The 229,106-nt window shown below is 39.4% G+C and overlaps 2 protein-coding genes across 2 annotated transcripts; one reads left to right on the forward strand and one right to left on the reverse strand.

Annotated features, from left to right (window-relative positions):
* The first annotated feature begins 9,368 nt into the window (after positions 1-9,368).
* On the forward strand, positions 9,369-110,844 carry shtn2 (shootin 2). Its single transcript, XM_039751953.1, has 17 exons — positions 9,369-9,484; positions 22,110-22,153; positions 23,411-23,471; positions 32,809-32,903; positions 39,464-39,626; positions 44,703-44,800; positions 44,984-45,065; positions 55,187-55,281; positions 80,808-80,954; positions 86,883-87,036; positions 89,824-89,974; positions 90,993-91,057; positions 95,991-96,073; positions 99,940-99,981; positions 101,013-101,066; positions 108,596-108,764; positions 110,538-110,844. Exons 1-17 carry the CDS (start codon positions 9,472-9,474, stop codon positions 110,666-110,668), a joined length of 1,647 nt encoding a protein of 548 aa, XP_039607887.1. The 5' UTR covers positions 9,369-9,471; the 3' UTR covers positions 110,669-110,844.
* A 4,813-nt stretch (positions 110,845-115,657) lies between these two features.
* Positions 115,658-132,505, reverse strand: tex261 (testis expressed 261). Its single transcript, XM_039751954.1, has 6 exons — positions 132,332-132,505; positions 121,417-121,496; positions 120,850-121,003; positions 120,432-120,499; positions 117,951-118,053; positions 115,658-116,325 (listed from the first exon to the last, which is right to left on the reverse strand). Exons 1-6 carry the CDS (start codon positions 132,399-132,401, stop codon positions 116,210-116,212), a joined length of 591 nt encoding a protein of 196 aa, XP_039607888.1. The 5' UTR covers positions 132,402-132,505; the 3' UTR covers positions 115,658-116,209.
* Between the last annotated feature and the right edge of the window lie 96,601 nt (positions 132,506-229,106).

A 229,106-nucleotide genomic window follows, 5' to 3' on the forward strand; every position in this document is an offset into this window, starting at 1 on the left:
GTTTTCATTCTAACCCTTTTCTTATTATGAGTGACCTGTTTGTGCTGCTAATTAACTTCTTTTGAACTAATTTTAATTGACTTGCACTTGAAGACTCAGAAACCCTTATATGTTTCTTTTTCCTTAATTACCAGCCAAACAGTGAGATACAAAATGAACCAAAACGACTGGTGTTCATTATAAAATATCTGAAAATAAAGAAAGATGAAGCTCTCAGGAATGTTGAAAGAAGAAGAAGATGCAGTGAGAGTAACAACGTTAAAGCAGCTATGGTATTTAGAATAGTTTGACCATTCTGTGAACCATTATATTGTTACAGGTTAATTGCAATCAGATGCATAAAACTAATAAACAATATGTGGTTAATTTCAGTGTATTTATAAAGCTGCGTCAAGGATGTGGATCTAAAAAAGAAAGGGAAACCACACTGGATACAAAAGCACTGTTTTGACGCTGGGTGCCGTCAATTTGCAAAATACCGACCAGAAATCTTGTGTACGCCAGGGTTTAGCTAGCGTGAAAATGTGCGTGGAATTACGGCAAGTAGGTTTTATACATTGCGATTTGAATGTGGAAACGTTCATACGCAACATTTTTGTGCGGACGCACCTTTTATACATGAGGCCCCTGGTCTTTCATTTTTCTCACAAAACCTTTAGTCACGTTAGTATCTCATAACAGCAGGGAGCTACAGTCTGTCCTGACAGCATGGGAACAAGAGATTGTGACAAGAAATTCCAAAAGACATGATAAAAGTTTGGGGCAGCCTCGTGTATGTTGTATCCTGGCTGCTAAAACTGAACTAATTGAACAGAGATATTCTCAAGACTGAGTCCAAAGCAGAACTGATCAAAGACATCGAAGATGGTGGCTTAAAGGCTGGTCAGGAAGTGACATCATCTCTGGGACCAGAACCGGAAGTGATGTGTTTGGGACAGGAAGTGGTGTCATCTTTGGGGGCCTGACCCGGAAGTGATGTCATCGAGGGTGCCGGAACCTGGTGGGATTTCAAGTAACTGAGAAAGACAGTCAGCACACTCCACCACCCCCTGGCTGGAGGTGGCATTACAATTACCCAGGCCCTTTAGCTGCCTCCTACTCGCACGTGTGACAAGGTAAAACATACATACTTTGACAAACAAGAGGAGACCATTCTTTCCATCAAGCTCATAGCTTAATTGTCCCACTGTCTCATGAAGATAATTCTTAAAGCTTGTCAAGGTCTCTGCTTCAACTGAATGACTCAGTAGTTTTTCTTCCAGAGTCTCACAACTCTTTGTGTAAAGAATTTCTTCCTGGCTTCAGTCTTAAATGCTCTTCCTCTTAATTTCCACTGATGTCCTTGAGTATGTGATACACCCTTAAGCTGAATGAATGTCGCTGGATCTACTTTATCAGTACCTGTGAGTGTTTTAAATACCTGGATTAGATCCCCACACCGTCTTCTCTGTTCACGACTAATTTTCTGAGTCTGTCACAGTACAATGTGTCCATAAGTCCTGCGATGCACTTGGTTGCGCAGCTTCAAGTGCTGCTATACCTTTCTTGTCCCGTGGTGACCAGAACTGCACACAATACTCCCGATGTGGTTTTACTTATACACTAAATAGTCTGAACACAACATCCCTTAATTTATATTCAACAGTTTTTATTAAAAAATCTAACATTTGATTTTCCTAGGATGGAATAAACCCTGAACAGAGGCTGCAGATTGGAGCTAATGGGTCTTCCCATTTATTTCAAAGAAAAAGACTGAAAACAAAATACTGCATGATGGTGGCATCAAATAATGAAACACAGGCTATAGCCTTCTTGTAACTCATGAGTGCTTTGAGTGGTTGAGTGGGTCTGGCTGTGAGGAGCTCCATCTTCCAGTCTGACTCGTACTGAAGTGAGATGCCTGTGTGGCTTTATAGGATTCAGTCCTCACTGAGTGTCTTCTCGGAGATGAAGAAGAAGAAGACATTAATGTTAGTGACAGCGCCCCCTCTCATCTTAGAGCGGTATTACATACCTCTGGTGAGTCCAGAAGGTGATTCTCACACACACATGCATGACATGGTGTTTATTAATTCTTCGTGTTAGTAACTTTAAATATTAAGCTTTTTAGCAGGTAGACATGATAAGATAAAAGTAAGAAGATTCAGTAGTAGTGATTGATCCTTAAACAACATGCTTTCAAAGTCCATCAGTAGTCTCCTACACACTTTGCCTTTCTTAATGTTTATCTTTCATAGCCATTTAGCCATTCTTAGCATCACAAAAATTTTATTTAATGTTGCATCTTTCAAGCCCCTTATCAAGAAAGAGTCATCTACTCTAATTTTCCATCTTTTAATAGTGAAGTTTACTCTATCATGTAGGAGGTTTGAAAAATGAGCAGTGTGAGACCATACAAGACGCCAGAGAAGAGCAGACCGGGAACGTCACCTGTCTGTTCCTCTGCTGGGGGAATAGCTCAAAAACCCCAAGAATGAACAGAACAGTTAAGGGGCATGCTGGCTGGGCACAGCTTAGTCCACACTGCTGTATTGAGTCTTGGATTTTTGAGTTCTTTCCCCGAGATCATTACTAACTACATGACATTACCAATTGGCTGTTTTTGGGTGATTTACATGATAACGGCTGTGCATTTGTTCAAAGTTACCACACAAAAGAGTACTTTTGCTTTTTAGACGTTGATTCACTTTTGGCTACTTTTAGGTAAACCTGAGGTTTGATTTTTTTTCTGGAACAAAAGAAAACTTATTTAGATGTAGTGTGGCCTCAGGAGTTTGGCATCTCATGGGATTGATTGAGGGATGCAGTAGTGCGGTGTTTAAAACAAACTTCTCAACCTTTCACATCATTTGGAGAAAGGTTGACTTGGAGATGTTGCTTTCAATCCATGCTAGTATGAAGTGTCATACTTCAGACGCCAATCCTCCTACAACATATGTAGATCTTTGGTGTGTGTAGCTAAATAAGAAACAGGCAGATACAGAGGGACAGACAACATTGACACTCGGCATGTGAAAGCTCTACACCAGCGGACAATGTGATGATTTTTTCATTACATTGGTGACGATAAACCAACATGAAAAGTTTGCTGGAGTGAAAGAGGATTTTCGCCATAGTTGCTCTCTCACATAAACATTTGTCTCCTCATTAATCATCGCTAAGGATTGTTTAATATTTATCTCAGGATTCGGTTCTCTAAAACATTTAAATATTATATAAATCAATATAATCTTAATGTACGTTGTTGGCCACAGTAAAAGCTTGCAATGTGCTTTGAAAAGCAAATAACATTAACTGCAAGTTAATCATTAAATTAGACTGCTATTTCTTGATCTTTGAACATAAGGACTGAATACAGAGAGCTCCTGCTGCAGTAGGAAGTGAACATTTGTGTTGCTTTATGACTCCTGCAGCCTGTCATTCTGAAAAGTTTCGATAAGAAGCTGTGTGAGTCACTAATGATTAAACTAGGAGACTGGCTTTACTTAAATACAGAAGTGCCTTGAGCTTGGGAAAGGCACTGTGTAAATAAAATGTATTATTATTATTATATTTATAATAATCTGCGGTGGGCTGGCGCCGTGCCCAGGGGTTTTTTTCTGCCTTGTGCCCTCTGTTGGCTCCAGCAGAACCACGTGACCCTGTAGTTGGGATATAGCAGGTTGGATAATGAATGGATGGATATTTATAACTAGCCAACCCACGGCGTAGCATATGCCGCATAATCAGGCCGCTTTTAAAATGATTTTTAAGCACAGAGGAAAAAATAAACGTTTGAAAAATCCGTAATTTAATAAAGCACCAAGAAAGGTAACATTGCAACAATGCACGCTACGAACCAACATACAATTGTTTGTGACTGAAAACCGGAGGAGCGACGTCACGCTTTCTCCTTCCAAAGCGAAGGACGGGGTTGAACGGCGCTCGTTCAGTACGCACTGTCCGCTTATGTGCCCGCCCCCAACTCCCTACCTGAGTCGCTTTCGTCTGTGTACAGTCCACACGCACCTGTAAGTCACGTTGACTGTTAATTTTCCATACACCGCCTCAGTTGGTTTCCACGTTGATTTTTTATTGTTCTTTGCGGTTCCGGCTGCTTTTTTTTATATATAATATTTTATATATAGTCACCCGACCATGGGGGGCTTTACAAAGGGCAGGGACGTAATCAGTGCGAGCGTATGACCCGCACGTACTGGGAATTTCTCGTTCGTGGGGAACAATTGGAAGCCACGGTCTCCACCACGAATGGGGTTCAACGGCTTACCCACACCGAGTAGACACACGTTGATCCATTCAGTGTAGCGCGCGTGCAGTACCGGACATACAAGTGCATCACAGACATGTTAATGCTCAATCTCACGTGGCTGAAAGCCACTTGTCCCTCTAAGAATTTGGACGCCGACCGCTGTTGGGTCGTGTAACTATTTAGCAGGCGGGAGTCTCGTTCATTTTCGGAAATAACCAGCCAAATCGCTCCACCAACTAAGAACTGCCATGCACCACCACCCACAGAATCGAGAAAGAGCTATCAATCTGTCAATCCTGTCCGTGTTCGGGCCGGGTGAGGTTTCATGTGTTGAGTCAAATGAAGCGCAAGGCTCCACACCTGGTGCTGCCCTTCCGTCAATTTCTTTAAGTTTCAGCTTTGTAACCGTACTCCCCCCTGAACCCAAAGACTTTGGTTACCCGGTTGGCTGCCTGTTGCAGGGCCTGCATTGGTGAAGCAGGTGAGACGGTAATGAAACAGAGGCACAGGGCTTATTGGTTTTTAAAGACTACTTCCTTCATTGGGTCTTAACCAATGCACGGAACGAACCAACACACAATCGTCCGTGCGGCGCTCAGGGTGGAACGGGAGGAGAGGAGGACATCCACTCCGCTCCCTCCGTCATGCTAGTCTGCTGATTTCTCGTTCAGTATACACTGCCTGCTCATGTGCCCACCTCCAACTCGTCACTCGAGTCGTTGTCGTCTTTGTACAGTCCAGATGCACCTGTGACTCACGTAGACTTTTCATTGCTCTGTGCGGTTTTGGCTGCCTTTCTATATATAATCCACCAAGACACCCGACCACGGTGGGAGGGGGGTGTGTAAAAAGTGCAGGAGTATGTAAGAAGACGCATGTTTGTCGCGGATGCGAATTGCTGTATGTAGCGTGTAAAACAGTTTGCTATAGTGCACGCGGTCGTGCATCATAACCGAAAACTCGTTTTTTAAAGACTGCTCACTTCATTGTGTTTTAACCTCAGTTATTAAGGAACGTTTTAAGGATCCCATGGGATACCCCTCACAAACAGTTTTACACGCCGCATATGTCGATTCACCTCCGCGAGAAACATGCCTCTATTAACAGTCAACGTGGAGCTGCATGTGACCTCCACGACAGACGAATATAAATGACGCCGGTTTTTCTGTGTCGTCGCGTCCGAGTTGGTGGGCGTGGCTCTGTGAGTTGTCGTCGTATCCAATGGTCTTGGAGTTGGTGGGCGTGGCTCCTTCCGTCGGCGGCTTAGTGAATCCACGCCCCTTCCGGCGTGCTTTCCATGGTTGTCTTGCCTTAGTGAATTATATATATAGATAATAATAATAATAGTAATAATAAAAAAATGTCCCATGCTGCTGTGATCTTATACTCATCTAGCCTCTCTGCTTTAAAGATAAAGTTTGCAACAACTTTTTTAAACTTACCGGCTTGTTACAAGACTTACCAGAATAACAATGGGAATTTCACGAAGTAAATGAAAGTTCTCATGTCTAAACTCATGTTATATTTTTATTAAACTTGAGCTAACAGAAAAAATGAGTACATATACAGATTAAAAAATAAGAAAGTATAACAGAATGTAAATATAAGTAGTAGATGTTCATCAGCCGTGGTGCATGGCTACACAATAAGACTCATTATTGTCTGGGGCAGGGTCCTTTGTTTTCTAAGCCATTCGAGTGGCTACAAATTTGATATGATGTTTGATGATTTTAAGGTAAACTGAGTCAATATGAAGTTGCATAAATATATCACCCTTGTGACCGTGCACTGTCTTGTTGGGTTATAACCACACAGGCCTTGAAGTGTAGCACTATGTTTTTTGCTACAGCTCCACTGGTAGTACATGGTGTGTACTTTCAAAGGGGACCTGACCCGCTGTCTTAAGTAATATTCAAATATCATCGTGGTCGAAAGTCCAAGGGGGTTTACTTGGCAAAAACTGAGGAAGCGAACAGTTATTTGTTTCTGCTTCAGGCACTGTAAACATTTAAATTATGATTTGCAAGACTTATTTATTTATGAAGAAAAAAAATCTATATATACACACGATGTTCTTCTGATACAACTTGTGACTCCTTTTTGAAACTCTTCCAGGTATCTCATTTCTCATTTACCTTTTAAACTTTCAAAGCGGAAATACTAAAAGAAGTGTGATCATGAGGAACAAAACTAATTGAAAGACCACAATTTAAAACCAGGTACTTATATGTGGTTAGTGTCTCTTCAGTTATAATAGAGCACTTTGGTACAAAATATACAAAAAAATACAAAACAAAAATGTAACTCATTTAATTTAATAGCAAGGAAAAATAAAACTGATGTGAAACATTTGCTACAGTGAAAGTTATGACCCATACTGGCTTTTCTACAAACGACTATAACGACATTGTGCCTTTTCTATCTATCTATCTATCTATCTATCTATCTATCTATCTATCTATCTATCTATCTATCTATCTATCTATCTATCTATCTATCTATCTATCTATCTATCTATCTATCTACAGTGACATGCAAAACTTTGGTCATCCTTGCTTAAAATGCCTTTTACTGTGAATAGTTAAGTAAGCAGAAGATGAACTGATCACCAAAAAGCATAAAGTTAAAGACGACACATTTACTTTCAGCATTTAATGCAGGATCAATGTATTATTTTAGCTTTGTACAATTGTAAAGTGAACAAAAGGGAAGGAGTACAAAGAAAACGTTTTGGCACCCCAAGATATCTGAGAACTTTTACTGACGTCCGAGACCTTGATTAGCATGTTGGAGCTATGGCTTCCTCACAGTTATCGTTAAGGAAATCCCAGGAGATGCAAATGTCAAATCTGTATAAATACTCTGACTCCTCAAACCTTGTCCAACAAACAGCAGCCATGGGCTCCCCTAAGCAGCTGCCTAGCACTCTGAAAAGTAAAGAACTGATGCTCACAAAACAGGAGAAGGCTATAAGGAGATAGCAAAGTGTTTCCAGGTAGCCATTCCCTCAGTTTGTAATGTTAATAAGAAATTGCAGTTAACAGGAATGGTGGAGGTCAAGCTGACTTTGTGAAAAAGCTGTGTGTTGGATTGCTAGAAAGGCACCTAATGTTTGATGATTTCAGCCGTCCTCAGGCACCTGCTGAAGTAGATTGTATGAAGATGACGATGGTCAGCCCCAATAGTTGTATGAAGCAGTAGGCACTGTCCTTTGCAGAAGTTTGTGATCCTGGTAGGTCGGGTTCTTAATGCACACTGTGATGCATCTAGTAAAGATACTTTCAATGGAGCAGTGGCAGAAAGATTCACCAGGAAAGCTTTTAAACCTCCTCAGGAAAAAGAACTTTTTAAGGATTCAGGTGGTGTTGGAAGACCATGAAGGACAGTTGGCTATCTTGACACCCAGGAAGTTAAAGCTGCAAACCGCTCTGGACATTGATGTGGAGTGGAGCGTGACTGCCTTTGTTCTTTCAAAATCAATTACCTACTTTGTCTTGTTTAACGTTCAGAATGGAATTGTTGTCAGGGCACCACATGGGCAGGTCTTTTACCTCCTTCATGTACAGTAGGTGGCCTCATCATCATAGCTGATGGGGCCAGTCATGGTAGTGTTTTTCACAAGTTGATGATGCTGTTGCCCTCCTCCTTTGCTCACAGTCTAAGGTGAACGGACTGCACTACTGCAGTGGGCTGAGGCAACAGGCTTTTGGAATGCTGTTGTTGGTGAACAGCATGGAGAAATTACTGGTGCTGACTGGGGACTGTTTGTCAGGAAATCAAACTCTGAACTACAGGAAGACAATGTCTTTCATACTTATTTTATTTTCTAAAATTAGAAGTGGATGGTGCAGAAAACTGTAATAAGCTATAAATAAACAAACAGTTTTCAGTTTCAAAAGCCACAAAGTATATACTGATAAAAATCATTTGAATTTTTCAATATAGATCCTGTCACACAGGCAAGCCCTGGGAGCAGAGCACTGTCAGACTTAGGTGCAACACACTAGGTGGGACGTATGCTCTATTGTTCTTAGTTTAGGGGAAGGAAATGCAAATGAACTATGATGTCATTTCCACCCCACCCCTTTTGGTCTTTGCCAAGGAGTTCAAAGGAGTTCATTTAGGATTCTGCTCTCACAGAGATGTAGAGACAGCCTTATTTTGATTCTTCTGACTGCTACGGACCACCTCAGGACATGCGGTCCTTTATTTTTTGTAATTTAGTTTGTCAAGCTTTTCATTTAAAGTCTGAATAAAAAGCTGGTACTCAAATATTTTCCACAATTATTAATTGTAAGGCATAACACACGTAAAGTCATAGTCACTGCAGAGCTTCCTCTATTTGATCGACACAGACATGCTGACACAGTACATACAGTATGTACTGAATCTGAGTTCACCTCTGCTATAGCACGTCTTTATTTGAAAACAGTAGTGTCAGATCGGGGCGAGCGTGAATGCGACTGAGAGAATAAAACTGAAAAGAAAAAAAACAAAACAAAAAACGCTAACCTTTACAAACACCATAAATTTACAGCCGCTGTCACAGACTCAAACCAAATGTACTGTATGTTTTTATTGTACAATAGTAACAGCTTCTACTCAAAATGGTAATTCTGGAGGTTGCCCGGATTCAATTCTGGTATCGCTTGATTATGAATCAGCAGTTCTTATCACAGCGTCACTCAATAGGTCATACCCCTGTCGTTTCTGTGTCATACCCTAACCTAATTTCTTTTTCTGCAGTTATATTCTTGAATAACAGCGCACTTGTTTTCTTATAAATGTACCCATTGTGAAAGTGTTTATTTGATATCTGGACTTCAGTCTTCACACATTATACACTACATGTCAAAATTTTGTCGTTAGTACTATAACATGAAAAAAGTTTCCATTTAGGTATTTCTTGTGTTTCTTGCTTTTCCTTTCATTTCATCGTTGTAGGCATGAAGTACATATGAAATACATGTGTTCCAAATAACAATACATTATATTATTTATTATAGATTCTAGTGTTAATTCTTCTTGTTCCTCTTTTCATGACTAACACCTCCTTATTATATGATGTTCACACACCCCCTATGATTAACTTTCTGTTCCTCATCACACTTCCTAAACACAGCAAAGGAATAGCTGATGATGCTGGAAAGATATTCAAGAAAGACGGAGCAGCAGGTAACATAAATTGACCCTCTTCTTGCCAGAGAAGACCAGATAAAAGCATGTTGCCCTCAGGTAAATTTACTTTTTATGCTAATATGCTGATCAGTAGGTGTTAGATGTTTTATTATCAACAGCAGGCAAGCCAAAATGACAAGTCTGATGAAATCACAGCTGACAAGAAAATGCAGTCAACTAATAATAAAATCCTGTTCACTGCTCTACTTACTCAATCTCCAGCAATCACAACATAAACTAAATTAAATTCATTCTTAAATACCATGGTGTATGGAGCATGAGGGAAAGTTTTACATCTGTTTGTTGTGTGATGAGTGATAGATTATCATTTACTACTGCTGCTTTTGATTTGTGCTGATGCCATATATTGAACCTTATTTTGTACATTATTATTATTGTATCTTTGGTTGTAACATCAAAAGAAATTCTTGCCTGCCAATCAAATTCATTCAGTTCAGTCTTGCATTACAACTTGGTAGCTGTAACTCGAATTGAGGACACAGTATCCACAGTGTCCACTTGAAAAAATATCTTATTTGTTGTTTTGTTTATTGTTCTCGGCTGAGCACCTTAGTGCTCATGTCACCCAGTCACCGCTGTGCGTGTTAACAATGGTGATACGGTTGGCACTGAGAGGCAGTAAGTATTGACCACATCTTCCTCAGGGGAATGACAACACATTGACGAGTGTATTTGATTCAAATGTACACAGTACAAACCTTTCAAGGGAGCAGCATGAACATTGAGTGGCCTATTAATGACATTGGATGCCATCTTTATATTGTGTCTTTTGTGAGGATTCAGCAGTGCACATCACTTCAGTTTATACCGATGGGTTAATGGATGTCTGATGGAGGAATTATGCCTTTAGCTTAAAGTGTTTACGTTGTGGTGAATTGCTGGGATTTTACTCCGGCCCTCACCCCCAGGCCACCAGGAGGAGCTCTCCCGACAGCATGATCATGCCCCGAGTTCCAGCAGGGCATCATGGACGAGGTAGTGTTTGTACACAGCCCTGCTGGATACCTTGGGGGCCACCAGGCGTCGCTGTAGGGGGGCTCGTAGGCTCTTATGTGCCCTATGACCCGGGAGAGCGTCACGGTTATGTGACAGGAAGAAACAACGTGCTCCCGGGTTGAAGAAAAGGACTATTTACCCTGACCCGGAAGGAATAAGGACTTGTGGACTGTTGGGCAGGAACACCTCCGGGTCAGGGAGTATAAAAGGACCATGGGAACTCCCAGAGAATGAGCTGAGCTGGGTGGTAGGAAGGCAACGCGTCTGGGAGTGGAGGATTGGTTATTATTATTGTAGTATTGTGATTAATTTATGAATAGTGTGGAGTGGAGGGTGCTTGGTGCACGTAATTATTATAATAAAACAAATAATTGTGGCACTTTTACCAGGTGTTTGGCGTGGTACCTGAGGGTTCAAGGGAGCACTACTGCCCCCTACTGCGACAATGTACATTTTTAATCTCAGATAATGTTGTCCTACCAAATAATAATAATTTATATAAATAAAAGCCAAATACTACTGAGTCACTCATCCCGATATTTCCCGAACTATGAGGACTTGGGACTTAAAATTTGGAATTGCTGTCCGAAATTTCTTATATATTTTTATTCCCGATTGTATGTTTGTCCGTGTTTCACGAGAGAACTACAGATTTAGATCAAGTTTTTTTCTATAATTTGCTTGAACATTTTGGTTGATTTTGCGACTTTCTCATTGCACTATGTATCATAGTTCGCTTGTGGTACCGATTTATTACCACGAATCCGAGAGAGACTCATCGGGCTGCGGGGCCCTCCTCACTCACGCGTCTGCCTCGGGGTGTAACCTTAACTCTATTTCGTTAGCGAACGAGAGAACTACTTAACAGATTTAGATCTTTTTTTTTTTCTATAATTTGCTTTAATTTGATTTGAACATTCCGGTTGATTTTGCGACTTCTCTCATTGTGCTAAGAATCATACTTTGCTTGCAGGAGTGATATAGTCGTGCTAATCCGAGACAGAGGCTGCGGGCTGAGGGGATGGGGAAGAGGGACATTAGGAGTAGAGAGCTGGGCTGGGCCCTCCTCACTGTCCTGTTTCACTAATACGCGGGCAAAGCCGCGGGGGATGACTAGTAATGTATATATATATATATATATGTGTGGAAGAGACGTATGAGGTCAGATGGGCAACTTGAATTTAAGGCACTGGTGTGGAAAGAGTTGGCCGAGGGAATCCTGTCCAAACCTGAAATACAAGTCAGAGCAAAGTGAGAAAAATCATTTTTATTGTTGCTACACGGACAATGCAGGCTGTAAGTATTCAGGACTGGACATGGCATTGTCATGATTGGGGGTCTTGATGAGTGCAGATTTCAGTTCTGCCCTTATTTATTATACATCAATTGATTATCACCTCTTGGACGTTTTTTAGCATTATGTTTATTATAGATCTGCACTGCCATTTTGGATTATAGTTTTTATTATTGCATATATTATTTATGGTGACAATCACAATTGTAACAATACATCCAAGACAGAAAGGAAACTCAAAGCTCCAGAGTGCTTATAGCAGGTGAAGCCCCCTACTGTAGAAATCAAGAATCAGGAAATGGAAGTTGCAAGGTAACTGGGATGGGGGGTTCAAGTGGCTTTCTGTGAAATAAGTTTTCCAGTGGGGGAAACACAGCAATATGCGTAACGATACGTTTTAGTGTGCCTTTGTGTGGAAAATATGCAGCATGTCCAATTTTTAAAACATGTAAAGCGCGCTTCTTTCTTAATGTGAACAAAAACCAATTTGACTGGTGTGCTGCCAACTGCCTGTGTAATGCAGCTGTGGAAAAAAAAAACACAGGTAAATATGTAAGTGTACATTAGGCTGTAGGGAGCAAAATGACTTGTTTTCCATGTTAAAAAAGTCTTTAAATTCCCCTCCACAACTGTTAAATTACGTGCAAAATGAATGTTAGTGTCATCTTCATGAAATGGCATGCAAACTGAATTTCTCTGTTTCGCTAGTCGCTAGTAATCAGGGCTGGATTAACCATTAAGCAAAATAAGCATTTACTTAAGGAATCTGGGGGGTAGGTGTGCACCACAGAAATGTTCCATTGCCGGATTTATCATGGAGTGTATGGTGCAAAACTGCAAATGGTGCAGCTAAACCACATTCCACAAGAAAGGGCTCCCACATTAAATGAAAAAATGCATGCATAAAAATACAATAATACAAATAATAATAAAGCAGTAATACTAGAAGCTGCGGAGGGCACCAAAATCTTTTAAGTGCTTAGGGCCTCTAAAGGTCTAAATCTGATCCTGCTAGTAAAAATAATGAATCATTCGTGTTCTGCCAAATGACATGACTTGCAGATGTTTCCTTCATGTCACTGTTTCTTCATGTTACTTCCGTGCAGTCTAAGTTAGACTTCGGCTCATCAAAGCAAAGCTTGCCTGTCAGAGACAATGCGTGAAGAGTCCATCGATACATTGATATGAAAGTTGACCCCCCAGCCTAACTCAGCTGAAAATGAAATCTAAAATTGTGGGGAGGTGATACGAGAGCCTAAAATAAATGTGATTGCAAGTGTGCACAAATTGTATTTAGCAAATATAAACACTTATAGAAATCATTAGTCCCTAACTAACTGGACTGTGGAAATGTCCATTAAAGCCCACACATGAAGGCTCTCTCTTCATTCACTTGCTTACTCTCCTTACACACATGCAGGAACCATCTGCTCCAGCTCTCTTTCTGATTCTAGCCACGGCCATTTATTTGTAGGCCAATCCCAGAGTGAGTCACTGCTGGCGTCGGAGGATGTTGTACAAGATGCTAGTGTCGTCACATCCCAACGTTTCATTGCAGCATTAGGTTTTGTAATATTTTTATCGGGCATGATGTCTCCATCATTTCTGCTCAACTGAACTGAACTTCAACATTATTATTCCCATAATAGGGGAATTTTACACAAAAAGCAGTAATGCTTTGGTGAATAGTTTAAAGAACAACAGCTAAACAAAATTCTGGCCAACCTGACAGGGAGATTTAAAAGCAAGAAGCATAGCAGTGATATGAACTCATCTGTCTAATTGTGGATAACAGGGAGCTGGAGCCCATCTGGCAGCACTAAATTCAACTCAAGAGTTACTTCAATGTGAACACCTTTTAGAATAACCCAAAGGGTAAGAAATATTCGGGTTACGTTGACACCCCTCACACTTAGTGTCGCAGCTGTGATTTGAACCCTGGACTCTGCATCTGTGAGGCAGTAGCACTAAATACCACCACATAGCCCCCAAGCTCAGTGAGTATTGTTTTAAAATCTTCATGACAGCTCAGTTAAAGAAAACAGAACTGAAGAAAAGTGGAGTGAGAGGTGAAAGTAATTTTAAAATCTGGAAGTCATTTTGGGAGAAAGCTGCACAGAAAGTCACAGCACAAAGCTTTTCCTTCTCCACCCCACAACTTCTTCAATTCTGTAAATCTTTTTATAAACTAGTGTGGCTTCTGCTTCCTGCATTGCACCAGAACTGACTGAGACCAGGTCACTTCTGAAATAATTTTATACAATAGTTATAGTCATATGCAACTTCTTAATAAAAATATTATAACATTGAGAGTGAATGTGACTGTCAGAATGCAAAGTCTTTAACTAATTTTTCCTTTCCCAATTGTAAGCTGCAAGAGAAGACAAGGAATTTTTTTAAATTTATAAAAAACACCCCACTTTAGAACATGTTGCAAATTAGTATATAACACGATTGAGAAGAAATAACTTTGACTTGAAACAATAAACAGTGAGAAGTCACTGGCTTCCTTAACTTATCACAACAGAGTCACTAAAATCAAATTCACAAAGCAGCTGAATGCATGCATGAACTTGCATATCTTGCTATTTTGGAGTAGTTGTCTTCATCATCATTTTGCTCAATAAATGAAAATTGGAATGTATAAATTTATAATTTTTCGCATGATTGCTTTTGGTGTTATTTATTTAATGTTCAGATATCTTGTTTAGGTTGAACAGTATGACAGAATAATAGGTTGATTGACTCTTTGTTTTGTATGATTGTTTTGTTAATGGCATTATTCAGCCGATATTTTATCATCACTCTTGCTGGTCAGCCGAATATAATTTGAAACTCAGTGCCTCTCCCTTACTTCATCACATGAGCCTTCCTAAGGCCATCTCCTTCCATGGCTGCCCTTCAATGCCACAGCTGATGCTTTGATCTACAAAACAATTTCACTTCTGTCAAAAAGTTTAGGTGGTCTTTATAGATTTGAGGATGCTGAATCCAAATCAAGGAGCATAATTGCTTTATCATAGCCAGATCTTTAGAGATGAAGGTTTAAAATGAAAAAACACTGTTTTAGAGAAACAATTAAACATATATTTGTAAATTACTAGGGGGCTTTACCCCCTGCTCACTTTGCTCGCCAATCCCCAGGCCGGCGCTATGCGCTAGCTTCTTTGCGGATCTGCCGCTTGCGTATGGGGATGCGGTTGTACAATTTAAACTGTCATTTTCATGGGAATTGTTATATATGCATAATAGAACTAATTATTTTACATTATGGCGAGTAATTAACAATAGTAAAAAATAGTAAAACGTAATAATTTGTCACTGTTATGAGTGTTACTGTCATATATATATATATATATATACACACACACATCTACATATATACACATACATATACACACACATATATATATATATATATATACATACATACACACACACATATATACAAATATATATATATATATCTACATACATATATCTATATACATATCTACATACTGTATATCTACATATATATACCTATCTACATTTATATATATATTTATTTATATTTATATATATATATATATATATTTATATATATACACACATACATACATACATACACACACACATATATATATGTATGTGTCTATATGTGTGTGTGTGTGTGTGTATATATATACGTATATATATATATATATATATATATATATATATATATATATATATATATATATATATATATATAACTGATCACCCATTTGCTTCGCTCACTGAGTGTAAGGGAAAAAAATAAAATGTAGTCTATAAGTTATTAAACAGTAAAACATTAACGTTTTAAGAAATAAAGATATATTGAGCACTACTGGAGTGGTTGCGGGTTAAACTACATTTTAAAGACGGTGTAACACAACAGGTAAGTAGTACTAACAGCAGCTAAAATGTATATGGATCATCTCTCGGTAGTTGATCCCTTTTGAAAGGTGCTACACGACGGCTGTAGTACAGAAATTACATTTTCTATGTGAACGTTCAAATTTCTGCCTCTGGTTATGTGCCTTACCGGCATTACCAGCAATTAAAGAAAATTATTTTTGTGTCCTCTGCAGTGTTAAGAGAGAAAGGCTTTGGTTTGGGATAAAAGGAAAAAAGGTGTAAAGAAAGGAAACTTGCCTTTTTCTTTTATATAGTGTAGAGAGACGTCTTCGCTGACGATATGAGCGCCTTTTGGGGACAGTCGCGGTGGGTCTTGTGTAGACTGGAGAGATGGCCCTGCCATTAACCGGCCGGGATGGCACTGTTGGCCCTCCACTCCTGTGCGTGTCTTCTGCGACCTCATAATCGTATACGTGCAAAAGAAAGTGTAAAGCACCTTAATATTAGTTTTCTGCGGTCTAGAAAAAGGATCCCGTGTTTGCAGTTGTCTGGGCTATATCTCAGGGAACGGAGGAAAAAATGAAAAGTGCTTACTTTCACTTAAGGCAAAAGCACAGTCAGCGTTTCAAAGGCCGGCACAGCTACGCGCACGCGCCGGCTGCTCGACCTTTATAGTATTTTTGCAGGGCAGGAGATGCCACTTTTTGCAGACACGTTCACGTGATCAAAAGTCTCTGCGCTCTTTGGAGATCTTGCTTATTCTCTGCGTACTGCGTTCACAGTCAGTTCACGTGAGCCACTCGGAGTACATGCATCAAAGGTTTGCTATCTCGTGCGATCTTGCGATGTCCACAGCTTTATTTAATGTTAGCTCAGACCTGGCACTTAAAAGTTTCCCTTGCACTTTTTTGCTGAGTTTGTGCCAAACACTATTCTACCCCTGACCATCTCATCTTCGTTTGCATAAGTCCTTCACCAGCAATTTTAACTCCGTTGCAAAGTGATCAAAAGTCTTGTTTATACCCTGCGTCTTCTCATTAAACTTGTATCTCGTGAATATCGTATTCGTCGTAGGAGTGACAAATGCCAGCGGCAGTGTGTCTATGAACTTAATTTAAACTTAAGGTTTACACCGTGCTTTGTTTCAGCAGTAGCTGCACTTATGAATATGCTTGTATGCGTCACTCGCTTCATATTCTTTTGCTGCCTTCTCAATTGTGTAATGCGTTATTTGTTCTGCGCTCTTTGGAGCTCTTGCTTGTTCTCTGCGTACTGCGTTCACAGTCAGTTCACGTGAGCCGCTCGGAGTACATGCATTGAAGGTTCTCAGCTGTGCTTGTGCTCTCTCATGCAATCTTGCGATGTCCACGGCTTTATTTAATGTTAGCTAAGACCCGGCACTTAAAAGTTTCTCTCGCACTTTCACTGAGTTTGTGCCAAACACTAGTCTGTCCCTGACCATCTCATCTTCGTTTGCATAAGCACAATCCTTCACCCGCGAATATTTAGTGGCAGCGTGTCTATTGGATTGCTGCTGACGGGCGGTCTTATATGGGCAGGCACTCAATTACGTGAGAGGCGTGATGATGAGGGATGCAACTCTGCTTCACACGGCAACCAAGTTGCAGGCTATGGCCGTATATATGTACATAAGTAGGTTCCAGTTATGACCGTTACGCATAGAATTTCGAAATGAATTTTAAAGTAAGCTGTAAGGAATGAGTCTGCCAAATTTCAGCCTTATACCTACACAGGAAGTTGGAGAATTAGTGATGAGTCAGTCAGTCAGTCAGTCAGTCAGTCAGTGAGGGCTTTGCCTTTTATTAGTATAGATTATGTCTTCCAAAAAGTAGTCAATCAATCTTAGTCACTCTTACAATCTTCAGAAGGCGTTTTACAGTGGAATGACCACCAGATGTCTGCTAACATGGACTCACACCACCCAACTGACCAATGTCTTCTTAGAACCTCTCCTCATGTCAGTGCCAGTCAAAGCCCAGTCGGAGCCCTAGATGTGGCTGACAGATGTCAAGCCTTGTGGTCCAAAGCGAGTCCAAGTCTTAATACACTTTGACAACCTGTGATGGTCCCTCTCAGTGTACAGAGCACGTTCTTTCAATAGCAGAAATGGTGCCCCTTTATGCGCATACTGTGGACTTTAAGGACCACACAGACCTTGGTGTATGGAGCGTATGCATTTTCATTTTCATAAATGGTGCCCAGCAGGTAACGGTGCCCATTCAGTATATCAGATTTCAAATAAAAAATTTTTACTGATTATGTACTGTGCTGCACTGTTACTTAACTGAAATGCTGTTTTGTCACCATTTAATTCTCTTCTGTCATTTTACTGTTTCTCTAACCTTCATTTGGTTATATTTTATCTCTTTATTGTATTTTATCCTTATCATATAAAGCACTTTGAATTACCTAATAGTATGTGATGTTGTTTTATCTTGGTAGAGTAATATATACTGCTTTACTTTCCCCTATTGTATTATTAATATGTAGCCTTAGAATGCCTAATCTCACAGACTTACCACTGTATATACTGTAACTTATCCCCACCTTCCCTTCTATATCTATAACCTCAGGCAATTAGATGTAGTAAAAAGACAAGCAGGAGTTAAGTTACACATAAAATAATGTATTACTGATAATATTCATAAATAATAGCAAAATGCAAAGTACATTTGAATATTGGCAACCATACAACCTGATAAAATGGGGATGTGTAATTCAGGTGGCACACAGACTTGAAGTTACTTCAAATGTCTCTAGTTAAGGCATCATTGGTGCTCAGCTTTTAGCCGCATGTCTGTTCAAAATGGCTGAAGCTGTGCTCTGGATTGTGTTGTCTTCAGTTCATGGTGTGATGGTTTACTTCAGTTGTTAGCAAGAGAAAAATACTTCTACATCATCACAGGTTAGCAAGAGAGATGCTTCTTCATCATATGTTGGTTAGAGAGATGGTTCTTTCAGATGTTAGTAAGAGAGAGAATGTGAGGTTAAGCACGTACATTTATAGATGTTCTCTCCAATTCCTAGAACGAATAGGACATCATGGTACTTAAAGGCCTCTGAGACAAGCCAATTCCAAACAGACCAATGGGTGAAATAGAACATCTTAACACCTGCCCCAAAACCATATGTTAAACATCCTGGCTTCCTTGCAGGGGGGTTGAAAGACTTTAGCAGAGAAATACTCATCAAACTGGTTTAAGACACATCCCCCAAATCCTGTCATAAAATTACAAAGAAAAGTCATAAATGGGGGGTTGGGCAAACACTAATGCCTCTCACCAAAGTAACACTAAATTACATTGCTTCGCCTAAATTACAAATAAAGACATACAAAACATTTATCAAGTTATATGCAAAATCTTATATCACAACAGATGTGATATATAAATGAATTTGCTTTGCTTTTTTGATTTGATAACATTGTCCACAGATGATAAAATAATAAACTGAGAACCAATTTTGCTTATTGAAATTTTTCAATAGCCAGTAAAGTGGGAAATATTGCTGTAAAAGGGTGTATGGCGGGAGCCGACTCATAGAGAGCGACTTTCAAAGCATTAAAACCTGTAATTGTCAGGTACCTCAAAATATGATATTATCGTGATATTTGGGTCATGACATTAAAAAATAAAATGTTTTGAGATCTATAACTATTGTGGTTAACTTTTGCAACACATTACAATTCATTTTGATTTAACCAAAAAATGCATCACTCTAATTCACCCTTATCTACACTTTGTTAAAATGATAGACAGGCCTTTCAACTTGATCTCTTTTTTAATTAGCATACCTTCCCCAGATCGTCATATCTGAGACAATTTTTTTTTTAGTTTATCAGAGTTAGCTAATTCAAAAAAGTGATAAGATATGCAATGTAGAAAAGTGAAGTAACCGGAAGCAAGATTATCAAAAGCGTTACTCAAACTCAGCTTCTTTAAAACTTGACTCGTCGGGTTAATATTATAATAAAGCTCAAGATGTACATTACTTAAATAAAGAATTTTTCAGAAGGGTAATAATTTCTTTATCTTTGATGCAAATGAGAGTGTTGTTGGGTTCCAGCTGGGTAAAACATAATTTAATATAAAAGTACTAAAAGGCATTAAAAAATGAATTTCAAACCATTCTAAAATTGCACAATATAACACTGAGAGGTGATTTGTAGAAATGTTTCTTTCAGCTTTTTTAGCCAACCTGGTCTGGAAATCATTCCAACATGTCCTTACACTTACTTTTTAATCATTTGATGAAGGGTCACTTTTGATATACTGCCCAGATTAATTATTTTGCCATGAAAAATAGTGTTTTGCAGGGTCTATTATTGTCTGAAAACACAAGCAGCTTAGTCAGAAACTCAAAAAATGCTCCTGTGGTCTTTTGCCCTTGAGTCATTCTGGAGAGCACAATGAACTTTAAATGTCACATTTTGGAGAAAATTTTAATTTTATGGAAAGAAAGAAAGAAAGAAAGAAAGAAAGAAAGAAAGAAAGAAAGAAAGAAAGAAAGAAAGAGAAATGTGTGTCATTCCATCAATTTGAAAGAATGACGTGGGTTGAAGTAGCTACACGGGAATTTGGACTTTATTGTGCTTGAAGAACCAAAGTGAAATCAAAATAAATAAAAGCCTTAATGTCTAAAAGAAAGAATAAAAAGGAAGAATCTAATGAAAAGATGAAACAAAGAAAAATATGAAAATTATATGGGGAAAATAACAAACAAATGTCTGCGAAGAGTGGAAAACATTAACACAGAGCTCAAAATTTAGGAGGCAACAGTTTAGAAAAAGCTTGCTGTGTTTAACAGACAGATGTGATTGTTGTGCTTGGTTTACTTGGGTGTATTAAGCATCACAATATATCTATCAGAAAGAAACTCTAGAAGAAACTGCTACTGAGTACTTAGGAACACTCAACACTCATTAAGCAAGCAATGGCTTGTATTTATTTATTTTTTACTTGGTTTCCATGACAGGGAAACATACAGTATTTTGAGCTCAGTTCAGTTTATAATTATTTTGCAGCACCTTAAAGTACAATGAAAACTATTACTTGTTAGAGCCACTAGTGAGCCTCACAGTATCGTAGCACCATCAGCGGTCACCAGCATGTCACCCATCAAGATTTGTAGATAACTGAGGAGCTCAATCCTTTAATCAGAAATCTTGGGATTATAGGGACAGGATATTCCACTTGGAGGTGGCCTCCACAAACCTTGGATCTCCTCCTTGTCTTTTATCTGATTTGACAAAAAAGATGGTCGCTCTCAAACTGGGTTGTCATCTGATGGACCATGAAGCACCAAAGGTGACATTTTATGGCCAGGGCTTTCCAAATATAGCCTTCTTGAAGGTAGGGCTACATGGTGCCTTTCAAACACTTTCTCTAGCCACCATGAGATTTCTGGCTTCAACTAAGTTGCGAGTAGAGGACTTGTTTTTTTGAAGATGGGAGTCGGGCATTTTGATGCAATGACCTGTCCAGTGGAGTTGGCTCTGAAAAATTATTAATTCAATGTTGGTCAACTTTGTGTCAATAAGGACACTGGTTTTGGTGTGGCGATCTTCCCAGTTGATCCAGAGAATCTTTCTGAAGTAACGCTGGTGGAATCTCTTCAAAGTTTTTAAGTGACAGAGGTAAGTGACCCTGGTCTCACTTCCATACAGGAGAGTAGTGTTACAGATGACCTTGTAGGCAATGATCTTGATATTCTTCTTAAAGTCAAGGTCCTCAAAGACTCAATGGTCAATCAGTTTGTTAAGCGTGCAGTAACAAAGCTAATAGAATGCTGAACTTCCTCCTCGATGGTGGCGTTTTGGAACGGATGGCTGCCAAGGCATGGGAAGTGGTCAACAATTTCCAGTGTTTCTGCATTAATGGTGATTGCCAGGGGCTCAGCTATGGAGCCAGGGATATCTGGAATGAGGAACTTGATTTTCTCAGTGTTGAGGGATAGCCTTCTGCTAGGCTTTGGCTAAGATGTTCAGAGGGGTCTGATGCAAAGATGGCACAGTATCTGCACAAAATACTCTGCAAATTCACTCTAGTTAGGCACAGAATTTTTTTTGTTAATGTTTAAGATCTTTTAAGCTTTCTTTCTAACTACTTATTGGTAGTATTGGACTTTTAGTATTGAAAGACATCCATGCTCCGAATCCTTTGGAGTTTCTTTTTATTAACTTGGGCAGAGCATTGATCTCCTTGGAATTTCCACATACAGGATTAGCTGGATATGCTCCGTGCTAATTCCTCCAAGCTATTTATGTTATTTATCTGAAAGCTAGAAACAATAAATAATAATGAGTTGAAATAATGTGCACAAGTTTATGCACTACGCATGAAAAGTACAGAGTGACAAATGTTCTGAATCTAACAGTAAACTGAAGAGCATGCTGTGCTGTACAGTGTGCTTACAATATTCAATAACCATTTGCCCTTAGCATTGTCTGTTTAATTTAACTTTCTCTTTATATTTTTGCTTACTTCATAGATTTCCAGTTTAAAGACTCTTCAGAAAGTGAAGAGGAAAAGGAGGTAAGAAGTGTTTATGGGGTCCATTCTAGCAACTAAGATTTTTTTTTTTCATAAAAGCAAAGCTTACCAAAAATGATGAAAAATAATATATAAAAGAGTTACTTCAAACCTAGAAAAATATAAACCTTTAGGAGAATTCAAAATTTTTTAACTTCTGCAAAGTGGAAAAACTGACCATCAAACATCTTCTGAGTCATCTTAACATACTTGTCTATAACTGGGTGTAATCATATGGTGACACCTGTGGCCCACCAGGCTGCCACCGCCAGCTGAACCCGACACAGACACGCATGGGACACAGGTTCAATGCAAACTCGGTTTATTTTTTTCTTTTTCCCTTGTGGGAAATGCATTCCCCTTTCCCCACAAGTATAGCGCAGTTAACACAGTTTCGTCCCTCCTCCTCCCGACTCTGGCTCCCCGAGTAGTGGCTACTCGCTTCTTTTTTAAGCACCCAGAAGTGCTCCAGGTGCTTGATGACTCAATTCCGGCAGCAATTCTGGATGTGGTGGAAGAACTGCCCACAAGGGCTCAACAGACTCCTGCTGCAGCACCCCCTTGTGGCACCTGCGGATCCCAACAGGGCTGCACTGCTACAACCTAGGGGGGTTGCAATCTAGCGTCCCGGGGAGGTTACGCTTGCTCCCCCGGTCCTCCCAGCATGGAGGTGTCCCAGCCGGGCAAGAGCCCCGTCCGTTCACTACACACCATTAATGCCAAAGGCTCTGAACCACTCAACACATCTCAATTCATAGCTACAGTAAGTGGGATAAAAGGTTTAATAACAGCTGGGGTGGATCATGTGACAGTAAATCTGAACCTGCGCTGGAACATGAATATGATGATCAGCATAATTTTATTTTTGGCAAATATCTAACTGAAGTTGTTGGAGCATGACGAATTTAAACAATAGTTCTAATTTGGTTAAACTGACTAAAGTTCAAAACAGGTAATGGGTAGACAAAACTGAAATGTTGGGATAACTTGGAATTATTTATTTAAATTATAACATAGGATGTTAGGGCCCTGCAGTGGGCTATTGCCCTGCCTGGGGTTTGTTTCCTGCCTTGCACCCTGTGTTAGCTGGGATCGGCTCCAGCAGACCCTCTTGACCCTGTAGTTAGGATAAAGTGGGTTGGATAATGGATGGATGGATGTTAGGTGTTAATGTATGTATAAGATAATAGAAACCAAATAATTAAGTTATTCATGTATATTAAAACTTAATGAATTATCATTTGCTTCCTTCTTTTGCAGTGTGAACTTCTGGCTCTGGAGAGAGATCATGCAGAAGAACAGCTGAATCAACTGCACCTTGGTAACATTTATTTCCTTTTCAAACCAAACATGTTACCTCAACAGCTACTCATACTATCCATCCATCCATTTTCCAGCCCACTGAATCTGAACACAGGGTCACGGGGGTCTGCTGGAGCCAATCCCAGCCAACACAGGGCACAAGGCAGGAACCAATCCCAGGCAGGGTGCAAACCCACCACAGGACACACACCAAGGCCAATTTAGAATCACCAATCCACCTAATCTGCATGTCTTTGGACTGTGGGAGGAAACCCATGCAGACATGGGGAGAACATGCAAACTCCACGCAGGGAGGACCCGGGAAGCGAACCTGGGTCTCCTAACTGTGAGGCAGCAGCGCCACCGTGCCGCCCACGCTACTCATACTAATAAAGGCAAAATAACATCTTTCATATATATATATATATATATATATATATATATATATATATATACCTTTACACCAGCACCGCCAGCCTAAACCGTTGATACAAAGCAGGATGGATCCATGTTTTCATATTGTTGATATCAAATTCTGACTATATCATCCAAATGTTGCAGCACAAATCGAATTGTAGCCTCAGTTGCATGTTTTTAGCTGACATGAGTGGCATGTAGCCCATCTGGTTCAAGGTTCGACTTGTGCACACAGAGATGCTCCTCTGTGCACCTCAGATGTAACAAGTGGTTATTTGAGTTACTGTCATCTTCCTATCAGATTGAATCAATCAAGCCATTCTCCTCTGACCTCTGGTATTAGCAAGGCATTTTTACCCAGAGATCTGCCACTCACTGGATATTTCCCTTTTTTAACCATTCTTTGTAAATCCTAGAGATGGTTGTTGGTAAAAATTCCAGTAGATCAGCAATTTCTGAAATACTCAGACCAACCCATCTGTCACCACCAACCATGCCACCTTCAAAGTCACTTAAATCATCTTTCTTCCCCATTCTGATTTTCGGGTTGAACTTCAGCAGCTCGCCTTGATAGTGTTTACATACCGACATTCATTGAGTTACTGCCATGTGATTGGCTGATTAAATAATTGAGTTAAGAAGCAGTTGAACAGGTGTACCTAATAAAGTGGCCAAGGAGAGTATCAACAGTGCCAATAAAAAAGTACTCACCCCCTTGGAAGTTGACTCATTTTATTGTTATACAACATTGACTCAAGGTAAGATTCATTTGGCTTTTTTCACCCTGATCAACAGAAAAAGATTCTTTAAAGAAATTAAAATTAATTAATTACAAATATAAGACAGACAATAATTGTGTGCATAAGTATTCAAGTTAGTGTTTAGTAGATGTGTCTATAGCAGCCATGACAGTCCTGAGTCTGCATGCACGGGTCTCAATCAGATTTGCCATTTTTGGACACTGCTGCAGTTTTTCCTCATTCTCCTTTGCAAACCTGTTCAAGCTCTATCAGGTGGCATGAGGATCACGATGGATCAGTCTTTTTTCAAGTGCAGCCACAATGTCTCACTTGGACATTGGCTTTGTTGTTTCTAAGACATTCCTGTGTAGTTTTGGCTTTATGCTTGGGATTGTTGTCTTGCTGGACATCAAATGATCTGCCAAGGTGCAGGCATCTTGCAGACTGCATCAGGTTTTCCCTCAGGATTTCTGTGTTCCATGCATTTATTTTTACCACCTATGCTCACAAGCTTTCCAGGGCTTGATGCAGAGAAGCGCCCCCCGCAGCTTGATCCTGCCACCAACCTGCTTCACAGTGGAGATGGTGTGTTTTTGATAATGTACAGTGTGAAAAAGATGGCCAGAAAGCTTACTTTTGGTCTCATCAGACCATACAACCTTCTTCAGCTGACCTCAGAGCCTCCATTGTGACTTCTTGCAAATTCCAGCCAAGATGTCTTGTGCTATTTGTCTCCTAAAGCTGTGACTATTGAAGCACCGGGGACACAGTCATTGTCTGCATAGTCCCTCCATTGCATCTTTTAACTCCTTCGGAGTTCTCATATGTTGCTTGTTGGCCTCCCTCGCTAGTCTTCTTCTTATATGATCATCACTCTTTGTTGTGGACACCTCCTCTAGGTAGATGTGCAGATGTACTGTATTCTTTCCATGACTGATTTAACTAGAGTCCAAGGGATATTCAGTGACTTGGATATTTTCTTGCTTTCATCCCCTGACTTATCTTTTCAGTCACCTTTTCATGGGGTATTTTGCAGGGGTTTTTTTTGTCTTCACAGTGGTGTATGATTACAAAATTCAGTAACTTATTTTCTGCTTGTTGTTGGGATTGCGTTATTGTGAATTTCCCATTGGCATTAATAAAGTATCTATCTATCTATCTATCTATCTATCTATCTATCTATCTATCTATCTATCTATCTATCTATCTATCTATCTATCTATCTATCTATCTATCTATCTATCTATCTATCTATCTATCTATCTATCTATCTATTATATAGTGCCTTCTATCTATCTATCTATCTATCTATCTATCTATCTATCTATCTATCTATCTATCTATCTATCGTACTGCTGTTGCTGGACTGTGGGAGACATGAAAGTATGAATTTCATTGAACTGTTGACTGAACTGAATACCATTCCATTTATACAATGCATTGGAATAAACAGGGGTTGCTCATTTCAAATACCTGTTGATATCTGAACAAAAATATACTCCCATGGTCATGTTGTGTATAAGCTTTAACAAATAATGTGCATTTACATATGCCTATTTTTTCTGGGATTTCTGATTCAAGTATATTATGGCAAGTGTTAATGTAAGTTTGATGTTTAAATCATTAAAGGCTACTTGTCACCTACTCTATTTACCTTTTTGTACCTTGTGTTTACCTTCTTGTTAATTTACAGTAGTAGACACATTAAATCATAAGAACGTGACAATCCCAAGTTCATAGTTCTCCTTTAAACATACACACCTCTATGTGAGTAATGGCTTGTTCTGTTTTGTTCAGGGTGATAGCACAAGTGACTGGTAAGAATGAAACGATCAGCCTTAAGGTCTGCTGTCCTCCATCTTAGCCTGAACGTTTCAGTAACTCTTTATAATAACTTTTATTAATTTCATTGATAAAACTTTGCAGAACTTTAGAAGGGATGAGTAGTTTCAAGGTTAGATAAGGTACTGCATAAATATGTTTAACTAACAATTGAAATGATTTGTAAAGACATATGGAAGAATCATCTAATATGCATTAATGACTTTTTAATGATCATTTATCATAAAATGTTACTACATTTCTGTATGAATGACCATTTATTGTCAATTATAACTATTTAAATGCATGCTCATTAACTAATAATCTTTCAAGTCACTGTTAAAAACATCAAATAATGTTTATCAATGAACGTTAATATAAAGGATTACCAAAGTCCCATGACAGATACCGGCACAAAAGAGGAAATGAAAAAGAAGATTGAGAGAAGTTGCTTCTAAATTCCCTTTCCTGTTAAGAGTTTCTGTCTTACGTCTAAATAATTTCTTTTAACATTTACATTAAGCCAAAAGCTGATATTGGAAGTCACATGGCAGTTAAATTACAGGCAGCACTAAATGTTGACTAGATAGATTTTTTGGTAGGGTGGCGCAGTGGGTAGCGCTGTTGCCTCGCAGTAAGGAGACCTGGGTTCGCTTCCGGGTCCTCCGTGCGTGGAGTTTGTATGTTCTCCCTGTGTCTGCATGGGTTTCCTTGGTTGGGGGTTGCCATGGTGATTCTAAATTGCCCCTGGTGTGTGCTTGGTGTGTGTGTGTCCTGCGGTGGGCTGGAGCCCTGCTCAGGGTTTGTTTCCTGCCTTGCACCCTGTGTTGGCTGAGATTGGCTCCAGCAGACCCCTGTGACCCTGTAGTTGGGATATAGTGGGTTGGATGATGGATGGATGGTTGGATGGATTTTTTGGTACATCAGTGCACAAACATTTAATGTATGCATTTAGGAGAACTGTTTTATTGCAGAGAATCCAATTGTCCATTTTCTAAACCTCCTTGTCAGGGCTATGGGATGCCCTATTAAGCCTGCTGCCCAGAACTGAATACCAGTTATGACTTTGAATTGTTTTTCATTTTTCTTTATGGTTATTCCATGTATTTTCATGATTTTTAAGAACATGTGGAATTCATTTTTTTGCTATTGGTTTTCTTATCAGGGGTCATTTTTAGTTTGTTTAATATACTTTGCATCTTGGCCTACTGCCGTTTTAATTTTCTTACGGGTGCCACCATTTTGAGAGGTGTTGTTTTTACCTGCTGTGCCAACAGGAGGTTGCTGTTGTGAGCTGACTCCTTATTCATTTTGTTTACTAACCCTTAAGCATGATTTTCACAGGCATTTAATGTTCTTTAAGGTGTTAAAGTATGGAGAGTTCATAGTTGACATTAGTTTATGTAGTTAACAATTTGTTACAGTTAGTGGAATTATTTTTCACTATTTCCAGCGCCATCTTGTTTGAATGTGGATTGCCAATGTTTCACAAGTCCAGTTGCCAAGATGCAAGAGGGAGTCTCAATGGTCGCTACTTTTGCAGCATCAACACGACCCATTAAAGGTTCACTACTGTAGTCACAATCATTCCCTATCTAAAACTTCACTACTTCTTGATCTTTAAGCCCTGTGTTTTTTATCAATTATTTCTTGTCTCACGTTCAGGCCTTTAATGACATCTTAGGCACAGCCATCAGCAGTGTCTGTCTGTAGAGAGTTTGTCTACCTCACTGAGGAGTTTACTTAACTCGGTGGTGACATTTATGTCTTCAGTGACTCTTCCTATGAAGTCAGTAAATGAATTGGGTTGTGAGGTCACCGGAAAGGGTTGTATGGCGCTCCCGATATCTATCCAAAAGGGAGAAGGTCCAAGTCTTATAAAGTCTTATAGAGTCCTGGTGCTTTCTGTTATGGACGCTATCCAGTGACCTGAGATGAAGACTGGACTCCTTCTGTACCGTGTCTCTCCGGAAAATCCTTGGGTACTGTTGGTTTGTCTTTGCCTCAAATGAGTGGTTGCTCATGGAGTCCCGAATGAGGCTCATTACCTGCATTTTGAGGGAGCGTCAGTTACGGCACTACAGCCATGTGGCACGATTCCCTGAGGGTGATCCGAATCACAGGATTCTCATTGCTGATGACCCGAGCAGCTGCACCAGGCCAAGGCGATGCCCACTTAACACCTGGCCATGGCAGACAGATGGACATTTCCAGAGGGTGGGATTGGACTGCCTGGGGGGATTCCAACCAGGATCCCAAGCTGTTTTCGTCATGGTGGGTGAGACTACATACTGTAACATTGTATTCTCCCCAACATCATCTGACCTCACGTTTTGATTTTTGACTTTCTGGTAATGATCGTATCCTGTATATATTGACTACATTTCTTCTTCCAGTCCCAATTTTTACAAAATCCCTCCATCCCTTAACAGAGAGAACAGTTGCAACCCATGATGCTCCTATTGCAACTATATAAAGGTCAGGATCTTGCATCTCCCATTGTCCAAACGTCTGGATATGCAGTAGCTATGTGAACAGTTTTCGGAGTTATCGTTTGATAATTTGATTATTTAGCAACAAATTCTAATGTATTATTTTTTACTTTTTGGGTTAGGTGTTCTATTGTTTCGAATTGCTGGTACTTGACCCTAACCTGGCTCTAAACATTGATTGAGCATTTTTCCACCCCCAGGTCCTTCTCGCAACTTTTTGACTGTCCAACCTGCCTCATAGTATCATGTCAGGCCACTACTGTGGACTCTGGTACAAATTTTTAAACCTTTCCAATTCTGAGTCTATGGGAGGAAGCTGCTAAAATAACATGGAGAACATAGCTTGCTAGTCATGCAATGGCTGACAGATTATTGCTTTATATTGGAGAGTCCCCTATGACAGGTTCACATCATGGATGAGAGTAATGTCAGCAGACACCTGCTAAATTGTGTAGAGCCCTTGTCTGAGTAGGGTGATTATTTCCATGTGGAAAGTGCAGCACAGCCTAGTTTTCCAAAGCATAGGCACGATAACCTAAAAACAGGCCTCATTTCTGGCTGGTCTGTCAAAACCAGGACTTTCAGATTTCAGAAGAGCATTGACCTACAAGATATGCCACACACAATCTTCATGATGGAACCATTACAACCTTCTACATTACTCCAATAAATATGTCTGAGTGCTCCTTTTTTAAATTGCTTTTGTTTAGGTGCTGTTGTACATATGTTGTGTATTTGTTCTGCCATTTTATTTCTATAATCGTCTCCAAATCAAATTCCATACAACTCATATTGTTGTGGTGATATACATGCAGGTTAGGCGCATTGGCAATTCTAAATTGTCCCTAGTGTGTGCTTGGTGTGTGTATGTGTGTGTGTGTGCACCCTGAGGTGGGCTGGCACCCTCCCCTGGGTTTGTTTCCTGCCTTGTTCCCTGTGTTGGCTGGGATTGGCTCCGGCAGACCCCTATGACCCTGTAGTTAGGATATAGCGGGTTGGATAATGGATGGATGGATGATTATTTCAATGCATATTTACTGAACTATTTATATTCTGTTATATTTGTTACACATCTAAGGCATCGGAATCATCTGTGACTCTTTAATCAATATATATAAAATTCTTTTCGTGTTTAAAACGGAAGTTGAGTATGACCACGCGAAACGGAAATTACTTATGACCACAGAACATATTATAATACAGGAACTAATCACTTCGTTTGTGGATGCCATTTTTATATCGTCTTTACAAATTGTTATTATTTGTGTGAGAGTTACTTTGTACTTTACTGATATTGAAAAGAAGTAAACACAAACACGCCGATCTATCCCATAGAAGTGCGCCCCGCGTTGCCATCGTCTCTTGACTCCAGTGCTCAGCCGTCCGCCGCCAGGCGCGTTCTGACAGAGAAGTTTTATTTATTCGTCCAAATGACTGTCACGGAAACTGCCACATTGTAACTTTTTTTTAATTGGCAGTACTCAATAGTAGAAGAGATGAGGAAAACGGCTTTGCGTCTTTCTACTTTTTAACTGCGCCGAGCTGTAAACAATGTGAAGACGAGACTGCCTTCAGTGGCGACGGGTCGTGAGAACAAAGTGGACGCTGAAAGGTGTGGAATGTCGGGCTGCTCTGCCGGGTTGAGAGCTTCGCAGTTTCGGGCAGCGTCCTCTCTTCTCGCACTGTTTGTGACACTTCGAGTGCCTCGTCGGCTCCTGGGAGAGTGGAAATCTTTACAAATGAGTGTAATCGGCGCCATCGAAGCGTGACTCTCTTGGTAAATTACACTGCACGACTACCTACTGCCCCTTAAGGTGAGTTCGGGTCACTAAACCCCCGCAACATTCAAGGTTGCTTTTGTGATGAATTCTATTAAGAAGATGGAGGGTTTACATCTAAGAAGATGTACCGACCTCTTCATGGACTTGGGAATTGTTTGGACCTTCTGCCCATTAAGCACGGAAGGGCAGAGTCCACATTTCTCAGAATAATTTTTCTCTTAAATCACAGGCACGTAGTGCAACGTTGTCAAGCAGGCAGTTTACCCAAAACCACTGCAGTAGTACTCAGTGGATCTTTACTTCTTAAATGTTAATGTTTTACTGTTTAATAATTTATACACTTCTTATACATCATTCAAATTCTCTTATGGAAATGTTTTACTGTTTAACAATTTAAATGCTTCTTATATATTCTTCAAATTTTTTTATCAAAATGTTTTACTACTTAACTTATTTTATTAATACTACATTTTATTTTTTTCCCTTGCACTCAGTGAGCAAAGCCACTGGGTAATCAGCTAGTATAACATAATATTCTCAAACCCACTTAATCTAGTTCAGAATCACTGAGGGCTGAAACCTTACCCAGCTGTTATGACTGAATCATGTATTTCATTATTTTTTTTTTGCATATTTTTGTCTTGCATTTTTCAAGATCGAACTCTCAAAATTAGGTTTCGTAGGCCTTCAAATTTAATTCCAACTTAAATTTTTTGATTTACTACTTGCTGTTGTTTGTATTTGTGTTGTTTTCTCTGCCATTTTGAATTACCCTCAGTTGCCAATATTTTGACTCCCATAGTTTGAGAGGTGAGCGCTCAGAGGTTATGATTTTTGGGGAGGTTTAAAGATTATCCTTGGGATCATTTCCCTCCCTGAGTTTGTGGATTCATAACCCGTGGTCAGAAATGTCTTATTCTGAAGACTTTTTTGATTCATGCCTGAACTTTCTGACATTGATTCAGCTTCTCATTTTGGTTTCTGTAATAGTGAGGCTGATTTTAACTTTCATTTTTCATCTTGATTATACTTTATACAAGAATTCTTTCTTGCTAGCATGCGAGTGTAACACTGGCAGCACTGTATAAAAAGCGGGTGTCAGCCCAATAAAGTGTGCCAGTTCATCACAGCCCCACTCATGCAATGTCAATTTAGAATGGCATGCCATTGGCAATATGGGAGAACAAATGGAGTACCTGGAAAATAACGGTACACAGGTTTTAGAAGAAAGACACAGAAGTACTGGGAGAAAGTGTACACTCCATCCTGACAATGGCTCAGTATGGGATTTCAACCCAGGATGCTCAATTCATGAGACAGTACTCTGCTGTAATGAAATTAGAGGTCCTGACTCTTTGTGGTCATTAAAGATCCCTGGACATCCTTTGTAAAGAGCAGGATGTATCCTGATATCTGGGCAAAACTGCCCAACTTAGCCTAGTTATTCTCTGTCTCTAATTAGCTATCTCTCTCACCACTTCATCACCTAACAGCTAATGGCTGCACTTTCATCACCAAGGTGCTACACATGAGTGGTGGCTGAAGTGGCTCCCCACACACTATGAGAGTGAAAAGTGAGTGAGAAAAGTGTGATAGAAATGTAAAGAATTATTAGGATTCTTATAATTATTAACAACTGGGTCACCATGCTTCCCACCTCTTTGTTACCTATTATGTAAATAAAAAATAAAAATCCATCCATTATCCAACCTGCTAAATCCTAACTGCAGGGTCATGGGGGTCACACACACACACCAAACACAATTTAGGATCACCAATGCACCTAACCTGCATGTCTTTGGACTGTGGGAGGAAACCCACGCAGACACGGGGAGGACATGCAAACTCCACACAGGGAGGACCCGGAAAGCGAACACGGGTCTCCTAACCGCGAGGCAGCAGCACTACCCACTGTGCCACCCTAAATAAAAATTATAATCAAATTTACTTATTTTGAATAAGCTAAGTGAAATCAATCAAATAATCAGAGACTCAACTACTTTAGCAGCAGTACAAATGAATTGCACCCAGCATGGTATCCTTAGACTTTAGATGCTTGCTGAATACAGTGTTTATTTCTCTAAATGACTTCTTTCCATTTACAGCTTCCCAGCAGCTGCTGAATGAGATTGAAGCTCTTGAAATGCAATATGAGATTGAACGCTCCTGTCGCCAGAATGCTGAAGTCTTTGCTGCCAAGGTAGGTGAGGGGCATTCCCAAGGCAAGCACATCCCAACCTCACCTGCCATATTACGCCCTCCACCGTGGCTGCCCGCTGCTCTGCTTACCTGTGTCCACACCCTTCATTTGTGAATGCCTTTCATACCGAGTTGCCTGGAATTTACTTGTACTCCACAGGAAACATGGCCAACCTATATATTCGGATGTTCTCTTTTCTTTTGTCTTAATTTGAATTTCCACATAGGATTAGTCAAATTTGTCTAATCTAATCTAAATTCAATTTTGTGCTTGCTCATTTTAAATTCTTTAACTACACTTGTTTCTGTTTATTTGTTTTAGGATTGTTATCTTTTTTTTTTTTTTGACCTCTTCTTCCCACATCCTCATTAGTCTTTTTAGAGTCCTGGGGCCTCATGTATAAACGGTGCGTACGCACAGAAATGTTGTGTAAGAACTTTTCCACATTCAAATCGCAATGTATAAAACCTACACTTGGCGTAAAGCCACGCACTTTTCCACAGTACCTCATACCTTGTTGTACGCAAGTTCTCCGCTCGGTTTTGCAGAGTGGCGGCACCCAGCGTCAAAGCAATGCTACTGTTCCTGTGTGGTTACACCTTATTTTCCTGACGTGGCTTTATAAATACTGTACACTGAAACTAACCGCATATTGTTTATTAGTGTAATGCATCTGATTGTAATTAACTTGTAACAATATAATGGCCCAGGGAATAGCCATAGTATTCCAAATACCATAACTGCTTTAGCGTTGTTACTCTCATTGCACCTTCTTCTTCTTCTTCTTCTTCTTCTTCTTTCAGCTCCTCCCGTTAGGAGTTGCCACAGCGGATCATCTTTTTCCATATTACTCTCACTGCACCACTCGGAGTATTTATATCACTGTATCTGAGTGTGAATCACAGCAGCAGCTGATCGGAAAGAGAATTATCGGTATACGGCATTAAGCACACGCTACCTCAGCCACTGCAAAACGTTTCAAAGCCTTTCCTGTACGGACCTCGCAGTTCAGAAACAGTTTCATCCCAAGAACTTTAAACGCACTCAATCAAGTGCTCCTTGTAGAACTGTTTGTACTTATAAGTACAATTACCTCACTGTAAACTTGCACTACAGTCATAATATTACACAATCTGCGCCACTTTATAAAGCGCATATTAACATATGAGGACGATATCATTTTTAAGATGAAATGCAGCAAAATATGTTTATTATATTATACAGATGAAACTTCAACTTCATTTAAATAATCTATATTCTTCACTGGTACTGGCGTGAAGGATAGAATAATTAAACATGTACTGCGAAGATATTTCAATGTTCCTTTAACGTTTTGAAGAATCTGCGCTCTAAGATTACAGATGGCTTAACGTCTATTACAGAGCTGATTGTGTGGCGATCCACCGTGCATAAGATACCATATTGACATTGGACTTTCTCTATTGGACATAGAGCCGCCCCTGAGTACTGCTGCAATAAATAGTTTCATCGAAGGTCGCACACAATCACTGCGCCGTAAAAACTCATGTTTAATAACGTGCTTTAACTCCTATCATCATAAAAATGACATCACGTATACATCTCAGTATTTTAGTTATTCAGAGAGCTGTAATATCACAAATGTAATGGACTCTGTGTCCAGTTGGAGGAAGAGAGCCGGTTTAAGAAGCAAGTAGTGATTCACACACACAGATCACATACGAGTAGAAGATCAAATACAAAACAAAGCATTTAACGTGCTACTTTAATTACGATGTGATTTGAGAAACTGGTTAATTAAACGATTTTAAGATGAAGTTTATGATGTTCTACTTTAATGACAAAATAAACTACGTGATTAAAGTGGAAATGTCGAGATTGAAGTTGACATTTTATGCTTTTTCCCCACTGTGTGCCTTTTTTCTCTGTACCCTAATAAACTTTCATATGACACTCAGTCAGTGGGCTTACAACTCGGCTTTTCACGGCGACTTTGATATGTGACTTCTTTTTATTTCCGGCACTGTGCGATTTTGTGGATGTGAGCTTTCAAGTTTCTCCAACACGCTATGTCACTCGATCAACTTCCTTTTGTTGATTATACCACGGTTTATTTGAACAAATAGTATGTTTTTCCTTTGCCTCCACTTGGTATTCGCTGAAATTCTTATATGTTCCCCGTGCTTTTCCCATTGTCTTTTCAAAGAAGGCTGAGCTTAAGGGCAATTTATATTGATTTGCATATTCAAATAGGCGTAATTCTGGGAGGATTTGGGGCGTAACATAAAGCGCGTGCACAAGCGTTAGTTTTCACACTGATCGGGATTTATGTAGCAGAAGAACGTGGAAGCTGGAGTACGCACAGATTCCTGCATCTGGATTTTTCTGTGCGTAAGCACATTTCGGCTTTTGTTGCTTACGCCATGTTATAGTGCGAGTTCTACGCACGGCGTTATACATGAGGCCCCTGGTCATCTTTCGCTCACTCTTGACTCCTCACCAGGCTACTGCTAAACTAACTAAATCAAACACCACTCACTTTTGCCCACATCTATTTCTGTCTTTGCACTTAGAAGGCTTTGTACTTGAAAAGGATGTCCAATGGAAAAGTGGAAGAGGAAGTGAAGTGCACTCACGGCCTGACGTGCTGCCTTCAAGGCTTTGTTTCATTAGCAGGTTCTGCATGCTATGCTAACAAAAATGGTCAGCGTCTACACCAGTGTTTCCCAACCTCGGCCCCCTGTGGCCACAGGTTTTTGTTCCAACCAGATTCCTAAGCAGTGACAACACCTGATAGCAGTGATCTCATTTAATTAGCTGATATTATTTTTCTTTTATTCTACATTCAGAAAAGCACAGCAGCCTGATTTTTACATTTATAAGAAACTTAGAAATATTTCTGTTTTTGCTATGGATTTAAATACTTAACTCTCTTTTTATTATATTTCACCCTTTCTCTGTGCAGTTTGCTCCCTTCATCGAATCTTAATAATGACAATTAAAAACAAGCAGAGCAGAAACCCAAGCAAACAACACTCAATCGTGAAAGGCTGCAACTACTTTAGCGTCAGCCCCACAAAGTAGTAAATAACGGATTAATTAAACAATTAGAACAGCTAGAAAAGTAGAATGACAGTCAAGATGAAAATACTGTTAAAAAGAAAAAATTACATATAACTGCTTAGTACATTTTAATACTTTTTTTTTAACTAAACTTAGTTTTCTAATTTGCATATTGTTCCCAAAACAGGGAATCTGGGAAACAACATTTCACTTAATTAGCCCAGGAGTCCATTAAAAACAGTGGCTGGTTGGAACAAAAACCTGCAGCCACAGTGGGTCCCCCAGAACCGAGTTTGAGAACCCCTGGCCTACACAAAGGTACCATGCTGAACGTTGCTTAGGATTTGCTAACACCCATCTCGAAGAGAAAAGATTGGAATCAACTAGTATGCTAGCTATAGGTGGTCTGATCTGTGTCCTTTGTACCTTGCTACGTTTGGCACAGCTCCATTCCATCTGAATCTTATTGCAAACAATGCCATTTAAAACCAAGAAATTAGAAGTCATTTGGGGTTCTTTTCTAATATTGCTATTTAATATCAACCAAATACGCCATTTACCTCTCTTTCCATTAGTTACAGTAAATTGATCTCTATTAAAGTTCATTAATTTTGTGGTTCACAGTTACTTTTGCCATGACATGCGCGCTATTATGATTAGTTTTGATGGCCTTTTGCACATTTGTCGTCTGCATTTTCTCAGTGTGCTTTCAGTATTTGGTGATCAGGAATTAAATCATAAAAATAAATTAATCTTAAATTATTAAATACATAAATGAGGCAGAATTTTTACAGCATAATAGATTTTGTTCTTATTCAATGCAGCACATTTTCCATCCATCTATCCATTATCCAACTACAGGGTCACAGGGGTCTGCTGGAGCCAATCCCAGCCAGCACAGGGCACAAGTCAGGAAACAAACCCTCGGCAGGGCACACACAAAGGACAATTTATAGGATCGCCAATGCACCTAACATGCATGTCCTTGGACTGTGGGAGGAAACCCACACAGACATGGGGAGAACATGCAAACTCCACACAGGGAGGACCCGGGAAGTGAACCCAGGTCTCCTTACTGCGAGGCAGCAGCGCTACCACTACGCCACCGTGTCGCCTGCAGCACATTTTTTTTACTGGAAATTTGTTGAATATTATAGGCAATTTATTATTTGTCTCACATTTTCACCATTCCTGCTTTCATGGGAGAGAATAGACATCACATCTGTAGCTGTTATGTTGTGTCCTGTACATCTAATCTAGATATCCATTATCTCGGACATACAGGGTGCATTCATTTCAAATAATTTTCTTTGAATCTATTGCTGGTGCAAGGTGAGAAGAAGCTCCAGGCCATAACAGGCAACATTCACATGGGGACAATTGACCATCATCATTTAACATTTCACACGTGTCTTTGGGGGGCACAGAGCCCAGAGTAGACCCCCACATAAATTGTAACAGAAAGCCCAAATGCCACACAGACAATAATTGGGAAAGTGATTCAGTCCAAGACACTGAGTAGACAGAACAGAGCCGTCTATTTTATTTCCAAGTTTTCACTTTTCAAATGATTAAAAGTAATAGTCCTTCCTGACCATTGTGATTCACATTGGAAACACATCTCTACACAACTACCATACCATCCACTGTTACCTGGGGTTTCTTCCTCTCTCTAAGTCATTCACACTACTTATAGGTCATCCAAAAGAACAATACATGGTCAGCTTCACTTTCGTGAATAACTCTTAATGTGCACATCTATCAGAGATGTGTTAAACTCCTAACCAGCTTCAAACCAAGCATGTTGAAAGCGATCCAACCTCAGTTCAGGCTCCTGTTATTTCACAACCAAACACCTAGAACAACACCCTGGCTTGTACATTATCCTTATACTTGATTCTAAACCCCAGAAAAATATTATGGAATATTCTTTTTTTGTAAAGCACTACAAAAACAATACATCCATCCATTTTCTAACCCGCTGAATCCAAATACAGGGTCACGGGGGTCTGCCGGAGCCAATCCCAGGGCACAAGGCAGGAACCAATCCTGGGCAGGGTGCCAACCCACCGCAGGACACACACAAACCACACACTAGGGCCAATTTAGAATCGCCAATCCACCTAACCTGCATGTCTTTGGATTGTGGGAGGAAACCGGTGCAGACACGGGAAGAACATGCAAACTCCACGCAGGGAGGACCCGGGAAGCGATCTCCTAACTGCGAGGCAGCAGCGCTACCACTGCGCCACCGTGCCGCCCAAAAACAATACATTATCCTTTAAACCTTTAAGGGTTTTATAAACATTGCAATTTACGAGAAATTATACAGTTTAATACAGTGTAAATGAAAAGATAAAGGTTTGGGTCCTCCTCGGGAAAACCTCATACATTATAAGACAAAATAATAAACATGGAGTTAATGTGTGATGTGAGAAACGTCTATCCAGATGTGAGTCGTTCATTAGACTGAAGAAAGATGGTGCTGGTGCCATATGACAACAGTTACGTTGAGTAAAAAAAAAATCTATATACTAAGTTTTGTTAAGTATCCCAGCATGCTGTACTCCTATGACTGCAGATTGCCCAACTTTTTTTATCTACAGTGAGTGGAAATAAACTGTAAATAAACTCTGAGTTGGTCATCCGTTTTGAATAACAACAGAAGTGATTTTAACTTGTGATTAGCAACCTCAAAAACCTTAGCCGTCTATCTTACGTTAGGCCATTTGACTTCCCAAAACCATAACAATACATCGAGTAAGCGAATTTGCTCTATGTAAGCTAGAGAAGAGATGCAATGCCATCATGAAATTCTCTCAGTGTGCATGATATTAAATTCAGATTAGGCCGCACGGGCACTCTCAGTCCCAAAGAAGCCACTCGGAGTCTCAGGACAAGGAAGCAGAATTAAGATTTATTGTATGATGCGCATACAGACTCGCTACAGATGCAATGAGCGAGCAGCCATTTATTACAAATCTTATCATACAAGCTATTCATTCCCATGTGACTCCTATCATTTCACTGCTCTAATTGTGCCTCTAATTAATTCTACAAATATTTCTTAACCGAGGGGGTACCAAACCCCAATCTGTCCGACATTTCCTTTTGACAAGGCCTTTCCTTACTCCCTACTAGCTCTTCGTATGCTACTATTATTTAGAGCCAAAGAGTTCACATTTTCTCTCTAAGCGAGTGGCCCATCTTTCTCCAGCTCTCCTGCACGTCTTACCTTTGGCTTAATGAACTATTGATGGTTTCTAGCTCAAACAGAATAATAAAATATGTAGGCATATGTCTTTTAATTCTAACTCTTACATCTTAATGCTTAGTAAAATATAGTATCTACTTTTCTCATGTGCTTATAATACTTTTCTAATATGTAGCGATTACCAATTTTAAGAATACAATTATCTGTACTACCTGAATGATGGCTTCTTCTCAAAAGGTTACACTCAGAATCAGTATCCTGAAAAAATCTAATTTATTACTCTTTTCCCCCTTCTTATTTCCAGGTAACCAAAGAGAATAATATTCTCAAACGGATGAGTAAAGCACTTCTCCCATGCATCTATGAGCTTCCTGTAGAAGTACTGTTCATGGTGGACTCAGAAGCTGCTGCTGCTGCTGCTGACCATATTGTTGACTCAGATGAGCAACACCAGGAGCAGATCAAAGGTGCAAAACTTTAAATTTCATAGTTGTATTTTCACAGCAAGATGTTTTCAAAATATGAAACAATGCAGAGAAATATTCACTTGTTCTTTTGATTTTACATAGTGTTCTGCATTAGGTATGAATACGGCTACCAAACTGAGTACAATTTAAACAACGCCAGCCATAAGCTTTTACTAGGATAACTTGACTGTGTTTTGTATATGTAGTATTTATTATATCATTTATGTACACCAATCTGCCACAATATTAAAACCACTGACAGGTGATGTGAATAAAATTGATTATCTTGTTACAATGGCACCTGTAAAGGGATGGAATAAATCAGTTCTTGAAAGTTGGAAGCAGGAGAAATGGGTAAGCATAAGGACTGACTTCAACAAGACCCAGATTATGATGAATAGACAAATAGGTCAGGGCAGCTCCAAAACAGCGGGAGATATTGTGAGATATTCCTGGTATGCAGTGGTTAGTACATACCAAAAGTGGTCCAAGAAAGGACAACTCATGAACCAGAGACAGAAGTACAGATGACCAGCCTGTCCGGTCCAGTCCCACAGAAGAACTACTGTAGTATAAATTGTTGAAAAACGTAATGTTGGCCATGACAGAAAAAGGTCAGAACATACAGTGCATCGCAACTTGTTGCTTATTTAGGCTGCATAGCTGCAAACCTATGAATGCTGACCCCTATCCACTGCTGGAAGCACCTACAATGGGCACATGAGTGTCAGAACTGGACCATGGGGCAGTGGAAGAAGGTGGCCTGGTCTGATGAATCATGTTTTCTGTTAGGTCATGTGGATGGCTGGGTTCATGTGCATTGTTTACTTAGGAGAAGATGGCAGCACAAAGCACTATGGGAAGAAGGCAAGCTGGCAAAGGCAGAGTGATGCCCTGTACAATTTTCTGCTGGGAAAGCTTGGGCCCTGGCATTCATATGATGTTACTTTGACACATACCACCTACTTAAAGATTATTGCAGACCACTTGCGCCCCTTCATGGTGGTATTCCCTGATGGAAGTGGTCTCTTTTAGCAGAATAACGCACTTTGCCACACAGCAGAAAATAGTCAGGAATGGCTTGAGAAACATGACAAGAAGAGTTCACGGTGTTGACTTGGCCTCAAAATTCACCAGATCTCAGTCTGATCAAGCATCTGTGGAATGTGCTGGAAAAACAAGTCAGATTCATGGAGGCCCCATCTCACATCTTACAGGACTTAAAGGAGCTGTTGCTAATGTCTCGCTGCCAGGTACCATAGGGCATTTTCAGAGGTCTTGTGTTCATCCAGTGATGGGCTTCTGCCTTGTTCCCAGTGGTTGATGGGATGGGCTCAAACTTCCCCACAACCATGACCTGGATAAGTGGGTTAGGAAGATGGATTCATATATTGTGTGACGCATGAGTCACTGTCTTTCACCTGAGAGAAGACACTATGTCCAAACGCTTAAAAAAAAACCAACAAAAACAACTTTATTCCCCTCAAAACAGGAACAGTCAAGGTATTTATTCAAACGGGAGCTACCACTTCAATGCACACAGACACAGCAAACAAGCAGTAATTGGGCCAGGTCATTGGTTGGTTAGAATGTTTCTCACGTCAACCATCAAGTGACAGCAGATGTGTTATGCAAGGAAGCTGTAAACTTACCTCAGTGGTGGTGTGAACCTGTGGTTGCCTCAGCAACAGACAAGCAACCCTTGACAGATGCTGTTGGGGAGGGTCTCAAAAGTGGTCAAAAATCTCACAATGGATTTTACAGACACACACACACACATATATATATATATATATATATATATATATATATATATATATATATATATATATATATATATATGGAGGCAAAGGTTTGTGATAAGGGAGCAAATGAATCACATACCTTAAAATAGTTTTTTATTCTTAAGCTTTCGATTCTTACCAAGAATCATCATCAGAGGAACATTATTAAACTTACAGAAACCCAAATAGCAAATAAGGAGGAGAGAATAGGTGAATGTGTGGGGTGGTTGAGGATTAATGAGGTGGGGTTCGTAGACGATGGGAAACTTCGGCTATCTGAGAAGCTCACAGCTATGAAAAACTGTTCTTCCTCCATAGTTGCATCAGATATGATGTAACTCAAAGATGCCTACATTTTAAACCACCAACAAACACTCCGAAGATGGCATACATCATTCAACAATTCACAAAACAACAAAACATGTTCTATATAAACTAATCACTGAAACACACCACAAACTATGTACAAATCTGAAATAACAGATTTCTCTCAACATGTGGATATATGGTTACATATGAATGGGCTAATCACATCCAGGACACAGCTCACAAAAGCTGTAAATCTAAACAGAATACACTTAACAAAAAAATGGAATAAACTCACTGGGAGTATAAATACTAATGAACCACAATCCAGAGTATACAACTTCTCTAGAAGACAGCTGTCCACCACGGAACAAAATGTTCTTGCCATAAGTTTAAAGTTCAACCACAAAGACGCATCCAATATGAACTTCCTAGGCTCCCTGGAACACATCATACAAACCGAAAAAATACCAGCAGACAATACACAAGAAACAAGGCATGTCGTGGCCAGCCAGTGACATGTAAGACATCTGACGGTACAAATTTCTTTAAAAGAACAGAAGGCGTTAAGATCGCTTCAAAAGGATAACAGCATTGTTATCACACAAGTCGACAAAGGAGGCACGACAGTTGTATTAGACAAAGAACATTATGTCACAGCAATAGAAGAAATGCTCTCTGACACCACCACTTATGAACAACTAAATAGCGCCCCATCTAAAACCACCTTTAATATAGTTAACACCACTCTGAATATGCTTGTTAAACTCACAGGAATATCACAGGATGAAATCCAGTGTTGCGAGCTGCCCTGAATTCTATGGCACTCCCAAAAATACATAAAATACCTCTGTTCAGAAGAGAAAATCAGACCGGTTGTTAGCATAAAGGGTGTTCCAACTTGTAACTTATCTAAAGGACTTGTTCATATGCTCAAATATTTAACGTATGGTTCAGAATATTCTCTCAATAGCACTGAGATGGCATTACAGCATCTGAAAAATGTATCCATTATTGAGGATGAAATCATAGTCTCGTCTGATATTGTGTCACTGTACATCATGATTCCAATTCATCTGGCCACAGAAACTCTACAAATAAAGCTAAATAATGATCCCACCCAAACAACATGAATGAAGCTGGCCACAAACGATATACTGCATCTAGTTTCACTTTGCCAGAAAATTCAATTTCATTTTATTGGGAAATACTACAAACAAAAAGAAGGCATTCCAATGGGATCACCGTTATCAGGACTCAGGGCGTTAACTGGTAATGCATCGATTTGAAATTGTGACTTAGTACAAACCAAAACTTTGGATACACTACATTGAGAACACAATTGTCATATTAAAAAATGACCAGCTGAATGATTTTCATAATCGCATCAGTGCAATATGCCCTACAATCCAGTTTACTATTGAAAAAGAAAAATAAATGGACTCATCAATTTCGTGGACATATCTATTGAAAGAGGTAACGACGACACTCGGATTACAGGTGTGTATCGTAAGGAATGCTATGTAGACAAAATATTACACTTTGCTAGCGATCACCCCTCATCGTATACATGGAGTTGTGCTAAGACTGTGTTCAGAACAGTTGATACTCATTGTAATACTAAGGAGACTAAAAAGAATGAAAGGTGCTATCTTTACCAACTGTTCACATCAAATGGCTACCCAAAGATATTCATCAGACAATGTAATCCTAGCAAACAGTCCTCTCTAACCTGACCCCCCCATCCCATTTGGCACACACTTCCTTGTCATCACGGGGTATCAGAAGGTACTGGACATATCTTATCCAGATAAAGCATCATAGCACATAAGCCTAAGGCACATTGCACACAGCCCTTTTCAATGCTAAAAGCAAGGAATCAGCAGCAGAGACATGGAACGTAGTTTACAGCATACTATGTAATGCGTGTCCAGCAATATACATCAAAAACACTTGCTACACATATAAAGGAACATCACAATTCAGTCAGAAGAAAGGATCCACAGTCACTGATTTACACTCATATAAGTTTAACCAGACCCACATTTAAATGGGACACAATGCAAGTAAAATTCAAGGCTAATACTAAAAGCGCCAGAGAACTGGCTGAAACATGGCTATCCAATGAAAATGCCATTAACAGACATTTAGACATGAACCAAGCCTATGCAGGCTTAAAAAGAAAAACATCCATCCATCCATCCATTATCCAACCCGCTATATCCTAACACAGGGTCAAAATAATGAAGAAGGCTTTGTGACCAATACCCTCCGAACCCCACCTTATCAATCCCCCCCACCACCACATCCACCTATCCTCCCCTTCTTATTTGTTATATATTGCTTTGGGTTCCTGTACATCTAATCATTTTCCTCTGATGATGATTCCTGGTATCAACTGAAAGCTTAAGAATTATAATAATAAAAAAAAATTCCAGCTACATGTATACATAGTATACTGTATATAGAGGTCAATTCAGAGAAGGACAGGTTTGACAAAAATACATTTTGGAGTACCAACCTGGCTCTCCCTGTTTACTTTAAAGGAAAAGAAAAATAAATGCTTGATAGACTCAAAATAGAAGTAGCTTCTTGCTGGTACTTCGGTCATGAAGTGACATCTCCTTCCTGACAGTTGGCTTTTATGACCTAGAGACCAGAAAGGGTGAAGCCAATTGCCCTCACTGAGGGTAAGCCCCTAGTATATATATATGTGTGTGTGTTTATCCATTTGTATAATTTCTAATGTATGTTTGATGTCATTCTTTTTAGTATTATTTAAACTAAATTTCTCTTTATGAATAATCTGTGTCCTTGCTTGACTTCAGCAATCTGTGCCTTGAATGAGCCAACCTACGGTAAACAGTAACAGTCAAATTGTTATGTGTGAACATTAGGGTGACACTTCTGTACAATGCTGATATTTCTATACAATTTGCAGCTCTCACAAATCCACACAAAAATCAGTTACATGTCTTTTATTTAGACCTTCAGGAACAGGTTGAAAAACTGCTAACAGACAAGAGGGATCTTTCCAGTCTGGTGACAGATCTCAAAAGTAGGATGGAAAGTCTGGAAATGGAGGTGCGTCACAAGGAAAATCTGAATGTGTGTTATTAATTTTAAGAGCATGAAATGAAAGGTGGTGTGTAAAAAATGGACTTTCTTTTTGTTCGGATTCAGCGAGTTGGATAATGGATGGATGGATGGATATCTTTGAATAGAAGATAAAAATGTTAAATGCTTAAAAAAACATTTGTCTAACAGCTAGAAGAATCCAGACAAGATAAGGAACGCATGATGAAGACCATTGGCAGAGACAACAGAGTAATGAAGAGGCTGAGTCGAGGTACGTATGACAGTAAGCCAGCCTCTGAGCATACAGTATGCTTAACAAAAATATTTATGACTAAGACGAGAGGAGGAGAGCAGATAGGGCTGGAAATAACTGGAAAGCAGAATCATACAAGGTAACAAAATAAAAACAAACAAATCAGTGAGACGTTCATGCGACATAAGCACACATCAGGTAAACCATAGTCACTGGAGCTTCATGGGATAGGACATCCCCTTGATAATCTCATGGAGGTAGGGGTGACTACACAAAAACTGAAAATCCTATACAATTGTTGTCAGCATTTAAGACTGAAAATTACACTGAGCCACTGAGTCCATTACCCTGGCAAAGTTGCAAATGGCACCTTGTCATCCCCTTTGCTTTGCATGGAATCATCACTTACAGACCTGTGCAGAGAATCCAGGGAACACGAGAGGAGAGCCAGGACTATGGAGAGTGAAATATAGAGAGTTTGGATACAAAAGATCAAATTTAAAACTTGAAAATGTTGAGGGGGACATTTGATTACTATAGCAATGTCTGTTTACAAAACTCTCTTCGAATTCTCCTGGGGTGACATTTCAGAAAGCATATAGGAATTGTACTGTATTAGTAGGCTTTATTTATTTATTTGATTTTTTAATTGTATTTAATGTCTCCCTATTATAAAAAAAAATCCTGTAAAGGAAAAGCAGTGCAATGATACGTGATCTTCTCGGAAGTTCTCAGATCCTATGCTCTCAGCACATATAGAGCGTATAAGGACAATCTGTTCTAGATGAAACATCAACGAAAGAAGAAGAAAGAGCAGCACGGAGAAAAGAGACCCAAAAGCGTTGGAGAGAAAAAAAAGGCAGATTATGAAAGCAGTGGAATTCGAAAGGCTCAAACAAACGATGGTGCGATACACATGATAGAGAAAGGTACAGAATATGAAAGCAGTAAAATTCGAAAGTATTGTAGCATCCCAGCCAGGCTGAAACCTTTTTTGTTTTAAGTGACTGTTAGGTCCGATTGAGGGAGGGCGGAGTACAGCATGGAAGACTGATAGCAGCGTGACGGCACCTCCTTAGCTTGCGTTCACCTGGCAATCCCCCCTCTTCCTGACAACGCGAGCAGTATTATACATCCTGAGAAAGAGATTTAACCATGCCCGGGGCCAGAAATAAAGGACAAGTATTATGTTTACAACGTCACGCGAAACAAAGCAGTGAGCCATCATTTAAAACAAGTCCATGGACATCTAACCTAACAGTTGTTTGATTGCTGTTGGCGGACACGCTTCATGTGCTCCCAGCTCTTAAAACAATGACAAGAGACAAGCAAAACAGGCAGCCCGCCAGCAGCAAAAAGCCTGCAGATGATCAGAATGCTTCTCCTTAGAGTGCGTTCAACCAAACTAACCTCACCCCCCACCCCACCTCCTTCACAACGCAAGCGACAGAAATGTGAAATGGTAAAAGGGCAGCTGCTGTACAGGCTTTGAAATGATCGGGTAGCGAGACAAGCAGAGCGGGCAGCTCACCAGCAGCAGAAAGATAGCAGATGATCCAATGGCAACTCCTTAGCACTCGTTCAGCTGCACCCCCTTCACAATGTGAGCAGCGTTATACGTTGCAACCACGCCCGGGGCTGGAAATAAAGTATTGTTTTTACAAAAGTTTCAAAATAAAAGTGAAAATAATGCATATGTAACAATTCCCATGAAGCTAACAATCTTTTATAATTGCATATCCAGTAAACAAAACCCGGAGGTGGACGAGCAAAGCAAGCAGGGGGCGGAGCCCCCTAGTTTCTTTAAAAAAAATTTTGCATAATCAGATAATCAATTAACCTACAAAAGTCTTGTACATCTCTATTTAAACCACCTACCAAACAAGGTACCTCCTGTTGTTGCTGATAGTCCAGTTATATTTTTACCAAGAGAGCTTTATAAACATATACATTTCATTTAAATTAATTAAACAAATTGACAAACTTAATTTAATCACAAAATTCAATTAAATTGATTTATAATGATTTTTTTTAAGAAATTATCCATAATCCCTATTTACTGCATCCTCACATATGCAAATGGAATATAACTATCAAATCAATACACAACTTTTTTTTCCAGAGAGAGACGGACTATTGAGAACTTCATTTAGCATGCCAAGAGCAAATTACATAGATGGTGGTGAGCAACGGAGAACGATATTTGCCAAGTTTTAACACAAGTGTTAATGGAAGCCCATTTGGCAAATGATTAATTAATGAATTAAATCAGCCTTTAGCAATGCATTCAAGAGTTGTAGTTCTGTTTCCATTTTGATCGTTTAATTTTACTTTGCCATGTCTGTGTCTTCTATGCAGACCCCCGTGACCCTGTAGTTAGGATATGGTTTGATAATGGATGGATGGATGTGTCTTCAATGATACGCCACTTTGAGGATTATTATTATCATTATTGTTGTTCTTCATGTTATGGTTGGATTATTATTTATGTAATAAGAATCCGTTTGAAAAAGTAAGCCTTAGTGAGGATGCCAAAATTTCAGCTCTGATCGTCCAAGCTGATATAGCAAATCTTCCAGAGGTAGTGCCCATTGAGTCTCTTCAGATTTTTCAGGTCATAACAGCAGGGAATCCAGGTTTCTATGTAGAGGAGAACAGTAATTCAAATCAGTAACCAATAATTAGTTTGGCTTCTTTATTCAGGGCAGACTAAGACTAAGCAGAGTTTATTTTAGTAGGTGATGGCACGCCCGATGCTATCCTGAATGTCCTATTTAAGGCTGCCTTTTGGGACAGCTGGCTACCAATGTGTAAAACTGGTCAGCAAGCGTAGAACATTTCAGAAGATACAGTGATTGCCTGGGATTCGAACATAAGAACACTCTAGACGAGAACAGGCCATTCAGCCCAACAAAGCTCGCCAGTCCTATTCACTTATTTCTTCCAAAAAAACATCAAGTCGAGTTTTGAAAGTCCCTAAAGTCTTACTATCTAAAGCAAATTTGAAAATGTTATAGTGGATTCAGAAAATGTTTTTCCACTTTTTCTATGTTGCAGCCTTGTGCTAAAATCATTTAAATTAATTGTCTTCCTCATCAAGCAACGCTTAATACCCCAGAAAGACAAAGCGAAAACAGGATTTAAAATTTTTTTGCAAATGTCAGAGGGATGTTCAAAAAGGTTCCACACTTTTTTAACTCTATCTATTAATTTCAAAAACAAATTACATCACTTTCCTACTTAGTCACCTTTGTTTACAATGCAATTTTCCCAGCATCATACCAACTTTTTAATGCCCAATTACTACTCCTTCTGCCTTCACCAACTTTTTGAACGTCCCTCGTATTACAAATAATCAGTTAAAATATCCCATTGACACAAGTATCCAGACCCTTTGCTCATTAATTAGTTAAAGCTCCTTTGGCAGTAATTCCAGCCTGAAGTCTTCTTGGGTCTGACTCGACAAGCTTCACACACCTGGATTTGTGGATTTTCTGCCATTCTTCTCTGCAGATCTTCTCAAGCTCTATCATGTTGGTTGGAGATCACTAATGGACAGCTATTTTCAGGTTTCTCTAGAGATGCTTGACTGGTTTCAAGTCTGAGTGCTGGCTGGGCAATTCAATGACATTCCCTAAGATTTCCCTAAACCACTCCTGTGCTGTCTTTGCTTTGAACTTAGGATCGTTGTCTTGATGGAAGGTAAGCCTTAGGACCGATCAGAAGTAAAGAGCATCGTGGATCAAGTTTTCATTACGGAAACCTCAGTACTTTGATTTATTCAGCTTTCCCTCTACTCTGTTGAGTCTCTCAGTACCTGCAGATGATAAATAATCCCACAGTATGATGCTGCCACCCCCATGCTTCACCATTTGGATGGTATTCCACAGGTGATGAGTGGCACCTTGTTTCCTCCAGAAATGGCGCTAATCTTGGTTTCATCAGACCAGAGAACCTTGTTCCTCACAGTCTGAGTGGTCTTTAGGTGCCATTTTGCAAATGCCAAGTGGGCTTTCATGTGTCTTTTAGTTAAGACAGGCTTCTATCTGGCCACTCTGTCATAAAGCCCATATCAGTGTAGTGATGCAGCAAATGTTATCCTTCTGTAAGTTTCTCCAATCTCCACACAGATTCTCTGGGGCTCAGCTAGAATAACCATTGTGTTCTTGGTCATCTCTCTTACCATTGCCCTTCTACCACAATTGCCCAGCTTGGACCTCCTGTTGTTCCTCCAGTTTCTTTCTTTTACGTTCTGTTTTTTAGGTTTTATATATCACAGTGAATACTATGTGAGGCTGATGGTCACCATATAGCAAAGATAACATAACAGAATTAGAGATACCCATGATGACATGATTACAGAGCACTTTATGCCGCTAGACTTCCTATTTTGTCACTGCTGGATAAGATCTATGATAAAGATGGAAGGACAACGGTCTTATCAACCAAACCACACACAGATTTAGATAAGATGACAAACACATTTAAAGTTATGAAAGTTGATGGTCCATCTTAAGTACATCTCCTCTTTAACATAAGCTTTCCAATTGATACAAATCACAGTTTTGAGGATGCTAGCCTTGGATGTCTTCTTATTATTTAAAAGATTTAAGTTTAACACTATTTATATGAGTCTTTTCATGTTTGAGAACCATAAATTTGTAAGATGATTCAGGACCCCTGCCATATTGTCTGGCTTCATTGCCACTCCCATGATCATGATGTCATCACCCTCTTTCCACACAAGATAGCAATGAAGAAAAGCTGGAGGCCTAGTTTTGGAATTTTTCTTGTTTAAAACATTCCTCATAAATTAATTTAATTTTTTTTACTATGAGCTCCGTATGTTAGGCTTTGTTTGTTGACCACAAGTTTGATTTACATATTAATGTGCTTTGGCAAATGATCTCTCGGTTTACTTCTCAGTTTTCTGACCTGGGCCTGTTTACTGACTCTTGCTTATTTTTTGTTCATTTATTGATTTTCATCATCTAGTAAGTCATATCACCAGTGATGACCCAATGGCCTGACCACAAGTGGTTAGGAGTAAATTTAAAATATATTTATAAAAGTGTGGAAAACTATAAACAAGCAGAATCAATCTACTGACTAACAGCTGCATCTTAAAAACCTTTTCATCTTAACATCATTAGAGTGACGTTAGGATAGGATTGACTTTATTAGGCTGAATGGGCTTTTCTTTTTAAAATTTAAGATGACAATACTGTATATAGAGGCAGCTGTTCCCCCCTCATTACCACCAATGGGTGGTCTAATGAATAACAATGAAGAAAGGTTTATTAATTGCATTTACAGGATTACAATAATATTCCTTTTTTGGATTTATAAGGCCAAGATTTTTTTTTGTGATTTCAGATAGCTTGTTTTAGACTTGTTACTATATCTGTCAGACTTCAGCCTGGATTTTCAGAAAGGTTCATATCTCCGAGTGTTAATTTATTTAAGTTGGCAGCTGACATAAAGTGTAAGTCAGTGGCCATGTTATTTAATGTGCCATGTCCTACCTGGTCTCTGTTGTCGGCAAAGAAGGGAATTGAGATCATTTGTTTTCTGTAGGCCGCTAACAGCTTGCAGGAAGATCCATAGGTCATCCACACATTTAGGCTAATTGCTGCAAAAGAAGTGTGAGGGAAAATAATTTAGCTGCAGGCTACCAGAAAATTGGAGCACTTTATAAAATTCACCTAGACACAAAACAAGAAGCTGCAGCATTCAAATATTTTAAATGTGATGTCAAGAACAGAAGCTTCATTTCACATTCAAATGGGAAAATGAAGCGAAGAAAAAATCTTAAAGCATTGAGAATATTTAAAACCAGCTGGAGTCACATACCTATGTACCACAATTCAAATGTCAAGTTCAATTTCTAAATATTTTTTTTATCACAGTGAGAAATGTTCCTTGAGGACTGAATCTAAATTGTCTCATACAGTATAAGCAATAGCATTAATATGCATTTAGTATGTGGATTTCATCCGGATTACATTTACAGCCGGCAATGAAATACAACTCTATTATCTGCCTCATGTCCAGATAGAGATGTGCTGCTACCTACAATGCACGAAATTCAAATCAACACATGTAGTAGTAAGAGCAGCAGTACTATAGGTAGTAGTATTAGTAGTAGAGCCGTGAGTAGAGAGTACAGTGAAAATCTTAGTTGTATGTATGACCAACATGTAAAATACTGTGATTCTTTGGTACCACAAGATAGATAGATAGATAGATTCCTATGGATATGTCAAATTTTCTAGAGGCACACTCTTTTCCTATAGCTTGGAGATGCTACTTTTATCTTTATCTCAGCTACAACATATCATTTTTACAGTAGACATTGGAGGATGCTTAGGAAAGCTGACCAGGCTTATTTTGGCAAGGACTGAAACTTGCATTAGAATCGTGTTGATAAGAAATTATATTGGAAGCCCAGTTATTCATCCATCCATTATCCAACCCGCTATATCCTAACTACAGGGTTACGGGGGTCTGCTGGAGCCAATCCCAGCCAACACAGGGTGCAAAGCAGGAAACAAACCCAGGGCAGGGCGCCAGCCCACCGCACACACCATAGACCATTTAGAATAGCCATTGCACCTAACCTGCATGTCTTTGGACTGTGGGAGGAAACCCTAGTTATTCAAAGTAAATACAAATTTCTAAAACTTTCAATATTGTTCTAGGCATTAAATGTTGTTTAATTTAGGGATGTCTTAGTAAATAATAAATATTGCCTCTTAAGGGTGTGATTGACAAAAACGTGTCAGCTTTCTGGTGTCATCTGCATTAGATAGATAGATAGATAGATAGATAGATAGATAGATAGATAGATAGATAGATAGATAGATAGATAGATAGAGTAGCAAAGGCGATATATAGGCATTGACCTGAGACAGACTGACAATGGATGCACATGTAAAATAAACAAAAAGAACTTTATTTTTCTTCAGTCATCTTCCCCATGTCCCACAGGCCCAACAGAGTCCCAAAACAGCATACAAAGCAAGTCATCCCAAACCACACTCTTCTTCTTCTTCTTCTTCTTCCTCCTTCCAACCTCCACCATCACCACTACTACTACTACTACTACTACTACTACTCTCCTCCTCCTCCCAACTCTGGCGCCTCGAGTAGTGGCTGCAGGCTCCTTTTATAGCACCCCCGGAAATGCTCCAGGTGCCCGTTGACCTATTCAGGCTGCACTTCCGGGTGTGGCTGCAGTCCAGCCCACAAGCTCTTGTTAAGCCATACAGCTCCCCCTGGCGGTGGCCATGGAGCCCAACAGGAATGAGCTCCAGTGTTCCATCATTGTGGCTCTGATGCAACCCAGGGGAGCTGCCACCAAATTTCCAGGGGATGTAGTGTGCATCCCATAGCTGCTCCCCTAGATCCAGTATCAAAGGGGCATCCCGGCCATCCACCACAATATATTGAGTTTATGTGGCTGTTGTGTACAGTTAGAAGGAGCATTTGCAGTTTTTACTTATGTTAAGCGTGGTCACGATCCATTTCTGACCACTTTGGAATGTGATCTTAGTGATCTGATTACAACCTTCTTATGTTTAAGCCAGGGTTTCTTCCCTAGCCTTATGTTCAAATTTCTTTTCTGTCTTCGTTTTTCATTTTTTTTAATTATTGCTATTGTTTCTGTAAAAATTGTCATTCATTTTTATTATTTGTGTAACTATGCATTACCTGTCTGCCCTCTTGGAAGATCTAATTAGACCAGCAAGAGTGGTATCAGAAGGGGAACTCAATTTGATCTGTCATAACGGAACAGAAGTTGACATTGAATGACAAAACGACATTGAAGAGATACAAACAGAAAACCGACCAAGACGTTGTGCTCAGAACAGGTTATGAAAGATTAGCGAAGGTTCATCGTGCCATTGCTGTTAGTGATTAGTGGAATAGGCAAGTTTTGATTAGAATTTCACAAAACTCACCCTAAAATTAATTTCACTGGCAATTCTTCAATTGTGAAATTGTAAAACTCACTAGAGATGAGGTTTTAAAAGTTTTTCTTTTTTGTTTTTGATGGAAAACAAGGAATTACCGGGTTGTCTCCACAGTAAAACTCATAACAAACAAAGTCGCTGCCGCAAACCCATCCAAACACCTTCATTTTACCAAGCGGAGGAATTGCACACTCCTTTTTTATTTAAATACTATATGACAGGAAGACAAATGTGGAATTAATTCATGAAAAATCAACCTGACAGAAACTAAACACCTTTCTTCTTGTGTGAATGGCATGAATTTCACTGGAAGAGGAAGGCAATTTATTTTGTAAAGTGAAACACAGACTTTCACTCTGAATTGAGCTTTACACAAATTGTTTCACTCATCACTAATAACGACATAATGAGACTTGCTGACCAGTTTTATGGACTAAAACCTGTGAAATGCCAAGAGCTTGCGTTTGAAATTAGCAAACAGGAATGGCAGCTTTATTCCAAAAAATGGATCTGAAAAATAACAAAACAAAAAGGTTAGATCTTTTTTAAACATATAAATAGATGACATAATTACAGACCAAAGCATCCTTACATGCAAAATCTTACTTAGAGATTTAACTTGCTTTGTCCACACTAGGCTGTGACTGGTTTATCACACACACACACACACACACACACACACACACACACACACACACAGGCACACACAGGCACACACAGACACACACAAACACACACATACAGACACACAGAAACGCGCACAGACACACAGCTTTATCTTGATGCCCAGACACAAGTATAAGATCTGTTACATTATTAAAATAAATCAAATATATTGATTCAGAAAATGGTGTAAATTTATTTAGTTCTTTATTTAGGAATTTAACTGTGGCACTATTTGCCCAGACAGGACTCAACTTCCCCCATTCCCATGCTCAAGTTATCCTTATACTGACACAAACCGTGCCATTGGGTCAACTTTAACGTTTGAAGGGTTATATATGAGTATACTTCTAAATAAAATAGTATTAAATAAATCAGATGGTTTAATTTCAATAGATGTATAACAACCTGAAATTTAAATAGCAGCTGTTGTTTGAAATGCTGTAAGTTTGCCTTTGAGGCATGAAATGTTTAAAGGTGTCTCATTAATCCCATTTTCCCTTAATAGAATTATTTAAAACTGTGAGTGATACATGAAAAATGAAATGAAAGCCAAAGAATAAGCCAGCTGACAGTAAGCTGTTGCTAGTTATCCATTGTGGAAAGGACTTCAGAAAATTAAAACATTAAAGGTGTTGTGGTGGCACGGTGGCGCAGTGGGGAGCACTGCTGCCTCGCAGTTAGGAGACCTGGGTTTGCTTCCCGGGTCCTGTGTAGAGTTAACATGTTCTCTCCGTGACTTCATGGGTTTCCTCCTGGGGCTCCGGTTTCCTCCCACAGACCAAAGACATGCAGGTTAGGTGCATTGGCGATCCGAAATTGTGCTTGGTGTGTGGGTGCCCTGCGCAGGTTTGTTCCTGCCTTACGCCCAGTGCTGGCTGTGATTGGCTCCAGCAGACCCCCATGACCCTGTGTTAGGATATAGCGGGCTGGATAATGACTGACTGACTAAATTCAAATGTTAATGTAAATGGCAATGAAGTGGACAGAAATGTAACAAAGTACTATATATTTTTTGCTTACAAATTTTTAAAAAGTATCATTGATAGTACAATTTGTCAAGTAAACATTACAAGTAGTGGAGTAAATGTAGTGTGTTGCTACCCCACGCTAATGTCTTGGCCGCTCTATCATGCCCCTTGACCCTTCTGAACGAAGTACAATACTCCTCTCGCAGTCACAACAAGCTGATCTCAAGTGAAGCCATATTTTACACTACCCTTGAAGTTTTACCAACTCTGTCAAATCAAACATGGCATTGTTAAAGTAAAAACAGAAAACAAAACAAGTGGGGCTCTAACAAGCAGATGACTCCACAACACTTCTGATTTAGACTCTTCTGAAATTTGCTGATTGATCTCATACTAAATGGAGAGCCTCTTATACAGAACATTGACCGGCCAGGCAGATCTATCACTGTTGAGCTCCTTGTTCTGGTCCTATGCCACCTCAGATGTAATATTATCAGTAGAGTGACCATCTGCACCTTCTCTTTTACAGTATCTGAGATGGTATCACTAGAGTATTCAGAAGTATCTGAGAAACTTGAGCTGGAGCGTAGTCTACGTCAAGAAGCTGAGGTCTTCGCTCATAAGGTGAGTGCTAAAATGAAACCATCCAACTCAGATATCCTCTTGAGAAATACTGATTAGTGGACGCTAAATGAAAGTTTAACATATCACTTGTTTTTTTTGAATTTTTAACAAAGGGCCTTGTTGGCTGAGATTGTAAGGAATGTAGCGGTCTCATGGATGCACTGGGGTCTCTGTCATGTCATCAGAGGCCATCCTCAAGCATATAGAACCAGCTGGGATGAATTCATTTGCAAATGACATTTTGTAAGCTACAGAATAGGACCTTAGCTAATAGCTAGGAGGGTGAGGCAAACATGCAATGTAATTAGATTCCCAAACTAATAATTTTTGGACAATCACTCATTACACTCAAACATCTTACATTGATGGAACTTAGCACTCTGGCTAGAATGCTGAAAATTAAAGTAAGAGAGGATTTTGTTAATGAAATGGATCCCATCAATCATATCACTGAATAACTATCTGAGAACAAACACAACATTATGACAATGCTGTCTTATTTACTTACACTTCAATTCCACAGAGGTAGAAACATCTCATAGTTAGAGGATGAGGTGGACAGAAAGAGAAACAGAAGCATTTCCACACACTTTCCGAGTGTGATCATCCTGAACTGCTCCCTTTCCACTGAATTCTCCTCCTTTGATATCCAGACACCCTCAGCAAACCTCAACTGCTGGGCTACCTTCCCCCTCCTCCAAACTATCCTGATAATTCTCCACAGTGGTAGTATGAGCCTGAGACACCTCTTCTAGATGATGTATGGTGCTCCACTAGGACCTGGCGCTGAGCTTGTTCTAGCATCTTTAACAACATCCTTTAAGGCTGGTTCCTTATTAATGAATTCGTGGACAGGTTGAGGTGGGGATATTAGCTCTCTGTAGTGACCCAGCTCCTTTTCTCTCTTACTGTCGCTGAGCTTGTCCACCTCCACTTTAGAGCATGATAGGTGGCGTCTTCGTTTCTGCCCAAGCAAATTTTTAATAACCCCAAAAGGGTTTACTATAAAGGCAGTGCACTTTTGAACCCACTACCTCACCTTGTGCCACTAAGCTCCCCTGATGGTAATGAGCTTTTTCTTCACAGTCTTTCTGAAGTCTACTAATGCTGCCTTATCCTCCTCCTCCTCCCTTACCTCCTAATACTGCTGCTTAAGTGATCTCAGCTCTTGTGTCAACTGGGTGATTCTTGCCTCCCACCAGTTAGGCCCACCTTAATTCTTGGGTGGCTGCTGTTCTGCCAATCCAAACATCTCGCAGGCTATGCTGACAATAATAAAAACACTCACAACTGGGCAGTTTACAAATGCCAACAACATGGTCAGTGTATCACAACTAAGGTTCTCCATTGAAGCACCAAAGAAAGTGTTTGTCTGTCAGCACATATATGGGGCATTCAGAGACACCAGTTACCAATTGTTCCATAAATGGCATGGTCTATTTCTTTCATGGATGTTCAGTTGCAAAATGTTTAGTTGTATTGTTCAGTTCCACAAGACATAGCTGCATGTGTTGCTAAACGTTACATAAATGAAGCCCAATTTAGTCCCATAAATCAGTTCTTTGCCCTGTTCTTAGTAATATACAGTATAATCCATTCATCCGTTATCAACCCACTATATCCTAACACAGGGTCACAGGGGTCTGCTGGAGTCAATCCCAGCAGACACAGGGTGCAAGGCAGGAACAAATCCCTGGGCAGGGTGCCAGCCCACCACAGGGCACACACACATACACACACACACATACCAAGCACACACTAGTGACAACCAGGTCTTCGTACTGCGAGGCAGCAGTGCTACCACTGCGCCACCGTGCTGCTGAGTAATACAGTATATAAAGTTTTCTAAAATGACTGTTATTTAATAATTGGTGTTATAAGTAAACTGTACTGGGTTCAAGTGATTTACTGCTCTGGAGAGCTGTGTTCTGTTTATGGATTTGGATCATATTCTCCAGATCCATGTTGGTCTTCTCTAGGACACAGGCCTGCACTAAACGAGTCTGGGCTGTGATGCACTGGCATTCTGGACGGGTTTTGTGTCCACTATTGATCTGCCGCAGCCAAAATAAGCTATAATAGAAAATAGTGGATTTTCACATTTGAAGGATGAACATATATAAAAATGTTTATTTCTGCATAAATACAGAACAGACAAATATGAAAGAAGAGTGAGTTTATTTAAAAACTAACTTGTATCACTATTATTTATTAGAATTCACAATAGTCAAAAGCTATAAATATTTCTGTGAATATCTGTCTCCTAATAGAGAGCAATATGGATGTTTAATGAAGATTAGGCTGCAGATAGCACAAAGACTTTTTCAGACCCAAGCGCAACAACTATGTATGAAAAGGCTTATAATTACTTCAATTTAGACTTTGTGGAGATGCCTGCCGTATTGGTGGGCTTCCATATTGCCTGAATGCACAAGGGCAAGCTGTGGTCTCCTTTACTGAGGCCTCCCTGCCTTTTCTGCAGTCCGTGAGGCTATTCACAGAGACTGGGAATTAATTAACAATATTGTGCTAATATAACAGGCCGAAAAGGTGTTAGTAAAGAAACTGCTGTTAAATAAACTTCTGTTTTGACAGCTGATGTGTAAAGAATTGCATTTACCCATTAAACACATAAACAAAGCCCCATTGAGAGCTGGCTGGGACCTACTCTTTAATTAAGGCGCAAAACAACAGTTTTTCTTCAGGCCGTCACCCCATCGTGACAGCAGAGGCACTCCAGTGCTTTGGAACACTCCATTAACACTCTCTGCGGAGCTCCCCGCTTTGTCTGGCCTGACAGAACCCTTTGTCTGCGGTACAGTGCCGACGGCACAACAGGATTCACCCAGCCGACCAGGTTTGTGCAGAGGGGTACTCCTGCAGGTCAAGCGGGTTAAAAGGACTTCGGGTGAGACTCCGTTTAAAAAAAAGGAGGAGTTTTATTTGGTTTTAAAGTACCATTACCACCTGGAGTTTAGCCCCAATCAGAAAGCCTCAGGATCCTTGTTTATTTCTTGATTAATAGCACATTAGTGTCAAATTTGAAGACTACCTAATTAAGTTATAATCCATTTTTGGGGGTAGAAAGACTGTAAACTTCAAACCTGTGCAATAATTTATCTTCAAAAGGATCATCAGTAAGTCTTTATTTTATATATTGCCTTTCAGCATAGAAGGTAATCACAAATATTACCTAATGAGAAGTAGTCCCATCCAGGGCCGGTCTGCACTTTGCACTTTGTGCTCCAGTAGTAGGTTCATGCTTTCCATGACCTTAAACTGATTTAAGTAAGTCCTGTATATAATAAAAGGAACTAATCATTATGTTAGGTACACAATCAAAAATTAAAAAAGAAAAGAAAACATGGAAATGAATAAAGGAAACATTGTGATGTAGCAGCCTCACAGCACAGACTCCATCATAAAGAAACACGAGAACAAATGAGGGGAGACCATTCAGTTCATCAAGTCATGATTGGTATGATGTGATTCTTTTTGAGTCTTCTGTGTTCTCCCCTTGTATGAATCAGTTTCCTTCTGGCACTTCAGTTTACTTTCATAGTCCAAAGATGTGCTATGAGGTGACTCAAAACCTGACCTGTTTCAGCAGGACCATTACAGGTTGTTGGTGTTACACATACATCTGAGTTAGCCCATGTAGATGACACCATGCGAGTTTCTTTTCTTTTGCTATGAATAACTTGGCATCTTAAGAAATCACCAAATCTACTTACAATCAGCAATCTAATGGTGACGTGACGGACCATCTCTCAATAATACTTTCAGGGAAAAGGCTTCAAAAAAACCAAAGCAGGGGAATAGCTGGACCATTACATTAATAAAAAGAAATAACTGAGGTCCATGATGGTATACCATCCATACCAGAACATCTTTTGCTTTAATCCACATGTCCAGTGAAACACACCATACTGGACACTTAGGAAGACATCACTCATGGACGTCCTGCACTTCAGTTTCATGCATGTGCTATACAACTATGCCAGCCAATTTATTGATATTTACCTTTGATATTTTTGTGTTTTTTCTCAGCATCACAGTCTCTCCCCTGGAAAATTCACTGAGGTTAATGAATCCATTTTGAAGTATTAGGAGATAAGTGGAGAAAATTTTAAGGAATAATTTGAATATTTGGCTAAGCCAGTCATGTCAGAATCTACCCTGCAAAAGCCTTTGTTATATTTAATTTCTGCCTTCAAATGAAACCTAAAACCTCTCCTTAATAGAGATGGTGGACCAGAACGGCAAAGTTTGTGATTTGTACGGTAGGTTAATCAACAGTTGTGCCCTTATCTGTACATCTTCAACCCTCTAAATCATGAAATGCTTCAGTGTCAAGGTTGTCATGAGATTTAAAAATTTTCACAAGTAAGCGGGAAATTTAATAATACTAAAACATATTCATTTCAAACCATTTTACGTTGACTGAGACTTTGGACAATTTCATGTTTAAATTTTTGTTGGTGTTGGTTTGGAGTTACTCATTTGTTGCAAGGACCTAAATGTGTGCAACAGCATGAAGTCAAAATGCTAGTTACAATGGAGCTAGTAGAGAAAGACAACCAGATTGGGCAGCAGATCCATGGCAAATGTGACTTTGAACCTGAAATATGTAACTAGTAGAGGTAGCCGTTGCTCCTCCTATATGCTGAATGCATTGTTTTTTTTGTTTTCTTAACAGCTTTTGAGGAAACTGAGATACAAATATAAAGTATGGATGTTCTAGGAATTAGAAAAAACAGTCATTCAGAAGGTAGAAAACTGTTAATTACAAGAACCATTCACTTAAACCAAAACGTTGTTCCTAGTCTCCAGAGCCTGTCATAATAAAATCAGTCAATCTGTGTTTTTTTTTTTTTTACTAACACAACTCCCAAAACATTAATCAGAAATCATATCCAAAACTCAAATCAAGTTACTTTTAAAAAAAAATTTGTGCATCTATAGTTTAGCACTATTATGGTTCATACCTTCATTGATCAAAAGTACAGACGAGCTTATATGCTCTGCCATCATTTCTATCAGCTTGTGCTGACGCATTTCTGACAATGCTGATACTTTTTGGTTAGCAAAGACTGCCATTGCCCTCAACAATATAGCAGAATTATAAAAATGACAATAAAAATTTATTGTAACAGTAAAAATTCAAAAATGTACTAAAATGACAACAAGAAAAACAACAGTAAACAAAAAGAGAAAAGTTAGAGTATTCCCTACTGAGACCCTAAATGAAGTGTGTGGACTGTGATGACCAATACTTTACAGCAGCAACACCTTTTAACCCGGTTCCAGTTTAACAAAAGTTTAAAGACATTACTTTGGATGAATGTTCTACTCCTGTGGTGTGTTCTCTTACCAGACTCTTTAAGTTATTAAGGTGTAGTTCCTTTGAGTTTCTGCAGTACCTGGAGTGACTTTCTTATTGTTATATTGGTCCCTATCGTACATGTGTTTTTGTAGTGTTTGGTTTTTTTCCTTTACATGGAGATTTAGTTAGTTTTTCCCATAGTTCTAATTTTGCAAGGTTTTAAATGAGGATGCTGTCTTTATTTATATTATTTATGCCATGTCATTTGGTTGCACATTGTCATATTCCCATTCTTATTATGTGGGATTCAAATCTGTGATGTCATCTGTGATTTGAGTGTAAAATGGCAATGCATGGCATGCTCTGTATCCCTCAGTGGGTAGTCCTTATGACAAGCCTTTTACTGTTAATTGGCTTATTTACCAAGTAGGCCCAACCATTAGGTTTCTCTGGCCTTGACTTCTGTGTTTCTCTCACATACTTTGTATTTGTTCTTGTGCCTTTAGTTTTGTTCACCTCAACTTATTGACTTCTTGGTTATGGCCGCTGGCTTGTTCCTGACTTATTCTCTCAGCCTTTTGATCTTCTGCTTTCTCCATCTTGCTCACAATAATCCTTAATAATCCTTTACAATTATCCATCCATCCATTTTCTAACCCACTGAATCCGAATACAGGGTCACGGGGGTCTGCTGGAGCCAATCCCAGCCAACACAGGAACCAATCCTGGCTGCATGTCTTTGGATTGTGGGAGGAAACCCACGCAGACACGGGGAGAACATGCAAACTCCACGCAGGGAGGACCCGGGAAGCGAACCCGGGTCTCCGAACTGCGAGGCAGCAGCGCTACCACTGCGCCACCGCGCCGCCTCCTTTACAATTATGCGCTAGTGAATTCCAAAACAAGTCAGTGAGTTCAGATTACAAAAATATATTTTAAAATTTTATTGATAGAACTTAAAGCTTTATTAGTAGAACATGACGTTATGTATCAGTATGACTGTATGTTTATTTTATGTTAATTTTTGAGTTATACTTTTCATGTATTTTTGTTATTTTTGTTGGTTTCAATTGTAATCTAGTTATTATGTACTGTCTTATTAAATGTGCTTATTTTTCTTGTATATTTTGGGTAGAGCCCTGGGAGGCGGGGCCACTTCACATCATGACTCCTGAGCCCCCCAGCTATATAAGTGGAAGTCTGTGACTATTGCTAATTTCATTGGATTTGATGTTTTTTGTTACTTTCTTGCTCTGTTTTAAAGATTCTGAATTCTGGATTGTGTTATTGGATTTATTTGCTACTGATTACCGTTTTAGGCAACCCCTTTTGGTCCATTTTTGCTTGTTAGAGCGTGTCCCTGCATTTTTCTATTTTTGACAAATAAATAGATTTCTCTATTATAATAAAATAATCCTGCGATGAGAGGAGACTTTTTGGAAGATTTTTTAAGTCCTGCGAGTCGAGACTTTGGCCATGAGATGTTTTTCAAGTCACGCCCTCCTCTAGAAAAACATGCACACAGTACTCTCACCTCTCATTCGTGTGAATGCTTTTGACAGACGCAGTTCTTGCTTTCTTAGCTCTTATAAATTTTTACGTTTTCCTCACTTTAAGTTCCCAATTAAAGAAGACGTATTATGCCCAAATAGTGTTGAAGAAATTCATCACAAAGAGTTATCAACAGTAAAAATGAGTACCAAGCACAGAGAAACAAGGAAGTCAAACGAATTAATGTCAAAAATAACAATTGATTACATGGCAAATTTGTTAAATGCGTATCAATAGACTATGCTGAAACAGTTGGTAGTGATCGTGCCGAAGATGAAAACATCAACTTACAATATTCTGAAGAATATCTACAAGCATTAACACCATCCAGTCTTCCTCCACATGAATTACTGTAGAAAGAAGGCTGTATCCTAGAAAGGTAATGTAGTACATCTCCAGGGGATAACATTAGACAACAAAGGAGATCTTGGTATGCCATTCGTATTAAAAGGTTAACAGTTTCCCATTAGAATAGCTTTTGCTAAGACAATTTACAAATCTCAGAGCCAAACATTTGAAAAAGTCGTTTTATTTAATAGAGTAAAAGAAACAAAATTCAATCACATGTAGTTATACATGGCATTGTCACGATGAAAGTCCAAACACAGAATCACAATTCAATGCGATATTGATGAAAATTTTATTCAAAAAATTGTTTTACAGTAAAACTTGCATGTTAATTTCAAAGCCAAACAGAACAAAATCATATTACGCAACGAATAACTCTAACGCAACTTGAAACATAATTTAAATTCAAATTATTACGTTTTAATACTTTTTAATATGGTTAATTACTCAGTGTGATGTAAAATAGTTAGTAAATTGTACATCTGCATCCCCATATGCGAGCGGCAGAACTGCAAAGGGCCTAGCGTACTGTATAGTGCAAGCATGGGGGTTGGAGAGCGAAGCGAGCAGGAGACAAAGCCCCCTGGTAGTTTATAAAGATTCTTTGTTTGCCCCTTTTAATAGAAGCTGATGGTTTATGGCCATCTCTCCCTATGTAGGGCTTTTGTTACATTTCTGAACATTTTGAGTTTTTTTGCGGCCTCCACATTTTTTGGGTTTGCTTCGGTTGAAGACAGAAGGTAGTATGTAGTGCATAGCTGGGTTAAGGCGTACCGCTTCTGGGAAGGATACTAAAGATCCTGGTCTGCCCTTTTTGAAGCTTTTGAAGGTCTTACGTTCATTTTGAAAAAAGAGTTTAGAAATCTCGCAATATATATATATTTATAATACTGTATTGACAATTGGGTAAATAGACAACCTTTTTCTCTTGGAAGATATGTGTGCTGGCCATTCAATATCCTTTGCGTTTCAACAGAGTTCATAATGACTTTGTTTTACCAAAGCAGCCACTTTCTCATTGACAGCTTATTACATCATCCATATGACAATATCAATAAATTCTAACAGTTTACATATTTCCTTTTATTTAGCAGTTAGTAGATTTGTTCTAATAAAATATTTCCTTATATTCAAATACTTTATTATTCTTAATCTGGAAACCATAAAAACTAATTAAACTTGTTTTTTTCTTAATAAATTACACAAGTTTGTCATTTTCTTATTGTGGCTCTAGTGATGGCGGAGAACACTGGACCCTCAGAAGACCCTAAGTATGATTCTCTAAAGGTCTTTTCACAAAGAATTATGGTAGTGAGGACCAAACATTTCAGCTAACAAGGATTGGATTGGACTGATGATGTATGTGACCAGGCACATGCTGTCAGGGGACACATTCAGTTTGGTACTTTGTAGCTTTGGCATTTGGACCATGCTTTGCTCCTGCACAATGTATTGTTTTGATGTAATTTGAATTGGTGGCCATATACTGTCATACTACACAAGCCATGCTGGTTTGTGGAGCCACAAGCACACACCTCACTTATGCATCTGTAGGTGTATTGATTGCCCTTTAACTCTCTACTCACTCCAAGCAGCACGTCAACATAAATTATAAGATTATTTTGATGAAAGTAGTCATGGGCATTATAAAAGATCCATCGCCTACACTTTGATTTCCTTCATTTGGTGAGACTGCTCCTGGTTCTACATGCCTGTGAGTTTGTACCTCAACTTTAGCTTTTTATAGCGAGCCCTTTCTTGAATGCCATGCATTTTAAAGGGGCAAAGGACACAGCAGTGTTTGAAGGAATGAATGTGGCTGTCATTAATAGTGAAACTTACTGGGTGAATCTTATGACCGCTTGACGTGAAGCTGTGATCAAAAGTACAATGTAAGTAAGCAGAATCTGTAAAGAAATCTGTAAGAAAGAACACACATGTAAAACAAAATCAGGGAGTTCAGAATCCAGTGCTGTAGTCATATTCAAATAGAAGGCTGATAACAGAAACAACAAAAATAGAAAACATGAGGGTGAAAATGATTGGAACTCAGGAGTACTGAGTCAACAAGAAGAGCAAAGTGACCATTGAAACAGAGGCTCTCCTTAAATACTTTGACTGACTGTGTATTAATTAAGCAAATAATTATAAGGGCAGTGGCTGAAGGTGCGCTGCCTTAGAGTATACTGTACATACTGAAGGAGGAGAAGAAATAAACAAGGCATGGATTGTGGTGCATTTAGTTCATCAGCAGTACTAAAGGATAGTACTTTAAAAGCTTCATGGAGATCTACAAACTGTAAAACATGTGCGCCCAAAGCCCAACCCTAAATAAACATTTTGCAGTTTTTGCTTACAAAACGCCCCAGTTTCTAGCTTACAGGGGATTTTGCATGTTTTCTGTATTGAGGAAGAGAAAATAGTTAAAGGCAAATTCATTGTTTAAATTAGCAAAAGACTATTGTTTGGAAGACTTTTTCGCTGGCTAGTGTCTTCTGAAACTTCTTTGTTTGACCTTGGCTGAAATATTCAAAATGGTTCCTAAGCACATCAACAATAGACAGTCAAAAAAAAGAAGAAGTCAGCAGGAAATCACACTTCTCAGAAGGCACACTGTGACCAAGCTAGCCAGCCCGTAGTCACAATTCTACCAAGAACTTTTATTTTCCTGCAGCAATTGAATGAAATGTTTCAGCTAATGATTTCCTTAGTGTCGCTGAAACAGTGAGTGAATCTGGAAAAAAAAAAAATAAAAGAAAGCTTATTCACAGGACCTGGAGGTCATCCGGCTTACTCATGGGACATGATTTTCACACCACTGTGACAGAATAGTAAAAAGCCTTTTTATGGCAACAAATATTCCATGTTTGATTTTCTTTTTATTTGTCTTCAGGTGCAAAGTAGCCTGTGACATTTAACAAAGATGGAGAAGCCCACATTCCATTAACCGATGAAGGCGAGAGACACAATTTGCTTCAGTTTAATAGGACATCTTATGTTCTATCTATAAAATCTAAATATGCTGTGAAAATCATTAGTGACACATGCACACACACAATAGAACAAAATGAAGAGGACGTAAAGCAAAATGAAAAGCACACAAAAACGGTGAAAGGAAGAAAAGAAAAATACAGTTCAGACAATCCCAACTGTGACCAATGTGTTTAGCTTGTAAAGGGTATGTAAGTAACCAAGGGTAAGGCAAAAGATAAAATGATACAGAGACGGAAACCTTACTGGAAAAACCATGGAGATACAAACTGGCCTACTGGAGTTGAGATTACAGATAGATAGATAGATAGATAGAAGTATAAAGCACTATATGATAGATAGATAGATAGATAGATAGATAGATAGATAGATAGATAGATAGATAGATAGATAGATAGATAGATAGATAGATAGATAGATAGATAGATAGATAGATAGATAGATAGAGTGGTGTGAAAAACTATTTGCCCCCTTCCTGATTTCTTATTCTTTTGCATGTTTGTCACACAAAATGTTTCTGATCATCAAACACATTTAACCATTAGTCAAATATAACACAAGTAAACACAAAATGCAGTTTTTAAATGATGGTTTTATTATTTAGGGAGAAAAAATCCAAACCTACATGGCCCTGTGTGAAAAAGTAATTGCCCCTTGTTAAAAATAACCTAACTGTGGTGTATCACACCTGAGTTCAATTTCCGTAGCCACCCCCAGGCCTGATTACTGCCACACCTGTTTCAATCAAGAAATCACTTAAATAGGAGCTGCCTGACACAGAGAAGTAGACCAAAAGCACCTCAAAAGCTAGACATCATGCCAAGATCCAAAGAAATTCAGGAACAAATGAGAACAGAAGTAATTGAGATCTATCAGTCTGGTAAAGGTTATAAAGCCATTTCTAAAGCTTTGGGACTCCAGCGAACCACAGTGAGAGCCATTATCCACAAATGGCAAAAACATGGAACAGTGGTGAACCTTCCCAGGAGTGGCCGGCCGACCAAAATTACCCCAAGAGCGCAGAGACGACTCATCCGAGAGGTCACAAAAGACCCCAGGACAACGTCTAAAGAACTGCAGGCCTCACTTGCCTCAATTAAGGTCAGTGTTCACGACTCCACCATAAGACAGAGACTGGGCAAAAACGGCCTGCATGGCAGATATCCAAGGCGCAAACCACTGTTAAGCAAAAAGAACATTAGGGCTTGTCTCAATTTTGCTAAGAAACATCTCCATGATTGCCAAGACTTTTGGGAAAATACCTTGTGGACTGATGAGACAAAAGTTGAACTTTTTGGAAGGCAAATGTCCCGTTACATCTGGCGTAAAAGGAACACAGCATTTCAGAAAAGAACATCATACCAACAGTAAAATATGGTGGTGGTAGTGTGATGGTCTGGGGTTGTTTTGCTGCTTCAGGACCTGGAAGGCTTGCTGTGATAGATGGAACCATGAATTCTACTGTCTACAAAAAAATCCTGAAGGAGAATGTCCAGCCATCTGTTCGTCAACTCAAGCTGAAGCGATCTTGGGTGCTGCAACAGGACAATGACCCAAAACACACCAGCAAATCCACCTCTGAATGGCTGAAGAAAAACAAAATGAAGACTTTGGAGTGGCCTAGTCAAAGTCCTGACCTGAATCCAATTGAGATGCTATGGCATGACCTTAAAAAGGCGGTTCATGCTAGAAAACCCTCAAATAAAGCTGAATTACAACAATTCTGCAAAGATGAGTGGGCCAAAATTCCTCCAGAGCGCTGTAAAAGACTCATTGCAAGTTATCACAAACACTTGATTGCAGTTATTGCTGCTAAGGGTGGCCCAACCAGTTATTAGGTTCAGGGGGCAATTACTTTTTCACACAGGGCCATGTAGGTTTGGATTTTTTTTCTTCCTAAATAATAAAAACCATCATTTAAAAACTGCATTTTGTGTTTACTTGTGTTATATTTGACTAATGGTTAAATGTGTTTGATGATCAGAAACATTTTGTGTGACAAACATGCAAAAGAATAAGAAATCAGGAAGGGGGCAAATAGTTTTTCACACCACTGTAGATAGATAGATAGATAGATAGATAGATAGATAGATAGATAGATAGATAGATAGATAGATAGATAGATAGATAGATAGAAGTATAAAGCACTATATGATAGATAGATAGATAGATAGATAGATAGATAGATAGATAGATAGATAGATAGATAGATAGATAGATAGATAGATAGATGTACTGTACTGGACTGCTGTAAATGAAGTGAACACCAAGCGGTTGTCAAAGACATTTTGCTAGCCTTAAAATCAGAGGACTTGATCATGTCTGTATTTGCAGAGTTAAGTGTCAAGGTAATATTTAACTAGCTCCTAGAGAATAAATAAAAACACAAGACTAGCAGACTTAAGTAAATGAACCAGATCATAATAAAGACAAAAGGAGCACAATAAATAAACAAATAAGCAGGCAAAATGTACGTATAGTGGATGAAGTACTTTAAAGAAAGATGTACAGTATATCTGATATTGAAACATGGAAAAATGTTATTGGAAATGTATCCGATTGCATTGTGGTCTTAGCATTTCTCCAGGGCTGCTTCTATAATGGGAAGAATGGTTTCTTCCTGATCACATTGCTTATTATGAAATCCGAATCCATGAAACTCAAAAACATGCTCAAAAACATGAGGTAGACCTTGAAATTGAAAGTGGGCCCAGCTCTGAAATTAACAGAGGGAGAAGAACTGTGAAAACCCCTTGTCTGAAAAAACAAAACGGTCCTTATAGCAATAATAATAATAAAAGCCAGCAAACCACAAGGATAGTTTAGGAATAGGACCAGGAGATGAAGGCAAAACATTCACCTGAAGACTAGCCAAGGTTGAAACCATAAATACGTTTAAGGAATCAAAATGCTAATGCCCAGTACATAAACTGAAGTTTGTAAATGAATAAATAAATTGGGTTCATATCTACCTGATGATCAAATTAACTGCAAAGCTACAGATAAGTTTAGAGACGTTATCAACAAACTTGGGAGGGAGATGAGAAGCCAACAGAGTTGTGACGAAGATAGCATGTAGCATGACCGAAGTTCAAAATGACAACCTGCGGTAAAAACAAGATGGTGTCACAGATTTTCCAAAACATGATAAATACACAAAATAACTAATCCCAAATCAAAATAAAAATAGAAAATGAAAGTGAAACCAAATTCTATGCTTTTCAAAAACTATGGAACAAATAAATAAATGTCAGGGAAAGAAAATATAATGTTCATAAAAATTCAAAAAGTTGCAAAATAACAACAGTGGCAAAACGTTACCTAAAAAAGGTAATCCAAATGTGAACAAAATCCAAGCCACATAAAATGTGTCATGCCAGGGGCAAAACAAAAATTTCCAGAAGCCAAAAAGAACTTTAAATAAGCACAACCATCCAAGCAACACAAGCAGGAGTTAAAACCTCAGGGCAAGGCAGAGGAATCTCAGGCTCTACACAGGTAGCTGGCCCTCCCATTTAGGCAGAAATAAAACCTCAAAACATTCAACCAATACATTGTAAGGTCTACTAGAGTACTACCACTTACCTTAAATGAAAAAAAAAAACAACTTATTACATTGTAAACAAGGTTTGTTCTGTTTTCTAATATAAAAAAAGAATTAGATGTATTTATCTATATTTATCTTCTGGCACTATAATGTCCGGCACTCTGTGGTTCACACCCGCTTGTGAGCCACATTCTAATAGTAAAAAGACTGTGCAAACATGGTGAAAGTGATGAGCAAAACAAGTAGGTTCTTATTCAAAACAGGTACATTCACATTTCATCTGAATCAGTGCTTGAAGTGCACTGGTGCTCACTGGTACTCCATACTGGCTGCTCTGCCCTTAGGAGTGCTGACAATTAATGTATGTGCACCGGTACTTGGCCCCACTATCAATAACTATTTAGAAATAAATGTCCTTTCTACAGGCTTTCATAGTTTCAGAGGTTTCTGGATTTCAGCTCATTTGTGGACTTAAAAGGTGGACCAATCCCTGTCCCCCTAATCTCTGAAGAAATAGTAATATCGGTTGCATCTAGAACATCATATATATAGGACAAGGACTTCCAAAATTTTAAAGTCAGTTTTTTTAGTGGTGGAAAACTAGGAATATTGATCCCTAAAACCTCCACCATACCTTTTTTTTACTTGTGTTCTTTTCTGCAACTGTGTAATGTCTCACAGCAGTAAAATATATTGTATTTTTTAATGCGACATGCTGCCTGTTTTACACAAGAGGACACACCAGATCACACCATTGTACACATCACTATGTTTTCTTCACAGAAAAACTCACTGTTTTGAGAGCCTAGTACTGCTAAGTCTGCTAAGCAACTGTCCTTATCTGTTCCTTGATCCCTGCAGATGAAGGTTTGTATGCTCAAAGTGGCACTTCGAGTTTCATTTCTGTCTCCAAAACATCCTTAGGATTGCAATTACCGAGACTGTGATCATAATTGGCAAAGTGGGCAATCTCGCACCAGCACAAACACAACACACTTCTGATGGTACAAGAAAATGTCTACACGTGATGTTTGTCCACACAGTCCCTTAGGTCTTTTTTTCACAATTGTGAAACTGCCAGCAAAACAAATGTTAGTGTCAGTTTTGCAAAACTGTCCTTGAATCAAAATCTCCCTGTTTTGATTATAGTTACTATCTTATATATAAATGTCTACGCATGGAAGTGTGTGTGTCTGTCTGTCTGGACCGGAAAGTACGAGGCTTCAGCATGAAGCACAAAGAGCTGGCACGGCAGCCCCAAGTTAATGAATTGGAAGGAGAAGGAAGTACGAGGCTACAGCATGAAGCTGAAAGAAAGCGACTCCATCCCGAAAATGAAACCGCCAACAAAAGACAAACTCTCTTAGCTGCTAATGCACAAGGGGGACGGGCACGTCCACAAAATGAAACTGTTGACTCTGCGTTTCAATTTTGTTTCTGACGATTTCAATAGTTTCTAGGAGCCCAGGCTTTTTACAGCACGGGCAAACACAGTTAGTTGAGTAATAATTTTTTCTTCTGATTTTTTCGACTACAACTATTGGCCATCCATTTTGGTTTGAAGGACAATGTACTGATGCTGAGTTCTGACTCTCACCTGACTCTCGACCTCAAAATTACTATGATTTATAATTCACTTTGGATAGAAATGTCAGCTAAACTGGAAAAATTAAATGTGTCTAGCATGTGACTGTCTTTGCTAAACCTGTGATTTTAGAAGTGAAATACTGTAAGCCAGTGTGCACAGCCAATATTTCTGTGTATTTATTTTTTTTATGGGTGCTGTCAGTTACTGGTTGCTATGATAATGTGTCGTTGCTAGGCACATAAATTACATCCCATGTGACTCACATGACTTCTTGATGACCAGTCAAAATGATCATTTAGGTAGAAAAATCTGTCTCCAAAATTAACAGGCCTTTGATTTTTTTAAATGCCAAATATAATTCTCATTAACTTATTTATTTTTTGTACTTTGATTCCCATCCAAACACACAGACAAGTCAGACGGAAATGCTCCAAAAATGTTCAAAGCACATTCAGGGGTGCTTAAAAAGTGTAAATCTATGGAAAACATAAAGTCATAATTTTTTTCTAGTTACAATACAGGGTGGTCCAGATCTAATTATGCAGATCCAGATCGTCTGGGTGGCTTTGATTTATGCGGGTATGATTCCAATTTGGCGTGAAGACGATTCTTCATGTCGTCAGTTCGCACACTTCTCAAAGGTCCGGGATTTTTCCAGTGATTTTCTATGTAATAAACTTAATATGTTTAGCGTAATGAAAATTGCATAATTAGATCTGGACCATCCTATGCTATACCTATATATACAGTGATTTCAGAAAGAATTCAGATCCCTTCACTTCTTTCACATTTTGTTATATCGCAGATTTAAAATAATTTAAATAAATTTTTTTCATATCAAGCAACACTCAATACCTCAGAATGACAAAATGAAAACAGGAGTTTAGAAATTCTGAAAATGTATTAAAAATAAAACACTGAAATATCAAATTGACATGTTCCTAAACCTTGTTTAGAGTACATCTGTGGTCAGTTTAATTGATTGGCCGTGATTAGGAAAGGCACACACCTAACTATAGACAGTCCCACAGCTGACAAAGGATATTAGAACACAAAGTCTTGAAGTCTCGAGAATTGCCTGCAGAGCTGAGAGGTAGGATTCTGTCAAGGCACATATATGGGGAAGGCTAGACACATTCCTGCATCAGTGAAGGTTTCCAAGAACACAACTGCTTTCAAAATTCTTTAATTGAAGATGTTTTGAATAACCATGACTCTTTCTGGAGCTGTCAACCCAGCCCAACTGAATGATCGTTGGAGAGGGGACATGGTAAGAGAAGAACCCAATCGTCACTCATGTGTAGAGATGAGAGAAACATCCAGAACTTCCATCCCTGCAACACTGCACAGATCTGGGCCTTATGGTAAGTGGCCAGACAGAAGACTCTATTCATTAAATGACATGTGGAAGCTCACTTGGAGTTTTATAGATGATGAGAAGCAAGACTCACTGCCTGATTAAACCAGGATTAGCATCTCATTGGTAGGAAACCAGACACGACACATTACCTGTTACCTGTCCTACAATGAAGCTTGGTGGTGGTATTATCATGCTTTAGGTTTTTTTTTCAGCAGCAGAGACTGCGGGACTAAATAGGATTGAGGGAAAGCTAAACAGAGTAAAGTGAATAGATATCCTTAATGAAAACCTGCTCCAGAGCATTCTGAACCTCAGACTGGGCTAAAGGGTCACCTTCTAACAGGATAATGGGCAAAAGCACAAAGCAAAGACAAATAAGAGTATCTTAGGGACAACAAAGTAAGTGTCCTTGAGTGTCACAGCTAGAGCTCCGACTTGAGCCCAACTTAACATCTCTGTACAGACCTGAAAATAGCTGTCCACTGACAGTTTCCATCCAAGCTGATAGAGCTTGAGACGATCTATAGGGAGGAATGACAGAAAAATCCCCAAATCCAGGTGTGCAAAACTTGGTGTGCCAAACACAAGAACAGTCCAGGCCAGAATCACTGCCAAAGGGGCTTCAACTAAGTACTGTGAAAAAGGAGCCATAATACTTGTGTCAATAGGATATTTCAGTTTTTTATTTGTAATACATTTGCAAAAAGTTATCCTGTTTTCATTTTCATCAACCTGGGGTCTGAATACCTTCTGAACCCGCTGTACCTCTCTGTGGATATATCTGTGGTGTATGTGTGGACAAGTAAAAATGAATGTAAATAGTTGATTGATGATGTTTTAGCAGGCATAAGCATATCGATGACATTTTCCTGTTTGTGACCCTGTTAACTGTGGTGAAGCCATTGGTAACCAGCAATGACTTCTTGATGGCCTTCATCCTCCTGAGCAAGTTAAGCATACCAGGGGGCACACCTTCTTCTACCTAGGACTATCTGGAAGGGCAAGTGGGACCCAGGATGGGACTGAAGATGCAGGGCAGTGGGCAGTAGGGACTTTGTTGTGGGATTCTTGTGTGGAGTGCTGGTGACAGGCAGTAGAAGTGAAGTAGCTATCTAACTGGTCTTAGTGGTTGTTAATGCCACTGATACCTTTGTGTGTCTCCCTAGCACCCTTATCAATAAGGTTACCACTGTGTTTGTTTTGTTTCCACCCCTGCTTTTTACAACAAATCTTTCAAAAGACACTTTAAATTCCTAACTTGTATTTTCCCCTTGCACCTACTATAGTAGGTTTGTCCCTTTCTTTGCTCATCCTCGACATTTTTCCACCAACTATCGTTTTTCTTAGTATAGTTATACCATAACCTTTAGCTTGTAACTGATCACCTCCAGTTTTGAATATTGCCTCTGCTATTCCAATGTTAGGTTTCATTGCGAGTAAATATAAGAATTTTGTGTTTTGATTTAAAAAAATAGTCAAACATATGTATTTATACATTTATGTGTGTGTGATGAGGGGTCATTAATTAGAAGGGGAAGGGTTTGGCTGGTTTGGGATCCTGTGGCGCTACCCCTTTAGCTCTGTCTTTGAGACAACCCCAGTGAGGATTTGATTGTCTATACAGTAATCTGTTTATAACTTGCTAAAGTAATATTTTTTGTATTTTTCAACTTTTAACCATATTTATAGTTATTCTTCTTGTCACTTTTTTAAATCATAAATTTTGGTGATATCATCATGTCACCACTTTGTGTGTTTCTTTATTCATGGACTCTACCATTTTGCGTGTATAATTGCTAAGATAATGCAGCACACACTCCATCCACACAAGTCTGCTTTCCCAAAATGAATGTTTAGTATGTTTTTATATGTATATACTAGGGGGCTCTGTCTTCTGCTCGCTTCGTTCACCAAACCCCCGTGCGGGCCCTACACGCTCGTCATTTCCCGGATCTGCAGCTTGGGACGAATCGTGCTGTGCTTTTGGATAAACACAAATATCAACTCTGTCTTTGATATCTCTGTCTTTCGAAACTACTATCGCTGACAATTTGTCACATTTTGGTTTATTATACAGTATATGCGAGTATGATCTTTCAGATTCATAAAGAAATGCAAGAAAACTTCTTTGTCTGTGTTTTCAGATAAATTTCATGTAAAGTGCGATACTTTTGGACATATGGATTTGTATCCATTATTGGCTGTAGAATTTCTAATACGTCTGATCGTTTAACTCTTTCGAATCTATGTTGCATTGCTTCTCCGTGATTATAAATATAGACCTGACCGGATTGTGGTTTCTTTGAAATTAAACCTTCAGTAGCTTTAATTGTTGCGGGACCACATATTCTCAGAGCATATGCTCCTGAATCGTGTAAATCGACATTTTGATCATTGATTGATGCAAACACAAACAGAGTATTGTAGATTTGGATATTTTGCCTTTAGTGTTTGTGGATTTCACTTTCACCAAATAACAAATCTTTTATTTCACGTGGATACACCTTTTCATTGGGAAGAAACACTACTTTTCCCTGATGGCAACATGAATTAGACGATCTACAATTCTCTGACTTAAATTTTAAAGCCAAACAATATCTTCATGCTTCTGTCATATCACCTTTGTCCATATATTCAATCTCTTTTCACTGTTCGTTATTTTACCGAGTAATAATTTCCATTTGTTTGCTCTAATGTGATCTTTACTATCTGTTTTTTGAGACTTTCGTATTTCAGTACTGTCATAATCTCTAACCTGCTCTGCATGTGTATCGTGCCAATATTTTTGAACTTCTTAATGATGTTCTACTTCATCTTCTACTCTTTGTCTTTACTTCTTCTACTGTTTGTCTTTTATTTCCACCCTCGCTTGGACCTGTTAGGTTTTCAACAACAACAACAACATTTATTTATATAGCACATTTTCATACAAGAAAAGATGTAGCTCAAAGTGTGTTTATTTTTCTTTTTGTCTTTTTACCTTAAGAATTCAATTCAAGCCTCTGATTTTCTCTAGATGATTCCTGAAAAAGCAGGAAAGTGACAAAATTTTGTTTGGTCATGGGTGCCACCATTTTGAGACATTAGTGTTAAAGGTTGCAGTGGTAATGCTCCAGGATTGTGTGTGAGCAACCATATAAAGGTTGGCATGTGCATTTCAAACCCATCCAACACTGGATACACTTAGTGGTAGAGTGCTATCATTATTTTCTCCTGGTTTAAGAACTTTCTTTTTAAACCAAAGAACTATGATTTCTTTTATTAGTGTTGTGAAGTTGATGAAAGAAAGATCTGTTTAAATTTGGGTAAATGACAATCACTTGTATTATTCACGTCTTTGAATCTCCTCCTGATCCTTTCCCAAGTCTTTCTGAGTCAGTACATACATCTTGTACTGTCTTACCATACCATACCATTTTATAAACCTGATTAATCCTGCGCAGTGTCAAGGGGGCTATCCCAGCAAGCATATGGCTCAAATCAAGAACAAACCCTGGGCAGGGTGCCAGTCAATCACAGGAGAACGCACTCGCGCACACACCACACACACCAACTAGGCCCAATTTAGCAACGCCAGTCCACTGTCAATGTGTTTCATGGAAAGTCAGAAAGAAAACAAAGCACGTACAACATTGGATACAAATAATATCCTCATAAAATACTAAATACATACATGAAATACATGATGCATCTAAAAGGGTTACTTTGTGATCGTTTTAAACCTACATGTATATATCTCTGCATGCTAAACAATACCAGGCTAAAAGATTTATGTCTATAGCAAGGACCAAAACCCACTTTGTTAACTGCTTGGCTAGTAAAGCACAGCATCTAAATTTAGAAGAGGATGTGGCACTCGAACAAGTTTTTGTCTGCCTTTGGTATGACAGTATCACATGCGGGTTTAGTTAGGACAAAACGGGTTAGAAGTTAAGTCTGCTGGAATATCCCATTTTATCTGAGTCACTGGGAATAATTATCACATTCTGAAATCAATTTGCACTGATCGGTTTGGACTTGTACTGTTTTTGAACAGCTCTCATTTTTAAACTAATCTGCTATTTAAAGTTTAAATATATTCATACATGTTTGTGCCACCCTGACATTGCACTGTTAATTTAAGAAATAACTAGCTGTGCTACCCTTCTAAGATGGGTTGAAATGTGAGAAATCAATGTAGATGTCAGTGTTAATGTTTGTAGTGCACCATGCATTGCATATGCCTTTCATATTTGCCATTTGGTATGGGATTCATAAAAGAAGTGCTAATGTTTGTGATGCACCATCTATTGGAATGATAATGTTAAAACTGTTTGTGAGGTGCCATCTTTTGGAATCACAAAGACATAGCAACAGACAGACACGCAGACAGACACACAGACTAGGTGGATAGTCATTGATAATCTGTGTCTGGAGGAGCTGCTAGACATATGTTATGTAGTACATGAAGTGTAGAGTACAAGCTAGACATCTTTTCTAGACTTTGTTAGGAATAAACAAATGCTTTGTCATATATACCAGTTCAAATTTCACTGTGTTCTGAACTTGTGGCCAGACTACTCCTACTCTTATTACTTCTTACTATTTCTTTGGCAGGAAGTATTTTTGCTGGGGACAGTGGTTTAAAATTTTTGAGGTTATCTGCTGCCCTCTGCTGGTGAATAGTAGGATTGAGCTGTCACTTTGCCAATACCGTCCTTCAAAATCTGTAACTTGAAGGAATCAGGAAGAAATTCTTTTTGGACCTGATGGATTAGCCATGTAGAGGAAATCCTTACTGTGTGTTTAAATTTGTGCCATCAATTACTGGCAACTAAATAGAAATTTGGTGGTTTAACACTCATTGTATGGCACTAATGTGAATTTCCCCTTGGGATTAATAAAGTATCTATCTATCTATCTATCTATCTATCTATCTATCTATCTATCTATCTATCTATCTATCTATCTATCTATCTAATGCAGATGACACCAGAAAGCTGACACGTTTTTGTCAATCACACCCTTAAGAGGCAATATTTATTATTAAGACATCCCTAAATTAAACAACATTTAATGCCTAGAACAATATTGAAAGTTTTAGAAATTTGTATTTACCTTGAATAACTAGGGTTTCCTCCCACAGTCCAAAGACATGCAGGTTAGGTGCAATGGCTATTCTAAATGGTCTCTGGTGTGTGCGGTGGGCTGGCGCCCTGCCCTGGGTTTGTTTCCTGCTTTGCGCCCTGTGTTGGCTGGGATTGGCTCCAGCAGACCCCCGTAACCCTGTAGTTAGGATATAGCGGGTTGGATAATGGATGGATGAATAACTGGGCTTCCAATATAATTTCTTATCAACACGATTCTAATGCAAGTTTCAGTCCTTGCCAAAATAAGCCTGGTCAGCTTTCCTAAGCATCCTCCAATGTCTACTGTAAAAATGATATGTTGTAGCTGAGATAAAGATAAAAGTAGCATCTCCAAGCTATAGGAAAAGAGTGTGCCTCTAGAAAATTTGAAATATCCATAGGAACATCCATCCATTATCCAACCCGCTATATACTAACTACAGGGTTACAGGGGTCTGCTGGAGCCAATCCCAGCCAACACAGGGCGCAAGGCAGGAAACAAATCCCGGGCAGGGCGCACACACACAGACACCCACACACTAGGGATAATTTAGGATCGCCAATGCACCTAACCTGCATGTCTTTGGACTGTGAGAGGAAACTGGAGCACCCGGAGGAGACCCACGCAGACACGGAACAAGCAAATTCCACGCTGGGAGGACCTGGAAAGTGAACCCGGGTCTCCTAACTGTGAGGCAGCAGCGCTACCCACTGCGCCACCATGCCACCCTCCATAGGAACAAGAATAAGATTGTTGGATTATGAGTGAAAGTCATCCCTTGAGAAAATGCACACTTATTCAATTTGTAAAAATACATAGGCACCCATCTTACAAAACTCAGACTGCAGAATGGGCCCAAGCCAAGACAGTAATTGTGAGCAAAGTGGTCAGGTGCCCACTTTAAGAGCTGCATGGTTTGGGACTATCACCCGCACAGACCTTATTGGAATAAAATATAAAATAGCATATCTTCACTTAGCAGACTGTCTGGGATTTGTAACAGTCCTCACTCCCCTATCCCTTCACCTAAACCCTAAAAGAGCATCACTGCTAGGGAACAAACTGTTGTGATATCCTAAATTTCTGTTACTCTATTGTGCTTCACTGTTGCCTGCAGACATCCATTCATGTACCATTCTCTAGCCTTTTGGCAGACAAGATGCCTTGTGCTTGAGTCAAAAATTTGATTTTTTGATTCATCCATCCAGGACAGCTACTGCCATTTTTCTGCACCCAAGTCCTTGTGTTTTCCTGTGTCGGTGCATCATTTGGCTTTATTTCCACCCTTTACACTTCCATGAAATCCACTTCAAATAAGACTTCTCCAGACTGTAGATCCCAATGGTTTCTTCCAATTAGGGTTAGGGTTTTGGGACTATCACCCGCACAGACCTTATTGGAATAAAATATAAAATAGCATATCTTCACTTAGCAGACTGTCTGGGATTTGTAACAGTCCTCACTCCCCTATCAGCTCTATTTGGAGTAAACCCTAAAAGAGCATCACTGCTAGGGAACAAACTGTTGTGATATCCTAAATTTCTGTTACACATATTGGGAACAGAATGTCACACAAAAAAAAAAAAAACTACGTGAGGAAATGTTCAAAAGTTCTGCAGAGCTTCTATAGAGTGTCATTGGTTAATTGAGTTTACTGGACCACTGCTAACCTTTCGGACATCTGAGCATCTTTGAGGGAATACTTCATATTGTTTGTTCTCTGCTCCATGGACAGTTAAGATAGGACATATCTGATCTGATTTGATCAACTTTTTTTTTAATCTGTCATACATTTAAAGGAGCATGATGGAGGACCTTGTTATATGGCAAAGATGACAGAACAATTTTAAGCAGTGACCTTTGGAAGGCATACTGTGCAAGAGCTTTAGTCACTTGTGAAACAATGCTATAAAGCAGGAATATTTTCAGAAGTAATGTTGTGAATAATTGTTATTAATCAATAAATCTAGTTTGTTCAGTAAAAACACACACACACAAAAAAACCAAACAAATGAAATGAACATTTGGGGTGACCACCATTTACCTTAAAAACAGCAGGTCAGCTGTCATGGAGTTTCTGAAGGTACTCACGTGGTCAGTTCCACTGCAGACTTTATCTGTCTTCCTTGCTTCAGTCTTTGCGTGTAATCCAAGACTGGTGGGATGTTGTTGAGACCAGGGCTCTGTGGGGAGCCATACCATCTGTTGCAGGATTCTCTACCCGCCTTTTCATTCCAGATATTTTTTTTATAATTTTGGATGAATGTTTGGGGTGCTGCAGAGTGGAGTTGCGGTCATTCCAATGCCTCTCTGATGGCTTTGCATGAGGGTTAAAAGTCTGTCTGTACTTCTCAGTAGTGGGGGGCTCATCAGTTTTGATTAAATCACCAACTCCATTTGTGAAATACAGTCCAGACCTGCAGAGAATCTCTATTGTGCTTCACTGTTGCCTGCAGACATCCATTCATGTACCATTCTCTAGCCTTTTGGCAGACAAGATGCCTTGTGCTTGAGTCAAAAATGTGATTTTTTGACTCATCCATCCAGGACAGCTACTGCCATTTTTCTGCACCCAAGTCCTTGTGTTTTCCTGTGTCGGTGCATCATTTGGCTTTATTTCCACCCTTTACACTTCCATGAAATCCACTTCAAATAAGACTTCTCCAGACTGTAGATCCCAATGGTTTCTTCCAATTCTAAGCTGTTAAAGGTGTTGGACATCTTCCAGTTTTGAAGGGAAGTCGGCTTAATATACTTTTTGTCTGCTGAACTCAGATTTCATGGCCAAACATTTATCTTCCAGTCCTCAACCTTGTCCATTTGTTTGTGCATCTGCAGAAGAGCTTGGACAGCACATCTGGAAACAACTGCCTGTATGTATGATGTGTATGCTTGGGAAGACCTTGACAATGCCAGTTGACCACCTTGTAGTTTGTCTCTCTGCTGGCTTTGCCTTGGTGAAATGTTTGCAGGGTGAACTTCCACATCTACCACAACCTCACCTATTTAGTCTGAGTGTCCCTTGGCAGGTAGAGGGCAGTTTCTATTTCAGTCAATCACTTTGGTACAACCTACACATGATGTCATTGATCATTGGCACCTTCATCGAGCACTGGGCTAGAAGCCTACAAGGATCTCATATCTTTTAACTAGAAAGTAGTGAATTATTATTTTAGTTTCATTCTTTAAGAACATTTAAATATCTTATTGTATTGCTTCACGTTTCAAGATACACTTTTTTTCTATTAATGCGCTAATCCAAAGGACATAAATTAACAGTCTAAGACAAATTTTTTGGTGGACTGTCTAAAATGCCCTAAGACGTTTGCACAGTACAGTACTGTATGGCAGAAGTGAATGATTTGCTTGGCTGAAGGGCTGCACCTCACAGATGGGCACTAGGGCTAAGAGTTCTCATGCTGATCACATTTGATTATTTTGATGTGCTACACTTACAAAAGTAGAGGGGAAGAACGTTATAACAATCCTATACTAAAAAAAGCACCTTTGGGTGATGTTTATAAAAATGTTTGTCAGAATTATTGCTCAGAATGTAATGTGTGCCCTTTGATTTAATCGTCTGAGATCTGCAACATTTTTATTTGCAGTTGCAATGTGAAACCAGTTTCTGCATTTCTTACAGTGTTCTGCTGTCTCTAAGTAAGTATTGAAATCAGCAAATCTAATACCGTTTTTTTTCCCACAGATGTTGGTAAAACAGAAAGAGGCCTCACGTCAGAGCCTGATCATTCTCCAGAACGCTGAACCAGGCCAGCAACTGCTGATGGCCTTAAACCAAGTGGCAGAGTTGAACAACATGTTGGAGGAACTTAAGCAGGAGCACAAAAACGAGGTAAAAAAAAAAAAGTCTGCTGATATAAAGTCGGAAACCTGCAACCTTTAAGGTTTCAACCACAGCTACTTAGCCAGAAGGTGACACAGGCATCAAAACACTAGAACTCAGTCTGACACAAGGGTAATTAAATTGAAGTGCAGGGCTTGTCATCTCTTTACTGCTGTACTTGACGAAGAGAAATTGTCAGAGCAAAAGACGCACCGAAAGGTTTTCACCTGGAATGAAGGCTCTAGGAGTCAAAAGGATGAGCAAACAGAATATATTGTTTTATTGCAATGAGACAATAACACGGACTCAACCCAATTCGGCCAAATCAGGTTGAGCCCCGAACAGTTCAAAAATCACAGTTTATATACTCATTTCTTATCATTCTGACCTCGCTAGAAGCAGCCTATTCGCTGCTTTCTCCTGACTCCTTTTTCTGCAGCTGGTCTAATTAACTTTTATTAGAACCACCAATATTTCTTATTTTCTTTTAATTATCTTTATTTTTCTGCTTTGCTTATTTCTAGGTCGGCTGAGAGCCAACATATGTTTTCCCTTCTTTCATCCTTGAGCTGTCTTTATCTCATCATTCTCCCTTCCTGGGTCCTCTCGCTAGGTTTTATTGGCAGCTACAGCTAAGCTGTAATTAAAAAAGAAATATGGCGTGGGCCTTTATTTAACCATTTGTTTAGCAGGCCGAACTTGCATTAATATTTGCACTAAGATTAATGCTTATATATTTTCCTATATTTATTTATGCTAATACATGAATATACTAAGTTTATTTTCCATATACTCAGCAGATGATCCCAAATGAGTGCTTCTTTTTATCCAAAAGTATGTTAGCAGAGGTTTCTGCAATGGAGAAGTAGGATATTCAAATAAACTATAAATATACTAATAATAGTAACCATTAGGTAATACAAAAGTTTTACAGTCATTCAGACATTCAAAGAGTGATGTTAAATAAGATGTTTCTCGATAACTGACAAATAAAAAAGTGGTATTGCCATGAAATGGGGGATATCTCTACTAAAGTCGATATCGGTCACCTCCCATGGTTGTGTTGATGGAAAACTGGCTTACAATAAGCCCAAAGGAATTCCTGAAGTTGATTTCACTAATTAATGGACACCGAAAATAGCAGTTTATTAATTCTAAGGTGTAAGAGATGCTTGGATGACCAGCTAAAAGTGAATCAAGCCCCCTAAACAGAATATTTTAATTGGATTTAGGAACAAATTTTAACTTGTTTAGAACACTCTAGTATGGGACCCTTTTCTTGAGAATTTTTATGTAATAATTTCAAATCTATGGGGCCCTCAAAGGATATGGCTATTAAAAATGTGCTTTCATATTGTAGATTCTTCACATTCAGATAAGGCATGAGTCTTTAAATCTTGGTAGCCAGCACTATAATAAATAAAGAAATGAATCTAGTAAAAACAGAGACAATGTAGCCCCTTTGCAGGTTGTACTGTAAATACATAAGATTATTGAGATCTTCCAAGGCCAATTCTCTATTACCAACATCATAATCCTCTTTGAATGGAGTATGTTTTTTGAAGGGTATGCAGAGGGTTGGTGTTAAGGAACATGTAAATGGCCAAGGATTTTTTTGCGAAGGGACCAGGGGATGGTATCAAAGTCAGCAACATAAATTGGTAACAACTGGGAGGTCAAAAAATAATCAGGCAACCAAGAATCAAAGGGTAAGATGTTAATCAGACGTCGATAGCAAAGATCAGAGTCAAAAGGCTAAAAGCAAACCTACCACTAGGGTCTACTTGGATAAAAAGGTAACTATACTACACACAACAAGACAGTGTTTATCGACAAAGGGATAATCTAGACTGACAACGGTGCATATTTAAAAATGTAACTATCAAAACATCACCAACGCAATGGTGAGTTCATATGATGGAAGTCAACGTCGTCATGTAAACAAATAAAACTAAACTTCTACTAAAATTGAACTTTTCCAATCATTTATCAAAAATAAAGTTAGACTTCATAAATGGAATCTATGTGCCTAAATAACTATTCATTAAATTAAAATACATGTAAAAATGCATCTGTTATTACAGGTATAGTTGCTCTTTAAAATGTTTTGACAAAATGACCCCAATTCCTAACCTAATGCAATCAGGATAAGGAAAATTCTTGCATGCAACATCCAAGCTTGGTATTCAAACCCCGGGTTCTGTGCAATCTTGCTTCCCAGCTGAACAACAAAAATAATAACATTAACCAAATGTAAAAGAAACAGAAGAAAAGAAAAACAAGTTAACTTAGGCAAGAATAAAAATGAATAAATAATAAAAAATTAATCAGTTGATCTTACATAACATAGATATATATATATATATATATATATATATATATATATATATATATATATATATATATATATATATATTAGTAGAAAAGTAGAGTCCTTAAATATGATATTGTATTCTAAGTTTCCAAAGATGAGTGCAATGAAAAGGTCAAATGGACTGAAAAAAACTGAAAAACAAATAATGATTAAATCAATATTAACAAATCAAAATTCAACCATTATAACATCAATAGAAACATAATTAATTCAGAGGGTATTTAAGTTTCTTTCATTTAAATAATTTACAAGAAAGGGCTAATTTTGTAACAACGTACTGTACTTTTCAAATCAGGCTTACCAATAAGTTAGATGTCACTTCACCATCTCATTTACACCTTTGTTATTAGATGAAGTCCAAGCTGATCCTGGTACATGCTGGAGTTCAGTCACTTAGTCTGCAAAACAAGTGGGGAAGGCAGAGCTGGATGTTTGTTAAATCTGTTTTCTTAACAGGCCAAGTGTGTCATTAAAGCCTAGAAGAATGGGCAATGCCCACATTGTCTTACAACCTTAAAGAAGCATCTGGATGGGACATTTGGACAGCTTAGCTATTAGCTAAACTAACAAGCTTGATGGACTGAATGGTCTCCTGTCGTCTGTGAAATTTCTTATGTTCTTTTGATTGATTATAATTTTTGCCTTGCTCTAAATGTCCCATTTTCATTTGCATATAAATCATTTATTTACACACTGTTATAGTTGAATTTCAAGTTTAAATATTCCATGCTTTTCTACACCTCAAACTGTCCTTGCCACAAGTCCAAAGGGACGCTGCACAGTAGACTCTGGGGCAAGCGTGGGAAGAGTTGAAGGTTTTCATTTGTTCATCTTTGTCTCAAAGTCATTTATCCAGTAAAACAGAATGGAATTTGAGCTTTTAAATGGATTTATATGCGCCTCTGTAAGCCATAATAGAGCATTTGTAGTATGAGGATGAGCAGATCTGTAGATGTTTGTCTCAATTTTCAGAGCCAGTGTTCATATCAAAGTGATGTGCAGGTATTTACCTAATCTGATTTGTGCAATCAACTGCCTATCAGCTTCTGAGAGAGCCGTCATGTGTTAATGTTATTCTACCATCAGCTGACTACTTGTGGGTTAATTGCTTCATAATGTGCATCGACTAACACTTGAAATTCCAGTTTACTTTGATTTTGGAACAAAATGGGCACAAATTTCAAAAAGATATACACAAAAACAGTTTTATGTAAATTAGACATATAGTAAAAATTGAAAGGTAGCAACACATTAATGAAATAACAAACAGAATTAATTCCTGGGTAGGTGCACCCAAATTCAGCACCACGGAGAGAGCACTGCATACTTCGTTTTTCTGTAAGCTGTTCCAGAGGGCCCTTAAGTCTTCATTCTATTTTTAGTTACCAAATTTCAGATTCCAACAAAATCATAAACATTGTCCCTCCTACATTTTCTCAGATAACCAAAAAAATTTGGTAAACTGTTATAAAGAAGCTACAAAAGCATTTCATCAGGGTAGAGCTTATGATATTCTTCCCTGCTTTTACTTAAGTGCAAATATCCCACATTAAAATGTAGATTTAATGTAAAAACACATTATAGGCAAATTCCAAAGCCTCTCCTTTTGAGCTGAATAACTGAACACACTATGGGATAAAACTTTAAATAAATCAATTGAACACAAGAATAGGAACATAGAGTATTTTGTAGGGTCAGCATTGCTACACTACAATAAAGGGGTCTGCTTGTACTTCTTCTTCTCTGTATAAGGTGTGATCACAAGAAATAAAAAGTATCAAATTGTCACCCTACTGTCTGTATGCCGGTCCGTCTGAAACAACTCAGTTCTCAGAGGACTGATCTTGTTGAAATCTTAAACATTTGTTCTTCAAGGAAATCTGTTGGGAAAATACATTCCTTTTTAACTTGAAATGTTTCCATTCAAAAAAAGCATCGGGGAATTCTCAAAATCTCTTAAAACTAAGAAAAATTCAATTTGACCTGCAATTACTTAATAATTTACTGTTTCAAAAGTACCTTGTGATTTATAATAGCATTCAATAGTTTGGAATCACACAGAAATGTTCTGGTTTTGACAAAAATTGATGGTTTGGTTATCAAGATTTTAAAATATAGCCAAGACGTACCCCTGTGGTGGGCTGGTGCCCTGCTCGGGGTTTGTTTCCTGCCTTGGGCCCTGTGTTGGCTGGGATTGGCTCCAGCAGACCCCCGTGATCCTGTAGTTAGGATATAGCGGGTTGGATAATGGATGGATGGATGGATGGATAGCCAAGACTTACATTGCAAATGGCTATTACTACTTGAAATGATTGACTTAGAATGTATTATTATTCACATGTGATTGCAAAGCCCCATGCAGCAGCCGTTACTCTAGTGTCCTAACATTAAACTAACCTAACTCATCCTTAGTTTATCAGGTTTAAATACTAATTGGTCTTTAGAGGAGCCTTTGTAATTACATTAGAAATGATGAAACCCATTTTTCTGCTCAAGAAACCAAGTTGCACCTTACAGTAGCTATATTTGACAAAAAACCATTGTGAGATATACAGTATGTATAACTAGCCATCCCCCGTGGCTCTGCCCATGTAGTAGTGAATCAGGACAGTGACAAGGACCCCACCCAGCTCTCTACTCCTGACATCACGCTTCCCCCTTCCCTCGGCCTGCAGCCTCTGTCTCGGATTAGCGCTGCAATTCTTAGCGCGATAAGAGAAGTCACAAAATCAACTGGAATGTTCAAGCAAATTCTAGAAAAAAATCCTGATCTAAATTCGTTAAGTAGTTTTCACGTTTGCTAGCTAAGTGGAGGTAAGGTACACACCCCGAGGCTGGTGCATGAGTGAGGAGGGCCTCACCCCATTCCCCTCAGCCCACTACATGTCCCTCGGATTCATGCAAATAAATCGGTACCGCAAGTGAACAATGATACATAGCGCAATGAGAAAAGTCGCAAAATCAACCTGAATGTTCAAGCAAATTCTAGAGAAAAAAAAAAACGATCTAAGTCCGTTAAGTAGTTTTCTCGTGAAAAGTGGACAGACAGACAGAAGTTGGATGTTATATATAGAGAGATGAGAAAGAAGTGTTATTATCTATTTGCGTCAGAAGTAAACAAACAAAAACTAAAGCTGCACAATCTATGAAAGCAGTTATGTTAGTCCCCGGATGTGCACCACATGTGCATTTTCTAACTTTTTTATTTCTGTTCCCTACCATGTCTGTTTATTCTTTTCAGTACTTTCAGGACTGATTAGGCTAAGGCTACCTGGATTTTTATTTCAGTTGGAAGTGTCAGTTCATCTATCTATCCATTCACCCGTTTTCTAACCTGCTTATCCAGTTCTGGTCACAGGGAGCTGTTTTAGGAGTTCACCATTCTGTTCCAGTTAGATTTGGTTTACCTGATTCCAGTCTTCATCGATGCCATCTGACATCCTTCTGACATTTTTATCCAGCGCTTTTCAAAAAGGTTTATGCACACACTGGGCTAGGATTCAAGTTCACTTAATCTGAACTAGTCTGAACTATTCAGCCATGCCATTTGTTGTTATGTGCAGGTAAAACAGATTCAGGATCATCACGAAGAAAGTGCTCTGAAGAAGGAGCTGAGCAAAGTGAAAATGTCATGGGAAATCACCAAAGAGGAGAAGCGGGAAATCGAAAATCAGCTGACAGAAGCACAGCTGTCTATCGCCAATCTTCAAGATAAAGGTTTTAAAAACTTGTTGGTGGGGCATGTAATACTCTTTAAATACAAAAGTAAAAATCTTGGACCATTAAAACACAGATCTCTCCTGGAAGATGTGTTTGAATATCAGAACATCTGAATTATTTTTATTCAGTCCCTTTTAGCACCTTCAAATTTTATATGTCTATGGGCAAAAACACTGTTTCATCAGTTAAACTGAAATAAATGTCCGAGTCTAGCTTGGAGACTTGTTTTCTTTGATTTTATTGTTCTGACTTTATAGGTCAAATATCCCATCTTCGGATCCCACCATTTTTTGGGCCCAAGATTTTGTCCTGCTTGTGATACTGCAAGTGGCAGTGAATCTATAGAAAAGGATCAGAGGATGAAACCTAGTCAAGAACAAACAGAACATCTGAAACCAGGGAGTCAACACACTAGAAACCACAGCTAAACTTCTAACCCTAAATGACAGTCAGAAAAAAAATAATAGAATTGGTAACTAGAACTTAAAAAAAAATAAATAAGACACAACACTTGGATACAAGTACATACTGTACATAGGTGTTATCTATGGGGGTCAATCATCTCCCAAACCCTAAAGTAATCATGGAGCAAAGTTAGAGAAATGTCCCACTGGTAAAATCGAGTAGAATAGTCCAAACCAGATGTGTTCAAGTCTAAACAATAGCGTATGGTGACAATAAAAAACAAAACCATAACCTGTCATCCCAATAAACAAATATATTTAATTAATACCCCTGAAATAAACTGATTAGCAAAATATAATCTCAAACTTGTATGCAATCAGAATATAAAAATGATCTTTAAACAGTGACCAATGATTCTTTTTTACTGTACCCATGCCAATGTATTTGTTATGTCTTCCAAAACAATGAAGAGAAAGCTAAAAATAATGAAGGTGAAATGTCAGATAACCAGAAAAAGAGTCGATGCCGATAATCTAAAAAATCAAAGTCAAAGCCAGAAAAGGAGACAGTACCACTAATAAAGAATACTAAAAAACATGTACAGAGATTTCTTTTGATTTATTCCCAAACTCGGATGACTACAAAGTGCATGATTCTGACCTTTTAGTCCGTCAACACCACACACCTCAGAGTTTTGTAATATAGCAACACCATAACAAGTAATGCTCAAAATGGCGGTATCCAGGAAAACAAAGATTGCTCCAGAAAAAGATACAAAAAATATAACACCATTAGAAAATAATGCTTAATCCAAAAACTGATGCCATTATCTGAAACCCCAAAACTTAGATATCCATATATATAATGTTATAACCAGAGTATGCAGAGAACACAATATCACCATCCACTCAATGCATAAGCACCTACTGTTATGAAATTGCTTATTTTTGCGATCTCCTCTCATTAGTACACATATACAGTACAACATCTACAACCAGAATATCTGTGATGATCTAAAAGTAGTGGCACAGCTACTAGGAATGCATCTTGGATATACCAAGCACTGCAAATGGGCCAGCCATGCTAAAGAGTCTCATTACATTAAAAACACTGGACGCTCCGTAAGCATTTAGCTTCAGGGCAAAAAAGTGTGGCACATAAACCACTTGTCAGCCTAGGAAAGGTATTTTTGCCTTCTCTTCATATAAAACTTGTACTAATAAAACATTTCATAAAAGCGATGAATTAGTGGAGGATTTTGATATTTGAGATGCCAAGATTATGGAAAATGTTTTTGTTGGTCTACAAATCAAACATGTCATCAATGAGAAGGCTGGTAAGGCTAGAGAAGACTGCATGGAAAGCATTCTGGGACATTATTGAGAATTTTCTTGTCTGTTTTAGGCCACCAAACTGCATTCAATCATACAAAACCACAAAGTGTAATCGTTTAAGATTAGCATTCTGCATTCACTGACTGACTGACTTCTTACCTGTTAATCTTGGTGTGGCCAGTGATGAACACGATGAAAGGGTTGACAAGGACATTCCAATGAGTGGTACCAGGGCAAGTGGAATTCATTAATGCTGGCCAACTATGGTTAGACACTGAAATGAGAAGAATCTGATACTGAGCACAAATGAAAATCAGCTCAGTTGAACAAATGCAACGTGTTGGCACCATTAGGTGATTAAACACACTCAATTCAGTAAAAGTTCATTTCAAGTTTCTCCAAATTCTTATGTGATACATTCATTCTGAAATCCTATTTCTTTGAAGCTTGTAACTGTGTATCATAATAATTGTTAAAATGTATTGCTACTCATACCCCTGCATCTATAGGGTGGTCCAGATCTAATTATGCAAGTTTCATTACGCTATAACTTATTAAGTTTATTACATAGAAAATGACCCGAAAAATCCCGGACCATCGAGAAGTGTGCGAACTGACAACTTGAAGAATTGCCTTTGCGCCGAACTGGAATCGTCCCCGCATAAATCAAAGTCATCCAGACGATCTGGATCTGCATAATTAGATCTGGAACACCCTGTATAGATGATGAATGAAACATCTTTCTGTAAAACTAAAAATGTTCACACACTTCTCAGGTATGGCTTAAATCGCACAGGGCTACAGTTTGCATCTGAGATTTTCTAAGCTTTAAGTGATACTTGCAAGTAATATTTTGAAAACTGCATATACTCATACACTCTGTATTTGACCAATGGCATTAACTGTCCAATTCTTCCTTGCTGAAAATTGAACATAAGTAATAACCTCACTGAAGAACAGCACTTTCAAAGCCCTGCTGACATGTTATTTAAATAAAAAAATCAATTGCTTTAACTAATCTAATTTTTTTTAACTTTTTCTATAGTTAAGGAGCTGCAGAAACAGATTAATTTGGCTGAGAATGGAACAAATGACTCACAAGAGAGCTCCACCTCTATTGTTTCACTACCACTTCCTCCACCTCCTCCTCCTCCTCCTCTGCCTCCACCTCCACTTGTCACTACAACCATTGTTAGGTGAGAGTTTGGAGACAAAGAGTGGGTCACACATTTGAAGAAAGATCAGAGCACTTCGTTCTTCAACAAGAAGGTCACTTTTATACTGCAATCCAACTTTAGCGCTAACACCTCAGAATTAGAAGAAGAGATTAGAGAGGTGGCAGAAAAAGTATGGAAGCATCTCAATGTTGGAGATCAGTCTGTTCAGTAATATACTGCGTTTACTGTATATACTGCTCCAAACTATGGCCTGTATGTCTGTTAGCAAAGAACAAGAAATCAGAGCAAAGGCTTACAGAATGGGTAGATCACTGAGAACAGATGACAGTCTAACCTAGTTAGAACTGACTTCATAGGTAAACGTAGGTCTCAGTCTTTCTCATGAAGATAGTAAGACTGATTCCTACCCAAGAGAATCCTGAGTTAAATGTTTTGTTAAGCATCAGTCATGATGGTTTTGACTAGATGTGACAATGATGGGGGTCAGTAGGAAATGACACCTGATAAAATAAACAAGAGAAATGTACTCAACAGATATGTCCAGTATTTGGGTGCCTAGTTCTATCCTTATGAGTTAAAAAGTACATGAGATTCTTTCATTGCAACCAAGCCATCTGTCATAGGTAACCCCATTTAACTTTCCAGCTTCTATATGAGAGCATAAAAACATAAAAATGCAAGGAACCAATTACTGAGTAATGTAGCTGAAGAAGAAACCTTGAACAGCTTTAAGAACTATCTGGGTGAGGTATTAAGACATCTTAGCTATTACCTAACTAAATGAGCGTCATGGACTGAATGGTCACCTCTCATCTGTCTAACGTATTGTATGTTGTTACAGTATGTAGCTCTTGAGGGAACAATTAAGCTCAAACAGGGTTATCATCCAAAGAAGGCCTTGGTTGCTAAGAAGTCACAATGCCCAAAGTATTACTGGGGCTTGAAATGTAAAGGTGCAATCCAAGAAAACATCATCAGACCTTTCATATGAAATCAACAGCATTTTGTAATTAAAGTATTTTCTCTCTATTTGCAGCCCTCTTGAAGAGCTGAGAAGACGAAGACAACAGCAAGGACTAATAAAACCAAACCCCACCAACAGTAAGTTCCCTTGTCTTTCAACAAAATTGAACACAAATTACCATACACTTAAGCTGACAAAAATGTGATAATTCCTGTACATTCTGCAAGCCATACTGTGTTATCAATGCAAGAAATTTAGTCAAGGAGTGTGGCAATAGGGGGTGCTAGTGCTCCCTTGAACCCTCAGATACAACTCCAGACACCAGGTAAAAGTCCAAGACTCTTTATTATTTTCCCCAGTGCACCAAGCACCCTCCACACTACTCATATAATAAACCAATTCTTCTACTAACAAACTCTCACAAAAACCTCTCCTCCTCGCCCAGACACTTTGCTCCTCTCCCACCCAGCACAGCTCAGTGTCTGGACTGAGGCACCATCCTTTTATAGCCGCTGACCCGGAGGTTTTCCTGTCCCAGCAGTCCACAGTTCCTTATTCCTTCCGGGTCAGGGCAATCAGTCTTTTACTTCACCCCTGGTGACCGTGACGTACTCCCGGGTCATAAGGCACAACAGAGCCCACAAGTCCCCCCACAGCGAATCCTGGTGGTCCCCAAGGTATCCAGCAGGGCTGTGTATAAACACTACAGAGTCCATAAGGCCCTGCTGGACCTCGGGGCACGATCCTGCTGTCGGGAGAGCTCCTCCTGGCGGCCTGGGGGTGAGGACCGGCATGGGAAACCGGCAGTCCTCCACAGGAGCTACATTCATGTGACATTTTGTGTCTGAGCAGTGCAAAAGAGTGAAATGCAAAGATTATGATTATTTAAAGGATGGCACAGTCATTAGCACTGCTGCTTCACAGATACAAGAGACTGGATTTGAATCATCACCTGGGGCCTCCTGTATAATGACATGCAAATAATTCACACTAAAACATGGCATACGGACAAAATTGAAAATGTACGTATGTACAAAAAAGCTGAAACGCACAAAAGGTACGTAAGCCAACTTCCATGCACTTCCGTTCTATAAATCCTGGTCAGCGTGAAATGTAATGCACATAATTTGGAGTATTTTAATATGCAAATCAATAAAAATATTACCTTCTGTTCAGTGTTTAGTTAAAGGACAATGGCAAAAGCATTTGAAAACAAGAATTTCAGCGAAGGCGAAATGGAGGCAAGGAAAAACATTCCATTTGTTGGCTTAAGCCAGTGAAAGGCAACCTTTTTCGAGTTGCGGCGCACTAAGTCCAAATATTTTCTTTTGCGGCGCACCTGAGGGACTGCCCATAAATAAAGTCGTGACAACACAATCTATGGACAATCGCCAATAAAAACAGTTAATTTTACAAGTTTGAAAGACATTTTATTAATAAAGGAGTCAAAAGATAAATCTTAAATTTAATTAATGTGAACGTTGAGATTGTTTTTCAGCACATATGAGATTGATGCGAGGATCAATTTTCGAAAGACTAGCAATTTTAAATATTTTACAAAAGTTTTCGCGCCTTGTGTGGAAACTCCATTTTGCCTTTGTGTTCATTGGAGCTTCTGTGGAATGCGAATATTACATTAAGAAGAATAATCCTTTTATTTTATGAAGATTCTACGAGGCCCTTATTTTGCCTAGCCGGAGATTTGGGCAGTGCCTCTTCCTATCCAATGGGCATTATTAGGAGTGCTTTTGGAACTTTTAAGACTTATGTGCTTTGGGACTCCTTGTTCATAACAATTTTTAGTTGGCTTTATAGTTAAAAAAAAAAACAGAATTCTAAAAATATATCTCAAAAATGTCTCACAAGGATGAAAACATGGTCAAACTCTGTCTTCTAGAAAAAAGTCACACAATGAATCTTTATAGAGAATGTATTGTCAGAAATGAGAGAATATAATAAAAATGCTCAAAAGAGTAACAAGAAGTGTGCTTAAAAGGCAATTCGAGATGAACTATCCCCAATACACAATCTTAGGGCAAAATCCAGAAAACCGAGCACATCATACATTGCAGTAAATCTAAAGAAACAGCAATATGCAGACTTTCACAAACTCAATAATCCATAGCTGGAACAACACCTTGCGGTAAAACAACAAGAATGACTTTCACGTTCTGTGAGTGACTGAATGTCAAGCACACCCTGACTCACTGCATTTTTAAATTTGAGAATGCTCGTTTCACAGCCTCCGGTGCCAGCTATTCAGCAGGTATGCTACTCATTGTGTTGCTATATAAGATACAGCTGACCATGCACACCAAAATGAAACTACAGATTTGAGCAAGCCAGTGCTGAAGTAAATATTGATTAAAAATTATTTAAATAAGTGTGTAATCTGAAGAGCAAGCAGGCAAAAGATCTAGAAGAAATTCAAAACCAGAGCAAGCTCTTTATGGGAAATCTTCAAAATGACTTTTGTGACACACATTGTGATTCTCAAGAAATTAAATTCACAGCTAAACTTTATACACTTTACAAAATATTTAACGAAAACTGGCGCAGGACAAGAGCTGCTTAGTCCCAATTTGGAATTGCTTTAGTTTCCTAATTCTTAAGATCTCCTCCAATAATTTACTATTTACATAATGTACTCAAGTGCAAAAAAATGACCCTGCTTATTTCCTTTTATATACAGACATTTTGTTGTGCCATGTGATGTTGTTGTTCCAGTAGTAGGAAGCTCACTTTGCCAATTCTGTTGATAATCTCTAAAGATGTGTCCAAGACCCAAACAAAACTCTGTATATTCCTGCATGACATTTCAACAACAACAACACCATTTATTTATATAGCACATTTTCATACAAACAGTAGTTCAAAGTGCTTTACATAATAAAGAATAGAAAAATAAAAGACAAAATAAGAAAACAAAATAAGTCAACATTAATTAACATAGAATAAGAGTAAGGTCCAATGGCCAGGGGGGACAGAAAAAACAAAAAACTCCAGACGGCTGAAGAAAAAAATAAAATCTGTAGGGATTCCAGACCATGAGACCGCCCAGTCCCCTCTGGGCATTCTACCTAACATAAATACCACCATTTCAAGCCATCATATCCTCAGTTTCACCAGCAGGAATTAAGAAATAGGAACTGTATAGGTGCCGCTAAGTAACAATAAGGGCAATGGCTACAAAGTGGATGATGGTTCATTTACATGCAACTTCATGTATAAAATTTGCAGTGTGTCATATTTTTTAAAGTGCATGCCCCCCACATTGAAATATAATTAATTTTACTATTGTGCTGAGGATTGCCTGCATTATGCAACTGCAGAAAAAAATAGTATAACAACCAGGGGGCTTTGTAGCACCTTAGACCCAACCCAACACAAGTCAAGTTCACAGGCACAAGTTCTGGTATATACAAAATTCCTTGCACAACGGCTTTAAACGAGGCATCAACCAACAACAACACTATTCTTCTCACTTCTTTCTCTCCTCCACACCTCCCAGGGGAGCTTTGTCCTCCTTCCACCCGACTCCAACTTGCCTGGATGAGGCTGAGTGGCTTCTTTTATGCCAAACTTGGGTGTACTTCTGGTGCTAGAATATAGCCCGATAGAAGCAGCTTTGGGTCCTAAAAAGTAGGGATTTTGAATCCTTTCAGCTCCCCTGGAGCCCCCACAGAACCCAGCAGGGTTGACTCATGGGATTCTGGATCCAACATGCCCTGCAGGTGTCCGTGTGGGGATCCTAATCCAAGAAGGATGCCACCTTGCATACCGAGGGAGAAAATATTTATCCATGTTAATCTACCCCAGTCCTACCATTGTTCTTGCCTCCATATTGGGTAAGGATCCTTGCTTGATCCCGCTCAGAATGGCAGTCCATGTACACCATCCATTAGAAAAGATAAATAAAGAAATGTGAACAAAGTTTTAGGGAGCAATTTTTGTCATTTTCCATTTTTAAAACTCTTTTAAAAAATAGAAATAACTTTTCTTGCTGAGTTTCACATTTTACAATTGCGAAATCAAATGCGAAAGAAATTTTAACATTAATTATGAATGATGGGTTGAAAAGGAACAAGAGGTGAAGAGGGTGAGTGAACATTTTGTAGTTGTTAAGATGGTGGTTTGTAAAAGACTGATGCAAACAGTCACAGGAGAATTTGTGACCGTGTCAGTTTTCCTCCTTTTTTTCTCCCACAGGTTAACTGATGACATTAAAATGGCCCTATTTGAGTCCAAGTCTGTACAGGAGTAGACCCTGCGATGGGCTGGTAATCCTCCAGGGCCTGTGGATATACCTAATTGCTGGAATTTTAATTTGGAAATTAAGAGAAAATCATTTCAGGACTGAAATCAAACAAATCTCTTAACTGCTACAGAGTAGATATACAAATTTGTACTGACAATGAGAGGTTTAGAACTTGAAAGTACACTTTATGAGAAGAAGTTGGAGAGATCTCATCACTGTCTACAGCCAGGCAGTGTACAGAAGTCTAACAGAATGTTAGGTTATATAGCGCCCTAGTGTGTGGAGTAAAAGTCAAGGGGGATTATTCTTAAGCTTTATAACACTCTAGTGAAGCGGCACTTGGAGTACTGCATACAGTTTTGGTCTCCATAGTATGCAAAAGACACGGCAGCACTAGATAAAGTCCACAGAGGAGTGACTACGCTGATTCCAAGGTATGGAGTATGAGGAAAGATTGAAGGAGTAATGTGGTAGAGAGTGGAACCATTATAACTCAGTTTGATGTTATTTTGGAGAAGTTAGGGGAACACCATTGACAGGCTTTGTGGGGCACAGTGGCCTGCATTCTTCACAAATTCTTCTGCTCCCTTTAGTTATATCCTGGCGGCTGTAATATTTATTTGATACCAACCATAAGATATCATTATTGCAGAGTCATTTAGTTAGTTCTAATTACTATCCAGGCATGTTGTAATGAGTGTTTTTTTCTGACATCTATGATTCCCACAATTCTTTATTCAGGAGTGCTTATAAAGCTGTATAAACAGGTATACACTGCAAAATTTTCACAGACCACACTTTGTCTCTTTCAGCTTATATTGATGTGAAAACCAAAGCTGTGAATGAAATGATGGAGAGGATAAAAAATGGAATTGTTCTAAAGCCAATGAAAAAGGTAAATGAACAGCTGGTGCTTTTCAGGGACTTCCAAACAGAAGCAGCAATAATTAGCAATAGTATTTCATCTTGTAGAATTAAATTTTATTAGGAAACATGTGACCCTTATTTCTATATTTTATTTTATATTATCTGGAGCAATGACAGCTAAAGAGGCTTTCTGAAAGTTACACAATGAGTCAGTGGTGACGACTTAACTGGTGGCCTTCTGTATTACAAATCATAGGCCACAAAGCACATAAGGTCCTAGCTTAGGCCGATATAAAGAAGGATGGGATATACTGTAGCAACAATTTGTTTAAAGTTAAGGCTTAATTTTTAATAACGGGACAGCAGAAACATTATTGATTATATCATATTATTATATTACACAGTAGGCATAAGACAGGAAAAAGTCCTTAACAGATCACTAGTCCATTGAAGGGGCACATAGACAGTGTGGAATCTCTAATGAAGCTAGCATGCATCTCTTTGGGGATGTGGGAGGAAAAGTCAGTAGGAGACCAGAGGTGGAATTTGAACCAATGGTACTGGATTGATGAGCAAACCGCAGTAACCACCACACCATCCATTAGTATAATATAATATAATATAATATAATATAATATAATATAATATATAAACATCTATGTGTGCACACCATCCATTAGTATAATATAATATAATATAATATAATATAATATAATATAATATATAAACATCTATGTGTGCACACCATCCATTAGTATAATATAATATAATATAATATAATATAATATAATATAATATAATATAATATAATATAATATAATATAATATAATATAATATATAAACATCTATGTGTGGAAGTGTGTGTGTCTGTTTGGCCTGGAAGAGAGTTGTGGAGTCGGGGTAAGAGCTCCACCTCTGAGGATACACAAGCAAGGCCAGCACGTCAGCAAAGCGAAACGTCCAAAGAAAGAGTAACTCGCTTAGCAGCTAATAAAGAAGTGAGGTGAGCACATTGGGAAAATGGTATCCCTATTACTTTTCCTCTTGCCGCTAATACGTAAGTGAGGCGCGCACATCAGCAACACAAAACCTCCTAGGGGAGAGATGCCCAGAGTAGTTCCTTTCAATTACCTGACTTCTCTGCATTTCGATTTTTTTCTGATGATTTCAATAGTTTCTAGGGCCCTGTGAGGCTTACATGGCTAGTATAATATAATATAATATAATATAATATAATATAATATAATATAATATAATATAATATAATATAATATAATATAATATAATTGTATTGAGTTCTCTTGACATCAACATTTAAATCAATCCTTAATTTGGTAAGGCCACAGTAATAACATCAAGTGCGATTATTCATACTGGATACCCTGTTGATCCTAGTCAAGTCCTCAAACAGACCATTTAGCAAAAACACACATATTTATTTAAATTATTATTTAATGATACATACAAAAATGATGGTAAGCAAGATGCTCAGTTTTATATACTTAATACTAGGATAGTGTAGCATCTATATACGTTAACCAGTGTTTTGAGAGAGCAAATTAGGGTGTTAAGTTTCATTTTAAGACAAATTTGGCCGAGAAGAAAAATCAAAAGAAAATTTGCATAGTTATTCTAATAGTAGAAGTCATTTGAAGAATGTGGAGGTTTATCTGGCTTACATATATTGCAGGAGGATTTTACCAAAATTTAGTGGCTGAAATTGCATTATTGAAAAGGGAACTATAATCGTTTAGTGACGCCTTCCATCTTCTGGCTTCATGTACATGAGAGAATGTTTAAAAGGATGAGGAATATTACAAATCATAGGCCACAAAGCACATAAGGTCCTAGCTTAGGCCGATATAAAGAAGGATGGGATATACTGTAGCAACAATTTGTTTAAAGTTAAGGCTTAATTTTTAATAACGGGACAGCAGAAACATTATTGATTATATCATATTATTATATTACACAGTAGGCATAAGACAGGAAAAAGTCCTTAACAGATCACTAGTCCATTGAAGGGGCACATAGACAGTGTGGAATCTCTAATGAAGCTAGCATGCATCTCTTTGGGGATGTGGGAGGAAAAGTCAGTAGGAGACCAGAGGTGGAATTTGAACCAATGGTACTGGATTGATGAGCAAACCGCAGTAACCACCACACCATCCATTAGTATAATATAATATAATATAATATAATATAATATAATATAATATAATATAATATAATATATAAACATCTATGTGTGCACACCATCCATTAGTATAATATAATATAATATAATATAATATAATATAATATAATATAATATATATATAAACATCTATGTGTGCACACCATCCATTAGTATAATATAATATAATATAATATAATATATAATATAATATAATATAATATAATATAATATAATATAATATAATATATAAACATCTATGTGTGGAAGTGTGTGTGTCTGTTTGGCCTGGAAGTGAGTTGTGGAGTCGGGGTAAGAGCTCCACCTCTGAGGATACACAAGCGAGGCCAGCACGTCAGCAAAGCGAAACGTCCAAAGAAAAAGTAACTCGCTTAGCAGCTAATAAAGAAGTGAGGTGAGCACATTGGGGAAAATGGTATCCCTATTACTTTTCCTCTTGCCGCTAATACGTAAGTGAGGCGCGCACATCGGCAACACAAAACCTCCTAGGGGAGAGATGCCCAGAGTAGTTCCTTTCAATTACCTGACTTCGCTGCATTTCGATTTTTTTCTGATGATTTCAATAGTTTCTAGGGCCCTGTGAGGCTTACATGGCTAGTATAATATAATATAATATAATATAATATAATATAATATAATATAATATAATATAATTGTATTGAGTTCTCTTGCTCTTGGCTTTCCTTTGACCTCCCAGACAAAAGCCAGTAGGGTTGACTGGCCCAGTGTAAGTGACTGCAGATGTGTGTGTGAGTTTGCCCCAATATGGAGTGTCACATTCTATCCTGAGCTGGCCCACTGGTACTCTGACTTGGCAAGAAGCTATATAGGAAAACGCAGGCTCATAAAATGAATAGATTGATAATAATAATAATAATGATAATAATAATAATAATCTTATCAGGATTTGAAGTTAAACAATTTTACTGCAGATTAGCTGGACCCAATTGCACTTTCAAGTGTCAACATTTGTCTACAAAGTATAGGTCCCCCAGGATTGTTCCCATCTTAAATTGTTTCCATTCCCAAGATGAAATACCCTTTTGAAGTTATAAAGTGTTTTGTCTATCCTAAACCAAGTTGAGGGCCATCCCAATTACTGGTCACAGTCAAATGTCCTCCATGACTCCTTCACAGGAGGTTATGTCACTCAACATGCAACATTGTTGAAACCAGAAGACTCTTGTTTGGGCAGGTGATGTGGTGAACTTCAAACCCCGAGGTTGCTGGTTCATTTCCCATACTGGCTGCCCTGTGTGATCCTAAGCAAGTCACTCAACCTGGCTGTGCTCCAACTGTGAAAAAAGTCTGGAAAGAGCTGTAATGTTACAAGTCAGCCTGGATAAAAGTGTTAGCCAAAGGTACAATGATTACACGTGAGCTTTCTATCCCTGAAGGTAAACCTCGCCTCTATCTTGAGCAGTAAATGGGCTGATATCAGGAGATTCTCATTTGTAAATCGGGCCCCATCAGAGACTGTCTGAGAGCTCATCTAAAATGATTTATTCTCAATCAGTAAGATCAAGCCTGCGTCCTCTTGTCCATTGTGATCTTTTACAAATTTACAGAGGGACTGCTTTAATTAATCAAGGAATATCATCTGTTGGCTGAAGTCTGCCTTTCAGCTTTAATAGTGGGGAACTCCTCCAATCTGCTGTTTACTTGACAGCTCTTGCCTTCTTTTCTTTGTCTGCAGCAGGCAGAAGAAGACAGTCAAAGCAGCAGCTGGAGTGTAAAGGTGAGTCCACACAACTTTATAGCTGACGCCATTTTCTCTTAGGTCCACATAGCGGTGAACAGTGTGGGCTCTCAGTTTTTTTCCTACACTATTATAAAGACAGGTTACAGCCTTATCTACGGAGTGTGCATTATTATAACTTGTGTTTCTTCTCACTCTCCAAAGAGTGTCTAGAGTAGCCCAAAGTGGCTTAATGTAGATGTGTGCATTGATGGTCGATTGCTGACTCCCATGGCTGCTGGAAAAAGTGTGGCAAGCTTCATATGTGTGGGCCTTCTGCCAAGTGTATGAATGATGTTACTCCTCTACAGTCAAAAGCCATAATGGTTCCTCGGTCTGTAAGAGTACTCATTTGGCTTGATTGCCCCAGAAGGCTGGCTTTTGCTGCTCGATGTTGAGGACCCAAGTTTAAATTCTAGGGTGGGATAGGCTGTATGTGTAAAGGGCAGACACAACTCTATCAGAGTCCACCATATAGACACCTCCTCCCTGCCATCCTGACCAGGAGACGGTGAATACAAAAGATGAATGGATGCACTATATATTTTCAGTTGTGGTTGGTGTAGAACACATGTTAGAGAAAAGCTTTTTTAGCCAACCCAACAGTTTTGTCTCATTTCTTGTAATTCACCGTAATTAGAATGGAGAAAAGGAATGGAAACAGAAAAGAAGACATCTGTCTTCTTGAGTTCCAGATCATCCTGGGTTCTTCCTCAATACATAAGGGCAAAACAGAGAGGTCATTTGCTCAGTTGCAGTCTCTCTGTTTAACTCAGTTCTTAAGAAGGTTTTGTTTCATGTATTGATTAACTCAGATTTAAAATAATGATTGACTGTTTTTATATACAGCCTTTCAAGATATTATTTTGGCAGAATTGGGTGGAAAGGACTGGCAAGCTTTACTGGGCTGAATGGCGTGTTCTCATGTGGATTGCTCTAATGTTCTAATGTTTATACATGAAGCTGAGTGTCAAACAACAACAGATACAATTCCACTTTAATTATGTTTAATAACTTTGTTTTGTTTTTAGGACCCACCAGTCAGCAGTAAATCAAATGCTGCAAATGAGCTGAAGGGGATTTTGGTAAGAAATCAGAGTGCATTTAAGGTCACACTTCAACAACAACAACAACATTTATTTATATAGCACATTTTCATACAAACAGTAGCTCAAAGTGCTTTACATATTAAAGAATAGAAAAATGAAAGACACAATTATAAAACAAAATAAATCAACATTAATTAACATCGAATAAGAGTAAGGTTCAATGGCCAGGGGGGACAGAAAAAACAAAAAAAACTCCAGACGGCTGGAGAAAAATAAAATCTGTAGGGATTCCAGACCATGAGACCGGCCAGTCCCCTCTGGGCATTCTACCTAACATGAATGAAACAGTCCTCTTTGGATTTAGGGTTCTCACGGAAGGGCTTGATGATGATGATGATGGTCACGTAGACTTCTGCCTTTTAATCCGTCCATCATTGTTGGAGCATCATGAAGCTTTGAGTAGGTGGAGGTGGCGCAGGCCACCACCACAAAAAAAACGGAAAAAGAAACAGAAAAGAGAGTAGGGGTCAGTACGGATTTTAGAGTCACCATGAATAGTTATTATGAGGAAATTGAACATACAGAGTATCAGGATTAAGTTAAAGTGAAGTTATAAAAAGGCCATGTTAAAGTAATGTGTTTTCAGCAGTGTTTTAAAGTGCTCTACTGTATCAGCCTGGTGAATTCCTATTGGAAGGCTAATCCAGATTTTAGGTGCATAACAGCAGAAGGCCGCCAGCCTCACCACTTCTTTTAAGTTTTGTTCTTGGAATTCTAAGGAGACACTCATTTGAGGATCTGAGGTTACGATTTGGAATATAAGGTGTCAGACATTCCGATATATAAGATGGGCGAGATTATTTAAGGCTTTATAAACCATAAGCAGAATTTTAAAGTCAATTCTGAATGACACAGGTAACCAGTGTAGTGACATCAAAACTGGAGTAATGTGTTCAGATTTTCTTTTCCTAGTTAGGATTCTAGCAGCTGCACTTAGAACTGAGCATAGTGCAGACAGCTCTCAGTTTCAGTGTGGTTTTCTTTGTCTTTATAAATGTATTCTGTACACTTCTAATTTCAATATTTATTGTCATAATGATACACAAGTCAATGAATTCCAAAAACACTGAAGCCTTTCTACACAGAAGCCACATTTAAACATAGGCATAAAGGCACAAGCAAAACTCAGCAAATCCTCTGTCTTAAATAAGATGGTGACTAATAAAGTCTCATAAAGTGTGATATCACCGCAACAGGAAAGAAACAAGAATGAAGTCATCCATTTGGTAACAAAATAATGTAAAAGGCTGGTTTGGGAGCATGCGCTGATAGCACATTACTGCACCCACCACGTGCCGAACCCCCTAGATCGGGACCCAAGTACAGCGGGTGACAGCCCAGCACCGCAATGGAACAGTATGAGGTTTTTTTACGGTGGCTGGGGTGCCAATCCTGCCACCAACCCCCAGGTTTTCCCTGTAAGTTAGAGGTCCTGCTTGCAGTAAACATGAATCAAAAACAATTTTCAGGACTTCAAATGTGAAACAAATTTAATGAAACATGTATAGCTGCACGCAGAAAGCGCCTGCGACAAACATAAAAGCAAATGGCAACCTATTAAATCGCGAGCATCTTGCCATCTACTGTATTATCAAACAGATTTAAAGCAGTTCAAGACTACCAGGTTACCAGTTCATCAAATTCCTGTTTTTCCAAGTTATTTTTGTTATTTTCTTTAAGCAAGATATCATTAACTAAATTTTGTTATTACTTTTTAGTTTGTTTATTGTACCGTTTTGAATTTTCATAGGTGACACTATTTTGTGGTTCTCTGTACTGCGGTTGCTAGGCATGCGACTTGCATTATGGGAGATTCCAGTATATGCTATTCAGTTAGTATTTGAAGAGTTGGAGAGTTCTCTAAAAGTGCTACCTTGCAATTAATTTGCATTTTGACTTTTGCTTTGAATTTTTGACTTTTTTTTTCCTGTTTTACCTTTAACAGCACTATCATTTCAGCTTTATGTTAATGACTTTTTTTTTGATACATTTCTCTTAAGTCATCTCTTCATCTAGTTTTTCAACTGACCTTTTCAGGATACTGAGCCAGAATAAATTGTAGGCATACTGTAAAACGGGAACAATCTAGTCCATAAAAGAAGTGGTTAGCTTTCCACAACATGGGAAATTAGACAAAACTGAGGACTGATATGGAAAAATCAGGAGTAGTCTTCCCTAGACTTTCACGTATACTCAGCTATGGGGATGGATATTTGACGGGTAAACTGTAAAACAATGATTATATTTTTTATATCATGTACGTTAAAGAACCATCAACAACAAATCAAATCTAATTAATAATATGTTGAACAAGTATTATAAAAATAAAGTTGAATAAATTGGACTCTTTAGCTGCATGAATAAACAATTTGCCATGATAATTTTATTTTGGTGAACAATTCAGGTAAAACACCACTTTGGGTAAAAGTTGCAAGAGACTTTAGTAATGTGTGTAATGTAATACTTGTACACAAAATTTCATTTACGTAATGCAAAAAACCATTTGAACATCAAACGGAAAATTGCGAGCATCTCAAAAAACGGTCGCTTTTTGAAAAAATGCAAAGCGACAAAAAATGCTTAGAATGTGGTGTTTTACCATAATATGTGAAATTATCAAATATTTAATATTTTCGGGGAAATGTTTCAGGTAAAGTACCACTTCCAGTTAACGGAAATAGCTCAAAAGTTAATAGAAATCTACTGTATGTTTTGTACCTAATACTTGTATGCAAAATTTGGTTGACCTAAGTGAAAGCATACTCAAGTTGTCATGTTTAGATACACACACACACACACACAGATATAATTCCAGAAATTGCATTTTTGGACTCATGGAGATTTCATCAAAATCTTAAAATCTAATTTTTGGACAATTCTAATACTTTCCCAATGCTTTATATATGAAAAAGTACTGCTGCAGCAAAGAAGGAGACCAGGGTTCAGGTCCAAGGACATCCTTGTATGGAGTTTGCATGTTCTCCCTCTATCTGCATGGGTTTCCTCCCACAGTCCAAACACATGCAGGTTAGGTGGACTAATTTGGCCCTAGTGTGTAGAGGGGCATAGGCGTGTGTGTGTTCACCCTGAAATGGACTGCCACCCTATCCAGGGTTTGTTCCTTGCGTTGCGTTGTATCTTAGTTTGGATAGGCTCCAGCAGACCCCCGCGACCCTGTTCAGGACTAAGCGGGTCTGACTCCGGATAATAGAGACTCAGTATGTTTCATCGTAGCAAGCAGGACACGTCTCTGCTTGAATGTTTAATGAGATTATAACAATCCACTTTTGACTAATGGAACTATCAGACAACCCAGCTGTGTTGGTTCAGAGAGTTCAAATTCGCTAGGAGTAGCCATGTTTAAATAATGTTCTCTGGGCTACAGAGGAACAGGAACTGTGCGTAGTGTATGCAGACCAAAATGTGTGTGGCTTATGAGGCAATATTTGCAAAAACGCTGACTCCTGTTGTGTCAACACAGTGTTTAATCCACATCAGAAAACTGGTAGTATATGAACACTGGAAAATGGATATCCTTAGTAATAATTTATTCACACTTCTTCGCATCTTTTCCATTGGTTTTACAATGTTTCTCATCTTCAAGTTTAATGTTGTCCAGCAGGGTTTAATAATAATAATTCATTATATTTATATAGCACTTTTCTCAGTACTCAAAGCGCTATCCACACAGGGAGGAACCGGGAAGCAAACCCACAATCTTCCACAGTCTCCTTATTGCAAAGCAGCAGCACTACCACTGCACCACCTGTGAGGACGCCAGGGTGGACTTTACTTCACACACTGTCACACACACTGTACTTCACAAAGCATGTGGTTATCCCAGGACATCACTGATTCTAAATGCTACTTTGGTATAAGAAGAATATCCTGGACACATGAAGACTAATACACTCTTTGATAGTAAGCCACTTACCAACCTACCACACGGTTCTTCTATTGGGTCATCCCCCTCAGCGAGCTCCTCTACACCAGGTGCCATGGATTTACTTCCTACTTCAATCACACTTGATATAAAGACAGAGCATAAACATTTGAAACTAAAGAGGTATTTAATAAAATAAAATAATAACAGTAAAAGAAAATCTAAAAAGACAGCCAAGTCTGGATATACATACTGTATATAAGGCCTGCTTATACTCAGGCATCGGCAGCAGCAGACCCAGTAATGCACAGAGGATGCACACCTCGCTCTGTTTATTGTACAAGCGTTCAGCAACACTGCACAATTGTGTATTCCTCTGGCTTTTCCTCCAAAGCTTCTTCTTTGCCTTTTCATATTAATCTCGCAGATACAGTGGAACCTCAGTTTGCGAGCATAATTCGTTCCGGAAACGTGCTCGCAGTCCAAAGCACTCGTATATCAAAGTGAATTTCCCCATAAGAAATAATGGAAACTCAGATGATTCGTTCCACAACCAAAAACTATTCATATAAAAATGATTAATACAAAATATAAAGTAAAAATACATAAAACAAATGAACCTGCACTTTACCTTTAAAAAGAATCATGGCTGGTGTGAGTGAGTTTCTAAACTCTTGTGGGATTCCACCCAACGGGACGACACTTGAGGAGCGTCCCAAAGCAATCGCAGTCTCCCAGCGCTGTAGCAGTTTGCCATAAAAGAGTATCCAAAAAGATCGCGGACATGCTATAAGCGCCTGCCGTCGATGGGTGATACAAGGAACATTATAAAGATCCCGCTACAATAAATAACCGCGCTGTTGCTGTTTTAAACTGAATAAAGCTGGTGTTGTTAAAGTACTGAGACTCAGCTTCGTGTTTTCGGGTGCAAGACGGGGACTCGCGCTTCACAGCACGCGTGCACACACACAAACACAGTCACAATGCTGTAGTAAACAGTATATACGCTCGTACGGATTTTGACTATATGAGTGAGGCATGCAGACTCAGACGGAGAATAGGAGACGATTGCCCTCAAGAGGGGGGAGAGGGAGAGGGAGAGAGAGAGAGACGTGTGTGCGAGCAAGAGAGATAAGGAGAGAGAGACACGCAAGAGAGAGAGAACTATCAGCTCAGTTGTGATCACATGACGCTCAGCAGACAAAGTGTATCCATACTACTTGTATTGGAAGACATCGCTCGTTTATCAAGTCAAAATTTATTAAAAAGTTTAGCTCGTCTTGTAAAACACTCATAAACCAAGTTACTCGCAAACCGAGGTTCCACTGTATTTCTATTTCTGCCTGCAAAAACTTTCTCACCCTGAATCTGTAGACATTTGGCTATTACTGTATGCTTTTAATGTCGGATTGTGTAGGTGTGCGTAACAACACTTCACGCAAATAGTAGTTCCTCCAATGAGCACATGGTTTCTTGTGTAACGCATGCACAGGCGATGTGTACACGGTTACAAAGTTCTGGAGGCACACAGTCGCCGCTGCGAGGGTCCACACGACAGGACTGTTAGTGAATTTTACATAATGTGCACCCTAGCAGACTGCTGCAGTGATAATGGATGCGTCAAGTTTAAAGAGGCGTCTAGAAAGCTTACTGAAGATCAGCAGCACTGTCAAAAGATGATGCTGCCCTGGGAGGCTTTTAAATTCAGTAGTCATCTTCATCACTGTCTCAAGATGATGGGATGATGAAGAGAGAGACAGACAGAGAGTCCAGGCTTGTGCCAGTCCTTTGAAACCTCATGGACCAACATGGCGTTGAGGTGCAGGGTGGTTCTCCTGATTCAGTGACCAATAATATTTAGCTAATACTCAGTCCTCCAGTCGGGCTTGCCCTCTGAAACTAGCCTGGTTAAGCTCCTGTCAGCATTTTCTCCAGTCTCTTCTCTTCAATGGATGCACAAATGCAGTTAGATTAACATAAAAGAAACGTCTGCTGGGTCATAAAATACTGCTAAAGAAAGGACGAGGTGGGTGATGACGATGCTAAATGAAAATAATCATGAAAATAGTGCTAAATAAAGAATTCACAGATGTGATTTGCCAACAAATTGCCTTCAGGAGTCATAAAGCAGTCCATCACAGTTGTCTGAGTAAAAATATGAACTTGAGGCAAATCACAGCCTGCCTTTTCAAAAAATGTCTGCAGCTCTAAAATTATGATTTTAACCACCCAGAACACCTTTGGGTGTACAAAGAAATTCTTTTAAATACCTCTTATCATCTTACAACCTCCATGAAGCTGAATTAACATGGTTCTAAAGACTGAGTCAGAATTCATCCTCCTAGTTGCTCTAAGTAAACCTCACTGCAGCCAACAGTGAAGAGCAGGGCTGGTGTCGCAGCCTCAGTTATTGTCACAGTTAAGTCATGTCCGGTGCTCCCACTTATCTTAAGCATCATAGCTTGAAAACAATGGGGAAAAAACGAAAAAAAAAAAAACCCCAAGAAAGCCTGAAAATCAATTACATAGAAAGTGTAGATAAACAGCTTCATTAAACCTTATTTAATGAAGGGAAAATTCGGGTTTGCTTTGGTGATGAATGCTATTATTAAACTAACTGTGTCAACCTTTATGCCTTTTGCAATTATTTCAAAACTCTGTTTGAGGCCAGAGAATGCTTTTGTTTTCATTAAATTTAAATTTGGTGCTCACGTTACTAAAATTCACCTTCCAAAAGGGTCTTCAGGAACAGTTTAGCTTCACAAAGGAAATCCATAGAGTGAGATTCTTTCTTTCACGTCTGACCAACATTCAACAAATCCTTAAGCAGGATAATCAGTCACCACTCTTCAGTGAAGACGCGTCTGTTCATGTATTAATTTCCTTCAATTAATATACTAACCGTACTCTTATAAAGATCAGTACCTTCACAGACTTTAAACAGCAATGGTCTGAAAACAGACTTCACCTGTTGCATTAAATATGGAAAAAAGACATGGCTCACCTCCACTTATGTCCAGTTTCGTGACAGTGCAAAACATGGAGTAATGACAAATCTTTGAGAGTTATTCAAAAAATGATATCAAATAAAGGATGACTTCCACATTGAATTAATTTAATTTAAGGGCATGACCTTGTTAGATTCCATGTCATTGAAACTCATGGCTTGACAGCGTAGCTTTTGGGGTTTTTAATAACCAACTGCAGAACACAAAGATGAAAATGAAAGTGTTGTGTTCAAGACAGCCATCAATTTTCCAAGTCCTGGGACAATACAATGTCTTTTGTCATTCATGGCAGCCCAGCTCTTAATTGCAGATGAACTGCAGGTACCAGGACAGCATAGCTGGTACCTAAACAGAGAAACTCTAATGAAGTGAGACCACTCCTCACGTCTAAAAGAGCCGGCGATGTTGAATTTTCAAGAGCCATTCCGGCCTGCCTTTTATTTACAGCGTGACTCTGAGCATGTCATTTAATTTGGTTTCATGCTCCATATCTTAAACCACTGGAAACAGTTTTGCTAATTCTGTTCACGTAACACAACTTGCAAAGCTGTTCACTGTGCAAATGCATTGTACTAAAAGAAAATTTGTGCTTTTGTTGCTCTGTCTTCCTGTAGGACTCCATGAAGAAGCAGAAAAAGAGGAAGTCTTTCTATAGATCCTCATACAAAATTCAAGAGGTGGAGTTGGCAGGCATTCTGCAGAGGAGGAGGCGAGCCATCGATGGCAAGCCGGTGGAAAAAGATGGAACACCAAGTGCAGGAGGACAAGACAGCAACAAATCAGGTGAGATCATGAAGAACGTGAAACGAGTGAAGAGCTGAGCAGCTCCAAGTTCATTGAGTGTGGACTCCTCTAGCTTCTAAAGATGTGGAGGGCTGCTAGCTGAACATGCAGCCTAATTGTATGCTGCTAGGAAGGGACAATGTGAGAGGAGCAAGTCAAGTCAAGTTTACGGGCACAATCCAAATCTTACTTATGGAGGTGGCTCTAAGGCTAAGGATCTGCACTGGCATCTGGAAGGTTGCTGGTTCAAGTCCCATTACTGCCTGAAGGGATCCTGCTGTGTTGGGCCATTGAGCAAGGCACTTAAGAAGCAAGTGCAATGTACAACGGCTGCGCTCTGTTATGCAAAAGACAATTTCCCTTTAAGGATAAATAAATTATATCAAATCAATGTAACTGCAGGTCTCCTCAGAACAGTTGAGTGTTTTGAACAAGCTGCTAGAGTTCATCAGAAAAACTAAGCATACAACATCATTTACTTAGACTTTCAAAAACCTCGATACAGTCCCATATCGAAGATCAATTTCAAAACTAAAAGTTTTGGGCATTAAATGGGATCTCACGCTGGCTAACCAGCAGGACACAAGGAGTATAGATAAGACGGGAATGCACCACGTGGAGTGTCTCAGGGGTCTGGCCTTGGGCCATTACTTCTCCTAATTCGTACTAACAACATACAGTAGATTCAGGTAATGCTGGGAAACACTGAAAATTTGAGGATGGTGCTGAAATTGAATGGAAAACTGACTCAGAGTCAGCAAAAATAGACTTCAGAATAGAGCAAACATTTGGAAAATTAAATGTAATGTAGAAATGTGTAAGATGCTACATGCAGGCAACAGAAACATGAATTATAAACACGAGATGAAAGCAACCACTGAGAAAGACTCACCACATTTTTATTGTCTAGGTAATGTGCAGAATTTCTAAAAAAGGCAAATAGAATCTTAGACTATACTATAAAAACTGTTGAATGGAAATTATATAGGAGCGTTACGCTCAGAATCTACTGTACAATGCTCTAGTGAGACCCCACCTGGATTCCTATGGGCAGGTCTGGTCAACACCCTACAAAAACAGTTCAAGCAGCTTGTGAAGCTATACAGAGGACTAAAGTGCATGTCCTACTCTTCAGTCTCTTAAGTCTTGCGCAGGGGAGGCTTTGTGATGATCTGACTCAGATCTTCAAAATTCTCAAAGACATTAATAAAGTGAATAGCAAATCACAAGGACAGCAGTGTACTTTAAGGAGAAGTGCACTTAGAAGCACTTCTTTATGCAAAGAGTTGTGGGACTATGGAACAAGACATGTAGTTGAAGCAGAAACCTTGATAACCATTGAGAAGAATCTGGAGGAGGCACTGGGACAGCTATCAGCTAAACAAATGGGCTTGATGGACTGAATGGTCTCCTATCGTTTGTCAGATGTTTTATGCTCTTATATTCTTACTGGTGTTAGCATTTTATTTTCAATGAATGAAACAATATCCTATTGAGAAGAAGGGATGAACAAAGCATGAGATCCCTTCAAATGGACTGCGCATATTTTATTACATTTGAGACCTCCATCAATGGCCAGAGGGTTCACCACACTGGCCATTGTTCACAACAGTCATAAAAAAGTCACATCTGGCAGATTAGCAGCCCAGATTACATCAGGTAGGGCATTCTGATCAATCAATTCGCTTTGCGCAGAGAACCCCTTGAACAAAAAAGTACAGTCGTTGATTCCCCTCTTGATGACATTTTCTTGCTGTTTTTTTATTTTTTTAGACAGCAATCCTGCACCATGGATTAAGGATAGCAGCAACACACCTGTTCTACGAAGAATGAAACAGATCAGGGAAAATCGAGATTCTCGGATTCGTGCATCACAGAACCTCCCATGGTGGGAATGGAAATGATTAGTTGTCAGCAAAAGACGATGGTGCGCAGTGTTCACTGGCAAAGAAGAACTTTCCATCGTTGTCTCATTGAAAAACATTGCATTTCTAGTTTACCACCAAACTGCATGATGTTAATGTGAACGTACTGTAAATGACAGAGCTTTAGCACCAAATAAAGTTGATTTATTATGAAATCGGGTCAATCAACTGAAGATGTAAAAAGTAGGCGCCATGGAGAGCATTGAGCAGACTGAATACACATCAGCTCAATACCATTAAATATGGACAAGTTTTTTTATAATATTAGATTATAAAAAAAATTCTCTCTGTATGCTTGTTTATTTTTTGGATACTCTTGATTTTCCTCCCTTATCCCAAAGACATGAGTTAGGCTAAACTGATCCTGTATGAGCAAGTGGATAGGAGTATGGCCTGCAATGGACTGATGCCACATCCAGGCTCCATGACTCATAACTGCATTAAGTAGATCTGAAAATGAAAGGATGGATAAAATTACATTCAATTTGTCGTTAGCCAGTAATAAGCATACAGAAGTGGGACATGGTCACCTCATAACTCCAGAAGACTAAAGTTGAGTTAATCAGGTTGAGAAATCAAATTGATGGATGGAAATGACACATAGAGTATTAAGATACATCTTTACTTGGAGGTTACCACTCACCAAAATAAAAATTAAATCACTATGGGATGGATATTTTTTTAGGCATAGCAGCCTAAAGCACAAATATGGTAAATGACTGGTGTGAGAGGCACAAATTAAAGTCGTCTAATTTAAAATCAGTCTCTCTTTTTTAAAATTTTCCCTCTCTATGATGGGACTGGCTATTCCGAAAGAACAGATCTAAGCACTACGCTGTAGGACAAAGTGGGCACTGCCCATTCCACTAGGACTTAGTGGCACACCAGACCTGTTGAGACAGCAGGTTTAGCAGACATCCAGCTTCACCTTTCCCCATTTACATTGCAAACTAAGTGGCTGAACTCTTTGTACCAGGACCAGTCTATATGTCGTCTCATAACAAATGTGTAGACTAAAGTTGAGCAGACATCTTTGCAGAGGCCTCTGCAGACTCTGTACAATAGACCCCCAAGATTAAAGAGCTATAATTCAATGAAGGACATCTCTGATGGACAAATGAGTTACCCCTAAATACTGCTATATCAAAATGTCCTTTCTTAGTGAAAATATATCTACATGAATATGTACTGTATATATTTATATACAATCACACTGGATAATTAGAATATAGTATGCACAGAAATTAGAATGTCTATGATGCACTTATTTTACTATGTGATATATTTTATATTAAAATCTCACCACCAGTATAGGTTAAACACTGAATTGCACTGAGCCTTAGATAGTTAAAACACTGACATGTAACCACTCCACCAATATAACCTGACTCCCTGAAAGCCGATGCCAAAGACTGGGTGTTTGAAAAGCATACCAAAGACAGCAAAATCACAGCAATTAGCACAATGAATATTGAATGGGCATAACCTAATAAAGTGGGCATGAAGGAAAGACAATTGCACAAAAGGGGGCAAAATGCCATTAGGTGTTGTCCACTAGCATAACAGCTGTGTCAAGGTATCTCATCTTCGTTAAACTATGTGTAAAAATGCCTGCGTGCACAGGAACAGCAGCTTTCTCCACAGACAGAGCAAGGCTTTTTATTATCTTTAATAAAAGTCTAAACTGAAACCAGAAGCTTTTGAGCTCTTCGTGATATACTGGCCTTGGATATTATTGGTTTGGGATTTTATTCTACAACAATAACACATCCAAACTTCAGCTTTTTCGCTAACAGGAAACAGTGTTTTTTAAAGATGAGTAATGAAGAGTATCAACTTTACATTATATATTTAGCTTCTGTAAAATATGAATACAAAGAACAGATTAGAAAGGAAAGGGTAACCTCAATGGATGGAAGCTGACGCAATACGCAATACGTTCACGATAGCTTATGGGTAGCCTGAATATACAGTGCAGTACTTTGTCATTAGTCTACTCAAAGCCAAGGTCAAATGAATATGGATACGGTGCTGCTGGATTGCAGCTTTTTTGAACATTGAGATTTCTTTGGGTAGAGGGATGTTGGCTTGTGCATCAGTACAGTTTCTGAGCACCCATCTTGTGCAAACTACACGGCACCCCAAGTCATCATACACTAGGACATGTGCAGATCCATAGCTGTAGTGTCATGGATTTTACATTTTATTTTTTGCCCACACAAACAAAATTAACTTAATTTTACAAGGACAGTTAACATCAAAGCATCTTCTTTTCCTGAATTGTACCAGTAATCAATCACAGTAACATCTGTGTTAACAAGCAGAAGCCCAGAAAATGGATAGCATGCCTCGGCTACTGTATATTTATTACCTTGTAACCTGCAAATGGATGGGCACTTGGGACAAGGAATTGCCAAACTGGTTTACTTGTGAAAGGAAGGTAAGCTGACATATTTAAACAGATGAAAGAGTTTGAGCATGGACATCCACCGTATTGACAGCCAGCTAATCAAATGTGGGTAACATCACATGCTCTGGAATCCAACGTGGAATGTTAAAATAAACACGGCTTGTCAAAGAGCTTAAAAGACAGAGCGACTTCCGGAGAGTAAAGGAGTGATGTCAGGATGGCCATTGTCGTGCACAAGGAGAAACCCAGGACCCACTGCACCAGCATAGGGTCTGACAATGGCTCCAAGGATTTCATCTTAATACCTAATGGCAGTCAAGGTGCCATTTTCTAGCCTGTAGACATCTGTGCATCCCTCCATGGACCATCACTGACCCACCACTAAACCAGTCATGCTGAACGATGTTACAGGCAGCATAACATTCTACACGGCTTCTCCAGACCCTTTCACGTCTGTCATATGTGCTCAGGGTGAACCTGCTCTCCTCTGTGAGCAGCACAGGGCACCAGTGGTGGACCTGCCAATTCTGGTATTCTATGGCAAATGCCAATCAAGCTCCACGGTGCCGGGCAGTGAGCACAGGGCCCACTAGAGGACGTTAAGCACTCAGGCCACCCTAATGAAGTCTGTTTCTGATTGTTTGGTCAGAGACATTCACACCAGTGGCCTTGTGGAGGTCATTTTGTAGGGCTCTGGCAGCGCCCATTCTGTTCCTCCTTGCCCAAAGGAGCAGATAGCGGTTGGTCCTGCTGATGGGTTAAGGACCTTCTACGGCCGTGTCCAGCTATCCTAAAGTAACTGCCTGTCTCCTGGAATCTCCTCGATGTCATTGAGACTGTGCTGGGAAACAGCAAACCTTCTGGCAAACGCACGTATTGATGTACCATCCTGGAGAAGTTGGACTACTTGTGCAACCTCTATAGGGTCCAGGTATGGTCTCATGTTACCAGTAGTGACATTGACCACAGCCAAATGCAAAACTAGTGAAAAAACAGTCAGAAAAGATGAGGAGGGAAAAATGTCAGTGGCCTTCACCATGTCAGTGTGGGCTTGTGTGTGCAATGTTGACGGTTCAAATACTTATGTTCCCACTGTATAGTGGATTGGATAATGACCGACAGAACCCTAATGTACTTCTGCCATACAGCCATTATGAAGAAAGCAAGGCGGCTGTATTTCTTTTTTGTGTTTGTATTGATCAAATATTCCACCACATACAGCTCCTGAAAAGACTTACACTGTCTCCGGTATATGTTCAACTTCACATAAATTAACTTTTCCAAGCTATGCCCTAATATACCATGCAACACATCAGTTTCACCCTTAAAGTCACTGGTACTCAACCTGTTGCTGGTTCACTATCCTCTGTGCTTTTTGACCCACAATACAGTAGCTGCTGTCCATGATCAACTCTCCCCTGAAGTTAACAGGAAACACTTTGCACTTCTGAAACTGACTGAGGCTTATTCAAGTAGACTTTATCATCCAATTCTCAATTTTATAAGTGTACTTTGTGGAATGACCCTATGGTCTCCATGACGAAACAGTTAACAGACTTATTTTCTTTTCTCATGTTTATTTTGTTAAATGCATAGCAATGTGAAAGGCAGCAACTTGCCAACATGCCTATGGAGACCACATCACCAAAGGTCATCATAGATAAAGAGCCTACAGTACACCTACAGTAAGTAACTTACCAAACACTGATTTTGGTGTCTCAATTTGGTAATGTATCACAAGGAATGAGTCTGTGTTAAGGGTAATTTGGGCACGATGAAACTCAGAGTGGACATCACAAGGCGAGGGCAACTCTGGTATTCCTATATTCCATTTAGTGATTTGAAGTAAAAGAAGAAAAATATGAACTCTGTATTAACTGAAATCAAAGTTCAACCTGATTTCAAATTTCAAGGCCATTTCATTTATGATAATCACCTGTTATATCTGGAAAAACACAATTACCAGAAGCATCAACATTCACCATTCTCACACGTGGGACACGCCAAAGGATGCCTACAGACCTGGACAGAACCTGTGAAAAGGATCCATTCGTTTGGGTTTTAGATTTCAGGGAATGTTTCGGTAAACTCAACCTGTAAGAGAGAAAGTCAATTCTAGTTGGCAACAATCCATGTTGCAACACTCTTCTACTGAGGGAGGTTTCTTCCAGGATGATGATGTGCTCATGCAAAACGCATGAATGGTCACTCAACTGGTAACTACTACAATAAAGATTTTCAATCTTGTCATTCATGAAACGTAAAGTAATATTAGCAGACATGTCAGATGCTGAACAGTACCCAAACCACAGACTCCAGGACATACTGTAATGTGACTGACATTCTTTTGGGGTAATCAAATGGCAAGGTAAAATTTCTAAATGCTGGTGTATACTAACTATGTAAACTCTTGTCAGCACAGAAAAATGTCTGAGGAAAATAACGAGATTGCTTGTTTTCTGTTTATAAAATGACAGACTTTACTTTCTTGGAGCTCACTTTTTAAAAAATATATATAAAATTTCAAGTTTTAAACCTCCCCTTCAATACACTTGATGCGCATTCGTTTTCCTTTTTATTGGTCAACAGTTTTATGCTCAACTGAAATAACATTTGACTTTAGCTTAAGTCATAATTAGATTTTTTTCCATGCAGTTAACCTGCAGAACTCTAGTCAGTCAATCATTTTAACGAATACAAAAAAAAAAAAACACAAAAGGAACAAAAGCCGTCAATCCCACTATTAACTGTAGCCATCCTCCAGGCAGTGTGGTGGACGGTGTTGCCTTCCCCACCGGGATTAGAAGCTCCACTGCTGTCTGTTATAGACGTAGTCCCTCCCAGTTGTTCTTATCGCTTAACTCTCAACAATGCACAAACATCCAAATTATTGCAACTGAATCCTCAATGGAATTAAAAAATTAATCAAAACTCCATCAACATAAACAAGCACAGTTCAGTTTTGGGTTTCCTGTGCAATTCTCTTCACAAAAGGTCAAATGATGCAATGCATTAGTGGATTTCTTCCCTCCCCCTGTCTAATATGTGCCCCTTCATTCATGCCAAAATCTTTTCCAGGGAGACACTGTACTCCCATTTTCTCCCTCTCTTCAGTACATTTTCTGTCGACTTGGTAACACTGCTTCTTTTAAAAAAGAGAACACCACCAAGATTCCAGAGCGCTTTCCTCTTTTGCCTTTTGTGAAGTAGTTTGAAACAACATCATCTGGACAGAAAACAGAAGAAAAAAAAAAACACGTTATAAGGAAAGAGAAAGCATTCAACAAGCAACCAAAAACCAATAAAATAAAGTCAAAATAGAAATGTGGTGTTTAAAACTACTGATTGGAATCAAGGGCCAAACCAAAAGCTACCAACAGATCTTAACAGTGTTGTTATCTAATAAATGCAGACACAGTTTCAAATGCTAAAAAATAGCTTTTATATACAACTGTGAAACACATTCCAGTAACAAACCAGCTATCCGTCCCCGTATGCCTTACCCAGTAATATTTTTTCCAGTTTTGGTTTGTAGTCTAAATGAAATACAGAATACTAACTAAATGCACTTGCCTTTTCTTACCAAATTTCAGACTCTCATTACCAACCAGAAATATTTTTATGTGTCACCATTTTTAAACTTTAGAAACAAAGAACAAATGGCACAATTATGCCCCTGTACTGCTGTATTATTGTCAAAATGAAACCAACCACTATTTTGACATTTTAATATTTCTTTTTGGTTTATAATAATGTGTTCACATTTTCAGTCTATTGGTCAAAAAGACAAAATGCAGCCTGTGTAAACTCCCATTGATTCTGACAAAAATCACACTCTCTTGTTCAGGACAAGCTATATTTTATAAACAACCATTTCCAGAAATGCACAATTAACACAGGAAGGTAATTTGCAGTGTCACATTCAGTTGCTGGCTCAAGGATCATGTGGAGCAGTGGCCAACCTCCCAGACCCTCTTAAATGTGTTGGCAGCTCTGTGATTAAAACAATCATATAGTAGATATTAGGGGGATTAACCGGCTAACAGCAGGTTGTAGTGCACCGATAATTTTTTCTTTATAAGATATCACGATTGAGTTACTACATTGATGAAGAGTGGGGGCACTGATCTCTATAATTAATATAAATTGCATAGATACAACTAACAAGACACTTAAATGTGCAGGTGGCACTACATTACGTAAAGTACAACATATTTCTGAACACTAAAGATAGTTATCATCCAAATCTGAAATCTTTTAAATCTATAGTCTACATAAATAAACATTTTCCCAAAAAGGAGGAGGAATGTAAGTCAATTTATAACAATTAGACCCTGGACATGGATGACATATCTAACTGAAATCACAACAACAAAATCCCAGAGTGTACAGAAACAACAGCTAACAGGATTTTCATATAGACTGCACGATATCTGGAGCAAAAAAAAAAAAAAAAGGAGGATCTGCTTAAGCTGTACAAGGCACTTTCAAGTCCATATCAGAAATTCAGCAACTTCAAGGGAGACATAGCACCAAAAGCAACATTTTCTATTACTGCAGGATATAAGCTCTGACTAAAATTGAAAAAGCTCACTCTTTTAAATCTAGGCAACCTGAAATTAAGATGTGATTATTAGTATTTAAAATTATGCAAGGGACGAATAAGGCAAAGTTGCTGGGCAATGTATTTTAAAGGAATATACTGAGAAACTTCAAACTCAAAGTGAACTAAAAATAAAATACAATGTAGAAAAGAAGCTCTAATGCAACGACATTCTCCTATTTCAAATGAGATTTGCTAATTTCACATGAACTCACAAAAATGTACATTTATTCAAAGTCTTAACCTACCCCCATGCTGGACTGTGGATGGAAGAACATTCTCACCAGCGGACAAGGATACAAAGAAAGAGAAAGGGACCACCCACAGGCAAATTGTGAAATATGAAAGAACCTGGAAACAAACAAAAACAAAAAGCTAAATTCTCGGTGATACTTTTCTTGCAAATCTTTGATTAGTAAACTATAATACTTGGACACAGAAGCAAACATAAATAATGTATTCACTAATCACAGCAGTCCTCAGAAAATTATAGGGTTAGACTTCCTTTGTGTAATCCACTGAGCAGCATGATGGATACATTTCCATCATGCTTTTGCAATATTGGTATACTAGCGAGGTGCTTCTCCAACTGTAATGTCTTTTTTTCTCTGAAATTTTAAAAATGGGTTTTTAATTATCACTTCTTTTAAAGCAGTGCTCTAAAAGGTTAGATTGCTTTGGTGCTTTAGTAAAAGATGGCATCACTGTCTCCTCTATGATGTAGTTCTCCTTTCATGGGACACCGGTACATTATTGGAAAAAAGGCTACATACAAACTGTGTGAATTATTATTGTAATGTATGTTTGAAATGCATTATCTTCAGATGTCTTAGGGTTACTACTGTCACATGGATATCTCAAACATTTTGGAACCCAAGTGATTCAAGCTTCAAAACTAACAAAAAGAGAGAAAACAAATTAAAAAAAAAAAACTGTCAAAGTGCTAAAATGTTAAATGATAAAAAAGATAAACAAATAGGATTACTAGTACATTACAGACTGACCTTGAATTGGCTCATTAATGTAGTTGTTTAAGACTAGCTAGTTAGCAAATTGAATGCGATTACTTTGAGCACTAACAAAAAGTGGTTTATTTACTGCAATTGACAGGAAAGTGCAGCCAAACATATAATCAGCCTAAACTCTCCTCACACGCTACCACTTCTTTAGAAAAATCAAATCAGACAGTGACAGTGGGCAACTACCTCCCTCCATTTCCCAAATACTGGATAGCTACACAAATTTAAATGTATACTGCAAATAAAACAGTGTTAGAATCTTCATTACTAACAATTTAATTGACTAACCAACTAATGTACCTTACGTTACAGTAAATAGAACTTTAAATTGAATGTAAATATAACAAATGTAAACTGAATACTGTAGATTATTCCCTTAATAGTCACAAATCCATCCATCAAGGTCATTTTTGAGGAGAAAGACTGTAGCACTAAACCAAAAAGTAGTGCAGCACTTTAGTGGATCAATTCAGTAAAAGAAATACAAGAAATTACACAAGAGGTGTGAAAAGTAGGCAATAAGATATCCTGCTTCACAAAATGGAACTGGGTCTTTTTTAATCCAATTCAGGTTTGTTGATGGAGCCTATCCTGGCAGCATCAGGCAGAAGGCAGGAACAGTTCATGACAGGGCCACCTCGCACACCTAGCCAATTTGGAATTACAACTTAACCAAACATGCATTTCACCGTTTTATGGAAAGAATACCCGAGTGCTTAGGGAAAAGTATCACATATGCACCGGGAGAACAAGCAAACTCCACACAGACAATGACCAGACAGGTTTTGTAACAAAGTGAAAAATCCTATTAGAACTGTTCAAAATATAAAGTTAATCCCTGGATTTGTAGTGCAATGGATAATTATATAACACAGAAGGCTAATACCAGAGCCACACTTTCAGCATTAAGTGCACAGCCTCAATTACAAATAACCAATTTACACTCAACTGTATGCTTGTGTGGACAGGTCAACTTTTTCAAAATCAGTAGAACAAGCTGATCACCTCAAGGATCATCTCAGCTTAACACTCTTTTTACTTTCTACAAATCCATCCATGAAGTTTTGCAGGGTTTGACTGGGTGCAGAGTTCTTGACTACATCTCCTGCTCCTTCTTTCATAATTTATCATTTGGTTATCTCTTGAGATTACTCTTAATTAAATAACACAGGTATTTATTTCTGTCAATCTCTGCAATTTACCTTTCATCAAAAATTTATAGTTTTATCTTAAGTGCTATTTGTGTCCTTACTGCTTCAGCAAGAAACAGAAGCCAAAGTTGTGTGCCATAAAGACTGCAGTGATGTCATCATTCAATTCACGTTAATTTATTTTTGTATTATGCTCTTCACTGAGTGTGAGCACACAGTGGTGTAACAATGATGGGTTAAATGCTAGTATACAATTTACAAATTACTAAATACAGAATTAGTACAAATACATACTAAAACACATAGAAAACAAAGATAATATAATTGAAATATATGGACACCATTAATATCTGTCCATTAATTAAATGCTGGGCTATGGGCATTTGAACCCCTCACACCATTGTACTTACATTAGGCAAAAATTGGCTCTAGTAAGGATGTATGAAAAGGGCTGCTAACACCTTTTTATGACTAATCTCTAAAACACCTCTTCACTGTAACAGTCAAATGGTCCACTAAAACACCAAAATATGTATTCTCTAAAAACTAAAGTGCTTACCTCTGAGAATGGATAATACTCCTCAGCAAAATACTGGAAGGCCATGTAATGGTTGACTACAACTAATACTACAAAAGAAAAAAATTACTGTCAGAATTCAGTCAAAATTTCAGTTATGCGAGCAAGCAAAAAAAAACTGCCATAGGGGCTCATCTCACAAAAGTACAATGTCCAGTCTACAGGCCACAGCTGAAGTACCATGACAGCTATTTGCAACATACTGTGTGCTCTACTTGGTCAAACATATTTTTAACAGGTTGAACTTCAGTACATGACGAGCAAGGTCAAAGCTGGAAACGAAAACGCATTTCAATAACAAGAGATACCTGAAAACACATACAGCCAAGGTCTCAATGAATTTTATTCACAGCATATAATTACAATATATTTGTGCTTTTCATAACTGAAAAAAACTTACTACAAGAAAGTATGAAATTTGGAGATGTAAGGAGAATGTAAGGGAATGTTCGCAATAGTCCAAAGTAAACAAGGTTAGTGAAAAGTCCCACGCCGATCATTAAGACAGGAAAGCCTTCAAAACAGTACAGGCCCACCAAGACAGCTGTGGAGAACTGCAACACAGAAATGACAGACAGGTTATTTCTCTGCTCATAGGCACATTACACAGCTATAAATACTATGATTTCATAAAAATGTTAACACTGGGTGGTGAATGACTCCTTTCTTTATTCATGAGAGAGAGAGAGAGAGTTTTAGGAGCACACACTGATACAGTGCATTGCTGCACCCACCACACGACAAATTAACTCAGGATCCAGATTAGGACCCAAGGGCAGCCATGCAACGGGTGACACCTCAGCACCACACAAGTTCAGATGGAATGGAACAGTGTGAAGTTTTTTATGGAATAATAAAAATAATAATGATGGTGTTACACTTAATTCTGCTAATGATTTACTTTTACCATCTTAAACCAATTATCCATAATTCAACAAGATCTTACAGTACAGTGAAGTTCACCTACCCATATCATATACTTTATGATTCGGCTAGTTGCGACAGTGTACTCCTCTATTAATTCAGCAAGATAGTATAAGCCAGCAGCTGCAAATAGACAGAGAAGTTAATTGGCTAATCACTAATGCAAGCATTACAATTTTATCATGTCATAAAAAGGATATAAAGATGGCCCCAATTATGGAGGAAATGACAACCTTCTGAATGTAAGCACAAACATAAAATTGCAAGTTGACATTTTTATAAAGTCAGCAAAATCATGCCAAACAATTACATCCAAGCATTTTCTGAGCATACTTTACCCACTGCAGGGTCCCGCAGAAATTGAACCTATTCCAGCAATTTGGCATTCCATAAAGAAACCAAACCTGAACAGGACTCAACTCCACAGCAGCACAGTACATATTGTACCTACATTGACTGATTAGCCAGAGTGGAATGGCTAATTACTTGTAAACAGCAAACACAGTATAACTGGAAATACAAAAAAGGTGCTGGAAGCATTGGATTGATATAGCATTCCTGTATCAATGCAACAAAACAACCAATAATTTACAGTGAAATCAATACACAAATGGAAGCTTATTCCCAGCATTTAAAAAAGTAACCAGCACCATGTTGCAAAAGTACTGCATAATCTCACAAAAGTATTTTGTGGAACTAAAGGAACTTAACCAATGTTATACATTTACTTAGTACATATGTTTCAACATGAACGGAGAGGTGGAACAGATACAGACCCTAACCAGGCTAACAATCAATCCTGAACTCCTGGCTCTGTAAGTCAGGAACACTAGCTGTGTTCCACTACTACACCCATGTTAAAACATTTGTACCAAGTACTCTGATTAAAACCTTATATAAGTTTAATGTCAGTATCAGTTTTGTTGACTGCATATGCCACATGTGCGCTGGATCTGTCACTACTTGTCACTAGAAGACAAAAAACACACACGCATGCTACTGGCAGCAAGCATGTAATATCATTATGAATTAACATATTTAAAATTGCAAAAATAACGAAAACATTTTCCTTAAAAAAAAAAATCACTTTGCCAAATAACACAATCATGAATGCAAAATATGGTTTGGACAGGAATTAAGCATCAATCAAAAAGGCACATAGCAATCCCGTTCTTTATAAATTTTCAGAGAGTTCTCTCTCAAAGCAACATTCATAAATGGCAGATGTGATTTGCTTACCTGCTAAAATCTACATGTACAGTATTTCTGTGACAACACTTAACATCCTATTAAATAAATCTCTTTTACAGTGTGGCTCCAATTTTTCTAAGCTCAGTTTTAAACTCCCACATCATAGATTTCACTTGTTTTTGATGATCTGATGTCTAAGTTCAGCATCTTTGTTTCAAGAGCTTCAAAAATGTATTAAAAGTTAAAGCTTTCTCAATACATGTGGCCCCACTGTATGCACATTAGTTGGAATGTATCAGTTTTACACCCAAATGTAAACTGGAATTTGTTACAACTAACATTTGGCTTACCAGATAAGGATGCTCATATGGCTTCTTCCTTTAGGCCTGATATAGCTAATCCATTTTTTCTCCAAACACTCTATACCCTGCATCATACCGTATGTCATTAATTTTTTCTTATATAAGACATTGACTTAATTTATCTGATGCACTATCATGGTGATAACCTTTATCATAAAAAGAGAATTTAAGTAAGTGACATGTTGGCAATTCCACTGTATTTTTCATTGTATGCAAGTTTGTTTTTTTTTAGATATTTTTTGAACGAGGCATTATTCCTTTTAGGAATTGTGTTATAATGGTACCACCCTGAAAAGAGTTGGGACATATGGCGAGGATGGAATCTTCTTTTACTTGCCCCCCAGACTCCATCCCATGCCTCTTACTTCAATGAATGATCCCTTGAATGGAACAGTTTTAAAGTAGAGTGTGGAATGCATCATCTAACGAGATAGGAACACATCTCATTGAAAAATCATTTTCATTTCTGAACTCTCACAATAACTGGATAAAATTAGGAACTTTTAACCACTAATTTCATATCATGGCATGAACATGAAAAAAGGATAGTCATGGGTAATAATAACCTCGTAAGTGACCCAAAATTCAGAGATCAGTGATCATAATTATCAAACATCTCAGAAGTGCAAAACGGTCCTAACTGGGTGAAAAACCTGAGACAGTGGCTTCCATTTTCCCCCAGTTACTCCTGCGTATTGCAAAAGATCCTTTGAGAATCTGGTCATTTTCCAAAAACCTAACTAGCTAAAACATCTCTGCTAATTTAGAAAACTACTCCTAACTTCATCAGGATTCAAGGAAGCTTGTGAGCTCTCCTAACTTGCTAGCAGCTGCCAGTAGATGGCAAATAAGTAGAGATCAGCATGCACATCCTGGGAATGGCAGAATGTTTTGAAAACTATGGACAACAATGAAATGGTAATGTTAAAAAAATATTGATTTGACAGAGCTGGAATAATATTCATAACAATTCTTGCATATTATATGATCTATGCAGATGGAGAAATCAACCAAAGTTAAAGAGGAATGTTATGTGTAAAAGGCAGCTTTGCAATAAGAATGATTTGGTTATGTCACAACCAACCACTTTAGAAATTTCTCCATCAAATTTTGAATGCCCTCACAACACAAGTTAATACCCAGATTTCAATATTTCTCCACCACTACATGTGAGGTAATAAAACAGAGATTTTAATGGAAACTACAGAACTTAACCAACAGCTTACAATAACAAACAAAAAACATAAGGCACACTTTTGTTTTACAGATTACTATCTTACTTATAAAAACTTTAGTTTGCTTTCTTTAATTTGTTAAACTGTAATTCACTTAATTGCATCTTTTCCATTATGAACAGTCTACTACCTCACAGTAACTATCTGACTGCCCAAACCTGAAGAGAAATGCAGCATAACTTCATTTTTTTAAAGGGGCACTATAGTAGAATTTCAGCATTTTGGGAGTTAGTCCTTGTGTACACTGGGGGGAAAAAAAAACTATCTCTCAAGCTCCATTAATTACAGGGACAAATAAAATCTTCAGCATTATAAACAAAGTTTTGACCTAAGGCTCCTGCAGTGAGAAAGAGAGGTTATAGTTTGAAGCTACTGCCAAACAGACTGGGCCTGCTAAAGCTGGTGTCACATGATGCCACTTCTAGTTGTGGGGTAAGTCAGACTTGCTGATCTTGTGGCTGGAACATGTCAATTTAAACGACTGAAAATCACTATGCATAGCAGAGTAAGTGATTGACTTTCCAGCACAGCCATGCACATCCCTTTTTGTGACAACCACAAGCATGCTGCATGATGGAACCATACTATAGTAAGGGTTAACAGGTATTAACCTGCCCTTTTGTTTTCCCCATTCTGTCGTAAGAAGTAAAACACAAGATATCAAACAGACAAGCGTCTCTTCTGTTTGCGAGATCCAAAGCCCCTGTGTTCCAGATTCCTCGTCACTGTTTATGTGCACTGTACTTCCAGATGAGCATTCATTGGTTGTCAGTTTTCATGCCCACAGAGATTGCACCTACAACTAAAAACAAAACCAAACCTATCTGATTTTTGTTGAAGCGAGTCGCAGATTAGATGGAGTGAATCACTGGGCATGTCATAATACATGACCGGTTCCATGGGAGTGTGCCGCTGACTGCCTTTGACTAGCCGAGATTGATAATCACCGGGGAAGTCGTGTAATGTGATACAAACTGAATGGAAACTATGGATTTTGTTCCCACAACTCAAAGATTTACAGATTAGATAGGTCAACAGAACTGGTTTGAGTGAACGCAAATGTTCTCTGCAAAGACTGGCACCCTGTACACAGTTGATATTAAGTGACCCAAGAAAACTTACAGGACATTTTTGACTGTAATCACAGCCTTCCAAACTTGTAAATTAAATATAAAAATGTATCTTTTTTGTAAGTTTATAACATAGATGGGTGTAATGGTATTTTTTGTACACACTGAATACACGTAACTACCAGCTGCTGAACACAGTAAAGTTCACCCTTCTTAAACATACATGCACGTTACATGTCAATAAAATATCAATACCAAACTCTTGTCTTGTGTACCTAAGTTTGCCCTGTATGTAAATGCACTTGTGCATCTAGTTTGACAATAAATGTGTCATAAGGGGTAACCTGTAGAACTACAATGTACAACTCAGTTTTATTAATGACCCTCACTTACTGCAAGTGAGTAAACAGTGAAAACAAAAATTATAAAGTACTAATCAAATTTAGCTAACTAAATACATATAACATGTAATTTTCTAAGCAATGTAAACCTATACATACACCCCAGGCCCATTCAATTGGTGGCCTGTGGGGCAACTACGTTCCAGAAGCAACTTCTGAGTGGCGCAGCCCGTGGTCCTGCCAGAAACAGAAAAAAAAACCAAGAAAACACAATCTCGCGAGTCTTCAGGAACTCCTACACTAGTTCTGACCATGAATGTGTAGCCTCCGCGTCGCCTATCAACATTCAACCCACAATGCTGCGCGTTGTTGTGTTTACAAGTGGTAGCATAGACATAGAATTACTAGGCGCCACATGACCAGCAGCATCGTACGTCAAAATCGCCGCCATATTGCGAGTGGCACTGCTGTGGAGTGAACTAATACATAAAGATGCCTCACGCATGTGCTGCTTGGGCTTGTACAAACCGCTGTACACTCCAAAGCAGATCCCCAGGGATTACATTTCATAGGTAAGGCTGAACAATTGTTTTGGTTATATTTGGCCATTAGAAAATCCTGTTTTTATAATCTTAACTTTAGCTACACCAGGCTAAACTAGCAAAGCTATGCATTTATGTGCTCAAGTGAGCCTCCAAACAACGTTTTGGCTAAACATATTCAGTCACTAACTATGTAGATTGTTGTTAGCTGTTAACATTTCTCAAACTTTGAAGGGTTCCCAAAGAAATCCACCTCAGGAAGCAGTGGAAGGTAGGCCTTAGACGGTATTTTGAGAAAAGCAGTGGAAGGTAGGCCTTAGACGGTATTTTGAGAAAACTGCCCTGTGATGTGTGGTAGTTTGGTAAGGGATGCTGTACCGGCATCATATGATCAAAGCTACCACTTGCTCACATTAAAAATCAAAGGAGATTTGATGATTCCTTCTGAGGGTACAGTCAAGGTGGTCAAAGTAGCTGAGCGTGTTATCTGATGTCGACATTAGGACAAGCTGTCAGTGTATCTTTGATCAATCAGTTTGTTCGGGCTGAGATTGGTTCAGATGATGCATTTTATTCTCAAGAAGCACATTAAGGAAACACAGTTTGAAATTGACAACCATCACTTTATGCTCATGTCTTTAGTTGTGTCTGTCTTCCACAAACTAAGGCTGCACCTTATTGCCAGACTGAATACTCTCAAATTACAGAGTGGCAACACACGAAAAAAGCTATGTAAGACAGTTCTGTTTCATAAATTTTAGATCCTATTCTGTATATATTTAAGTAAACACACTGTGTGTGTGTGCGAGAGAGAGAGAGAGAGAGAGAGAGAGAGAGAGAGACTGAGAAACAAATGAGTGAAATGTTTTCAGAAATTATTAAGCCAATTTGTATACAATAAAATTGTTTATTTTTGTCATTGAGTGTATCATTTCACTGTTAAAAGAAAGACCAGACTGCTAGTTGCAGTCTTACTATTTTGACATTCAGACATTGGTCAAGTTTTCGTCTCAATAATTAATAATAATAATACACTTTATTGCTGCATGGTGGTGCAGTGGGTAGCACTGTTGCCTCACAGTTAGGAGACCCGGGTTCGCTTTCCAGGTCCTCCCTGCATGGAGTTTGTATGTTCTCCCCGTGTCTGCATGGGTTTCCTCCGGGTACTCTGGTTTCCTCCCACAATCCAAAGACATGCAGGTTAGGTGCATTGGCGATTCTAAATTTTCCCTAGTGAGTGCTTGGTGTGTGGGTGTGTGTGTCCTGCGGTGGGTTGGCCCCCTGCCCGGGATTAGTTCCTGCCTTGCATCCTGTGTTGGCTGGGATTGGCTCCAGCAGACCCCCGTGACCCTGTAGTTAGGATATAGCGGGTTGGATAATGGATGGATGGATGGATACATTTTATTTAATGGGCGCCTGTAATGGAAGGATTTTTCTAAAGAGAGGGGGGGATCAAGAGAGCAGATGGGCGTTGGTCGCTCAGCGCGAAACCCAGCTGCATTACTAATGTTTTGGGAGAAACAGCCGGGAATGTTCTAAAGATACAGCTATGGCTATGTAAGGAGTTGTTTTTCACTTCGAGAAGCTTTTTTCACATGTAAGCATATTACTGTGTCTTCTGGTATCAAGCACTAGTCTCAAGGCCGAGTAGAAGAAAAACATAGTGCCGTGTCCCGTGGAAGGAGGGGGTGTGAGAAACTGATCACTTCTGCATACACTGCTTCCACGTAGGCCGCTTTTGGGCAAGGACACCTAATTAGTATATAAGGGAAGGTTCCGCCTCAGTTTCTTTGGATGCTCAACCGTGGGGAAAGGCGCAACCGCCCGGTCTTATCTGATAAAAGGCACATGGGTTGATCCTCTGACGAGACTGACATGCGGGCTCCCTCAGTCTACTGGTCTAGGATGATGGCTCTGGGTCTTTTGATGTATGTTACTGTATGTATGTATGTATGTTACTGTAAGTATAAGTTTGTCTCTTTAAGCATATATATTTATTTCTATAACCCATTCATATGTATTTATATGTTATAATTGAATAAGTAAATTTTATTTAAGTAACGGACCTCTTCTCTCTGATTCTTTGCCTACTTATGTTCTAATCCCTTGAACCATTTTCCCAAATCAAAACAGCGCCTTTCTTAGCACCCAAGGTCACCTTACAATAAAATTAAACAACATAAGTAAAATTAAAACAAAAGAATGATAAATCAAAAAGCAATAATTAGCAAACAAACAAAGATAACTGGCAATAACAGTGCAAAATTCACAATTGGTATGCCAGTTTGAAAAGATAAGTTTTGAGAGTAGTTTTAAAATGTGTTATTGAATTGAGCTGACATATATGAGAGAGAAGAGAATTCCCGAGTTGAGGAGCACTATGAGAGACGCTCGAGCTCCCATAGCACAGAGTTTGATGTGTGGTACAGAAAGTAGGGCTGCAGATGAGGATCTGAGTGAGCGAGAGGAGTCTAAGTACATAGGAGATGAGAGAGGTAGGGAGGAGCAAGGTTGTGGAGACCTTTAATTGTTAAAAGCAGTGTTTTGTATTGTATTCTGTAGTTAACAGGGAGCCAGTGAAGATGAGAGAGAATACGTGTTATATGTTCAGTGGATTTAGAACAGCAGGTTATTATTCTATCTATCTATCTATCTATCTATCCTGGCAGCAAAATTTTCAAGAAGTTGTAAGCGATAGGTAAGTTTTTGTGGGATGCCATATAGAATAGCATTACAGTAATCTATATGTGAGGTGACTTTAGGCATTAACCAATACTTCAGTACTGTGTTGCGTAAGAACAGGACAAAGTCTAGAAATGTTTCAGAGATGGAAGAAGGCAATCTAAGAAATGTTACTTATATGGGAGGAATTATTTATTATTATTAATAACAACAACAATTTTATTATCATTATTAATAATAATAACAATAATTATTATGTATTATATTATTATTAATTGCCATTATTAGTGTATAAATTGATATAAATAATTGCATTTAAACGATTCGCTAAAATCTGTTGTATGTAAACAATACTGTTTTAAACGTTATTGTTTTTTCATCAGAAAACACGGTTTCCTCATGTGCCTGTATAAATCTAAATGGCATTTTTGCCACTCGCAATATGGCGGATGCGCTGACGTATCGTGTCAACTGGGCAACACAGTGAATGCGGCGTCTACCTATACCGCCTGTTGACGAAATCGCTTCTCTGGGGGAATCTCCTTCTGCTTTTACCATTCATGTCCCTCTCACCCTGATCCTGTCACTCAGCTATCTCTAAGAAGGTGCATCGATTCCTCGCAAAATGCTTCCCCTCCGCCCATTGCCCATGCAGTAGCGCGACACATCACAATATCAACACATGTGGTGATTTAAAACAAACCTCTGGTCCCACAGTGTGCCGCTAATGTTACAGTGGTGTGAAAAACTATTTGGCCCCTTCCTGATTTCTTATTCTTTTGCATGTTTGTCACACAAAATGTTTCTGATCATCAAACACATTTAACCATTAGTCAAATATAACACAAGTAAACACAAAATGCAGTTTTTAAATGATGGTTTTTATTATTTAGGGAGAAAAAAAATCCAAACCTGCATGGCCCTGTGTGAAAAAGTAATTGCCCCCTTGTTAAAAAATAACCTAACTGTGGTGTATCACACCTGAGTTCAATTTCCGTAGCCACCCCCAGGCCTGATTACTGCCACACCTGTTTCAATCAAGAAATCACTTAAATAGGAGCTGCCTGACACAGAGAAGTAGACCAAAAGCACCTCAAAAGCTAGACATCATGTCAAGATCCAAAGAAATTCAGGAACAAATGAGAACAGAAGTAATTGAGATCTATCAGTCTGGTAAAGGTTATAAAGCCATTTCTAAAGCTTTGGGACTCCAGTGAACCACAGTGAGAGCCATTATCCACAAATGGCAAAAACATGGAACAGTGGTGAACCTTTCCAGGAGTGGCCTGCCGACCAAAATTACCCCAAGAGCGCAGAGACGACCCATCCGAGAGGTCACAAAAGACCCCAGGACAACGTCTAAAGAACTGCAGGCCTCACTTGCCTCAATTAAGGTCAGTGTTCGCGACTTCACCATAAGAAAGAGACTGGGCGAAAACGGCCTGCATGGCAGATTTCCAAGACGCAAACCACTGTTTAAGCAAAAAGAACATTAGGGCTCGTCTCATTTTTGCTAAGAAACATCTCAATGATTGCCAAGACTTTTGGGAAAATACCTTGTGGACTGATGAGACAAAAGTTGAACTTTTGGAAGGCAAATGTCTCGCTACATCTGGCGAAAAGGAACACAGCATTTCAGACAAAGAACATCATACCAACAGTAAAATATGGTGGTGGTAGTGTGATGGTCTGGGGTTGTTTTGCTGCTTCAGGACCTGGAAGGCTTGCTGTGATAGATGGAACCATGAATTCTACTGTCTACCAAAAAATCCTGAAGGAGAATGTCCGGCCATCTGTTCGTCAACTGCAGCTGAAGCGATCTTGGGTGCTGCAACAGGACAATGACCCAAAACACACCAGCAAATCCACCTCTGAATGGCTGAAGAAAACAAAATGAAGACTTTGGAGTGGCCTAGTCAAAGTCCTGACCTGAATCCAATTTAGATGCTATGGCATGACCTTAAAAAGGCGGTTCATGCTAGAAAACCCTCAAATAAAGCTGAATTACAACAATTCTGCAAAGATGAGTGGGCCAAAATTCCTCCAGAGCGCTGTAAAAGACTCATTGCAAGTTATCGCAAACGCTTGATTGCAGTTATTGCGGCTAAGGGTGGCCCAACCAGTTATTAGGTTCAGGGGGCAATTACTTTTTCACACAGGGCCATGTAGGTTTGGATTTTTTTTTCCCCTAAATAATAAAAACCATCATTTAAAAACTGCATTTTGTGTTTACTTGTGTTATACTTGACTAATGGTTAAATGTGTTTGATGATCAGAAACATTTTGTGTGACAAACATGCAAAAGAATAAGAAAACAGGAAGGGGGCAAATAGTTTTTCACACCACTGTATATTCATGTTTGTAGTTACTGTTATCTCTTGTTATGGATTTGTACACTGATATCTTTGATAGTTTTTTTTATTATTTATTTTAATTCTGTTAAATGCACTTTGTGATGTGACTGGGTCATACTATATGCAGTAGTAGCGCTGTTACCTCGTATTATAAACATCGTGGGTTCACATCCCGCGTAGGGAGCAAAGTGTTTTAAGTAATGAGAAAAATGCCTTCCTTCCATCCATCCATCCATCCATCGTCCAACCCGCTATATCCTTACTGGGGCACGGGGGTCTGCTGGAGCCAATCCCAGCCAGCACAGGGCGCAAGGCAGGAAACAAACCCTAGGCAGGGCACCAGCACACCGCAGGAAAAATGCCATGTAAATATAAATATTTATTATTATATGACCGAAATATGTATTTTATTTCAAAAGGGAAACGAATGTTACTGCACATTTATAACTGAATAGCCCTGCCATACACTTTTTTGGTTTGTTTACAAGACGCTACACGTCATTACTGACGTGCCTTTGTCCCTGGTTTTGCGAATACTGCACAATTTAACTAACAAATTCCTCTAATGACAGCCCAACCTTGATGTATGGTGCGTTGCATTGATTGCTATAACCTGAGATTTAAAGGTTTTCAGAAAAATCCCTACACTTTAAATGCAAGCGCCATTAAACCCCAACAAACAAACAAACAACTTTACGGAAACCGCAGAATTGTCCACGTGGACACCGATCGGGTGCGAGGAGTTCAAGGGCGGAGGGGATAGCAGTGCGTGTCAAACAGAAGGGGCGACTGTCCTGGCAGAGAGGGCACGACCAACAATCTTCAACGATTTGTATTCTGGTGTATATACGCTTATTAATTGCAAAACGAAATACTCAGAAATAACCAGTGGTTGCAAATATCAACTTAGAATGAAGTAACTGACAAATGCATGATATATAAGAGTGATAACATGTAGGCGCAAAACAGAAAATAACCCCACTTGTTACTTTATGACACTGACTAAGTTTATCTTTGACTTACAACGCACTACTTTCCCCACGGGTCTCGAGTGAAGTGGTAAACTGATACTCCTCAATACCTTTCCGCTATGTATGCGACGATTAGCCGAGGCCGCAGTGAAGAGCAGCACCAAATTAAAAGACAACGGCGATATTTATAAAAAGCAGCACAGCACTCACCGATTGCCAAGGTTACGAACGATATTTGAATTACCAGGGAAAGCCAGCTGAGCAAATAAATAAACCACATTTCTTTTTTTAGTAAAGCGTCTTGAAGAAGATAACTAAGCCGGAGGCCAGGACCGGAACTGCGCCTCCTGCCACCGAAGTCAGACGCGCCAAGAGGGGCCTTGCCGCTGGTGTGCTGCAGCGCCTCTTACGGTGGGAGGAGCAGGCGCCCGGCATTTAGTGGAAATGCAGCGTGAATCCCCCCAACTATGGAGGAATATTTCGGACAAAATTAAATAAATAAATAAAAGTACTGTGAAATGTGAGCATAAATAAATAAATGTATCATGAAATGAGAGCATAAATAAATAAATGTGTCACGAAATATGTTTTTCGTTGCTTATTTATTTATTTCATTTTGTCCGTAACATTCCTGCAAACCGTCATGAATTACGGCTTGAAATAAAACTGTCACTTTCACTCGTCAAAGTTGAGAGGGTGGGCTCTAACACGCCCTCTAGTTACTGATTGGTGAATCGATAGCACAAGAATTAATTAGAAAAATGCTTACTACTGCCGATGAAATGGATTCTGGCGAAGATATTACGTATTTCAGAGAGAGAATTGAAGATTTATCGGAAGAAATTACAATTTTGGCGGCCCTTTTAGACTCCGATATAGATGAAACTATTTTTGAAATTATCGAAGAACAAGTGGAACGGACTCTACTACACTCCAGTTAACAAATATTTTGAACTGAACAACTTTACCACTGATCTGAGCTGTACAGTTGTTTGAAAAAGTAGCTGCGAATATGCACTTGACTTTATACTCGTAAAACAAGGGTCAAATACTCAGTTCAAAATATTAGTTGGAGCTGATTTGGGCATTCCATGTCAAAGTACCTAAACTAATACAGCCGTTGCAGCTTACCGTATATCAAACTGGCTCATTCGCCTTGTGATCGTCTTCTCCGATACACCATATAGATCTGTAATCTGTCGTACTTTTAAACCGCATAACAGAAGGTGTTCTATTGACTCAGCTGGAATGTCAAAGGATGGACGTCCAGAGCAGGGAACTGCGTCACCTGAACTGGAGTGTAGTAGTGTCCGTTCCACCTGTTCTTCGATATTTTCAAAAATAGTTTCATCTATATCGGAGTCTAAAAGGGCCGCCAACATTGTAATTTCTTCCGATAAATCTTCAAATCTCTCTCTGAAATACGTAATATCTTCGCCAGAATCCATTTCATCGGCAGTAGTAAGCATTTTTCTAATTAATTCTTGTGCTATCGATTCACCAATCAGTAACTAGAGGGCGTGTTAGAGCCCACCCTCTCAACTTTGACGAGTGAAAGTGACAGTTTTATTTCAAGCCGTATTTCATGACGGTTTGCAGGAATGTTACGGACAAAATGAAATAAATAAATAAGCAACGAAAAACATATTTCGTGACACATTTATTTATTTATGCTCTCATTTCATGATACATTTATTTATCAAGGCTTCATTTCATGATACATTTATTTATTTATGCTCACATTTCACAGTATTTAATTTTTTTATTTATTTAATTTTGTCCGAAATATTCCTCCATACCCCCCAACAAAGAAGAAAACCGAAATGAAGGTCTTTATATTTACAGTATTTTTTTTCATTCATCAGAAATCTAGCGATTAATGGATGCATAAAAAGGCAGTAACTATTTTAGTTAGTTTCCTTACAACAAATATTAAGATGGTAAATGTATTCTGGTAGTGTCTTATGGTGGGATTCTCCGATAGTATACAGGGGAACAGCTATCAAAGTGCTTTTGTAGAAAAACACATTCAAAATCTACAGTGCAGCGATTTATGTTCAGGTGCAGGTACACTTGTTTAATACAAAACGCAATACTGTATTTAGAAATATCCGTCCATTTCAGGTCATCCGTGATGTGCACCCCCAGGAACTTGGTGCTTCTTATCATGGATTACTTGCCTTGTCACATGACACTGAGAAAAAATAAATAAATCGATGAAATTCAGAATGCCCCAGGTTTAGGGGTTTAAGGTTCAAAATTCTGTAGGTCTTGATTTAGGCTTCAGTCTGAGGCTTAAAATAATCCTGCATGCCTTCCAGAGACGCCCCCGTGCTCACAGCTTGACAGACAGCGACCATTTCACTTATTTAACACTTTTACAGTTTTCTCACTTCATTCACTGCACAAATGTATATTTATAAGGCTGCTATTTAAAAAAAATCTTGTCTTTGTTTCAGGCTTGGAACAGGTTTTTAACCCATCGTTATTTCATGCAGTTCCTTGCGCAGAGAAAGGCATTTTACGAAACACACAATAGCACAAGTCAAAACAGTAAGTTAAGTGCAAGCTCATTTAGTAATTAATTCAATTTATATAGCACTTTTCTAACCTGCTTAAAGCACTTTACATAGTGTGGAGCCACTTCAACCACCACCACCAATGTGTAGCAGCCATTCTTACACCAGTATGCTCACCAGCATTAGCTATTAAGTGGGGAAAGATTGAGAGAGACCAGTAAAGACCAGGGATGATTAGAGGGCCAGAATGGTCAAAGCCATGATGGGCAATTTAACCAGGACTTTGAGAAACACCGTACTCTTTTTGATAGAAGCCCATGGGTCTTTTATGATCACAGACAGTGAGGCCCTCAGTTTTGTGTCTTGTCCAAACAACAGCACTATTGTTTACAGCACATTGTTCTTATCACTGCACTGGGGCATTAGGATTCACACATGGATCACAGATAAGCACTTCCTGCTGGCCTCACCAACACTTCTTCCAGCAGCAACCCAAGTGTTTCCTAACTGGTTTCCCATCCAGTTACTGGCCGGGCCCAAATATACTTAGCTTCAGGTGAATTTCCTGTTATGAAGTTCATGCAGGTCGTAGTAATATTGATATGTGCACACAGGAGAGTGAAATTCTTACTTAATTGTCTAATCAACATGCAACACATCACTGCTCACCAGCACCATGATATAGATAATGGTATGGTGGTTAAGGCTTTGGACTTCATATCCTGAGGTTTTGGGTTCAAATCCTGCTACTGACACAGTGCAACTATGAGCAAGTCACTTCACCTGCCTGTGCCAAAAGAAATGTGAGTAATTCTATGTCAAATGTTGTAAATCAGCCAAATAAATAAGTAAAAGGTAGGCAGATACTGTAGACAATAAAGTCACTTTATAAAATATATTAAATTAAACCTTAGAAATTAATTAAGAAAACTTTTCTGCCAAGCTCGCTGTGATCTTCAGTTCACCTGACGTAACATAATCTGCTATGTTAATGACACTAATAGCATTTGCCATTTCCATCTTCCGCTGATGATTTTGCTACAGTTTGGCAAAGGCTTGTTGTACTAGTTGCTTGCTTTGAATAGAACTTATATGTTTTTCTTTTTCTTATCATGATGGATAACTTTGTTGTCTTTTAGCTACCTTATGCAGATATCAGTTACCATCTTGCCACCTTGTCTGTTGCCTATAATGTCACATAATGTGACGCACCAGTTTCTTTGTGGTTTGCTTAGCCAAAAATGTACAAAATATTTTTCTATTTTAAGAAATTACAGTATATATATATATATATATATATATATATATATATATATATATATATATATATATATATATATATATATATTATATATATATATATATATATATATATATATATATATATATATATATATATATATATATATATATATATCTATCTATATATATATATATCTTTGTGGCTGGCTGTGTGGATGTCTGATGATGAGGGCCTGCCGGATGGGTTCTGTGGGTGGCGTCCACTACACCAGTGAAGGCATTCAAAGTCCTGTTCTGCTTTTCTTGAATCTGGGTGTAGTTACACATTGAATGTGGATAGATTTCCTGGTGACAAATAAAATTCTGTCTATCTATCTATCTATCTATCTATCTATCTATCTATCTATCTATCTATCTATCTATCTATCTATCTATCTATCTATCCAGGGCATTTTGATATTTTTCAATTATTTATCTTTATGCATAGCATGAATTCGGTACTGTCCTTAGTAAATTATAGTGTCACTGAGATATTAAAACATTATAATCTGCAGGTAGGTAATGGAGATATGAGGTTGGTTTAGTGTAAAGTTATCTTTAAAATAGTTTTTATTCCTACTCTTTCAAACCCTACCAGGATGTCATTATCAGAGGAAAATTATTAGACAGGAATCAAAGGCAATACATGGCAAATGAGAAAGTGGGTGTAAGAGGTGAGGATGGATTAGTAAAGTGAGGTTTGGAGGGTTCTGGATTGTGGCTATCAAACAAAAACACTATTAACAGACCCTTGGACATGAACCCAGCATATGCAGGCTTAAAAAGAAGAATATCCAAATAATAAATAAGATTATAAGAACAACATCCTCTATACCCCTCCTTATTAATTATCTACACTGTGTGCACAATTATTAGGCAAGTTGTATTTTTGAGGATTAATTTTAATATGGAACAAACACAGTGCTATCAGTCAGTCCAAAATGTTAATAAACCTGAAACCTGAATGTTTCACAACGGAAATGTGAGTGTGAACATCATCAGGGGAATACATATGTGCGCACAATTATTAGGCAACTATTTGTGTGCAGATTTATTATGCAACTAAAGGAAAAATGAAAATTTTCCCATCTCACTTGTTTATTTTCATCTGTTATAGTGAGAATAATAAACAAACACCTCAAAATTTACAAATAAACATCTCTGACATTTCAAAAAAAATAAATCAATCAATCAATGACCAATATAGCCACCCTTCTTTCCAATAACAGTCATAAGCCTTTCCATTCATGGAGTCTGTCAGTTTCTTGATCTGTTGACGATCAGCTTTTTGTGGAGCAGTGACTACAGCCTCCCAGACACTCTTCAGAGAGGTGTATTGTTTTTCTCCCCCGTAAATCTAGCGTTTAAGAAGTGCCCACAAGTTCTCGATAGGGTTTAGGTCAGATGAGGAAGGGGGGCCATGTCATTATTCCTTCATCTTTAAGGCCTTTATTGGCTGGCCACGCAGTGGAGAACTTCAATGCAAGTGATGGAGCATTGGCCTGCATAAAAATCATGGTCTTCTTCCTGTATCACTGTTTGAAGAAAGTGTCTTCGAAAAACTGGCAGTAGGTTTGGGAGTTGATTTTGAGTTCATCTTCAATGCAAAAGGTCCAACTAGCTCATCTTTAAAAATACCAGCTCATACCAGTACCCCACCTCCACGTTGGAGTGGAGCTCTGTGCCCATTACTGATCCACAGGTCCATCCATCTGGTCCATCAAGAGTCACTCTCATCTCATCGGTCCATAAAACCTTTGAAAAAAATCTGTCTTTAGATATTTCTTGGCCCAGTTTTGACGTTTCAACTTATGTTTCTTGTTCAGTGGTGGTTGGGTTTCAGCCCTCCTTACCTTGGCCATGTCTTTGAGCACTGAACACCTTGTACTTCTGGGCACTCCAGGTAGGTTGCAGCTCTGGAATATGAAAGTACTGGAGGATAATGGGTTCCTGGTAGCTTCACGTTTGATTCTTCTCAAATCTTTGGCAGCTAATTTGCGTCTTTTGTTCTCAACACGTTTCTTGCGACTCTGTTGACTATTTGCAACAAAATGTTTGATGGTTCTGTGATCACACACCAATATCTTAGCAATTCCAAAAGTGCTGCATCCCTCTGAAAGACTTTTTACAATTTTTGACTTTTCAGAGTCAGTTAAATCTCTTTTTTGGCCCATTTTGCCCGAGGAAAACTAGCTGCCTAATAATTCTGCACACCTTGATATAGGGTGTTGATCTCCTTAGGCCACACCCTCCCTCATTACACAAATACACATCACCTGACGTGCTTAAATCTAATAAGCATTCAAGTTAATACAGCTTGGAGTTGGAATATACGCATTAAAAATGATGATATGGTCAAAATACTCACTTGCCTAATAATTGTGCACACAGTGTATTTATCTATCAGTCATGGTGGCGGTGCAGTTGGTAGCACTGCCACTCCCTAATGACGACTCTTTGATTTGCATCCATTGCCTGGTCGTTGTCTATGTGGCATCTGCACATTCCTCCCATGGATTTCTCTCTAAATATTCAGCTTTCCTGCCAAAATTGGTGTGTTGGGTTAATTTAGAATTTCCTTTGAGCCCTGTGGTGGATGTGCAGATCTGTTGCCTGCCTTGTATGCAATGTTGCTAAGAAAGATCCCAGCAACCGTGAAGTAGGTGAAGCCAGTTTGAGAGTTTCATTTTGTATTATGTTGTTTGTTAACAATTCTGCTAAAGTAATCCCAAAGAACTTGAGGTGCAGAATCCATCAGTAAACTGAAAGCGCCCCCTGTCACCATTGCTTGTATAGAAGCCTCACGTACAGGATAAAGACGTACTTAATTAAAGTCAAAGACATTTTTTCTGAAGTGGGGCTTGAAACGTGCCCTAAATCACAAATTATTATTATAATATTTTTATAAGCTCACCATCCTTCTTCTATGTGGCATATCAGTCACTCAAGGGTGATGGATAGAGTGTTGCACTTGAAATCTCAGTCGTTGTTGCTGCCAGTTGGATGTGCAGTGGAGCATAAAGACTTTAAAGGGTCACAGAAGAGTGCAGGTAACAATGTGAGAAAAGACTAGAAGAAGCAGTCAGGGTGAAATCTGGTAGAAGTGGTGGGGTGGCAAAGTCGATGATCTCAAGTGAAACTCGCACCTTTCTAACAAGCACTTTTATCGACCCTGTATTTCAGCTGACTGAACATGGAACCAATCAAGTGAAGGCTCTCCTTGAGCCCCACCAGCTGAAGAAATTTATATCTGCATGTAAACAGCAGAGTTGGCGCTTAATGACCGAGCTCACTGCGAAAGGTGCTATATAACACAAAGCAGTGGATTTCAGCATTTCATTTCATAAAAGGTCACGTCTTAAAGTACAGTGGGAAAATGTCACTTTAAATTAGAAAAAAATTGAACTTTTGCCTATGAAAAGTGGTCCAAACCTTTTTCATAAGTTCTTTTGTTGACACACATCAGCCAAAGAAGATGAGAATTAAACTCAATTGAATAAGTATTGTTCAGTGGGATGTCCACCCAGAGCTGGACTGTGGAGCAAGCTCATGACCCTTAAAATCCTGTTCTCCACAATAACATCTAATTTCCTCTTGTAACCTCACCAGCCCATCTTGTAACACTTGTCACTTTCACAGCTTTTTTTAACAAGGCTGATGCTGATGCTATGACTCACCCCTACAAGTTGAAAAATGATAATGTTGACCAGAGGGACTCTGGTGAGCAGAAGATAAATACAGCCCTGCAAGGGACAGTTGATGAGGATGGAACTTATGAGCACCAGCACATTCCTCTGGTGCTAAGCAGACGATTACACCCAAAATACAAATCTCATTGCCACCAATATATTAAGCAAAGCTGTCAAGCATAAGGGAGTGACTGTTCAGCAGCTACAACAACCAGCCTGGCAAACAACAGATTCACTTTGTACAGGGTATCTGATTGGAAAAAGAGGAGAATGTACAGTATATTCTATATATCAGTATATACCTTTCATGTTAAAATTACTATAAATACATCAATACACTAAGTCCATCTATTCATTTACTTGTGGTGATATCTGCCAAAATGAAAAACAATTTTAAAAAAGGGAACAAGGCTTCCAAAAACCAACACAAATGCCACACTTGCCCTTATTTCAAGTCTGTCTCCCCAGATCAGGCCTCATCCTAGGCAGCCTAATCCCTACTCAAAAGGCGGAATGTAGCCTGCACAGACCCAAAATGGGGTCATAGTAGGAGTGTGTGATATATATCATCTACGATAGTATGTTAATTGTTGTTAATGAAGTGCGAGCTGAAATTATCAAGTATGCCACTCATTTTGCAAAAAACAATCAAAAACATGCCTTGAGAGTCCACTCATTCACTGTCTTGTGTAGCCCAACAGGAAAGACTACTCCATGCGCAGTCAGCGCACCACAAGTGAAGGTAGCGTAGCTGCCTAAAATTGAGTGAGCAAACAACAGTAGGGGATAAACAGCCTCGCAATCTGCATCATTAGATTTAATTGCAAGACGTCGATCATTCTCACTCTCGTGGAGGTGGTTTGGTTTTGAAAAGACTAATGTTGTTTAAAAGACCACAATCTGCAAACTATGTCATTTACTGTTAAAGACAAGCTTGAAATCTAACTTGTTTCACCGTCTGCAAAGTGAAATTGATCTAGTATGGAGCCCCATGGTGTCAAGCAAAAAAAAAAAATTGTTCAAACAAATTCCGGAATTTGTTCAGACAGATTATTTTTCTTTCTGTAAGGAGCATGTTCCTATTGGGGGTGTTTTATTTTGCAAGCCATCTTGGCTGCTTGGTCCTCAATTCCAAAGCACTTTTTTTTCATTATTTAAAACACTCATACAGATCCCCACCTTCTCACCCCGCTGTGATGACACAAGTGAGGGAACAAAAAAAAAAACCAAAAACAAACAGTCTTTTACCAGCTATTAAAAAAAAAAAACACAAGGATTCAGAGAAGGTGAGTCTCTGCACACTGCCATCGAAAAAGGAGATCAAGAGCTACTTGATGATGGTGGACACTGATGTAAATCCATGTGAGTGGTGGGAAACACAAGAAGTACATTTCCCCAAATTAGGGAAACCTGCAAAAAAGTGTCTGTGCATCTCTGCCTTAAGCAGTCCTTCTGAGGGGGCTTTCATCGTTTCAACATGTAACCAGGCTGCTCTGAAGCCAGATGCTGTGGACGGACTCATGATTCTGTCACACAGCTTGAAGTTTCCTAGGTAGAGTTTTACAGTTGTTTTATTTTGTTCTGATATCTTTGTGCAATGTTGGACAGAAGTTGAAATTAAGAATTTGTTTAAAAATGTTATAGGTTTGGTTTTTTTTTTGTATCTTTGTGCAATTTATGACAGAACTTTACAAATGCTGTAGTTTTTTTGCCTGTGGAGTGTTTGACAGAACTTTGGAGTTTTACACAATAGCACAGTATGTTAGATTTTTGTTCTTGCTTGTATGCGGAATAATTAATCTTACATCGTAGCAGTTTATGTTGATCCAGACTGTAATATTCATGCCCTGTATTTCAATTATGATCAGTATTTTATTCCCTTTAGATTCATATCTTGTTTACATTAAGGGTACGTTTCTGTTTAAAATGCTCTCATTATCTTAGTTTGTTGGTCTTGGTGAAATGGTTTATTCATACTTTCACTGTTTGATGTCAGTAATACTTTGACTGGTGATTATAATGTTTTTGTGTTATTTTAATTCAGTTTTAAGTAAAAAAAATAAGACCTGCTTTCCTTAACTGTTGTTTCATTTCATTCATAAGCTAAAATTAATATTGTATTATCAAATCAGTAAGAGTTTTACAAACACCTTTTTAAAGGGTGGAAAATATCGTCTAATTATTGTTATCATCAAAGTCCCAGAAAATATCAATATCAATTTTTGCCAGTGTCGCACATCTCGAAGTCATAGCTTTTAAAAATAAAAGTCTCAGAATGGCCATAAAAATGGAGAAGAGGAAAACCATGAAGCATCTAATCCGGCACAAAATAAAGGAAGTTCCTTGTCATGTGGTGGGTGTGGCAATGCGCTGCATCAGCGCTGATATTCTCCTAACCTCCTCCTCCTCCTTATCTTTACATTTTATAATCAAAAATAGAAAAATAAACAAGGCAGTAACAGAAGGAGCAAAAATTAAGCAAGACCTAAAGCAAGTAAATCTGAATAAGGATCAAAAAGACAGTACCTTAATACAAATGCAACTCTAGAAATCAAATGTACTGACTCATGGAGATTTTTATAGAAGAAGATCAGGAGATGAAATGTAGTTCACAAATCAAGCCGAAGTCGTAACCAAGTTGAAGCACTAGCCAGAAATCAAAGAGCTAAATACCATTAGCAAGTTTGTTAACCACAGAGAAGTTTTACCACAAGAATCACACACCAAGACTGTTTTAATCTAATCTCGTGTGCCAGGGAGTGTATGGAGCTGACTTTAGAACCCTAATGACATGTGCAGTGTAACCGTGAATGTCACCCATAGTAATGCCACATCAATGACTGTAAAATGGTGACATCCAAGATCAGACAAAATGGAGTCAAAGCAAAACAAGAAATATTTTCTACTTTTTCAAATTGTCATAAAATGAAAAGCACATATTTTTTAGACTCCTTCTACATAGATAGATTGTGAAAAAGAAATCATACCAAATCACAACACCAAGCAAGAACAAAAACAAAGTGAGAATCAAAACAAGCCACAATGCTAACTAGTTGATGAACACCCCAAAGCTTTGGCTAAAGACCTGCTGGGGGTCAGAACCCCAGCTGTATAATTAGGTGGCCCTGCCTCCTTAGGCTGTACATAAGATGCAGGGCTGTACACAAACAACATTACATGGACACACAAAAGGAAAGAAAATTATAAAATTGCAAATATACAAAGACAAAATAAATCTAAAAATAGAATTAATAATAATATAAAAAACTACTATATAATAAAACACTGAAGTCTGTGTGTCCAGCCCCTCTGAGCATTCTGATTGGACAGTTTGGCTTTGGTGACACGACAAAATAGGAAGTGTGAGAGTGAGACTGTGGCCCACCATGCTGGCACCACCAGCTTAACCCGACACAGACAAGTATGGGACACAAGTTCAAGGCACACAGTGATTTAAATTTTTTTCTTCTCCATTGTGGGAAATGTCTTCCTTGTCTCCCACAAGCACAGCACAATGCACAAACAATGAATCTTCCTTCACTCTTTTCCTTCTCCTCCACTCCTCTGCTCAAGCTTTGTCTTCCTCCTCTCGACTCCGGCTCCCCGAGTGGTGGCTGCTGGCTCCTTTTATAAGCACCCGGAAGTGGTTCAGGTGCTTGATGACCCACTAACAGCAGCACTTCCAGGTGTGGTGGAAGAACTACCCATTAGGGCTCAGCAGCTCCTGCTGCAGCACACCCAGGCGGCACCTGTGGATCTCAACACAGCTGCACCAGACTCCAACTCCCATGAAGCCCTGCGGGAGTCCGAGGCACCTCTGCAACCCAGGGAGGTTGCTTTCTAGTGCCCCAGGGGAGGTAACGTTCTGGCCACACTTGCTCCCCTGGTCCTCTCAGCACGCTACAGAGATACATGAGGAGAAGTAATGGTGTGCAAGGGAGGCTGAGAGAGAGTCACCTTCAAAGCTAGCAAGAATAAAGTCAGACAGAAAGTGGGAAAGGTGCTTCGAAAATAATGAAAGAGCCTGAGAAGCAGGCTTTACAGGAATGCACTCAAGAAAGGGAGCAGCACCGGTGAAGACACACTCACACATACAAATGCAGGGGAAAAGTACATGTAGGGCAAGAGATAGTAAATATTTTAAAATTATTCTATTAACCTGTCTTCGATAGGTAGCTGGCTAGTTATTAATAAACAACAACAAAAAAACAAAATAAACAGAAATTAATTTAAGCCAAACCAAACCTGTAGATGAACCATAGCACTGCTTAATTGAGTTTTAGTGGGTACATGGAGCCCACCTTAACAGTACTGTGTGTAAAGAAGGAACTACCCCTGAAGGGGTGCCAGTCCATTACAAGGTACACACAAACCAGTTCACACTTCCATTTTAACAACACTAGTCTAGTGGTCTTTCTGATGTGGGAGGAAGTCAAACTGTCTAGGGAAATCTCACCTAGACTTAAGGAGAATGTGCAGATCCAATACAGACTGGGACCAGGGTAGGATCTGAACTCAGTCTCCTGGAACTATGAAGCAGCAGTGCTCACTGAACCAAATGAACTCAATTTATGGCTTACTAGATTTGGAGGATATCCCAGTAGCACTGGGTACCAGGTTTTGGCAATTCAGTACTGTGCACACTTACACTCTTGGCCAATTTAGCACCAGTGATCTTGATGTCTTTGGAATGTGAGATGAAACCAGGCTGTCCAGGAGAAACTGGCATGGACAGTTTGGAATTATTTAACTTAACCAGCACACCTTTGTGGGTGTGATTGAGGAAACTGTAGCACAGAGACAAACACTCACACTGACACAAGGAGATGTGCAATCTCAATTTAGAAGTGGCAATTAACCTAACATAGCTAGCTACCTTGTCCTCCATTGGTCTGCACTTGTTCACTCACATGTATGGTTTTCTGGTTTAAAACACTGGGTTTTCTTATGAATGTAACTATTCAGTGCTTTTCCTATCAATATAAAGTCATTCCTAACCTATAAGGTGCATGGTATGATGTTATAAAATCATCTCAGTCCATATAATCTAGCTCTCCCTGTATTAGATCAGCATTTGTCATAGTGAACTCATTGTGTTTGTATGGCAGATTCTCCATCAGATCAATTGTAATAAAGAATGTCCATCAGAACCACTGCACTGGTGATCACAGCTGTTATTCAAAGGGAAATTCTCCAGCACTAACAAACATATTTTTGGTTTGTAGGAGGAAAATCCTAAATTGAATGCAATTGTTTTTTTTGGTTTTTTTTAACAAATCCCTCTCTGCCGAACTTCTGCTGAGTCCACTGTTCATAGAGTGTGCATGCTCTCCCCATGTTCATGTCATTTCTGCTGTTTTAATAAATGTACCACAATTTGTATGGAATGCTGTACTGTATTTTGTATTTGCAATTTAGGTCCTTTTTATCACCATTAGATCTTTCAATAAGCACTGTGTGACAGTCCTAAAGTCACTCAAGTGTTGTCAAGGCCCTTATGCTTCAATTCATTGTCGTGCTGACAGGTGGACCATCACCCCAGTCATCATCACCAGAGGTCATTTGCATTCTAGAAGAGGGTTTCTTCAAGGACCTGTCTATATTGGGCTGTATTCATCTTAAACTCAGTTCTGACCAGCCTCCCTGTCCCATAGCAGGATGCTGCCATCACCATGTTTCACTGTAGGCAGGTGATGAGCAGCGCCTTGTCTTCACCAGACCTGGTGCGTAGAACTCGCACTATAACATGGCGTAAGCACAAAAGCCAAAATGTGCTTACGCACAAAAAAATCCAGATGCAGGAATCTGTGCGTACTCCAACTTCCACGTTCTTCCGCTACATAAATCCCGATCAGCGTGAAAACTAACGCCGTGCACGCATTATGTAACGCCCCAACTCCTCCCAGAATTACGCCTCTTTGAATATGCAAATCAATATAAATCGCCCTTAAGCGCAGCCTTCTGTGAAAAGACAATGGGAAAAGCACGGGGGAAAATATAAGAATTTCAGCGAATACCAAGTGGTGGCAAAGGAAAAACATACTATTTGTTCAAATAAACCGTGGTATAATCAACAAAATGAAGTTGATCGAGTGACATAGCGTTGGAGAAACTTGAAAGCTCACATTCACAAAATCGCACAGTGCCGGAAATAAAAAAGAAGTCACATATCAAAGTCGCCGTGAAAAGCCGAGTTGTAAGCCCACTGTCTGAGTGTCATATGAAAGCTTATTAGGGTACAGAGAAAAAAAGGCACACATTTGGGAAAAAGCACGAAAGGTCAACTTCAATCTCGACATTTCCACTTTAATCACGTAGTTTATTTTGTCATTAAAGTAGAACATTATAAACTTCATTTTAAAATTGTTTAATTAACCAGTTTCTCAAATCACATCGTAATTAAAGTAGCACATTAAATGCTTTGTTTTGTATTTGATTTTCTATGTGCTCTGTGCGTGTGAATCACTACTTGCTTCTTAAACCGGCTCTCTTCCTCCAACTGGACACAGAATCCATGACATTCGAGATATTACAGCTCTCTGAATAACTAAAATACTGAGATGTATACGTGATGTCATTTTTATGATGATAGGAGTTAAAGCACGTTATTAAACATGTGTTTCATTTCGATGAAATAATTTATTGCAGCAGTACTCAGGGGCGGCTCTAGGCTTGTGGTGGCACTGGGCAGAGGAAGAATCGGTGGCTCCTTCGCCCGCCCGTCAGTAAGATAGCTTATGCACGGTGGATGGCCACGTCCGTTGCAGACACTGCATAGCCGCCTCGTGCTCATGACATAAGCGTTTAACTTTTGTTGAAATTTGACGCTGCGTTTTTAGCTGTGTTGTTATTTTCTCTTTCTGTTTTATATTCAATATATATTGGCGTAGCCGTCACTGCAGTCAGTGCTTTTCTTTCCCCAAGTAACCGATCGCCATACAATCAGCTCTGTAATAGACGTTAAGCCATCTGTAAGCTTAGCGCCGATTCTTCAAAACGTTTAAAGAACATTGAAATATCTTCGTAGTACATGTTTAATTATTCTATCCTTAAAGACACTCCCAGTGAAGAATATAGATTATTTAAATGAAGTTAAAGTTTTATCTGTATAATTTAACAAACATATTTTGCTGCATTTCACCTTAAAAATTATATCGTCATCATATGTAAATCCGCGCTTTATAAAGTGGCTCATGTTGTGAGATATTATAACTGTAGTGCAAGTTTACAGTGGGGTGATTGTACTTATAAGTACAAACAGTTCTACAAGGAGCAATTGATTGAGTGCATTTAAAGTTCTTGGGATTAAACTGTTTCTGAACCGCGAGGTCTGTACAGGAAAGGCTTTAAAACGTTTTGCAGTGGCTGAGACAGCGTATCCTTGAAGCTGTATACCGATAATTCTCTTTCCGATCAGCTGCTGATGAGATTCACACGCAGATACAGTGATATAAATACTCTGAGTCGTGCAGTTAGAGAAATATGGAAAAAGATGATCCGCTGTGGCAACTCCTAACGGGAGTAGTTGAAAGAAGAAGAAAAATAATAATAAGAAGAAGGTGCAGTGAAAGTAACAACGCTAAAGCAGTTATGGCATTTGGAATACTATGGCTGTTCCCTGGACCATTATATTGTTACGAGTTAATTACAATCAGATGCATTACACTAATAAACAATATGCGGTTAGTTTCTGTGTATTTATAAAGCCGCGTCATGAAAATAATGAGTAATCACACAAGAACAGTACCATTGCTTTGACGCTGGGTGCCGCCAGTTTGCAAAACCGAGCGGATAACTTGCGTACGACAAGGCATGAGGTACCGTGGAAAAGTGCGTGGCTTTACGCCAAGTGTAGGTTTTATACATCGCGATTTGAACGTGGAAAAGTTCTTACGTAACATTTCTGTGCGTGCACACCGTTTATACATGAGGCCCCTGGTGCTTGGTGCTGTACTGAAAGAGTTACATTTTTGTCTTGTCGTGGCGAAAAATTCATCATCAGAAGGCTTTTTACCTAAAAATAAAGGCTATTACGACTCGAGATAGACAGACAGAGTTTTAAGGATTTATTGCAATAAATCAACACAAAAAATAACAAGGACTCAACCCAATACAGCCAAATTAGATTGAGCGACGATCATTACAGCCATTGAAGCTTTTATAACAATTTCTTATCATTTTGGCTCATTCAATTAGCTGATTCTGCACCTGGTTCAACTGTCCATTGTTCCTCTTGGTGTCTGTTTGGCTTATTCTGATTGGTCTAAGACTGGGTGGAAGACTTCCTCTTTCCATCTTTGGGCTTTTCTGATGTAATTTCCTATCTTTTCTAACCTTGCTCTAATGAGGTGGTTTGCTCACCTCCGCTGACTCCCTCTTACTCCCATCCGACCAAATCTTGAGTTTCCATAGGAACCCTTATTATCTCCTTAGACTGGTCTCCTAGTGGAATGTGTTATCTTTCTATTCTGTTCCCATTTTTTCTAACTGGCCAAGGCTTCTAATCCATATATGGGTTTTCCTCTCTTAGGCTTTCCAAACATTTTACTATAGTGACCTGAAGCTTAAGCTTTAATTAAAAAGAAGCATAGTATTTGCTTTCATTTGATCATTGCTTGCCACGCTTGATTTGTCTTAATTTCTACACTAAAGTTAATTGCTAATATATTCTTATAATATTTTTGCTAATGCCTGCATTTGCTAAGATTTTCTCTTCATGCATTACAGTGTGACCTTGCTTGCAGCAAAGGCCTTTCGTTGCCTTTCTGCTAATTCAGCAACTCAGCTGAATACAGAGGCCCCCTCTCTATGTTATCTCTTCCTAGCCTTGAATCACAGGTGTCCTCAAACTCTTATCCTGTCCAAAACTGGTTTCGCTGTATCAATTTAGCTGTTCTTTTCTTTACTTTGGAAAATCTGCTGTAAGCCTACAAAATAATGCAATATAACTGATTTTTTAGTTAACCATTTGCTAGACCTATCGTATTTGCTTTTATATTCTAATTTATGCTTAATCTAATGTTTTAGAAGCTTTTAATTACTTTCTATGGCTTGTATATGTTAATTTGCTATTCTCTTATGCTAATAAAAAATTTTCCTTCTACAGTCTCATCTGAGCAGAGAAGCTTTATTCTCCCAGAGTCCAAGAGGGCTGTCTTATGTTTTTCACTCAAGAATGACTTTCATCTAGCGACTCTGCCATAAATGCCTGATCGGTAAATGCCTAACTGAGATGGTTGCCCTTCCAACAGGTTCTTCCATCTTAGCCAAGGTATTCTGAAGCTCTTTTAGAGTGACCATTGGGTTCTTAGTCTCCTCCCAGACCAAGGCCCTTCTTGCTCGATTACTCAGTTTGGGGGGGCCTGCCAACTCCAGGAGGAACTTTTTCAATTATTGAGCCACTGTGCTCCTGGGAACACTTGAAGCTTTACAAATGGTTTTATACCCTTGCACTGATCTATTCCTGACCAAAATATGATTGCAGACGTCCTGAGACGCCATGGACTGGTCTTTGTCCAGTCAATTCAATTTGCCACAGGTAGACTTCAATTAAGTTCTAGACACATCTCAATGATAATTAAAGCAAACAAGATGCAGTGGACCACAGCACAGGGTCGGAAAAATTTAGATAAATCAGAAATTTCATGGTTTGATTTTAAATAAATTTGCAAACCATTCTGTAATCATGTTTTCACTTTGTCATTATTGATTATTGAGTGTAGATTGATGAGCAGAAATGAAAGATGTATCAATTTTAAAGTAAATCTACAAACAAATGTGCAGAAAATGATTTGGTCTGAATACTTTCTGAATCCATGGTACCTGGCTGGACATTAGCATGACAACTGTGGAGACTGGAAAGGAGTAGAGGAGGATGATGGTGAGATTTGTCTCTTTAAAGCAGACGTCCATTACTAGGAAGAACTAATTAGGAAAAAAAATGCAGGTGGTGGTGATGTGGATCTCAGATCATCATCATCAAATCTTTTATGCCAATCCAGATTCTGCATCATATCAAATGCAATAACATGAAACATATGAAATTACAGCTCTCATTCCGGGCTGTGCCCACAGCCTTTCTAAGACCCGTGCCCTATACAAATAAAAAGCCCAAATGATGTGGCACAGCTTGCAGTGTCTGCTGACTGGGAGAGCCGCGGGTGGCAAGTAGTTAAAGGGCTTTAGCACAGTTATATTTCATGAGCTACCTGAAGAAGAACCCAGCTGCTGGCAGAATGGAGGGTGGGGGGAACAGGGGGATGCTTGTGTAAGTGCGCTGATGTCTTCTTCCTCCCCAAGCACTGTGAAGCGGCCCAGCGCTAATGCGGACTGGCACTTTCGGCAGATCTAAGTCACATCGCGATCCAGCTCTGCTCAGTGACCGCACTGTGACCCTGCTGCACAGAGCTAGAAGGCAGGAGGGTGTGAGCAGGGATAAAGAGGAAGGGGCAAAGAAAGAAAGAGAGGAGAGCACGAAAAGCCAAAGCAGAATGCAAACAGACAGGGACAGAGTCCATGACTCTGGGAAGATGTACACGTTGGTTTTTCTATTAACGCTGTGTAGGAACCCATCCTTTACGCAGACTTAATACAAAAAGGACCATAGAGAAGCTCACATTCCTCTACTGAAGAATTTTATTTTTTTATTGCTAGCAGTTGGGAACAAAAATTTTATATGGTAAAAATAAACTTGAATCCTACCATAGGATTTCTGGTTTACAAAAGTTTAGGAAATGAAAATACATAGAATGTGAATAAAAATTGAAATGCCAAAAAGAAGTACTGTAAACATAACCAAATTCAATATAGAATGAAGAAACATTTCACATATGCTTCTTTGTGCTGTGAACAATAAATTAAAAGGAAATCTAAATTTAAACCCATCCGAACTAGCAACAACTATTACAGCAATCCATTTAAAAGCTTGAATACCAACAGAGATGATTAGCCCTGTTTAAAAACGCTACATGCAAAATATTAAATGGACTACAGCTACCCGCGGCGGCGGGGCATCTGTTGGTGAAGAAAGATTCATGGATCTTTGCTGATGATGCTGTGATCTTCACGGAGTCAATGGAAGCTCTGATTGGGGCGCTCAAGAGACTGAGAGAGGAGTACGAGTGTCTGGGCTTGTGATTGTCCTGGATCAAAACCAAGACCTAGGCCTTTAATGACCCCTTGGGCACAGCCATCAGCAGTGTGTCTGTCTGTGGAGAGAGTGTTTACTTACCTTGGCAGTGACATTCATGTCTCTGGTGACTCTTCCTATGAAGTCAGTAGATGGATTGGGAGAGCATTGGGGGGTGATGAGGTCGCTGGAAAGGGGTGTGTGGCACTCCTGATATCTATGCAAAAGGACAAAGGTCTTAAAGTCCGGGTGCTTCCTGTCTTGCTATACAGTATGGTTATGCGACATGGACGCTATCCAGTGACCTGAGATGAAGACTGGACTCCTTTGGTACTGTGTCTCTCTGGAAAATCCTTCGGTACTGTTGGTTTGACTTTGTGTCAAATGAGCGGTTGCTCATGGAGTCCCGAATGAGGCACATTACCTGCATTGTGAGGGAGCGTAAGATACGGCACTACAGCCATGTGTTGCGTTTCCCTGAGGGTGATCCAGCACGTAAGATCCTCATTGTTGGGGACACGAGTGGCTGGACCAGGCCAAGGGGTCACCCACATAACACCTGGCTGTGGCAGATAGAGGGTCAGTTCTGGAAGGTGGGACCGCGTGTATGCCTGGGGGGGTTGCCAACTGGGATCCCCAGTTGTTTTGCCATGTAGTGGGTGTGGCAACGCACTGTACCAGTACATACTCCCCAACTTGACTTGACTTGCAGCTACCCACTCCCATCCAAGCTTATTCTGTTCTTTCCAAAAAGACAATGGCACCAAAGTCATCTCCTGAACACTGGAAAGATGTCTCTCCTAAATCTTCCAGTACTCATGGCATCTTCAGTACAGCTTGAACATCCATCTCCATGGTAGCAATCCTTAACTCAAGACTCAATGCTGCCTTTTAAAATAAGCAAAAGCACGACCCTCATCTTAGACTTGACAACCTGTTTCCACCGTCTGCCTCACTGTGTAATCTGCAAACAGGCCAGCAGGACCTCGTCTTATTTCCTGCTGCAGGGCTAAATCTCCTGCTCCACCAATTGATTTGCTTTGACGATGGAACTAACTAAATACTCAGATTGGGTATTCAAACCCTCCACCCCGCAATCCCATTCTTCATCTCATATGCTGACCAGCATTTTTCCCAATTGTTTGCCTAAGGGTCTGCAATTGAGGTTTCTAAAGTCGCGTGATTATTTTGACTAAGTAGTACAAGCAGAGGATCATCTTCCATTCTTCTTCCACTCCACTTCCACTCTTCTTTTGACTGGACAGAAATGAACTTCCACACGCATCCAAAGGTAAGCTTCCATAACAGCTCTCTGTTTCTCTCTCCCTCTTTATAAGAATTGTAAAGGCTCCTCTCTACTCTCTCCTTTCAACTGAAACCCCTACAGAGAGAGAAGACAGATTACGCCGTGATCGCAAAAGAAAGAGGCAAAAGCGTACCAATGAGACACCCGATGACAGGTCCTTACGCTTGCAAAACAACCGTAATATACAGAAACGTACTGTCTCGCAAGAAACTCAGAGTGAACGCTCTCAAACTGACACTCACCACTCACAGACATAAATGTGGTGCGATGAAGGACCCAGTTCACGACTGGCATCCGCGTTTAAACAGGGAGTCCTTCAACTGTGGTCATCCAACGTGCAGCGTAGCGCACGCCAAGTTGCTAGTATGAAATAAATATTGGATCAGTACAGCCCTCCACAGTGACCAGCCATCGGACACCGTCCAACCAACTGTCAATACATTCTGTCAGATACTGAGCATTCAAGCCAAAGACCTCACAATCTAGTTTGTAGCGCTGCACCCTGAAGGAAATTAGCTTTTTTAACAGAATGAAATGCCTTTTGAAGTCCACTGGAAGCACTCCTGGAAAATATACCCAAGATGATCCCACCTTAAACAAATGGGTTGTTCATTCCATGTCAGCTTATATCAGTTCTTCATCTCTTCACTAGAAGGGTTAGAGTCCAAAAGCAGTAATAACTTGTTTTACCAGGGTGCGCTGGTTTAGTATCTTCAGCTCAACCATTTCAGAGAGGTTTCTCTCACGTTCTCTGCCAAAACCAGAGTGGCGTTAGAGTGGTATGTTGAATCTTGTCCTGTATAAATTGCATTGTGACTATCCCACCCACGAAAGAATTTAGTACAGAGTACCTTTGGCATTGCCTGTATTCAGACATATTAGTAATGTTATTTGTTTTTAATGTCATATTTGAGATGTCATTTAGTTTACTATTTTTCTATGGGTGCTGCTGTTTTGTGGGTTGGCTACAGGCATACCACTATCACTGATGTCATGAAGCTTCTCCTACAAAAGATGGTGAGGTGTTTCATTTGTCGTTCTTTCCAGAGAAAGAGGTTTTTTTTTTTCTGTTTAAATTTTAAGTGCATCATAAATTCACTTTTCTTTCTCAACGTTCAGTTAATGAGTTGCTGTGGTGTACATCATGGTTTCTAAGGACTGCCTCAATTACATCACAAAGCCTTAATAATAAATTTCAGCAAAGCAGCAGGAATCCAAGATTTTGGATTCTCCATCACAAGTTCTAAGAGGCTATGACTTTAGAGAAAAATACAGTTTTGAGTCTTGAATTTTGTAGATGAACACTATCAGAAAGAAATTTAATTTCAAGTATTGAGTTTTGTGGCAGTGTGCCTTTATAGTGAAATACAATTTCAAATTTGGATTTTGTGGTAACAGGTCACCATCCTGTCATGGTGCTTTCTTGAGATGCGAATGTTCACCTTCCAGTCACGGAGTAAGTACAACACAGAGTAAGTAACAGGGGGAACATTGAATCACCTCAGAACAGAATTTGTTTTTTGGTATTTGGTACACTTTATTAATCCCTGAGGGGAAATTGTTTTCTCCCGTGACCTTTGGAGATCAGACTACAGCCATGCTCTTAAGGAGTGCTGAAACACTTTGGAGCCAAAAGTTATGTTGCCAATAGGCTGTGGATCACGTGCACTTAGAGGGTCTTCTTCAGTGCTCCAAAAAGATAGACAATACCACCCCAAGCAAAGAGAGGGCACTGTCACCAACATCATCTTCTTCTCAATCTGTAGTTGATGAGTGTCCTAACTTCCATTTCCACTCACAAAGCCCTTCCACTATGAAGATACTGAAGCCAGCTGAAGTAAGTGTTGTTTGAGGACCATTGTCTGAGGAAGACAGAGCTCCACCTGAGCACCTTCTTTCTTTTCTCATCTGCGCTACATTACTTTTTTGCACCCTTGTGTGCATTTTTTTTTTTGTTCACCTCATTCAAATGGGTTTACCAACTGGTGCCCATACCCACTGTTGACTAATGGGTCTTTGTTTACTCTACAAGGCATATTAAAAACAGAATTTCAAAGAGGCAGTAGAATTGTCGCAAGACTGAAGAGAAGGGTTCTGCTGACTTATTGTAAGACCGTTACGATATTTTCCTTTGTTACGTATATTTAAACTGTATTATAGCAATTATAAAGCAACAAGTTAGTTTACTAAGTCTTGCATTGCCCTCATATTTGTCTTTTGCTTTGTGTTTCAATAAATAAGGTAATACTTATTTTTATATCCACTTGTCCTAAATTGTTGGGTTTTTCTGGTCTTGGAGGTTCAGGTGGGAGGGTGTTGACCAAAGAGTTTCATGGAAAAGTAAAGCAGGATTGGGGACGTGCAGTACAGGTTGACAAGGGCTTCAGGGCTACAGCATGTCACTCAGCCTACTAAAACCCCATCACCAGGTGAAAAGACCAGCAGTCTTATTCAGCAGAGGTCTTTTTGAACAACAAATTGAACTCAAAAACATAAACTTCTCAGTGTAAGAAATTGAAATATAAATGGAGCAATTTACCTTTATAAATCTCAATCATTTTGTAAAAGTGTCCCCCATGAAGTTCAGACACTTAATTGATGATCCGTGGTTTCGGGTATCCCGCAAAACATCAAGCACTGCGAGAAAAAGACACACTATCAGAAATCAAGGGGTTTGGGGGATTGGAGACTGTGGTGTTATGGGTCCACAGCTCGTTGAGAAAAGGCCATTCATTTTAAATAAATAATCACCGCACCCGAGGCGGCTTCGTGAGGGGGGCGTTGTTGTAGCGAGCCGCGGGGCAGTCGTTGATGTGGGCGTTTCTCACCGTGTGCACAGGTGAGGAACCGCCCACATTCGTGATTGCTCCCGTGGCTAATGCTACAGCTGTGATGGCCCCTCACGTTATAAAAAAGAAGCGCGAGTCGGTTTTGGGGGAGGTGTAAGAAACGTTCGGTGTAAAAAAAAAAAAAAAAGGAGATGAGGAAAGAGGATGGAGGTTACAGAGAGCGAGGAAGCAGGCGGTGCGTGAGTGTGGTGAGCGCGATCGAGCGCTCGTGGGCAGCTGCGAGGAAGCTGGGTGTTAGGCCGACACCCAGGCGTTTGAGTTGAGGTTGCTCCCGCTGAGTGACAAGGTAGCGGGAGTGCCTAGAGGAAAGCGACGAGCCGCAGAAGGCCGTGGAAAGGCAGTGGAAGTCGGGAGGCTTGGTGGTGGAGTCCCCAATGTGTGCGTCCTGGCTATTGGGGTAATCAAGTCTCGGGGACTGGGATGAGTGCCATACCGGAGCCAGGGATCGGGAGGTCTCCAGTCTCGTGCGTGTGTTGTAGGAGGGCAGCTGCAGAGAGCGTCTTGCCTGCTGCTAAGCCCAAACGGGATAAGCAGGTGAGACGCTAACAGAAACGCTAAGAAACGATGCACCGGATTTGTTGTTGGTTTTTAAAGACAGCTTCCTAAAGAAGATTTTAACCTCTTGTTTTAAAGGATTGTTTTTTTTCTATTGTTTTAACCTCCACGTTTTTTTTATTGGATTATTTATTGAAACTGCACTATTTATGGAACACTGTTTTTGTTGACTGTTTTAATAAAAGCACTTTTGTACTTTCAACCATCCCCTTGCTCAATTTGCCTCCATTGACTAGCTCACTCGGTAACATTATCGACGGTGTTGGGTTCAAGGGTTCCCAAAATCCGATGGGAGTGTGGAGCCAGAACCCACATCGTCACAGAGACCTTCATGAAGCCACAGGTGCTGGCAAACTGCGGAGCAGTGAAATACAGTTAACATACTTTGCCCCCACTGTAAAACCTACATTGCAGATCTAAAACAAATGTGCCACACAGTTAAAAATGCACCACAGGAGAGACAGGCTGAGTGTAAGCAGCAGGTGTTGCATCCAATTCAGTCCTCTTCGTTGGCCCCTCTGGCAAAAATGTCAATCAAACCCTGAAATCTGTGATGTTTCACGATCGAGGCTTGCACAGAAATCAATACCAGACCTCGTCATTTTCTACTGATCATTGCAAGGGTTAAACTCCATTCTCTTATAAAAAAGTAATTCACCTTAACGAACGCTCCGTCCGCAGCAAGATCCCGCAGAAGCGTGCATTCTCATTATTCACAGGATATTTGCAATATTTGATTCTTTTCATATCACAGAATAGAAGCACTAACTTATAAATGACCTACAAATGATGGCACAATGCAAGACACTGTTTCCACCACAATAAAAATCACACAACGCACCTCACTCAAATCTGGCAAATCACAAAGCAGCCTTCCTGTTTGTTGCACCCTCTGAAATGCAACCTGGCACCCTAGGTTGGGAATCCCTGCTCCAGAGGAAGCCACCTAATGGGAACAGTTACCACATGACCACCTAAACTGGCTCCTTTTGATTTGGAGAAGCATTGACTCTCCCAAATCACTGAGCTTCTCACTTCACCATGGAGTGTCAGGTCAGTAGTCCGGTGAAGAAACTTCATTTTTGCCACTTCTGCTCTCAGTCTCATTCTTTCTGTCATCGCCCATAGCTCATGACCGTAAATGAAGTTGACCATCAAACTGAGAGTTTTGTCATTAGACTTATCATCCTTTTCACCACAACAGGCTAGTAGAGCATCAGCGGAACAGCTGCCGGCAGTTCAATCTTCTTGTCAATCTCAGGTTCTCTTTTTCCATCACTCATGAACAAGTTCCCGACCTACTTGAACTCCTCCACAAAGGGCACTTGTTTCCCCCTCACCTGAAGTGAGCAATACACTCTTTTCTAAGTGAGAACTGTGACATCAGACTTGGAGACTTCATCCCAGTCACTTCACACTTGGCAGCAATTCACTTGAGTGCATGCTGATGAACAATGGACACCCTCACATCCTTGGCTGCATATTGATATCCCGTGCATGAAAATGACTAACAGGAGCTGCGACAGACTCTGACAAGCGCAGATGCTTTGTATTTCTCACTGTTTTTGTTTTTGAACAGCAAATTTTCCACCGGGACAAATTAAGTTCAATCTATCTATCCAATATAGTGCCTTTTCTACTGTATCTATCTATCTATCTATGGAATGGATAGCACAAAAGAGTATTCCTGCATAGCCTGTACAAACGTAGGGTGCTGGATGGCCTATACTGTCCTCTTTGTTGATTGGTGCAAACCGACATATTTCACAACCATATTATGGAAATTATCCTCGCAATTCCAAATTCCTTCGATCCTGTCATAGACAGCTAAGCTGTTAACATGGCCAGACTTCATCAGTTCTGTCATAATAAATGACATCCTCAGCTTTTATTTAAAAAGAAAATTCCCCCTAACAGGTTCTTCTCCAGGAGATGGGTAAATCCACTCCTTTAACACTCCAATGCATCAACCTGCAGTTCTTTCCTTATATTCCTGCTAGTGCTGGGTGTTGCCACTCATGCACTGGACTCTCTGATGTGTGTGTGTGTCATTCTGCTGTGCTGGAAACCAGCAGATAAAACCCAAACAAAGCACCATAGCCAAAGGCCGTCTGCATGTGTAATGTGTGCTTGAACAACTCAGCTAGTGCAGGACATGCATAGATCTAATGACGTCAGGGGGTCCTTTTGAGGCACTTGAAGGGTAAAATCAATGCTCTGCTTATAGCGCCTTTGACAACTCTCCAACCCAGAATTCATGGATTCTTGGTGTAGCAGATTGCCCCAGTGGCTTGCAGTCCTTTAAAACCATAGAAATAGTATTAAGACCAAGCCAACTTTAATTTTAAGTCCTTTTGTCACAGACTTTTTATTTATTTAAATCATTCCCCAACTGTATCCTAAAGAAGTGCCTCGGGTTTGGAAAAGAGAAACGAGCCTTGGCATTTCTTCACACATGTACAATGCAGAGGATAATTCTCCTGGGACAGCAGCCAAGCCTGCAGACCACCAGTGTGCACAGGGTGTCAAAGCTGTGCCAAGACCTGGCACTTCATCTGACACTACAGCGAGAAGGCAGGCGCACACGTCCTACAGGGCAATGCGGTCGTGAGGGAAGGCTGGCATACAGCAGGTGGGCGCCCTCCCCCAGCTCCAATCTGCAGCATAACACTTTGGTTCTCTCACTGTAAACATTTTTAGTGACTTCAACCAAAAAAGATTAGTCAGCATTCTGCATACAAAATTTTGAGTAACGTGAACTTCAGTACAAAAGGTTGCATCAACTCAAAATATCATTTCTTACAATAAGTATAATAAACTTAATGTTACTTTATAACTTAAGTTAACCAACCCAGTTGCATTATCTCAAAACTCAATGTTTTAAATTCTGTTTAATGATATATTTAAGTTACTGTAACTAATGAATTTCTGCTGTGGAGTGCTTATGTTGTACTAGGGGCGACAGTTATTTAAGGACAGGACCGCTCAAGAGGTTTTAAAGAAAATGAAAGTGGATGGTGATAATAATTATGAGACGGGAAGCCATTGACGGAGGAGACAGCGGTCAAAATGAAAACAGGTAAGGGGAAGGTGTATGGAAATAAATAAATGAATAAGGACCCGGCAAGAATGAAGTCAAACTACCGGCATCAAGGTGTAAATGCAAATGAACTCCACACAAGTAGATAGACAGATACTTTATGTTTTATTTGTCGGAAAAGAGAAATAAAAGTGTTAGAAAAAGTGTGGTCAAAAATGAAGCAAATTAAAAAAAACACACACACACAAATAACGAGACTAATGAAATGCAGTGAAGCAGGAGACATACACACACCATGAATGAACAGCAGTGTTATGTTTCAGCCGGGGATTCAACTGTCACATTGATGTTCATTTTGTTATGCTGATTATTTCGTTTTTCTGTATCAATGTATCATCATTTATGTTCTGCGTGTTTTGTGGGTGGTCTCCCTGCCCATCACCACAAGAGCCTGTCCTCTGCCCTAAAAAACCTCACAGTCCCATGCAGCTCACTGTGAATGTGCTGGTGTTGGTGAGTTTTGTTGGATTTTTAAATCCAATTTATGTGAATTTTTGGTTGTTTTTCAACTCTGGAATTGCGTATTTGGGACATTGTCTGCCTTGGATTGCCTTGTCTTTTCAGGCAACCCCTGCATTTGTGATTTTTGGAGCTTCACTGTTTTTCAAAGCACTTTTGTGAACATAAATCTTTGTATTTATAAAGATTGAATGTTTACCGTTTGTGTGACTAGCCAGTTCCCCCATCTGGTGGACATTTTAAAATATTTTGGGACTTAGGTGCTCTCTAAAACAGTCAGATAGTTCAACAGTTGGACAGACAGACAGTTGGAGTTCAACAGCAGATAAGTTTAAGCAAACATCCCAGTTGCTATATGACTGACAGTGGTAGGTGTGGCCAGAGGCAGGGGTGTGGCCAGAGGCAAAATGCATATGGTGGGCTTGGCCTTAAAATAGATTTGGGGGTGTGACCAGAGGTAAAATACACACAGTGGGTGTGGCCTAGGTAAAACACATGTGGGGGTGTGGCCTGAGGCAAACTCATATGCCCTATGCAAATTTCACAAGGAAGAAATGACCAGAGGCTAACTGCATGTAGTGGGCAGGCTCAGAGCAAACTGCAGTGAGGGGAACAACAATGGAAAGATCTGCCCAAAGACCAATTAAATGTTTCTTATCTATCTATCTATTCATCTGCCTATTCAAAATAGCCTACAGTAGTGTGCCCACCCACGTCAGCTGGATTATGCCAGTTTGGTAGGTGAGAAGATCAAATCAAAGTACAATGTCGAAGTGAGGAATCGACTTAAATACCTGAAAGAAGAAGAATGCAAATCCAAGTGAGAGAGACTTCCTAGACCCATTTCAGTTTACATACAGGACAAACCGGTCTGTGGATGATGCAGTGCATTTAGGTCTGAGCTTTATTTATCATCACCTTGGCAAGCCAGGGACAAACCATGTTAGGATCTTGATCTGTTTTCAATACAATGATCTCAAACTGCCATTGGATCACAGATTTGCTTACAGATAGGGATCAGTATGTGTAGTTGGACACACACGTTACCCCTTAACCGTTAATACTGGTGCACCGCAGGGATGTGTCCTTTCCCGTCTTCTCTTCTCACTTCATACAAATGACTGTACGTCTGGTGATTCATCTGTCAGACTTCTTAAATTTGCAGATGACATCACACCGATTGGCCTCATTTGAGACAATGATGAGTCCATATACAGACAAGAGCTGGAAAATGTCACATTGTGGTACAGCCATAATAATTTGGATTTTAACATCTAAAAAACTCAGGAGGTGATCTTAGATTTCAGGAAACAGTCACTTATTCACCTATGACTTGCTATGGCTCAATCGCTGGGATGACAGAATCGTTTAAATTTCTGAGCACTGTACTTTCACAAAAACTTAAGTGGAACAATAACATCACATGCATTATTAAGAAAGCCCATCAGAGAATGTTCTTTTGGCATGAGCTGAGGAAATTCAATCTCCCTCAAGCAATACTGGTCCAATTCTACACAGCCATCAAATCCATTCTTACCTCATCTGTAACATCTCATCTGGTGTTGTCTATGTTCAGGCTAAGGCCAATCTGCAGTGAAAGGATCATAGGCCACACACTGAAGGCCTATAAGAGTCCAGGGTAAGGAAGAGGGCTGCAAAGTTCATTGATGATCTGACTCACCCAGGGCATCACCAGTTCCAAAGACTTCCCTTCTGCAAACGTCTTCATACAGTGAAAGTTAAAACAACATGTCACCTAAACGTTTTTTTTTCCACATGCAGTATCCATGTGCTGTATACCTGCACCTGGGTCCGATAAGACATATTAATTCTACTATTTATTTTATTTATAATCTCTTCTATTATACATTAAATACTATTATTTATAATATCTATTATATTACTATCTCTTCATATTTGAGTATTGCCCTTGTATGATGCATCATATTTTATCATTTTATATTTTATGTTTTATCTTCTTACATTCATCTTTTGCATTCTGTGTTGTGCTTGTATGTTACACCAATACTATTAAGACAGATTCCTAGTACACATTAGTGTACCTCATCATTTTTCAAAGAAACAATAACAGAACCTGCAAAGGAAATCATTCCATCCAAGAAAAGACACAAGTTTCTGATGTGGGTGACAAGAGAAATTCTCTCTCTGGTGGAAGAAAGAATACAAGAACACAAGAAGGTGGATAAGTTGATTCATGCAATGAAGAAAAAGAAAAGTGGCTCGATGGCAAATGTGAAGAGATTGAAAAAGACAAGGATAGAGATTTGAAATCTGGAAACAAAGGTAATTAAATGCTGTTCTGTTTCTGGATGTGTTAAAGCTAAGGATGGCCATGTAATCACAGGAAATGACAGAGATTCAGAAAGATGGGCAGAATGCTTAACTAAACTGTTTGATGCTAATTGTATGCCTCAAAGTACAGAAGCTGAGAGAGGACGTGCAATATCGTTATTTTTTTTAATTGTTTCCTCAAGATAACTGACTAATTTTATTGAGATCTCGAGAAAACAAACTTTGTTTTCTTGAGATAATGAAATAATTTTATCAAGAACTCGATAAAACAAAAGATCTTGTTTTTTCAAAATTTTGAAATGATTGCATCTATTCTGTTATCTCAAGAAAAAAAATTTTCATTTTCTCGACATTTCAGTAAAATTATTCTGTTATCTTGAGAAAACAAAGTTCGTTTTCTTGAGATCTTGATAAAATTAGTCTGTTATCTCTAGGAAACAATTTTAAAAAATAACAATATTGCACATCCTCTCTCGGCTTCCATAGAAAATAATAATATTAATGTGCAGAAGAAGATGGTTAGCAAGGCTTCAGCTGTATAGACGTTGCAATCTAAGCAAGCCTGATGCCAGGAGCAAAGGTTAAGTTTCATTTTCTTGAGATTGCGATAAAACTATTCTGTTATCTAAAGAAAACAAATTTTTGTTTTCTCAACATCTCGATAAAGTTATTCCATTATCTTGAGAAAACAAAGTTTGTTTTCTTGAGATCTCGATAAAATTAGTCTGTTATCTTGAGGAGACAATTTAAAAAAACGATATTACACATCCTCTCTCAATAAGCTAAACATTAAACGTAAGATACAATTATTTCCTTATTTTAAGAAAACAATATCTTTCATTTTCTCGACATCTCCATAAAATTATTCCGTTATCTTGAGAAAACAAAGTTTGCTTTCTCGAGATTTCGGTAAAATTATTCCGTTATCTCGAGGAAACAATTAAAAAAAATAATGATATTGCATGTCCCCTCTCAGCTTCCGTAGAAAATAATAACGTTAGTGTCCATCATTTAAAAAGACGGTTAGCAAGGCTTCAGCTGTATCGGCGTCGCAATATAAGCAAGCCTGATGCCAGGAGCAAAGGTAAAGTTTTGTTTTCTCAAGATCTTGATAAAATTATTCTGTTATCTCGAGAAAACAAAGTTTTTTTTTTCTCGAGATCTCAATAAAATTAGTCTGTTATCTCGAGGAGACAATTTAAAAAAATAATGATATTGAACGTCCACTTTCGGCTTCCATAGAAAATAATAATGTTAGTGTCCATCATTTAAGAAGATGGTTAGCAAGGCTTCAGCTGTATAGACGTCGCAATCTAAGCGAGCCTGATGCCAGGAGCAAAGGTTAAGTTTTGTTTTCTTGAGATTGCGATAAAACTATTCCATTATCTCAAGAAAACAAATCTTCGTTTTTCTCAACATCTCGATAAAGTTATTCCATTATCTCGAGAAAACAAAGTTTGTTTTCTTGAGATCTCGATAATATTAGTCTGTTATCTCAAGAAGACAATTTTAAAAAATAACAATATTGCACATCCTCTCTTGGCTTCCGTACAAACAGGATGTGGCTTCAATAAGCTAAACATTAAACGTAAGATACAATTACATTATTTCAAGAAAACAATATCTTTCATTTTCTCGACATCTCCATAAAATTATTCCATTATCTTGAGAAAACAAAGTTTGTTTTCTTGAGATTTCGGTAAAATTATTCTGTTATCTCGAGGAAACAATTTAAAAAAAATAATGATATTGCATGTCCCCTCTCGGCTCCCGTACAAAGTAAGAACGTTAGTGTCCATCATTTAAGAAGACAGTGAGCAAAGCTTCAGCTGTATGGGGATCACAATATAAGCGAGCCTGATGCCAGGAGCAAAGGTTAAGTTTTGTTTTTTCAAGATCTCGATAAAATTAGTCTGTTATCTTGATGAGACAATTTTAAAAAATAACAATATTGAACATCCTCTCTCTTGTCTTCTGTAACAAAGACATACTGTATGAAGAAAGAAGTAAATGATCCAAAGAGTGTGGAGGCAGCAGTTAGAACAGCCATTAAGAAAACAAAGTCCAACGAGGTTGTAGGAATAGATCAGATTGCTGTTGAACAGCTAAAGTGGTTGGAAGATTTTGGAATTGATAAGCTAACTGAGACCCAGACTGAAATCAATAAGAGCAGAAAAAACATGATGATGAATTAAGTCAAACAGTATTTATGGTGCTAGCAAAAAGACCTTGTGCAATGGAAGGCAAACCAAACCAAGCCAATTCAATTGAGTCACATTACAAAGGTATTATCAAGAGTGTTGATTATGAGATCTCTAAGCAGAACACATCCTGAGATTTCTAAAGTTCAATGCGGTGTTCTTAAAGACCCCTAAATGCCATCTTTATTGTAAGAAAAAATCCCAGAAAGAGGAACTGAATTGAAAAAAAGACCTCTACCTCGTTTGAAAGTGTGAACATAATGACCAAACAGACATGCCTGAAGGGCCAGATGTTGATGGTAATCAGTAACCTCTCTTGGAATTGCTCTGCTGTAGTCAGAGTTGACAATATGGTTGGTACTTTTATTCCACTTAAGTAGGGAGTTTGACAGTGTCTTTTCCCCAGACTTGCTTGTAAGTTGTACCATAAAAAGATCTTAAGAAAAACTGAAGAATTGCCAGGACTGGTGACTGGAGGTGTGAACATTAATAACTCAAGATAGGCAGGTGATATGGTTCTGAATCAGAGGAAAAGCTACAGAAAAGTGTTGACAAAATAGCCAGTGAAAGTGAGAGAAGTGGCCTAAGAGTCAGCTGCAAGAAGGCAGAATGTAAAGCTGTGTCCAAGAAAAGGAAGGCTCCGATCCTCAACATCAAAACCACTGAAAAGAAAGTTAGACAAGTAATTTTAACTACTTAATAATAATAATAATAATAATACATTTTATTTATACAAGGCGCCTTTCAGAGAACTCAAGGACACCGAACAAACAAATAAATAAATAAATACAAAACACAATTATAAACAACTTAAAACATCAGAAAATCTAAAAATTAAAACCAAACAAAACCACTATAATTAGGAGGAAGAAGAAAAAGCCATTTTAAACAAATGTGTTTTAAGTTTACATTTGAAAGATGAATATGATTTGATATTTCGGAGATCCGCAGGTAATGAGTTCCAGTGCTTGGGAGCAGAACGCTGAAAGCTCTGCTCCCCATGGTGGTTAGACGGGAGGGAGGAACGGTCAGATGGGTGGAGGAAGAGGATCTAAGGTTACGGGATGGAATGGCAACATGTAGAAGGTCAGACAGATATGGAGGTGCGAGGTTATGGATGGCCTTAAAAGTTAGTAGCAAAATCTTAAAATCAATACGAAACTTGATCGGGAGCCAATGAAGCTGCTGCAAGACCGGAGTAATATGGTGAAAAGATGGGATTCCAGTGATGATACGTGCTGCAGAATTCTGGACTAACCTGAAGCTTGTGAAGAGATTTATTAGGGAGACCAAAGAGGAGTGAATTGCAGTAGTCCAGCCGAGAAGTGACAAGACTATGAACAAGAATGGCAGTAGTATGAGGAGTGAGGGAGGGACGAATGCGAATAATATTACGTAAGTGGAAGTAAGCAGACCGGGTGATGTTATTAATGTGACATTGGAAAGATAGAGTACTGTCGAGGATGACACTCAGACTCTTGACCTGAGATGATGGGGAAACAACAGAGTTATCAATAATAAAAGAAAGATTATTGGTTTTGGATAATGATGATTTTGAACCAATGAGGAGGACCTCGGTTTTGTCACTGTTTAATTTAAGAAAATTTGAAGAGAACCAGGATTTAATTTCAGAAATGCAATCAATAAGTGAGGGTGGTGGAAAAGAGGAGGTGGGTTTACCAGCAAGGTAGAGCTGGGTGTCATCAGCATAACAGTGAAAATTAATGTTATATTTACGAAAAATATTGCCAAAGGGAAGAAGATAAATAATAAATTAAGAGGCCCCAGGACAGAGCCTTGGGGCACACCAGAAGTAACAGCGGTGGGTTGGGATGTGAAAGTTTTAAGCTGTATGAACTGAGTGCGGCCTGAAAGGTAAGATCTAAACCAATCAAGAGAAGTGTGAGTAATGCCAATCAAAGATAATCTATTAAGGAGAGTGGTATAACAAATAGTATCAAAGGCCGCACTCAGATCAAGAAGGATGAGAATAGTGATTAGACCAGAATCAGCAGCCATAAGGAGGTCATTAGTAATTTTAACAAGTGCTGTTTCTGTACTATGAAGGGGCGAAAACCAGACTGGAACTTCTCATATAGATTATTGTGAGACAAGTGGGTGTGAAGTTGGATAGCTACTATTTTTTCAAGAATTTTGGAGATAAAGGGCAAATTAGAAATGGGGCGAAAATTATTGAAATTAGTAGGATCACAACCAGGTTTTTTTAATATTGGGATTATAGCAGCAGTTTTGAAAGATGAGGGAATAATACCAGTAGTAAGAGAAGAGTGAATGATGGCAGAAATAAGAGGGACTAGAGAGGGGAGGCAGGCTTTAACCAAAACTGTAGGCAGGGGGTCCAGCTGACAAGTAGATGACTTGGATTTACAGATGAGATCTGAGATTTCAGAGGAAGTGGGAAGCTGGAAAGAAGAGAAAGAGTGAATAGGTGAGTGTAGTTCAGAAGAAATACAGAAAGGATCTGGACCAAGGTGCTGATGTATCTTTTGGATTTTCTCATTGAAAAAAGACATAAGAGAATTACAGAAGGCAGTTGAGTAAAGGTGAGATGGTAAAGAGTCTGGAGGTTGTGTAACATTATTAAGTAAAGAAAACAAAGACTTGGTGTTACCTGTATTACTAGTAATTAACTGAGTGTAATAATTAGATTTGGTTTGAGCTATACAATCCTTGTAATAGAGTAGATTATTTTTATACATCTCTTTGTGGACAAAGAGTCTGATTTTTTTAAACAACCTTTCAAGTTGCCTGCCTTTAGCTTTCAGAAGCTGAAGTTCAGGCGTAAACCAGGGGGCAGAAAAGGAAAAGGAAACAGATCTGGTTTTTAACGGGGCCAGAGAATTAAGAATACCATTAAGACAAGTGTCATAATATGAGACCAGTTCTATGGGAGAGGATAAATTATAAAAGTCCATTTGCAAATCAATTCTAGAAGAAAGCAAATTCAAGTTGATATTCTTAATGTTACGAAAGGCTATGAGACGTGGAAGCTTAGGAACAGAAAAGGTAAGTTTAGCGTTGAATGAGAGGAGAAAGTGGTCGGTTATAGTGAGTTCATCTGCTGTAAGATCAAAAGGAACAACACCAGAGCAGCAAATCAGGTCCAAGATATGTCCTTTACAATGGGTAGGAACATCAGTGTGCTGCTGGTATCCAAAACTCTCCAGGCAAGATAAAAAGTCTCTAGTGAGAGGGATATTGATATTGTGATATTGATACTTGGGAAGCGTGATAACTTCTAATGGGAAGTACAATTCTAAAAATCAAAATGTAATCACTATGGTTAAAGATGCCTCCATTAAGTGGACAAATGTTATTTACATGCAGGTTAGGTGCATTGGCGATTCTAAATTGTCCCTTGTGTGTGCTTGGTGTGTGGGTGTGCCCCGTGAGGTTGGCTGGCGTCCTGCCCGGGGTTTGTTTCCTGCCTTGTGCCCTGTGTTGGCTGGGATTGGCTCCAGCAGACCCCCGTGACCCTGTAGTTAGGATATAGCGGGTTGGATAATGGATAGATGGATGGATGTTATTTACAATAGTAAGGTAAGTATGAAAACTAAGATCAAGATTCTGGAGCTCTACAGTATGTATTCTTATGTATGGGTCAGGGTGTTATTTCACTAACTACAGAAAAAGAATTGCATCAGTGGAATTGTGGTTCCTAAGCCACACTATGAATATCATCTAGATAAGCTACACTAGCATTGTGGAAGTTCTGTTAAGATCTGGTAACAGGAATATGTTGCTCCTCACAATCAGAAAGTGACTGAAGGAGTCTTTTGGCCACATAATGAGAAAAGAAAGTATGGAAAATGTGGTAGAAGTTCAAGCAAGAAGAGATTGTGGAAGACAGGGATTAACTTTCATAAAGAGTCTAGAGAATGGACAGTTTGAAGAATATTTGTCCCCAACAAAGAGTTACGGAAGGCCATGGCCATAGAAGTCCTACCTGGATATGGTACCAAGTGAGTGTGATGCACTGGTGCTTGATTCATGATTAGTCACCTTCTCCCACCTAGGCCCTAGCCAATTGAGGACTCTTCTTAATGGATTGGTTTGTGGGCACAAGGCTATCACCCTGTTAAGACCTTTTAAAGGCAGATTTCCTACAACCAGGAGTTTTGACCACCATAGTCTCTGCCTGATTATTGAGTCTCCCCCTTGTTCATTGACATTGAAACATCTCAGAACACAGACAGATGGCCTCTATTCATAAGTGGGTGAGCAGCTCTGATTGTGTATTTTACTTTGGACATGGATGGGATGGGCAACTTAAACTGAGATTTATGTTCTCTCCTTAAGCAGACTGCACATGACTGTCTAATATGGTGTTCTTCATATACTGTATCTTTAATATCTATTACAGAGCACTTTACTCATCTAATGACTTTCTTGTCTATCTCTTTCTCTCTCTGTCTGTCTATCTGGCATGACAATACTACAACTAATAATAATAATTTGCTCATTTCTTAATGTTTCAATTCCATATACTGTAGTAGTAGTAGCAGTGGTAGTATTGACATGTGTAACAGCCCATCTCCTGGTATCTCCTCCACGCTCTTGAGATTGTGTTGGGAGACACAGCAAACCTTCTTGTGATGACACATATGGATGTGCCACCCTGGAGGAGCTGGACTACCTGTGCAACCTAAATCTGCTGCAGGTACTGCCTCATGCTACCAGTAGTGACAAGGACACTAGCAAAACACAGAACTAAAGAAGAATCAGTCAGGAAAGATAAGGAGAGAGCAATTGTCTGTGGGCACCACTTGCAAAACCATTCATTTTTTTGGGTTGTCTTACTTTCGCCTCTCCAGTGTACCCGTTGTCACTTTTATTTGCAGCAAATCAGGGGAAGTTCATTCAATTGAACAATTGATCAGCTACCTAATTGGACAGATTGATATCCCTGAAGCTTAACTGGCTTGGCGTTAGACTGTGATGATTAAGTGTTTTCTTAATATTTTGAGCAGTATATAGCAGTATCCTGCCAGATGGCGCTCTCCCTGCAGTATGGAGGTGCCCCGAAGACCAGCAGGGCATCATGGACAATGTAGTTTTTATTCACAGCCTTGCTGGATACCACAGGGGTCACAAGAGGGAGATGCAGGGGGGAGCAAAGAGTCATATGTGCCCTATAACCCGGAAGTGCGTCATAAGAAGATTGACGACAGAAGTGACGTACTTCTGGGGTGAAGAAAAGGACTTGTACCTCATCCGGAAGTGATAAAGAATCACATGGACTGGGGATTGGGAACACTTCCGGATCAGGAAGTATAAAAGGACTGTGGGAGCTCCCAGACGGAGAGCTGAGCTGGGTGGAAGGGTGGCAATGCGTCTGGGAGTGGTGGATTGGTTTATTATTATTGTATTGTGGTTTATGAGTATAGTGGAGGAGAGGGTGTTTTGTGCATAGTGGCAATTAAATAAAGTCAACATTTGGACTTTTTCCTGGTTTCTGGAGTCTTGGACAGGGGTTCAAGGGTGCGATAGCGCCCCCTATCTGTCACTATATATATATATATATATATATATATGTATTTATATATATTATATATATATATATATATATGTGTGTGTATGTACACATAGTATGTGTTTGTGTGTATATTTTGGGTATTTGGTACATTGTATTAATCCCTGAGGAGAAATTGTTTTTTTGCTTGACCTTAGGATGTCATATATACACACACACACACACACACATATAAATATGTGTAATTAAGGAACAGGGGGAGACATTGTGTTTGGAGCAGTACCTACCGCAATACACTGTATGGCAGCACAACCAGACCAGGGCTCCCACATGGATACCTGCAAGGAATAATGGGAATTGTAGTCCTGGTTGGGTTAGGTGGGGGCCACCAGAGGGAGCTGTTGGGATTGGTAATCCCTATTGTACAAGACTTCCAATAAACCCAGAAGTAATTCAATCGGGTATGCCCTAGCACAGGAAGTACTCGCAGGTCCAAGATAAAAGACACCGCTCTGCCACATCCAGGCAAGTCTGAGCCAGGAGAGGAGAGAGGCAACAATCGCCTGGGAGAAGTGGAGGAGAAGCAAGAGAGGGAGAAGAAGAAGTAGAATTTATAATTATGATAGTTTATATGGATAAATAAGCCTTTTGTGCGGTAATTGTGAATAATAAACCTTACATATTCACTGAGGACTTGTGTCTGTGCGGTTGTGTTTGGGGATTTTTGTTGCCCCCAGTGAATGTGTACAATGTATTGATTAAGATTTGCTAATTTGTTTATTAGTTGTTTCCTGTGTTTACACAGATTCATTACATTTAATTGAGACTGAACTGCTTGTGTCCACAGTACTTTAATCTTAGCAGCTCAATTAATTCATTATTGATGGTTGTATGCTGTTATATCCAGCAAACAGCCTTCATTCTTAAACGCACCCAATGCTTAACGATTATCAAAGGCAAAAAAATAAAATAAAACCACTTTTCTATCCTCCTCTTATTTTACTCTTCTTTAAAACGCAAGATGCCAAATCGCAGCAAACGAGACATCTCTGCTGTAATTTAAATGACTGCCCAAGTGCCTGGCATCATCAGATCATGAGCAGCTGAGACCGCTTGGGGCATTAATGGCAGCTCATTGTGAGTGGTCTGTTGCCCTTCATTTAGGATGACTGACAACTGCATGCTGGAATCATTTTTTTTTTTACGTTCAGTGTAAGTAGACACCAAACTGCCATGCGTGTGTTCTGGAAGGATGATGAAAGAGCACCCAGTCAGAGTCGGTGTTGTGATTTTGGACTTTGGATGATACATTCACTTCTGAACATATTATGCACTTTTTTCAATTTATGGTTGTTAACAATAGCAAATATTATGCCTAAAATGTTTTTACACCCCTATTCCATGTATTTTTTCTGACCACCATTTTGTAGGCATTTTGTTGACAGCAATAGTGCTGTGTAGCTAACATATGATGACCAGAATTTCTAACATATTTTAAAGACAGTTCACAATATAAGGCGAACGTATGCTACTTGTGTTAGATACGTTACTTTAAAAACAAATTAGCACTTAGAACCTTTGCCTGTTACTTGACTTTTATTTTTGGCCCTTTCTTTATTTTGCTCCTTTTTTAGCCTTCCATTTATCACCTGGCAGTAAAGGTGAGAACTTAACTTTTGGAGTCTTCTTTTTTTCTTACATTTTCAAAAAATCAAATATAATAATTAGAAACAGATTGTGGCCACGTTTTTGAATGGTCTACCTCCCCACTCTGGATATGATCATCACAAAATCATATTCTGAGCCTAACCAAGTTTGTCTGTGGGTGCAGCTATAACAATATTCAATCCTTTGTGATGTATTGCTTACATTTAAGTGTGAAGTTCATAGATGAAAGGCGCTGTTAAACTACTCAGTGAGTTGTATTAAGACAGCAATACTGCTGTGAACGCTGGCCCCGGCACAGACAGACGGACAACATATTTTCACCCAACACACCGTTTATTAACACTATGTACAATATTTACAGTTCCAATGTCAAAGTCACGTGCACTCACAACCCCAGTGCCTCTTGCACCGATTCCCCAAAGTCCAGGGCCCACAGTCTTTGTGCCTTCCTGGCCGCCTCCCGTCCTCTCTCTCCAGCTCAGTCCTGATACCTCCCAACGTCCACCAATGACTGGAGGGAGGCGGCCCCTTTTATGGGAACCCAGATGGGCTCCAGCTGCTTCCCGGCACTTAACGTTGGCCACACCCCTGTGTGGCGGAAGTGCCGGCTGCGCACCCAGAAGCCGTCCGTGTCTTCTCTGTCGTCTTCCCCCCGGCACTTCCTGGTGTGGCGGAAGTGCCGGGCTCCCGGGATCAATAGGCACTGGGGCGCCGCCTGGCGGTGGCCACGGGTCCCTACAGGGCTGGGCTTCCAAGCCCCCTACCCGAGGCCACCTATCTAACCAAGACAGACGCCCCCTCTCGGTCTGGAGGAGGCACACGCCCTCCTCTGGTCCTCGAAGGCGTCCCGGCCAGGCTCCATCCCCGGCCAAAGACCACACGGGATAAACCGGTATCGTGGCGCCGCCTGGCGGTGACCACGGGTCCCTACAGGGCTGGGCTTCCAAGCCCTGTACCCGTGGCCCCCAACATAACCAGGACGGACGCCCCCTCACGGTCTGGAGGAGGCACAAGCCCGAGCCCGGCCAGGGACCACACTGCTTTGTCCTGGTAGTTCCTAGGGTGACCATGTTCTCCCTTTTATACTCTTTAACTACATATACCTGAGCAAAATCTGCCATAATCCCTGCTATAAACTCCAATAATCTAATTAAAATCACTATTTTAAAGGAACAATGTATTAAAACTATAAAAACAGATCACAGATTAAACAAAAATACACAGAGCGCTAATAATAATAATTTAGTTCCTATTCCAAATAACAATAACGCACATAGTACTCATCTCTGCACCTCCGAAACATTAAATATGGCACTATTAAATGTCAGAGCTTTAACTAACAAAACGTTTTTTATCAACGATCTTATCAGTGATAAAAATAGATCTTATTGCACTAAATGAAACATGGCTGAATTCAGATGCGCGCAGTTTTAATCGAATCTGCGCCTCCGGATTACAGTTTTACTCATGCAAACCGCCAGGGAAAAAGGGGGGGCGGATTGGCTAACATTTACTCGAGCCGATTAAAATGTAAAGATGTCAGTTTTGGTAAGTTCAAGTCCTTTGAGTATCTCGCCGTTGTTATTCATGGAGATTCTCAAGTTCTAGTACTATCCGTGTATAGACCTCCTAAATATAACGCGTCGTTTTTTGAGGAATTCTCTGACTTAATGTCAATTTTAATTACTAATTATGACACACTCCTAATAGTTGGCGACTTTAATTTTCATATAGATAATCAGTGTGATCTAAAAGTAAAAGAATTTATGAACCTCCTGGATTCTTTTGATTTGAGACAACTCATAAATCAGCCTACACATAAAGCAGGTCATACATTAGACTTAGTGATTACTAAAGGACTGAAAGTTGATATAAAACAGATCATTGATATTGGTCTATCAGACCATTTTCTTCTACTTTTTAATATAGAAATAATGATAAAAACACTCATGAGAAGCATATTGTTAAAAACGCTTCTTTGATTCGCAGCAGCTTTAAAACTTACAAACATTTTAAGCAATCAGTCCGTTTATAGTGCCAGCTATAATAGCGAGGACAATGTAAATAGTAAGGTGGAAAGATTTAATTCTAAAGTGAGAGCTGCTGTTGACATAGTTGCACCTGAAAAGACAGTGAAAAAATCTTCTAGCATTGTTATACCATGGAAGACCCAAAGAGTGTCTGATTTAAAGAGAACATGCCGTAGAGCTGAGCGTCAATGGAGGAAGACTAAACTTACTATCCACCACGAAATATTAAAAGTCAAAATAACAGAATACAATAACACTGTCCGTCTTGAGAGACGCTGCTATTTCTCAAGATTATAAATAACAATGCTAGTAATCCTAGAGTCTTATTTTCAACAATTGATCGCCTACTAAACCCAGGTAGCTCAAAGGAATGCCTCCTAAGTGCTTCCAGTGAAACCTGTGAGGCTGTTGCTGTATTTTCAATCAAAAATTAATGATATTAGAAATAACATAGTATATCTCCCCAACACTAAGGATCCCCTAAACCCCAACATCCTGTTATAAACAAATTAAACTCTTTCACTAGGATAGATTTACCTGATTTACAAAAAATAATCTCTCAATTAAAACCCTCCACCTCGTCCTTGACCCGATACCAACAAGGTTTTTCAAAGAAGTATCAGGCGTGCTAATTGATAATGTTCTGACATAGTAAATTCGTCACTAGATACTGGGGTCTTCCCAGACTGTCTTAAGACTGCTGTAGTTAAACCCCTACTTAAGAAACATAATCTTGACCCTCAGCTCTTGAAAATTTTAGACCCATCTCTAACCTGCCTTCTTAAGTAAAGTTCTAGAGAAGGCAGTCATTATGCAGTTAAATGACCACCTAAATAAACATGCTATTCTTGATAAATTTCAGTCAGGTTTTAGAACAAATCACAGCACAGAAACTGCACTCGTTAAAGTAGTAAATGACTTGCGGGTAAATGCAGACAGAGGCCATTTATCTGTTCTCATCCTCTTAGATCTGAGTGCTGCATTTGACACCATTGATCACAACATTCTTAGAAATCGCCTTAGTCAATGGGTGGGCCTCTCTGGCAGTGTCTTAAATTGGTTTGAATCCTACCTGACAGGGAGAAAATTTTTGTTAGTTGTGGGAATTACAACTGAAGACACATGATATCCAATATGGTGTTCCACAAGGCTCTATCCTGGGTCCGCTGTTATTCTCAATCTACATGCTTCCGTTAGGTCAGATTATCTCAGGGCACAACGTGAGCTACCACAGCTATGCTGATGACACACAGCTGTACTTATCAATAGCACCTGATGACCCTGATTCTATTGATTCACTAACACAATGTCTGACTAGTATCTCAGAATGGATGAATAGTAATTTTCTCAAGTTAAATAAAGAGAAAACTGAAATTTTAGTGATCAGCAATAATGGATACAATGAGGCTATTAGAAATAAACTGGATACATTAGGATTAAAAGTCAAGACGGAGGTAAAAAGCTTAGGGGTGATTGTTGACTGTAATCTGAATTTTAAATCACATATTAATCAGATCATTAGGACAGCATTTTTTCACTTAAGAAACATAAGTAAAGTTAGACCTCTTATATCACTGAAAGATGCTGAGAAATTAGTTCACGCGCTTGTTTTCAGTCGACTAGATTACTGTAACGCTCCTCTCAGGACTACCCAAAAAAGATATAAATCGTTTGCAACTAGTGCAGAATGCAGCTGCTAGAATCCTAACTAGGAAAAGAAAATCAGAACACATTTCTCCAGTTTTGATGTCACTACACTGGTTACCTGTGTCATTCAGATTGACTTTAAAATTCTTCTTATGGTTTATAAAGCCTTAAATAATCTCGCCCATCTTATATATCGGAATGTCTGACACCTTATATTCCAAATCGTAACCTCAGATCCTCAAATGAGTGTCTCCTTAGAATTCCAAGAACAAAACTTAAAAGAAGTGGTGAGGCGGCCTTCTGCTGTTATGCACCTAAAATCTGGAATAGCCTGCCAATAGGAATTCGCCAGGCTGATACAGTAGAGCACTTTAAAACACTGCTGAAAACACATTACTTTAACATGGCCTTTTTATAACTTCATTTTAATCGTAATTTAACTTAATCCTGATACTCTGTATGTTCAATTCATCATAACAACTATTCATGGTGGCTCTAAAATCGGTACTGACCCCTACTCTCTTTCTGTTTCTTTTTCCGGTTTCTTTGTGGTGGTGGCCTGCGCCACCTCCACCTACTCAAAGCTTCATGATGCTCCAACAATGATGGATGGATTAAAAGGAAGAAGTCTACGTGACCATCATCATCATCAAGCCCTTCCGTGAGAACCCTAAATCCAAAGAGGACTGTTTCATTTATGTTAGGTAGAATGCCCAGAGGGGACTGGGCGGTCTCATGGTCTGGAATCCCTACAGATTTTATTTTTCTCCAGCCGTCTGGAGTTTTTGTTTTTCTGTCCCCTGGCCATTGAACCTTACTCTTATTCGATGTTAATGTTGATTTATTTTGTTTTATAATTGTGTCTTTCATTTTTCTATTCTTTAATATGTAAAGCACTTTGAGCTACTGTTTGTATGAAAATGTGCTATATAAATAAATGTTGTTGTTGTTGTTGTCCTATGTTACCCCATCTTTTATATCTGTGACCAGGCAACAAGACAGAGTACCAGAGCAGGCATAAGAAAAAGTTACAAATGTGCATTACTCCTCATATATTAGATAGATAGATAGATACATAGATAGATAGATAGATAGATAGATAGATAGATAGATAGATAGATAGATAGATAGATAGATAGATAGATAGATAGATAGATAGATAGATAGATAGATAGATACTTTATTAATCCCAAGGGGAAATTCACATAATCCAGTAGCAGTATACTGATACAAAGAAACAATATTAAATTAAATAGTAATAAAAATGAAAAATGAAAGAAATTAAAAATAAAAAAACAGACAATACTTTGAGTAATGTTAGCATTTACTCCCCCGGGTGGAATTGAAGAGTCGCATAGTGTGGGGGAGGAACGATCTGCTCAGTCTGTCAGTGGAGCAGGACGGTGACAAAAGTCTGTCACTGAAGCTACTCCTCTGCCTGGAGATGACACTGTTAAGTGGATGCAGTGGATTCTTCATGATTGACAGGAGTTTGCTTAGTGCCCGTCGCTCTGCCACAGATGTTAAACTGTCCAACTTTACTCCTACAATAGAGCCTGCCTTCTTAACAAGTTTGTCCAGGCGTGAGGCGTCCTTCATCTTTATGCTGCCTCCCCAGCACACCACCGCGTAGAAGAGGGCACTTGCAACAACCGTCTGGTAGAACATCTGCAGCATCTTACTGCAGATGTTGAAGGATGCCAACCTTCTCAGAAAGTATAGTCTGCTCTGACCTTTCTTACATAGAGCATCAGTATTGGCAGTCCAGTCCAATTTGTCATCCAGCTGCACTCCCAGATATTTATAGGTCTGCACCCTCTGCACACAGTCACCTCTGATGATCACAAGGTCCATGAGGGGCCTGGACCTTCTAAAATCCACCACCAGCTCCTTGGACTTGCTGGTGTTAAGGTGTAAGTGCTTTGAGTCGCGCCATTTAACAAAGTCTTTGATTAGTACTCCTCCTGCCCACTCATGATGCAGCCCACAATAGCAGTGTCATCAGCGAACTTTTGCACGTGGCAGGACTCCGAGTCATATTGGAAGTCTGATGTATATAGATTGAACAGGACCGGAGAAAGTACAGTCCCCTGCGGCGCTCCTGTGTTACTGACCACAATGTCAGACCTGCAATTCCCAAGACGCACATACTGAGGTCTGTCTGTAAGATAGTCCACGATCCATGCCACCAGGTGTGAGTCTACTCCCATCTCAGTCAGCTTGTCTCTAAGGAGCAGAGGTTGGATGGTGTTGAAGGTGCTAGAGAAGTTATTATATTATAGATTATATGCCCAAAATATAAGCAGAGTACAAATGTGAGTGTTGGTAAAATATTAATAGAAGCTAGATATTAATCAGTTTGTTTTTCTTAGACTACAAGGTGGCTCTTTATCTCAGTATGTTGATTGGTCTCTGGCTTGGCTTGTTCTTTGATCCCACATGACCCTTGAATGGCCTGTCTGAATATGGTAGCTGAGAGAGAGAGAGAGAGAGAGAGAGAGAGACAGTGAGGCACCAGCATGCTTTTGCAGGCATCATTTATCCAATTCTAATAGTTGCTGACACACCTCTTACATAAGGGGGAGTTGTGTAGTTTCCAATGACTGACCTCTTGCAGATTCAGCCAACCATTCCAGCCCATACTTTCATCCTGGAGAGGGAAGGGGTGCCATACATTCTACCATTTCAAACTTCTTCACGGGGGAACTGTCCCTATTATTTGATATTTTGAGCTAATCTTGTAAAACCAATTACAAAAAGATTGATGCAAATCCTTCAGCCAAGTCCATCTGCCAGCCTGTTAATGTCCTAGTCACCTGTATTCCCTCAGGCTAGCTGGCCAGTCAGTTCCTGAGATTTTATCTGTGCTAGTTCTAACCTTCAGTAAATACAACAGTTGATTTCTAAAGGATTTTTTTTCTAATTAGATAGATAGATAGATAGATAGATAGATAGATAGATAGATAGATAGATAGATAGATAGATAGATAGATAGATAGATAGATAGATAGATAGATAGATAGATACTTTATTGATTCCAAGGGGAAATTCACATACTCCAGCAGCAGCATGCTAATAAAAAACAATATTAAATTGAAGAGTGATAAAAATGCAGGAATAACAAACAGACACTAGGGGGAACAACAAAAAAAAAGGCTTTGCCCCCAGCTCGCTTTGCTCGCCAACCCCCCGGCCTACGCAACATGCTAGGCTCTTTGCAGTTCTGTCGCTCGTGTATGGGGATGCGGATGTACAATTTAAACAGATTTTCATTTACATGGGAATTGTTACATATGCATCAATGCAACATATAACTATCCGTGATTGAATTTCATTTCTTTCTGTCTATTAAATAAACTGACTTTCGAATGTTTGCCTCTGAGATTTGTTAATTCTCTTTGCAAAAGCTATTCTAACCGGAAACTGTTAATGTTTTAATATGAATGGCAAATCAAGATCTCCTTTGTCGTCTAATGTTATCCGCAGAAGATGTACTACATTACATTTCTTGGATACATCCCTCCTTCTACGGTAATTCGTATATTGTAAGACCGGATATTGTTAACGGTTGTAGATATTCTTTGGGATATTGTAAGTTGTTGTTTTCATCTTCTGCACGATAACCACCAACTTTTTCAGCCTAGTCTATTGATACGCATTTAACCAATTTTTCGTGTAACCGATTGACATTTTTGGACGCATTTAATCAATTTCATGTATAACTGATCGACATTTTTGCCGTTAATTTGTTTGACTTCCTTGTTTCTCAATGCTAGGATTGTGTGTGTGCTCATTTTTTATGATGATAATCCTTTGTGATGAAATTCTTCAATAAGATTTGGCCATAATACATCTTCTTTAATTGGAAAGTGAGGAAAAAGTTAAAATGTATAAGAGGTGAGAGCGCAGGAAGTGTGTCTGATAAAAGCATTCACATGAACGAGAGTTGAGAGGACTGTGGTCTTGTTTGAAAATGTTTGAGAGGAGGGCGGGACTTGAAAAAAATGTTTTGTCTGCAAAAAGTCTTGTTGCGTTGAAGGATTTTTTTTATATAATAGAGAGACATAATTTTTATCAAAATATTATTATGACATCTTTGTAACAAATACAAAAATTCAAGTATTTCCAAAATGTCAGTTATAGTTGCTTAATAATTGGTCACATTATCACTGCTCAGTCTGTATATACAGTATATTATATATGCAGCATTTACATATATATATATATATATATATATATATATATATATATATATATATATATATATATATATATATAAATGTTCTCATTAACAAATCAATATGGCAGTCCAGATTTGGAGATCATGGACCCTGATTCTTGCCCACAACAACAGATCTAATTTAGTGTTTCTAAATCCCTGCCAACCCAATAACAAATAATTAGTCACTCATTCTTACCTGCTTGGAATAACACTTAAATGATGAATTTATCAATGCCTCAGAGAATTCTGAAGACTGGACCCTCTTCTGCTCGAGACTACAGAGGTTTAATCTCCTTAGCCCGTCTCATTAGGACATCCCTTTAAGACCTGGAATGCAATTGGTTGCTCTCCTCTGCACAGCTTCCACTCCTCTTATGTCTCTTTCTGCAGTGTAGAGGCTGGAGCTGGACAGTATTCAGGAGATGAACTCACTACAGCATTGCACAGTCCAAGCATGAGGTCTCTTCTTTTATTTTCTACAGCTTTTATACATTGTCGTGGCGAAAAATTCATCATCAGAAGGCGTTTTACCTGAAAATAAATGCTATTAGGACATGGGATAGACAGTAGAGTTTTAAAGCTTTATTGCAATAAATCAACACAAAAAACAACAAGGACTCAACCCAAGACAGCCAAATTGACCTGAGCCCTGAACATTTCAGCAATTGAAGTTTTTATAACAATTTCTTATCAAATTGACCTCATTCGATTAGCTCATTCTGCACCTGGCTATACTGTCTATTATTCACTCCAGTTTCTGTTTTGCTTATTCTTGATTGGTTCTTCAACTGGGCAGATGTTCTTTATTCCATATATGGTCTTTCATGGTGTCACTTCCTCCTCTAGCCTTTCAAACTATGTTATAATGGTGGCCAAAAGCTAAGCTTTTATTAAAAAGAAATAGGGTATATGCTTTTATTTAATCATTTGCTTGTCATACTTGATTTGCCATAATTTCTACACTAAAGTTAATTTCTAATATATTCTTCTATATTTATTGCTAATGCCTGAATATACTAGTGTTTCGTTCATGCATTACATCAGTCTGACCTTGCTTACAGCAAAAGCCTTTTGTTACCTTTTTGCTGATTCATCAACCCAGCTGGTTTCTTTACATGCCTACCATAGCCATTTTGTATCTATGGTATCGTTTCTTTAGCTTCCTAGCCTTGGACACAGGTGTTCTCAACCTCTTATGCTGTTCTAGCTGGTTTCTGTATGTCATGTTTTGTTCTTTTCCCTGTACGTTCCCAAACTAGTAATTTCTGCTGTAAACCTAAAAATAATGCAATATAACTGATTTTTAGTTAACTATTTGCTTGACCCATTTTATTTGCTTAACATTCTAATTTATGCTTAATCTAATGTTTTAGAAGCTTTTAATTACTTTTTATGGCTCTTTATGTTAATTTGCTATTCTCTATGCTAATATAAAAAATTTTCTTCTAGAACATTTCCTAACGTTATTTGAAATTTTAAATTACTAGGGGGCTCTGCCCCCTGCTTGCTTCGCTCGCCCACCCCCGTGTTTGGTTTACCTGATATACAATTTAAAGAGATTGTTATTTTCATGGGAATTGTTACATAAGCATTATTTTCACTTTTACTTTAAAAACTTTTGTGAAAACAATACTTGTCCTTTATTTCCGGTCCCGGGCGTGGTTACATCTCTTTCACGCAGGACGTACAACGCTGCTCGCGTTGTGAAGTGGGGGCAGCTGAACGCACGCTAATGCCGCCAGATCATCTGCTGTCTTTCTGTTACTATTGCTGCTGTTGCGCTGCCCGTCGATCATTTTAAAGCCTGTACAGCTGCTGTCCTTTTTGCCACTTCGTGCCTCTGCTGCTTGCGTTGTGAAGAGGGGGGTTAGGGTGGCTGAACGCACGCAAGGAGAAGCGGTCGGATCATCTGCTGGCTTTCCACTGCTGGCGAGCTGCGTGTTTTGCTTGTCGCTGGTCATTGTTTTAAGAGCTGGGAGCAAGATAAAATGTCTCTCACGGGACTTCACATTGTCTTCTGAGAAGATCATGTCTCGTCTCCCTAGTCTGCCCCCCCAAGATGTTTTTTTTTTTTAATATAATAGAGAGATGTTACACCTAGAAAACAGCAAATTCCTTATCTCAAAGGCTTCATAATACTTTGTTTAAAACAAAAATTAGCCTCAGAAGTCTAATTTTGAGACAAACAAGATGGAAGAACAATCACCTGAATATTTTCAGGACAGTTTTTTTAATGACTCTGCTTCTAATAAAAGGCTAATGTAGGCCTTGATGTTTCATAGTAGTGCACTATCAATCTCCTCAGCACCCACGGCAGTCGCTGGGGGTGAGAGTTGAGGCATTTCTTTGGGGGCTATCGCAAGTCACTATTTTTGCTGACTGCCAAGTGAAGTTTACTCACCTCATGAACATTATCGTTAAGATGTTTCCTGATGATGTGCCCATATACTGTACTTGTTATGTGCATTTTTATTTAGACTCAGCCGACATAAATAAAGCTTGCCTGACCGAGTAAGGAAGTCCTCCTGTTCTCTGAAAAGAATCTGTTGTTCTCCTGGATATGCCATTAAATATATTGAGCATCAACAGAAATGACTCACAGGTTCAAAGTCCTGGGTTTGCATATTCACACAAGTTTTTTTGGATTTATTCCTTACTGTAGGATAATTTCAAACTGATCCTGAAGAATAGAGTGTGGGAGGTTATGAAGGACCAGAATCCCATCCAGAGCTGATTACTATCTTGCACCTAATAGCTGAGCCTGAACTGAGTTAAGCAGGTTTCTTAAAGAATTCATAGACAGCTTAAATGATTACTGCTTTTAAAATGTCTAGTCTGTTATATTAAACATTGTGGTGTTAAAAAGTCCACTTCAAAAAAAAAGAGTTCAGAGCAGAAACAACAAAACTTCAGTACAATCATTAAATAAATCACTTGTGCTAGAAGCCTGGTGTGATGCCTCCTGAGCCTTTCTGCAGGGGTGCAGGGGTGCAGACACATGGCAGCGGGGTAGGGGGAGTTCAGCCATGCCCTCCCTAACAAGAGGTGACACCATGGGCTGCATTTACTGCTTAACACATAAGCGATCTGAAAACGCCAGGCTATCTTCGTTGATGTTAATTTGCTCTGTGTTTGAGCGAAGGTTCACGGCTCGGTCAGCCTTTCCTGATACTATGCTGCCGTTTGTTCCACAAAAGGTTCTTCTGTCTCTTCTCATTAGAGCTGACGATGCCTTGAACTGTGAGTGCACTGAGCTTTGGGAGTTCCATCCACGTGACGAGGCCAGCGTGCTGTGGATCGGCCAGCCAATGGAGGCCTTGAGAGCAACTGCGTCATCAATCAGGTCATTGGCAGGACAAGGTGGTAAGGGGCTCTCAGCGGAAGAAACCAGGGTATCCCAGCAAGAGAAGGGCCTGAAACACTGGCAAGGTCAATTGCAGCCATGTTTAAGCGCACAGGAGATGCAACACTTCATCAGGTGCCAGAAGCGATCAACGTGGCCCACGGCACACATATATAATAATATCACTCTGGAGCAGTCTGAGGGAATCAGAGAGTGGAGCTTCAAGGAGATATAAAGATGATGACGAGCCACCTCACCTCACAGAAGGAACTGTAGTCCAACACATAGATATGTATGAAAGATGCCATATTAGACAGATATAAGAAAAAACATATATGAAAGGTGCTGTATTTGTAATAATACAGTAGTAGCTGTGCTACAACAGTGAAGTTCTTACTTGCAAGTCCAACCAACTTGCAACTTGGTGCCACTCTCCACGGATGTGACAAACAAGAGAGTATTAAAATGCAGAACTTGAGTTTAACCAGAAGGAAACACAAATCTGCATACCCGATGTACTCCTTACTCCTCTTTCATGACATGAAAACGCATTACTTCATAGTCGACAAATACTTCAATAATAGTAAATCAGTATTCGTTTTTATGGAAGGCACTATATCATAGAGAGATAAGCGATAAACTAAATAGAACTGGCATGCGTACAGTGAAAATCTTACTTCATATGTTATAAACAAGCCACCCGTGATGAACTCCTCTGAGCCAAGATATACATAGATAGAGATATTGGAAAGGAAAGGCACTATATAAGACAGATATGAAAAATTGCATATAATAGCTGGAATGATATGTATATATGACAGGTGCTATATAATAATAATAATAATACATTTTACTTATATAGATCCTCCCCCGGCATGGCCCTCTATCAACACCCAGGGACCTGTACAGGGCCGTGCTTCTGGACTCCAGTTCCCACGCAGCCCTTCTTGGTGTCCAAACTGTATACTTGCAAGGGACGCTACCATGTATTAACTTGGAGGATGAACTGCTACTGGCTTCCAGCTCTCACAAGCCCATCCTCTCTTCCAGCATCCCAGCCAGAACGGGTATTATAAGGTGTCCTGCCTGGGAAGTGCCCACAACCTGGTCATCCTTCCATTATTTCTTCCCAGCCTGGCAAGAAATCCTTCTTGACCCTGGCCAGGAAGCCCATCTGTCCTCTTGGGCATGACAGACAGACAGGGCGCTATAAGATAGATGGTTTACTCATTTTTCACCATATGAAAAATGATAAAAATATTATAACGATATTGCTTAAAAACCCTGTTTATTTATTTATTTTTTAAAATAATTTTCTTATGTCAATGCTCTTTAAATATTTAAGAAAAATGTTGCAAAGAGTTTCATTCAGTTTCTTTTTACTGACCAGCAAGTAAACAACCAAATACGTACACTCATACATAAATGATACAGTAACATGCGATTCTAAATCCAAAGGCAGAGTCTTGGGACGCCTGAGCCCATTCTGGCATCACTGGGCGCGAGGCAGGACGTAGTTGTGGCGCATGTGTACCATGTTGTGCTCTGAAGGGCGTTCCGTGACTGAACCTATGGGCATTCCGTGATATGGAGGGCGTTCCGTGAGGTATTGCAGTCTGCAGCGAGACTCTGTTGGGGGCACTCAGCCACAGCTCGGCTCACAGTGGGCTGTAACAGGAGTTCCCGGATGAACCACACAGCTAGCCCCGAACTCACAGACGCGCAGAGAACGAGCAGTAACGACTAGCACAACCTGGAGAATTATGTATGCAAAATAATAAAATGTATAATTATATTATTTTCTCTTTTTTGCGAAAAGGCTTTATTTCATTTAGTCCCGTCATTCGTCACTTACAAGGCATAATGTAATTCCATTGCCGGACTTGTCACCCTTGGATTTTCGTCGGTCACTTCGATTCCTTCCACACCCCACGACCCGCACGTTATGACTCTGCGTGATCACAGCTTGCGTGTGCGTGACGGTGATCGGCTGATTTACCTTGGCGGTCTGGTTCCTGCCTCGCACTACGCTATACTTGACATAAGGGGCTCTGAAAATTGATGCATAATCTGTTCACCCCCTCATGTTAAGCAACTACTGACATACAGAACGGTGGTGGGGAAAACTTTTTTGAATGTTAGCGTTAGGCATGTTTTTGGGTTACACTGCGCTGTGCTAATTAAACTAACGAGTGCGCCGATAAAAAGCCTTGGGGTTCTTGGTCACGCGCACCTCCCAACGCGGGGCACGCGCGAGCTCGCGGCAGAAACGGTAATCTAATTGAAATAAACCGCAGGCGAGTCATGTTCGAGATGAGCGACACCTTGTTTTCCTTTGATCTGCAGTATGTAGAGTTGAGTGACATCAATAACACAAAAGCGTACAGGTTACGGCAGCCATTGTGTGACTATGAGAATGTCACTTCACCTGCCTGTGCTCCAACTGGGGAAAAAAAGAGAAATCTGAGCAACTGTATCTCAGATGTTGTAAGTCGCCGTGGACTCACACAGCCAAATGAGTATGTAAGTAATAATAATAATAGCAACATTACATGCAATAATGTATATAATGGCATGTATTGATTAGTTGATTTTCAAAATGCTTTGCTACCCATTGCACTTATTTAAGCCACTTATGTGTGGCAGGTAACGGAAAAGTACAATTGGAACCGAAAAGTCAAACAATCGATTATACTGAAGTCATATGTGACCTAAACATCGACCCCTCCGTTCTGGTGCAGCCCCCAAAACACACGTGCTGCCGATTTGTTGATGTGCTTAAACATATCGTCGACTTCTCATACCAGGCGCGTTTATCCAAAAACGAGTTAAACAGCAGAGCCGTGTATGGCGTCTGCGACCGCAACGTTCAACGTCCTCGTTGACGCCCAGCAAGTCAGTGGGGAGGACTGAGATGGACTGACAGACATAGCGCATATCAGAATCACGGACACTTTAAAAAAGACATCAACAATAATAATAATAATAATAATAATAATAATAATAATGCGCTAAAGGCAAAAATGTTATTGATAATAGTATTTTTGTAGTAGCAACAGTTGCAGATTAGCTGCCCAGTATGTTTGAATGTGCCCTGCAATGCACTGGCATCCCGTCCAGGGCTGGCGCTCGCCTTGCGCAGAAATGTGCATCGACTCCTCTGAAATGGCGTAGAGAGAGAGTCAGCAAACAGATACAGAATAATAAAACATCAGTCGTGTTTGTGCACAATCGTCTTCTGCACTTCACTGGTGCGGCTGGCCCCCACAGCAGCACCTTGCTGACTGCTCCCCAACGCCCTTGCAGGGCTGCCAGTGTTGCCATGTTAGCCTTCGCCCCTCGGCAACCCTGAATTTAAGGAAAAATGTTCTTCTGCTTAAAAGACGACGAATCCTGAATGGCATAATCAGATTTGTCACCGACTACAGTCGACAGCTGAACTGGTTATAAACTGGCACTGCGGCTCAACAGTTTGTGACTCGGCCACTCACCTCTGGTTACTTGAATTCGAATCTGTATGGAGCTGAGGCGGCATGTTCTCCGGTTGTGTCTTAACATTTTCTCCTGCTTTTCCAGTTTTCTCGCATGTCCCCAACCACGTGAAGGTTTGACTGCGCGGTGATTCTGTGTGAGGTGCTATATGTAAGTAAATTCTTAAAAATAAAGGAGCGACGCCTTAAGGGGCTCATTTTTGGTTCCTCAAAGAACCATACAGGTAAAGGCTCCAGAAAGAACCTTTTATTTAGATCTGTAACAGGCTCCATAGATAGATAGATACTTTATTAATCCCAAGGGGAAATTCACAATAAACCACGAATAGATAATAACAGATTGGTTGAATGACAATGGGTTGGTGATTCTTTTGTTTTGTTTTACATCACACTGTATGCAGCTAAGTTTCACGGGGTTTTTTTTATCTTGTTAGCACCTTGCTAAGCAGCCTACATTAAATATTATTGATTGGCCCATATTTTATAAAAAAAAAATGTAAAACCCTAATGATTCAATTTCATATGGGAAATTTGATAAGAGAACCGCACAACCCAGTAAAGAACTATTAAAGACCCGCTATTTAACAGTGTTGGTGCAACTCGTGTCCCCGCTACCTTTCCGCACTCTGCGACCACATAACAGACTACGAAGTTTAAAATGAATGTATGAATAGGTAAGCAGGTAACCATCGCTACTTGAAACCCGAGTAGTAATAATTTAGTACGTGAAAAGGAACCTGGCTATGCAGTTTGTAAACTAGGATTAAGCCCCAGACTGGACGCCAGGTGACCGCTGAATACTGAGTGGCGTAAAACTGAGCAAACTGGCCGCGCGTGTTAAAAGATGACCCACCCGCAGTGGACAGTACACAATATAACCAATGACAATACATTTAACACTAATAAGTAATTCCATTCATAATTTCTGAAAATCAATTCATAAAAATAATTCCAATTCACTTTGAACCAATTAGCAAAGCGCTCGAAATGTGCACACATTAATTCAAATACGGCATAAATGACAAGACAACGATAAGCAGCGAAGAACAGCCTACAAATGTCCGACCCCAAGTTGTAAAAGTAACGATCCGATCGTACGGGAGAAGCAGACTGAACAAACGAGTCAGAATGCGCAGGTACAAAACAGTTGAATAGCGAGTCAAATGAGAAGAACAGTGGAGCGTGCCCACCTCTTACAGACCTCATGTTTGAAAGTAAGCGGCAGTCGGACCGGAGAGCCCACGAGCCTTCGGCTAACAGGCGGACTGCCGCTCGGACACACAAGGGGCACCCCGTGTATCAGGGTCGCTTTCGAACGCCCCTCCCACTTTGACAAGGCAGAATTCAGACGGCCCAATAGCTGAAGGTGGACATTGCAGAGGAGGTCGTGTCTCATTCGATTGTGTGTTTTAACAGACGACCTCACCCGAGTTTACGGCATTTTCAAGTCGATCGCCCTACCGCAGACGTCACGGCGCACTTGAGTTACGGAAACTTGGAGAGCGCGACTTACTCTTGTGAATCTCGCGATGGAGAGGACCATTGCCGAGACTGGCTGCGAATCGAGTGCTGCTAAAAGTTTAAGTTGGGACTCATCATACAGTAGTAACTTCTGTGTACATGGCATGTTGTATGTGGCGCCTTTCATTTCGTGATTTGTGAATGCTTTACTACTGTTCTTGCTTTTTGCCTCGACACTTCTGGTGTGACCCTTGTACTGCCGTTATCTCTGCGTGATGGACAGCCTGCGCTGCTCGAGGACAGGTCAAATCATTTGCTCCTCTACTCTTCACGGAGCACTGCCGGTGTGCTGTCGCTGGATCACGTGAAAGCTGCCATCGCTTTTTATTTATTTTTTTTTTAATCCCCCTTCCGGCACTGACCCAGATGTGACTGCCGACGCTTCATTAGGCAGAGAAAACTGCCAAATCGTCACAGAGCACACCGATTGTGCACTGAATTTATGACCTCGGATTGTTTAGAAGCTGCAGGCTAAATTAAACGGTGAACTTTTCAACTTTTTAATAATACCGCAAAACGGAAGACGGGAATTTGGTAGAAACTGTCCGATCTCATTTGTGACTTCGATCAGCAATTTCCTGCAGTAATTAGTCAGAGAGTATTTGTCCATGGACGCCACAACGTGCTCTGCATGATTAAGCTGCTGTGAATCTTTCTTTACGGGTGTCAAAATGCCAGAAAGCACATGGCGGCACTGAGTGAACTCCGCGCAGCGGAACAGGCAGAAGTCAATCAGAGTTCAGCGAGTCCAGCACGAAACACAGTCCGCCGCCTTCAGGGTTTAGAGCTGCCGGGGGTGATGAGGGCTGAGGGGATGTCACTTTTAACACCGAGATGGAATGGGGGGCAGCACCAGCCTGGTGACCACGAATCGCTTAAGCAGGTGGGTCCGAATATTTTGTGAACCATCCTTCGCTATCGCATCGGCTGACGTGAAGCAGCGGCAATGCCTTTAAGCAAGGATGGTGCATAAGGCAGGAGCCAGTACTGGACGGGACGCCATACAAATTATATACACATAAACAGCTTTAAATCCACAAAAAAAAAAAGGTCTTCTTATACATAACATTAACCAGGGACGGGCAAACCTGAACTAAAAAGTGACATACAGACTTCACTGATGTGACAATAAAGACCACAGAAACCAAAGGAGAGAGAAAGAAAGAAGGACTCGGATAGCCAGTCGTCTCATTCAATAACTGATTAAAAATACAAACGCATGGGCTTTGGAGGGGTGTCTGACAGTGCATGTCAACTGCCAGTGTTCATACCCCAGCAAAAAAAAAAAAAACAGGCATGTTCTGATGACTTGTGTTATACAGAAGGTGCAACACCGGGCAAATGCCTTATGCCACCCAAGAAACGTCTTTTAAAATCTGAACAGGCGTAGTAACAGTAAGAGGAGAATATCTGGGTAGTGTGTACTTGTTTGTTTGTGAAAACACAATACTGTATAACATTAGAATTACCAAGAAATATTGATACTATTAAAAATTACAAGAATGTCTGGTATTGGGTGGCACGGGGGTGCAGTGGGTAGAGCTGCCGCCTTGCAGTTAGGAGACTAGTTAGTTCACTTCCCCTGGAGTTTGCCTGGTTTCCCCCCACAGTCCAAAGACATGCAGGTTAGGTGCATTGGCAATTTTAAATTGTGCTTGGTGTGTGTGTGTCCTGCGGTGGGCTGCAGGGGGTTTGTTTCCTGCCTTGCGCCCTGTGTTGGATGGGATTGGCTCCATCAGACCTCTGTGACCCTGTAGTTAGGATATAGCTGGATGTCTGGTATTTTAAAAACAACTCAGTATTTTGTGCGGCCTCCCATAGAATGAAAAACTAAAACAAATCACTTTGGTCCACTGCTGTTAAGTTTTTTTAAAGTATTGCTGCCAGCTTCTAGCATTATTACTGTTATTCTCCTTCTGACTTTGGCTACCTTTTGTTCGTGATCGCACACAGTTTCATTATGGCCATTATTAACAACGCGGCACCTCCTGTTCATGACACGCTAACACTGAGGACTTTCAGTCAAAGAATCGCTCTGCAGAAGTGTGTCAGGAAACGCAGCGGGGGCTCCAAAAGCTACACACCTGCATAACACCTCACTGGGACCACTCTGTTATCTTTAGGCAAATCCCAAGTTTGCTTTGTGTGTTTGAGTGGGCTTGTTGGTGTTCTTGTTTGTTACGACGTTTACAGAAGATTAACAAATCAGTCCCACCATATGGCGTTTTTCTTATCTATCTATCAATTGTAAGTGCCCAAGAGGACAGATGGACAGGATTGAGGAGGATTTCTTGCCTGGCTGGGAAGCCATAATGTAAGGATGGCCAGGTTGTGGGCACTACCCAGGCAGGACACCTTATAATACCCGTTCTGGCTGGGATGCTGGAAGAGAGGATGGACTTGTGAGAGCTGGAAGCCAGTAGCAGTTCATCCTCCAAGTTAATACATGGTAGCGTCCCTCACAAGTAGTCCCAGTTTGGACACCAAGAAGGGCTGCGTGGGAACTGGAGTCCAGAAGCACGGCCCTGTACAGGTCCCTGGGTGTTGATACAGGGCCATGCCAGGTAGGACCGCTCTGGTAACTGTATGACCGAGAAGTGCTTCCAACAGGCCATGACATGCCGCCTGAAGTACTCCTGAGTCCAGCTTAAAAGGAGCTCAACTCCATACCTCAGTGAGCCAGAGTCGTGAGGAGGAAGACAGCTTGCCTGGAAGAGAAATGACAGAGTGTTTGAGATTTAAAGTTGTGGTTGCAATGTGGGAAATGATTACTTGTGTAAGCATTTCACACAATAAAAACCTTTTGCACATGGCAAACTTGCGTTGAGCCTTTGTGTTATGAGATTGGGGACCCCTTGGGACCACACTATCTACCATATAGTGTCTTATATTTCTCTCTGTCGTATAGTGCCTTTCCTGTCTTTCAGTCAGTGTGTTTACATGTACACACAAAACCAGGACAAGGTGAGTAACCCAGTAAAGGCAGAAACCTGCTTTCTTAAAATCCTTGGTTTACATTCACAAGTTCACAAATTTTCCTTTGGCAAAACGCTCTAACGCCATTAAACTCCACAAAAAAAGAGTTAAACCTCATCAGCAGCCACTATGAATCCGAAAAACAAGCATGGAGCCTGTGGCAATGTTCTTGCGTTTTATAAATTCATTTAGTCCTTCATGTGTTATGAAGTAAATACCATCCATCCCTTTTTTACATCCTCGATCTGAGCCCCCCAGTGATTTGTGGTATGGACACTGGCCACTGCATACAAATGTGGTGATTAAATTGGTCAAAAGCCTCCACTACTGCTATCAGTTCACAACGGGTGACAGAAAAGTTGAGCTCGACCTTACTGACGGTGTGTCTGTGGTAGGCAACGACATTCTCACCATCCGATTGAGGCTGTGAGAATGAAGCCACAAACAGCATTGCTAGTATCAGAAACTAACAGGAAAGGAAGACTTACACTGAGGGAATTAAGCACTGGTGTTTAATACGGCACTGCTCTTGACTTTTCACAGGACCCCTGTTGTTCTGCACTCCACAAACACTGATGTGGTGGCACAGCAAGTGTGGCAAAACTTCAGATAAAGCAGGAATACTAAGAGACTTTACCCAGCAATTTCTTTGTATGCTTCCATTCCCGTGTTACAGGTCACTGCTGGACTGTTGTCACCTTATCCTCTACAGTGGCAATTCCCTCGACACTCGTCCAGTGACCAAGGAAGGGGACCTCATGCTGGAGGAGGTGGAATGTCTCCGGGTGCTTATACCCTCATTAGTACTCCTTTAACATCTTACCATGGGCAAGGGGGTCGTATTAGTAGACCAAGCACCTTGAAGCCAGACCTTTCTCCATAAGACACTCAAAAGTAGTTAAGAGTCTTACAAAGTCCAAGGCCATAGCCTGTAGAAAAAACTAGCTTTGGGCAAGCATCAAGAGTGAGGGCATCCACTCCACAAGTCAATTGGGAAAAACCAAACAGACACTGACAAGCCAAGGATTCAATAATGCCACAAAAGGAGTTAGAGGACCGTAACTGTGACATCATTTGACCTCCAATTTCTAGTTTTCTTCTGTACTGGGGCAAACAGTGGTGTTTTCCGAGGGGTTCATTACTCCCACCATTTTTCTTTTGTTGTAAATTTGGTCAGCAGCATTCATCTGGGTAAGGGGAATTCACCCGGAACACTGACATATTTAACATCAACTGCTTCAAAGCTGCACTAAATGGGTCTAAACCTCATCTTCCGGAGGAGTTTCAATGCAATCCTTAAAATCTATGAGATTCTACTAGTGTTGTAAGAGCCATTTTCCTAGTTCTATAAGATTCATGAATATTTTACTAGATGACAATGCATAATCTATTAGAGGTTCCTAAAACCCTGTGAATAGAATTGTGTTGGTATTTTCCTGTCATTTTCTAACAGCTTTGAGTGAACAATGTTCTCCTGTTAGTGTCTAGCCTTGCCTTGTGTAAGGTATAGAGTCATACGGTTTTTAACCGTGTTCGTGCTCATGATCGTGCTTACACACGTGCGCATGCCAACCGGCCTACGGGCCTTTTGAGTGTGAAGTAACTCGTAAAATAGCACTTTAAATGTTGGACCGTATGCTTAAGGCATACGCAAGAAGAAATTAAGAACCTTTAAGTATAGAAATAACTAAAGTTTCTCAAGAAAAGCTAAGTTTATAGAAGATACATTTTTTCTCTTTTTTTTGCCTTTATTCTACGTGTGTAACTATTTTTCCTTTTATTCTTGTGTGGATCATTTGCTTTTAATTTTCACTAAATATTTTAAAACAAACTTTTGGACTGTGAGATTTCTTTGACACGTGTTTTTCCCGTGCTTGACTTCGCTTTATGCATCGGCGGCTACAAGTGTTGTTCAACCACCTTCTCCACTAAGGGCCTTAAATTGACGGTCTTCTTGTTCTTAGTTGCCCTTTCTGGAAGGTAACTTTCTTATCCCATCATTTGTTGTTTTATTGTTATTTTTATGTAGTTTCCCATTATGCTAGTAATTATGTACTGTTTTTTTTTTTAAAATATATTACCATTCCAATTTCTTTGTTGGTGGAGCCTCACAACTATATACTAAAACAGGAAGCACCAGGGCTCTAAAGACTTGGACTTTCATCAGAGGTGTGACCAGAACATCATGTGTGGGTGGGCATTTGGCTTGTCTTGGGGGCAAAAAATATCCATCCATCCATCCCCATTTTTGTAGGGGGATCGAATAATAATAACAACATAGTTTTATATAAAATATCAAAGCAAAAATTGTGGCATAAATCATAACCTATTGTTCAATAAAATTAACAGAGGCAATGGAACTTGTATTATTTTTTGTGAACAAATATAGAACTACATCTACAAGGTAAATATCAATAAAGTCAAATGTATACAACATATGAGAGCAAGAACAGAAACGTGGCTCATTGTAGTCATTAGGAGGCTATAGGATATCAGTTTCCAGTGTTTAACTTGGATATTATCTATAGGACCGGTTTGCAGTTACTCTTGGCAAATTCTGAAATAAATTCATTCATGTCTAGATTTTCTGTGATGTTTTTCTCATGTGCCAGAATGACTAAATTTCTCTTCCTTGAATGCAGCATTGTTCGGCGGAGTGGAGTGAGAATGCAGTTCAAAGTAGAGAAAGAGCTTTCACATGCAGTTGAAGACACACCAATGATGAATGCTGTGACATATAGCAAATGCAACATAGGGAAGGCCTCTTTGTACTGCTGAATGCATTTGCATGCTTCAGAGAGATTAGCATCAGCTGGCAGTTTATTAATCAACATTGCTTTTGCCACAGCAATTTCATTTTGCAAGCTCATGCTGTTTTGCTCTGTGCCTGCAAGTGCCTGAAGTGGTTTCAGGAGAGAATGATCAAGAAATAATTCTGATTTTGGCAGGAGAAGCGATGTGGCCCTCAATAATTCAACATTTCTCTGAGAGAATCTTGTCTCCATTTCCACAATAGCTCTATCAAGAATGCTGAACATAGCCCTTTTAAAAGTCTGATTAGGAGCAATTTGTTCATCAGAGTCACCATGCCCAAGCGTAGACACGACAATACTATCATCAAGCTGTGAATTAACTTTCCGTTTCCTTTTGAGTGAATTGGTAGGCCTACTTTCACACTGAGAGAAACGCTCCTCCCAGAATGATACGCATCTCATCTCCTTCAGTGTGGCCAGTGAAGCTGTCACCACCTCCCCAGCAGTGCACAAATCCACTGCATGTGCCTGTAGAATTGCATTGGCTGGTTTCAGCACACCAAGCACATGAAGGAGGAATTTTCCTGTATTGAAGAAATTCTGCTTTTTTAATTGGGTCAAAAGACCACATGCCTCTATGCAAATGTCAAAGGGGCAGTGTCAGCCTCTGCTACCTATGAGAGAAGCCCCCTTATAGCTTCCTCATTGTTGACAATGGACTTTGTGACATCATAATGACTGGTCCATCATACTTCTAGAAGTCTTTTCAGTGTGGGTGTATTGTATGTGTGTGAAACAATGTCTGTGATAAAATGTGTTCAATGAATTTGACCAGTCAAAGAACTTCTTAGCCAGAGGTTCTGATTCCATTGCATGTATCACTGGTAAATGGAGCTGGTGGTTGTAGCAGTGTACATATGGAATATACTTACCAACTTTGTTTTGTAACAAAGCCTGGACACCACCCCTTGCCCCAGACATGACAGAAGTACCATCAAAACACTGACACACTAAATTGTCTGGGCTGTAACCTAACTCAGAGAGATGTGACAGAATTTGGTTACAAATATATTCAGCATCAAGCTGATTCAGTTGAATTAAGCAAATCAGGTGTTCTTCAGGGATTGAGTTCTGGACAAATCTAATCACTACAGACAAATTCTCAATGTTACAGCAATCCCTGGTGCCATCACTTTTAATGCAAAATCCAGGAGAGTCAGCTTTTTCATATTTGGTCCCGATATCTTTAACCACCATTTTGGCAAGAGTCTCAATTATTTCATTTTGAATTACATTGGATGTATTTTACAATTTCTGCAAGTTTGGCATCTTTTTTGATTGTGTAATCAAAGAACTTAAGGAAAAGTCCCTCCTCCCCACCTACGTGATTGTGACCACGCAGAGCCAGTTCATTGATTGCAAGGAGCTGAACGGCCTCCGCAATGCTTTTCACATAATATCTATTCTTTTGTATCTGGGTTGGACCCAGTAGTTGAACTATGCTTTCACCCGTCTCTGCCCGGCGCCAATACTCTTGCCATGCAGACATGGCTGTGACGTGCGGGATACTAGATGCGTGTTTGTGGAAGCCGCCACCGTCTTTTTCTAGAGCTTTTTTCCAATTAGTGTAGCCGTTTTTGGTGAATATGTCCTCACGGTCCGAATTAGAAAAACTAGATTTGCAGCGGCAAAGCAAAGGCTGGCATCACGGACAACAGAATATTCAAGCCATGGTCGAGACTGATACCAGCTTGCACTAAAACATCTGAGTGTCTTTCCGAATGCGCGCTTGGGATAATTAATTAAAATAGGCTGGAATGGGCTATCCATATTTAAGTCAGGCAGACCGGACTGTATATTTTGTTGAAGGCTGAGGTTTGGAGTACCCGACATGGGCGCAGAGCTGGAGGATTGTGTAGGCTTATCTACATCTTTTGGAGTGTCAGTTCCCGACGTGGGTGCGCTGTGTTGCGTGTTGGTAGCAGCGGTGCTGGGCTCAATCGTGGAGCCAGCACCTTGCGGAGGGACAGAGGTTGACGATGTCTGCTTTTTAATAAGGCACCTATGCATAGCCTTTGGTGTTACCAACCAGAAAATAAAAGAAGAATGGAAAGTATATGCTGTTTTAATTAAAGAATGCGGTCAACGGGTTCAAAACGTGCTGCAAAATGTGCGGCGAAGTGAACTGTGAAAATCAAATGTTATTCTTCTCCAGAGTTTTCATTGGACAGACAGAGCATTTCGCAGGGTGGGCACGGCTTGTCTCTGGGGGGTATCAACAGTGCCAAACACCCCTTTCGAGCCACCTCATGACCCCCCAGGCCCTCACAATTTGTCTACTGACTTCATAGGAAGAGTCACCAGAGACATGAATGTCACTGCCAAGGTAAGTAAACCTCTAGAAAAGGTCGACACTCTCTCCGCAGACAGACACATTGCTGATGGCTCTGCCCAAGAGGTCATTTATCCAGGTTTTTAATCCAGGAAACTCGTTAGCCCAGACACTCAGACTCCTCACTCAGTCTCTTGAGCACCCCGATCAGAGCCTCCATTGACTCAGCAAAGAACACACATCATCAGCAAAGTCAAGATCAGTGAATGCCCCACAGCCACTAGACCCTTCATTCCTGCCCAACACCCAATCCATGCAAGTATTGAACAGACTAGGAGCAACAACAATAACCCTAATGAACTTCAGAATCAACTGGAAAAAACAGAGAGGTTCTGCCTCCACTCTGCACAGGACTCACAGTACCAGTGTACAGGCTGGCCATGATATCCAGTAACTTCACGGGGATCTCACAACGTCCCGTCCCACAGGGCAGCTCAATCAACTGAGTCAAATACTTTATGAAAATCAACAAAGGATGCAAAGAAACTCTGCTGATATTTGCATTTTCACTCCACGAGAACCCTCAGTGCCAGGATGGAGTCAATGATAGACCCCTTAGGCATAAAACCAAACTGCTCCAGTAGCTGGTAGGTGATCAAGTAATCATGGACCCCATTGAGGATGATCTCAATAGCAATATTATCTCAACAATAATAAAGAAATATATTGTTAGGATCCTTTCATGTCAATCAGATAGAGATTGCTTTTTAATACCATATGTTGATGTGAATGCATTATGGAATTTGTAACATTGGTATTTTACACGTAAACTTGCAGCCCTCTGAGACTGAACTCAACGTACAGAGCACTGTTAGCTGAATATATGTGTGGAGTTTTAGACCACTGCATGATTCCACCACCATTATGGACGATAGACAGCATGGTATTGCATTATGGAAGGCAATGGAAATGAATGGTGCCACCTAACCAGGGTTAATTAGACTTGGACATTCACATTTCATGAGAACTGGTGACAATGCCGGTCAATGCCTATGTGGAGCCATATGTTGGGAGAAGCAACCCGCACCCCTTTATTCACCAAAATAGCACCCCTCAGTGTCCACAGCATGGATGAAGGGGTGGGGGAGCATGTGCTGCTTAAGTTACATAAATGGTGACCCGACCCCCCATCCATAGTGTGTCCATTGCATGCTTTTAGCATTATTAGACTTTGAAGACCAGGAGATTCCCTTTCAGTGTCCATAGTGCAGAGGTAACAGAAAGGTCTAGAGTAAAAGTTCCCAAACTTTTTTCGGCCTCAGACCCCTTTACCAAAAACTTTTAAAACCGTCGACCCCTTAGTCATTTACTCTACTTAGTCAAATTAATAAATTTGTACAGTACTCGATATTAAATATTTCACTAGATATCAAACTTTTCATTTTAATCACTTGGAATTAATGATTGAAAAAGATAAAAGGACTACAGAATATGGCATTATCTTGTGCAACATTTAATATCGAAACCAGCACTAACGAAAATTAAAGCAGTTTTTTTTACATTTTTGACATTTATGAAATCAATATGTAAATTCAAAATAAGTACAAATAGTCCAAGCTGTACTTTCTTCATTTCTTTTTTGGTTCAGTCATATTATTATCCAAAGAATTAACAAACAATTTCGACAGCCTCTGTGATAAAAAAAATAAATAAAATAAAGTATGCACTTACTTGAAACAGAAGATTTTTGTTCAAACTTGAATAAATAAACTGTGTCCTCTGATTTTCTTTTTCGTAGTACTGCTCCTCAATAAATACTTATATTCAAAGTTCAAATCACAAATAAGTACATGTCACATGAAACGAACCAATTTATAGTGTTTTATGAAAGTATGACCATGCAAGACTTGATACAGTAGATTCTGCTAATATCGAATATCCGTCGTCTCGTCCCACCGCGAGCAAGTGCGGACATGCAATGGTTTTTCATGTCATTTGTGTTGATACGTTTGATAAGACAATGCACAGACATATTTGTGCGACATGTATTTTCATGCATTTTACGTGTGACTCTTTCATGACACATTTTACCTTTTCGTTCGCACGTTTAGTGTGTAATGTGTTTTTATCAAAAAAAGTGTTTTTTTGAATTATTTTACTTCTTAATTAGGTACCTACTGGAATCATAGATATTTTGAAGTAACAAACAAATAGCAGTAGTAAGGGGGTTTATTTTTGCTGTCGTCGACCCCCAAATGTTTTTATCAAAACTATCGACCCCTAGAAAGTTGAAATCGACCCCAGGGAGTCGATATCAACCACTTTGGGAACTCTTGGTCTACAGCATGAGCCACTTGAGTTACATAAATGGCAGCCCATGGGTGTTGGTGCCTATGTCACCTAATGTTTTGACTGGTTCTGACTGGTGAAGCCCATAGGCCTTTTGTTTCCAAGATTGGTATCCATTGAAGTCAGTTTTTCTCTCCTCTTCAGTCAAATCAACTGACTTTAATTTACCTCATGCCTCTGGTCTCCATCAAGCCAATATGATTATAGAACTTCATAATAATCTCTGCATGTGTTGGGATACTCGTACTCATCATTTATTTGAAAACCAGTGCAGCACTCTGAGCCTGTACGGTGAGAACTGAAGTTGAAACTAATGAATTGGTAAATCCTTCATTCCATGTATTTTGGCTCATATTTTGGTCTTTCATTATTATACATAAGCATTTTTCATCCTTTACCACACCCTATGCTTGCTGGTAAAGGCTCCAACTTCTCCACAAACCTTCTCAGGATAAAGCAGGTTTGGATTTTCTTAGTGAGTCTTGGTTGAGGCAAACAAAGGTTCTGGACATTAAAAGCTTGACAAAAATATAAGTCAAAAAGTGCCACATCCAGAACCACCAGTGATCAGGACAAACTCTTTAAAGAAAGAAGATGTAGAGCCCTGCTTCTAGTTCAGCCAGAGTCTAAGCCTGCAACATCAAGAATCAACCCTGGACATGACACCATTCTGTCCTGCCCATTTGCTTACCAATACCCATATCTGGCCAGTTTAATCACAAACTAAGGTAACCTGAACATCTTTGAGATTAGAGGGAAACAGCCCTGGGAAATACTGTATCTATCAACTCTACAGAGCCAAAGAACTAGGTGGGGATCCTGTATTTCAAAATTTGTTTGATTAGCTTGAGTGACTTATTACAAAAACTTCACCTGAGTGAAAACAGATGGAGTGTGCATGTTCAAATAAAGAAATGCAAAATGGGTTGTTCTAAAACACTCATGAGTGACAGTAGAGAGCAGTGTTTCTCGGCCACTGGGACAACAAGTGGTTTTTAGGTTTCTGTCACCAATCCCCCCACTCAGTATTGTAATCTCATCAGTTTCACCATGGGAGAGCACTTCCCTCTTCCACTCTCCTAATTGCACTTGTCTTCAACCACTGGGGGCCTCCGACTACCAAATAACAACCCAATTCAACTTTATTGCCATTGCACAGGCACAACGAAATGCAGTTATCACATGCCCCTTGGGACCAAAGTGCGGGGTGAGCTATTATACAGCACCCCTGGAGTAGAATCACAAACTGGTGAGGAAGGCAGGCTCTACTGTAGGCACGGAGCTGGACAGTTTGACATCCGTGGCAGAGCGATGGCCGCTGAGCAGGCTTGTGTCAATAATGGATAATCCACTGCATGCACTGAACAGTGTCATCTCCAGACAGAGGAGCATCTTCAGCAACAGACTGCTGTCACTGTCCTGCTCCATTGACAGACTGAGGAGATCGTTCCTCCCCCACACTATGCGACTCCTTAATTCCACCCCCAGGAAAACGTTAACATTATACAAAGTTATTGTCTGTTATACCTTCATTGTTATCACTCCTTAATTTAATATTGTTCTTTATCAGTATGCTGCTGCTGGAGTATGTGAATTTCCCCTTGGGATTAACAAAGTATCTATCTATCAATCCCTTCTGGCAGTAATGGGATTCAAACCGACAACCTTCCGGATGCCAGGGCAGATCCTTACCCTCAGAGCCACCAATCCACTCTTCTAAACACACTTGATTCACCAAAGAGGAAACTAACTGAGCACAATGGTGCTGCACACAGCCGGGTTAGTCACTCTGTAGAGTTTGTCTGTTCTTCCCATGTCTGTGTTTGCTTGTTGTTCCCTCAGTTCTTGAGTTTCCCCACATGAACATCCTAAAGCTATTCATTTTTGGATCAGTTTCATCTCTAAACCGAGTGCAGGTGCGCTGTGATGGAGTCAGTCCCTATGTTATGCTTCCTGACCCAAAGACTGGTTCCTGCCATCCATGACTCTGAAGTGGTAAAGAGTTTGAAATATGAAGACATGATTTCTTATCTGGTTGTGTGTTATCAATAAAAATAATTAAAAGTGTTATGTCAAACTTAAGGTGGCCTGAACCACAACATTCCTTAAAGATAAAAAGCTACAGTGGAAGGAAAGAAGAAAAGAATGGTATGAGCTTAAAACATATATAGTGTGTGTAAATATGAGGTAAATATGAATTCATCAATAAAACTCATTCCAAATCTTTCTAGTAATAAAAGAAAAAAACCTCAAGTAGCCAAAACAGTGAGCTATAACACACCACACTATCTCAGCATTGGAGACGTCCCTAGCGTAATCTGCTCAGCCAGAGCTAAACCACAGTGAGCCTGAAGACATGACAGAGTAAGAGAGAAGTGCGAGCACTCGATGACAGCTACTCTGCAATTGTTCTATAATTTAAGACAAGAAGCAGGTCCAACAAAATACCAAGAGACAAAGAAGATATGAGCTAATAACAGCTTGTGCATTTTAAAGAAATATCACTTCTAACCAATGCTTTCTGTCTTATCTTGTTATTTTAAAGGCTTGTTACATTTTAGTTTTGCTGCTGATGACAGCAGGCTCTTTCAAAATGTCCTACAGTGTTGACTTATTGTACCAGCACCAAGAATTTTTTAGTTGCCTAGCACTATATACAGCCACAGTGGATGAGACTTTAACATCATAAGGTAGTTGACTAATGGCAGACTACAAGATTGTTTAAATCAGGGGTCCCCAACTCCACTAGCCGGCCACAGACATCTGACAGCCGAGTCACGAGAGAACTGGCTGCCCCCTTCACTGAGGACACTTTTCAGAATGCTAGGAGAGTGGAGAGAGACCGAGGTGAGAGAATATTATAACAAAGTATTTTTATGGTCCTGACAGTTTCCCCATATGACATGAGTCTATAGAAATCTCGTTATTACGAAGTACATTCAGCACTTTCATTACAACGAAGTGACCTTGAAATGCTTGAATGAATCTTCCACAGAGCAGTTAGAGTCGGTGGTCGCAGCTCAGTTGTGCACAACGATCCCCAAACAATAAGATTGGAAAAAAAAAATTCTTTCTTCGAACTTTCCTCGTACTGTTTTTTTGCTGTTTTTGTTTTCAGTGGTTTTTAGTGATACCTTTTGCTTATTGCTTGTCCACATTTGAAAAACATCCATTGGAATTTAACTCATTGTCACCCTCCTATAGAAACGGCAGACAAGAAAAAAAACGATAGCAGTGTTAATGTTTGTGATAGGCATTCTGTTGGAATGGCAAATGCAACGCATATGTCCTTGTTATATGCAAAAAAAGAAGAAAAATCTCAGGGTGCAAATGTATGTGAACTGCTACATTTGAAGACAGTTTTTATGTGGTTCAGTGATGCCCGTTCAAGAAACATTCCTATTAATGCGGCACTCATTCAAGAAAATGTGAGGTTTCTAAACTCTCTTGGGACCTCTGTCAATGGGCCAACATGCTGAAGAGAGTCCCGAAAAGTGTGATCACTGTGTCTGTAGAGGACTGTTTATCTGTTGCCGGGGCAGCAGACTCACAGCTCTACCACAAAGCAATCGCGCTTCAGGACGCACTTCAGCGTGATGTTCCCGTTCGGTGGCTGAGGGGGATCCCAAAAGAGTTCAGAAACCTCACAATATGAACAGGCATACAGGCACTATTGGGCACCACACCTTTACCCACTCTGCAGACTGAGTATCCAGCCAGGCTGTAGGAGTGCTGGAGGAGCCTGAGGAGGAAAATCTGAGGCAGTGGTGGAGCAGCAGCATGTTGGACAGAGGCAGAAGATACCCGTCGTTCAAGTGGCTGCATTCAAAGCCAAACCTAATTTATGGGGCCGACAAGTGAACATTGGGATTTTTGATATGTTTCAAACGTTAGCAGAGGTTGTTAAAGATACCCAGCCAGGGTCTTCTTTCTCCCAGCTGGTGTATGATCACCTATCTCAACTTTCAATAGAGTTTGAGCATTATTCTCAACCACAAAAGACCCCTGAAATGGGAAGGAATGGATCCGTGACCCATTTGTGAATAAGCCAGGTGAACCAACTTTGTCTGTGCATGAAGAAGATCAGCTGCTTGAGGCTGCAAATGATGGTGGCCTTAAAAGTATGTTTGAGACAACTTCAAATCTCCATACATTTTGGATTAAAGTCAAGGTGGAATATCCTGAGGTTGCCACAAAAGCACTGAAAAGTCTGCTTCCATTTCCAATATCCTATCTTTGTGAGACAGTGTTTTCTGCAGTGACAGCAACCAAAACAAGATTACGGAGTAGACTGAACATAAGCAACACACTTCATGTCTTCCATCATCCCCAGATGGGATCGTCTGGTTTCAGGAACACAAGCTCAGGGCTCCCACTGATTCTGCATTTTGGTAAGTTGTATAATTTCTATTACGATATTATAACCTGTAAATTGTGTATAAAACTGCCTTACGAACCCACCTCGAATCCTCAAACCACCAACCCACAGGGTCCCTGGAAAAATTTTTTTTTTGCCTTACGATTTCTTGTATTAGGAATTTGTTAGTTTTCGCATACCTCTTGGGGTCAGCCATTGTACAGCGCCCCTGGAGCAATTACAGGTTATGGGTCTAGCTCAAGGGCCCAGCAGGGTAGGATCTCTTTTGGCAGTGATGGGGATTTGAACCGGCAACCTTCTGGATACCAGCACAGATCCTTAGCCTCAGAGCCACCACTCCGCCACTTTGCTTTTAGTAAAGTGGTCCTTGGTGTCAAAAAACGTCAGGGACCACTGGTTTAAATCATACCAATTCTGAAAATGTGAAGGACCTCAAATTTAATGACAGATTTGACTAATGCTGTGTCCATTACTTGTCTATCTACAGTTATTGGAGCTCACATACTACAAGATTATATACACAGACAACATCACACATTAACAGATTTACACTCCCTCAAACTCTCCAAACCTGCATCCTTGCAGAAATTTTTCACAGACTTCCAAACGAACAAGGCCAAATATAATCAGGTTCAACTTACAGTGATAGGTTGTGTGCTATTTTGAGGGAAAAATCAAAACGAAAAAAAGTCAATCATGCTCAGGAGAAAATCGCTCCCTTTTTTGACGCAACATTAATTTATGTTCTTCCACTCACCTTTCATTGGTTATCGGTCATTTACATGTGGCCTTGAAGTTCGGACTGAAAAATAGACAGAGAGGTGTTAAGCATAATGGGTTCAGAAGAAAAAAAGAAAGGTCAGAAGAGAAGGCAGTCATGACCAAAAATCAATCCACATGATTGTGAAGTTTAAAACCCTAAGGAGAAATCAAAGGCCCAAACGCCTGAAAGACAGAGTTTTGAATAGCAAGTGAATACACTAATGACATTTTTATTCAACACTCAGATACTTTAAATTGCAAGTGCTGATCTTTATATGTTCACACCAATAAAGTCACACACTCCTGAGGCGTTGTGGGTGATTTCACTTTCAATTCCTAAACACATTGATTTCTCATGGTGGTCTGGTGTTTGAAACAGGTTTGGTTCCTGCTTTGTACAGAACGGAGTTACTAGCTATGCAGGAAATGCCAAGCTACAAAATGAATGGATGGCTGAATGTAGCCCTCCCTTTCCTTCATCCATCTACTGATTTTATTATAAGGATGTAGGAAGCTTATTGTGCTAGCAGTGGATCAGGGTCAGATCGCCACTGGCTATACTCCTGCACAAACCCACAATCCCCCTGGATCAAGTGAATGTACTCAAACTGTGAATATAAAGGACTAGATCTTAAAATACCTCTTTAGCTCCATCTTCTGGCCATACTCATCAGGCCCTGCTGTCGCATTTCTAAAGGTGCAGGAAATGAAATCCCCTCATCTCCTTGAGACTTGTTCACTAGTAATTTGCCGATTTACACTGACATCAAAGGGTGTCAATTCATTTCAACACATCACCTCATGTGTCAATGAGAATGTGTTTCCTGCACCCATTTAGCAACTAATTCTCATTGATTTTAAATGCCAGTTTGCCCGCATAAGCACCATATGCTTCACAAGGGTGTTAAAATGGGGCTGATTTGGCCTCCAAGCATGGGTTCAGGGCTGCAGTGCCCTCATGGTGACCTCAACAGCAGCATCTCTAGGAAATAAGCAATACAGTCCTATTCAAGCTGTGTCTACATTTGTTCAAATCATGTCTGCTACTAAGAAACTATTTTTATGCAACATTTAATTACATGCTGCGCTTTTCTTTGTACATTTTCCAGTTTTGGGGTAAATCTCCTCTACTTTACGGACATATTATAATGTTCCGAGTTCATTTTGGCACTTCAATGCTCCTCACTCTTTTGAAGTCGAGGACGTTTTCCTGGTTGATTTTAAACTTTTAACCTTTTCTTTTTCAGATGGATGGACACACAAATAAAATAATCTCAGATTTAATGGAAATAAGCATGAAGTTAGCAGTTACATGTGGTAAAGGCACGGCTGAGGGTAAACAGCACCAGAAAGAGAGGAAGAGAGCAACATCCCTTTCAGGAATGGACGATGTCCTGTTTTGTTTGGTCTTTTTTTTTTTAAGCTTACACACGTTTATCATGGAGTAAAATAATTTTCTTTTTATTTCAATATTGCACACCAACATTCTGAATTCATAACAGCTGCCTACATGTTGTTGTCTTCTTGTCGTTGATGCCGGCATTTATGGTTGCATGTTAAGCGTTATGTTCTCAGGTGCTGCCTACAGAAGATTTGGATGTGCTTCAGTTTTACTTTGTAAATGTCTTATTCTTTAAGTTTTGACTTTTGATTGATGTCTGATAGTGAATTCTGCCTCTCTTCTTCTGGATGACTGTTTTTGTCATCTCCTGAGGTCTCATTTATAAAACCTGTGTACACACAAAAATAGGCTTGAAATGTGCCTGTCCAATTTCCCACACCAATAGTGGCATTATAAAAGAAATCCTGATGGGGAATGAGTGTTATACCTGCATTTTTATCACTCTTACTCTTTAATTTAATATTGTTTCTTATTAGTATGCCACTGCTGGAGTATGTAAATTTCCCCTTTGGATTAATAAAATATCTTATCTTATCCTCTTTAATAAAACCCCTGTGTTCGTCCAGGTGTCCGTGTGTGTGTCTTTTGGTAAAGTGCGCGTGCGCGAGGCTCGGTGCGACACGCACGACTGGCATCGTGGACGCACACACACTGGACGCTGAGCACACAGTGAATGGCGTAGCCGCGGCCGCTCACGATAAGCAAATAAAGGGAGAGTTGATTGGATAGTTGCGGCCGCGCACATAAAATCCATTGCTGGGGAGACGCCACACATACTGCCCTGCGCATGTTTACTAACTAACTTAACTATCTACTAACAACATGCCACCCCAAAACAAAGGTCACGTCAAGTAGGACAAAAGACACAGACACTCAAATCGTATATAAGCAACATCTCCTGGAAGAACAGTCGGCTCAGCAAGTAAACATCAACAAAAGAAAGGCTGAAAGACAAAGAAAACTATGAGCAAATAGATCGATTGTAAAAAAGAAAATGAGCGTCAGAATATTCCCCGTATTGATTTGGCTCTATCCTCTACTAATTTACCCTTTACCATAAGAAGGCAACAATTTCCAGTTACATTAGCCTTTGCCATAACAATTAATAAAGCTCAAGAGCAAACCTTAGAAAAAGTTGCCATTTACTTGCCGGAACCAGTATTCAGCCACGGTCAGTTGTATGTTGCATTATCAAGAGTTAGAAGTTTTACAGATGTTGTTGTCAACGTTGTAGATGGTCCTGAACAAGAGTGTTTACAAAAAATGTTGTCTATAATGAAATTTTATTGAAAAATTTCCTGAGGTAAAAAATTTAAAACATTTTCCTAAATATCTTCTTCAGATATTGTGTATTACAGATTGTTATAAAGTTTTACACTAAGGCAATATTAATTATACTTACTGTATTGTCATATATGTTTCTATTTTATTTTTAATATTATTTTACTTTAGGCTTCTTGCAAAAATATTTTTAACAATACAATTAAGACAAGAAACAGAATGAGGTCAAGGTCCCTTGCCATTTAATATAGACTGTTCCTACTAATGTTTATGCAATACTGTTCTAGCGCCCGTTATTGTAACAGGCTTAATGTCTAGTGTATATATATTTATTGTAACTGTGACCCATGCATATTCCACATTTCATGGAAACTAGAAAATGATGACACCCTTCATCGAGCAGGGAAATGCAGACAAATCAGATAAATGACAACTCCCACATATAATAGTTCATATTACCTAGCTGTTATCATAATGTGTGGTGATGTGACAAACATATAAAGGATGTGACGAATATGATGCACAGACTGTGCTTCAGTTCCCTCCAAAGAGGGCCAATGCTGCGTATTTGCACTTAAGAACCTTATTGCTTTACATCAGTTTGCATCAGCTACTTGTCAGTTCTTAGGGAGCTGGTCAACAGCTCAGGAATATGCCAGACAAGCTTCACTCCATCATGCTTGCTGTGCTGGAAACCTTTAACCGATAGACGAAGTGCTATCTCCAGTTTTTGTATGTGTTATGGTGTATAAAATCTACATTTTTTTCTGTATTATATTTTGCTCAAACCCAACAAGATGAATTCAGATGTAGGAGGCATTATAATAAAAAGGCATATCCTCTTTTGTATACCTCACTGTTATAACAGTTACAGCCTGAGAAAGGAAGCATGACCCGATACCTCAGGCTATTGATTACTTTACAGATGGACATCTGGGACATCAATGGGGTTTACAGCCTGAGAAAGGAAGAACTGAGGCAATCTCAAAGAACTTTATTACCTGGGGAGCAAAATTCATCCATCATATTGACAGCCAGCCAATCAGGTGCATGGAACATTCATGTGCTGTGAAATCACGGCATGAAACTTTATAATAAATCTGCCTCATTTTTAAGCAACGTCAGAAGCAGAAGAGAAACAGTGACGACGGAAGAGCCACGTCAGAGAATACAACAAAGACACGTGTAACCAGTTTTCATCCGATCGTCAGTTAACAGCATTCTCATGAACATCGTTTGCTAAATCAACCGCCGCCTGGGACTTTCATCCTTGACATCACGGATTCCTTTCAGTAAGCTTTTTTAAAGACTATTTTATCCAGACTTTACTATCAAACTTATTTTCTATTACTTATTATTTGTTCTTTAATAAAAAGTAACTTGTTTTCATCTTTCTATGCTTTGTCTTAATATCTAGAGTGATTGAAGTAATAAGGTAGATTTCTAAGAGCACCTGAAGCAGCTAGAGATTTTGCCATTTAGCTCTACGCCATGGGTTTTAAGGCTGAGAGCGAGGGCGCCGCTCGAAAGTTAGGGGCAATGCGAGAAGAAGGTGTTCTTGGCTAATAAATGGCCTATAGTCAAGGATACTGAGTCTTTGTATGTTTTAATATTTTCTTGGAGACCAAAAGTAATATTTATGTCTGAGGTCTATTTAAAACATCGCATTTTGTCCGTGCCGATAGTAAATAAGTCTCTTGATGTGCTGAGAGAGTGACAAGTTGTGTTATACCTAAAGCATTTGTGTGGTTCTTTTACTTTTAAGTGCTAAAAGTTAGCCAACTGTGTGTGTGTCATTCATAGGGCACAGTTGTGGTTAGGGTCTGAGTGTATGTGTATCTGTGTATGCGTGTGTGTTATTATTTAGGGTGCGGGAGTAGGCCAATCCAATAACGAACTTGACAAAGAAAATGGTAACTTAAATATAGTCAATAATACAGTATGTGACATAAATAAAGCATAACACATTTTTGCCAACATAAAAGGGCAATTTGCAGCAGTGCCCGGTTCTCCTAACGTTATTCCAATTGCATTAGTTTTCCAATGATGGGACCTAGAAAGAATGAAGCTGCTTTTGTTAAGCGTAAGCAGTTACATTCTATTAACTAACAATCCATCTACGATGCCAAGATGAGACTGACAAACATTGTGGCTCAGTGGCTTTGGTCAGTCCGTGATCCATTTGAGGAAAAGTAGCTTTGGCAGGCGTGATGTTGCAGAATGTGGCTTATGGCTCGTTGGTAAGGTGACTGGTTGAGGCCGCAGTTTTTCATAAGGCCTGTGCTATTCGTTGTAACAGTATTCATGTCATTACATGTGCCAGGGCTACCTGCTCAGACCCTGGCACCTTACGCCTTTGCCAGACCTCCAGAACACAGAGGAAAGGTGCTGTAATGTTGCGCATGATCTTGCATTCTCAGTTGTGGAGATACTCTTGAATGCATTTGGCGGGGTCTCGCTGTGTCAGGTGGCAGAGGCTGCTCTACCAGTCAATGAAGATAGATAGATAGATAGATAGATAGATAGATAGATAGATAGATAGATAGATAGATAGATAGATATTAATCCCAAGTTATTCAGCATTGTAATTGCATATGTTATAAAGTTGATTCATATGCTCCATATAGGAATTTTTCAGGATGGCATTTGAGTCATGCTCATGTACGCCTGCTTACAAGGTGACTAAGATTCATAAACGGTAAATTGCATAGAAATACAAGTATGCCAGGTTTAATACAGTAAACCAGAGGTTTTTTTTTTGGTATAGCCATTTTTCTGTTTTTTGGCTTGCTCATATTTTCCTGCTCGATCCACACAACGTTTTATAAATAAAGCCCATGGTCTTATTGAAGTACCTTTTTGTCTTGGTGATGCTTCTTTCAAAGTGAGCTGGATTAATGATTGTAGATTTCAAGACAGTCACAGAAGATGAGGAAGAGTTAATTAAGGATGAAAACTGTTTTTTAGTCCAGCATGTGGTCATATTAATTTGAATAGACTCCTTAAAAAACAGAAAAGACTGCAAACTGGCCACCATGCTCTGGGAGGAATAGGCAGAGAGCAGCAAGAAAACACAGCAAGAAGAGGCCATCAGACAGAGCAAACAGACACAGCCTAAAGCCTGTGGACAAGATATACCTACTGCTGTGCACTTCTGCCAACAAGAACTGAGACTGCCACTATGACCATATGCCATTTACTGGGTATCCTTCATCAGTGTCGAGAAAAGCACAGAAAATAATCCAACTTTAACTGTGAGGGAGGCAAAGAGCCAAAATGGTGGTCAGGATTTGAGTTCTGTTTTGAAACTGGGAGACATTTTCCAACAGGTAGCAACTTCTGAAAAGGATTTAGGAGTTTATGTTGACACAATGATTTAATCTTCTAAGAAATGTACAAAAGAGCAAACAAAATGTGAATTATAGCATAAAAACTGTTGAATATAAATCTAGCGACATTATGTTCTGACGACAATGCACTGATGAGACCATATCAGGAGTATTGAGTGCAGTTCTGACCACCATGCTACAAGAAAGACAAAGCAACACTTGAAGCTGAGAGCAACCAAGTGCATCCCAGGACTTAAGGATATACAAGGGGGGACCCAAAAATAACCGGAAATATTTTTAAAATGTGTTTAATTTAATTTTCTGTACAAACTACAATTAGTCTCCTTCAAAGAACACTCCATTGGCGGAAAAACACTTATCTAACCGTTTGTTCCATTGTTCGAAACATTTTTTAAATTCGTCTGAAGTAATGCCCATTAATGCTCTTAATGTTTCTTGTTTTACCTCTTCGACGTCAACAAAACGTCTTCCTTTCAAGTCTTTTTTCATCCGAGGGAACAAAAAGAAATCACACGGAGCTAAATCCAGTGAGTAGGGTGGGTGGTTCAGGGTTGTCATACCGTTTCAACAACAATAGTTTCTGCAACACTTTTTTCAAGAAGAAAACAAAATTTCACTGCCGCACGTTGCTCACGATAATCGGCCATCATATAAAAACGACGCTTGCACAAAACTACTTTTACAAAAAAATTCACTGAACACAAGCACAACCTTCCAGACTGATGGCACTTGGCAGACTGACTTGTGAGGAGTGTAACTACTGTAGATCGCCCTAGCGGCCCAACCACGTACTACAAGTACCCACCTAACAACAACAAAATTCTGGTTATTTTTGGGACCCCCTCGTATTATATCCTGAAAGACTTTGTGAATTAAATTTGCTTACTCTCTAGGGGATGAGACCGTATGAGAACCTAACTCAGGTCTTCAGTATTCTGATCGGCATTGATACAGTAGATTCAGCAAAACTCTTTAAACTTAACGTACTTGAGGACAACTGTGGAAATTAACAAATTAAATCAGGAGGCACTTCTTCACTCAATCAATTGTGAGAATCTGGAACAAACAGCCAAGAAATATAGTTGAAGCAGCAACCTTGACAACCTGTAAGAAGAATCAGGATGAGATACTGGGACAGCTTAGCTATTAACTAAACAAACAAGCTTGATGGACTGCATGGTCTCCTCTCATTTGTGAATTTTTTATGGCCTTAAATTAATAAGGGATCATAGGTCCTCCATTTTCCTGTGCAAAGCCACAACTGACATCATCAGGTCTGTCTGTCAATTGCAAATCCAACAGCTCTTCTCTGGACCTTTTCTAGCGCTGCTATGTCCTTTTTGTAGTTTGGAGACCAAAAACTGCACACAGTACTCCAGATAAGGCCTCACCAGTGCATTATAAAGGTTGAGCAGAACCTCCTTGGACTTGTACTCCATGCATCAAGGCGCTATATAACTTAACATTCTGTTTGCCTTCTTAATGGCTTCTGAACACTGTTGGGAAGTTGATAGCTTGGAGTCCACTATGACTCCTAAATCCTTCTCATAAGGTGTACTCTCGATTTACAGACTGCCCATTGTGTATTCAGACCTAACATTTTTACTTCCCATGTGTAATACGTGAAATTAAATGTCAGTAAATGTAATCTGCCACAAATCTGCCCAAGCCTGTATGCTATCCAAGTCCTTCTGTGATGATTTAACAGATTCCACATTATTTGCCAATCCACCTATCTTGGAATCATCAGCAACCTTAGTTAGCTTTTTACTTATATTCCTATCTAAATCATTTATAAATATTAAAAATAGCAGCGGCCCTAGCACTGACCCCTGTGGAACACCACTCATAACATCGGCCAGTTCTGATGAGGTTCCTCGCACCATCACCCTCTGCTTCCTGTGTCTGAACCAATTCTGCACCCATCTAAAAACATCACCCTGAACTCCCACTTCTTTTAACTTGATGCCCAACCTCTCATGTGGCACCTTATCAAATGCTTTCTGAAAGTCCAGATAAATAATATCATAAGCTCCACTTTGATCGTATGCTTTTGTTGCCTCCTCATAGAACTCCAGCATGTTAGTAAAACACGACCTCCCTCTTCTGAACCCATGCTGACTGTTTCACATGGGTTCAGAAGAGGGAGGTCATGTTTTAGGCACCAGAGTGCAGAATTGTGATACAGAGGGAACACAGTCTATGAAAGACAGATAAAACAGACTTTAGATTCTGTTTAGCCATGAATCTACATGAATGAAGCCACAGGACAGACCGTCAAAGTGACTGGGACAAATATCAATTATTATTTTTTAAATGAAATTCATTTTCTGAAAGATGTTCATTTCAGGTCAATGGGCTCCCTTAGGGAGCTGAAGTCACGTCAATGAGTTTCGACAGATCAGCCCACAGCTAGGCCCAGTCATTGGTGCATTATTTATTTATTTATTTTTTTAACTAGTGGATTTGGTTACCATTGCTGAAATCTAAAAATCTTTCCTTGTGCGTCACTACTGCCTCCTGATGAACCTCCCAAGGGGGCCATGGCAGGCAGCATCACTTTTTAGATGAAGATGTGCTCATTGCTACCTTTTGGGACTAAAACAAAGCACAGAGACAAGACTGCCAGCTTCATGAAAGTGGGCTGTGAACGTCTGGTTACATGCAGCTCTGACAAATGCGCATGATGATATTGAGAGCCCTGTGACTGGCACGAGGAGGGATTCAGAGTGCTTCTGACCATGTTATTACATAACCTGTGTGCTACTCTCATTTAAATGTAAATGGCTTCAAGAGATCATTGCCTGGCAGCACTTCTTTGGTGTTCTGAAGATGGAGTCTCTTTTGTAATTTGGGATTCAGGCATGTCAAATGCTATCCTGCACATCTTGACAATACCAAGGTTTGACAGTGTGATGTGAGATCAGGCCTTGTAGCCCATGTGGACTGCATGTTGAGGAGGGCCAGCCCAGTGGTGAAGTTTGTTTCCTTTATTGACTTTCTTGTCTAACAACAGTCAAACTGCCACGCCCTGCCCGGTGCCACTCATAACTACAAGGCATACCTTCTAACACAGATGCAGAGCAGATCTATAAGGGAAGGTGATGGACTGGCAACACAACAGGGTTGAGTGAGGGTCTTCAGAACAGCATTCATTCACCCTAGTTTACAGACCCACCAGGGTCACAACATGCAGTAAATGACGCCTTATATACATTACCACAGGGCATGGTGGTGCAACATTCTGCTCCATAAATGTTAACAAAACATTAATGGCAACTTTACTACAGGCACTAAAGCCTAAGAAGCAGTGAAGTGCATACACATGATGAACAGCGCAGCCGTTCATCTGGTCCTAACCAAAATACTGTCACAATTGTCATGCTTACCTGTTGTGTCATCCACTCACCTGCTTCATATTTATTCTCTAATTCAAAGCATGCCTACAATATTGGCTAGTACAGCACGAAACTGCATATTCAGCCCTCATCTTCCTCTCCCTCTGTGACCAGGAGCATGTCACGGAACTGGCGGCTTGACCACCACATTACTTTTATATATACAGTGTATATACACATATACAAACGGATACTATCAAATATTATATATATATATATATATATATATATATATATATATATATATATATATATATATATATGATAGATATATATATAGATAGATATAGATAGATATATAGATATATAATATTTAATAGTATCCGTTTGTATGGTGTTCGCGTCAATACCTCGACTCAATACAAGTTAGAACCATGCAATGGGACTCTGCCTCTGTAGTTAGGACATAACGTGGCAAACAAAGACTGTTAGAGAGATATTAATTATAAAGAGACACGGATCACATTAAAAGGTGCACCTCCCAGCAGGCACGAGAGTGTCTATTATGGGATGTTAAAAAAGCGAAGAAGGTGCACGAGTGCCGCAATAGTCAATTCCGCATTTGTTTGATATAAGTAAGAATCAGCAGTGTACCGAGTTAAGATAAGTGTGCGTTGATGACCAGAGGTGGGTTCGTTTGCATTTAACTTGTATTTTATGTTTTTTATATGTTAAGACGTAAAGTCGTTTACATGTACTGATTACGTTATTAATTTGGATTCTATACTGCCGGTAAGCTAGTGCTTAATTTCAGTAATACTGCCATCTAGTGGACTTTGGGTACTTTATCAATAAGTTTTATGTATTCTTTTTTATTGTAGACTACACATACAAATCCACCTATACCTATTCGAGTACAGGTGTATATCTCCAAATAAATGAGTTCAATTTCTCTGCATCATTTGCCAGTGTCCTGATCGACACTCCGGAGTGAACACAATAAGTCCTGAACATACTAAAGATAAAGTTGTCCTTTGTTACAAAGACGCAGTACAGTATTGCATGATTGGCTAAGAATGTTCGAATGCTACAGTGACGCCGCTGGACGGCCGAGTATAGTAAGTCGGTGTTGGTTCGGGCAGATAACAGTAAGTTCGGTGTTTTAAAATGTGTTATTACATATATTTATGTGTAATCGAGCTGACGTATATGAGCCGGAAGAGAATTCCCGAGTTGAGGAGCAGTATGACAGACGCTCGAGCTCCCATAGAACAGAGTCTGATGTGTGGTACAGAGTGAGTGAGAGGAGTGTCATTCTGTAGGACAGGGGTGCCCACACTTTTTCGGCTTGCGAGCTACTTTTAAAATGACCAGTATATATTTACTGAGTATACTTTATACATAGAATGTATGTTGTCGTACCTTGCATAACTGAATAACCTTTATGGCACAGTAACAATTCAATACATTTATAGTTACTACAGCATTTGGATTTAATAATCGTCATGTGGGAAAAGGCTGACTCGCATAAATAAGTAGAGCCGAATAATGCAGTCAAGGAGCTTTTGAATTCAGCCGAGTGAAAAATCAGACAGCTGTCTGATTACTGCGATTTTAGTTCCCTCTCTTTTCTCTTTCTCAGATCGCTTTTTGGAAGGACGTCAGTTTCGTAGTTTTTATGAACAGTTCGAAAGTGCCTATCCACATTGTCCTGCTTTGGAATAGCAATGATAGATTGACAGATCAGACAAACGCCCTTCGATTGTAACATTGTGAGAAAAAAAATCCTCTTCCAATTCCACATCCAGTCCATACACCCCAAACAATTTTTTAAAATTCCCTTCTTTAGTCGATATAAATTGGAAGGCTAACTAGATCACTTAGATAGCCAGAGTTTTGCAGTAGCTTGCGCGTTTGATTGTGCGTGCGAGATGACCAGTGTGTTAGAAGAAAAGAGATATCAGACTGGCCTGTATGTTAATCAAGTGGCAGATGCCATAGGGAGGATATATGATAGACTAACGTTTTAATTTTTTTTTTTTTAATGCAACGCGATCTACCTGCACTACTTTTGCGACCTACCGGTCGATCGCTATCGACGCATTGGACACCCCTGCTGTAGGAGATCAGTGAGGTTGTGGAGAGCTTTAAATGTTAAGAGCGGTATTTTGTATTGTATTCTGTAGTTAAAAGGGAGCCACGGAAGCGGAAAGGGAATCGGTGTTATATGTTCAGTGGATTTAGAACAGCAGGTTATTATCCTGGCAGCAGAATTTTGAAGAAGTTGTAAGCGATGGATAAGTTGTTGTGGGATGCCAGATAGAATAGCATTACAGTAATCTATACGTGAGGTGACTCGGGTATTAACCAATACTTTAGTACTGTGTTGCATAAGAACGGAACGAAGTCTAGAAATGTTTCGGAGATGGAATAAGGCATTCCGCGAAATGATACGTATATGGGAGGAATTATTTAATAATAATTTATTATTATTAGTAGTAGTAGTAGTAGTAGTAGTAGTAGTATTTAATAATTGCCTTTATTGGTGTATAAATGGATATAAACAATTAAATTTAAACAATTCGCCAAAATTTGTTGTATATAAACGATACTATTTTAAACGTTATTGTTTTTTCATCAGAAAACCCAGTTTCCACGTCTACCTGTATTAGTTTAAATGGCACTTTTGCCAGTCGCAATTGGACATACGCGCTGACGTATTGTGTCGACTGTGCAAAACAGTGAATGCGGCGTCTATCTATATAAAGTGCATCCAGAAAGTATTCTGAGGAAAAAAATGAATTTAATCCATTTTGGAATAAGGCTGTAATATAACAAAATGTGGAAAAGGTGATGCACTGTATGTCTATGATTTGTTTGCTTTCCGACGTACTGTAAATAAAGTAAATTCATCTCACTGTGGTGCGTAGTCTATACATAATACCATGTAACACATTATAATTCTCCTGCTTTACGCAAATATACCCATGCCACCGAAAAAAAGTAGTACAATTCCACGGTCCACTTCAGATGTCAGAGAAAAGTTTATTTCAAGGGCGTCTCAAACGCCACAGAAGACACAATCCAAAGTAGAGGAACTTACAATAAAATGTGAATCAGAAAACTTCTGTTTCTGATTTATGTGAGGTAGAATGCCCAGAGGGGACTTGGCGGTCTCATGGTCTGGAATCCCTACAGATTTTATTTTTTTCTCCAGCCGTCGTTAGTTTTTTTTTTCTTTTCTGTCCACCTCTTATTCTATGTTAATTAATGTTGACTTATTTTATTTTCTTACTGTGTCTTTTATTTTTCTATTCTTCATTATGTAAAGCACTTTCAGCTACTTTTTTTTTTGTACGACTATGTGCTATATAAGTAAATGTAGTTGTTGTTTCTATATTCTGTTTCTTTCATTTGGGAAATTCACCAGTTATAGACTGTCGGGCAACGCCAGGTACTCCTGCTAGTACATTATTTATATATATATACATATACTCAGCAAAAAAAGAAACGTCCTCTGACTTTCAACTGTTTTTACTTTCAGTAAACTTAATGTGTAAATATTTGTATGAACACTAAAAGAGTCAACACCATAAGACATAAACTAAAAATGTTTCACAATGTGTCCCTGAATGAAGGGAGGCTCAAAATCAAAAGTACCAGTCAGTATCTGGTGTGGCCACCAGCTGCTTGAAGTACTGCAGTGCATCTCCTCCTCATGGACTGGACCAGATTTGTCAGTTCTTGCTGTGAGATGTTACCCCACTCTTCCACCAAGGCACCTGCAAGTTCCTGGACATTTCTGGGGGGAATGGCCCTAGCCCTCACCCTGCGATCCAACAGGTCCCAGACGTGCTCAATTCCTTCGACGATAAACACGAATCCGTCCATCACCCCTGGTGAGACAAAACCGTGACTCATCAGTGAAGAGCACTTTTTGCCACTCCTGTCTGGTCAGCGAAGGTGGGTTTGTGCCCATAGGTGGCGTTGTTGCTGGTGATGTCTGGTAAGGACCTGCCTTACAACAGGCCTACAAGCCCTCAGTCCAGCCTCTCTCAGCCTATTGCGGACAGTCAGAGCACTGATGGAGGGATTGTGTGTTCCTGATGTGACTCGGGCAGTTGTTGTGGCCATCCTGTACCTGTCATGCAGGTGTGATATTCGGATGTACCGATCCTGTGCAGGTGTTGTTACACGTGGTCTTCTACTGCGAGGATGATCAGCTGTCCTTCCTGTGTCCCTGTAGCGCTGTCTTAGGCGTCTCACAGTACGGACATGGCAATTTATTGCCCTAGCCACATCAGCAGTCCTCATGCCTCCCTGCAGCATGCCTAATGGACGTTCACACAGATGAGCAGGGACCCTGGGCATCTTTCTTTGGGTGTTTTTCACAGTCGGTAGACAAGTCTCTTTAGTGTCCTGCGTTTTTAGAACTGTGACCTTAAATGCCTACTTTCTGTAAGCTGTTAAGGTCTTAACGACCATTCCACAGGTGCATGTTAATTAATTGATTATGGTTAATTGAACATGCATGGAAAACATTGTTTAAACCCTTTACAATGAAGATCTGTAAAGTTATTTGGATTTTAAAACATTATTGTTGAAATACACAGTCCTGAAAAAGGGACGTTTCTTTTTTTGCTGAGTGTGTAAATATATATATATATATATATATATATATATATATATAATGTGTGTGTGTGTTGAGTTATTTTGAGGGGACAGCAAATTTACATTGTGATACAAGCTGTACACCGACTACTTTACACTGTATTAAAGTGTCATATCTTCAGTGTTGTCCCATGAAAAGATATAATAAAATATTTACAAAAATGTGAGGGGTGTATTCACTTTTGTGAGATACTGTATATACATACTAGATATTCTATGGGATATTGTAAATTGATGTTTTCATCTTCTGCACAATCGCCACCATCTACAGTTAGGTCCATAAATATTTGGACGAGACAACTTTTTTTCTAATTTTGGTTCTATACATTACCACAATGAATTTTAAATGAAACAACTCAGATGCAGTTGAAGTGCAGACTTTCAGCTTTAATTCAGTGGGTTGAACAAAATGATTGCATAAAAATGTGAGGCAACTAAAGCATTTTTTAACACAATCCCTTCATTTCAGGAGCTCAAAAGTAATTGGCCAATTGACTCAAAGGCTATTTCATGGGCAGGTGTGTTCAAGTCCGTCGTTATGTCTTATCAATTAAGCAGATAAAAGGCCTGGAGTTGATTTGAGGTGTGGTGCTTGCATGTGGAAGATTTTGCTGTGAACAGACAACATGCGGTCAAAGGAGCTCTCCGTGCAGGTGAAAGAAGCCATCCTTAAGCTGTGAAAACAGAAAAAACCCATCCGAGAAATTGCTACAATATTACGAGTGGCAAAATCTACAGTTTGGTACATCCTGAGAAAGAAAGCAAGCACTGGTGAACTCAGGACGTCCACGGAAGACAACAGTGGTGGATGAGTGCAGAATCATTTCCATGGTGAAGAGAAACCCTTCACAACAGCCAACCAAGTGAACAACACTCTCCAGGGGTAGGCGTCTCGATATCCAAGTCTACCATAAAGAGAAGACTGCATGAAAGTAAATACAGAGGGTGCACTGCAAGGTGCAAGCCACTCATAAGCCTCAAGAATAGAAAGGCTAGATTGGACTTTTCTAAAGAACATCTAAAAAAGCCAGCACAGTTCTGGAAAAACATTCTTTGGACAGATGAAACCAAGATCAACCTCTACCAGAATGATGGCAAGAAAAAAGTATGGAGAAGGCGTGGAACAGCTCATTATCCAAAGCATACCACATCATCTGTAAAACACGGTGCAGGCAGTGTGATGGTTTGGGCATGCATGGCTGCCAGTGGCACTGGGACACTAGTGTTTATTGATGATGTGACACAGGACAGAAGCAGCCAAATGAATTCTGAGGTGTTCAGAGACATACTGTCTGCTCAAATCCAGCTAAATGCAGTCAAATTGATTGGGTGGCGTTTCATGATACAGATGGACAATGACCCAAAACATACAGCCAAAGCAACCCAGGAGTTTATTAAAGCAAAGAAGTGGAAAATTCTTGAATGGCCAAGTCAGTCACCTGATCTTAACCCAACTGAGCATGCATTTCACTTGTTGAAGACTAAACTTCGGACAGAAAGGCCCACAAACAAACAGCAACTGAAAGCCGCTGCAGTAAAGGCCTGGCAGAGCATTAAAAAGGAGGAAACCCAGCATCTGGTGATGTCCATGAGTTCAAGACTTCAGGCTGTCATTGCCAGCAAAGGGTTTTCAACCAAGTATTAGAAATGAACATTTTATTTCCAGTTATTTTATTTGTCCAATTACTTTTGAGCCCCTGAAATAAAGGGATTGTGTTAAAAAATGCTTTAGTTGCCTCACATTTTTACGCAATGTTTTTGTTTAACCCACTGAATTAAAGCTGAAAGTCTGCACTTCAACTGCATCTGAGTTGCTTTATTTAAAATTCATTGTGGTAATGTACAGAACCAAAATTAGAAAAACTCTCTGTCAAATATTTATGGACCTAACTGTACTTCAGTATAGTCTAGCGATACGCATTTAATCAATTTGCTGTGTAACTGATTGACAGTTTTCATGTTAATTCGTTTGACTTCATCATTTCTCGCTGCCATATTCAAATGAATGGGTGATTCTAAACTGGATCTTCATAAGTGTGTGTGTTCATAAGTAAGTCCTTTAATAGATTGGTGTCTGTCCAGGTTAAGTGCCAGAATGCACCTGATGACCGTGGTCTTCTTTGAAAATAGTTGTAAGTATGGCATGACTTGAAAGAATCCCATGGTAAAAGTCTCCATCTCACGGGACTTCCTTCCAAAAAGTCTCTTCAAAAAGTCACATCTTGTCCCAAGATTTTTTTATTATAATATGTGGGTGGGATGTGGGCGAGTGAAGGGAGCATGGGGCTTTGCCTCCTAGTATATATAAATACAAGTCTTGAAACAACTGCACTATGACTGGATAAATACACTCACCAGCCACTTTATTAGGTACACCTGCTCAACTGCCTGTTAACACAAATATCTACATGGCTGCAACTCATTGACACTGTCAAGATGACCTGCTGAAGTTCAAACTGAGCATTAGAGTCGGGATGATATAACTTAATATGCTATAACTCAACATAAGCTTCTTTTAACCGAAATGCTTTCTGTCAAAGACTGCTGCAGAGTTGCCAGGACCATTTCAATGAAGTTGAACACTAACTTCTTTAAAAGCATGCACTAATCCCCTTTGGCCCCCAAGCACTCCTGCTGACAGTGAACTCCTCTTGGTGGCACTACCACATAACCACCCCCAGCGACAGGCTTACTGAACAACTGAATACTGTGTATAGCAACGAAATAATGCCTGCTGTTTATTCATTACCTAAGAAAGACTCCGCCCTTTTTCTCCACCCCTCCTGATTTAAATGACGCGGACTGCTGCCACTCAAACATATCGCCCCACCCACTCTGTGAAGCTCCTTCTTCAGTCCTGCCTATAGCCATAGACATATATAGGTAGACGTCGCATTCACTGTGTTGCCCAGTTGACATGATACATCAGCGCATCCGCCATATTGCGAGTGGCAAAAGTGCCATTTAAACTAATAGGGGTAGATGTGGAAACTGAGTTTTCTGAAGAAAAAATAACAACATTTAAAACAGTATCCTTTACATATAACAGATTTTGTCAAATCGTTTACATGCAATTATTTATATCCATTTATACACTAATAATGGCAATTATGAAATTATAATGATAATAATTATTATTATTAAATAATTACTACCATATAAGATACATTTCTCGGACTGCCTTCTTCTATCTCCGAAACATTTCTAGACTTTGTCCTGTTCTTATGCAACACAGTACTGAAGGACTGATTAATGCCCGAGTCACCTCACGTATAGATTACTGTAATGCTATCTGGCATCCCACAACAACTTATCCATCGCTTACAACTTCTTCAAAATTCTGCTGCCAGGATAATAACCAGCTGTTCTAAATCCACTGAACATATAACACCGATTCTCTCTCAACTTCACTGGCTCCCTGTTAACTACTGAATACAAAACAAAATTTGAGAGTAATCAGTCTGGCAATATGGTGCAGCCTTAGTTTGTGGATGACAGACACTATTAAAGACATGAGCATAAAATGATTGTTGTCAATTTCAAACTGTGTTTCCTCAATCTGCTCATTGAGAAAAAACACATCATCTGAACCAATCTCAGCCCGAACAAACTGATTGATCAAAGATACACTGACAGCTCGCCCTAATGTCGACTGTCCGATAACATGCTCAGCTACTTTACCACCTTGACTGTACCCTTAGAAAGAATCATCAAACCTCCTTTGTTTTTTAATGTGAGCAAGTGGTAGCTTTGATCATATGATGCCAGTACAGCATCTGTTACCAAACTAGCACGGCACACATCACAGGACAGTTTACTCAAAATCCCGTCTAAGGCCTACCTCCCACTGCTTCCTGAGGTGAATTTCTTTGGGAACCCTTCAAAGTTTGAGAAATGTTAACAGCTAACAACAATCTACATAGTTAGTAACTAAATACGTTTAGCCAAAACATTGTTTGGAGGCTCACTTGAGCACATAAATGCATAGCTTTGCTTGCTTAGCCTGGCGTAGCTAAAGTTAAGATTATAAAACGGGATTTTCTAATCGCCAAATATAACCAAAACAATTGTTCAGCCTTACCTATGAAATGTAATCTCTGGGGATCTGCTTTGGAGTGTACAGCGGTTTGTACAAGCCCAAGCAGCAAATGTGTGAGGCATCTTTATCTATTAGTTCACTCCACAGCAGTGCCACTCGCAATATGGCGGCGATGTTGATTTATGATGCTGCCGGTCATGCGGCGTCTAGTAATTCTAGGTCTATGCCTATAACAACACACTATTATAATTCATCCATCCATCCATCATCCAACCCGCTGTATCCTAACTACGGCGTCACGGTGGTCTGCTGGAGCCAATCCCAGCCAACACAGGGCACAAGGCAGTAAACAAACCCCGGGCACACTATTATAATGTTTTCTCGAAAACTTAGTAATGGACACCAAGTAATTTATAACGTCACGCGATGCAACACATCATGCAACTTCTAACTGTTTTGTTTAGCCTAAGAGTGCAAAAAGTGTTTCTTCTATTAAAAAAATGCATATATATTTGCGCATGTACTGTTTAAAGCGTCTGCAGTAGAGGGGGCCAAGTGTGGTCCCACAGAGACTGCTGCAGGTCAGCACACATAGCAGTTTTTGGTAATTCTAAAGATGATTCAATGTGATTCGTTTCAAATTTGATTTAAAATCACTATAAATCACAACGACTAATGTCAGTCTCTCTTGTCATAAAATGGATTTCAATAAATGTCCACTAACAAGAAACACTAAAAATTACCAGTTACATTTACTCGTTTAAAAATGGCATCCTCAGTCGTTCATCTTCTACCGTCTTCTGAATAAAAGCAACTCAAAATGCATTATAGAAAAAAAAATGTAATCCTCTTCGTCAAATATAACGCATGAAAACGAAATGCAGCAAGAAGCGCATAGAGCTGAGTGTTGACTGCAATGCAGGTGAATAAAGGCCCCGACTTTAAAATGTAAGACACTGCTTTGATTTAAAAAAGTCTACTTCTAATTTATGACCTAGTGTACACTGTACAAATGCAATCTGCTGCCAAAGTCAATGTCATCTCGTTTTTTAAAGCCGCATTTTCTGGCGAGGGTCACCGGGCATGTAAAATATAACATCAACAAATTTAATAAGAAGTGATGGGCAAAATAGACACGTTTTCTTTTGTATACCGTTTGTCGACATTAACGCTGAAAATTAATTTTACATGTAATTTCCGTTCGCAAAAAATCATTAAAAGAGTCTTTTTTGCCGTTTATATTACCTTTGTGGCGAGTGACAAGAAATACAAATTATTCATTATGGGTTTATAAAAGCCGTACATCCTTTTAAGACCCATCGATGTCTCAGAAAATGCCCCGCATGAAAATAAATGGGGAAACAGTGTATTTGGAAATGTAATATTGGTTAATGGCAACCCACGATAAGACAAAAGGGCATTTTGTTTTGCAAAAGCTGTGACCAAGCGAGGTCATGAAACTGTTGTACAAAGTAGTTGACGGAATAAAAAATACCTGCTTTGAGTGCTGCACGCGCATCCGACTGAACCTGACTTTAGCCCGGTTAATCAGGCTGCCTCCCATCAGCCACAGCGCACTCCTGCTGCATGATGGGAAGTGTAGTCGCCTTGGCGGCACAGGGCCAAGGTTGCATATGTCTCGAGTTGGAAAAAACAAGTTTTTATATACAGTATATTAAACACAGCGCTTAACGACACAATTTCGTGGTTCGTTTTGTGCAGCAAAAAAACAAATTCAGTTTTGCTAAAAATACTTCACTGCCACTTTCAATTAAAACCAGACATGTAGCAGCATGACTGATATAATAGGACGACTGACAATTCAATCAGAAGATCCACTCTTGCATATATCTATACAATTATGACCCTGAAGGAACGACTCCCCTATCATTTTCAGTGTTGCCAGTATTTCGATACAATTAAGGGAGAAACTCCGAAATTAAAGCTTTAGCATTTAAAAAGTCATGGCAAAAGTATAAATAATCCAGACTTTGTTAGAGTAAGAGAATAAAAAGAACAGCTCATTAAAAGAGAGAATGATGCGCTCATTGTAAAGCTGGTTAAAATCAATATTAGGAAGCCACTGAATCTGAGAACCTCTGATCCACTTTGCATTCGGCGACTTGATGTGGAATTCACCTGTGATAAAATTTGGATTGAGCGGCACGACCCCATTGACTGTTTATCTACCTTGTATCTTCTCGTAAAAAAGATTCAGGGGCGCCCTATGTGTCCGACAGCCGCTGCACAATAAGATCGGTGAGCCTGAAACTTGTAAGTTTATTCTGAGAGACTCCAGGCTGATGCACGTGGCTGCGCCCGCAGAGCTCCAAAGGCAACTGGTGTCACCAGAGCATCCCAGCCCATCCCGACGTGATGGCGCTGAGAGTCTGACATTAGGGCGATTCCCGCAGAACGATCCGTCAAGATACTTGCTGTCCGCCCCTCGCGTCAAACTGAGATGCCCGCTGCGGTTCTCGATTTAAATTACATTTGCTAATTTGTAACCGAAAACATCGTCGGGATGAGATGACATTGTGCGCAGCCCCCAGCAGCACGAGCGATGGCGCCCCCGAGGTTCGCCCACTCTGACTCCGCACTTCCGACGGTTCGCCCCCATCCCACCACTTTATAGTCAATGGCACCCCGTGGAGATGCGCTACCTACGAAAGGAAATTGATTTGGCCGGAGAATTGCCTCCCACCGAGAGGTTCACGTAATCAGGGAGCTGCAAGTGCTCGCTCCCCTTCTCCCAAATCACTCATCCGTAATTGCTGCCCATTATACATCAGTGGTGTTTATTTATACTCAAAAACGAAGAAGATTGCTTTCTTATCAGAAGCTTCGGCAGTCATCATTAAGTTGTCATACACGGCCGAGTCTTGAATGGGGCAGTCGGCTCCCCCGGGGAGGGTAATAGCGATGAAGTGACAGGTCTGGATTTGGGGAACAAAAGGCAGCGCGACGGAGTAAGTCAACAAGCCGGCGGAGTTTAGAAAGCAGCTCATCAGCCCTGGCGTGACCCCGACACCTTCGGAGTGGGCTCTGTTGAGGGGAGAGACAAAAGCGAGAGGAGGATAAGAGCACAATCGTCTGACAAAAATGAAGGGTCAATAATGGAGGCAGCTGAAATAAAAGCTGGCTTTTAGAAAAATGTGGGCGTAGTGGAGAGAAGCTATAACTATAATAATTAGAAAAATAATAAAAATAGAGCTGGAAAACATTATAAAGGAAACTATGACTGTCCTATAGCTGAGCAGCACTGACAACTCACAGAAGTTGAATTCCTAGCTCTGTGTTGGGGGGTGTAGTGGTTAAGGAAAACCCTAAGGATGTGGGTTCAAACCCCCTACTGCCACTATGTCACCGTGAGCAAGTCACTTCACCTGCCAGCTGGGGTAAAAAATGTTGTGAGACACGTTACATTAAGGCATCAGCTAAATAAGAAAAATGTAATGCGAGTGTGTGCATGTGTGCAGTTTCTTTCAGGGGCAATACCCTGTGTTATGTCATGCTTACTCTAATCTTGACAAGCCTAACTCCTATCAAATGAACTTTAATGTGCCTTGCACCAGGCAACTATGCAGGTGACACAACCACGAGGTCCTCTAGACACAAGAAACAATAAAGTGAAAGGAGGATAACAAAGATCCACGATGAAACACTAGGATGAGGCAATAGAGATTGCATGAAAATAAGAGTCAACAGTGAGCCAGGATCAGTATGGTTGGCTATACACTTGGGGAAATAAGTACTGAAGAAAAATGTTGATGCTATGGAGTTAGGTCACTGCCAAAAGTCAGTGTCCGAGTAAAACGCATGTTGTAAGTGCGAGTTATATTTTTGTAAAATGCACTCAAAATGTCACTTGCACTAACAAAATGAGTGATACTCATACACGGACATTTGGCAGTAACTAACTCCATACTTTGTACATGAAATGTAGGCCCAGGTACATGCAGTCAGGGGAAGCAGGTCATCATGAAAAGTGAAAAAACTAATAAAATAAATTTGTCCACTGGTCTGTGCTATAAATTACTTTTCTGTATGATTTCAACAATTGTGATAATTTTTATAGTCAAAAATCGATGAATTTGTGCATTTCCTGTTCAGATACAGGAGAGAAACATGAGGTGTAGAAGCGATGAGCAGTGCCTCACCTCAGACTGCGCTGTCCCTCACACACTGGGCTGATACATACAATTGGCGCATGTCTGTTGCTGTCTCTCTGTTTGTCACCAATATAACGCTTGTAGACACGTTTATTATACACCCTGACTTTCCACAGTCTGGCTAATATCTTTAATTAATGCGTGTGACATATTTAGTCTTGCTGATCGGACATAAAACCGCAGTGAAAAGGTACAAGGTGAGGCAGACAGTACCGTGCCGCCCTGAAGGGGGCCGCATGTGAGCCCAACAGGTGTTTGTTGCTGCTGTTCTTCTACGCAGAGGCTCTGGGCGGCAATAAGTTAGCGATATCAGAAAGTCAAATGCACTGCAGCGGCCCATTTATTTTTATTTTTTGCTCTGACTGACTGCCAAAATGGAAGATCAAGACTTTTAAAACTAAAGGAAAATAAGGAGGGCTTTTACAAGAAAGTGACAGAGATTTTCGTGGAGAAGGATAGGCAAATGGACTTCATTTACAAATTAAGGTAAGACCAGAAACGGTTTTCAATTTTATAAAAAATGGGATCAGACTAAGAAAAAAAACAATCCAATATTTAAAAATTAATTTTGACCTTAAATAAAATATTCTTTTGCTTTTCTTGTTATCCTTTTGTTTAACTGTCTGTATTAAAATTGATTAAAGCATCAGAATTAAAACCAACTAAATATTTCAATTAAGGTCAAAATTGAAATTCGTTTTCTTTGTACACCACTCAATACTTTCATTTGCATTGACTAAGTATGAATTGTGGAACTGCAACGGCAAATTTAGAACACATGGAGGGTGCGGAGCAAATGCGCTCCCTCTGCTCTCTCTCGCCGCTATAAATGTAAAGTTCTTTCTTAGCCAAATATGTACCTTACCTGTGGTGTGTGTAAAGAATGCTGATGAGATATGAAACATTACCAGTAGTCAATGTGCATGCTGCTAATTGAATAGTGAATAAGCTACTCTTTTGTGTTGATATATTTGTAACTCTCACTCTGAAGGAGTCAGTGCCTCACCAGCCATGAACCTCACCACACGTCACTGTGTAGGCCAGACATTGGTATTGGTGCAGTCAAAAAAATTTTTAACATTCCATTAAGAAAGTTGGTGAATAAAGTGGAATGACACAGGAAAAAAGCATTGAATACGCTCAGAGAAATTGACTTAATACTTAGTACAGAAGTCTTTGTTTGCAAGGACAGCTTCAAGACCGCTTCCTGTACGATGAAGAGAATCTCTCACCATCTTTGGGTGGGATTTTGAGATGGATTTAACTCTAACCTGCAATACCTATGATGTAGGTTCAGGTAATGCCCTATGAGTCAGATAACCCTCTTTTAACCCTAATCTTAACCATAGGGTAATGCGAAGGGCGTTTTGTGACTGAGGTTGGGGGTGTTTCATGAAGATAGGATGTTACATGACTGACCTCATAGGAACTGCAGTCTGCAAATACATTCTGTTAGGATTTTGGCTATTCTTCTACAAAGAATGTTTAAAATCCTGAAGATTCTGGGGGGTAGCTGTTGGTAAATCTGGATCTTCAGTTCCTTCAATAAATGTTCATATTGGGATTGATGGGCTATTTATTATCTTTCTTTGGTACCACATAAGAGGCTCTTTTGTAGGATGTTTAGGATCATCGTCAAACTGGAAGGTCCACCTGCCTGTTATTATCATCATCCAGGTGGATGGCAACAGATTCTTCTCAAGAATTTCCTGGCACATGGCTCCATTCATCTTCCCTTCGAAAATTTGGAATCCTCTGAGAACGCAAGAAGAAGAAGCCCTGCAATGTATGGCGCCATACCGGCATCCTTAGCATCAGTGTTGGTGGCATAGTTTGACTGGAGAAGGAAATGGAAGAGAAGCAAGGAAAGATGCTCAAGAAGTGTTAAGTAAAAAAGAGTTTTGCTAAACTACTTGTCTGGTCATTTGTCACAACAACACAACAAGGTGTCAGAAGCATACAAGGAACAAGCATAGCAAAGTTTCAACCACCTTCGAATTTAAATCTTCATGAAAATCTTGTCAAAAACTGGAGAATGTGGATTCAGTTGTGCGAAATTTCTGTACTGCCAATGGCATCGAAGAAAAAAAAAAAAAAACAGGAGAACAAGTCCAATTCACAACATTTTAACAAATCACAAGAGAAGAGGCAACAAATGTGCGTAATAGATTTGAATTCTGGGAGCGTGAAAGAGAAAAAATAGAGTCTAGAAAAAAATAAATAAATAACTTACCATGCATATGGCCAGAGCTAATGAAGTAAGGTGGCTGTCAGAAAAATAACTTGCAATAACTGAAGTCAAATTTACATTTCACACGTGTCAGTTACGCTTGCGTTTCTGAAAGTTACATTGACACAGCTTGTCAATCCACTAAGTGACACAGGTGGCCACCAGGGGTACTGTTGCCGCATTCACGTACACCACATAAACACTTGTCGATATGGCAGGCCGTTTTAACATATAAATTCCTTTTATTATACTGTATATCTGCTTTCAAAACGTTGATGTCATGAATTCTAAATTTGATATCAAGTTTTTCAAATTTGACATTGAGCTTTTGAAATTTGAAGCTTAAATCCTAATATATATGCATTTTAAACTCACATCATATTTTGTCATTTTTAAATCGTGTTTATGAAATTTCATATCAGGCTTATATAATTTTGATGTCATATTTTTAAAATTTGGTATCATGCTTTTCAAATCTAATATCAGGTTTGAGGATGTTGATATCAATTTCAAAAGCTTGATATCAGATTTTAAAAGTGTATCAAACTTTATAAGCCTGATATGAAATTTCATGAAAAGGAAAACGGATTAAATGTTAAAACGGCATACCATAATATATTAGCATTTAAGCTCTCTTTTTTGAAATTTAAGTTAAAAGCGTGTTATCAATTATTTAAAATGTGATTTCAAATTTCAAAAGCTTAATATCAAAATTGATATCAAAATTCAAAGGCTCAATATTCTTCTTCTTTCGGCTGCTCCCATTAGGGGTCGCCACAGTGGATCATCTTCTTCCATATCTTTCTGTCCTCATCATCTTGTTCTGTTACACCTAGCACCTGCATGTCCTCTCTCACCACATCCATAAAGCTTCTCTTAGGCCTTCCTCTTTTCTTCTTCCCTGGCAGCTCTATCCTTAGCATCCTTCTCCCAATATACTCACCATCTCTCCTCTGCACATGTCCAAACCAGTGCAATCTCACCTCTCTGACTTTGTCTCCCAACCGGCCAACTTGAGCTGACCCTCTAATGTCCTCATTTGTAATCCTGTCCATCCTCATCACACCCAGTGCAAATCTTAGCATCTTTATCTCTGCCACCTCCAGCTCTGTCTCCTGCTTTTGGTCAGTGCCAACGTCTCCAGCCCATATAACATAGCTGGTCTCACTACCATCCTGTAGACCTTCCTTTTCACTCTTACTGGTACCCATCTGTCACAAATCACTCCGGACACTTTTCTCCACCCATTCCATCCTGCCTGCACTCTCTTTATCACCGCTCTTCCACAATCCCCATTACTCTGTACAAAAAGCTCAATATTAAATTTAAAAAATTCAATATAAAATTTCAAAAGCTTAATATCAAATTTAAAAAACCTGATATCAAATTTCAAATGCTCAATATCAAATTTTAAAAGTGTGATATCAAACTTAAGCCTGATAGCAAATTTCATAAAAAGGAAAATGGATAAAATGTTAAAATGACTTGCCTTACGGCGAAACCCAAATTCCCAGAGTTGTGATGTAACACTGAAACTTCACATTTGTACAATATAAAACATACAACCATTTTGTAGTTGAATTGCATATGGAGCAAACCGATACACATTTACAACATTTATTTTGTTTTTCATTACCACAAAAATATATATTTAATTGCTTTTTTTGCAGAACAAGTAACAAATCAAGAGCGATCTGCCCTCTTGGATCTTGGATAGTCCGATAACACGTGAATGCTGCAGATCACCCATGGGGCGTCATTTACAGTACGTAACTCCAGTGGTGCACAATCCAGACTCTAGTGCAGCATTTCTCAGCCTTTATGTATTTGCGACCCGAGTTTTCATAACAGTTTTAATCGTGCCCCCCTAACGTTTTTTTGAAAGGAGCCCACTAATAGCAATTTGTTCTTTTTAAATTAATGATATATCATAGATGCATGTTTTTTTATACCTACTTGTCTTTTATCGACATTTATCTAACTCTATATTTATTTTTCCAGTATCAGAATGTAGTTTAAGTTCATTTGTTTTGGTTTCAATAGATGTATTTTTCATATTTTCAATTCTTGTTTTCTTTTATTCACATCTTTGCGTGCCCCCTTTTTGTTACTTCACGCCCCCCTAGGGGGGCCCGC

Source organism: Polypterus senegalus, chromosome 4 (genome assembly GCF_016835505.1).
Source record: "Polypterus senegalus isolate Bchr_013 chromosome 4, ASM1683550v1, whole genome shotgun sequence".
NCBI lineage: Eukaryota > Metazoa > Chordata > Cladistia > Polypteriformes > Polypteridae > Polypterus > Polypterus senegalus.

Excerpts from the sequence above, each read along its gene's own strand:
- shtn2 (XM_039751953.1), top strand. Across the intron at positions 44,801-44,983 it reads TGGAAAGTCTGGAAATGGAG|CTAGAAGAATCCAGACAAGA; the intron begins GTGCGTCACAAG and ends TTTGTCTAACAG. Across the intron at positions 45,066-55,186 it reads AATGAAGAGGCTGAGTCGAG|TATCTGAGATGGTATCACTA; the intron begins GTACGTATGACA and ends TCTCTTTTACAG.
- tex261 (XM_039751954.1), bottom strand. The coding sequence starts at position 132,401 with ATGTGGTTTATTTATTTGCTCAGCTGGCTTTCCCTGGTAATTCAAATA. Across the intron at positions 121,004-121,416 it reads TCATAAAGTATATGATATGG|TTCTCCACAGCTGTCTTGGT; the intron begins GTAGGTGAACTT and ends TCTGTGTTGCAG. Across the intron at positions 116,326-117,950 it reads ATCCACAGTCCAGCATGGGG|ATGATGTTGTTTCAAACTAC; the intron begins GTAGGTTAAGAC and ends TTTTCTGTCCAG.